The 288358-nt window shown below is 34.7% G+C and overlaps 18 protein-coding genes, 3 long non-coding RNA genes and 3 pseudogenes across 52 annotated transcripts; 8 read left to right on the forward strand and 16 right to left on the reverse strand.

Moving 5' to 3' along the window:
- Positions 1 to 5838: 5838 nt before the first annotated feature.
- Positions 5839 to 7184, reverse strand: LOC142532404 (uncharacterized). The gene is made up of 2 exons (XM_075638712.1): positions 6992 to 7184; positions 5839 to 6884 (listed from the first exon to the last, which is right to left on the reverse strand). Exons 1-2 carry the CDS (start codon positions 7182 to 7184, stop codon positions 5839 to 5841), a joined length of 1239 nt encoding a protein of 412 aa, XP_075494827.1.
- A 7086-nt stretch (positions 7185 to 14270) lies between these two features.
- On the reverse strand, positions 14271 to 16589 carry LOC142533767 (putative transmembrane ascorbate ferrireductase 4). The gene is made up of 4 exons (XM_075640656.1): positions 16345 to 16589; positions 16203 to 16254; positions 15919 to 16115; positions 14271 to 14685 (listed from the first exon to the last, which is right to left on the reverse strand). The coding sequence occupies exons 1-4, from the start codon at positions 16492 to 16494 to the stop codon at positions 14386 to 14388; spliced, it is 699 nt and encodes a 232-aa protein (XP_075496771.1). The 5' UTR covers positions 16495 to 16589; the 3' UTR covers positions 14271 to 14385.
- Positions 16590 to 18896: 2307 nt separating this feature from the next.
- On the forward strand, positions 18897 to 25964 carry LOC142532165 (nuclear matrix constituent protein 1-like). Its single transcript, XM_075638429.1, has 8 exons — positions 18897 to 19509; positions 19675 to 19884; positions 21442 to 21695; positions 21772 to 22042; positions 22124 to 22207; positions 22741 to 24731; positions 25150 to 25345; positions 25437 to 25964. Exons 1-8 carry the CDS (start codon positions 18943 to 18945, stop codon positions 25662 to 25664), a joined length of 3801 nt encoding a protein of 1266 aa, XP_075494544.1. The 5' UTR covers positions 18897 to 18942; the 3' UTR covers positions 25665 to 25964.
- A 5518-nt stretch (positions 25965 to 31482) lies between these two features.
- Positions 31483 to 34396, forward strand: LOC142533559 (uncharacterized). Its single transcript, XM_075640375.1, has 2 exons — positions 31483 to 32332; positions 33118 to 34396. Exons 1-2 carry the CDS (start codon positions 32069 to 32071, stop codon positions 34351 to 34353), a joined length of 1500 nt encoding a protein of 499 aa, XP_075496490.1. The 5' UTR covers positions 31483 to 32068; the 3' UTR covers positions 34354 to 34396.
- Positions 34397 to 54540: 20144 nt separating this feature from the next.
- On the reverse strand, positions 54541 to 56031 carry LOC142533598 (protein MIZU-KUSSEI 1-like). The gene has a single exon (XM_075640424.1). It carries the CDS (start codon positions 55652 to 55654, stop codon positions 54863 to 54865), a length of 792 nt encoding a protein of 263 aa, XP_075496539.1. The 5' UTR covers positions 55655 to 56031; the 3' UTR covers positions 54541 to 54862.
- Positions 56032 to 58556: 2525 nt separating this feature from the next.
- On the forward strand, positions 58557 to 60833 carry LOC142532995 (uncharacterized). Its single transcript, XM_075639567.1, has 2 exons — positions 58557 to 60580; positions 60698 to 60833. Exons 1-2 carry the CDS (start codon positions 59331 to 59333, stop codon positions 60699 to 60701), a joined length of 1254 nt encoding a protein of 417 aa, XP_075495682.1. The 5' UTR covers positions 58557 to 59330; the 3' UTR covers positions 60702 to 60833.
- A 508-nt stretch (positions 60834 to 61341) lies between these two features.
- On the reverse strand, positions 61342 to 62342 carry LOC142533464 (uncharacterized). Its single transcript, XR_012816761.1, has 3 exons — positions 62150 to 62342; positions 61601 to 62044; positions 61342 to 61448 (listed from the first exon to the last, which is right to left on the reverse strand). It is a non-coding gene; the product is annotated as an uncharacterized LOC142533464 (long non-coding RNA).
- A 12304-nt stretch (positions 62343 to 74646) lies between these two features.
- Positions 74647 to 77512, forward strand: LOC142533098 (flavanone 3-dioxygenase F3H1-like). Of its 3 annotated transcripts, XM_075639727.1 has the most exons (4): positions 74647 to 74778; positions 75240 to 75383; positions 76035 to 76463; positions 76892 to 77511. In XM_075639727.1, the coding sequence occupies exons 2-4, from the start codon at positions 75276 to 75278 to the stop codon at positions 77231 to 77233; spliced, it is 879 nt and encodes a 292-aa protein (XP_075495842.1). In that variant the 5' UTR covers positions 74647 to 74778; positions 75240 to 75275; the 3' UTR covers positions 77234 to 77511. The 3 variants fall into 3 exon arrangements, with proteins under 3 accessions (XP_075495842.1, XP_075495841.1, XP_075495843.1); XM_075639726.1 differs by having other exon boundaries at positions 74647 to 75383; positions 76892 to 77512; XM_075639728.1 differs by having other exon boundaries at positions 74647 to 75383; positions 76895 to 77496.
- A 5409-nt stretch (positions 77513 to 82921) lies between these two features.
- LOC142533141 (uncharacterized) lies at positions 82922 to 86468 on the reverse strand. Of its 4 annotated transcripts, none has more exons than XM_075639791.1 (5): positions 86323 to 86468; positions 84654 to 85406; positions 84445 to 84564; positions 83778 to 84372; positions 82922 to 83691 (listed from the first exon to the last, which is right to left on the reverse strand). In XM_075639791.1, exons 4-5 carry the CDS (start codon positions 84093 to 84095, stop codon positions 82984 to 82986), a joined length of 1026 nt encoding a protein of 341 aa, XP_075495906.1. In that variant the 5' UTR covers positions 84096 to 84372; positions 84445 to 84564; positions 84654 to 85406; positions 86323 to 86468; the 3' UTR covers positions 82922 to 82983. The 4 variants fall into 4 exon arrangements, with proteins under 4 accessions (XP_075495906.1, XP_075495905.1, XP_075495907.1 ...); XM_075639790.1 differs by lacking the exon at positions 86323 to 86468 and adding an exon at positions 86104 to 86242; XM_075639792.1 differs by lacking the exon at positions 86323 to 86468 and adding an exon at positions 86104 to 86139 and having other exon boundaries at positions 84654 to 85162.
- A 167-nt stretch (positions 86469 to 86635) lies between these two features.
- On the forward strand, positions 86636 to 94195 carry LOC142533241 (uncharacterized). Its single transcript, XR_012816702.1, has 2 exons — positions 86636 to 86804; positions 93230 to 94195. It is a non-coding gene; the product is annotated as an uncharacterized LOC142533241 (long non-coding RNA).
- Positions 93993 to 96882, reverse strand: LOC142533240 (tubulin beta-1 chain-like; annotated as a pseudogene).
- Positions 96883 to 98581: 1699 nt separating this feature from the next.
- LOC142533866 (arginine--tRNA ligase, chloroplastic/mitochondrial-like) lies at positions 98582 to 108490 on the reverse strand. Of its 7 annotated transcripts, none has more exons than XM_075640778.1 (19): positions 108257 to 108394; positions 105326 to 105511; positions 104554 to 104624; positions 104233 to 104372; positions 103986 to 104061; positions 103801 to 103902; positions 103502 to 103717; positions 102649 to 102729; positions 102200 to 102283; positions 101909 to 102013; positions 101250 to 101428; positions 100847 to 100931; positions 100551 to 100737; positions 100368 to 100437; positions 100096 to 100165; positions 99753 to 99842; positions 99454 to 99522; positions 99052 to 99150; positions 98582 to 98850 (listed from the first exon to the last, which is right to left on the reverse strand). In XM_075640778.1, exons 2-19 carry the CDS (start codon positions 105372 to 105374, stop codon positions 98740 to 98742), a joined length of 1884 nt encoding a protein of 627 aa, XP_075496893.1. In that variant the 5' UTR covers positions 105375 to 105511; positions 108257 to 108394; the 3' UTR covers positions 98582 to 98739. The 7 variants fall into 7 exon arrangements, with proteins under 7 accessions (XP_075496893.1, XP_075496894.1, XP_075496896.1 ...); XM_075640779.1 differs by lacking the exon at positions 108257 to 108394 and adding an exon at positions 105930 to 106233; XM_075640781.1 differs by lacking the exon at positions 108257 to 108394 and adding an exon at positions 105127 to 105214 and having other exon boundaries at positions 104554 to 104628; positions 105326 to 105893.
- Positions 108491 to 118030: 9540 nt separating this feature from the next.
- On the forward strand, positions 118031 to 121410 carry LOC142532669 (uncharacterized). 2 transcript variants are annotated; one of them, XR_012816591.1, is made up of 5 exons: positions 118031 to 118326; positions 118499 to 118567; positions 119684 to 120846; positions 121050 to 121244; positions 121278 to 121410. It is a non-coding gene; the product is annotated as an uncharacterized LOC142532669 (long non-coding RNA). The 2 variants fall into 2 exon arrangements; XR_012816590.1 differs by lacking the exons at positions 118031 to 118326; positions 118499 to 118567 and adding an exon at positions 119148 to 119598.
- On the reverse strand, positions 120468 to 121683 carry LOC142532668 (uncharacterized). The gene is made up of 2 exons (XM_075639016.1): positions 120907 to 121683; positions 120468 to 120795 (listed from the first exon to the last, which is right to left on the reverse strand). Exons 1-2 carry the CDS (start codon positions 121537 to 121539, stop codon positions 120694 to 120696), a joined length of 735 nt encoding a protein of 244 aa, XP_075495131.1. The 5' UTR covers positions 121540 to 121683; the 3' UTR covers positions 120468 to 120693.
- Positions 121684 to 122513: 830 nt separating this feature from the next.
- Positions 122514 to 133212, reverse strand: LOC142532665 (uncharacterized). The gene is given in 5 exon segments (XM_075639013.1): positions 122514 to 122878; positions 122880 to 123060; positions 123945 to 124072; positions 129317 to 129404; positions 129484 to 133212. Coding segments are annotated over 5 exon segments (3957 nt in total). The 5' UTR covers positions 132951 to 133212; the 3' UTR covers positions 122514 to 122785.
- Positions 124079 to 129308, forward strand: LOC142532666 (uncharacterized). Of its 10 annotated transcripts, none has more exons than XR_012816585.1 (4): positions 124079 to 124612; positions 124693 to 124715; positions 124950 to 125006; positions 125658 to 126092. XR_012816585.1 is itself a non-coding variant. In XM_075639014.1 (3 exons), the coding sequence occupies exon 3, from the start codon at positions 126109 to 126111 to the stop codon at positions 128314 to 128316; it is 2208 nt and encodes a 735-aa protein (XP_075495129.1). In that variant the 5' UTR covers positions 124079 to 124612; positions 124693 to 124715; position 126108; the 3' UTR covers positions 128317 to 129308. The 10 variants fall into 10 exon arrangements, 1 of the variants encoding a protein (XP_075495129.1); XR_012816582.1 differs by having other exon boundaries at positions 125661 to 126092; XR_012816584.1 differs by having other exon boundaries at positions 125670 to 126092.
- A 6081-nt stretch (positions 133213 to 139293) lies between the features above and the next one.
- Positions 139294 to 144109, reverse strand: LOC142532532 (proline-rich receptor-like protein kinase PERK8; annotated as a pseudogene).
- Positions 144110 to 151775: 7666 nt separating this feature from the next.
- Positions 151776 to 155582, reverse strand: LOC142533568 (5'-deoxynucleotidase hdd1). Its single transcript, XM_075640390.1, has 8 exons — positions 155216 to 155582; positions 154141 to 154265; positions 153440 to 153477; positions 152792 to 152902; positions 152625 to 152704; positions 152367 to 152403; positions 152203 to 152244; positions 151776 to 152105 (listed from the first exon to the last, which is right to left on the reverse strand). Exons 1-8 carry the CDS (start codon positions 155504 to 155506, stop codon positions 152020 to 152022), a joined length of 810 nt encoding a protein of 269 aa, XP_075496505.1. The 5' UTR covers positions 155507 to 155582; the 3' UTR covers positions 151776 to 152019.
- A 2610-nt stretch (positions 155583 to 158192) lies between these two features.
- LOC142532531 (uncharacterized) lies at positions 158193 to 171155 on the reverse strand. Of its 3 annotated transcripts, XM_075638808.1 has the most exons (33): positions 170893 to 171154; positions 170347 to 170408; positions 170126 to 170218; positions 169551 to 169722; positions 169358 to 169473; positions 168297 to 168383; positions 168097 to 168213; positions 167950 to 168013; positions 167699 to 167841; positions 166580 to 166627; positions 166419 to 166487; positions 165504 to 165579; positions 164499 to 164629; positions 163860 to 163919; positions 163678 to 163738; positions 163513 to 163577; positions 163355 to 163416; positions 163154 to 163277; positions 163023 to 163080; positions 162824 to 162936; positions 162401 to 162478; positions 162238 to 162300; positions 162027 to 162122; positions 161797 to 161906; positions 161083 to 161272; positions 160544 to 160658; positions 159668 to 159780; positions 159515 to 159592; positions 159142 to 159204; positions 158917 to 159057; positions 158776 to 158832; positions 158601 to 158681; positions 158193 to 158493 (listed from the first exon to the last, which is right to left on the reverse strand). In XM_075638808.1, exons 1-33 carry the CDS (start codon positions 171002 to 171004, stop codon positions 158443 to 158445), a joined length of 3069 nt encoding a protein of 1022 aa, XP_075494923.1. In that variant the 5' UTR covers positions 171005 to 171154; the 3' UTR covers positions 158193 to 158442. The 3 variants fall into 3 exon arrangements, 2 of the variants coding, with proteins under 2 accessions (XP_075494923.1, XP_075494924.1); XR_012816554.1 differs by lacking the exons at positions 158193 to 158493; positions 158601 to 158681 and having other exon boundaries at positions 158917 to 159052; positions 170893 to 171155; XM_075638809.1 differs by lacking the exons at positions 170126 to 170218; positions 170347 to 170408; positions 170893 to 171154 and having other exon boundaries at positions 168297 to 168363; positions 169551 to 169724.
- Positions 171156 to 179354: 8199 nt separating this feature from the next.
- On the forward strand, positions 179355 to 181105 carry LOC142532405 (F-box/kelch-repeat protein At3g23880-like; annotated as a pseudogene).
- Positions 181106 to 204448: 23343 nt separating this feature from the next.
- LOC142533145 (inorganic pyrophosphatase TTM2) lies at positions 204449 to 210751 on the reverse strand. Of its 9 annotated transcripts, none has more exons than XM_075639798.1 (13): positions 210388 to 210751; positions 209828 to 209910; positions 208922 to 209278; positions 208495 to 208609; positions 207958 to 208153; positions 207758 to 207871; positions 207456 to 207629; positions 206485 to 206679; positions 206038 to 206160; positions 205836 to 205957; positions 205394 to 205499; positions 205021 to 205293; positions 204449 to 204951 (listed from the first exon to the last, which is right to left on the reverse strand). In XM_075639798.1, the coding sequence occupies exons 2-13, from the start codon at positions 209856 to 209858 to the stop codon at positions 204727 to 204729; spliced, it is 2031 nt and encodes a 676-aa protein (XP_075495913.1). In that variant the 5' UTR covers positions 209859 to 209910; positions 210388 to 210751; the 3' UTR covers positions 204449 to 204726. The 9 variants fall into 9 exon arrangements, with proteins under 9 accessions (XP_075495913.1, XP_075495915.1, XP_075495911.1 ...); XM_075639800.1 differs by having other exon boundaries at positions 209815 to 209910; XM_075639796.1 differs by having other exon boundaries at positions 209828 to 209918.
- A 6618-nt stretch (positions 210752 to 217369) lies between these two features.
- LOC142533877 (2-carboxy-1,4-naphthoquinone phytyltransferase, chloroplastic-like) lies at positions 217370 to 219887 on the reverse strand. The gene is made up of 10 exons (XM_075640791.1): positions 219714 to 219887; positions 219350 to 219635; positions 219024 to 219127; positions 218827 to 218898; positions 218579 to 218717; positions 218345 to 218451; positions 218168 to 218261; positions 217915 to 218064; positions 217762 to 217827; positions 217370 to 217610 (listed from the first exon to the last, which is right to left on the reverse strand). Exons 1-10 carry the CDS (start codon positions 219794 to 219796, stop codon positions 217479 to 217481), a joined length of 1233 nt encoding a protein of 410 aa, XP_075496906.1. The 5' UTR covers positions 219797 to 219887; the 3' UTR covers positions 217370 to 217478.
- Positions 219888 to 275661: 55774 nt separating this feature from the next.
- On the reverse strand, positions 275662 to 276198 carry LOC142532406 (basic leucine zipper 43-like). The gene has a single exon (XM_075638713.1). The coding sequence runs from the start codon at positions 276196 to 276198 to the stop codon at positions 275662 to 275664; it is 537 nt and encodes a 178-aa protein (XP_075494828.1).
- A 7474-nt stretch (positions 276199 to 283672) lies between these two features.
- Positions 283673 to 286762, reverse strand: LOC142532407 (uncharacterized). Its single transcript, XM_075638715.1, has 2 exons — positions 286586 to 286762; positions 283673 to 285222 (listed from the first exon to the last, which is right to left on the reverse strand). Exon 2 carries the CDS (start codon positions 284741 to 284743, stop codon positions 283673 to 283675), a length of 1071 nt encoding a protein of 356 aa, XP_075494830.1. The 5' UTR covers positions 284744 to 285222; positions 286586 to 286762.
- Between the last annotated feature and the right edge of the window lie 1596 nt (positions 286763 to 288358).

A 288358-nucleotide genomic window follows, 5' to 3' on the forward strand; every position in this document is an offset into this window, starting at 1 on the left:
GCCGGACGGGTAACTTCCCTGGTGTTCACGGCCCGGCTCCATGGCCCGAGTCATCCCGGGAAGATCGACCCGAGAATACTCCATTCTCCTGACCCGGGCACTACCCATGACCCGGGTCATCCCGGGGTATCATCACTCCTTCCTTAAATAGTCGGGCTAAAGTCATACTAACTGTCCCGATTAGTCTTGTGTGCCCGGTTAGGAGAAATAATTTGCCGTTTCGCCTCCCGAGACGATAAAGATGATGTCACATTTACCAGTGCTGACGTAAGCCCTAGGATAAGGTTGTCAGAGCTTTTTCGTATTCCGAGAAGATAAATCATCATGACGCCTCGAATTTTGCGTCTGTCTTTTCAAATATCCCGCCTGATCATTCCGTCCAATTTCCCAGGTCAATCTGATCTATCCGATCCTTCTTAAATTAACGGCGTAGATTAAGTCTTACCCTTATATATAGTAGCCAACTGGTTTTTTAAAAATCATTTACAAATTCAAAAAGGCGGCCAAACTCTTGCAAATTTTTCTCTCGAACTTTTCGGTGTGCAAATCCTTTATCCGGCGATCTTTGCGACCAGTTTCCTACCACCATATTCACTTCGTAAGTGCCTCTCATTTACTCTTTTATCCTTTTTCACCATGTCCAACTCCACATCTTCTACATCTGGCCGGAACGCGAGGGGTTTGTCAGAAGAGAACTCTCCGACCCCCTCTGAAGCTTCGGTACAAATCCCCATATGCATTCCTATTGTTTCCTCCCGAACCCTTTTTAAAAAACAAACCAAAGCCTCTTCCTCCCGGCCTACTGGGGTCTCTGGCAAGGGGAAAGACAAGGTAGCAGGGCCCTTGAGGTTCTCTACTGTAACCTCTACCCTTCGCTCGGGTAGTATAGAAGAGATTAGGTCTTTAGGTTCCATCCCTTCCTCTTACAAAATACTGATTCCTAAGCCCAATGACCACCCGACACCCCGCCCTCGGGCTCTCAAACCTTTTTTATGGAACAACTCAAGATCGGGCTTCGTTTCCCGATTCACCACTTTTTTGAAGGGGTGGCCCGGTTCTTTGATCTCCCCATTAATCATCTCCACCTCTAACGCTTTTAGGATAATGACAGCCACTTTTGTTTTATTCCGCATGAAAAACATCCCCATCAATTCTTCTATTTTCCATTATTCCTACTCATGCCGATTTAATGACGGGGTCTTTTCTTTCATGGCCCGGATGCATTATCGGTTTTTGACTGACATCTCTTCTTCTTTGAAGGGGTGGAAAACAAAATTTTTCTTTTTGCAACTTCCCACTCTCCCGGCCTGTGCAACAAGTTTTATATCCTCGATGCCACCTCAACCTGAACTCCCCTCCGACTTCAAACTTCTTCCTTGTTTTACCCACGCCCGGGATGCCCTGGAAAAACAATCCTACCAGTCCTCAGTACTGATCGGGGGGGCAACTTAATTCATTACGGGATCGGGTCTCGTCCCAAAGACCCTGTGGACCAGATAATAGATGAGTTTGATCAGGCCGGGTCACAGACTGGTAAATAACTAATCTTAATTCTTTTATATTTATTTGTCAACTCTCTTACTTGTTGATCTCTGTTGTAGCCGAAGAAGAAATGATCAAGGCGAGCCTTCTTGAAGCAGCTGCCAAGAGAAAGGCAGAGCAAAAAAAAGCCCGGGAGGAGAAGAGGGCCTGGGAGGTTCAAGAGCAAGAAGAGCGCCGAGCTCGGGCGGAGGCTGAGGCCCGGTAGCTGGAGGAGAATAGGATCAGGGGGGAGGCCGGGATCCAAGAGGAAACGATCCCTGCCCGGGAGGAGACTACTTCCCTGGTCGCTGAAGAGGACCCGACGCCTCTTAATCACCGGAAGAGTAAAGCTGCTATGGAGCCGGTCGTCGAGACGGTGGTCATAGAGGATGTACCCGAGGAGATCGTCCGGTCTCCTCCTCTCGCTGGGTCATCTGCTGGCCCCTCTGGTGGAAGGCCCTGGATCCTCCCCAGAATCTTCGGGGATGAAATCAGCTCGAATCTTGTGAAAATGATCAGGGGCCTTCTGCGTCCTGACGAGGTGACGCATCTGCAGGGACTCCATCCCAACGAGATGCTCTGCGAAGGAGTGGCCCGGTCTTTCTCCATAAGTCCTCTTATTCTTGTTATTTAATCCATGTATCAAATATGACCTTTCCTATATATTGACAGGGCTTGCAAATGCTTATGGCCTCTTTTGAGCGAGTGGCTCAGGCTGCCAAGAGGGCCAACACACAAGCCACCTCTGCCCGGTAGATGCATGCCAAACTCCAAGAGGAGGTAGGCCGGCTGAATGAGCTCTATGAGTATATCCTGGCCCGGGAGAAAGCCTGCTGGCAACAAGCAAATGGACCTGGCTCAAGCAGAGCTTGCTGAGGCCCCAGGCAGAGGTGAAGGCAGCAAGGGCAGAGGCAGAGTCCTCCCGCGTCCGAGCTGAGGATTTCCAGGCTGCTGTAAGCCTCATAAAGACTGCCCAGGAGGAACAAATGGCCCAATTCCTGAAGTCCCCGGAGTTCAAGAAGATGGTGGCTGACAAAGCATTCTATTACTTTGAACAGGGCTTCAATAAGTGCCTGGAGCAGTTTGAAGATGCGGGCCTTGTTCCAGCTGATCGGGAGGACTTCTCGGACTTGGAGAAGGCTGCTGCATTCCTCCCGGATAATGAAGAGGAGAAGGCGGAAGACCCCTCAGTAGGCTAGGTTTTTTCTGTTATTATTTCTGTATTTTTTTTATTTTTATTCCCAGGCTTCTGGGCACCCTGTAAGTTATTTTCAGTATAAATGAAATACTCTTATTTGACAACTGCTTTAAAATATTTCCAAGTGTTGCGGATGACTTGAATTCTTTAATAACCTAATGAGTTTTAATCCACTGTCACTAAGTGTATTCATAACCGGGGCATAAGCCCTTGGGTTTAATAGACAATGTAAGTAGGGTGTGGGTCCCTGGGCTTAATGGATAACCGGGGTGCGGGTCCTCTAGCCAGGGTACGGGTCCCTGGACTTGGAGATAATCGGGGTACGGGTCCCCGGGCCAGGGTACAGGTCCCTGGGCTTTGCAGATAACCGGGGTGCGGGTCCCCGGGCCAGGGTACGGGACCCTGGATTTTGCAAATAACCGGGGTGCGGGTCCCCGGGCCAGGGTACGGGTCCCTGGACTTTGCAGATAATCGGGGTGCGGGTCCCCGGGCCAGGGTACGGGTCCCTGGAATTTGCAATTAACCGGGGTGCGGGTCCTCGGGCCAGGGTACGGCTCCTTGGACTTTGCAGATAACCGGGGTACGGGTCCCTGGACTTAGGAGATAACCGGGGTGCGGGTCTTTGGGTCAGGGTACGGGTCCCTGGACTTTGCAAATAACCGGGGTGCGGGTCCCTGGGACAGGGTACGGGTCCCTGGACATTGCAGATAGCCGGGGTGCGGGTCCTTCGGGCCAGGGTACGGGTCCCTGGACTTAGGAGATAACCGGGGTGCGGGTCCCCGGGTCAGGGTACGGGTCCCTGGACTTAGAAGACACTTTTTTGGAACAATTTCTTTATTTTTATGTACAAGAAATAGATATAAAAGCTTCTAAACGTAATATTTATTTAAATGAAAAGCATTCCAAGGCCTTTTAAGAGAGTGTCCCTGAGAATCTTTGAGATAATAAGCTGCCCCCGAGCTGATTCTCTGAATTATTTTGAAGGGTCCTTTCCACTGGGCTTTCAATTTCCCCACATCACCCACTGGCTTTACTTTTTTCATGACCAAGTCTCCAACCTGGAAATCTCGTGATCGGACATGCTTGTTATAAGATTTCATTACCCGGCTACGATAAGCTTCCATTCAAATGGCTGCCCGATCTCTCTTTTCTTCAACTAGATCAAGTTCAATGGCTCGAGATTGATCATTGTTGCTCGGATAAGATTCTATCCGAGTAGAGGATTGCCCAATCTCCACAGGTAGGACTACTTCTGAACCATAGACTAGGCTGTAGGGAGTTTCCCGATTAGATGATCGTGGTGTAGTTCGATATGCCCATAATACATTCGGTAGTTCCTCCACCCAATCTTTACCCTTTCCATGGAGCCGGGCTTTAAATGCTTGCACAATGATTCTATTAGTCACTTCAGTCTGGCCATTATCTTGGAGGTAAGCTACTGAGGTGAAGGATTGAACAATCTTCATTTCTTGACACCACGAGGTGATCTTCTTTCCCTGGAATTTGCCTCCCATTATCTGAAATCAATTTTCTTGGGATGCCATATCTGCAAACAATATTTCTCCAAAGAAATTTCATGACCTCCTCCTCAGTAATTTTGGCTAATGGCTCGGCTTCTACCCACTTGGAGAAATAATCCACAGCCACAAGAAGGAATTTTTTATGTGCTCGGGCTATGGGGAAAGGACCCACAGTATCCAACCCCCATTGATCAAAAGGGCATGATGCTGAGATCGGTTGCATGTTAGCAGCGGTGAGATGATGAAAATTAGAATGGTGTTGACAACCCTGGCATTTTTGAATAAGCCGGACAGCGTCTCGATTCATTTGGGGCCACCAAAATCCGGCCAAAATAGCTTTCCGAGACAGGGCAATCCCACCGAGGTGTTCACCACAGCACCCCTCGTGTATTTCTCGGAGGACATACTCTACCTCGTTCTCTGATAAGCATTTGAGCAATGGGCCTTGATATGATCGCCTGTATAAAACATCATTCAAAAAGACGAACCTGGGTGCTTGTTTTTTGATTTTTCGAGCTTGAGCTTTATCTTCAGGGAGCTTATCATGGACTATATATTTGATGAAAGGGGTCATCCATGAGCTTCTCTGAATCGGGGGTATTTCTTCGTCAACAGAAAGCACCAACCGGGTGAAACAGAGAACTTCCCGGGTGCTTATATCTGACATGGAAGCAGCCAATTTGGCTAAGGTATCAGCTTCTGCATTTTCCTCCCTGGGAATTTGCTCAACGCTCCATTTGGTTAGAGACGATGCCCGGGCCTTGATGAGCCCCAGATACTTGAGCATTTTTTCATTCTTGGCCTCATATGCTCCCTTGACTTGCTGGGTGACCAACTGAGAATCAGAATAAATAATGACCTGGGAGGCACCGACTTCCCGAGCAGCCTGCAACCGTGCCAGAATAGCCTCATACTCTACTTCATTATTGGTGATCCTGGAGTCTATCCTTAGAGCCAGCTTGATCTTTTCTCCTGATGGGGCAATCAGGACCACCCCCACTCCACATCCTGATAGATTCGATGCACCATCAACAAAGATTCTCCATACCTCTTCTTCTCTCGATTGAATCATCTCTATTAAGAAGTTTGTTAAGGCTTGGGTCTTTCAATTCTGCTCCTCGGAGGGCATGACTGACGTAATATACCGGCTTCTGGTCGGCCCCTTCTTCCTTGACGAGCACCGAAACTAACAACGTACTCAGAAGCAGATAAATAGATCCACAATTTTTCCCCGGGCTCTGGTTTTATCAAGACAGGCGGCTAGGCCAGATGCTTCTTCAAGTCTTGAAAAGCTTGTTCACATTTTTCATCTCATCCAAATTTTTGTGCTTTCCTCAAAACTTGAAAAAATTGATAACTTCGATGAGCAGACCGGGAAATGAAGCGTGACAAGGCTGCAATCCTCCCGGTTAATTTCTACACATCCCGGACAGATTGAGGGGAAGGCATGTCCATTATTGCTTTGATTTTTTTGGGATTGACCTCGATTCCCCGATCAGTTACCAAGAAACCCAAAAACTTCTCACCCCAAATACACATTTAGCCGGGTTGAGCTTTATTCCATACTGTTTCAGAGTGGTGAAGGTCTCAGCCAGATCATCAATAAATGGAGACCTCTCGGGTCTTGATTAGAATATCATCCACGTATACCTCAATAGTCCGGCCTATCTGCCTTTGGAAGACATGATTCATCAAGCGTTGGTATGTAGCCCCAGCATTCTTCAATCCGAAAGGCATAACAACGTAATAGAAGGTGCCTCCGGAGGTTATAAAACTGGCTTTATCCTGATCTTCAAGAGCCAAAGGGATTTGGTGGTACCCCTGATAGGCATCCAGAAAGCTTAATAATTCGCATCCAGAGGTTGAATCCACCAGCTGATCAATCCGGGGAAGTGGATAACAATCTTTGGGGTAGACTTTATTCAGGTCCCTGAAATCGACACACATTCTCCACTTCCCGGTGGATTTTGGAACGAGGACCACATTTGAGAGCCAAGTAGGGAATTGGACTTCTCTGATATGGCCGGCCCGCAACAGCTCTCCTACTTGCTCTTCAATGACTTTATCTTTTTCAGGGCCAAAGTGCCTCTTCTTCTGTTTCATAGGCCGGGATCTCGGGAGGATATTTAATTTATGCTCAGCCACTTGGGGTGAGATCCCGGCTAGTTTCTGTTGAGACCAAGCGAAAACACCAATGTTAGTTTTTAAACAATTTAGAAGATTTACCCGGGTGGACGCGTTGATGTCTCGGACCACCCAGACGTGCTTTCCCGGCTCAATTTCCACCATTTCTTGCTCATCATCCGCAACAAAATGTACTTTTCTCTCTCTGGTCACCTCCTCTTGACTCTCCTTCCCCTTTCCCTCCCTTTTCGCCTTCTTCTGGTCTACCCGGACAGTCTCCCCATAGCATCTCCGAGAAGAGGGTTGATCCCCCTTGACTTCCCCGACCCGTCCTCGTACTGGAAATTTAATTTTTTGGTGATAAGTGGAGGCCACAACTCTCATCTCATTCATAGATGGCCTTCCCAAGATGATGTTGTAGGAGGACGGGGCGTCCACCACTGTAAAGACTGTCATCATAGTTTTCCTCAAGTCCCCGGTTCCCAGGGTCAGTGGCAGGGTGATTTCCCCCTCATGGTACACTGCATGTCCAGCAAAACCAAACAAGGCAGTCTCAACCGCCTCTAATTGATATTTATGCAAATCCATTTGGCTAGTGTCTCTTTAAAGATGACATTGACAGAGCTGCCATTTTCAACAAATACTCTCAAGACATCATAATTAGCCACTCGGGCTTGGATAACAAGAGCATCATTGTGGGGTAGACTCTCCCCTGAGATCTTCTGAGCCAAAGCTGATAACTGGCTCGTTTCTCCCACTTCCATCAACCTCCAAGCACTCCCTTCTGCTTCTTGCTTTCCGAGCCCGGTTGGAATCGCCATCTGTTTACCCGCCCGAAATCATTTTTATTACTTCCCGGCTCGGGGAAGGGTCCTTCCTTTCAATTTGTCGGCTTCTTTCTCCCCGAGAACCTGCTTCCTCCCTTCTGCTTCCACTCTGGATGTCTGTTGACTTCTGGGGAATATTAGGTCCGGGACGTCTAGACAACCAAGGTGGTTGTCTAGACTTATCTCGAGGAGGATGAGATGCTGGCGTAGGATGCCTACTAGACTCCTTCCTCAGTGTTCGGCATTCATTGGTATTGTGAGAACACTCTTTGTGGAGGGTGCATAACCCTTTCTTCTCCAGTCTGGGTGGTTGGGCTGCTGAACTCGGATGAGGAGTCATGTCAGAGCTGCATTCTTGGATTTCCTGACCCCGGGCAATTCTCAAAGGGATATGAGAGAAATGCCCTGGGCCACTCTTCTTGTGAACTCTTTCCTCAGGCCTGACAGCCCGATCTCCCCTCGATCTCTTCCAAGCTTCTCTCTTCTGGTTCTGCACTTCTTCCATATTGATGTATTTCTCTTCCCGGGATAGAAGATCTTCAAAGTTCTCGGGCAATTTTTTGGTCAGGGATCGAAAGAAATCCCCTTCCCACAGTCCTTGCATGAACGCGGTAGTTTTACTCTCAGGTGCACAGGATGGGACATCCAGGGCTACCCGGTTGATTCTCTTGATATACGCCCTTAAGGTTTCATCTTGTCCCTGCTTAACCTCAAACAGGCTGAAAGTAGTCTTCTTGTATTTCTTGCTACTACTGAATTGATGCAAGAATACTTTCTGAAAGTCCTCAAAACAATGAATGCACTGCGATGCCAGCCCTTCGAACCATCTTTGTGTAGAGTCGACCAGGGTAGTTAAAAATACTTTACACTTGATCTGGTCCCCATAACAATGCAACATGGCCATATTTTCAAAGCGAGCAAGATGCTCCTCGGGGTCAGAACTACCATCATAATCTTTGATCTTGGCTGATTTGAAGTGCCCGGGCTGTGGTTCCCGGATAATGATATTGGAGAATGGACAGCCCTTTACAACTTGGGCATTGCTCTTAGAACCAACTTGCCCTTCTAACACCCTCACATTCCTCCTTAATTCTTCTAACTCGTCGGCCACAGTAGAAGATTTAGAACCAGCACTTGATTCCCTCTCCTCTTCCCTTCCTTCTTCCTCTTGCGGCGGCTCACGTTGCTGCTCGAGGTGATTGGAATGATGAGTGGTGGTCTTCTTTGCCATGGCTGTCTTAACAACATCAGTTATAATCTTATTCAACTCCTCGGGTGTTAAATGGATGGTGGGCGGGGGACCATTAGGTGGGGGGCCACCTGCAGAGAGACGAGTATTGTTCTCTTCCTGAATCCGGGAAGTGTCTTGGTTTGCCCTCCTAGTAGGAGCCATATCAACGCCTTAGAACTCAAACTTCCCACAGACGGCGCCATTGATGCGATCCTGGTGAAATGGGTGAGCCGGGTCGGGTGCTCCACCGAATCTGCTATCAAAATGATGAAGGAAATAAGAGCAATGTAGATATCTGAACCAGAAGCTTCTTTCCCGGCCGGAGAGGATTTCCTGCACTCAAGAAGGTAACCACGTGAATGGGCGCCGGAAGGGTGTCCGGCGTGGCCACTCCGATGCTTAAGTCAGGGAAGAACTCAAGCAAGAAAACCAATGTAGCCAAGTGATGGTTGTGAGATTGGTGTGGAGAGTGGGAGTAAACGAACAATAAATGAGAGCATTCAATGTGTGAATTAATATCTCAATAGAGAATAAATGCAAGTAAAAAACCTGATATTTATAGTAGATGATGCAATGATGACCTCGTTTTTTGTGTTGAGCATTAATTATAGTAGGGCGACTGATTGTACCATATTGTTCTGACATGTCAAATCTCATATTAATCACATCCAGCCCACCTGATTTTGTCAACCGTTTATATTAATGTAAGAGATAGGTCGACTGCACATACCCTACTACATCGGCGCAAATAAATGCAGCGCTGATATCGAAGTGGCCCGCGTAGAATACTTCTCGGGAAATTATAAGATAGCCCGGGTATCCAATAAGCCGGACGGGTAACTTCCCTGGTGTTCCACGGCCCGAGTCATCCCAGGAAGATCGACCCGAGAATACTCCATTCTCCTGACCCGGGCACTACCCATGACCCGGGTCATCCCGGGGTATCATTTAATTTGTTAAAATTAGATAGAACTATATATTACGTGTTAATACATGACCAAACTTAAAATGTATAATTGAAAATTGAAGTCATACAAAATCGACTTTTCTGTGATAAATGGGACGGACAGGTCGTAGATTTGTATTAAAATATTGAATAGCTTTGATAAACGTAAACTTTAGAATTGGTCTTTGGCCATACGAATACGATGACACAACCTTGACTCAACTACCTTAAGTTGAGCCTCAGTTGACATTTTAATTTGTAAACCAATTCATAACAAAATGGATAGGCAAAATGTTTAATTTGTAAACCAATTCATAACAAAATGGATAGGCAAAATGTTTTCCTCAAATAATTAATTATAGAAAAAAATTTAAAATATAAATATAGTGATTTGAAAAATATTTATAAGAATATAAATATGGTTTTCGGATTTGTTAAAAAAAAAAAAAACCAATGTATTGAAATATTAATGAGATGATACCTTAATGGATATTAAGTCACGAATATGAAGATTCTCACACTTCTATATTTATTAAATGAGTCGAAATGATCCATATTTTTTAATTAAAAATAATATTTTTAGCATAAAAATATTTTCTTGATTTGGGTTGGATTGAAAATTCATATCACAAATCGATCCGACAGTTTAATAAGAGTTTTTGTATCAACGTTGGTATATATGATCCTCATTCATACTTGAGATCCATAAAAAAAATTAAGTACTTTATATAATAAAACATGTTAAATTAAACACATTATATTTGGGGCCGGTCGTCTCTCCTCCCACCTTCCAACTGCTACCAAATTGATAGTTTATACACACATATATGATATATGTAATATGAAACACAATTTTTTTTTAAAACACAGAGATTTCATATTAAATCGATTCCATCTAGTCCAGCTTTCTCTTCAGTCCACTTTCTTCTTCCCCCGACCACAGAAAACCAAAAAAAAAAAAAAACAAAAAAAACAAAAAAAAAACAAAAATGATCCGGCATATGCCAAATTACACAGGTGAAAGCTTCTCTCCGATCCCATTAGCAATAGGACTGTTTGTTTGTCGGAAATTTATAGAGTCTTCGGAACTATTCCGGCTATAAAAATTATTTTGATCAAATCAGAAACACAACGGAATCGATTACATAATTTCATAAATTATAATCGAACATATGAATATAAATTAATGATGAATTTAAATAAAATTAGTTTCTAGAAAAACTAACTTTTCTATTGATACGGTAGTGTGTGGGCACTCAGAAATATACAAACTTAGAAATCAAATTTTTCAGAAAATATATTATGCTCAAATATATTTTCTCAAGATGGCTTATTCTCGATTTTTCTTTTTCCTTATTGAATTGCCTGTAATGTTCTCTTTAAATAATAGAGATTTTAACAATCAATTCAACAATAGCAAAGAAATGATTATAGAAAATCAATTTTTTTACGTAATTGATTTTTAAACAATAAAACAATTTACACATGTTTAATTCAATAATATATAAGTATATCAAATTTGACTTTTTTTTATTTATATATATATTTTTTTTAAAAAAAATCAATTGTCTCTCGTTTTTGGAAAAAAAATGTGTATGTCCATTTATAATATTATCACGATAATTAAATTTATAATTATCTCATAATTATAATTTAAATATAATTAATAACTCATATTAAATTATATTTATATCTAAGCCTTTGATGATATGGAAACAAATTTCCATTATCTCGAGTGATTTCTAAATTGCATTTCTTATCCGTCATTAATTTGAAAAACGTACTGGGGACCATGGACTCATAATTAGAAGCTCCAATAAATTAGATAAATAATTAAACTCTTTAAATAATTTACCCAATTTATTAATTCCATAATTACTCCACTAAAAATATGAAATTGCACTCTTCTTCATTATGAAATATTTACTCTACAAAACGAGTAGTCCATTGATATAATCATTACATATGAATTAATCATCCATAGACAATTCATAATTGAAGCTAGGAATTTTTCGTTTTACCTCTTCAATTACTTCTTATCCTCATTTACCATTAATTCACTAGTGAGTGGTTCAATTTATAATTCAATTATAAATTAATTGGGCCCACACTCAGTTCTAGAATTAACAAATGAGAGAATTATCTTTCTGCTTCTCGCAAGAAGGAATGAATTCCATGTCTGTAAATTAATATTCTCAGTCATTAATTTCAAATGTAAATCTAAAATGCAAGTATTGAGAATGCATAATTGCAAACTTTAAACAAGCAAATCAAGAATCACGTTGAAATGAACAGGAGTCTATAATCACATCAGGATTCAGATTTATTCATATATGATCATCTTTATGATTTAATTTAAATTTCATATTAACAATGGAATTTATTATGAAATGTCTAATTAAATCGGTCCAAGTCCTACATAATCTCATTATATATAAATGCCCACATCTAGATGTCTCTACATCGACAGTTCGGATAAGACGGTCACATTCTTAATGTTTATGGGCCGCATTAATGATGCTTTAATTAAAGATCTCATAATTTAATTAATTTCATCACGGACTTAATTTAAGTTTATTATCCATAATTTTAATCATCTTGTATATATAACTTTTATATATACTAAAATCATGGTTACATCCAATAAACTAAGGATTTTTCTATGATAATTTAAGACAATAAATTTCATGTAAATATGTTCAATAATAAATGTCACTTTTATTAATAATATAAAAACATAGTCTAATAATAATGCTTTTAGGGCACTATTACAACAATCTCCCACTTACCCTAAAGCATATGAGACATGTCTTTAAGTCTCATATTCATCATATGCTTCTCAAACACTTTTGCAGGCAGTGTCTTAGTGAATGGATCGTCGAGATTGTCACCAGATGCAATCTTGAGAATGGAAACGTCACCTCTTTGTACTATCTCTCGATCAAATGATACTTTCTTTCTATATGCTTCGATCTCTTGTGACTGCGAGGTTCCTTTGAATTAGCCACCGCACCACTGTTATCACACCACAAAGTGAGTGGATTATCCATATTTGGAACAACTTCCAAATCATATAGGAACTTCTTAAGCCATACAGCCTCTTTAGCAGCTTCAGAAGCAGCTATGTATTCGGCCTCCATGGTCGAGTCGGCTGTGCTGGATTGTTTTATACTTCTCCAGACTATGGCACTGTCACCAAGAGTAAACACTGATCCAGATATCGACTTTCGAGAATCTCTGTCTGATTGAAAATCAGAATCAGTGTAACCGTCTATTTTAAGGTCTCTACCCGAATAGACAATCATATAATTTCTCGTTCTCCGAAGATACTTGAGAATGTTCTTTACCGCTATCCAATGATCCATACCAAGATTTGACTGAAATCGACTGACTATCCCCACAGCATAACATATGTCTGGTCTAGTGCACATCATTGCGTACATAAGGCTGCCTACTGCAGAGGCATAGGGAACGCGTCTCATGTCCTCAACTTCTTGCGGTGTCTTAGGACACTGCTCCTTGGAGAGGATAATTCCATGTCGGGTTGGTAGATAACCTTTCTTGAAATCTTGCATTCTATAACGCAATAACATTTTATCAATATAAGAAGCTTGAGACAATGCCAACAATTTGTTCTTACGATCTCGAACAATTCGAATTCCAAGAACATAATTTGCTTCTCCCAAATCTTTCATTTGGAATTGCTTGGCTGGCCAATCCTTTACTTTAGACAATTTTTCTACATCATTCCCAATGAGCAGAATATCATCTACGTAAAGTACTATGAATACCACATTATCATCTTTGATGTGCTTGTATACACAAGGTTCATCAACACTTTGATCAAAACCATAAGATTTAATTGTTGCATCAAATCTATGGTTCCAAGATCTTGAGGCTTGCTTTAGTCTATAAATGGATCTAAGTAATTTGCAAACTTTTTGCTCTTGACCTTGTGCTATAAAACCTTCTGGTTGCCTCATGTAGATTTCCTCATCTAGATGACCATTTAGAAAGGCCGTCTTGACATCCATCTGTCATATCTCATAATCAAAATGAGCAGCAATTGAAAGTAAGATGCGGATAGATTTAAGCATGGCTACAGGAGAGAAAGTCTCTTCATAATCAACTCCTTCTCTTTGGGTATAACCCTTTGCAACCAATCTTGCTTTAAAAGTCTCCACTTTCCCATCTGCACCTCTTTTTCTCTTATAGATCCATTTACACCCAATAGGTCTAACCTCTTCAGGTGTATCTACAAGAACCCAGACAGAATTAGAGTACATCGACTCCATTTCTTGATTCATAGCTTCAAGCCACTTTTCTTTGTCAGGATCTTCCATTGCATTTTGAAATGACAATGGATCATCTTCCACCCCATCAGTGACTGCAACATTTGCCTCTTCGTCTTGACAACAGCGAAGGGGTAGTCTCACTACTCTCCCACTGCGTCGAGGTGAGATTATATCTTGACTTGATTTAGTGGTATCGTTAGTGGTTACCACTAACGATACCACTGCGTCGATGTGAGATTATATCACAACATATTTGATGTTTTTTTAATTTTATTTAGTTGTAATTTGTTTGATATATTCTTGTTTTTTCTTTGGGGGTTTCCTTTGTATTTTAAGTAGATATATGGAAGAATTAATGGCTAGCTAGCAAAAAATTATGAAAATCGTGCAAATAAGTTAAAGCGATAAAATATAAATTAGAACAGATTAAAAGAACCAAGGGAGGACTATTATGAAGTTTGAATTAAAAGTTGGTTGATTTTGAATTTTACCCAATATAAAGTAATATTTAAAAAATTTATTTCAGTAGTATAAGCAGAAAATGGAAATTTTGCATATATTCAAGGTAAGTTACTCGAAAACATTTTATTCTTCTTTTTTTTTCTTCAAGTACATGGGAGGATCCAACACTTCGGAGGAGAGGGGGAACCAGATGTATTGTAACAAAAAATTTTGTTTGCACCAAATAAACTATGTACACATATGAATTCAGTAGTTGCTATTTCAAAACATGGCCTTAGGTTTAGGCGTTTGGTGTTTTGGCAATACCGCAGCAAGAATCACGACGCTGCTCACAAGAACCAAACTGACTCCCAAACCATTCACAATCGACGACTCGGGACCACGCTTTGTTACATCTGGATTGGCTTGCAACAAAGTCAACTTCTCAAGAAGCCCCGTCTCTGCTGTCACCACTGCCAACCCGTAAGTGTATAGACCGAGGAAGACGTGCCAAGGGAGCGCCTTTAGCCTTGTTGTCCGAACCTCTCCTTTATGCCAAAAGTTCATGAAACCAAACAACCACTGCAACACATTATCAAGCCCCCTCCATGATGAAAATATGATCAAACAAACAGAAGATAATATCACTCATTTGGATAACTAAAAGTTCTCTCCATCAAATATATCTAAGACAGGCTAAAATTTGGAGTTGATGAACATATATTGTCATTAGCCATTCAATAAAGCTACAATTGGCTCAATACAGCTGTTTTGAAACATTCTTCTACATCTAATTGGATTTTCACTATGTTTTCCAAGATATTTCCCATGTTAAAAGAATCATTCAAGTTATGACAGGAGTGGCAAACGTTCAGTCTAAAAAAATTGTAGCATAGAGTAGTAAGAATTGATGCAAGATACAATAATGCAATGTTTAGAATGTATATGTGCATATCTTTTCTTTGTAAATCGTATGTAAGACAGGACGAACTATCATAAAAATGGTCACAAGATATCATATTGATTGAACCATCCTTTCAGATATAAGTCTCCTTAACTTAATCACTATCTAATCTTGTGGACTAACAAGAGTAGCAGAAAATGCATTACATCCAGCATTACACCATGTACTCTATGCGCATTTGATGACACAAGTACGAAACAAAATAAAATTAAGGTAATGGTGTTTCTAGTATATCTTCCTTAAACTGATTCGTTCCCTATTTACGAGGTACATCAAACCTCCTGCAACTCAATTTCAGTAGTCTTCAATCACTCAACCAGCTAGCTAAAATTTAGGTGGCTGAAGTTTTCAAAAGTCATTTAAATATCAACTTGCCCTACCTAGAAAACATTGACCGAATCAATGGTATGCAAATCAACATTTTCTTCAGAATGCCGAGTTAAACAAGTAGCATTGCTCAATAACGGTGGATTATTAGGTAGGCATCACAGAAACAGAATTAGCAAGCCAGAATTCTTGAAAATAAGTAGAGCTTACATTTCAGCTCAATCGAAATTATGTTAACTGAACTGTTTTTTAAAAGAAATTTTTGTTCTCGACTCCCAGAAAATCATCAATCTTTTTGTACATTACATTATAAGTCTTATAATCTATTCTTATGCCACCCATCCTCATCAAATATGTAATTCTTCCAACAAATACGCAGTTATTGATTTCAGAAATTAGCACTCGGTAACAAATTTAGTATAAATAAAAATAATTGGCTAAACTTAAAAGAGAAAGAACATATTTTTCCCCTTTTGCAAACCAACCTAAAGGCAAAACAAAAGCAAGGTATGAGAAAATGTCACCTGAGCACCAAACATAGAGATACAGATCAAACCCATCCATGAATGCAAACTATAAAAATTAGCCACAATCCCATCTTGTCCATGAAATTTAGTCCAGATACCAAAAATCCCACAACCTAGAGCTACACCTTGAAGACACAAATGCACTGATTTCTTCAAATTTCTTGAACCAGGGAGCCATCTGTACACCAAAATGGCTGCAAAATACATAAAATGAAGCAATGCCCACTAGTAATTAAAATTTAACTAAAGAATTTCCTTCTGTTTTTGACAGAACCTCCTACCTTCTCCACTAATGAGTATGAAACCAATCACCATCAACAAAGGATGCATCACCTGCTCAAACAAGAACATACAAATCAATTTTTACATCAATGCATGCACAACACTAAAATCAGAAATCAAGAAAAAAGAAGGGAATTTTACAGCATAAATGAGATCTTCTTGGGAAGGGGAAAGTGGAATGAAGCTGGCTTGGAAGTAAAGAGCCCATGTAATAACAAGAATTGCCACTAAAAAAGCTGAAATTCTTGCAAAAAGTAAGACAGAAAATGGTGAGAATAAGACTGCAGCCATGGATTCGAGCTCTTTCTATCAAGAATCACTCAAAATCTCTAAGCTTATTGACATTTAGCAACAGTGCAACCGACACAACCAAAAAAATATTTATATATTAAGATTCCAAATTTCTAAATTATTAAAGCATGCATTTTCCTTGGGACCTTTCTTTATTAGGAATAGTTTACTGACAACAGGGTTTGAATACTACAAGGGCCTGTTTGGTATGAGTGATTGGAGCAAGATTGTGGTTTAATCACATGGTTGTCTGGTTTTTTGGAAAATTGACCGGAGATTAGCTGCCAGAGATTGATAGTTAATACTAACTATTGCATAATTTGAATAACTTTAGAAAGCTCAAAATTATCAATATAAATTCAGATTTTGGACTTGTTGGGAGGATAACGTTAAATTATGTTGGCGTTTTGTGAACTTGTACAAGTGTCATTTGATTTTACAATAATTAATGTTATGTTTCCATTAGTAATTTTTTTTAAGTCTGAACTTATAACAAAAGTATAAATTTATAATTTGTTAACTTAAAAAAGATAGTATATTTTATACAAAAACAAATACATTCATGGTACTTGATTTGTTCTTAAAATTTGAATATAATTGTCTTTGAATTTTTTAATACAGCCCGAAGTTCTAAGATATATTTTTTTAGACGGATTTTAAAATTATAATTAATGAATAAATTATCAAGTCCTCATTAGATCTATCTATTAATTTATGTCACGTCATTTTCATCAAGATAATTCAAAAGATTAACTACAAAAAAATTTTGTGATTAGCGACGGAAAACCATATTAGCGACTGTTTTAGCGACAGAACTTATAACCGTCGTTAAAGTCACCGTCGCTATCATATTGCGACGGTTTTTCCAAAAATCATTGCTAATTAGCGACGTTTAGCGACGGTTTTTTAAAAACAAAAACCGTCGCTAAATTAGCGACGCTTTTTGTTAAAAGATTGCTAATTTAGTGACAATTTATTACAAAAATCGTCGTTAATTATCGATGGATTTTCACAAAAGTTTAATACTGCATTTAGAAGGATAAATTTGAAGTTAAGAATTTCAAATTTTTAATAACAAATACATTGATTTGTTTGACAAAAGACAATAAATTACAACTCAACTAGTTAATTTTTAAATAATTACAGTAATTTCAAATACGCAAAGAGTTTTCCATCCCTGAATTAGATCACGAACAATATCCGAAACATCTCGTACAGTTGGGAGAGAGAGAGAGGGAGAGAGAGAGGTGAGGCCTTCTCCCTTTTTTTAACGTATAAATTTTTAAAATTATAATTTGTTGCTTTCAAATCTTATGTTCCAGTAAATATATCAAAATTGACTAGCTAGAGAAGACAATCTACAACCCGTCATTAAGCGAAACATGAGAGATCGGCTCACCTTCTTGATGAGTTGGAAAATCATCGATCCAACCCACCAATTTAAATGACGGGACATGCGCCGACCAGACAAACTAATCTAATTCTACGTGTAATATGACAACACCGCTTCAACCCCACCATTAGGTGGCTAGGTTGGGACGGTCCTCCGATTTAACATCTCTATGTTACATTGAAGTGACGACAAAAGCAACCAGAAGAGAATTTTGGACTGACCTTCATTATATATTTCAATAAGCTTCATCCAGTTTTAAATTTTCTCCAATCAAATGGCAAAATTTCTTTAAATTCCATCAAACACGAAACTGAAAGCTAATCAAAAACCGATTTTAATTTCCGATTTTACTTTTCCAGAAATGGGAAAACCCTAATTTTTTTTATTTCCTGGAAGTTCACAACATGCACATCGCCAATGTTATCGTATAGTATGTTTGTGACAAATGGTATACATGATATGATATTATCGTTATATATGTTAAGGTATACCACATGTTCGCGTTCATTGTACCACAATCTAGCTTAAAATGTACCCCGTTTTGGTTCAAAGTGTACTACATTATCGAAGATCTAGTATCACAAATTCATGCAGACTATATACCAACTTAGATTTAATTAATAGAAAAGTGATGCAATAGAGGAAATAAAATTAAAAACGAAAATAAAATTGAATCAAAAGGTGAAAATGAGATAAAATATGAAATAGGGACTTGATTCGAAAAGTAATTACGAAAAAATAACTTTGTTGTTGCAAATCAGACTTCAACAAATCTTGCAAAAAATGTATTTTTCTTGGATAACATCATGAATTTTTTTAAATATTAGTGTGATTTTTATCGAACAAAAATTTAGTTTGATCGAAATAATTGTGTCGTATTCCTATGTTATATTTTTTTATTTAAGAAGAGTGACGAAGAGGTGAAAATGGGTATTTTTGTAAATTTGACATAGGTATAGTTGGGTTTTGATTATCAGTCCAAAATCAGCACCATATCGGGCTGAAAAGATGTCAAGCGGGCCGTAAAAAAGCGACCGACCGTTAGCTGAAATGGAATGAACCAGCAATCTCACTCTAATTATATTCGGACAGATTTCTTCCGCACACAACCCGGATTACTGCGATTCGAACATACCGTTCACTGGGAGTGGACTATCCGTCGACAAAACTCCGTCCGTCAATTTCTACGTCTTCCTTCCGTTCGAACTCTACGGTTACCGGTTGTTTTCGGCTTCAGTAGTGGAAAGTTTTTCGAATTAGGGTTTTCTGCGACCCTCTTTTTTGAATTGACGAGGTTCTCCGAATTGTTATATCCGATAAAATTACTGATGTTTACTCCGAAAAGGCAGTGGCCTGGTCTATCAATTATCCCGAAGAGCGAAGCACCACAGAACTCTATTGGTGGCAATGTCGGCAAGGGCAAGGCGGTGGCGTTTATTGACGGCCCACCGGATCCGCCCCCGCCCCCGACGGGCTTGCTGAGTGAAGATAGGGACAGGACTGGTGTTGAAAATATGGAGGATTGGAGACGGTTTCGGGAGGTGGGGTTGTTGGACGAGTCAGCGTTGGAGAAGCGTGACCGCGAGGCGCTGATAAATAGGATTCAGAGAGTTGAAAGAGAGGTACCAAAAAGTAACTTTCAAATTTTGAAATCACTATCCTGATTGCTAATGAACTTTTAATGCCCTTTAAAGAAATTATGTAGATTTTAAAGTACATTGAGTTGCATTATTCAACGTGGAATGTTTGTCTTCTCGACCATAGTCTTTGAATCGTTCTTTTGGCAGCTTTTTGATTATCAATATAGTATGGGCCTTCTTCTGATTGAGAAAAAAGAGTGGACTTCAAAACACGAAGAACTTCAGGAGTCCCTTTTAGAACTTCAGGAGGTCCTTAGACGTGAAAAGGCGGCTCAGTTAATAGAGGTTGCTCAAGCGGAGGAGAGGGAAGCAAATTTGAGGAAGGCTTTGGATGTTGAGAGGCAGTGTGTAACTGAGGTGATATAAATTTTCATATGGTTGTCATTTTTTGTTGCATAACTGGTGTTATTCTTTTTGTTATTCATCATTGTCAAGAGAATGATTTTAGTATTGTATCTTGTTCTATTTAAATAGAGATCCTTACGTGGAAATATTAATTCTTTATTTTCTTGTTTTAGTTTGGACGGCGGCCAGTATCTTCATACATTTGATAAAATATAATATAATGCCTATTCTACAGTTCTTTGTTAGTGCTGGATTGCTGATGAAACACATCTATAAAAATTTAGGCTGTGTGTGGCTCGCGAATAGCTTGCCACCTTTTTAGGTCAATTGTCAGAGCTTCGGCAAGAAGTGTGCCCTGTTGGCAACTCATCAACAGTTTTCTTTCTTAAAAAACAACTCTCTTCCTTGCCATTAGAGAACACAACTCGGGAATCCTCAAGCTTAGACGTTAGGCAATGCGGATAGCAGCCTTTTCTTAATTCCTTGTGACTTTTGTCTATGATCTTTACTCTTCACTTCAGTAGATAGGGGTATCTTGGCTGGCTGTCTTAACTTTTGCCAACTGGCAGTTTGGTTATGAAGTAACTTACTGCAGGTTTGTGTAACAAACTAGAAAAACTGCCTTCTGCGGTCTCCTTTGGGATGGGTCACATTTTTATTATATGGTTAAACAATAAAAGAGTTTCGTTCATCACATTAACAACTGGAACATGAGGGAACACAAGCTCCAAAATCCATGTAAGACACATGTTCTTTGTGGCCGGCGTTATTTCTGTTATTAAACCTTTTTTAGGAGTTCATAAGTTTAATATATTTTGAGTTTATTAAGATACATATTGCTATTGTTGCAGTTGCTATAGTTTAGGATGCCAACTAGACTAGAAGTGAATCAGTTTTACAGTATGAGTTTTTACTTTTCTATTTCTTTTTTGGGGTACTTCAGAAAGGGAGCATGTTCATTGCTGCGGGATTTTATCAATTTTCTATATCAATGACTAGGGGCCCTAGAGATGCTTATTTTTCACTTGGTGTTTGCGTTTTGGGTAGGGTGATGGGAAGAGATGAGGAGGGATAAAAAGCATATATTTCTCTCAGGGGGGAGGGTTTTCACAAGCTTGTAAGTTGGTGAGGTTGAGGGGAAGACATTTTCCCATGTTTACTACTGAAAAGAAATATCTATATGGTTGACCAAATGGTTCAATCTTGGAAAAATCAAATTAGAAGTTTAATTTTCCCAAAAAAATTAGAATTTTCTATTATTTAAATTCTTATGAATTGAATATAGTGCAATTTGTGGACAAGTGATTTGGAATGCTTAATTTTGTGACCCAAGACGTACTTTCCTTCACATTTTGAACTTTTATGATTCAGAAGTGTTATAACTTATAATCCCATTTTCGTTGTATGTAAAAATTGACTATGAACAAGTAGTTATTCCTTTTGTTATCAATCATTTAACTTAAAATGATTAAAAAAAAATCATTATTAAGATAATCTAAATGTGGGTACCATTCAAGGAAAAAAATATCTTATGTCTTGATGACAAGTTCAAATGTTCGCTTTTTGCAGCTTGAGTCATCCCTCCGTCAAATACATGGGGAGCATGACAGAATCAAGGTGGCATCTGAAACTAAGCTGGCCGATGCAAATGCTTTGGTTGCCGGAGTTCAGAATAGATCTTTAGAGGTGCAAGAAAAGCTGTTTGCTGCTGATGCAAAGCTTGCTGAGGCAAGTAGGAAGCGTTTGGAATTGGAGAGGAAATTGCAGGAAGTCGAGACACGTGAAAGTGTTCTCGAGAGGGAGCGGGTGTCCTTTAATGCTGAGTATGATTAATGCTCAATGAAAACGATTATACTTGTCTTGTAATGTGCTAATTGAATTTTATTTGTAATCCATTAGGCGAAATGCACACGATGCATCTGTGTTGAAGCACAAAGAAGATATGCGGGAGTGGGAAAGGAAGCTGCAAGAAGGGGAAGAGAGACTTTGGCAGACTCGGAGAAATATCAATGAGAAAGAGGAAAAGGTTAATGAGTTCAACAGAACATTCAAGGAGAGGGAGAGGGAACTTTTAGAAAAAGAGAAGTTGATTGAGTTGGCAAATGCGAACCTGAAGAAGAAAGAAGACGGGGTTAACCAAAAGCTAGCAGATCTATCCGTTGAATGGAAAGTATGTTTGTGAGTTATCTCTAGTGTACGAGCTATAGTTTGTTCTCTGTAAATGCGTTACAATTTGTCTAATCTGTTGCAGAAAGCTGATTCTCTGAGGAGAACTTTAGAGATGAAGGAAGAGGAGCTAGCTGCATTGACTGAGAAGCTGAGTACTAGAGAGAGAGTAAGTAGCTTTCTGGCAGTTTGTATGCATAGTTGTATTCTACTGAATTTAAGATTATAGCATCTATCTAACTCATGCTTGAGGTTATCAGGCGAAGTTCAGTAGAAATTTTCCTTTCTTATGTACCGGGTATGATTGTTGGCTATAAACTTTTGCCTGGAGTGCAGAGTGCACTTGCATCACACCTTGACTAAAAATATATAACTTAGAACTCTGATTGACCTTCTTCGATCATTTATAGCTGCGGCGATCAAGGCACATCGCCACTTTACGTATATTTGAGTGTTTGGCTCTGAAAGGAGTTAACCAACTGGTTATATATTGACAAGGAAAATATTATAGGAGAGTAGTTTAAATATGTTTGGTTTAATAAAATTTCTTCCTATTGTAAATTTTCCTTCATTTGTTTGATGTTTTGCTTTCATTTGTTGTTAGTTGTGAGTCTCCATCTATTTGTCCTCAAAACTGTTTTACATTTAGCCAATATCAGTGTCCAGAAGAGAAGCTGATAACTTAATGATGTTATTTTATAGGTGGAGATTCAAAAGCTTCTTGATGACCACAGGTCTGGTTTGGATATACAAAGGCAGGAGTTTGAATTTGAAATGGAAGAGAAAAGAAAGTCTCTTGAGAAGGAGATGATGGACAAGCTCGATAACTTGGATCGGCAGGAAAGTGAAATCAAGCATAGGGAGGACAAATTAAGAAAACAGGAGCAAACCTTGGAAAGGAAGTCTGAGAGGATGAAGGAGAAAGAGAAGGACATTGAAATAAAGTCGAAAGATTTGAAAGACAGAGAAAAATCCCTCAAAGTAGAGGAGAAAAGTCTAGGCTTGTCAAGGAGAGAAGAAGCTTCTGACAAGGAATGTTTGCAAATTCTCAAAGATGAGCTTGAGAAGATTAAAGATGAAATTAATCAGAAGGAAGTGCAAATTCAAGATGAAACTGAAAAGCTTCGAATTACTGAGGCAGAGAGGAAAGAGCATGCCCGTTTGCAAAAGGAGTTGAAAACGGAGATAGAGAGATACAAACATCAGAAGGATTTCCTTTTCCAAGAAACTGAGGATTTGAAACAGGACAGGAAGAAATTTGAGGAAGAATGGGAGGCTCTTGATGAGAAGAAAGCGGAGGTTAGTAGAAGTTTACGACAACTTAATCAAGAGACAGAGATTATTGAAAAACTGAAATACTCGGAAGAAAAACAATTGAATGAAGATAAGCTTGCCACCAAGGAGTACATTGAGAGAGAGTTGGAGGCTCTAAGACTAGAGAAAGAGTCATTTGCTGCCACAATGAAACATGAACAGCAATTATCTGTGGAAAAAGCTCGAGATGAACATAATCAGTTACTTCGTGATTTCGAGACTCGTAGAAGAGATCTTGAGGCTGATCTGCTGATTAAGCAAGAAACAATGGAAAAATATCTTCAAGAAAGAGAGAAAGCATTTGAGGAAGAGGTGGAAAAAGAGCGTAGCGATCTCCTTTATTTGAAAGAATGTATCCAAAAGGAAATGGAACATATTAAGTCAGAGATGCGCAGGTTGGAGAATGACAAAAAAGATATTGCCTTGAACAAGCAACAGCTGGAAGAGCAGCAGCTAGAAATGCACAAGGACATTAACGAGCTTGGTGTTTTAAGCCAAAAGCTTAAACTTCAGAGACAACAATTTATCTTGGAGAGAAGCCAATTTCTCACATTAGTTGAGACCCTGAAGACTTGCCAAAACTGTGGGGATTTGGCGAGGGATTATATGTCATCTCATCTTCACATCACAGACATCGATAAAGAGTCCTATCCTCTTCAGGACAAGGGAAAAGAATTACTGGAAAAAGTTGATGTGTACAGAGCAAATATTCAGAGAACCCCAGGTAAGATCAATGCAAAATCACCAGGATCTGGTGGTCGTATTTCTTGGCTGTTGCGGAAGTGCACTCCCAGAATCTTCAACACTCCTCCCAATGAGAATGCTCAGCACTCGGCGTCTCAAAACTTGGACCGAGCTTTGTCAGATGCACTGGTTGATGAAGGACCCAGCATTCCCGTCAATACTGCTTCTAGAGCGCAAGGTACCACTCAAGGAGATCGTGGAATAGAAGAAGTTCCAGAAGATTCCCAGAAATCAGAGTTGAGAAATGTTCGACACAGATCTAGTAGAAAAACAAGAGATGGAATCCGCAGAACCAGATCTGTGAAGGCTGTTGTTGAAGATGCTGGAATTTTCTTAAGAAGGAAGTCAGGAGATATGAAGCTGAGTGAGGAACAAAATAAAGATTCTACTGCTTCTATGAATGAGGAAAGTCGTGGTGATTCCAGCCTTGCTGAGAGGACAACTAATACCATTCCAAGAAAGCGAACTCGGGCACAATCTTCTCGAATGATAGAGAATGAGCTTGATGCTGAAGAAAGTGAAGGACAATCTCAAAGTGCAATGGCTGGGAGTCGCGGTAAAAAGCGTCAAACAAGTGTGCCAGCCGTACAGAATGCGGCTGGGGAGCAGCGTTATAATCTTCGTCGAAATAAGACGTAAGCATGTTTTTCTTGTATGATCCTTGATATTATAATATTCTGAGGACATCAACAAATTATGCTTGATCGCTGTTAACCATAAATATGATATAAGTGTTCTTTTGCCATGCAGTAAACACCTTGATCAATTTACTGAACAACTGACTTAGATGGGATTATTTTTCAACCGATCTAGATCCCTGTAGATTAATGTCAATTAAACAGTGACTGTTTTTTGGCATCAAGACCCTTATATAACAACCTTACCTTTTTGGATTGAATGATTCAAGTTTCTGTAGTTTCTCGACTTTATTCGAAATATATTCCCATAGCCGTGTTGAACCTACAATGTAATTGGGATGGCTGTCATAAATCTTAAATTGTTGATATCACCAGCCATTTACTGGGCCCAACTTTTAGCCCTTTTTTGTTTCAGTGGTGGCAAACCAACTGCAACAACTTCGGTGAATAGTGAGAAGCAAACGTCGAACGAAGCTGTTAATGTCCCTGTATCACTAGATAATGAAGTTACTTCTGCGCCATCTGTAGAAGTTGCCAGTGAAAATGGTAATTCCATACAATTAGCTCGAGCTACGTCCCATAAAAATCAAACGCAAATGAGCGTCGTTCAGGTAATTCCTTCAATTTTAGAGCTTTATCTGTACTTGATGATTCTTACTTTGAATTGTTCTTATCTTATAATTATTCCTCTCTGTAACACAGTTTGAGACATCAGCACCCGGCATCGATGAACATGCCAACACCGTGAAGTCGACGGGTGACATAAACTCGAGTGAGGAGGTGATTCGCACACCAGAGTACAATGGTACCTTACAGGAAATCGAAGAAGATGAACATGAAGATTATAACACTGAGGACGACGACGACGGAGACGAGCATCCTGGTGAAGCTTCGATACCTAAAAAGATCTGGACGTTTTTCACATCTTGATACTTGGTGTATGAATTTGTCTATTTTTCTTGTACCATGTAATAGGACTTTTAGAAGTGATAATTGACACGTTTAGTTTGAAAATGGGAGGACTTTTAGATGGACTACTTTTCATTTACAACATTCTCAGTATCTGCCTTTATTTATCATTGCTGATGATTGTTGATTATGAATTAGCAGTTGATCCATTTTTTACACATCATATCTGATCTGATTTCAACAGCTGACTTTTCTTTTATGTTGATCGTTTAGAGGATGATTTTTTTACAGTTCGTATTTGTTTCATACCTATTTTGTTGATGCAATATATATATATATATATATATATAGCGTGTATAAATAAATGAAGAATATACATAATATCTGTAAAAACAGTTCACATTTAATCAGATATCTGATATAAGAATGCGGATAACAAGAATCCAAAATGATTTTGTACTTTGACTCAACTGATGTTTGCCTGTATTTGTAAATTTTTATGAGTTTAAGAGAGAGTGCGTTTGGTATCATAAGCTAAACTAAGAAAAGTGTTTTTTATTTTTTAAACAAAAGTGCTTTTATAATTTTGAATGTGTTTAAATGGGATTTTTGGTACTTAAAAAAGTACTTATTTAAGTTAAAATTAGAGAGAGAGAGAGAGAGAGTGTGTGTGTGTGTGTGTATTATATAAGTCCGAACTGAGATTTCATTAACTCATCCACTAGCCGATCATCTTTCATCGTCTCTCAACTTTTTTCCTCCATTCTTCTGCAAGGTAAATTTTTTCAAAATATTCCCCATTATTCCACATTTTTTTACTGCACAATCCGTAGCATTTATGGCGATGTCCATTGAATTTGAAGATTATTATGCAGATCATAATCCGTAGCACAATCTAGTGGGTGTCGTCCGTTGAATATTTTTTTACAGCACAATCTGTCATCTTTTGTGCAATTGTTTAATTTTCTAGTGGAGTAATTTGTACATGCACAGATTATGTCTTTATTAAAAAGGATTATAAACTCCGATATTGTTTAAGGCATAGTTTGGTACACATGATAGTATAAACATGTGATATATAATATAAGGATAAGTTAATGATAAATAAGATATATGATATTATATTTAATATTTGGTATGATTTTAATAAGAGTGATTAAATTTATATATTAGATTGTAATGACAAAATTAACATTATCATAATAAATTTTATAATTTCAAAGTTGTTGCTTGAGTTCATATTTCTTATCTGTCCATGCGCCGACAGTGCTTGCATGATTTATTTTTTTTACCTAATTTATATATTATATAATATGATAATTGAGTCCTTAATTTTGTGTGTCAAGTCAAATATAAAATTTTAAGGTTAATCGAGTGATATTAATAATTTTATTGAAATTTATACAAATCATTTATATAATTATCATATTATATAATATATAAAAATAAATAAAAATATTTATTTGATTTTAATTTCTACCTACAAGTGAAATGAGAGAACAATATGATTTATGATTTTTATATATTGAGGGCAATTAAGTCATTTATGATGTTTTTATATAAAATTATTTATCACAGGTATCAAACATGGGATAAAGAGGATTATCTATCAATCTCTCTCTTATCACATGTATCAAACTATACCTAAATATATTAAATAATCTGCATAATAATCTGTTTAATATAAAACATATATAATATCTGCAATATTATGTGTTTAACTATAATAATCTTGACTTGGTTCAAAACGTTTTTATCTCTCACGTCATCTTTTTATTAAAACGAATTATTAAGGTTATTAAGAATTCAGTAGATTAATCAAAATTAATAACAATTATTTCACTAAAGATAATTTGAAGGGTTATTTAGAGCGTAAATTCAAGTAAAAAGTATGACGACCAGTTTGAGAAGATTTTTACAGTACTCAACAGAGGTCAAAGCTACCATTAGATCTCATATATATATGGTAATGTGTCAGAATCATTTATGCAAAAACAAAAATTTAAACATTTTAGAGCCAAAAAAATGTGTGTGTGTGTGTGTGTGTGTGTGTGTGTGTGTGTATATGTAAAATAATTTTTAGACACAAAAATTTAAGTTTTTATCTGCTAATATTACATGCCTAGCTCTTAATACTAAATCCAAAAACAACAATTTTTTTCCTTAACAATTTATATACTCAAAATTTTAAATATTTACCTGCTATTTTGTACAAGGCTTTCTCCTCACGAGTCACAGATTTCATATACTCTGATTAACAATAATTCCATTTTATAAATTAATTATTGTTTCATATTCCACATTCTTTGCAAAATCCAGAATTTCATTAATTTTAGGGTCATTTTTCCTTCAATGTACTTTGATCGTTGATTTTTTTTAAAATTTTGTTTTTTTATAAATCTATGCATATTTTTTACTGTAGAGTTTATATTTTATATCAAATTTTGTTTTGATTATGAGTTATGTACACGTTGTTCTTCATCATTTTTCCGGCGTTATCAAATTACAGTTTTAATCATGTATTGTCCGATTTTTTATATTTTTTATCGGAGTGATAATATGATAATACACACATCAGTGTCACGTAAATTTTTTTTTTTTTAAAAAAACAAATATAATAGACTGAATGGAACTGGAATGTGATAACATCGAAGACCCAAATCACAAAAAATAAACATACCAGATCAGGAAATAATTTTGTCAATTTTATTATTATATCCAAAATATACCAACTCATCCGTCAATGAATAAGAATATCTATCTTGTAAGATGTCGAGTATACGTATGTATACATATGCATTCACGATTCATCCATGTATGCTTATATAGAGAAATTAAGACAATAAAAAGTGGTATGGAATAAGGAAAAAAATGTAAAGTAGAGAATCAATTATTTATATATATATTTTTTATTATTTATAAGAAACTACCCTTTAAACTTTTTAAAACTATACATTATTTTTAATAATTGTGATAATATTATAAAATTATTTTATATATACAAGTATATCCAAAAACAATTGTTTATATTATTTTTATGATATCATGTTATTTAAGTAACTATGATAATAAAAGCATATTAATTACCATGATAGCAAATTAAAATACCATCGTCAAACTCCATTATAATCGTATCGTTCCAAAACATTTTAACAGCTTATTTTTTAAAAATAAAATCTTACAATATATAAATTATAATAAATAACTCAACACATTCATAAATCGATATTTCTTGCCATCATTTTGTATACGATATATTACTTATTTATACTAATTTACCCGACTGATTTATTCATTTCATCTTTGCCGATCGACTTCCATTGTTTTATTCGGAAAAATACAAGTTGAATCAACAATTTAATTCCCATTATTCGTATTTTTCAAATGATAGAATATATATAAGAGATTATTAAATTATTGGATGAATATTTTTGTGATTATAAATATCTCTTTTTAATCAATAAATAAGATAAGATTAAATGTGTGACCAGTTGAGAAAATGACTAATCAGAGGATTTAGACCTGGCAAAAGGACATAGGGTGGGCTAGATTTGGTGGTCCTAACATAAAAAGCTTCCAACCCACATTTATTTTTTGGTCCCCTTCCACAAAATTCACACACATGCATGTGTTTACCATATAAAAAAAACACCTACATAAGCATGTGTAATTCAATTATTGTAAATCCAAGTCTTGTTCTTGAGGATCATGAATAGGTTTTTAAATTCGGTTTGATAAAAGTTAACGTCAAGGCTATACGACCACATTGCACGTTACTTGCGGTTCGTTGTTTTGCAAAAATAACATGACTTATACCATCATCTCATTCTAATTGGCTGCTTGGATGAATTTATATTGGATTTGACGAGTTTCATTTCAAATTCACTCATGGTGAATCAGTTACTTCAAATCAAATCTTTTCATATAAGCTCAATCTCATCGTCCATTTTATACGTTGATATGCCATGTGGCACGTCTCTTAGAAGGGAGGCGTATGAATACTTGTATAGGAACATCTAATTTTGTAATTGAATATTCTATATATATATATACATATATATATATACATATATATAAAAAAGTGAAAAGAAGAGAGTGTGTGTAAAAGTAATAAATTAAAAGGCTATTCCGAGCTAGTGTATGGTCCGCTAAATATAGCAGAAACCAATTATAAAACCAACAGCTCAAAAAGCGAGAAGAATCCACCCAGAGACAAAAACTACCTTTGTCTTGCATGTAAACTGGTCCCCTTTTCTTCCATCACTAACCCCCAGATTTTAAAGTCAAATAATAAATTTCCCAACTTCTAACCTTCACTCATGGGTGAAAAAAGAAAAATTTACTGGGACAATAATTTTGATTCTTTGCAATTTTTTTATTATAAAATATTTGATTCTCAATTTATCGTTTTTTTTAATTTAAGTATGAATCATTGTTAATTAATCGACGGATCAATATTTCACAAGACTGATTTATCGACGAATTTATGTTTACCAATAATCTATAATTGGGACCAGAAATTTAATTTGCAAAAGACGAATTTACATGTTACACATAAAAATACAATTATTTTTTTTATTAAACTATTTTTTTTTTCAATTTACGGTATGGAATTTATACTCTACGAGAGAATCAATATAATGATATAAAATAAATTTTCTAGAACAATTTATGTGGGAAAATTATAATTTTAGTTTTATATATTTGGTTTTTTGCCATTTTGGTTTTTTATGGTGCCATATTTCATTTTTAGTATGATATTTATAATTTTTTTTTTAAATACTGGTTTTTTGCCAGATGCGGTGTTGATGTGATGATCACACGACATTCAAATTTGGAACACCGATAGGGATGACAATTTTTCCCACGGATTTAAGGCCCCGCGGGGAAAACCCGAAACGAGGACGGGGATCCTCGATTTTTTGGGATTTGGGTTCGGGTTCGGAGATTTTTTTAAATCCCTGATGTAGTTCGGGACGGGTATGAGATTACTATCCCCTTCCCCGAACCCGTCCTGAAAATAATATCAATAATAAATAATAATATTAATATTATTATTATTTTTTAAAATATTATTAATAATAATATTATTAATATTGATATTAATATTAATATTATCACTAATAATAATAGATAATAATAAATTTTAGTTTGAGAAAATTTTCGAATCCGTTATCGTCTTACCATATTAATATTTTTGAAAAATGATGGGGGCGGGGATGGAAAGTTAATCCCCGAAGTTTCGGGTTTGGGGATTCCCCGAACCCGAAAAAAACGGGGATCGGGGCGGGTATGGGGCTGGAGATAGAATTCGAGGACGGAGATGAGAATGGCAAACCCGCCCCCATCCCGTCCCATTGCCATCCTTAAACACCTAGATGAAAAATTGACAAAAATTGAAATAGACATGAATGATACTAAATTTTGTTCAAAATTTCCAAAAAAAGGACTAATTACAATATCTCCTTGTCCGTCCCAAATCTAAGCCTTTGATTACTATGCATGTACTATTACTATGATAAATTAGTGAAATTCACAGCTAATTATAAATGGAGGGATAATATCTTCTTATTGATTTATGCAACACATTTAGCTTTGTTCTTGACTTTGTGACCTCAAATCACCTTCTTTCCCATTGACAAAAAAGATAAAAACTTACGTGAGATGGTCTTATGAGTCGTATTTTATGAGACATGTCTCTTATTTGGGTTATTCATGAAAAAATATTACTATTTATGCTAAGAGTATTAATTTCTATTGTGAATATCGGTAGGATTGATCTGTCTCACAGATAAAGATTCGTGAGATCGTCTCACAAAAGACATACTCGACCAAAGGAAAAGAGAGAGTAGAGGGATCTCCTTTTGAATTTACTTATCCAGTGTCACATTTCCATTCATTGTTCATCAAAAAGCAATCCTCCTAGATATAAGGAAAATTGATGAACCCCATTTAACAACATTGTACTCTCTAGATTTTCAGCTCAGCGGACCTTAATTTCTTCATCACAGCTTCCACTGTTCTTCTTACCACCATAACTACTTTTTTTTGTCCTTTTCTTTTTCTCTCTAAACATTGAGAACTGTGCTACTTGAATCTTTTTATCTGCAAAACAACCTATACTCACGTCTTCTGCTTTTCTCTGCCTCCTCTATACTTCATTTACTACCTAAGTTTTTGCTATAAATACCACCAGGAAGCAGCGTTTCACCCAGTGTTTTTTTACGTGCAATTTCATTCTCCACCACCTCCTCCCATTCTGTCCTTTCTGTTGAAATCCCACCATTAAAATCTCTGTATCTGTACTCGGAAGTATCAGATTTTGTTTAGATATATATAGTTCAAATGGGATCATTTTGATCTTAAGAAAGACTGTCGTTTTACTGAGCCAAATTTTTTAAGTTTCTTGGATCTTCTGTTTTTTTATGCAATTTTTTACTCAGTTGAAGTTGTTTTTATCTGGGATTTTAGCGATCATGAAAAAGCTGAAATCTTGGAGTAATTTTTCGAGTTTTATTGTGTGCATACTTTGTCTGCGTGCAAGGTGTAACGGAGAAGATGAAAGTGTGTCAGCTCCAATAAAGAGTACAGAACAAGAAGCTCTGTATTCTGCAATTCAAGGTTTTGTGGGCAAATGGTGGAATGGTTCAGACCTTTATCCAGATCCTTGTGGATGGACTCCTATCCAGGTACATTACATTACGACCAGCTATTTCTTTTTCCATAATTTGAGAATTTATAAAATTCTGTTTTCATTTAATTTTCACGTTTCAAGACCATGTCAAGACTTGTTCAAAATAAATAAATAAACAATCCCTGCAAGAAACACGAAAAATGGGAAATATATTACCCATGGCAATGAATCGTCTTTCTTTCTTCATATCTTTCCATGCTTCTTGACGTTTACATGGTTTTCTCATAAGTTTTTTTGTTAGCCAAAATGTTTAAATCGAAAATATGAAGATCATGGAAAAAAATTGTGGATGACAACGATCTCGTTTATGTAAAGACTAAATATCAAACGAAATAAGTATATTATCGAAAATATAAAAGTCGTGTAAATAAGAACAACAAAAAACAGCACATCAAACGAGTTTTGTAACAAATACAGTTTTTTTAAAACAGATTCGTCCATATATTCTTCGAGAAATTATGTCTGATGATTATTTTTCAGGTTAAAACAGATCCGTCTCCTCCAATATATGCTTAGAAAATTAGGCACGTCTAACTCAATATAACCTCATATACTCTATTTTTATTTTTCAACCTGGGAAAAACATGACATTCCTTAATTTCCATTCACACAAATGAAAAGCTCATTAACACCCTCAATCCACCAATATTTTACGATCCAACATTTTTTTTCATATTTTGTCATACATGTTTTCTGTTCGTAAAGCATTGTGATGTGCAACTTAATTAAAATTTTAATTTATTATTAGTGATTTAATTCCATTTTGCTGTTGTTCCACAGGGTGTTTCTTGTGATCTATTCGATGGATTTTGGTATGTGACTGATTTAAGCATAGGACCTATTCATGACAACTCCCTCATTTGCGACCAAAATGTGCTACAATTCAGCCCACACTTGTTTGCGCTAAGGCACTTGAAATCTCTTTCGTTCTTCGGTTGCTTCGTGTCTCCGTCCCACCGGGAGATTGCAATCCCTGCTCAGAATTGGGAAGCTTTTTCAGAAAGCCTAGTATCACTGGAATTCAGATCGAATCCCGGCCTCACTGGGCAAATTCCGGTTGCTTTTACTGAGCTGAGAAATCTTGAGTCATTAGTCCTAACGGAAAATGGACTCTCTGGAGAAATTCCGGCTGGTATTGGAAACTTGATCTATTTAAAAAGGTTGAATCTTGCTGGTAACAGATTGAAAGGGAAGATCCCAGATAAATTTGAAGGGCTGAACCGTCTCTTGATTCTTGATTTTAGTAGAAATTCACTTAATGGCCCATTGCCGTTGACTTTTGGAGGGTTGACCTCACTGTTGAAGCTTGACTTGAGCAACAACCAAGTGGGAGGAGAAATACCACAAGAGATTGCAAATCTGAAGAATTTGAAGCTTTTAGACTTCAGCAACAACAAATTATCCGGAGAGTTGACCAAATCACTCCATGAGTTGACTTCTTTGGAGGAATTGGTTCTCTCAAACAATTCCATCAGTGGTAGCCTCGCCAATCTTGAGTGGCGCAATCTGGTGGGATTGGGTGCATTGGACCTATCCAATATGATCCTGACAGGTGGCATCCCGGAGTCTCTAGTCGAGCTAAAAGGGCTAAGATTTCTCGGACTCAACGATAACAAGCTCACAGGAGATATCTCCCCAAATCTTGCAAATTTGCCAAATGTCACTTCGATTTACGTACATGGAAATAACTTGACAGGGGAACTTAGGTTCGCTAAATGGTTTTACGAGAAAATGGGGAGGAGATTTGGTGCATGGGGGAATCCAAATTTGTGTTATCCCAGAGGATTGGTGCCTCCGAATTATGTCCCCTTTGGAGTGAAGTTGTGTCAGCAAGAAGTTACCAAACTCGAGGCACAAATGGATAATCCATCCAAGATTGGTGATGGGTTTTGGAATCAAGAATCAAATCTCATGATTTCTTTGGGATTCCGATCGATGGATATTATTGTTGGTAGAATAGGTCTTGTGATTGAGGTGTTGGTCATGGTTTTAATTGGTTATCTTGCGTCCCTTTAAGGGATCACACCTTACAAGTTAGTTACACAATACTTCCACTTTAGAGTAATATATCCCATCATGTATTCTTTTTTCTTTTACTCTTACAAAATTTGTAGTAGTGTAGTATGTAATTTCACATATAAAATTAACCATTGAAAGAGTTGCGCTCGTTATCCTTAACAAATACAAAAAAAGTGGTTGTAGTTGTACTTGTCATATTTATGTAAGTTTAGCTTCTCTTGTTTAAAATATTTGAATTGTATTTCATAGGTTGATGTCTCATTATATAAATACTACGTGAGATTTAACTTGTCATTTAGCATATAATATAAACATATACCAACTTGTGTACATCAAGATTGTCGATTATTTCGGAAGTATAATATATATAATATGTGTGTGTGTTGTGTGTTGAAGTTTGGTGGTTACGTTTGTATTGTGTGTTGAAGTTTGTTGGTTACGTTCGCCATTAAGTTCTTTATTTTTTTAACCTTGGGAACCCGCAACTTCTATGTTTTAATGTGCAGTACTGGGTAAATGCAAAGGACCAATACAGTAATCTGCAAACCATATTGACCAAGTAAAGCACATTGGACAAAGCTTGTGTGACATACTCAAACTAGAAAGGCAGAGATAGGCAGTCATGATATCGAATGCACTGAAAACTATAGAAAAATGACATGCAATACAATGCCTATGGGTTAATTGAGAAAACTCAATCTTCACGAGCCGTTTCGTGTATCCATGACGTTTCTTGAAAACAATATGTTTTTTTTGTAATATCGATCGAAAGAACAAGTACAGATAGGCACTCGCAACTAGATCCGACCATGGTTATGAAACACACAAGCATTCATATGTACAAATTAAGTTGGGGTAGATAATGGTGATAAGTGGTCCATGCAAGTATTAACATGTTGTGATGATGATGAAAGGGAAATTTGTGGACCATTTGAAGTAAAAAGGCTGTAATTTTTTTCAATATTGGTACATATTTGTTTTTCTGTGGGCTCTATATGGTGTGATTGGAAGTGTTGGTGAATGTTATTTGGCAGCATTCTTGCTCCTAACCCTCTCGACATTCTTCGTAAATTAACTTGCTACCACTTATTTAGTTTTGTACTCATTCTCGATATTTGTGATATATCTTCTCTCACATGCTAAAAATTAAAGATTTAAAATTAATTAGTTTATAGTGGGCTTACAATGGACTTCTACAATAATCTGAGTCAATCATTTTCTTAAAACGATAATGAATACGAAATAATTGCTATAAAAGTTCATTGTGCTCTTGGCGTGACAACATTAATTATATTATGTGCTGCCCAAGTTTGATCGGATCGAACAGACTAAGCTGGTCCAGCCCAACCCATGCGACTTGCCAAGTATAATTCGTTGCACAGCTCCTCTCTATAAATTCATTATAATCTATCAGAACCATCCAGTGGGAAATAACATAATTATATTCTAAATAAAGATTTGCTGTATTTAAAATTATGTTTTATGCTAGAAATTTAACTTACATCGCGTATTATAAATATCACATCTTGTTTTTGTGTAGCAGTAACACCAATATTTCTTAAAATTTAAATGGTTTTTTTAATATATAAAAAAACATATTTATATATTTGAGTGTGGCCTCAAAACCCTCGTATTAATAGGATTAATGTTTATCATTTGATCAAAAACTATACAAGTAGTGATAACGGTGTAACTCGGCCTAAACATCACACGTCGATTGCTCTATTGCTTCCAACGTAGACAACCAATCATCCCACGAATTGATTTTCAGCATGCTGTCATGTGTCGTGCTCATGTTGCACGAATGAAGGAAGAATGGCCGGACTGCCGGCAGTCAAGGCATTTGGACAGCCGTTAGTTGTCTCTCATAACAAGTGACAACTTTGTTGTATAATGTTATTATTATTATTATAACTATTATTATTAATGTGAAAGATAGCTGGTGCTTGGTAATTTTACGTTAGAAATTTGCTAGGTAATGAGATAGACATGATCATCAACCCTTTTTATTTAATCTATGCACAAATTATTACATTTAAGCTGGCAAAAAAATAGCTTATTCAGACCAAATCGGTCGTTTAAAAATACAAAGTGAAGTATATTTAAATAGAATAATTTTGATTTAATTCATATTAAATTTATATTGTGATAATCACTACATCGAACGAGTAAGGATATATATTGGAAGAAATGATAGATTTTTATCGCAATTGTATCGAGCAGTAACAAAGATATGGCTTCTGTTAATAATTTAAACAACTAGTATGTACGCATATATTAAATTTTAGTGTAACAAATTTTTATATAAGTATAAGGCAAAAACTTGTATAAGACGGTTTCACGGGTCGTATTTTGTGAGACAGATCTCTTATTTGGGTCATCCATGAAAAAATATTACTTTTTATACTAAGATTATTACTTTTTATTGTGAATATCGGTAGAGTTGACCCGTCTCACAGATAAAAATTCGTGAGACCGTCTCACAAGAGACCTACTCCAAGTATAATTATATTGAAAGTTTTTTGTTCTAACCGAATGTTGTTTTTGAGTTATCGAACATTTTTTATGAATTGTGATATTTTTTTTAAAAAAAATTACACAATAATCTCCAAACATACCAAAAAAAAAAAAAAGAAGAAGAAGAAGTAAAGATCAAACAAATCTTAAAATTAAGAAGGTTAGATTTCAAATTCATCGTCAAAATAAGTTATTTTCTTAAATATATATTATGCCGTTGTATTGAGAAACTTCGACTTTTAGTAAATGGTGGTGATTTAGTATATTTTAGGGGATAAAATTTACTTATTTAAAGAAAATTTTGCATATTTTTTAAAAGAAAAGAAAAGGTGTCACCTGTAAAAAACAAAAATTGCCAAATGAGCTAAAAAAAAAAAATCCAAGAAGCAATTGTCAAGAATATTTTGTTTTGACTTTTGAAGCTCAATATTTTTTTATTACCAAAAATAAAATGAGCCACCGACTCTTTATCTTATCGATGTAATTTTGAAAAGAAATGTGCAAAATATTATTTAATATTTTAACAATTTTGAACTGGGATATCATAAAATAATACAAGGAGTGTAAATATATTGAAATTTATATTAAGTTGCCAAAAATTCCAGATGTCAATCCTCTGTCGGGTTAATTTTAAGGGAACCCCCAATATTTTATTTGGACTTTATTTATTAATAATTAATTCTTATGTCTTTGCACTCAAAAGATCGAGCAAAGCATTAAACATGGACCAAAATTAAAGGGAATTTTGGAGTTCTTGTTATATATTTGCGGACAGTCTTTCCTAACAATTCATATATACAAACCATTTAAAATCAATTAAAGAAAAGTAATAATCAATATCTTAGAAAAAATTTATGTTCAAGTTTTTATTTTTTTAAATTTCGTTCTCCCATAAATTTTTTTCTGGGGAATAATATCTTAGAAATTTTTTTAGTATATTTCAAATAATAAAAATCATTATAATATTTTTTTATTATCATTATTAATTTTATTTATCATATATTGACTTTTCATGTTTTACAAGTTCACCACGTAAGCAGAAACTCCTGTGAGACGGCCTCACGGGTCGACCCCAAAAAAATGTTTTGCGACGGATTTAACGACGAAAAAAACCGTCGCAAATCTAAATAGCGCCGGTTTTTAACGACGTCGCTAAAGTCATCGTCGCTAAATATTGCGACAGTTTCTCAAAAACCGTCGCACATTTTTTATTTGCGAAGGTTTAAGCCAAAACAGTCGTCAAATTTTGCGATGGTTTTGCCCAAACCGTCGCTAACACATGTTTTTTTTGTAGTAGTCAATTTTGTGAGACGAATGTTTTATTTGAGTTACTCATGAAAAAAATTATTTTTTATTATAAATATTGTCAAACGATCGTATCACAATAGACCGACTCTTTTATTTAATTGTTCTCGTAAAGTCAAACAATATAAGAAATCGTGACATTCTTACATGCGAGCTGTGTAAGAAAAATAGAGGAAAGATTCAAAAATCTTACGTACAAGAAATGAAATTTCTATCTTGGACTTCGAATTATCAAATAAAATAGAAGCCGGCATCAAATTAAACATAATTTCGTTGACATTTTACATGCTACATAGTCCATATTTTGCTATTATATTGCGTGACACACACATTATAAATTTAAATTATATCTATTAATAGTTCTCAACTCTTCACATCGCAGCCTCCCACACCACCTAACTATCATACATGCTTCCTTAACCACCCACATTTTTATATAAATCCTTCTTCATCTTCAAGAAAATGTATTCGAGTTTCTCCGAAAACCCGAAGATAGATAAAGAGAAGAAAGCAAACCCTAATATGGCTTCTTCTTCATGCTCCTCAAAAACCCTAATCACCCCGGTTCGAACAATTCTTTTGTTGATCTTTCTCGAATCTTTATTGATCGGTTCTTGCTTTGCTATCAGGACAAAAGGGGTATCGATGCAGAAGGACGACGTTTCCGCGATGCGTTGGTCCACGTATTCTCGAGAAAACCAGACCATAGAGATTGATCGTTTGTTCTTCGCTAAACTTCCTAAAGAAGTCCCTATTCCACCTTCGGCTCCATCCAAGAATCACAACTCTGCGCCGGAAAATCGATAGAAGTTCCATGTTAGCCTTTAAAAAAAAAACATCAAATGGGACTTTGTTCGGGTTATTATATTCATCTTGTAGCATTTAGTTATATGATATATTTCCATACATGATATATAGAAATATTCGAGTATTTCTAGCTTAAAAGTTGGTGATTATTTTGACTTATAATATAGATATTAAAGTTATATAAATGTAGAGATCAGTTTGATTTGGAATGTATGTGTTACGAAGTTATATATTATTGAATTTGTAAAATAAGATATTACTATTTGATGATTTATTTTAATTTGTCGAAGTCATGGTGCCGATGATTCTATGTAATTAACATGTCCAAATCTGTAAGCACAACCGACCCCCAGGAGGAACCCAAATCTGGCTTGGTTCCGAACTGATTATCGACTAGGAATGTTATAAGATGAGTCGAGTTGATTCATGTTCTTATCTCTCATTCGAAAGTTTATGAACCAGTTCGCGAACTTTTGCTTCTTTTTTTTAGCATTATTTATTTATATGTATTGAGTATACGAATTTATAGTATTGATTCAATACTATAAATTAAGGAAAATATTATGTTTATAATATATTGATATATGTTGCTTTTGTTTTCTGCTCGAATTTGAATCAGATCAACTATACTACAACACTAATGAACCAAGATATGAGTTCGAAAAATTTTAAAAATCCGACTCTAAACCGTTTATACCAAGAGCATGGCTGCCTCTTTTGCATGCTTGACGTTTAGGTTGCATTTGGATCGAAGGATTTAAATTTGATAAAATATTTGAAGGAAGTATTTAAAACGATTTCATATTGAAATATATTTGAAATCTACAATTATAATTTTAAAAAATAACTAGCTAAAAGATTTAAAATCGAATGTAGAGTTGATTTACTCAAACAAACAAACGGATTTGTGATTTACGAAAATCAGGCAAAGTTTTGTTGGGAAAAATATAAATAAAAAATAGTTTTTCATTAAATAAAAAAATAAGTTGGATTTGAAAAATGAAAACAAGCATGAGACGTAAATTGTAGTGGGCCGAAGTCAGTCCCAGTAACCATCATTGACAAGCCCGGAACCAACGCAAAGCACAGTTCTGGGCCGATGCAATCATGGCCCAATACGTGTGGAATGTGTAGTCGCTATCGGACCTCAACACAACAGTGTTTTCATTCAACATAGCTTGATTTGTTATCAATAAATTATTTACGGATGGTTTTTATGATCGATCCCTTGTCGTTTTTGAACAATTTAACTGTCAAGCAGTTCAAATACCATGTTTTCGTCGTTCTTCTAATAGAAACAATTGTCGTTTTCGAATGATTGTTCTTAGATGTTATCTAGGGGTGTTCATCTGTCAGTTCGGTTCGGTTTTCAGTTTTTTTTCGGTTTTTCAAAATATGTGTGTGTGTATGTATATATATATATTGTTCATGCAGTGTAAGTACGTTAAATGCTAGTACTATTTATTAAAGTTAAAATATCTTTATTAATTAACTTTGGTTTTTATAATTTCCAAATTACCCAATAATCATCCCACTATATACACTAATATATCACATTTTTCTTTATTTTATTTTTATCTCGTACAATTTAAATTTAGAGAAAATTATAATTTTTTAAAAAAAATAGTTAATTTTGTAATTTTTCATGTGACATATGTATCGTGTGTATCATGATTCGGTTAATATGTATGCAGACATATGCATGTATATATTTGACATGATAACAATAAATTCAATTGCCAAACCAAATGACATACATGTAGATATACATATCATGTGAACAACTAGGTCAAAATTACATGATTAGCAAGAATTAAAGGAAAATATCATTTAATCATATCGAAAAGCATGGATTTCTTTAAACTATTTATTAAATTCCTATAATAATTATTTTTCAGAAAAGTGATTCCTCTTTGTGCTGTTAAAAAATTCGGCAGCCTAGTCGCCACCTAATGTAGTTTATATAATTTTTTTAATTTTTAATTTAAAAAAAATCATTCGACGTATTTTTCAATTAATTTGAATCGAATTAAAATAATGAATATGCCAATGATTTTGAGTTTAAACCCGATATAGAGGAATCTATATATATATATAAAAGCAGAGTTTTTGCCAAAAATAGTAATTTACCGCCAAAATGTCATTTCTAAAAAAGGAAAGATATATCATGAATATTGACATATATGTAATGCAATAAATGATCATCTCAATTATTTAATTAATTTTTATATTAATTCAAATGTAATTTATGTATTATATGTTTTTTATTTTTTTTACTCAACTATTTTAAGTAATTTCCTGCCCAAATCTATATCTATATATATAAAAAAGCAGAATTTTGCTTAAAATAGCAAGTTCCCGTCAAAATGACAATGCTAAAAAAAGAAATATATAGATATAATGAATCTCGAAATAGGTGTACTGCAATAAATGATAACTTCAATTATTATTTGCATTGATTATATCAATTTTTTTACTAATTCAAATTTGAATTTTATTATTTTTATATCAATTTAAATGTAACTTATTATTTTCATTACCAAGTGGCTACAAACTTTTTCCATATATTTTATTTTTTTGATATAGATGTATTATTTATATTTTCTTTATTTTATGGGGTTCACACATATATGAAATAATCAAGCGTCCGATCATGAAAAGAGTGAAAAATATTCTCAAATAATGTCATATATATATAAACATAGTTTTTGTTCTATTTAAAAAGTTTCCGCCAACACTTATATAATATAAAAGAAAAATACTTGATAATTATTAATATATTGATCTATCATATTAAATATTTGAAACAAATAAGAAATAAATATGTAATGAAATGTGATTTTTTTTCAATTTATTTTTTAAAATTTAAATTTAAATTTGATATTCTTTGAAAAGATAAACTATATTTAAGTATTTGCATTGATTATATCATTCTATTTAATTCCAATTATGTTTTTAAGTTGTGTGTTATTTTTATAGAGTTGATTTTTACTACTCTATATCATATTAAATAAAATATCAAATTTTAATATAATATTAAGTTTTTCAACTATTTTAAAAAATGTCATTAATTTTTGGTATATTAACTGCATGTGAAATGTTATTATTATTATATATCTTAATAGAACTTTAATATATGTATCTTAATAAAAATTTGATTTAAATATTTTTAACATTTTCGAAAATTAAATAAATTTATTCATCTAAATAAGTAACATAAAAATTTAATTTTTTAAAAAATATTTATTTATTATTTAAAATTTTGATAAACAAATAATATATGATTTTTTATATATTTTTTTATTTTTTATTTATTAATAACAGTTACACTTAAACAAAATAAATAAGTCAATTTAATGACAAAATATTGTTATCATCATTTGAGTGTTATCTCAAATGACATAAATATTTTGATATGATAATTTTTTATAATAATAATTAAAGTTTAAATATATTAATTATATTAATTATTTTAAATAATTATACAAACATTACTACTTACTAATTTTAATCATTAATTATATAAATCATCACTCCGTGCATCGCACGGATGAAATGCTAGTTATTAGATAATAATGAAGATAAATAAGAAAAATTAGATATTTAAATTTAAAAAAATCATCTAGGTATTGTCTAAACGCCTAGTCGGTAGGCGTTGGTTGACCTTCCACATACTACATACCCTTTTTTAGAAATTGTTTTGTTCAGCAAATAAAAATTATCCAACAAAATAAAATTTTGTCACTAGTTAAATATTACATTTTTTTTAAAAAAAAAAAGTGATCTAATTAGTGGTAGATATTAGATTTTAAATTACAAAAAAACTTCGTATATGAACTTTTAAGTTTAAATTTAATTCGTTGGAAGAAGTACTGAAGAATTCAAATATCTAAAAAGAATCTCAAATTTGGAGAATATTTCGTACCATGCGAAACAATAAAATCCCAAGGGCCTATGCAAATCTCTTTGCTGGCAAGCTTTGACTACAAATAGAAATATTGTCGAATAATGCCCTTCAAATAAACTTTTAAACTATAATGCTATTAAATTTCATTTCATTCTCCATATAAATTTTAAAACATGACCAAAAAAGGGGTTTTTTTAGATTAAAAAAATAATGAAATTATATTTTCTAGGAATTATAATAAATAAAAAAATAATACCTTTTTTTAATTGAAGGGCAAGTGGGTCCCATATAAAAAGCCATGAAACCGATAATAGGGGTGTGATCGATGTGTAAAAGGAGAATGAGTACTTTTGTTTTGCATAAAAAGAATAAAAAAACTTTAGAAAATGAAGTTTGAATTTGTATATTTTGTATTGGGTTTTGACTAGCATAGTGTCACAGCTTGTACCCAACACCACCTGTCTGAATTTTATTTCTTTTCATAACCACACTTTTGTATCTCTCTACTTGCATAAATGTCTCAACCAGAGCTGTGTATTTGATTGAAGCTGAAGTAAAAATTTTAAAATAGAATTTTGTTGTTGTGATAAATATTAGTAAATAACAAATACAATCTATTATTGTATTTAAAATAATTATATAAATACTATTTGAAAGTTCTGTTTCCACAGTGTATGTGTGAGTTGAGAGTGAGTGTTGTGTGTATCAGAATGTAGGTGTTGTGCGTAGGTGTTGTAACACCCACGACAACATGCAGCGAAAATTATGATTTTAACACACCTACACGTAGCTGGAATAATGACAATAATACGAGATACGAGATGTAAATTATGCACAAGTATAAAATACTTGTGCGGTGCCTCAGGGCAAAATAATTCACTAGAAAAACTTGTAAGTTTACAAAAACCAATACTAGTGAAAGAATAAAACAACTCCCTTATTAAGGCGAGTAACAAATTGCATCCTAAACCTTTCACAAACCGTATAACCAAAATACATAGGATGCATCGACTGAGAAGTGAAAAAAATCTTCAAAACTCCACACACTAATCAACACGGTGATTAGGTGTTGTCTTCGGATGTTGGCAGCACTTCACAGCAACAAGTTATCAATCACGAGATGGCTTCAATCAGAAAACATTTTCTTCGTACAAATGCATCTCTGTCTCTCCGAAAGTTTTTGCTCTGTATCGTCACTCTCTCACACTTTTTTTTCTTCTCCTTGTCCTATTTAACATAGAAAAACCAATTTCATTAGGAAACAAACTCTTTTTAAAACAAGGATAATATCTTAAAGATATTGTGATATCATATCTTAAAGATATTATGATATCATATCTTAAAGATATTACGAGTCATATCAAAATATAGTCTTATATCACATATTGAATTTATAAGAGATCATATCATCAATTTCGAGATTATTCTCATATCTAGAAAGGCAAAATATTAAAGATAAAAAAGAAAAATATATCAAGGAATAAAATTACTTTCAATCTCCCCCTTTTTGCCTTTCTGGACAAAACAACCCAAAAATGGTTGTACATCTCAGCTCCCCCTGAGTTAGCAAATCAGTGACTCAGCCAACTTTAGTTGACTCCCCCTGAATTCTGCCGTTAAGCCTTCCCCTGATGAAAAATACAGTTCACACAGGTGTTGTATGTTAGATGTTGCAACATTCAGATCATAACACCGAAATAGTTCATTAATCAGGAGGGACAAAGATCAGAGAGAATAAAAGGACAACTAAAATACTAAAACCATCAAGAGAGAAAAAAAAACTCAAAATCTCATTATCCTTCATTACTGCCATCATCATCAGCATCATCAGCCATTTTTGCTCCACTGGTTCCAGCTATATCTGTATCTACTCCCCCTTTTTGTCCAGAATGGAAACTTTCACCCAGCAGAAGCTCATCTTCAGGGAGTCTCTAACAAGGCAGAGATCTTCATCAATGTCCCTAATGAACCCTTGAGACTCCAAGATCCCATAGATCAGTGAGGGATATGGTAGCTTAGTCTTCTTGAAGTCCCCTTCAGCATATTGTAATGCTGTCCTGAACACCAACCTCCCAAAATTAAAGGCCCTTCCAGTGCCAATATTAAACAAAACCAGGGCTTGAGATCTGGTCACAGTGGTGGAATTTGTTGACGGGGTCCATTCCAAATGGAGGTCTTATGTAGGACAGAGTAGAAGGACGTGAGATTAGCAGCGCTCAGCTTCTTGGGATAGTCGGGGAATACTTGGATCACACCTCCAGTGAGCACAGAGGTGACAGCATGTATGTTAAGATCCTCGTCAGCTTCCTCAAGATCCGGAGTGTTGTAGAATTCATTGATCACCGACGGGGAGAACTTGTAGATATGATCCCGAACAAACACTCTCCCATACTTCACCGATTCCTCATGTCCAACACTGCGCAGAAGATTACAGTAGAATTCTAACACCACACGGCGACAGTAGGGCATAACAGTGGTGACTGTGGATAGCAACTTTCTGTTTTTGAGAAACTCAACCAGGTTGTATTTCCCATAGGCAGTGACATCAATATTTTTCTCCTCAACCAACTCTCTCTGAACAAACAGCGGCCATAATGCCAAGGCATCCTCAGAATAAAATTTGGGGGAAAAAGACTTACTCACACCATAGTCAGCAGAGTCAATGTTGTGCTCGGTGTTGTCAACATCCACCTCAATACCGGCAGCAACATCAGTAGCATCATCTTCAGAAGACTCGCTAGATTCAGAGTCAATGTCCTCAGATGCATCATCACCTTGTTCCTCAGATTCAAAGTCAGATACAGACGATGAGGAGGAGTCATCAGAGGCACCAGGCCGGTTTTGCTCGAATTCCTTCATCATTTCTGAGTCAGGTTCATTCTCCTTAGCCATTTGTTTTCGGGCGGCCTTATCTTCTTTGAGCTGAGCAAGAAACTCTGCCAAAGATTGTTCATCATCTTCAGGTTCACCAGGAGCGATCATTTCCAGCGGGATTGGTTCTTCTGGTACACCCACAATTTCCATGCCCACAACATCGGTTGCGGCTGTGGGTGTTGTGTCAGGTGATTTGTCGCCCATGCTCGCAGCCATTTCACTCCTAATGTCTTGAGGATCAAAGCCAGCCATCTGCGAAATAGAGAATAACGAAGTAGGGAAGTTCGAAGAAGACAGAAATTTACGAAGAACACAGATACTTTTGCGCGAAAAAGAAAACAAATAGTTAGGGTAGGAGAGATTTTAGAATATGAGGGAAAATAGTAAGCCGTAAAGTTGTTCCTTATTTATCCCTAAATATTTAAGCACACCTCTCCAACGGTAACATTCTGTTGAGCCGCAACTTCAGCACATTTTCAACTCAATTTTTACTCTCACCCAACGGTAACTTTCTGAAACAGTGCCATCATTATTTCAAGAAATCAGGCAGGATAAAACACCACGTCGAATTAACCCCACAAACAGTTAGAAATCAAGAAATTTCAAAATTAAGTCGGTTAGGGTTTTCTTCGTATTTCATGAATTAAAAACTGATAGCCCACTGGTCATGATGAATTCACATAACAGCAGTATGAATGACTTAAATTTATGCCTAAAGTATGATCAAAAATGAAATGCACACGCATGTGATCAAACTGTGATTAGTCTGTACTTAGGTGTTGGCAACATCTCTTGGCAACACTCACAAGTTGGACTCAAACTTTCTTGAACATTTTTAATTCAGACATGGTAGCTCCCACTCTAGAAGAACGGTCTTCATAGGACTCCTCTAGGTAGCTTATTCCATCTGTATTTTGACTTAGAAGTGGTAGCTCCCACACTAGAAGAACGGTCTTCATTGGACTCCTCTAGGTAGCTTTTTCCATTTTCTTCTAAACATTTTTTTTGTTCTATTTTATTCTCTTTTCTATTTTTCACCATATTGCTCAAGAATTTTCTAAGTCATTATCTACATTGGACAAGATCATGTGGTACACGATCATCCTCAACAGCTTTATGACTTAGATTGAGCACACACCATTCTTTGGAGAATATTGATGGAAAGTTTGATTCACAACTGAGAGCACGCCATTCAGTATCCTACACTTGTACAGGCTTCACACAAAGTAGGATGTATGCAATATGTCTAGCATCCTAAAAATAAAATGCACATGCATGCTGGGTGTTGTCCACAGGTGTTGTAACACCGAGGACAACATCCGTGAGTGATCATTGTGTACACAAGCTGAGAGACTTCCTAAGATTGAAAAATCTCTCAAAATCCAATGGTTTTGTAAAGATATCAGCCAGTTGGTTATCAGTTCCAACAAATTCCATTCGAATTGTACCCTTATCAACCAAATCTCGAATAAAATGATGTCTAATGTCTATGTGTTTCGTTCGAGAGTGTTGTACTGGATTTTTTGAAATATCAATTGTACTTGAATTGTCACAGTATACAATTAAGGTGTCACTGTTGAAACCATAGTCTTTAATCATTTGATTCATCCACAAAAGTTGTGAACAACAGCTAGCAGCTGCAACATATTCAGATTCAGCAGTGGACAGAGATACACAATTTTGCTTTTTACTATACCATGACACCAAATTGTTACCAAGCTAAAAACACCCACCCGTGGTACTTTTCCTATCATCTAAGTTTCCAGCCCAGTCAGCATCACTAAAGCCCACTAAATTGGTGTTTGTTTCTTTGGTGTACCATAAACCTAAGTCAACTGTACCAGATATATATATCGCAAAATTCTTTTGACAGCCTTTAGATGAGTGACTTTAGGATCAGCCTGGTACCTAGCACACAAACAAACACTAAACATGATGTCGGGATGACTTGCACTTAAGTAAAAAAAGACTGCCTATGATGCTGCGATACTGGGTGTTGTCAACACCTGCCGCAACATCGTCTTTGGACAATTTTTCAGTCGACCCCATTGGTGTTTTCATGTGCTTAGTGTTCTCAGTAGAGAATTTCTTCACCAAATTCTTGGCATACTTGGATTGACATAGAAAGATACCATCATGCATTTGTTTAATTTGCAATCCAAGAAAGAAACTTAATTCTCCTACCATGCTCATTTCAAATGTGGTAGACATGCATTTAACAAATTCATCAACATTCTTTTGAGAAGAAGCACCAAAAATGATGTCATCCACATAAATTTGACACACAAGAATATCATGCTTCGATTTTTGAATAAAAAGGGTTTTATCAACCTCACCTCTTTTGAAGCCTAAGTCAAGCAGATATTCAGTAAGCCTTCCATACCATGCTCTTGGAGCTTGTTTAAGTCCATAGAGTGCTTTCTTCAACTTGTAGACATGGTTCGGGTGGTGTGGATCTTCAAATCCTTTAGGTTGGCTTACATAAGCTTCTTCTTTCAAGATGCCATTCAAAAAGGCACTTTTCACATCCATTTGATATAATTTTATGTCCATGTGACATGCAATAGCAAGTAAAAGTCTAACCGATTCAATCCGGGCAACGGGGCAAACGTTTCATCAAAATCAATTCCTTCAATTTGAATATACCCTTGAGCCACTAGCCTAGCTTTATTTCTCACAACAATTCCAGATTCATCAGTTTTGTTTTTAAAGATCCATTTGGTTCCAATAACATTCACATTATCGGTTCTGGGAACCAAATCCCACACATCATTCCTAACAAATTGTTCAAGTTCCTCATGCATTGCATCAACCCAAAATTCATCTTTTAAGGCTTCATTTATATTTTTGGGTTCCATGAGTGAAACAAAACAAGAGTGACTTACTTGAGAGTATACGGAAGTCATGCATACTAGTCCCATCATTTTGCGATAGTCTACCTTCTCCTTTCTTCTCGTTTGCATTCCTCCAAATGTTTCTCCAATGATCTGAGATGATGGATGATTTTTCTGAACCTTGCTGGGAATATCAATCTCTTCATTGGTTACACTGTCATCATTCTCAGTATACTTTCCTAGTTCATCATTTGATTCTGCCAGTGCAGGTGTTGTCTCCGGTGTTACAACACCGGGTGCAACATCTGTGTTAGGCAGTGTCTCACTTTCGTTCAGCAGCCCATCAATATCATCCTCGATTGTTTTTCCCGTTAGATCTGCAAGATCATCAAAAACAACGTTAATAGACTCCATAGTCGTTCTTGTTCTCAGATTATACACGCGATAGGCACGACTATTAGATGAATAACCAACGAATAAACATTTGTCACTTTTAAAGTCAAACTTTGCAAGATGGTCTCGGTCATTCAAAACATAACATACACTCCCAAAGACATGAAAATACTTAAGGTTCGGCCTCTTTCCCATGATGATTTCATAGGATGTCATAGTAGAACCACTCCTTAAGTACACACGATTTGAAATATGACATGCTGTGTTCAAGGTCTCGGCCCAAAATCTCTTTGAAATATTCTTTGAACTTAACATGACCCTAGCCATTTCTTGCAGTGTCCTATTCTTCCTTTCGGCTATTCCATTTTGTTGAGGAGTCTTAGGGGCCGAAAATTCATGAGTTATCCCTCTCTTTTCACAAAATGATATAAAGTGTGAGTTTTCAAATTCTTTACCATGGTCAGTCCTTATCTTACCAACCCTCAGATTATGTAGATTAGTAATCTTAGCATGTAATTTCTTGAAAACATCAAATGTATCGGATTTTTCTCTAAGAAATCTTACCCAAGTAAAGCGAGAGAAATCATCCACACAAACGCATGAATACTTCTTACCTCCAAGACTTTCCACTTCCACTGGACCCATAAGATCCATGTGCAAGAGTTCAAGACACCGTGTTGTCCCAAAGTGTTGCAACACTTGATGGGGAACACGTGTTTGCTTACCCTTTTGACATGCACCACAAACATACGGAATTCCAGAGGATAAATTAGGCATACCTCTCACAGCATCGTACTTACCAAGGTTCTTTAATGTCTTGAAGTTTGCATGACCCAATTTTTGATGCCACAAGTTTAGTTCACTTACTTTTGAATGATTGCATACTAAGTCTTCTCCAAGTTGATAGCAATTATCAGCAGACCTTGTACCTGTCAAAATACGAGTATTAGAATTATCAAACACTTCACAATTGTCTTTATCAAACTTAACATGCAAACCGTCATCACAAAGTTGACTTATGCTTATTAAGTTTGAGTTAAGCCCTTCGACATAAAGCACATTGTGTAGATTAGGCAGTCCATCAACATTCAAGGTTCCTTTGCCAGCAATTCTTCCTTTAGCACCACCACCATATGTCACATGACCACTCATCAGTTCAACATAGTCAATCAAATGGTCTTTAGAACCTGTCATGTGGCGCGAACAGTCACTGTCAAAGTACCATATTCCTGCAATGTTAGTCTTTAATGAAGTATAAATAACGGAACATTGAATCTTAGCCTTTGGTACCCAAACCCTTTTTACCGTCGGTTTTCTGTTGGCAGTGTTGCGTTGGGTGTTATACAACACCTGTGGCAACACCTGTTCTGATTTCCATCTTTTGTAATCATCTCTCAGTTTAAAACAGTAGGGTTTGATATGACCAGGTCTAAAACAATAGTGGCAGATAAAGTGGCGTTTTCTGGATTTGGACTTCTTGGTAGATATTTGCCTTTTAATGGAGCAACCTTTTTCAGTTTGTGTAGCATTTGAGGTTTCAACACTTCCTTTGACAAAAACAGTTGGTTTTCTCTCAGTATTGGAAGATTCTCCAATTTCGAACAGACTGTTCGGATAACCAAGTCCAGCTTTGTCATTTTGTCCAATCATCAAAAGTGAATCAAGTTTGGATGAACTTGAATTCATCTTGGCAAGAATCTGAGTTGCTTCTCCAAGTTCCTCTTTGACTTTGCATAATTCCAAATCTTTCTTGCTTAAGATTACTTCAAGTCGTGAAATTTGTGACTTTAACTCAGCATTCTCTTTGGAGAGAATTGCATTTCCTTTAGTTCTTTTGATCCAGTCTTCATATAATTCTTCGTACATCGTCTGCACACTTTCTAGAGTGACTTCATCATCATCTACCTCTTGAGTTTCAAACTGACTTGCCTCCGCAAGGGTTGTAGATTTAAGACATACTGAATTCGAAGAGGTGTTGCGGCCAGGTATTGCAACACCTGTGGCAACACCCAAAGGATTGATTTGCATTGAGCGTTTTTCCTTGATCACAGAAGATAACGATGTGTGATTTTCAGATTCACCTGATCCTTGATCATCATCAGACTCTTCATCACTCAGGGTGACAGTCATGCCTTTGTTTTTCCTAAGTCGATTGGCACACTCATTGACATAGTGTCCATATCCCGAACACTCTCTAGATTGCACCGAGTCCAGGTTTCTGACATTAGATTGGATTTGCACTTCGGTTTTTGGTCGAAACTGTCCTTTCATAGGAGTAAACTTTTGAGCTTTTGCAAAAGTGGTGTTATTGGGCAGTTCAGATTTTTGTCCAATTTTCTTCGTTTCTCTCATAGTCTTCAAGTAATCACCAAATTTCTTAGTAAACAGAGAGATCGATTCTTCACCTAAATCAGACTTATCCACCTCTTTAGATATTTGAAGGATTTCATCATAAGATTCGGTTGAGGCTTCAAAGGCAATTTTCTTCCCTTTATCCTTCCTTTGTAGATCAAGATTCATCTCAAAAGTTCTGAGAGAACTCATTAGTTCATCCAAGTTGATCGTTGAAGTGTCTTTAGATTCTTCAATAGTGCAAACGTTGACATTGAATCTCTCAGGAAGAGATCTTAGAACCTTGTTCACCAATCTTTCATTTGGTATGGGATCTCCTAGGCCATGTGATTCATTTGAGAGTTGTCTCAACCGGCAGTCATACTCAAGAATAGACTCCTTGTCCTCCATTCTCAAACTTTCGAACTTTGATGTCACCATCCTTAGCCTAGTTTTACGCACACTTGCGGATCCTTCACAGTGCTTCTGGAGTATCTGCCAAGCATCTTTGGCGCATACACAAGTGGTGATTGTGTCAACAGATGAAAATATAGCATTGAGAGCCTTGGAATTAAAGTTTGAAGTTTGCACTTCATCGACAATCCATGTACTTTCAGGTTTGAGCCGTGTGTCTCCATCAGCATCCTCGAGTTTTGGTGGACTCCAACCATCAAGTACACGTTGCCAAGCTCTTTCTTCAATGGATTTAATAAAAACCCTCATCTTTACTTTCCACAATGCATAGTTTGATCCATCCAACACGGGAGGCCTAAAAACAGTATTTGTTGATCCTTCCATAATTCCTTTTCACTCTATAAACAAAACAAAACAGGATCTCACTTAGTAGCGTCAAGTGGAAGCTCTGATACCAATTGAAAGTTCTGTTTCCACAGTATATGTGTGAGTTGAGAGTGAGTGTTGTGTGTATCAGAATATAGGTGTTGTGCGTAGGTGTTGTAATACCCACGACAACATGCAGCGGAAATTATGATTTTAACACACCTACACGTAGCTGGAATAATGATAATAATACGAGATATGAGATGTAAATTATGCACAAGTATAAAATACTTGTGCGGTGCTTCAGGGCAAAATAATTCACTAGAAAAACTTGTAAGTTTACAAAAATCAATACTAGTGAAAGAATAAAACAACTCCCTTATTAAGGCGAGTAACAAATTGCATCCTAAACCTCTAACAAACCGTATAACCAAAATACATAGGATGCATCAACTGAGAAGTGAAAAAAATCTTCAAAACTCCACACACTAATCAACACGGTGATTAGGTGTTGTCTTCGGATGTTGGCAGCACTTCACAGCAACAAGTTATCAATCACGAGATGGCTTCAATCAGAAAATCTTTTCTTCGTACAAATGCATCTCTGTCTCTCCGAAAGTTTTTGCTCTGTATCGTCACTCTCTCACACTTTTTTTTCTTCTCCTTTGAGTCCTATTTAACATAGAAAAACCAATTTCATTAGGAAACAAACTCTTTTTAAAACAAGGATAATATCTTAAAGATATTGTGATATCATATCTTAAAGATATTATGATATCATATCTTAAAGATATTACGAGTCATATCAAAATATAGTCTTATATCACATATTGAATTTATAAGAGATCATATAATCAATTTCGAGATTATCCTCATGTCTAGAAAGGCAAAATATTAAAGATAAAAAAGAAAATATATCAAGGAATAAAATTCCTTTCACTATTCATCTAGTTGTTGTAGCGGTTCAAATATTATGAACTCTATATAATCCAGTTGTCGGATCATTTCTTTGTCAGTCAATAATATAACTAACTAATTTAGTTTATTTTTGTGATATTGTTAATCGAAGATGAGTTTTTATTAACTTTAATTTTGAATAGCTTTTTTTTGTTAATGCAATTGTTATGCTACGATTAATTTTTTTTCATAAACAATATAAATATGTGAGAATAAACCATTTAGTTTCACCAAACACTATTACATATTAAAAAACTGTTGAATCTTTATACATTACTTCATCAAGTTGGTTAAAACCTAACTCTTTAACTTCTCAAAACTCAACATATATTTAAAATTCTCTTGATTTTGTTTAAATTGTTCAAACCGTACTTGAAGAGAAGATCCACCCAATAAAATTTTCGGAGTGGAATTGTATTCGAGTTTGAATGTAAATAAAAAATATTCAAATTATTTTTATTTTTATTGAATATTGTGCCAAAAAATTTATTTCTATAGACCACAAACTTAAAAAATATATGTAATAAATAGTGTCGGACCTGAGGCGGTAACCTCCTTGGCCTTATAGAAGGTCCGATCCTTGTCTCAACTCAATTGTCGCACGCGCGCGCACACACACATACACACATATATATCACAAAAAATCGAACCAAGTTCATCAAATTCCAAAACCTTTGAGCATCACAAAAACAATATGTATGTTTTTAGTATCAGATAAGTGCGACTTGACAATAAACTACTTAATATACGTATGATAATTGTTGATCTTTGTTGTTAGACCTATCATGAATCATATCAAATAATTTTTTTGTCCATTTGATTATTATAATCAATTATAGTCTTATAAAAAGAAAAAAAAGACTTGACCAGCCAGTTTACTCTCACTACACCACATTGTGATTTTAGACAATTGGATGAGTTTTGACGACATCAAGAAAACAATATTGAGTGGCGTTGTCCTAAGTGGAAACCCCTACCCAAGAGACCATAGAAACGAGTTTGCACTAAATCATCCTTATGTCATGATTACAACACCACCAATACAATGAGTTGACGCATACAATAATTTTTTTATAGTTAATTAACACACCACGAAATGTTTTTATTCAAGAACGAAAATCATACTTGAAGTTCAAGAAACCATGAGAACTCAAACTCATGAATGATTATTGTGTCGGACATGTGCATCATACCAATGATTTGCTCGTGGAAATCATTACACTCCATTTGTCGTCTCTGCTCCATCCTTCTTCATACATTATTGATTTAAATAAACAAATGACAACTATTATACTCGGAATAATATATCATCACCAATTCACCAAAATATGGCCATAGAAACTTGATCTAACTTGACGAATTTGATATAGAATTATACATGAAAGGGGAGATAGTACTAATGATGTATGTGATATGAAACTAATTAAGTTAAGATTAGGAAAAGTAATCATACAAAGTTTGGAATGAAACAAAAATAGACAAAACTTCAATGACTGCATTTGTCTCAGGTTTAACATAGATATGGAAATTTAACAGTAAAAACCCCATCTTATACACAGATGTACCCACCCCACCAAACTGCATTTGCCATCTACGATACCATTTTCACCCACCCCTCACCACTAAACCAGTAGAAATTTCCCATCTCAGAATGTCCAAGAACCCAAATTACATGGAGAATCTAGCCTCCATTTTCTTCATAAAAACTAGTTTTAACCAGTAAAATTAAGCTCGAAATGATATAATTAAACTAGATAAAAATAAATACTCGGCACAGCTCAAGATCGGACACTGAAGAATCTCAAACTCTAAGTAAATAAATGCTGAGCTCTGGACCTCCATTGCCATCAGGATTCATCATGTAAAAAGCTTCAGAATCTCTAGACCCGACGACTCTTTCAAACTTAGCTCTCATATACATCAGTTCTCCATCTGATTCTGCTCCGTTTCCACGCCCGGGGAGCACCCCTGCGCCCATGGAGATCGGGCCGATGGCATTCAAAACCTTCCATTCTTCAGGCCCGCATTCCCTCTTCATCGCGTACCCGCATTTCTTCCCGTTGCAGTAAGTCCTCCACATGGGCTCCTCGATGAGCTTAAAGCCCTTTTTTTGCACCCTTTTCTCACACTCCAGCGCAATTCTGACCAGGCCTGAAGCCATCTCCTTCACGAGAATGCTCGTAGGCGTAGCTAATTCGACCAGAAACGCCGGGTTCAGCTTGAAATCTTCTTGAAAGGCGATGTGGACATGCCCACGCCTGTGGCCGAAAAGGGTACCCACAACTTTCGTCCCCAGGCCCGGTGTGAACTGGGTTTTGCCTAGAGCAAGAGCTGAGCGGAGCTTGAATACCGCCATAACCGAGAGTTTTTTCCTTGGGACTTTTGCAGAGCCTAGAGAAAGTGAACGCATTTGGGAATTTATCTCCTCCGTTTTACCCTTTTCTTTCTCCTCAAACTTGGAAGAGGAGTTCAAGTTCAAGATTTCCACCATGTCTTCATCCCGTTCATCTTCAACACCTTTCTTCTTCCAGTGAAAATACCTCCTGGAAAATGAGAATGAATCATGCGGATTTCTAGTCATAATCGTCCTCATTTTCGAAACAATCAAACTTCACAACCAAGAAAACAAAAGAACAGATCAAAAAGGAAAGATGGGTTCTTTTTGTCTCGAAAGATGGTCTGAGAAATGTGAAAGACAAGAACGAATAAAGAGGGATGAATTTTAATTTAATTCAAGAATCCTCTACAAGTCAATCTATAATATATATATATATATATATATTTATAATCGGGAAGTGATTATATTCTCCAGCTTCTATTCCCTTTTGTCAGCTATGGCAGAGAGAAATCTGACAAAAGATGTTGAGCAGCCTCACCAACCTGAATAAAAATAAAATTAAAATTAAAATGAAGAAAATATATAACAAGAAAGTGGAAAATATCAAAAAACACAAACTACACAGAGGCGTAGGAAAGGGTTTTTTTTTTAAATATTATAAATTAATTAATTCATTATAATAATGTGGCAAAGTGGGGAGTTTTACAAAAATATTGCAATCCGAGACTCACTGTACCGGATTCTGACATTTTTTTTAAAAAAAATTAAAAAATAAAAAAGAAATTGTGTCACGGATTCAATTGAATCCGTGACAGACTGTCCCGGATTCAGAATCCGGGTCAGTCTGTCACGGATTCTGACTCGGTCAATTCCGTGTATAATCCGTGGCCTCTTTTCCTATAAATTGCACCTAGTGTTCGACATTTTTCCATCGGCGCAAACATTCATTTATCAATCAGTATTAGGCATTCTGCGCAAATATTTTTTCATCGATCCTTCGGCACAAACATTCGGCATTCTTCCTACTCAACTATTTTTTTTCTCGTTCCATGGTATTTTTTGTTAGTTATAATTTTTGGAATCGTGAGGAGTATTAGAATTTTGGAGAATTCCGTCGAATCTCTGTCTAATTTTTTTTCTTTCTATATTGAATATTTTTTTGTATAATATTTATGATAATGTTTGTTATTTATTGCAGATATTTAAAATCATTCGCTGATTCAATTACAAATTTTGTATAACTACATTTTGAAAAGGTAATTTCCATAATTTTATATATTTTAATTATGTTATTTATATTTTATTAATACAATTAAAATTTTTTTCGTTTGCATTTTAATATTGTGTATAATTTTGTTAAAGGAGACATTTATTAATCGCGTGACTTATGAAAACGACAAGTTTTTTTTTTCTTTTAACAAAGCAAAAAAAAAAAAGGAATTCCATTAGTATTGAACTGTTATGTAGGGCATGCTGCGATATTCGTTGTTTAAAATTTTGTTATGATATCTTACGTGAAATTTTTAACTCATCGCGTGCACTGCAATATATAACTAGCTAATCATGTAACTTTTAATGAAAGAGCCACTTAAATAAATTATATATAAGTTTTGTATTAATAAATTCATTAGGTATAAATTCTTTATTTCAAGATTATTTAATTAAATATAACTAAATTTATTTATAATATAGATAAAAAATATAATAAATAACTATTTCTCACCAAAACTTAGATATATTGTTTTCGTACAATTCAAATTAAAATTGTTAGTATAAGAAATTGGTATAATAAATAACAATCGTGTCTCACTAATTCAGGCTTTAAATAGAAAGGCTTCTCTCTTCAGCGTGTATTGACCTTCCATTTCTCTAATATACCGAAAATATTTGTTCCTCGGGTTGAGAGAAATATACCGAAAATATTTGTTCCTCATATTCATTCTCGCAATTTATTTTTTTATCCGATTCATATGCGCAAAATCTATCTTTTTCACTTCGATCTTGTATTAATATTATTTGTTGATTTTATCATCCTTTTCATTTGAAGATATATCAAGAGGAAATGTTTAATTTCGTTGTTAATAGTATATTATATATTAAGAATAATATTTTTTTTTGTGTAGTTTTTTTGATAATACTTGTCATTTATTTCAGATATTAGCACCGTTCGTTGATGTTATTACAAGTTCCGTGTAATTACGTACGAGAAGGTCATTTAAGTAATTTTTTTTATATTTTGTTTGTATTATTTATATAATAGATTGATAAATTTATCTTGTAAATTGTTCATTTGTTTCTGTTTATTATATTTTTTTATTAATTTTAAATTTTTTTATACACTTAATTAATTGTTAAAATTAGTTAATATAAGAAACTAATATATTTGAAAATTCTAATTACACACGTTTAAAAATCTTAATTTTAAATCTAAGTCATAACAATTTTTTGTATTAAATTTTGTTATGATTGTATACATTATGTCATTTTTTTTTGTGCAGACATGGATACTGTGAGAGGCTTACTGTATGTAGGTGACTATGTCATTATTGAAGATGGTAGGGTTGGATATAGTATCCCCGCGACAAGGCCCATTAAAATCTCTCGGTCTATTACATTTTCTCAATTGGTGAATTTTGTGCATCGGAAGCTGGATATCGACCCATCAAAATTCTGCATCAAGTTGTCAACGAAATATTGTTATAGCTCGTTGGCTCGTTACAATGAAGAGCATGTCTATATCACAGATGATGATAGTCTACAATTTATGTTTGAGTTGCCGACACTGGATTGCATGTACTTGTATGTTGATTCATCGCCAGTGTTACAGAACGTAAGTGATTACGATTTTGATGCAGTCATGCCAGTAATAACGCAAGGTTTGGGAACAGTAGGTTTGAATGAAGCGGGACCTTCTATGTATCACATCGATGAACAGTCAGGGCATACATACTCTGGGATCGACACTGGTCCTTGGGATCACCATATCATGGCTGACACTGAAGAAGACTATGCATGGGGGATGAATACAACACGAGAATGGGATTTTACTTCAAGAGGTTGGGATCATCATATCACGGGTCCATCAGGAGTTGATGTCACATGGGGTTCTAGTAGAACAGGTCAATTGGATGCAAATATTTCCGTCCCAATTACAGAACACATGCCAGAGCAAGATGATTTATTCGGGGACAGTTCGCATCATGTCATGAATAGCGATGATGATTTGTATGCTACATCAAGTGACGGAGAAGATGATCATCATGTTGACAATGCAAATGAAGGGACATCGGCGCGTGTGTTAATGTTTGGAGCAACAATGACAGAGAACATTCCTATTGCACCGGAGCAACATTTACGTGAAATTCCTCAATTTTTCAATGAAGTCTATCATGAACAAATTCCAGATTCATTTGGTATTCCTTCTGCATCACGAACAAATTTTTACAATCCTGAAAGGCCAGAGCTCGGTGTAAAAATGGTTTTTAATAGCAAAGGTGAGTTAATAGCTTCTGTGAAGGATTTTTCTGTTCGGGTTTTGAGACGTGAATATATCGTTGTCGAAAGTTCTCCGACAATTTGGAAGGTCAAATGCAAGAACTGGTCCGAAGGTGGCAATTGTGGGTGGGGACTTCGAGCATCGTTCAAAAAAAGTTTAGGCTACTTCATGATCACAAAATATGGTTGTGATCACACATGCATGTCTACCCAAGTCGGTATAGATCACCACAACCTTGACGTAAACATGATAGCCAATACACTTTTGGGAATCGTACGTTGTGATCCTGCATACGAAATCAAATATGTGCGAGAAAGTATTAAAGAAAAATATGGTTATGATATATCGTATGCTAAGGCATGACAGAGTTTGAAACGCGCGGTGGAGTTAGTCTATGGCACATGGGAAAGCTCTGTAACTTTGCTTCCTAAATATATGGGAGCTTTGTCGAAGTACAATCCAGGAACTGTTGTAGAATGGAAGCATCTTCGACCGTATGACCATCCACATAAAGTTTTGAACTTTGTGTTTTGGGCATTCAGACCATGTATAGATGGTTTTCGACATTGTCGCAACGTAATCAGTGTAGACGGTACCCATATGTACACCAAATATAAGCACAAACTACTCATAGCAGTAACATTGGATGCCAATAACCAAGTTTTGCCGCTAGCATTTGCGCTTGTTGATGAAGAAAATTATGAGTCTTGGCATTGGTTCCTCGGTAATGTTGCACGACATGTTACCAGAGGGTGTAGTGGTGTGTGCCTTATATCTGATAGACATGCGGGTATAACAAGTGCAGTTCAAGATCTCTCTGACTTCAAGCCTCCTCTTGGTGTTCATCGTTTCTGTTTGAGGCATGTTTGCTCTAATTTCAACAGCAGATTCAAAAACATTCATTTAAAAGACTTATGTTGGGAAGCAGGGATACAACACCAAGTATCAAAATTTAATGCGACAATGGAGCCAATTAAAACAAATAATGCAGCAGCTTTCACCTATTTGTCAAACATTCCAAAAGAAAAATGGTCATTGGCTCATGATGGTGGATGGCGTCGAGGGATAATGACGACGAACATGTCTGAGTGTATTAATGGTGTGTTGAAAGGGGCGCGACGTCTTCCAATAACTGCGATAGTCGAGATGAGCTTTCAGCGTTGCGTGAATTATTTCATTCAACGGCGAGCTCGAAGTGATAAGATGCTGGAAAAAAATCAACCATGGACCGACTATGCATACTCTAAATTTGATATGTGGTCAAAAAAGTCAATTGAACATCGAGTTGTAAGATTTGACCAAAGGGATAAAACAGCATCCGTCGCGACAGGAGGAAGACCAGGTCGTCAACATCACGTACAAGCTGTGAATATTTCTACGCGTGATTGCACCTGTGGTAAATTCACAATATTTGGAATATCTTGTTCACATGTTATATGTGCAGCGAAATGGTTTGGTTTGAATCCCGCACAGCTTGTACAACCATGGTTTACATTGAACGAATACGTGAACACATACGATGGAAGATTCTACCCTATTCATGATGAACAATATTGGGATGAACCTACATTCGAATTACGACACACTGGTGTTCGTCGACAACGGAGGCAGGCTGGTAGAGATCGAACGACACGCATAAGAAACGAGATGGACCAGCCATCAACGAGGGAGAGACAACGTGGGAGGTAAAAAATCTACAATAACGTATTTTATTTTTAAACCATAACATGTGAAGTTATTAATGTAATTACAAAATTGTGTATAAAAATTTTGTATTTATTAATAATTCTTGTTCATTGCAGGTAGGTGCAGGTGAGAAGATCGAGTTATGGTGCAAAATAATTATGTTTGTGACGTAGATTTTACAATTTAGTATTGTATTATTATGACAATTCAGTGTTGTATTGTTATGAAGATTTTTTACTATGTAGTTTGTTGACGTACCCTGACTTGATTTAGCAATTATACTTATGTTTTTTTATTACTATAAATTTATCCGTAAATTTATTCGTAAAAGAATAATAAATCACAATCAATACAGTCCAAAATTTTAAAAAGTCAATAATACAAAAATAGTATACGAATGTTGAAAAAATATGTTGCAGCAACAACTTGTAATTAAAATAAAAAAATTGCTAAACATACAACAATACGATGTAAGTAATTGTGTATATCTAAATAAATAGTTAATGTCGATGGTAACGATGCCCCCCAGTGCCACACGGTGGTCTCCTGATTACTCTACGTCCACGACCTAACATCTGTTCATCATCTCCATGAGTATTTGTTTGTCCTGCAGATGTACTGGTATCGGCAATGTTCCCACTAACCTCAAACCCTTCTGGATCAGAATATTGTGGAAATGGTATGGGTGACGGGTTAAAAGTAGGGCGACTCTCATTCATACCCGGTAGAAAGTCACTTTGTAGAAATTATGTAAACTACCAACAATTGGAGTGTAGTAACAAGCGTCATACGATGGCAAGCTTGAAACCACTGGCGGAGTAGTGTATGCCATATTTGAAGATGATGGCCCGGGTTCAAACTCATTTCCTGTCCACATCGATGGATATTGCACATGAGTTGGGCGTGCCGTTGACATAGATGCATATGTTATGTAACACATATTTAATACAACAAATTATATTCACGTACATATGTAGATAAATTTACGTTCATATGTAGATAAATAAAACATTTCTTACGATTAATTGTCGGTAGTTTGCATCAACAGGATGATAGCCCATGATGTTCGAAGGTACCACTGGCGGCGAGAGCACTATCTGTGAAATGCGATAATACCAACCAATATAGTCCACTGTGATGGCGGGCGTACCAGGTATGACATAGTCTCCACCAATCACAAAATTATATCTATCATTCCACATTTCTACAAAATCCACGTGATATGTCGCCCAATCAAAGTTGTTCCGGCCTTGTCGAGTCAGCCTATGGAAATTGTCGAAGTTAGTAGCAGGTGGCGGAATACCCTGACGCATTCCGAACTGTCGGAGACACCGCTCTGGTTTATGCATCTCAACGATATGAAAATTAATCAATGCGCATGCCGACCGACATAGATGAATGTTATTTTCATCCAGAATTCTGCCAACCTCCGGAGACTCCATATCATAAACTGTCCATAGAAACTGAAGCAAATAAAATGAAAAAAAGATTAGCAATTTCATAATATATAAATAAGATTAAAATTGTAAAAAAATTTCAAACTCTAAACAACTAATTTATATATCTACCTGTCCTTCTACCATCCTGTCAAGCATATCTCTCATTATACGGACCGAATGCTGGGCCGTGTGTGTCCAAGAAAATCCGCGTCTCCACCTGTAATTTATAAAAGTACACAATATTTTCATTTTAAAAAATAAAAAATAATAATATTAAATTTTAACTATTTTTTATTAGTATCGTGCGCCGTATGGTGGGAATGGTACACCCTGCTCTTCTGAAATAGATACATGTTGAGCTCTATCAGGGCAAAGAAGAATAATCCTAGACCACACCCAAATCTGCAATAACATACAACAGAAATAGTCAAATCATAAGAAAAAAAGTACAAAAAATATAATGACCGTATAAATGTACAAATACCTGCAATATCTGAACTGGGCCACACAAATTGACCTTCAAACTCATTGATGTGTCGCACAACTCTCTATAAAGATATGCCAACACAGCAGAACCCCAGCTGTACGTATTCACAAATTCTATGTCCTCAAGGAACTGCAAATACATAAGTTTCACAGCAGCACATTCCGAGTCCGGAAACATACATCCACCAATGATCATTAATGCAACACAACGAGAATATTGTGTCACCTCCTCTTCAGTGCTCTCGTCATTAACCATATTATTTAGGCAATGGTCTAGCAAAGCGGTCAGATAAAGATGTGCACCTTTAATCTGAGAAGATGTGGGCGTAAAACCCAACCAAGTAGCGCACCGCTGTTGTAAAGTATGTTTATTGTACGCGATATCTACACCAGTGATGGGAATGCCATCAATATTCAACCCCCAAATAAGGGCAACGTCCTGCAGGGTGATTGTTGCCTCGCCCACGGTTAGGTGAAATGTGTGTGTCTCACGACGCCATCTCTCAACAATGGCATTAAGCAAATGATTATCGTAATATTTAATAGGACCACACTGAATGACACCATAGAAGCCCATGCGTGCAAGACATAGGCGGACACGGAGGTGAATCCCAGCATTAAGCAATCTCCAAAGACATTTGTCTGACCGGTGTGGCGAAATTATTGCATCCATATTTTCAGCGTTGATATTAGTTGATATGTGTCTATCCCGCAAATACAACACATTCTCCGTATTTTCAGCCATCTTGCAAACAATAAATCATTATTTAATAGTTATTTATTAATAATAGTTATTTGTTATAAAATATATACATTAGCAATAGTTATTTATTATAAAAAATATAACATGTAATTACAATAAATAAATTAGTAATACTTATTTATTATAATAAATACATTAGTAATAGTTATAAAACGTATACATTTATTGTAATTAAATTAAGTATACTTATTATTATATAATTAATATTATAAGTATTTGAATAAAAAAATTACTTAATGGAATTAATATATAGGTATTAATGTTATACAATTAATATTTTAATTATTCAGTATTAATATTTTAATACGTTATGCAATTAATATATAAGTAATAATAAAATTACGTGAGTCGATTAATATTAATATATAAGTATTAAAATTATACAATATAAAAGTATTAATATGTACGTATTAATATTATTTTATAATTATAAATATATAAGTATCAAAATAGTTATTATTATACAATTAATATTATAATAATTTAAATAATATAATTTATATTACAACTAATTCTAATAATACAATTAATACAGAGTTATTATTTATAATTTTTGTAAATAAATTAAGTATAGTTATTATTATTACTTAAAACTAAAATTTCAACTTAGTTAAATAAAGCTATAATTTGTCCAACAACAACACCGGAGCACTAGGGATTTTTCCTCAACAAAACCATAGCAGTATTTATATATTTTTCCGAAAATTTTGTTAGTACTAAATGGTATTATTCATGTGTTGTCAAAGCTTTATTTTCAAACGATTGATTTTTTTTCTTCTAGCTAATAATTAAAATAGAAAGATTGACAGTATTTTTTTTCCCCCAAATATTGTGCTTCTAAGTTCTATATTGTGAAATTTAGCAATGTATCCCTTCTCTACTTAAATTTTTGTGTATAAATATATAACATAATCTAATTAACTTAGCTCTAATTATTTATGATCTATGTGGAATAATACTTATTTATAACATGTAATTCCAATAATATAATTTATAATTATTGTAATAAAATTAAGTATAGTTATTATTACTACTTAAAACTATTACGATGCGGTTATAAAGTTCTCGGTATCCAATAAGTACAATAATACAATTAATAATATAATTATTGTGATTACTTAAAATTATTATAATTAATTGACAATAATAAATATAATAAACAAAAAATAATTCAAAGACTTACGTACGCTAAATGCACTGAAGTCGCCGAATGAAATTCTCGCAAAATCGGAATAACTAGCTGAATGAAAGTGAGACCGAAGGAAAAAAAAATTGATGCAAATGAAAGAAATTCTCCTGGAAGGTGCTCAATTTAAAGGGGTGAGAGCCACGGCCACGGATTCTAATAATCCGTGACAGTCTGCCACGGATTCAGAATCCGTGACTATGGTCACGGATTCTAATAATCCGTGACCACTGCTTTTCCTTTTTTTTTTTTAGTTTTTAAATTTTTTTTTTAAAAAATGTCAGAATCCGGGACAGTGAGTCCCGGATTGCAGTATTTTTGTAAAACTCCCCACTTTGCCACATTATTATAATGAATTAATTAATTTATAATATTTTTAAAAAAAAGCCCGTAGGAAAGAGATGGATGCAAATATTTGAAGCGAAATGGGACAAATATTTGGTAGAGTGGAATGTGAGGGAACAAGGATTTATCGTGAAATCTTTCATTCAATGGTAGAGGCTGATGCAGAGAACAAAGAAGCGGAGTGGGGTAAGCTGCTGGAACAGGGAGAAAGATTGGCGTCGACCGATCCAAAAGATATTTCATTGGAAACTGATAAAGAAATATCCATAATTGCATTTACCACCTTCACTAATTGAAATCTTCAGTTATCGTCCAAAAATTGATATATATATATATATATTGAAAATTAACATAATTATAGTGTATTTGGCTTAAACATATTTTAAATATCTTAAAATTTGTTTTGAGAAGTTGTTAAAATGTCGCTAAATTAAGATAATAGAGTTTAAAGAAGCTGATATTGAGACATTTTTATGTTGCAAATTATTACAATTGACGTGACACAATAAATGTTTTTGGACATAACTTTGGCCGTGTGTACATATATATCCATGAAATAAAAATTTTATTTGATTGAATGATGCAATTTTTTAAGAACGGGCTTATAAATTACCGAACAAATTATTATATTATTTGTTACCAAATATTTTTTCTCAGAAATTACAAGATTTCAGACAATATATATATATATATATATATATATATATACATATATATATATATAGAGTTTATTTATCTAAGCGTGACACAAATGTGCAAAAATGTAGAATCAAAGGCAAAGATATGATTCAAAATATACCGAGCCAATAAAACTATATTTATTAGTCTACAAAAACAATGATCGCCTAGTTTTAATTGTTGAATTTTAGACAACAAAAGTAGATCCTTAATTTAATACAGAAAGTTTTTGCTCCACAGGCCCCTCCATTTGCACTACATGTATTATATGTAACTAAAATAATGATTATTCGTGATTATTAATAGATCGAATTCACTCTAATAAAATTTTATTAGAGTTTTTAAATTATTATTTAAATAAAAATAATATAAATACATTAAATATATGATTTGTAAATATCATATGTGAATTTTTAAAATAGATTAGATATTATAGTTACAAATAAATTATATGAAAAATATTATTTATCGAAACGATTATGATATTTTCGTAAAAACTCATTAGTGTCACAATGTCACCGGCAGCCTTTATATATAATACAAATATAGATTATCAGATAAATAAATAGATATTCATTGATTTTTCGGACACCAAAGTCTATTGGACCAACTAATCATCATCTGCATCCAACAACTAGAGATGAAATTAAGGTTAGTTTAGATACCTAAAAACAATAGTTAAGTGCATGTTGGAACTAACTTCCAATCTAAATATTTATCTAATTTCAGATTAATAAGCTTTAGAATAAACAACCCACATGATCGTTAAGTAGTCATTAAGACCTATGCATTAGGTGGAGAAAATAAGTAGTTTACTCGGCGGGATCATGGATTTCGAATACGACCATGTAGGATGTATCAAAAAGTTAATCTCCAAGTAAAACTCGAAGTTTAAATGAATTTTCATGTCGAATCGGGGACATTTTTATTCGAAAATCGACTGTTAAGCATGGTACGCAAGCTAATTGCGTTATGTATGTATGTAAACACTTTGGGCCAGCGAAAGAGTTAGAGATTTATTCCTGCTAGGAGATTTCGAGAAGTTTGAAACTTCCCAGTATACTGGCCTCTCCTCACTTTTAGACCTCGTTAAATTTGTTGGACTCGTTAAAAATATATAATTTTTTAACGATTTTAGTCTTTATAGAATAAACAACATTCAAAAATAAATAAATCATTGAAATTATTTTCCAGTTTTCAACTTCACATTAATAATATTTATAAAAATAATTTTAAAATCTATTAATTTCAACTTTTAGAAAAGAAAAATCGTAAGTATATATATTCGTACTAAATATATCATTATAAATAAAAAAAAACATTATGAACTAAGATTGGAGATTAAGATATTCGTAATTTAATATAATATTATCAACTTATATACAGATATAGTTATATATAATAGTGGGGAGAGTTTATAAATCCAAAGGTGTGTCTCAAACCCGCTTAATCGAGTCTAACTCTCGAATGATGTATGTCTAATACAGGGTCAGGTTTAAACATTGCTTGTTGAGTGTTTTCGAAAACTCTTTAGAGTGCATGAAAATAAATTTGATAACAAAATAACCTTAAATGACACCTACATGCTCTTTAATGGTTACTCTTAGAGATGTAAAAATTGAACCCGACCCGTCGATTAGACCTAAGTAGACAAGAAAAATATTATGTTAGGGTTGGAGTCAAATCAAATTGGATCCGAAATCAGACCCGAAAAAATTGGGTTACGTTGGGTTCGTGTTGACCTAAATTAAAAATCAGGTTATCCATCAACTCGAACTCACACGAACCATTTATACTTTTTTCATGACGCAAACATCCCATAACTTTTATTTTAGGGTTAAATTACTTTAAGATGCTTGAAGATTTTTCATATATATATTGATATCATAACTTTTTATCGTGTAATATTTATTTTATGAAATATTTGAATTTTTTAAACAATTGTTTCTTTTGTGAAAAATTAATAGTAGACAACAAAACCTTAAAATTATTAAATCCATGAAACATATTTATCATATTTAGGTGAACTTTTGTTGTTACGTGTTTAAATTAAAATATTATTAATATATTGTTTGAATTTTTATTTAATTATTTTGTTAAAGAATAAAAAATAATGTTTCATAATGAAAATCATCGGGTTGGTTCGAGTTCGAGTTTATAGTTTAGGGTATGTTCATGTTCAGGTTTGGGTTCGAGTTAATTTTTTTTTTTTTTTTTTTATAATAATCTTGTTTTCATCTATCCAAATCCATCCGAATTGACACCCCTAGTTACTCTTGATAGTAAATAAATTTCTAAAATTTACTTTATTCTTAAATTTTTTACGGTTTACGTGATCTTTTAATTTTTTGATTGAATTGATATAATTAAAAAACTTTGTTTCACGTTAAATATCATTGAACTCAATATTTTAATAGTCGGATCAGTGATCGAATCGGTTTATCTTAAAAAACGGTTCAACCAGTCTGATCTTCGATTCAAAAAACTTTTATATTATATAAAATGATTATATAATATAATATAGTAAATAATATATTTCAAATTCTAAATATTTAAAATTGTACGTATAAATAATAATGAAAAATATATTTATCCGAATTTAAAATTTAAACAATATATATTATCAAATATATATATATATATATATATTATATATATTTTAAAAAAATAAATAAATCAAAATAATATCTAATATTAATAGAATAATATTTTCAATAAAAATCATACACATATATATATATATAACCAAAAAGTAAAAGTTTAAATTTTAATCATAAAAAAAATAAAAAATAAAAAACAATTTTTTAAAAATTAAGATGTTCGAACCGGATCGATATTTGATCAATTTGATTGATCAAACGCTTTTTTGGTACTTTTTAAATCGGATTTGTGACTTTTTTTGGTCGAATCGATCGAACCGGCCGATCTGATCCGATTTTGAAACAATGATTAAACTTATAAAATTTGAAACTTGAAATGATCTCCTCGTCATCCCAAATAACCTTGGTTTGAATTATCATAGTCGAGTAGCTAAAAGAAGATAAATAACGTGCATACATACCAAATAGATTAAATAAATGGGACAAACAACGTACATTTTAGGTGGGTTCCGCAAGAATTCCTCTAATTTGTTGGCAACGGATTTATGCCTCTCAGCACCGCGGTCTCCAATGGCGGAAACAATCCCAGCCATCGCATTTCTCAGGTTCAAGATTGATCGGCGTTTGATCACTATCAGAAAGAACTGCACGCAACAGGACGGCAATCAACTGCACCGATTTCGGTTCTGAAAGAACGTTGTTTGTCACCGTCACGAGCTCCATCCCCGTGATATCAAGTCCCGTCTCCTCCTTCACCTCCCTCACTGCGCATCCCTCAAAACTTTCGCCTGCAAATTACATAGCAGGATCTGAAAATTGAAGAGAAAACCAGTCACTAACTAACACTAATTTGTCCCTATCACACACAGAAGATGAATTAAAGGATGACCGAATTCCAGGTGGCCGCCCGGAAGAGCGAAGGTGCCGAAACCAACGGCTGTGCGGCGGCGGCCGAGAAGCACTTTGGTGCCTTTAAACAGAAACACCGACTAGTTGCTCCGGTGGCGATGGCATCATCTCCGGTCTCGTTAATCTTGTGCATATAAGGAGCAATTTGTCTCTTATGGCTTTTTATGTATCTGTGAGCAGTCTCATACGGGACTGCGGAGTATTTATTCTCGCGAAAATATTTTATTGTCATCTACAGTTAAATTTTTTAGTTTTAAATTAGATTATACATGTAAAATCCAGGATGTTAGATTTTATCATGATAATATTTTGTACCAAGATTTGCGAGATTTTCGGAATTTGTGATGTAGCATTTTTTTGGAACTCAAGAATTTAAATAATATCGTGTATATTTTTTTTTCGGAATTTGAGATATGCAGAATTTTATCGGATATAGATCTAAGATTTGATATACCTGGATAAAGATTTAAGCAAGAAGATAACCCAATCTTGGAACTAAAAAAAATCTTGAGGATTTTATCATGGGATTTTCGAAAATAATATTGAAAGAATATTAGGGAATTTTCGAAAATCATAGATAAAGGGAAAAGTCTACACGATAAATGCAGCTTGGGAAAGTTTTAACTACCAGGATTTTAGGAAAATAATCAAAATCTTATTTGTGGAAAAATACTACTAAATTTCGGGTTTAAGTCAGCAAATTTGTGGGATTTAAGAAATATAATTTTTATTATATTAGGAAATAAAAGTCTACCGAATATTGAGAATTAGACACAAAAGTCGAAATTTTGCAGGCTGGGAAAATCATAAATTTCGAAATTTATCCTTGGGATACATACATGAATTTCGAAATTTAGGTCTAGGATAAAGAATAAAATTTAGATTTGATCACGATTTTAGATGGAGATTTGATTCAAGTTTAAACGCGCGGATGACATCTATCGAGATAGCAGCCAACCCCTATAAATAGGAGGGCCTATAACTCAAAAAAAAAAAAATCACACCATTTCTACTCCAAATTTTCGAGCTCCTCTCCTAGTTTTCTTAGGATTTTCGAGAGCTTGCTCTCTCAATGTGCGAAGAAGCGAAGCGCTGCTGCAGTCCAACCCCGAAGCTAGGGTTCGAAATTCCAGTGCAGGATTCCCCTCTATTCACGTTTTTCTACGATATCTAAGGTAAGTGGGCTTGTTTTAAATGTGTAATTTCGGTGTATGCATTTTCGTATTTTCGAAATTTCGGTCGAGTACAATTCTTCTTCTACCCCTTCTGGCTACGATTTGTGCATGAGTTTTATGTTGACACTGTGAGGATTCAACTTGATATGGGAGGGAATCTCAACTATGATATGACCCTCATACGGTGGGGATATAACCGATCCAGTCTCGCCCTTTAGAGGAATAAAAATTAGGGACTGACGTCAATAAACCATTGAAAGTAGAGGAATCTCAGTGTCAGGTCAAGGATACGAATGTGGTATGAGTCAATTTATGCATGGTGTCTGTGTGTACATATTTCGAATTTTATATGCATGTTGTTGTGTACTCGAACGGCCCCCACTTGCTGAGTATTTCCCAAAATACTCACCCCTTACAACCTTCCCAGATAAATCAGAAGATAAATCAGAGGAACAGGTTGAGGAAGAAGAGTCGAATCAATTTTGGGGCTGGTGAAATTATTTAAATTTCGAGAATTTTGCTGCAATGATTTAAGAATTTTAGTAGGTTTATTTTAATTGTAAACGCTTCCGCAATTTATTCAATTTATTCAGTTGTAAAGACAATGTTCAAACTTTGCGAATTTATGAAATAAACTGGTTTTGGTTTATACTGTGCTACGAGGCTGGTTGTTTTTCGATTGTGTGATTGATGAACAACGTCGGTGTCGACCAACCCCGGTCTCGGGGCGTGACAATACATATTTATCAAATTTTTAATAAAAAAATAAGAAAAAATCCTCATACATAGATAGTTACTATGTAGGATTAGGGGTGACCAATATTTCGGTTAAATCGAATTAACCGATCGAACCGAGCCAATTCAGAAATTCGGTTCGGTTATTTCGGAAATTCGGTTTTCAAATTAAAAAAAATCGATTATATCGGTTAATTCGGTTCGGTTACGGTTTTCAAAATTTTGAAATCGGTTAACCGAATTAACCGATATAATAAATATTATTATTTAATAATTTTTTTTATTTATCAATTTTTATAAATATTTTAATTTTTAATTTTAAAATCGATATAATATGTATTAATTGTGTTAAAACAAAACTTATACATTTGTGATGTGTGTGATTTTATGTTTTTATATATTTTTGTAAATTGTAGTGTTCAAAAAAATTACATATATAATTAAAGTTAAATCACAATTTTTTTTTAAACTAATCGGTTAATTCGGTCACCGACCGAATTAACCGATTTTAATTCGGTTCGGTTTTCATCGGTTATGAAAATTAATTCGGTCGGTTCGGTTATGACTAAGTATATTGGGCAACAATCCCATGTTCTTGGAGAAACTTCGCAAACGGACCAGGTGCCTGTCCATTCTCAGTGTATCTACCGTAATATTCTCCACCTCTATCAGTTCTCACGATCTTAATATGTTTTCCACATTGCTTCTCCACTTCAGCCTTAAAAACCTTAAAGGCTTCAAGTGTTTCGTTTTTATTATGAAGCATGTAGATATACATGTATCGTGAATAATCATCAATGAAAGAGATAAAGTATTTCGGACTTTGCATGTCCATATCTGGACAACATATATCTGAATGTATGATTTCTAATATTTCTGTACTCCTCTTGGCACCCTTTTTAGACTTATTGGTCTGCTTTCCCTTAATACAGTCCACACAAGTCTCAAAATCAGTAAAATCTAAAGTACTGAGTACTCCATCATTTACTAATCTTTTAATTCTCTCTATGGAGATGTGTCTCAATCTCCTGTGCCATAATATAGAGGAATCTTCATTTATAACACATCTTTTAATACCTCCTTAAACATGCATAGTGATGTTATTATTTTGTAAATAAATAGAGAAAAGACCATCAATCATTGTATCATTTCCAATAAGATTTGATTTATAAAACAAATTTATTGATTTATTCAAAAACTGAAATGAATAACCAAGGGGTACAAGTTTTGAAACTGAAATTAAATTCCTAGAAAAACTAGGAACATAAAAGGTCTTTTCCAATTTTAAAATATAACCACTATTCAACACTAGGTAGCAAGTCCCAATAGCCTCCACATGCGAAGACATCTTGTTTCCTGAATAGATGCTTCGCTCATTTTCTATTGGCTTCCTTAGGTTTTGCATACCCTGCAAGGTATTTGTAACATGGATTGTAGAACCAGAATCAATCCACCATGTGTTATAAATAATATTAACCATATTAGATTCATAACAGACAAATGAAGTAGGAATACCTTTCTTTTCAAGCCAGTCTTTAAATTTATTACAATCCTTCTTTATGTGTCCCGTCTTTTTACAGAAGAAACACTTGGATTCTTTCTTGATGTCAGGTTGGGGTGGTATTATTCATTTCCCTTTTCCCTTGACTTTGACTTGCTTCTTGTACTTTCCTTGTGTAGTCATAAAAATATTATCACTCGTTTCCATTAACAACCTTCCTTCCTCTTGAACACACATGGTCATTAATTCATTAATTGACCATTTATCCTTATGTGTGTTGTAGAAAATTTTGAAAGGTCCATATTGTTGTGGAAGAGTGCATAGAATGTAGTGCACAAGAAAAGTCTCAGACATTATCACTTCAAGTGTTTTGAGCCGAGCCGCTATGTCCCGCATTTTCATGATGTGCTCTCACACACCTCTCACACTGGTGAGCCTTAATGAAGAGAATTCCATAATTAGGGTGCTTGCTAGTGCCTTATCTGAAGACTCAAATTGTTCATCAATAGCCTTCAGTAAGTCTCTGACATTATTATGCTGATCGACATAACCACGCATACCAGCAGAGATTTTGGTCTTTATGAACATTACGCAGAGTCGATTAGATCGCTCCCATTTTTCATAAAGATCAACATCATCCGGAATGCTGTTTTCAGTAATAGCAGATGGTTCGTCTTTCCGTATAGCATAATCAATATTCATCCACCCTAATTGAAGAAGAATTCTTTCTTTCCATATTTTATAGTTATCGCCCTTTAGTTCGGGAATGTCACATTTCATATTAGAAAGACTCGCAGGTTGCATAACTGCACAAAATATCATATGCTTAAAATTTTGAGACAATATCATGTTTTACCAATGTAATTCATGTTTTAAAAATCTAATGACATAAAATTTGCCTGTGGGCTAAAATTTTAATTCAATAAGATTTTTCTGTAACTTTATGATAAAACTATCAAAATGAATTTTCCTTAACTCCTGTGGGTAAATTAAGAAAAATATATTTTGATATTTTAACCTAATTAGTTATATAAATATAATAAAAATCATTGTGGGGTAAAATTTATTATGTCTATATAATTAATTACAATTGATGTCCATTATGTGATCCAAATCCACTTAATGCATAATTTTTCATAATTTAAAATTATACGGTTCACCGGACAAAATTTTAGCTTTACTTAATGCTTTATATAATAATTATTTCGCAATCAACACTTTCCAAGAGTGCTCCCAGGAAAGATAGGTAGGGCTAAGGCCCTTTAAATACCTAACTCCTAGACAGAGCAACATTCCTCAGGGAGACTAGTGGCTAGTCAAGGCAATTTAAACCGATCTATGAAGAACTCCCTCGGATCATGTTTTCTTACGTCACCTTATAATTATTATTCAACTTAATTATCCACATTTATGTGAATCTTTATAAGCCAAAATTTTTCATTAAATAACCTTTATATTCACATTTTTACTTAATATGAACAAATATGTTTCCCATCAGTTTTTCTCTTCAATCAGAGTAGTGATAAAGTGATGATCGCATTTACGTGAAAATGTGGGCTCCTCATCAGTTTTTCTCTTTTATCAGAGTAGTGATAAAGTGAGAATTATTTGTTCATTTGTGAACATCTGAAATATTTTAAAATTTTATATTCACATCTTACTTGATATGTTCATTTCAAATTATAAACAACTCAATATAATTTAATATGTACATAATGTGAATTTTGATTTACCAAAAAAAATTTTCAATACAATTTGCATTTAAAAAAAAACTTCAAAATAAATGCAAATATAATATTAAATTTGCAGGTCCATATCAAATAAATATCCATAATATTTGACACAATATCTAACATGCAAAAATAATTTCTTAAAATGTATTGAAAATTGCATCGAACTTCAAATTATTTTAATGTGTACAAATTATTTAACCAAAGGTTATATGTATACCGAATTAAACATATAACCTAATAACACATTAATCATTATTTATTAATTAATTATTATTATTAAAATAATAATAATAATAATTAAAAAACATTACCGAGAATTGACAATTTTGTCAATTTTCGTGGGTCCCACATTTAATTTAATTTTTTTTTAAAAAAAATTAAATAATATAAAATTTGCATGCATTTAATTTTTCTGACGACTTCACGTGTCTTGTTGGATTCAATCACAAATGCATTTAATAATGGTTCAATCACGCATGCATTTTATAATGATTCAATCACAAAGACATCTTCATTATATCGATCATCTTCATTCTCTCTGGAATAAAATTTTCCCTTCGTCTGAAAATTTCTTTTCTCAAAAAATTTTCAGAAATCAGAAAACGTAATATTTTCATCTTCAAGATGCAGCCGAGAACAAATTCCAGGTAAGTTTCATATACAAAAACTTCAAAAGAAATTTTATGATATCGCGTATTTTTCAGAAAACAAATTTTCAAGGTAGAGGTATCACTGGCTCTGATACCAAATGTTAGAAATTTTTCTCAAAAATCATGTTTTGCACGTATATAAACATGATATATAATATGCTGAAGCGGATCGAGAATTACCTCCAGCCATTGAAAATTTTTGATTTCTCTGAGTTCCTTATGGTTGAAGCCTTCTAAGCACTTCACGTTCTCCGTAGATGGTGTATATTTCTTATGAGATGTGTGTGCTTATGGACCTCAATCGTCTCTATTTATAGGCGTTTTTTCATACCATCGATGAATGTATCGGGAGCCGAGATTCAGAAGGAGAATCGTGTACGCATCTAAATTTTCTTGGCCGTCGCCAATATCAATTTGTACACGCTTCTTCTTTAACATGTGTCACGTTTTTCTTACAGATCGATCATGGAATCGATGTCAAACACATAACAGAAATGACTCGTTTGGCTCGTGAGTTTTTCGACTTGTCGCCGGAGGAGAAGCTTCATTATGATATGAGTGGTGGCAAGAAAGGTGGTTTTATTGTCTCCAGCCATTTGCAGGTCTATACAGTCGTTGTTTTCATTTTCATTCATGCATTATCGAATTTTTTTCATATATATTATAGTTTTGAAGCAAAAAATCACATTTTAAGAAAATATGGTTAAAATTAATTATCTTTTTTCCCCTTATTTCCTTCTTATATATTGCTAGTGGTTTTGATTAATTTGCAAGACCATGCTAATTATTTTCAAGCTTTTTGACCACAATTTTCATTTATTAGAAATGTTTTAACGTGATATGTCACGGGGGAAAAGATTGCAATTAAAAAAAAAACGTAATCAAATTCATTATGATTTTTGCATGCATAACATATTTGTAATTTTTAATAATTCATAAATATAAACATATTACGTTTTTCCCCCTAAATAAAAAGACAACGTGCAAACTCAAAAGTACCCATGGCGGTTGCCACAAATTAATAAAACGACTAACTAGATGGTCTAATGTATTATATATAGCATTTTCAAATTAAATTTAAATTTTTATCTGAAAAGTTCATAATGATTTGAAAAAAAAAAGTAAAAAAAAATTCATAATGAAATTCGAGTCTATATTAGTTTTAATAAAATTAATAGTTATTTTCTTATGATAAAATTAAAAAAAAAATCTCAAACCTCAATGATAAATAAGTTTTTTTTCTCTGTTTGAAGGATGAAACTGTGCAAGACTGGAGAGAAATTGTGACATATTTCTCGCACCCGATCAAGGCCCGAGACTACTCGAGATGGCCCGACAAGCCCGAGGGATGGCTGTCCGTGACGGAGGCCTACAGCGAGCAGCTGATGAATCTTGCTTGCAAGTTGTTGGAGGTTTTATCTGAGGCCATGGGACTTGACAAGGAGGCATTAACTAAAGCCTGTGTTGAGATGGATCAAAAGGTGGTGGTGAACTTCTACCCGAAATGCCCTCAACCGGACCTCACACTCGGGCTGAAACGACACACGGATCCGGGTACGATCACTTTGCTGCTCCAGGACCAGGTCGGAGGTCTGCAGGCGACCCGGGATGGTGGCGATACTTGGATCACGGTTCAGCCCGTTGCAGGGGCTTTTGTTGTAAACCTTGGGGACCATGGTCATGTGAGTAATAATTCCATTTTTCCCTTGACTAGATATCGATCCAGAATTCGAATAACGTGACGTCAAAGTTGCATGGAAATTTTGTTTGAAGTGCTTATGTTAGAAGAGTGGAGTTAAATAACTTAGCAAATTAAATCAAATAAAGAAAATTTTTTTGGGGTTAATTTGTATACACCACTCTCATGAAATCATGAGATTGTTGAAAATCTGTCGTGACTATCAAATGTACCTTGTATTTTCAAATCTAGAGAACACACACCAACAAGGACGTTTGTGCTCAAAATTTAAAAACACGGGGATGTATGTGTTTATTTTTAACGATCTCGGAATTTCATGACATGGTGTATGTAATTACCCGTTTTTCTTGAAATGTTTTTAAAGAAATTGATTTAAGAGGGGAATTAGTGTTGATCTTCGTCCTGATCAAGCAGTATCTAAGTAATGGGAGGTTCAAGAATGCGGATCACCAAGCAGTAGTGAACTTAAACTTCAGCAGATTATCGATAGCAACATTTCAGAATCCAGCACCAGACGCCACTGTTTACCCTTTAAAGATTAGAGATGGGGACAAACCGATACTCTATGAAGCGATAACATTTTCCGAGATGTACAAGAGGAAGATGGGCAGTGATCTCGAGCGTGCAAAGCTCAAGAAATTGGCTAAAGATATCCAAAAGACGCAAGAATTAGCAGAGGATGAGGTGAAGAACAATACCAGGCTTCATGTTAATGTCAAAACACCCAAAGGCATAGAAGAGATTCCTGCTTGACCACTTGATATAACTTTTATTGATAAATACAGACTTCTTGTTTTCACTCGATCAATAATGGGGTTCTCATCTTTGGTTCAGAAGCTTATATCATGCGTAAGAAATTTGTAATATGTACAATTTGACTTGTTTGATATGGGATTGTTTGCACCAGAAATTAAATTTAGCACAATATATTGAACTCAAACTCAATAGGATAAAATTAGCCGATGAAGATAACAAGCCCAATAAATTATAAACCCCTTAATTATCTGAAAGTTGGTGATTGAAATCAGAATATGGAATTATTCAAACAGAAGGAGAAGCTAGCTACACGGTTCGAAGACGAAGATAGTGAAGAATTAAGGCACGAGTTAACAACACAATCAGATATAAGAAGAGGAAGAAAAATAACAAACATTGCTAGCACAAGGACAAACAACAACCATCATTAAAAAATGCTCGAACAGTAAATATCTAGTCATTCAATCTCATTGGTCTAATTTCTTTATTTTCCAGTAATTTTCTTAATATTTCCAGTAAATTAAATTATTTAGGATTCAAGCAATTACTTTTTGTTTTCCAGGAATTTTTTTTATGAATTTCATGTTTATCTGAATTTCCCTTGATTCTGTATGTATATAAATCATGTTTAGGAATTTTCATGCAATTTCCACTTTTATTTTCATTTTTCTATGTTTTTTCCAGTACATATTAGCTTAGAGCATCATAACTACCAATCAAATTATGGAATTACAATCTCTTTTGCTTTTAGAACTTAGATTTTTACATTGGTCGATCAATTTGGTGCAATCGCACATAGCACGCCTCCATTTACACAAAATTTGTGCAAACAAAAGTTGGCACGTCCAACGAAACCGAGTGTGTTGAAAAATAGACACTACAGTAAGTATCACAGCTCATTTAATTATGCAATTAAATTTTTCGGGCTGTTCAAAATTTTTCAGGAAAAAATGAATTAGAAAATTCTCGAATTCCTTCAAAAGAAATGAATCATCATTGTTGGTAAAAACATAAGAAAAATAAAATTTAAAACATTAATAGATTAATACATTCTCATTTTTTAAAAACCTAATATATTTTACTTTTATGTTATAAAAACTCAGACACGTTCGATTAATTTTAAAATATGGTGTTTTTTGTTTTTTAGGCGATGGTGATGGATAAGTAGCCCAAAAAAAGACCATTGTTCTTGAGTAGGCCCAATCTGTTTGCTTAGCAGCCCAAGAGCACAGAGATTTCAGTAAAATGACATTTGAAACCCTTCGTTCTCCCTTTCTCTCCGGGTTTCTCAAAATCCGAAAAATTAACGAATTTTTTCCTTTGAACTGATGATCTTCATGAATATTTGATTTCTCCTTCTTGAAAATGCCTCGAGAAGATTCGAAACTCGTGAAGAAAGAGGAATTAGAAGATGAGGAATTCAAAAAGAGCATTGTGTCCACTGTTGCCAATCTCAAGAAGAAATCGCCTAGCAGCAATGCCAAGCTAAAATCCGAACCCAAAATCAAGAAATAAGTTAAAAATGTGAAAAAAAATAAGAAATTGATTAAGATTTTGAAAATCCCAGCTCAAAAAAATCCTCAAACAAGCCGGATAAGAAGGTAAAAAATATAATCTTTTTGGACTATCTTTGATCCTTTTTTTTTGGTTCGGTTTACTGCTTTTGGTTTATGATTATTAGTGGGTTTTGGATGAATGGAGAGATAAAGAAGAAAACGAAGAAAGAAGAGGTGGAGATGGAGGAGAGGAAAGGAGGCAACGCAGGTGATACTGATAGGGATGCTAAGGACATCTCCAACCGTCCTCCTCCGTTATGGAGGATGAAATCTTCTCCAACCGTACTCTATTTGTTTTCTCCATTTTAGAGTATGCAACAGTGATCCTCTATTCATGGAGTATCATTGTTCATATAGAGGGTTGAAAAGGGGTGAAAAATAATTACAAAATAGATATTTTAAAAATTGTCATATAGTCTTTTTGAAAATTAATAAGCGAATTACATGTAGTTGTGCCATGTTTAGCGAATTAATTAAGTTTAGTTAAATAATATATTATGAAATTAATTAATTATATGTGTGTATGTGTTCGAAAATGAAATAAATTAAAAAAAATTATTTGGTAATATTTAGAGGATATGAGTTGAAAATGAAATAAATTAAAGAAATAGAGTATTTAGTAATATTTAGAGGATATGGGTTGGAGAAGGTGTTTGAAAATTTAATGTGCTCAGCTATCAAAATCAAGACACATAACCACACAACACTCACCAAAACTCGCAGATGACAAAAACTTGGAGTTGCATAATTAGTGGATTGGATGATCTGCTAGTAGCCTGAATGCGAACTCGTTCATTTGTCGGCTCAAATTTGAATTTTACTTTTTGTGTATCCAAGTTTTCTTGTTTTAAGAAACAAGTAATCATGAATTCGGTAATATGTCTCACAAACACGTCCTTTTAGTCGTTCATTTTTTAGCTTCGGTTTCTCATGAAAATACCTTTGATTGAATACTACAAACTGTTGCTATATGATGATAGTATGGAAGTTTGTACCTGAAAATGCAAGAGAGAAACGAATTAAGTCGCTTCTTTTTCTTTGTATTATTTTTCCTTGGGGACTTTTATGTGATTCTTAGGGAGCCTTTCGGACCATCATACTCTACCTAATCAGACTATCAGAGTAGAATATTAGTTTTTTTTAGTCTGCACGGTGATTGGTATTGTGTCATCAAATAGAGATTCTTCAGTATCTCCTATAGTTAACTTCCCGTTGTGTAGGTTGATATTTTTTTTAACATAATTTAGATATATTTCTTTCTAAGCCATAATTCTGAACTTGATCCCAAATTTTGTGGCAAGATAATAAACAAATGAACTTCTTAAGCAGTCTCATTAGTTGGAATTATTTTCCAACAACTGTTGAAATTTTTAATTTCAAACCTGGAACGATATCCTTCGCTCCAAGCATAGTCTAATATTAACCCTGTTTTTTTCCCTCTGAAGCACTTTCATAACATGGCATTGAGTAAGTATATTCATGTTCTGAAGGAAATAAATGTGTTTTGCTGGAGGGAATTAAACTCTTGGTGTAATTTAGGGTATATGGCGTTCATACGAAATTTTTTACTCCATCGATTGCGGTTTCTTATCAACCTTTTGGTCTTCCATACCTCCCTTGCACATGTGCATATCATACAATGTGTTGGTTGTACATATGTGGTAGTCTTGTTTAAATCACTAGAGCTTAAATTTTATTTGTATACAGACTACCTTCGATATTACTATTTACAAAAATTCGCTGCGAACTAGAATGGATGAAGTATCCCGTCAAAAAACATTTGCTGATATAATTCCGGGATGATGGAGTCTGGTTTACTTCCAAAGGAGGCGGCAAAGAAGGTTTCCGAGAAAAAACAGAAACGGGCACAGCAACAAAAACTGTCGTGGTCAAGAAGAAATTAAGCAGAATCCGTTACAGTTGTGAAGAACGTCTAGTTCCAAAGTTGCAATGAAGCAGTCAAAGAAACGCGAGAGCAAGGACAGCTCTTCGGAAGATTATACAGGTGACGATTATGAGGTAGGTTTTAAGAAGGAAAAGAAACGGACAGCATCTTAGAACAAACTTCGATTATTTCTCTTGATCTTCCTTGTTTCTTGACTAAAATGCTCTAATTTTACTATCGCCTTGTCAAACTAATCAACTAGCGGGGAATCTGCAGTAATAGCATCTTGTTTGTTCCTCACATCCAAATTTTGGTGTGTTAATTTTTGCCTTTATTTTTCTTGAATGATGATTGTCATTGTGATGATGCAATTGCAGTACGTTCGAAGGATTTTGGTGCAAAATTCTCATCTCAACATTCTAATGGCTAACCGTTGATATCTGTGAAGCTTAGCTATCTTCTATACTAGTATTTAATCCAAGTAGTAAGGAGTCAAAATTTATCGCATTTATGTGGTGATAAAATTCCAAGTTTAAGATGGGATCTCGAGTTTATAATCCAATTATTATATATACATCCCAACTCAAAAAATAAAAATAAAAATCGTGCATTTTAAATTATTTAAGCTTATATTTACATGTTATATATATTGATGTGGAATTAATCTCCTGACCATTTTAAGATTATTATGGAATTAATCTCCTGACCAAAAAATAACAAATTTAGATTATATCCGTGTGTAAAGATTTTTAAAATCTGTATAGATCGTAATCCCGCGAGGTGAAAGATTCTTAAGGCAAAGTTTGGCTCCTCCTACAAATGACAAAAACTTGTGTGAGACGGTCTCACGGGTCGTATTTGTGAGACGGATCTCTTATTTAGGTCATCCATGAAAAACTATTACTTTTTATGCTAAGAGTATTACTTTTTATTGTTAATATGAGTAGGGTTGACCCGTCTCACAGTTTAAGATCCATGAGACGGTCTCACATGAGACTCACTCCCTACAAATTAGGTTAGATAGCCTGAATTTTCCACCTATTGTTTTTTTAGTCTTTTAATTGATTGAGTTGAATTTTTTTTTCTCAATATTTTTTTATGAATCGTGAATTTTAAAATCTGGTGTGTTGAAGGATGCAAGACGTCTTCCTATTTCAACAATTATGCAGTTAACAATTGGATGTTGTGTGAAATATTTCTTTTACCGTAAAGAAAGAATTGCATGTATGGTGGCAAACAACCAACCGTGGCCTGATTTTGCATTCCACAGATACGAGCAATGGTCAATCAAATCAAGCAATCACAGTGTTAGCAGATACGAAATCAGTGACAAATCTGCATCCGTAGTAACACGGGGACGACTAGGACACAATGAACATGTACAAGTTGTGAACTTGAGTAATCGTGATTGCTCGTGCGGGAAATGGACAATTTTTGGAATACCTTGCTCTCATGCCATATGTACAGCAAAGTGGTACGGATTGGACCCGATGGAATTAATGCAGCCGTGGTTTAATATGCACCAATATGTTAAAACATATGAAGGAAGATTTATCCCAATACCAGATGAAGCATATTGGGATGACGCAGAATTTGAATTAAACCATGATCAAGGTCGACGTGAAAAACGAAGAACTGGTAGACATAGAACATCAAGGTTGCATAATGAGATGGATCGACCAACAACAAGAGAGAGAGACAAACCTATGCACGTGGTGGCACGTCATAATCATGGAGTTTCATGTGTGATTTATCATAATAATATTAAGAGTTGTGTTGCAAGTTAAGTGTGATTGTGTATTAAGTGTGTAATATCAACTGTCTTTAAATAATTGTAGTTGTTGTCTTGGTTGTAATTGATATTTGATTATTTTCTTTGGTCTTTGTTATTTATTTTGTCAATAAATTTATATCGCGTTATATGATTTATGTAAATATAAATCTGTATTAGAAAACACATTAAATTTTCAACTTGGTTAATTACATATAAGTCAACATTTTGTAAATAAATTTTTTTATAATGTTTTTTAACAATATTTTCAAATATATGAATTGTAATTGTATAATATATATTATACAAATGCCATTATATATCATATTATTTTCAAACATAGAAGTTTGTTTCCACGTTCAATAATACATTTAAAATAATAATACATTGCAAAACAATAAAAAATAGAAATAGTTACTTAAAAAATCCTTCAAACACAAATATTATAACAATCCAAAATAAAGGTGCGAAAACAAAATGACAAACTACGATTGACGAGAATATGAAATCAACATGCATAGATGATATATTAATACTAGTAGTAATAGAAATGGCCAGTGCCGCAACCATGTGGTATACGCACTCGTACACTTCTTCGCAAGTTAAAATGTTCTGTTTCCATCTCTGTATTACGATCCGTCTCTGTATTACGATCTCTGTTTAAATTGTCTGGAGCAAAAACAGATGAAGTGGCGGAAAATCCATGGAAAGGAATCGGTGAACTCAAATAGTTCGGACGCATTTCGTGATAAAATGAACGTACTTCATTATCAAACTGTCGATGGTCAGAATTTAGAAGCTCAGTGAGAGATACACTACTAGCAACATCTGGAGTGTGAAAACCATATTGCATCAATGGTCGATAGTCAACATTATACACTGCTGAAGGCTGATGTAACGGTCCAGACATTTCATGAACACATGACGGCCCATGCATGTAATGACCATGTGATGTGCCAGGGACGTCAAATCCATGTGGTGTACGATGTTGATGTGAATCAGATGAGCTACTAGAACCCGATTCACGTCGTCGTCGACGTCTACATTCCTCAAGATTTTGAAACGAGTTTCTACGTGGTATATCATGTTGCACTTCTTCTTCATTAGATACCCTATTCAGTGCATCACGAAGATGTCGTCCAATTCTCCAATCATCTTGAATGGATTCTTCAAGTGCCTCCCTCGATTGTTCATGCACGTTAAGCCCTCCAAATCGATTTATGAGTGTGGTTGCTTCCTCGTCCTGTGTAACACAAATCAAATCAATTTAGAAAATGCTAGCAAATAAAGACAATTAGTTTACATGGCTAAATTTTCATCAACACTAACCACAATGGCTCTGAAACATGCTTGTCCACTGGAGTAACCAACTCCTTCGCTGTTCGGAGAAATGAACCATATAGTGATGTTGTTGTACCATTTCTTATATTGATAGTCCACCATCATATGTCCAGAGACGAGCATATCCTCTGCGATATGTTTTTCCTTATTTTTCCAAATCTCAATTGGACCACTATGAAATTCTTTCCAATCAAAATTACGGTGTCCTGTTCGAGATAGATTGTGTAGATCAACCCCATCAGTTGCAGGTTCGGGAATTCGTTGTCGCATTCCAAATTGACGCAACACCCGATTTGGACGATACATTTCTACAATATCAAAACAAATGAGAGGACATATTTCCCCTTGATGTCCTTTAATGAATGCTTGCACATCAAGTGCTTCGAAATCGTAAACAGTCCAATTAAACTGAAATTAATAAAGAAAAATAAAAAATCAATACGAGTGTTATATTTTTGTCAGTATTAATATGGATGAATATTGATTTTCAGACACCTGGTCATCCTCCATAAGATCAAGTATCTCGCGTATAATCCGTACTGAGTGGGTAGATGTATGAGTATGACTGAAATGACGAGCCCACCTAAATAAACAAATACAATTAATTTTAAATATTTTCATAACTCAAATGTTAAATTGATTTGCAAAATTTTACCTTGCGCCATAAGGAGCGATTGGAAGAATTGTTATCATTTACATCGGGGGGCGCAGGAACAATATGACAAAAACCATGTACATCAGGACTAAGAGATGTCATCCTGCTCCAAGCCCAAACCTGCATTAAACAAAATATCATCATTAACAAAAATATATTTTTAGTTTCAAAAAATTGTCACATTATTGTAGACAAAATAATAAAGCTACCTGTAATATCAACAAAGGCCCGCATATTATTTTCCTCCCTATAATTGATGATTTACATAACTCTCGATAAAGGAAAGATAATACAGCGCTTCCCCAACTATACCTACTCACCCGAGGAATATTATGAAGTAGCTGTAAATACATAAGACTCACACCACCACCACGGGAGTAAGGAAACATGCATCCTCCAATTACCATCAAGGCTATACATCGAGTGTATTGCACCACCTCCAAGTCTGAATTGTCGATATGGTTTTCTCTACAATGTGCGTCTAGAACAGCCATCGACAAGCGTTCTCCACTCACTAAAGATGCAGTGGGTGCGAAACCTAATAACTCGACACATTTTTGTTGCCATTCTTCAGCTGTGCGACTCATGTCGGTTCTCGTTACAGGTTGACCCTTAATATTCAAACCCCATATTATTTCAACATCTTGGAGTGTGACAATGGCCTCACCAACACGCAAGTGGAATGTATGAGTCTCATGTCTCCACCTCTCGACTAAAGCTGTAATAAGATGATTGTCAATAGGTCGAAAACCACATCGGAGAATACCATATAATCACATCTCATTCAAAACGGTCAAAACATGATTATGAATTAAGCCAGAACTATAAAGTTTCGAAATTCGGTTATCCGATCGTCTGACTTCTAAAATGGTATTGATATTATCCCTTGATATTGTTCTTGAGATATGAGTCTCCTGCAAGTGAAGGACACTAGGGTCGATCAGTTTGATATATGCCCCCATCTTGTAAGACAAAACAAGAATAATTTGTTATTAATTAGAAATAAAAATACAAAATCAAAATTACATTTTTAAAATTACAATATTTTTTTGAGTCCACAAAACTAATAAAAATTTGTTTTGTTTTATTTTAAAAATAAGTAGAATAATTATATACTAATAAAAAAATAAGAAAAGAAAAAATTTATATTATAATCTCATATCAGTTCAAACTTGCTACAACATTTTTTAGTTTATAATATTTTTTAACATTTTTTATCCCTAAAATTTAATTAACATCACAAAATTATTTTTCATTTGATCAAAATTTTCATTCTATTTAAAAGTGAAGGATTAAAAAAAAATTTAAAAATTCTCGGATTGAATCTAAATTATATTTAATGTCCTAATTTCTCTAAATTACGTAATACTCAACCATTAACATTTGATTTGATAAAACAATAGAAATTATTTATTTTTTCAAAACACTCATTTTTCGTCTTAATAATTATATTAAAATTACGACTGATATAACTCTTCACGATAATAATATAAAGCCATCCGTATCCGTTTTAACATTAAAATTTGTCACTTCTTTAAAAACATTACCATCTTAAATTATATGAAGTAAAAAATATGAATGAAATATATAACACAAAATATAAAAGTTTTAAATTTAATTAATAATATTGAAAATTTTAATTTAATAAAAATCATTGACTTTATGATAGATGAAGAACTCCAAACTACTGATTTTTCAACACATGCAAAATAAAAAAATTTAAATAAAAATTAAACTTCGTGTTAGATCATCATAAATATAATGTCATATATGAGACAACAAATTATTTTTGATAAAGAAAACAATATCTTGAAAGAAGAAAAAAAAAGAGAAGGAAGCAGAGAAGGAAGCAAAGAAATACAGAAAGAAAATGGTTACCTGAAAATGCAGAAGAATGAATGACAAAACAATGCATATCGTGTTCTATTATTGATTGTGTTCTATTATTGATTGAAGAAGTACACGACAGTAATAAAAAAAAAAAAGATAAACAAAGAAAAATAAGAAAGGGGTGGGGTTTCAAATCCCACCTCCTCGAGAATGCAGAAAGAAGTCAGGATTCATTCATAAAGTGGGGTTTGAAACCCCACTTTATTATATTTTTACAAAATTTTTAAATATGTTATATTTTTTTAAAAAATTTTAAAATTTGTAATATTTATTTAAAAAACTCTTATCTTATCCTTTTTCTACGTGTTTTTCACTATTCTATTTGTAGTTTTCTCTCTTGTTTAATGTACTCTGTTTTTTTTTTCCTTATGTTTTTAAAATCAAATAGAAGGTGGAAAATGTGAGAAAACAATACAAAAAGTTGAAGGCCGAGAATTCAGACTTAAAATCTATGAAACTGTTGTGAAAAAGTAAAAATTTATGGTAAAAAGTAAAAATCTCAAAAACTCAAAATTTACCAAACAACATACTTTATAATATTTTTCTCTCTACTCAATTGTGATTTTCTTCACAAATGAGAGATCTATTTATAGAAATTTTTACAAATAATCCAAAAATAAAATACATCATTACCTAGATCATCACACACTAATTTTCAATATTCAACACCTAATTTTACCTAATTTTCAACATTCAACATTCACATTTTCAACACAAATATTTTTCACATTTTTAAATAATTTTTCAACACTCCCCCTTGTGATGATGATCATAATGATTGTCTTCATTACGTGTTTTTATACTGCCTCGTTAAAAACCTTACTAGGAAAAACCCATTGGGATAAAAACCATAGTAAGGGAAAAAGAGTGCAGTCACGTAAACTCCCCCTCATGTTGACACGAACAATTCTTTACAAATTTCGTAGATTGCGCATCCCAATATTATATATGTGCTTTCTGAATATTGTCGTAGGAAGTGCCTTTATGAAGAGATCTGATGAGTTTTCACTTGATTGAATGTGACGAACATCAATACATTTATTCTTCTCAAGCTCCTTGGTGAATGCGAAGAACTTAGGAGGAATATGTTTAGTTCTGTCGCTTTTTATGTATCCTTCTTTCATTTGAGCAACACATGCAGCATTATCTTCATATAGTATCACAGGCTTCTCGTCAAATGATAATCCGCATGAGATTTGGATATGTTGAGTCATTGATTTTAACCACACACATTCACGGCTTGCTTCATGTAGTGCAATAATCTCGGCATGATTTGATGAAGTTGTTACAAGTGTTTGTTTCTGTGAACGCCAAGAAATTGCAGTGCCTCCACGAGTAAATACATATCCAGTTTGGGAACGTGCCTTGTGTGGATCAGATAAGTATCCAGCATCGGCATAACCAATTATACTTGGATTAGCATCTTTTGAATACAAAAGTCCCAAGTCTGTCGTTCCTCGTAGATAACGGAATATATGTTTAATTCCATTCCAATGTCTCTTTGTTGGAAATGTGCTAAATCTTGCCAATAAATTTACGGCAAAAGATATATCAGGCCTTGTACAAATTGTAAGATAAATAAGGACACCGATAGCACTTAAATATGGTACTTCTGGACCAAGAATATCTTCATTATCTTCACATGGACGGAATGGATCCTTTTCTATGTTTAATTATCTAACAACCATTGGAGTACTTAAAGGATTTGCTTTATCCATATTAAAACGTTTAAGGATCTTTTCTGTATAATTTGTCTGGTGAACAAATATTCCACATTCTTTTTGTTCAATTTGTAAATCCAAACAATACTTGGTTTTCCAAGATCTTTCATTTCAAATTCTTCCTTCAAGTATGACACAACTTCTTGAATTTCTTTATTCGTTCCAATGATGTTTAAATCATCAACATATACAGCAATAATTACGCATCCGGATGTTGTTTTCTTAATGAAAACACAAGGGCATATTGAATTATTTGCATATCCCTTTTTCATCAAGTGATCACTTAGCCGATTATACCACATTCGGCCGGATTACTTTAACCCATATAATGATATTTGTAATTTCACAGAATAACATTCTCTAGGTTTTGAACTTTGTGCTTCAGGCATCTTAAATCTTTCAGGCATTTTCATATATATATTACTATCAAGTGATCCATATAAGTAAGCTGTAACAACATCCATAAGACGCATTTCTAAATTTTCAGATACCGCCAAGCTAATCAAATACCGGAACGTAATTGCATCCATTACAGGAGAATACGTTTCTTCATAATCAATTTCAGGCCTTTGAGAAAAACCTTATGCAACAAGTCGAGCTTTATATCTTACTATTTCATTTTTCTCATTTTGCTTTCGAATAAAAACCCATTTGTATCCAACAGATTTTACACCTTCAGGTGTAAGGACTATAGGTCCAAAAACATTACTTTTATTCAGCGAATCCAATTCAACCTGGATGGCTTCTTTCCATTTTATCCAATCATGCCGATTTTTACATTCACCAAAAGATTTTGGTTCATGATCTTCATTATCATTTATGATGTCGATTGCCACATTATAATAAAATATATCATCAATTTCTTCTATATCTTTTCGGTTCCATATTTTTCCAGTATTAATGTAATTGATAGAGATTTCACGATTCTCGTCAGTTTGTGGTTCTGACAGAACATTTTCATCATCGTGTGTTTCTTCAGGAACATCATTCTCTATTTCGTGATTATCATGTGTTTCTTCATGAACATCATTTTCTCTTTTGTGATAATTATGTTTCTCTATGAATTTTTTTTTTCGAGGATTTTTATCCTTGGAACCGACTGGCCTTCCACGCTTCAGGCGTTTAATGACATCATGAGTATCTTCAATTTGTTTCTTCGGAATTTCAATTCGAGCAGGGGCGTTTGCAGCATGTATATATGATTTAGTTACCCCTTTTGTGTCTGCAAATGCATCTGGTATTTGATTTGCTATTCTTTGCAAGTGCACAATTTGCTGTACATCTTTTTCACATTGTTTTGTTCTTGGATCCAGATGTAACAATGATGATACATACCATGTAATTTCTTTTTCAGTATGTTTCTGTTCTCCCCCTAACATTGGGAATATTTCCTCATTAAAATGACAATCAGCAAAACGTGCTGTGAACACGTCGCCTGTCTGAGGTTCAAGATATCGAATGATTGATGGACTATCATAACCGATATAAATTTCAATCTTTCTTTGAGGTCCCATTTTCTTTCGTTGCGGTGGTGCAATAGGCACATACACCATACATCCAAAAATTCTCAGATGAGAAATGTCTGGTTCTTTACCAAATGCAAGCTGCAATGGAGAGTATTTATGATATGCACTTGGTCTAATGCGAATTAGCGAATTAATGCAGCAACATGTAAAATTGCATGTCCCCATATAGAAATAGGGAGCTTTGTTTTCATAATCATTGGTCTAGAAATCATTTGCAGACGTTTAATCAATGATTCAGCCAATCCATTCTGTGTATGTACATGAGCAACAGGATGCTCAACAATGATCTCATAGACATACAATAATCATTGAAAGTCTGGGAAGTAAATTCTCCAACATTATCAAGTCTAGTTTTCTTGATTGTATAATCGGGAAATTGATTCTTCAATTTTATTATTTGAGCAAGTAATCTTGCAAATGCAACATTTCAAGTTGACAATAAACATACATGTGACCATCTGCTGGAGGCATCAATCAATATCATAAAGTATCTAAATGGTCCACATGGTGGATGAATTGGTCCACAAATATCACCCTGAATACGTTCAAGAAACATTGGTGATTCAGTTTGGATTTTGGCTTGTGATGGTCTTATAATAAGTTTTCCAAGAGAACATGATTTACATTGAAACTTATTATTCTGAAAGATCTTCTGGTCTTTCAGCGGATGGCCATGTGTATTTTTTATAATTCTTCACATCATTGTTGAACCAGGAAGTCCTAATCGATCATGCCAATTGATCAGTATTGAAGAATTATCAACTACCATGTTTGATTCAATTGGACTTATGTATGTATAATGCAATCCAGTAGGGAGCATTGGTAGTTTTTCAACTACATATTTCTTTCCTGATTTGTATGTGGTAAGACACATATATTTCTCATTCCCTTCATTCATTGTTTGAGTATCATACCCATGGGATATATATCATTAAAACTCAACAAATTTCTTTTTGATTGTGGTGAATACAAAGCATCATTGATCAAAAATTTTGTACCATTAGGTAACAAAAATTGTGCTTTACCACAACCTTTAATCAAGTTTACAGGACCTGATATTGTATTCACCCTTATTTTTGTTGGTTTTAGTTCCAAGAAATATCTTTTATCTCGGAGGATACTGTGTGTTGTACCACTATCAGGTATGCAAACTTCAGCTTTGTTCGTAGCATTTTCCATATTTGAACTTCAAAAAAATATACAATGAAAAAAAATTATTGACAATACATATGAAATTAATTGAAAAATACAACACATATCATAATTGTACAATAAAATATTATCATATGAATACATGAAAAATAAATTATTTTACACTTATATTTTACCAATATATTGTTCATTTTCGGAGAAATCATTGAGAAAATCTGCAGCATCAATATTTTTCATTTTTATCTCACCAACATATTGATCATTTCCAGAGAAATCATTCATAAAATCATCAGCATCAAAATGAGTTGAATCACTCAAATGGTCACTGCGTTCAGTGAAGTTGGTCTCTTTTTCTTTCCCCTTTATCGATTCTTTATAGAGCTTGCAAAGGTGCTCTGGGACTCGACAAATACGAGACCAATGTCCTGGAGTGCCGCATCTGAAACAAGAACTTTCAAATCATTTTGAGTGATTATCATTAACACTCATATTCTCATGATGCCTTTTCGGTGGGTGGTTCGTGACGCCCTTTTGAGATGAGTTATAAAAATAACTATCTCGATTGTTCTCAAAACCACGGCCTCGACCACGGCCACGACCATTTCCTCGTCCACATCCACGTCCTCGTCCACGACCTCGACCAAAACCTTGTCTTTGAATTTGATTTTGATTTCCAGGTTTAAATTCATTTTTACTTACAGCATTTACTTCTGGAAATGCTGTTGATCCAGTGGGTCGGGACTGATGATTTCTCATCAACAGCTCGTTGTTCTTTTCCGCCACAAGAAGACATGCGATGAGTTCAGAATATCTCGCAAATCCACGCACTCTATATTGTTGCTGTAGTGTTATATTTGATGCGTGAAACGTGGAAAATGTTTTTTCAAGCATTTCCGATTCTGTAACCTCATGTCCACAAAATTTTAACTGCGAGATTATTCTATACATCGCTGAATTGTAATCACTGACTTTTTTAAAGTCTTGGAATCTTAACATATTCCATTCATCACGGGCGGTCGGAAGTATAACTTCCCTTATATGTTCAAATCTCTCTTTTAATCCTTTCCACATAGCCATGTGATCTTTTTCGATGAGATATTCACATTTTAAACCTTCATCAAGGTGTCGTCGTAAAAATATTATAGCTTTTGCTTTTTCTTGTGACGAAGATATACCATTTTCTTTAATGGTCTCGCTTAGACCCAATGACTCAAGATGCATTTCTACATCAAGAGTCCATGGCATATAGTTTTTCCCAGTAATATCAAGAGCGATGAATTCGAGCTTTGCCAAGTTTGCCATGGTGGTACTAAAAATTACGATACATTTTATTAGTTAATGAATATTGCAATATAAAATAATGGATAAACAACAAGTACAAGTATTCGTAAAAATAAAAAAAACACACGATGAGGATATTCTCCGATAAATACAAGACTGATGAGTATGATAACCAAAATAATTAAAAATAACCTCGTGAAATCCATCTTCTTTTTTCTTCGAAAATTTGATGAAGAATAATTTTTAGAGAAGAAGAGAAAGTTGGAGTGATTGAATATATTTGTGAGATTGTATTTATAGAGAAAAAACTAGCCGTTTTGTTACCGTTTATTACCGTTGGTGTATAAAAAAATAAATGTATGTATTTGTATAATTTTATGGTAATAATATGGTGTATATAATATTAGTCATGTTTAAATAATTATGTATATCATATCACATTATTATAATGAGGTGTCATAAGTTATTTTGTTTAAAAACATTATATGCTTTTATACTTGTCGTATCCCTTACCGGGAGTGTGAGATGTCGTCTTAACATCCTCCCAGGATTTATAACAAGTTTTTGAAAATTTATTTGTATTATTTCTAATAATAACATTATATTATATATTAAATATATACACAATAAATAAATAACAGTATAATAAATATTATTAATTTTGTTACCTTTTTCTTCTGATTGGAGTTTGGAAAATGATGGAGGACTTTTAGAGCTTCGTGCTGATAACGTGTGGTGAAAAAGTAAAAATTTATGGTAAAAAATAAAAATCTCAAAAACTCAAAATTTACCTAACAACACACTTTATAATATTTTTCTTTCTACTCAATTGTGATTTTCTTCACAAATGAGAGATCTATTTATAGAAATTTTTTACAAATAATCCAAAAATAAAATACATCATTACCTACATCATCACACACTAATTTTCAACATTCAACACCTAATTTTACCTAATTTTCAACATTCAACATTCACATTTTCAAACACAAATATTTTTCACATTTTTAAATAATTTTTCAACAGAAACAAGAGGTATAAACCCATCACTTTCATGAATTTTTTTTACCGAATAAGAAATTCACATTATTCGATTGCGAATTATGATGTGACAAATCATATAATAATAATTAGTATTATTATATATGAGATGGATGTTTTTGCTATTATTTTGGTTTATTTGGTGACCGTATTTATCTTCTTTACAGGCACTAGAAACTCGCCAAAGAAAAGAAGAGCCTGAAAGGTACATGGGAAGATTTCTGAACCTTGGAATGGATTTTATCCAGCATGATGAAACTATCATGTTGCCTCATCGCCAGCCGTTCGTTGCTGATCAGACGGCTCATAAACTTTATCTTCCGTTTGGGCCCATTAGAACCCAAGTGTACCCACCTAATAATGGGCTTGAGTCGGTCAACCGTATCGGCCCAACCTAACTGCTGAAGAGGCTTTTGGGGTGGACTCAACTCAGCCGTTGGATGAGAATCAAGAGATAGCTGATAAGCGGGTCAGATTTGCTGAAGCTAGGAGGATGAGGAAGGGAATAATCCAGATTAAGTCCATGAGGAACGCTTGTGGTATAAAAATACCAAGAACATGATATTAATTACTCTTTTTTCAAAATTTAGGATTGACTTAGTAGTAGAGAACTTTTTAAATGATCATTAATTCGATATTTGCATTCTTCTATTGGTATTGGTTTTCAAAATAGCATTTACCCCAAAAATCTTTTTTTGCCACATTTCATGTTTTGGCAACTGTGACATGAGTCTGAGCCTATATGTTATATAGAGTTTCATTTAACTTTTAACAGAGGGAGGGGTCTCCTGGTTTGGCCCATAATTAATCTCCAAGCAGAATACACTGATCATACTGGGGGAAATATTACATTTACCAAACAAATGCATTTAAAACACATTGACAAATAATATTCATACTAAACACAGTACATAACATCAAACTTGTGGAAAACACATCAGCAAACTGGAAGAATGAGAACACAACAAAGAAAATGTTACACGATACATGGAAGAAACAAAACGGGAATGCGATCTCAAATCTCCTATTTCTAATAATATTTCATCTGCTATCTCATGTGTATAGATGAACGATAATGTGTCTTAAAATAATTTATTCCACATATCATCATCTAAATATATGAAATGAAACACAATTGTGTGGTAGAAGATTTGAGAGCGCAGAAAGTAATGAGAATACTACCATATTAACCTTCGTAAACCTCTTCACCACCCTCGTGTTCATACTCTTCATCGTCGTCTGCAGTGGCATCTTGATATTGCTGGTACTCTACCACCAGATCATTCATATTACTCTCAGCTTCAGTGAACTCCATTTCATCCATGCCTTCCCCGGTATACCAGTGCAAGAAAGCCTTCCGACGGAACATGGCAGTGAATTGTTCACTCACTCTCCTAAACATTTCTTGAATTGATATCGAATTTCCAATGAAAGTGGATGCCATTTTCAGACCTCGAGGTGGGATGTCACACACACTAGATTTCACATTATTTGGGATCCACTCAACAAAGTATGATGAGTTCTTGTTCTGCACATTAAGCATCTGTTCATCCACCTCTTTGGTGCTCATTTTCCCACGGAACATGGCAGAGGCGGTCAGATAGCGACCATGACGAGGATCAGCAGCACACATCATGTTCTTGGCATCCCACATTTGTTGAGTTAGCTAGGGAACGGTGAGAGAGATGTATTGCTGGGATCCACGAGAGGTGAGTGGGGTGAATCCCACCATGAAGAAATGGAGTCGTGGGAAAGGTATCAAGTTCACTGCGAGTTTTCTGAGATCGGAATTGAGCTGACCAGGGAACCTTAAAGAACAGGTTACTCCACTCATAGTTGCAGAGATCAAGTGGTTCAAGTCTCCAACTGGCAAAAAAAAAAATTGTTTTTTCCTGGGAAAAAAAAATGATTCAATAACTTGCAGTCTCAACAGAAAGAGCTTGTTTGATACAGAAGATTCTTAGAAGAAAAGGTGACACTTGGTTGGGATTTTACTTTTTAAAGATAAATTAAAAACAACGAATTAAAAACCAAGAGATGTGGCTTTTTATATGATTTCTTGAAGTAACTAAATAGTTGCTTACAGCTAGGAGTGCTGAGCTTCAACGTCCTGAAACAGATGTCATAGAGCGCTTCATTGTCAAGTACCATGCATTCATCTGCGTTCTCCACCAATTGGTGCACAGAAAGTGTAGCATTATATGGTTCAACAACAGTGTCGGAGACCTTTGGTGAAGGGAAAACAGAAAACGTAAGCATCATCCTGTCTGGATATTCCTCTCTGATCTTTGAAATCAAGAGGGTACCCATGCCATATCCCGTGCCGCCTCCCAGTGAACGGCAAACCTGGAACCCTGACCATGTGAAACCAATGAAAATTTAATGACTGTCTGGGGAATTCTTCTTCCCCTTGTTTTTATTGGAAGAATTGCATAGTGATTAAAAACTTGATCAACTATATTATAGAAGGGGAAAACACGTGAGATCCTCAAGCAACGAGCAATGTCATACTAACGTGAACAAAATGCTATGTGTTAAAACTTCAGCAGTACAGTAAGTGTCCCAATATAATTGGAAGCAATGAAACATACTAAAATCAAATACAATAGCAAAAAAATTATAAAAACTAATATTTGTAATTTGCATCTGGTATGGAGTTCCCAAGTCCCATTAACAATAAATATGGTTATACGCATATATCTCAATTCAAGAAGGCAGACACTCTGTGAGGCGCAAGCATAATTTTGCAACAGAAGGATGTTCCCCACAGACTCTACCATCAAAATGCAAAACAACGTAATAAAGTTGAACGATCAATAATTAGCTCATGAAAATCGACATTTTCACCCAATTCAACGATCACAAATGTCTTGATTTTATATATAAAAAAAACTCCAAAAGAGCATCCGAAAATTACAATAAACTAGTGACACGACTCAAGCACAAGTACAATTCCAAATCTAGATCAAATTCTCAGTAAACCAACATCACATGAACGCATTTATCAATACGCTCAAGATCTACCATCAATGAGCAAACCAAAGCTAACAAGGAACCCGAAAGTAAATTATGTATCACATTTTTTTTCAAATATTCCCATTTCCCACAAAAAACCATAACGCCTCAAACCATGCAGATATACAAAATGTAACCATGCATCAACTGATTAATTCGCACGATGACAATTAGGAAACAAGAAAAGAGAAGATGAAGGATCAGGTAACAAACCTTGCAAGCAATCACAATTTTCAGCCTCTTTCCTGACAACATCAAGCACCGAATCAATCAACTCCGCTCCCTCGGTATAATGTCCCTTAGCCCAATTATTCCCGGCACCAGACTGTCCAAACACAAAGTTATCAGGGCGGAAGACCTGTCCATACGTGCCGGATCTAATAGCGTCCATTGTCCCAGGCTCGAGATCCATGAGCACCGCACGAGGCACGTACCTCCCACCCGACGCTTCGTTGAAATAGACATTGATCCGTTCCAACTGAGTGTCAGACGATCCGTCTCCGCTGAATTTCCCGGTCGGATCCACACCGTGCTCATCGCAAATCACTTCCCAGAATTTGGACCCGATCTGGTTTCCGCATTGCCCTCCCTGAATGTGTAAGATTTCCCTCATTTCTCGGTCTTCTTAAACCGTATTCTTGCCGTGCTTTTGCAAAATGTGAAATGTAGAGTGCGAGGATTTAACGGAGGGAGGTGGAGGTTAATATTTGAAGAAGAGACTCGTGGTTCTCTCTCCAAATACTAACTCAAAATCGTGTTTCAGATTTACAGAGTTGTCAAGAAAATGATTGATGGGTAGGGGAATTGGAGGGAAGTGAACTGAGAGAGCATAAGCTGTAAGGCCATCTCCAATCCATATCCTCTAATTTTCATTTTCTATCCTTCAAAATAGAGATCCATGATCTCTATTTTCAAACACCTTCTCCAACCCATATCCTCTAAATATTACCAAATACTCTATTTCTTTAATTTATTTTATTTTCAACTCATATCCTCTAAATATTACCAAATAATTTTTTTTAATTTATTTCATTTTCGAACACATACACACATATAATTAATTAATTTCATAATATATTATTTAACTAAATTTAATTAATTCGCTAAACATGGCACAACTACATGTAATTCGTTTATTAATTTTCAAAAGGACTATATGGCAATTTTTAAAATATCTATTTTGTAATTATTTTTCACCCCTTTTCAATCCTCTATATGAACAGTGATACTCCATAAATAGAGGATCACTGTTGCATACTCTAAAATGGAGGAAACAAATAGAGTACGGTTGGAGAAGATTTCATCCTCCATAATAGAGGATTCCTCCATTATGGAGGACGGTTGGAGATGCCCTAATAAGTAATATGTATATATATATATATATATGGATCCATTTGTAATTTAAATAATGAAGTTTAAATATTTTGCAATCACTATAAATAAATGATTCTCAGTTTTTGATTTAGAGTAGGTCTCTTGTGAGACGGTTTCACAGATCTTTATCTGTGAGACGGGTCAATCCTACCGATATTCACAATAAAAAGTAATATTCTTAGCATAAAAAATAATATTTTTTCATGAATGATCCAAATAAGAGATCCGTATTACGAAATTGATCTGTGATATCGTCTCACAAAAGTTTTTGTGTTTGACTTAAAAATGTCTGTGTTTCATAAACTCAAATTTTGCAATAACTTCGACCTATATGCTATTCTATTTCAATTTTTAATTAAAAAAATAGTGTTAAAATCACTTGTCTATATAAAAAAAATCCTCACTTCTCATATTGTCAGATTTGTTTTCAAAAACTGCTTATTCCCGATTTTTCTCAATTTTGTATAATTAATAAATTTAATCACTTTTACAAAAATATGATCTTATGCAAACAATCTTAGTAAGACTGTTGGATTTTATTTGATATTTTTTGAAGTACATTATTGAATAGAAATATAAACTAAATTAATGGGATAAAATGTACTAATTAATCACAAACCGTTGAATTTGTGTTTATTAGATTCAGCAAATATTAAATAAATTTTACGTACAACACGTGCATCCAACAATTACTAGCAAAAAATAATATATGTTCATATGAGATATAGATCTTAAAGTTATTTTTCCCATTAATATTTATCATTTATGTATAAATCATTATCCAAACCTATTGAACATATGATTTTTCATTAAAAAATATCCACAAGTCTTAATTTATCATAATTAAAACACACTGCAGGTCAATTTTGTGACACGAATATCATACTCAACTTGATCCATAAAAAAATATTAATTTTAAATATCAAATCGATCTATCTCACCGAATACCTACTCATTAAAGTAATAATTCCACAAATAAATAGGATCAATAGTTGTACCACATATTAAGTAGACCACATGACTTAGTTTCAACCGTGTATCGTGCAAACATACAATAGCTGCATCAGATAATTTCTATGTAAAGATCATTCAATATTGCTTTTGCTGAAACTATCAAACACAAGGTAACAATGTATCTGAAAAAACTCACAAATGGCTTATAATTTGTGATTAAGGTAACGGAAATTGTAAAGCCTACAATTGAATATGAAACGTCTTGTATCAAATAAACTGACTTAATATGCCTGTTCAATGACAGATAAATATCTCAAGAATTTTTTTTAAAAAAATATGGCTCAAATTTTGTACACTGGGGTGATTCCAAGCACATGAAAACATTTTCTCATGACAATTGCCGTCGCCTCACATAGCAACAGTCTACTTGTCTCCTCCGCCGAGCCAACAACCTACAAGTTTAGTAAAATCATGTTTAAACACAAATTGTCTCACAATCCCTATATGTCAACAGATAGGCATTTGAACACCAAATGGTTGGGATCATGCCATGTCATAGCCATTGCTATGGCATGGCCATTTGGATATGAGAACGCCCTGCTCTGGATCAATTACCAGCATTTTTCTTGATGCAAAATGAATGAACGTCATACCTGGCAGTTGGTGTAGAATTTTGTGAAGTGTTCGGATAAATTGTACAAGTATTCACACAGCACATTCGGTAAAAGATTAGTGCATGACTCTTCAACATGCTGTAAAGAAGTGCAAAAGTATAGTAAGATCAAACGGAATATGATGATGTCAGAGTAGTTATCTCTATAATCAGGGCCTAGTTTACATAACAATTCACATCAAGTTAAATACTTCTTGTATGGCCTAAACTGATGGATGTATCAGTATCATGTGTATTTCATGTGGGACTGACACTTAGGACTGACACTTATTTCAAGTCCACAGGTGTATATTACATTCTCTCAATTCAACATAAACTCGATCTAATTCCATCAATAATGAGTGCATCCAAGAAGGAATATCATGGCAAAATAGTTAGTTACCTCTGCAAACTGTAGCAAATGAAGCCCCAACCTGCGTTCGTCGGGATGAGCCAAGTCTATCAACCCTTTCTGTTGCAAAAGTAAACAAGAACGTTTGCTGTGAATCATGAGTTAACTTTGAATTTGGTCAAGCGCAAAATATGTTCCTCAATAGTGTATGTTAATTTCGACTTTGATATTTGAGTTTCCTTTTATATAAGATAAGCAGAGAATAAAAGCAATTAGAACACATCACAGAAACACTAGAATGTGTATCACCATATTAAGATCAGAAGAATCTTATAAGTAAGTCGTCCCACCTTTTTCAACTCTTCCATGTCTTTACCCGATTTCCTGATAATTGAACAGATTCGAGCATGTGCATACAGCAAATACACAGCAGTATTCCCCTGCCCAAAAAGGAACAAAGTAATAAGCAATAAAAAAAGGATATCTGATAAGAATTCTAATTAATGTACCAGAACAAAGGAAAAAGCCCAATCAGGTGGAGGCAATAAGAGGAAGGACAGTTTTATTGATTTGATGCAGCAAAGAACAGCATTTCATTAGAGGCGAAAAGTAAATTTTGCTATAGTTATATTGCCCAGAATAAACTAATACATCACAATTTAGTATGTAACTCATAGAATCCAATGGGCATACCTTGTCATTGAGCATTTGATGAAAACTAAATGTATAATTAGTCGTCCTGTTATTCTTCAGGTCAGCATATCTGTTTAATATACAGCAAAAACCATTACTTAATGATTCCAGAAGTAAAATCTAGGGAAAATTACAAAGCGCTTCCTCTAAACCAAACATACAAGTGATCCGTATATGGATCAATTCTTTGTGATGAACTAAAGATGTTTATCATAGAGATAAATTGCTAATTTCTCGGGACTCTTCATTAACTCAAAATGAAGGACACTCACTTAACAGCCCCATATCCAACCGCTTCAGCAATTTCATCAAGTTCAACTTCAGTCCACTCTTTCGCCTTACCTGACCAGGTTCAGATTTCAAAAGATTAATTTAATGGTACAAGTAACAAAAGATAAACAATTCAGCAAAGCAAATTGAGAGAAACAATGCAAGAATTGCACATGGCAACAAACCTCTTTCAGTTAAGGTAGCTTTGCATTTACTTTTGGCTTCATCAAGTAAATCAACTAGTTTGACAGTTTCAGTACTTCGAGTACGGAATCGTTTTCCATCCTCTCCTAAAACAAGCCCAAACCCTACGTGACTAGCTCTAGGATAACTATTGACATCAGCTGGAAGCCAATCAGCCCGTCTAGCTGCCTGAAAGAACAGTCCATAAAGCTCTGTAGCCTTCTCCAATACAGGAAGACGAACAGTGCGCCAATAATATAGACAAGATGCGTACAAGAAGAAAAATGTTCAAACTTACTGTGAAGAACATTTCGAAGTGCTCACGTTGGCCAACATCAGTTACATAGATAATCCAATCAACCTTTTCTTCATTCAGTCGATACCTATAAAGAAAAATAAATCGTTTCACACTTTGCATTGGCAGAAGGCGGTACAAACATCGAGTGCAAGTTTCGAACTCCCAAGTAAAGATTAAATACTAAAATTTAGTTAACCAAAATTAGTTTTTAGTAGACATCATTGATACAAATACGCAAAATAGTGGTAAAAATATTCAGAAAATTATCTAAGAAATGTTTCAGAACAGGAAAAAAATGGTTGAAACAAGATAATCAAAATTCAAACAATTAAAAAAAAGGAAAGAACACAGAGAACTGCCTCGAATACAAGATGAATCCATGTACACAAAATTCAAAGCTCACCACAGAGCAGCAAGATCAGTTGAGGCATAGTTGAAGCCACCATCCCTTTTCACAACAATAAGCGGTATAGCTTTTCCTTCAATAAAAATAACACGAGCACCTTCACTTTCCTGAATCAATCCCTTCTCACTCAACAACTCTAAAACCCGTGGAATATATGGATTGTAAAAACTTTCACCCTGGTGAAACGGACATGTTCAACCAAAAAATAAATTAATTAATTAACTTTAATAGCATCACATAAATATAATCAATCACCTACCAGGCCAATTACTACGTCATAAATATTAATAACTAAATTACAAAAAGTAATATATTTTGTATTAGCCACCACACCATAAGATTGTCTATCAACTGCATAGACTGCATAGTGCATTTTGGTAATACTCTGATGCATATACAGAATCAGGCTATCATAAATCTAGCATTCAATGGAATTGTTACAGTACAAGGTCTACACAATGAGCAATTCCAACTCTCAGTAGACGAGTTAGAGGCAGCAAACAAAAAATGAAATGGCGTCGTGCCGTTGAGGTCTCGAGGAACAAATGCACCCATATTACATATTTCTAGAACAAAATAATATTAAAAAAACACACATTCCATTAAAATTAAAATAAACCAGTATGAATAACTTTACTCAGATAGTTGTGCAGTACCTTTTCCTCCAAATGTACTCCAAGCCGCTGATAAACTTTCTCATATCCTCTTCGGCTAATTTCACAAATGTGAGCCCACGCATCTCTATACTTCTGCACTCCGGTCTTTACCGTGTACAGTCATAGCATCAGGTACCAAAAACAAAAACACTGATCAGTAACCACATGGCTTCATGCTTTGATTTGACAAAAAATATTAACAGGTCATAATTGCTTGTCAAGGCTTGAAGCATGAAGAACCAAACAATTACAAGAACTCAAACTCAAATCCTTGAGCTATAATTAACACACCTGGAGACTGACCACCGCCCTTTGTGCCCTCTCCTTGAAATCGGGATCATTATCAAATCTCTGCTTTGAGGCCTTGTAGAATGCCTGATTAAGAAGAAAGACAGTGGTTCATGGGACCCTTCACCATAACTCCATTATTCTTTTATAGAAATAAAGCATTTAGATTTGTTCTCATGCACATAAGTGTAGCCAATATTCACTCTTCAAAAACTGAAATTTTAAAAGAATAAAAAGTTAATGTTAAAAAGAAATTCCAGAGTATATACAAGGCTAATAAAATGCAATAAAATGCAATGAGAATGAATATTCCACAAGCTTCTGGTTGCTCAGATCTTATGCAATCAGCCTGGTTATGTACAAAGACCATTTTCAGTCTCCACGTCGTTAGTGTAATTAGTGAGGAATACAACAATCTACAAGATGTTAGGTATTCATATTCATTCTCTCACCTCCAGATCTCCAATGGCTTGATCGCTTGAAACTTCTCCACTTGGAAACTTTTCAAAAAGGTACTCAATCAACATACCAAACTGCAAAGCATTTCCCACAACCTTTAGTGTTCATGATAGAAATAACAAAAGAATCTTTATAATAATCATTCACTTGCATCAGCAAATTATTGAACCATAAAATCAATTCCATAGTTGTCCAGAAAAGAGAAAATGGAAAAAAGGAACGAAGAACTATAGCAATCCAAATATTTTCCTTCTAAAAGACACATTCTACCCATAATTTTTTAACATATAATCTCATTGGTCATGTTCGGGTGACTACAATAGATTTGAGACCCAAACCCTTTCAAACTAATATTAAGAAAAACCGCTAAATGAAACCATTATTTAAAGCAATAAAAAATTACAAGGGAGGTAAATTAGTCTAAGACCTCACTAGTAGCCAAAAAGATCCCCAAAAAAAACCCCGAGAATTACAACTTCACGAGAACTAACTTAAACCCTAAACTGAGCTACAAGGCTAATGACACATTACTAAAACAGTTACGTGGACTTACGAGAAGTACGTAAATAAGGCAATCCAATCCAATCAATCTTACAAAGAAGTTGGAGGTGAGCATTGAATTCATGTTCAAGTTAGGAGTTGAAACCTCTGTTCTCAAATGCTTCATAAATAATTGAAGGGAAAAAACTTAAACATCAATAGCTAATCCACGAGTATATAGGATTGATTAATACCAAAAGCTACTCCACAAATAAATTAGCTAATAAGAAAGGTGTTCATGACAAGAAAATCAATCATTTTTCTAAATAAGACCATAGCATCTTTAAGACTGATAAATATATCCACCTGTGTGCCCCAGTCGCCGACATGGTTCCTCCTTAGAACCTCCACATTTGAGAATTCCAGCATACGAGCAATTGTATCTCCAATGATTGTTGATCGTAAGTGACCGACATGCATTTCTTTTGCTATGTTAGGTGAGGAGAAATCAACCACGGCTCTTTTCACCTGAAGCTTAGGAGCCCATGTTTCTATACCATTGACTAGCATCTTTTGAATGCTCTGCACCAAAATTAGGTAATACTTTACTAAAAAAACACACACGCGAAAGTTTAGCTTAAAGAGAAGTCCTCTATGTTAATTACTTTTGCTATGTATTGCCGAGACACTACAACATTTATGAATCCAGCTCCAGCTATTGTGCATGAATCTATAATCTCAGACACGGGAAGATTTTCCCTGATGGCCTATAAAGCAAAAATACATTTTACAAACATTAAATTCTATAATAACACTTTCTTTAAGAAAAAGCGCAAGAAAACATCAGTACCTGTCCAATTGGTTGTGGGCCTCTAAATTGAGTACCCTTGCCTTTAACTTTTGACCATAATCCCATGGCATTGTTGCTGTAACAACAAAAAAGGATTCCATAATTAACAAACACAGAGATCATAGGTCATATAAAGTTATCTGATGCAAGATACAAAGAAAGAAAACGAATCATAAAATAAGAAAGTTGCGACCAACTTGCTTTTCCAATAGTTCTACACTATAACCTTAAAAGAAATGCACCATACCATTGATAATCACCAAACTCGGGTTTTTGGCATATAGCAATAGAGGGATCTATGTCCACCTCCTCAGGGACAGTCAATCTCAATGACTCTTCAAATATCTTCTCTAGTTTTTGTTTAAGACTTCCCACAATCTCCTGGTCCTGCTCAAATGGGCATGCACCCAAAACATCAAAAAAGCTCACCACAAAAGTTGCAACCAATTTTCTAACTATCAAGTTCAGTAAGTGATGTGTCACTGATTGACATCGGAATTACAATATCAGTAAGTGTTTTGTTTGCCTTAGATGTGAAGCATCGTAGAAATGGGTTACAACAACTCACATTTGACATAGTTGATAGAGACTGTGCCTTCACCGAGCAGCAGCAAAGTTTTCGAGAAGTTCTAATAATACCTGTCTAGTTTCATGAGAACCACGAGAACTTACAAAAAAGCACCAGCGTGTTGTTGCATTTTGGATGAAAACATAGAAACTGCGGAAACTTAATGAAAGTAGCATCAACACACGACATAAATTAATAGATAGGTCACCGAAGGTTTGATTCTTTTGGGAGACACGTGTGCCATTCAGAATTTTGGAAAGGTGTTTAAAAAACATGAAATTTAAGCAACTATTACAAAACAGATGTGTTTTCATGCCTTGTACATTTGCATTCCCTGCAAAACTTACTCTGTAACAGTAACAATGATCCCATTGCATCACAACCATTCAGAACCCATTTTAATCAATTGCAGGTGAATTTGGACACACTCGCTCAGTCCAGACTTACTCAAAAAACCAATGTATATTATTTTAGAAATATCAACATATGAAACTTCAAAAATGTTCAGCAAAAATCACACACTTTGTGGTTATCTAATAAATTCACAAGCTCAGGTTTTGCGTATCACAAAACCTTGTATCAAGAATATGGGGCAAGCTTCAAACCATTGTGAATGCTTCAAGTTAAAGTTAACTAGTTCCTGTAAACTTATGTTGAACCACTGCAACGAAGGGATTCCAAATATCAGAATAATAGCAGTCCAACTCATCCACACACTCAATATACATAAAACGTGGAGAACTTTGGATGAAATGAGCGGAGAACTACATACCAACTGATAAACTTGTAATTGGGCTGGCAAAAGTAGCACTTAGTGACATCTCAACGCCGAGTGATGATGAGGAAATAAATTATGATGTTCAACAAGATGAAAAGACGTGTATTTATAAAGCTTCGTGTTGGTGTATTGTTGATTCCAACAACAACAAAAAATCGTCAGTTCGCATTCTGAGAGAGCCTGCACACATATTCAAAAGTTTCGAACCAGTATAGAACACAAAATAGAAAATAAACCAACAGATAACAATTATAGATATAGCAAACAAGACCTAGCACTATTAATAACATGAAGTATATACTACCATACATTAATATCATTCACACCTTTCGACAAAGCCGTCTAGATAACTACAATATTAAAAAAAAGAACATGTTGAATAATACAAAATTAGGTTTCTTATTCACATCTTTAATTGACACGATATTTTTCTAGATCAAGATTTCGCAAATACTGAAAAGTTGAAGGAAAAATCATCGTGTTTTTACTCGAAAACTAACACATTAACAATCTCCGAAAACTTGAGGAATCTTTAAAAAAAATGGATAGAAAAACAAAATTCTTTTAAAAAAAGAAGCATTAAAGCTACTGACTGCACCTCAAATTATACATAAGAGCAGAAGAACGCGCCGGTCGTGAGGTGTGGGAGCAGTTAGTGAGGGAGGAAACGAGAGAGGAGAGAGGAGGCGCCGATGAGAAGAAGCTTACATAAGAAGATTGTGTGGCGCTTGGCACTTGACTTTTGGGTTATTCTATTATTATAGATAACTGTATATATATCTAGTTAGGGTGTGTTTGGTACAAGTGATGAGATAAATAAATGATTGATTATGCTATAGATAACCAAATTGATATATTATTAATCAAACATTATGTGATACTATTAAGATTGTTTGGTTCAACATTTTGAAGATATGATTAGCTTTTAAATATTAATAAATTTACTATTATACCCTTGCTAAGTTTACTTATTTGTTGTACACATCTGAAAGCAATACATAATATTAGATAATAATAATAATAATAATGTTAATAATAAAGATATTAATAATCTTTGAATTAATAAGTGTAAATATCATTAAATTAAATATAATATAATCTTTTATTCAATAAATAACGTAACCCACCACTTGGATTCAATAATCCACCTAAAATCTGAAATTACAGAAAACAAATATAATTAAACCCTTTTCATTTTTAAGAACTTGAATCAAGCCGTTGGTCATCATTTCTAGTTCATTTTTTATTTTGGAACTGAAACCAAGTTCTAATTCAAAGATTTCGTTAAGGCTTTAGATATCTCCCTTATATGTGTTATAACCGAGTCGGACTTCCATGATTTTACAATCGTTCAACTACTCGTAGTTCAATCAAGAATCATATACCATACTTGAATTTGATTTGTTTGTGTATTAGAGCACCAAAGTCTGGGCTTGAAAAGTAGGAACTTCTTCAAAAAATTGTTAAATGATCAGCTTATGATTATGAAATAGACAACTCTTTTTAGCATACTTGAGATAAACACCACTGAAATAGCCTCAATAAATAATTTTCAAACTTGATCCATTTTCAGTAGCTCACATGGAGATGATCAAATCTCTTTCTATAAGCCGAAAATGCAAGTGATTCATCGACTCATATATTCATACATACTGTAACTATACAACAACAGATAGTACCAAAACCAAACCAAGCAACCTCATGCACAGACAACACAAGGAGCACAATTTTTTAACCTCTTCTTCCAAAACACAGGAAATCTCATAAAATCCCCTAAATACAGACTTTATACATCGTATATTCCATTCAGCAATGTGACCACAAGATATTTTTCCTCAAACATGGCAACTCGTTAGAAATACAGAGGTTGAGTAACTCGTTGGTTTGCATCTTCAATTTGATTGCTAACAATTCACAATAAATTTTCTTGTTTTTATCAGCCAAATAAACAATAACTTCTATCCAATCATTGATCTTTTAATTTCACAATATTTTAGATGCAAATACATATCAGAAATCAGTGTATGGAACAAAAATCTATAATCATCTAATGTTTCATTATCTGCACTAAACGATGTCTAACCAATAAAAACATTAAGATGCTACATGAGATTACTTTCTCAGAAGGAAAACGAACCACATCTTCAAGCATTTCTTCTCGAAACACAATGCCAACAACCAATCCACCACACTACTTTTTAAAATAAAATGTCGGGCCGCTTAGAAAAGTGGAGCACTCTTGGCACAAAAGATTTTAGCCACACAGAATATTGGAATACGATCATTAAAGTGTACACTAATTGGCAACTCAAATGCGTAAGTCAAAAACCAATAAAGAAACGTAATCCAAAGACAGCTTAAACCTTAAGAACAAAAGAGTGGATTTATAATTAAGCAGAGATGGGAGCAACTCACAAGTAATTCACATATTCAAAAGCAAGTCCAGTGAAACATGGATCAGATACAATGAATGAACTATTGCACATTGACAGTCCACTGGTCCAGTGAAACACATTTTCGGCAAATCCATTTATTTACTCTCCAACTGATGAAAAATAAAAACTTGAAGGCATATTGGAATCAAGACAAACAAGCTTTAGTCTCTTGAGTAGATCAAGTCACAGAAAAGTCTATTAACATCAATGCACCTTCATCATACCAGGAAAGCCTCAAAAAAACAAGTTTCTCTACTATTAATAACACGACCCAAAATCTATCAAGCCCAAAGAGAAAACAAAACCCCCAACAAATAATAATATTTCACAATCCTAAAGCAATTCATCACGTTTAAAATGATTCCCACATACCAGAAATCATTCTACCTTGGACAAATCTCAATAACACCGATTCAGATATACAAATTAGGAGAGATCTTTGCGTTATACAATTTCGGTGTATATACGATTTAATCAAATGTATACTCACTTTTTGAGAAGAGGCGGCGACTGGCTGAGGGCTGAGGGCTGAGCAGCTGAGGCGCAAAGGGAGGGAAGAGGGAAGAGCGAAGAGCCGAAGAGTGGAGAGTAGAATACTAGAAATTAGAATTAGGAATTTAGTTTTTTTATTTCTTAATTTAAAATATAAAACATTATATATATATATACTTAGGTAAGGGCACCTCAATTTTTGAGGTGTCTTACCCATATTTATATTTTAACACATGATTATTTATATAGACTAACTAACCATGTGTTTATATTTGTTTAGGTTTTATTTAACAATGTAATTATTAAAGCTATATGTATTATGAGTATAACAATTTTTTATTTATCTGTAACGTATCGTAATTTCATTTCTGTTGAGGCCGTGAAGCCGAGCGGCACCTTACCCCACCGCCGTAGCACCGCCACGCCGGAGCAACAATCCAAAATGGCTGAATCTGTGGGGTTCAATAGTCTCGATTCACTAATTGATGCAACTATGCCTAAATCTATTCGAATCTAAAAGATGGCGTTGCCTATTTTTGACAAAGGCACATATGCTTGAGCACATGACATATATATTTGGCTTCTAAAAACAAGATTTTTAAATCATATATTGGAATGGGATATTATAATACTTATGTCCGCCGTAATCTTGAGAAATATAATAGAGAGTTTAACATTTTAATGTACGATATCATTAAAATAAATCATTCATAGTCTGAGATATAAAAAAATACATCAAGAATTAAAACACTAATGGTAAAAAAAAATTATTAGTGTGCATACAATCATCACATTAAACTGATGGGTATTTTAGAAATAAGCTAAAAAATAGACAGAAGCTAGAAAATCGAGCTATTAACATACTAATATCGTGTAGGAAATTATATTTTTGAAAAACAAAAGAGCCATAGCGCTGCCGTACTAAAGATATCATAATGATTCTCTAAACGGCCACTTCCTTAATATATATGACAAATACAATATCATAACCTCAAAAACAGACGAAAGTAGTAGGGAATAGCACAAACCATGTATTTGATTGATAGGATCCAACTGTTCATCACAAAAACAGTAGTATAGCCTCGATTTTTCTCATTCCTTAAAAGCTTCATCTTTTCTTCCATGGGCAAATCAAAAAAGTAAAAAAAACAAAAAAACAAAAAATCTTTTGCTTTGGAAGAAAACCTCCTCCATGAATTTATTGCCAATTCCATGATTGATAACATAGAAGAACCCAGTATCTAAGCAAGTCTAAACTTCATGTATAAGCTAATGTGTGAGGATACAAAATCGGCTTTTGATATACAAGAGAGGGAGAAACAAGACTGGCATTGCAGTTCAAAATTCAACCTTTAGGAAAAAAACTAAACAAACATTGTTGTCCATAAAGTTAAACGGAAAGAGTATCAATTTTAATCAACCACAGTTCACATCTAGATCACTACTAACGCCAATCACCTCTGGTAGCCGTTCTCCTACACTGACATGAAATGAGAAATAAAATAATACCATGAAAATTCTTCTACGGAAATCAAGCCGAGTGGCTCATTTTTTATTCACATATAAAACTACAAAAATAAAAAAGCTCGAATTCGATGTTATTGTGATTATCACAAATCAATATAAGATTATGAAGGTTGTCATAGATATTATGAGTGCTTATTTTATAATATTTCCCATCAATAACGAGGCTGATGATTATAACAAAATCAAGAGAATCGATAATAACAATTTTTTAAAATTTATATTGGAATCCAATCAATTCCAAAAGCCCAATTACCATCCCCCAAATATCTTTCACTCACCCAAAAGAATCCATACTCCAAAGAACAACAGAAGAAGAAGAAACCCAAGATTTGAGAGGGGGGAACGAAAAAAAGAGTGGGACAAATTAAACGCAGTAAAAGCTTACCAACGGCAAGAGGAGGGAAAGGCATACATCAGAGATAAGAGCGAAAAGCTGTAAGAAGAAGAGGACCACGGACGACGCGCCGAACAAACCTTTCTTGCTGGAAGTGGCTCGCTGTAATGGGGGGAAAGACAAAGCCGAGGCAAAGTAAACACAGGCGGAGGGATGTCAAAGAGAGCAGAACAAGGAAGTGATACAATCGAAGACGAAGCAACTATAAAAATCAGACAAACAAAACAAGAAAAGAACAAAGATAAACCCAAGAATTGAAGGTACGTTCACGGGGAAATGAAAGGGAAGAAAACAGACACAGTAGAGGCTTACCAGGCTATAGAAGGGTGAAAGCAACCCAGCACATGTGACACCGAGAAGCTGGAAGAAGAAGGATGGAAGAGACACCCGAGGCAAACCTTTTTTTGCTGGACTCTGCTCGCTGCAACTGGGGGAGCACGAGAACCAAGGCGAGGGAAACAAAGGAAGAGGAGGAAAACTGAAAAACGAAGGAACCTCGGTGCAACCGGAAGCAACATGGTGTGGTGGAGAAAGAGCAGAGCCCACGTGATATAGTCCCTTGGTTGTGGTGAAGTGGAAGTGATGCGTGTTTTTTCTTTTAACCGGGAACCGTACAGAGACTGGCCATTTACAAATTATATACGCTTTCATATACCACGTGATATATTACATTAAAGCATGCTATTGCGGAAAATGGCCAGTTTAATTCCGGAAGCAGTTAACCCCTGAGCCACGTGTCCCTTCAACTACACCACAGCCGGTCAATATCACGTGAGATGTGCTCATCTCTCCGCCACACCCGTAGCTTCCGGTTACACAACTGCTTCTTCGACTCCTCGTTTCCCTCGTCCTTCTATGTTTTGCTTGCCTTGGCTCTTGTTTTCCTCCGGTTGCAGTGAAAAGATCCCAGCAAAAAAAGCTTGCTTGGTGTTTTGTCTGCGACCTTCTTCTTCCACCTTTTCGGAGGCACCTATGCTGCGTTGCTTTCTCCTTGTACAGACTGGCAAGATTTTGCTGTGTTTGCTTTCTTCCCCTTCTCCCCGCGAGCTTATCTTGAACTCTTGGGTTTGTTCTTCCTCTTCTCTTGTTTTGTTTGTCTATTTTTTTTAGTTGCTTCGTCTTTGGTTGGTTCACTACCTTCTTCTGTTTTTTATCCGTTTGGGACTGAAAATCAACTGGCTGATATATTCATGAAACCTTTGGATTTTGAGAGATTCTCCAATCTTCGGAAGTCTCTCAGCATGTGCGTACAATAATCACACACACATGTTGTCACTGGTGTTGCCAACACCGGGGACAACGCCATTTATGCATGACCATTATTAGGATACTAGACATTCTGCATAATCATAAATTATCCTTTTTTGTGTTATGTACATCCTGTTGACAATTTTCTCAAAGTGTATACCCTGACTGTGCACAATCCTTCTATGATAAATGAGTGTTGTATACTCAGTTTCTAACTGCTGAGAAAAAAAATTTCGAGAATTTCTTGGATATATCCAATACTACTGTCGTAAGTTGAGTCCCTCAAGGACACTTATCAGGTGAAAAACATAAAAGAGGAACAAAATTTTATAAGCTTAGAAGAAATTGGAAAAAGCTACCTAGAGAAGTCCATTGAAGACCGTTCCTCTATTGTGGGAGCTACCACTTCTAAAGAGACAATAGAAGAATGGAAAAAGCTACCTAGAGGAGTCCTTTGAAGACCGTTCTTCTAGAGTGGGAGCTACCATGCCTAAATTTTTTTAAAAGAACGTTGTGCATGTCAGTGGTGTTGCACTATGGTGTTGTCAACACTTAGTACCAACACAGATTCACCTCCACATTGCCTGACACTTTGACTCATCATCTAAATTTAAGGCATCATTAGGACGTGCATATTTGTTTCGTGAATTCATTAAGTCCAGTAGGCTATCTGCTTCTAACACAAACCAGCTGATGAGATCTTTCTTACCCATTTTGAAGAGAGGTGACTTCTTATGTTCATGGGATGTAATCGATGTGGGCTTGATTTGGATCATCTGTGAAAATGTTTAAATGCACACCCAAACCTTTGTTATCTGTTAATTAAGGATTAAAATTGTGATTAAGCCGTGAGGAGAATTCAAAAATAAAATAAAATTACCGTTGCACTGGATTGAATCGGTTTCATTTTTACCGTTACTGTGCGCTGTTTCCGAATCAAATAGTTACCATTGCAAATAGGGTTTATATACTCCATCGCTTGAATTTGCTCTATTTACTTTACCCTCATCTTTCATATTTGTCTCTATTTGTGCTTTATTTTCACTCACCATCACTCTGGACTCGTCTTATATTCTGTTCCTCGTGTAAAATCGTCACATTTTCTTCTTTGATCATGGCAGATAATCAATTCGATCCACAGGATATTCGTAGTGAATTAGGAGCGAGTCGTAGTGATTCCCACCAAAGAGCAACACCATCACCAACACTACGGCCTGATACTCCTCTCGAAAACCCTCTGCATATTATAGTAGTTCCTCCAGAGCCTGTCCCGCTTGAGGAAATTGCTCCAGGTGAACCTGGAAACCCATGGGATCCGAACATGCCAATTGATTACGAAGCTTATAGGCGGGCTTTTCCTCTACGGCCTTCCACTTTTCTCCGGCGATCGAAGAGGCAGGCAAGATATAGCCCCAATTTTGACGCCCCGAAGAAACCGCGGATGGCCACATATTTCACTCTCGACCCAGATTTTTCGTCTGGAGACGATTCTAATGATAATAATTTTGAGATGGTTCATCGAAAGCGGTCAGCCCGCACGAAGAAGACAACTGCTCCATCATCCTCCGCTGCTCCTCAAACTGATAAATCTCCTTAACCCTCTCCAGATATAGGTTTCTCTTCTGAAGATGAACAATCACTGGCTGATTTCCTTAACAGCTTGCGTGACTCAAAGAAAAGACAAGAATCTGTGGATAGAGGAGGTGATGTTCAATCTGAGTCCCTCGAAACGAGCCAATCAGACTCTGAGTTTATGACTGAAGTCGAACAACCTGAGGACGACTCTGATCAAGCAGCGAGGACTGAGGAATTCACGGATGGTGTTGAGCCAAGTGCTGACAACACTGATATGGAGGACTATAATCTTGCCTCCTCTTTCTCCACTAAGTTTTACTCGGAGCTGGCTGTGGCTCAATGGTACTTGTATGCTCACAGAGAGTTTATCGAGGAACGTAACATTGACTTCGAAGCGTACGGTAAATACAATCTGACTGCCTTTATTCAATCTCGCAGACTAAGTTCCACTGTCAACTCAGTGATGCCCTATGCTCGTAGACCAATCCTCGAATTTTACTGCAATTTGGTCTCCAGTGTTGGTGATCGGAGATCTGTTAAGTATGGAAGGGTGTTTGTACGGGACACCATATATGATTTCTCACCCTATACCATAAATGAGTACTATAACACTCCCACTCCTGAATATGAGGATGAACTCCTGCACATTGACGAGATTACATCGGCACTCACGGGGGGCCTCATCACTGAATTTCCTAGCCTCCCCAAGCGCCTTGCTGCTGCCAATCTGGCCTCTTTTTACTCTGTCCTCCACAAAACTGCTATTCGAAATTGGACTCCCTCATCCAATACTACGGTTGTCACCAGACCACAAGCAGTTACCCTCTTCACCATTGGAACAGGGCGCAACTTCAATTTTGGACAGCTGGTATTCACCACGGTTCTTCAGTTTGCGGAAGGAGGAATGAAATCAACGAAGCTCCCGTTTCCGTCCTTGATTTTTGGAATCCTGGAATCCCAAGGTTTTGTATATGATGCTGAGGACCAATTGATCGACATAGGAGAACCATTGAAAATTGCATCCGCTTATCTTAAGGGAACTAGAATTGTTGATCTTCCTTGATCTGCGACTGGTGCTAGACCGCGTACTGCCCACACTACTCCTGCTTCTGCTTCACCAACTGCTACTGGTGTTGCCCCTGGTGTTGGCAACACTGCTACTTCATCACTCTCTGCCTCTGAAGACTATATCGTATTGATGGTTCCTGAGGTCCATGCTCACATCTCCTTCGGACTTCAACAGATCCAACAGGCTCGTGACACCATTGCCTCTGCAAACACGCATATATCCCAATCCAATGCGACAATCCCTTACTATGAAAATCTGATTGCGCATTATCGACTACTCCTCGAGGTAGGCGTGCATTCTGGCCAAAAAGGGGGAGATGATGCACTACCCAAAATGGGACAAGATGTTGCTGGTGGTCCTTCCTCTGGTGATAATGAGAACGACGGTGATAATGAGGAAGACACTGATGAACGAGTTGATTAGGCTTATGCTTTGCTCTTGGTTTTTGCTTATGCTTTGGACTTAGTTTTTGCTTTGCTTCTTCTTAGTCCTTTGTTCGTGTTTCATATATGTTGTTGAAGATATGAACTGGGGTTACTTGTGTTAAACATTGTTTTTTTTTTTTTTTTTGTGTTTTGGTACGTGTTGAGCGTCTGAACTAACTTTTCAATCTCAGAGGGAGATTCACCATACAATCTCAGGGGGAGCTACTAGATTCATATCTCAGGGGGAGTTACGAATGTCCATTGTTTTCTGTGGAAGTTTTGTCCAGAAATGCAAAAAGGGGGAGATTGAAAGGAATATTTTATTCCGAAAATCTATTAAGATTTTATTTCGATTTTGCACTTCTCGACATATTTGATAGATCTGTTTTTCCTAGATATGGAGAATCCTATTATTAGGAATTATTTAATTAAGTAGGAAACTTATCTATAAGATATAAAGTATTTGTTTTAAATTAGAGTTTGATTCATATTAAACTCCAGTTTCCTTGTTTATAGGTGGGAAGGATCCTTAAAGATTTAGAGAGAGAGAGAGGTACTTAATAAAAAGGTGAATAATCATTGAAGGTGGGTGCGCGACAAGTAGAGAAGATCGACTGACGTCTACAGGAGCGTTGCTGGAATTAATTCAGCATTTTGCATTCGGAGCTTGAGTATTTCTGAACCACGGACCGTGTTGTTGATTGGTGTTGCCAACGCTCGAAGAACAATACTGACGCAGAGTATTGGTCTAAGGGTGTTTTTTGGTTTTGTTTATTTATGCATCGTGTATTTACTTTGAGTTTTTTATGCTTTTTAGTTCCTTGAATTGTCAAGGAATTTAGTTTTGTTTAATCTTACTAGCATTGGTTTTGGTGTAAACGATTTACTTATTGTCTAGTGAATTTTCGCCATGAGGCACCACACAAGTATTAGTACTTGTACATAATTTAATCCAAGTGTCCGTCTATTAAATTTATATTAGAGTGTTAAATAATTAATTTTCGCTGCCGTGTTGTGTGCCGTGTTGACAACACCGAGCACAACACTGACATCTGATAAACTAATTTCAACATATTTATTTCCTGTAAATTTGTGCGCAACAATCCTTTCAATGCCAATATATATATATACGTGGATTGAGTATAGACAGTTGCCGTAATCTATATATAGACTAGAGTATGTCATGATCCATTTTTCTCACATTTCAACATGTGGGGCTCCTCTTTTTCTTCTCAATATTCTGGGGATTCTTCCCACTTTTTAATGCTATATTCGTCTTCCCACAAGAAAGACCGATGCTAACAAGAGAACGTTCCTCAAAAATGTATCGTCTGTCGTCCTACTTCTTTGCATGAACGATCGGCGACTTGCCAATGGAACTTGTTCTTCCAACAATATTTGTTACCATCTCATATTGGATCGGTGGCCTAAAGCCATACCTAATAACCTTCCTACTAACCCTGTCCATCATCCTACTCAATGTCCTAGTAGCACAAGGACTCGGGCTAGCTCTCGGTGCTGTCCTAATGGACTTAAACCAAGGAAGAACGCTATGATCTTCAGTGCTAATGCTCGTGTTTTTGCTAGCAAGTGGGTATTACATCCAGCACATTCCGACATTCATCGACTGGTCGAAGTACATTTCGTTTAGTCATTACTGTTACAAGCTTCTTGTTGGGGTGCAGTATCAGGAGGATGAATTTTATGAGTGTGGATAGAATTTAGGGTATTGCAGGGTGATTGATAATCCAGCTATAAAGAATCTTGGGATTGATAATCTGGGTTCGGATGTGGGTGTTTTGGTGGTGATGTTGGTGGGATATAGGGTTTTGGCTTTTGTAGCTTTGAAGTTGAGGCAACTTCAGTGACTCAAAAATTCATTTTAATTAACATTTTATTTTATATGTATTGAAGCCATTGAGACATGTAATTGTCAATATATACATCATGAGTAATATGTTGATAGTGCTAATACAACAAAACACGAGACGTTAGATAAACTCTTAAGTAGTACTCTTACGGTAGCTTGAACTCAACCGTATAAATCAACAACATGGATGTCAACTACTCAGTCCTATATTTTGTCACGGTGTCAAATATCCATATGGAAAACAAAATGTAACATTTTGTTCATATAAGAATATAAAGACAAATATAGAAAAATTTGTGCTTGTTTATATGAAATAAGTATATATAATGCATTAGATGACATTAAATAGATGAGTATAACTTACATTCAATTCGATTTAGTTCCTGGTGACATATGTAAAGACAAGTCTCATATCAGCTCTCTAAGCAGAAGGAACTAATTATAGAATGAACACATTAAGAATAATGATGACAATTTCCTCTAAACCTGACAGAGAATCTGATACCTTTCGAATACAGAAGGGTATCTCTGAGATTTTCACCCGATTAAATAAATGGATAATCGGGTACGAGGATAGAGGCGGATTAACTCATACCTATACTCGATCCGAATACCCGATTAAATATATGTATATACATACATACATTTATGTAGTTATTTATATTAAAAATATTAATTCTAATTTACTTGATGTTTAGTTTGCTATTTTTTTATCTTTAATTTTGTTATTGTTCTCTTATAAATTTGGTAAAGAAGCATAGTTTTATCGAAATAATTCCATTTTGCTCGAACCCGATCAATGTCATTCCTAATTAAGAATTCGTAAAAAAAAATGTTAAAGAACTAAAGGGAAGGCTAACAAATATAAAGCAATAAAGCAGCAAATTAAATAATATAATAACATTAAAGATGACTTCCAAAACAACACAAGTCTATCCTGAAATTGGAAATAATATGATTTATTTAAAAAATTTGACATATCTTTTTGTGATTTATACATCTATTAATTTATAGATAATTCTATAATTACACTGTATTTGTTGTTGACCTTGTTTAGTTTATAAATATATCATTATAGTTTTAAATGCATACATTACGGATGAATTGTGTTTTTGTTTCTTGATTCTTATTCATATTTTTTGCTTATTATGTATATATTTTTTCAAGAAACAAATAAATATATGCCTGTTTAAAATTAATACTTTTAATTAGAAACATAAAAAAGAGTGGACTCGGAAAAAAATAACGTTAAAATTTGTCATTGTTGAAATTATTAAAATAATAAAGAAATATAATACTAAGAAATAATATAAAACTAGCCATTAGTGCGAGCGATTATTTACATGCATGAATTTTTCAATTAAATTAATAAATTTTAAAACTTTTTAGTTATAAGAATGAAGTAATCTATTCTATATTTTTATAATTCAAAGAGAAGGTAAGAATAAAAAATATTTAGTGATTCTTTTAAAAAAAATGGAAAGTGGGCGAGATATATATGTCATATCATATGTTTTTTCATAAATTCAAAATTATAGATCAAAATAAATATTTTAAAATTTTTAATTTAGAAAATAAATGAGATATAATAGTTACCAGTGGTTGCACGTTTCTATGCAATTAAGTGTTCATTTTGTGATCCATTTAGTTTATAGATCTTCAAGCACAGCATTTGTTCAAACATATATTTGATTTTTATGCTAAACACGTTTGAATCATTTAAATTTATTCATGGTAGGCTATAGGATTACAGGAATTCTTGCCCTTGGGGGTGTTATGCTTTCCTTCTTCTCCCTTGTTTTTTACAAGGTTTGCAAATATATTGAACATCCATTGTCGTTAAAACGGCATTTTTCGATATTTTTATCAAAAGATGAATATGAGAGTTACATTACCTGAAGAAATGTAATTTCAGATGCAGTTGGATATAATTACTTCTACTCTGGCGACATTCATAGAGGTATAGTTTATGGAGACCAGCCAGAAATAGATAGAATTTAGTAGGATGTATTTTAGATGTTATATTTTAATTCAACTACAACTAGTTAAACTGACATCTTATTGAATGTTTGATGCTTATCTCTATTAATTGTAACTGTTTCATGGGATATTTATCAAGATTTCTTGTGCAGGCTTGAACTCTATTTACCGAAAAATAGAGATGGACCGAAGCCAGTAACTGGTGGAGCCTGGATTATTGGGTATGTAGTCATTCTTGTTTGCTTTGATATTTTTTAATATGGAAATGTATGTTTCTTCTAACAAAATAGTACTAGAAAAAAAGCTCTGCTCAGATTATTTAAATTTGAAACATGGACTGTTATATTTCACTGTTATTTGTGTAGAAAAAACACATATGTGCGAATTGGACAGCTACGAATCTTGACGAAGTAATGCTTAAGAGAAAATGGCCATGGTTGTATGATCTGAAACACAGAACCTTTGGTGGTGTTTCAAAATTAGTGTCAGACAAATTAGAGCACCAAAGAACTGAACCTAGCAATATTTAGAAGGGGAAATAAAAGATTGACTTGGCAAGTTAGATTTCCGCAGCCACAGCTGAAGAGAAGTTTTATATATACAAATCCATGCATTAATATTTCTTTTTTTTTTTTATCCAAGATTTTATGTTCCAAACAATCAGTTAAAATTTTCGTTTGCTAAGCTTCATTGTTGGATCTTTCTTCTTGATGAATTCTGACAATCAGAACAACATCTATCAGAAAGAGATATCATTGTACTTTGCATAGACTACAAGTATATTAACCTATTGAATGATCATTTTTACTCGATGGTTGCTTACTTGCTTACAAGATTTGTCCTGGCACTAAGTATGGGGGCAATGCTGAGATCAATTATTCTAACTCAGATCATTCGGGAGAAATCAGTGTGAAATATTTTAACTTTCAGTCTGATCCACAGTGACAGAACAATGTAGTCCCAGCGGTCGGCAGGTCTTAATTTTTAATACACAGACAGATCTCTTTGATCTAATATCTTATATAACCCCCATTTTTCATGCATTAAATGAGTCATCTGAAATTCAATCTCAATGATACAACTACTTTATACAAGATTATGTTAATGGCCATTTGTGTGGCTTAGAGATATAGCTACTTTTGTATTATAGGAATTTCCCACAGGGTACAATTAGTGACATGATGAATGATGTTTCTCGAGGTATTTCATTTGTTTGCAGTAATATTGCTGATTATAGAGTTGATCCTAACAGGTAGCCTGTTTGTTTTTACACTTGCTCAAGATTAATGCTATTAACTATAAAGCAATTATGACTCATTCTCTTTTTCTTCGTTTAGAATTTTCCTCATGGGACAGTCAGCTGGTGCGCATATTGCTGCTTGTGCTCTACTGGAGTAGGCAATCAAACTTGTTTCGTTGCTCTGTGTTTGTCTCCAATGTACATCACAAATACTCATGTATCTTTGTAGTTTTCAAGAATATATAATTGTTCTGATGTTTGGTAGATATATTCAATTCATTTAGACTGTGATTTCTGTGTATATATATTTCATGTTGTTAAATGCCATGGCATGATAATCAAATCTTTAATGACAAGTTAATTTTATTATTATGGGGAGTTCTGTAATATGTATAAATTGTGAAATTGTTTGCCGATCTTAGAATTCTCACATCGCCTGTTGCCTTATTCTCTTGAATCTATTAGCTTTGGAATGATATGGACTTGTGTGGCATCATAATTAGGGAAGTCTCTTGCTTTATGTTCCTGATCATTAGCTGTGATTTTCTATTTTGTTCCTTCATCATTGTCGCATAATCTCTTGTCTAGCATGCCGTGCTACTTCCGACAGATTCTTCGAACCTTTTGTGGATGTGGTTGCTGCTTTCTTCTGTTAATAAACTTAAGCTACATAGTCTAGATTAACTATGATTTCTGTTTTTTCCATTCATAAATTTAAGCTACTTTCTTCCTTTGAATGTTCGAGTTTTGTGTTTTTATTGCTTGCTATCTTAAACAGTGTTTTCAGGATGTTCCCAGTATTTCAAGCTAACTTGATAATAGTGGGCTTGTGGCAGTGTACTACTTATAGACAGGAATATTTTTAGATACAACTACAAAGATGCTAAAGTAAACTTCCCTTCATTTCACATTCGTCTGTAATGGAAAAGCTTGTATTGAATTTAATAAATGAATTAATTTCATATCATTATGTAGTAAGAAAACAATACAAATGAGGAAATAATGAAAATTAAATATTTGAAAATTGAGTGTATGCCCACAAACATACGTCTCACCAAAATCTTTCTAATGATTTCATCCACAGGAGAGTGCTCGTCCTGTAAAATGTTAGGAACAGAATGCCATGGCAGCCAAAAGGGTAGCCACAATCAGTCCTGCAGTCGCCGGCATTCTAGTTCTTCTCAGCTGATGAATGGATACCCCTCCACTCTGTAAATGAATTTTGAGGAATCATCAAGTTTATGATGTTTTGATATACCGGTAAGTGTCTTTATCACCTTTCATCTGAAATATAGTTAAAATTTGAGGCAGGTGTCTTACCAAATCTAAGGTTGGCGCTGGTGCTGGTGTTGTTTCATCGGCTTTTAGAACTTTAGGAGGTGCCGGAGGACTTAAAATAGTTGGTGCCGGTGCTGGTGCGTGATGATGCTTGTGCTTTTGCTTCTTTTTTTTGTGTTTTCCAGGTGCTGGTGCAGGTGATGTGACTAATTCAGGTGCCGGTGCCGGTGCAGGTGAGGTTATTGTTGGTGCAGGTGCTTGTACTGGTGGTGTGGTAGGTGGTGACACTGGTTCTAGTATCACGGGTGGAGATGCTGGTGGCAGCACTTGCACTGGTGCTGGGGACGTCGCTGGTGGCAGAACAGTTGGCGGTGGTGGTGGTGGTGGAACTGATACTGTTGGCGGTGGTACAGGTGGTGGAACTGTTGGCGGTGGTACTGGTGGTGGAATAGTAGGTGGTGGAGGCAGCAATTCAGGTGACTGTGATGGACTTGAGACTGGTGGATATTGTGGCGGTGCGGTTGTTGGACTTGAAGTAGGCGCAGTTACTGGAGGCGGGACTATATTCGGGGCAGCTGGCGTATTAAAAGGCGAAGATGCCGGTCCTTGGCCATTTGCTATCACCAAGAAAATGCAGAAGAAAGCTGGGAAATGAGTCCATTGTAAAGTTCCCATTTTGTGGAGGTAGAGTTGATGTGCATGAATTTGTAAATTTATAACTCAAAATTGCGACACATTTTTTAAATTTGGAAGAGTTTGGTGATATGTCATTAGAGGAAATGCAGTTCTCACTTGAATGCTACATGTGGCTTGAAATATTGTTTATGTGTTGCAATCAGATAATCTAACAGATTAAAGGGCAATGATGAAATTATATTAGGACAATGATGAAATTATATTATTGATGCATCAAGTAATCAATCAATCTAGAATATCACTTTACACTGTCCTTTCTCTATTGAAGTTTTGAAGGCTTTTCTTCAAAGTGAAATGCACTCTGGTTAATACACCAATAAAGTTATTGTAGGGCAAGGTGTGCATGCTAAGAAAAAAATGTCTTCATCATACAACGATCTCTGATTTTCAAGTTGGTGTCGAATTTGTAAATCTTCGATCTCTATTACAAGATCTAAATTCATACCATCTTTTTCTTTGATATATGGTATTTTTATGAGCAGAATAAAAATAAAATATAAATATTCCGTTCGTTCCGATAAAACAAATCATGTGGAACATTAAATTATTAATAATGCAGAGTACAGCTATATTTAGGTGGGAAAAAACCTTAAACCAAACAGTTGGTTTCAACATAATTCTGATTTTTGTAAAGCACCTTATTTTGGTATTGAGTCACATCTGATTCAATTGAAATAAACATTGGTGGGAGCAATGCATTTTTTGCTCTGCTGTAATGGATGATGTCTAGACGGATAGTAGACTGATAAAATATCAGCGTTTTGACTCGAATTGAAACAAAAAGCTCGAATTAGCAGTCCTATCATCTCTGTCTTTGCACAAGCAATCTGCAATCCTGGTTTCAAAAGTGGAACTAGTACTTCCCACTTGAAAAAAAAGATGTTATTCATACAATTTAAATATTTTAAACTATAGAAAACCTCGAAAAATAATAATATATTTCATCAGAAAAGAATATCGAATATACACCACATTTTTCCATATAACTTGAGCAATTTATTTCCAGAAATTTTTTTCAAAAGACACCGAGTTAATCCAAACATAAGCTAAGGTTTGGCAAAAAAATTACACCCGCGAGGAAAAAAAGTGCGTTAAAAAACTAGCAACGCAAATACAACAGAATACAAACTTCTACAAAAGAAACCTGCTCATCTAACTGATGGATTTCTGCAGCTACCGAAATGATCCTGGAACATGATGAACGTCTAATCTATTGCCCGGTTAACTACAAACAAAACATCACATGGAAGGCATCATGAATCTTTGTCATGAACTTAGAAGGATGGTGTGTAATGGGAAGGTATGAAGGAGGCTGTGGGAGGGTCGAGTTTGTTGTTTTTCTTCTTCCTCCTTAGCTGAAAGAACTGTTGCATTGCATCCGCACATTCTGATGCCAACACTCCTCGTCGAATTGTTATATTCGGGTGGAAAGGGTGAATTGGAGCAGGTGGCTTATCAGTTTGGTCCAGGCGGTTTTCTTCATCTCCATTTGGAAAAAGTCTGCAAACGTCGATCAAGATTGTTGGCTCTTTATGAAAGTATTCATAATCCTTGTAATACCAATATGATGAAAATTGTTGATGGGATCGATCAAAAAGAGTAGCAGATAACCAGTTAATGGGAACATAAAAGTTCGGGGGAAATGAAGAAAGATACCATCGAGTGGAAAAATGTAACATTTTTCACATTCATTTTCCACCAATCAAGAACGTGCAAGCTCTAATAGAAATTATCCATAAATGATGTTGAGTTTTAATTTTTTAAAGAGCAGAAACTTAATAGAGAATACTACAAAATACATTATTTACATGCTTTGGACATGAAACTTTACATCTACTATACAATATTCAGGGGACAAATTGAGATTACAATCAACTATATACAGCGGTGAAACAAAAATAAAAATAAATTTGTTTAAAAAATATATCATAATCTTAATTATATCGAATCTAATTCTAGAATATATTTTTTTATTCTAATGACTGAAAATAAACTAAAGGGAAGGAAATCTACCATTAACTGGCAGAAGTAAAGGGAAGGAAATTGTAACGGAATGAGATCAGTAACCTGGTTGGAAAAATTTTGGAACGGATATTCTGACTGAGGAAGTAAGAATTTTTATCAACTTAACAAGTATAGTGGAGAGGAGATCCATCTTGGAGAGGACAAGAAGCATAGAAAGTTGGAAACGTAAACTTAAAATGTTGAATAAAGTTGCTATCAGGTGATGATTATGATGAAATACAATGACATACAAAATTAGCAAGCAACTTACCCAGATCAAAATGAAGAAGAGATTACAATAAATCATATCCAACATAAGCACAAAAGACATCATAGATTCAGGATTTCTTGAAAATAACCACAGACTATTAACTGCTTACCTGATCCAGCTGCCGTCAGCTCCTAGAAGCTTGTTAGGAGCTCCCCATACAACAGTGTCTATTCTAGCTTGAAGTATTGCTCCAGCACACATTGGGCATGGTTCAAGAGTCACGTAAAGGGTAGTTGCCTGTTGAAAAAACAAAGTGGAACATTTATTTATTTTTTAGTTTTATGGTACTAAACACAGCCAGAAACTTAGCACACATTTTTTCATTTGTGTGTCTTCGAAGAGCAACATTTAGAACAAATGAAAGGTTTCAAGTCAAGAGATTTGATGGTTTATTTTTCCCTCAAACAGAAAACATGTGAGAGCCCAGCCCAAATGAAAACAAAATGAAAAGCTCCCGTTGGAAAACTTTAAAAAAAAAAAAAGAATCAGACACTGTACACGTCTCTCTCTCCTTCAATTCTCTGCATTTCCCGATCATTCTCGTCCCTTCACCATTTTCGTGTCTTTGACCTTCGATTCTAGCCGCTCCGGTCGCCGAAAAATTTAATGAAATACATTTTCGGATAGCTCTCGTCGCAAGCTACACATTGATACCCATTTTGCACAGAAATCTCACGATACTTTTTCGGCCCGTCGGAAACCGCCGCTCGTTTTCGCCGGAATTTGTGAGGAAACTCTCGGTTTAAGCTTCCTAGAGCTTTACTTCGAAGCCTTGAGGTATTTAGGGTTTCGAAATTTTGGGTATTTTGAATAAATCGAATTCCAACAATTAATATATGTTGTATTATTGATTGTAGGTGAATTATTGAGTCGATTCGAGGTATTTATCGACTTTTTCAGAATTTAGTTTGCTGAATTTCGAATTTTCAGATTTATAAATTGGGATATTTTGACTTTTGAACTGTACATGCGCTAGTCGGACACCGTTAAAATGTTGTGATTTGAAATTATAAGTTCTGAAAATTTAGTGTGAATTTTGGAATTACTTTCGATAAATTCCTTGATTATTTAACTAAGATAGGAATTGATGTGCAATAAAATAATTTTGCCACAGGATTGGAGTTTTCGAGAAATATTTAAGATATTTTGTGGTAAATTAAAGTCAGTTGAGGTACGTACGAATTGTTTTCATTACGACGTCTATTAGGACGTGAGATGACGTTGAGTATTTTGTAATGTATTGTGGCGTGCCTTATGTGTTTTCGTGAATTCTATGATTTCATTCACGCATTGATACTGAGTTAATATGCTGAGCTGATAATTTATCTCTATTTTCATTATTTTAAATCAAATGAAAAAATATATATATATATTAAATATTGGGATATTTATCGCCGATGCATATTAATTATTGTGTCATAGCATTTCGAGCCTTGACTCCTTTGATTGCTATTGATATTGATCTATCGAGTTGTCGCGTCATCGATGGAGCGGATGGGTAGGATTAGCACTCCTGATGACTTGTATGAGGGCTAAGCGGGTAGCTCCCGTACCCTCGATGTTACGTGCATGGATGAGTGGTGACTTGATGTTGCGTTGCTACGTTCCTGGCACGGGTGGCCACTGTTACTGTTGTTGATGCGATTCATTTGGACTCCGTTTGGTATCCGTTATCGGTTGTTACCTTTCACGCATTGCATTGCATCGCATTTTACTTGATTTTATTTCATGTCAGTTATATTTGTCGTAATATTATTGGTTCGTCGTACTGGGGCCCGACCCCTCGTTTCTTTTTATGTTGTGGTTGTTTTTTATGCCATAGCAGGTTATCCAGGAGGATTTGACGCGTCTGGTGGAGCGTCAGGTAATGGAGCCCAGTCGTCGAGCCTTGCCGGCTCTGCATGTGTTTAGTACTGGCCAGTGCGGCTATAGGTTGTGAATTGATGTTATGACTTTATTTCGAGTATATAAATATTATTTGTGATGTTTTGATTTTTTTTTGGGATGTCCTATTTACGAATAGGTCATGCCGAAATTACTGTAGGCCCAAAATGGAAAATGTTAATTGCTTTTGCTGTTTACATTAATAAATCCTGGTTATTTGGTAATTAAATATTAATCAGGAGCACGGGCCACCACAGTTGGTATCAGAGCGTAACTAGGATATGCTCGAATTAGAGTCTAGGGCACTTGAGTCTAGACACAAATAAAATGATTGGGCATGTGTTTGACTATTTGCTCTGCCTGTGGATTTAATCCTCGTGTCTTGTAGAATGGCACCTGGAGGAAGAGGTAGAAAAGGAAAAGAAATAGCGCAAGAATCTGAGGCGCAAAATGTTCGAGGACTTGCAGATATCATTAGAGGTAGACGTGGTCGACCTCGAGGAAAAGTCGCTCAAAATGTTGAAGAAGAAGTGAACCAAGGACCTACTCGACCTGAAAGACCTGGAGCTAGACAGGTAGCGATTGAGCAAGAAGTGGAACTGCTGACACAGAAAGTTGGAGGAATGCAGTTAATAATTTCTCAGTTCCAAGAATTACGTCGTCCAAAATTCTTTGGCAACGAGAGCGGAGAAAAAGCAGCAGGCTGGCTGAAAAGTATAAATCATCTATTTAATTTGTTGGAATATTCCCATGATATTAGATTGAAGCTTGCCATCTACCAACTTAAAGACCGAGCACAACTCTGGTGGGAAGCCACAGAGGAAGCAATGAAGGACTCTGGTGAAATGATTACTGGGGATGCTTTTCGTGCTCACTTTACCCAAGAATATGCATCACCATCATATTATGCTGCTAAAGAAGAAGAGCTCAATCAGTTGGTGCAGGACAATAAATCAGTGGTGGAATATTCTTCACAGTTTTCTGCTCTTTTGCCCTATGTTCCACATGTTGCTAGGAATGATCAGGCTAAACTATCACGTTTTCTGCACAGGTTGCAGCGGACTGTTCATACTTTGGTAATGACTGGATCGCCTAATACGTATATTCAAGCAGTGGAAAAGGCGAAGAAAATTGAAGCAAGTTTGCTCAGAGGAGACCCACAGCCAGGTCCATCATCTGTGTCTCAGGGATCTGGGAGTAGTATGTCAATGCCAGTGGTTTTACTTCCATATCAGCCTGTACAGTCATACCAACAACCCAAACAGCAGAGGTACAAGGCAAAAGGAAAGCAATTCAAGAAGAAGTCTCAATCCAGCTCCTCCAGTTCAGGCAGTGCACGAGGGGGAGGTTCTGTGGGGTCGTCTAGCACTGTGCATTGTGACCGATGTGGTGGTCGACATTTCAATTCCCAATGTGTAGGAGTTCAGGGGACTTGTCATATTTGTGGTCAGATTGGACATTACGCCAGAGTATGTCCTAATGCAGGGAGACAGCAGTTCCAGCCACAACAGTTTGGTCAAGTTCCCCGTGGACCAGTCTTTAGACCATATGCTCCTACCCAATCATTTCAGCAGTCTAGTTACCCACCTCCCAGAGGTCCTATTCAGCAGCCATTTCCAGGGCCACAGCAAGCCCAAGTCCATGCTTTGACTCAGGACCGGGCTCAGGATGCACCAGGAGGAGTGATTGCAGGTATTTGTTATGTTTTTGACTATCCTGCACGCATATTGATAGGCACAGGAGCATCTCATTCATTTTTATCAGCTGCATTTGTTGATGAGCATGAGATTGCTACTATTCCTTTGTTGGATACTGTGTCAATTGCTACTCCTGCCGGTGTATATTTGATGTCCCGTGAGATAGTTTTGAACTGTGTGATTAGATTTGAGGGTAATATTATGATAACAAATCTAATCAAATTAGCCATGACTGATTTTGACTGTATTCTGGGTATGGATGTGTTGACGAATTATCGAGCCACTGTGGATTGTTTCCATGGAGTTGTCAGATTTAGACCGTATTATGGCAGCAAATGGAATTTTTATGGTTACGATTCACAGTCTCGAATTCCATTAGTATCTGCAATGGAAATGTTCAGGTTGTTGTCAATCGGCAATGAAGGATTTTTGATCTATGCTCTTGATGCAACACGGGAAGAACGATTGAAAGTTTCAGACATTCCCATTGTCAAGGATTTTTCAGATGTATTTCCTGATGAGATTCCAGGTTTTTCACCTCAAAGGGCAATAGATCTTAGCATTGAATTGATGTCAGGGACAAATCCTATTTCTAGAGCACCATATCGTTTAGCTCCAACAGAGTTGAAAGAACTCAAGGAGCAGCTACAGGATTTACTGGAGAAAGGCTATATCAGACCAAGTATGTCACCCTGGGGAGCTCCAGTATTGTTCGTAAAGAAGAAAGACGGAACGATGAGAATGTGCATCGATTATCGGCAGTTGAATCGGGCTACTGTGAAGAATAAATATCCTCTGCCGCGTAATGATGACTTGTTTGATCAGTTGCAGGGTACTTCTGTGTATTCTAAGATTGATCTTCGTCCCGGATATCATTTACCGGGGAGATGCCCCGTGTAGCTGTACTGTTATTTTTACGATGTTTTCACTTAATAGTTGTGTGATCGAGCCTTGCCGGCTCTGCATGTGTTTAGTCCTGGCCAGTGCGGCTATAGGTTGTGAATTGATGTTATGACTTTATTTCGAGTATATAAATATTTTTTGTGATGTTTTGATTTTTTTTTGGGATGTCCTATTTACGAATAGGTCATGCCGAAATTTCTGTACGCCCAAAATGGAAAATGTTAATCGCTTTCGCTGTTTACATTAATAAATCCTGGTTGTTTGATCATTAAATATTAATCAGGAGCACGGGCCCCTACAAAACATCTTCCTTCTTGTAAAGATGGGAAAGGAAAGATACAACTATAAAAGAAAACTTCTTAGGAAAGTGCTTTCTAACTTCAGTTCCACATCAAAGTTACAAAGCAACATACATGGTATTTCTAGCAATTTCAAAGAGAAAATCATGTTTAGAACTTCTTCATCAAAAATCAAAATTATGTTACATATTCATCCTTGCACTGGGAAAAACTAAAAGAGAAAAAGAATCAGTAAGAAGAAAAATAACATGTTTGACCAGGAGTAGTTCACTGAGTTTAATGCAACGTTGAAACAAAATCTAGGTACAGACAAGTGTAGACTGCTTAAGTTTATGCTGCAACAAGGTTATCTCTTTTTTTTGGCACCATAATACTGGTTAATAAGTCATTTCTTTTGTTAGATTCCTAAACTTACCAGAAACTAAAGCAAAGAAAAACCTTGTTCTTGTTGCTAATTACTTCACTAATCAATACCAACTACAGTAACCTCTCGCCTGATAATATTATGATATTAGAAAATTCAGATACATCATGCCCCAGTAAAATAGATTAAAGAAAACTAATCAAAGTAGTACCACCACCCCACAAAAAATATGTTGGTTTCATGTTAGTCAAGTTTGCAGAATGTTGAAATGTTCTATCCGGATAAATTAAAATATAAATATGTTTTGTTGAAAATACAGAGACAGAGATATTACTGAAAGCCTCCATGTCCTTAATATGTTCGAGGCCTCACGTATGCAGATCATTTCTGCATGAGCAGTGGAGTCACGGGACTCTTCTACCCTGAAACATTGCCAATCATGAGTAACTTGATTTCAGCATAACATTCAGATAAAAGGAAAAGCACGTCTTAGGAACTTACATGTTGCATCCACGAGCAATTATCTTGCCATTTTGCACTAGCACAGCCCCCACAGGAACCTCCCAGTTATCAGCAGCTTTTTGGGCTTCCAAGAGTGCTTCTCTCATAAACCTTTCATCATTTTTTCGTTGTTCTGATTCAATCCTATACGCTTCTTCCCATACATCAAATCTATCCTTTATGACTTGGTCATTTCTCTTATATTTCCTCCCTTTCGCTCCCCCCACAATAACTGCTGCTTCTGATTGCTCCACTGATCCAGTATTTAATTGCTCACTCATGTTATTGTCAGATGCATTTGATTCTCCACCCTCTGAAATCAGTCTCACAACAGGAGATCTTCGCAGTCGTAATGCAGGAGAAGTATTTAAGGGCTCTAATATTGCAGCTGCAGATGATGATGATCCATGATTTGTTTTGGAAGTTTCTTCAATGGAAGGCAAAGAAATGTCCATCGATGAAGAACCACTTCCTAAAACAACTGAAGAAGATGATGCATTTATTTCTGCATGCTCAAGGTGACCCCCAAAAGTTGATGAGCTAGAACCTTCTTCAAATTTTGAGTGGCTTTCTTGTTCATGTCGTTGAATGCCAGATATAGGTTCTTGTGGCATGCTTCTCATTTCTTTCTGTCCAATTGCCCCTTCATTTTCCTCAGTTTCATGACCAGAGAACCATGTCTCACTACTTGTTGACTGATTGGGTGAACTCCTGCCACCAGTCATTCCAACTGTGCTTTGACTTTTGGATCCTGAAGACCACCGCAGCTGTACAATATCTACTATGACGTTCCATAAGGATCTGCCAGTTCTCTTGACAATAGCATTGCCACTGTTTGCATCCTCCTGTAATCCTGCCTTTGCTGGCTCTTCAACAGATGGCTTATCTTCTCTCCACATCTCATTCAAAGGCCCCTGTGTGCTAGAGTCCTGGTTTGAATGTCTTGTGTCATGCTTAGACTGGGAAACTCCAGAAGTATATTGAACCAAACTCGTTTGGTCATGCTTCTCCTCACGAACAATCTCAGTTTCATAGGTTTTCTTCTCCATTTGGATTTTAGAACTCAAAAGCTCATGCCTTGCCTTGTCAACAAACTCACCAACATAGTGGGCTGAGGATTCCTGTAATCGGGCAGCTGATCCAATATCATCGTCCTGCAATATTAACTTTGAAGGCTGCCCTGCATTGCTCTTGACATCACCATATGATTCATGATGCAATGCTGGAGATCTCTCCAGGTGACGCCTAGGTAATGCAGTAGAATCACTATGTAAGTTTTCATCACTGACCTTACCACTAACTACTACACCAGTTGACTCAACAGTTAGCACACCTGTAGCTCCTAATTGAGAAGATGGAGGTCTCACCAACAGCTCTGGATCAATCTTATGTTGTTCCTCTACAACAATTCCAAAAGAATCTGTGGCATGAGTGATCAATAAGTTAGTTAAGTTATCAGATCCACTTATGTAATCCCCTTTGTTAATAAGTTTAGCATGTTCTGAGGAATGCTGATTTTTGTATCCTGAAGATGAACCAAAAGCTAAGCTCACGTTATCTTCTTGCTTTGTAAATTGACTGTCAGGATGCTTCTTCAAGTTTGAAGTGCTTCCTTTTGTTGCCGATTGTTGGAACTTTCCCCTTGATTCCACCAGCCTGCTAGCCTGATCAGAGTGTTCCTGCCTTTCTGCGTCATTAGTTAAACTGAGAACTTTACTTGAGTAGTCTTCCCTGGTTTTAATATTGGTCTCAAACGTTTGGTGAGAAATTAAGTTCTTTCTAATGTCAATCTCTTGTGATTGCTCCATAACCTTTAGAGACTTCCTTTGATATTCCTCCTCTCTGGTACTAAGTCCAACGGTTGTTTGATTTTCACCGACCACTTCCTGGGTGGAGCTTATTACTTTAGCAGACATCTCATCCTTGCCACTGAATATCTTTTGAGAGTCATGGGAAGTCCTAGCATTATCTCTTTCAGTGCCTGGGATGTCCACCAAATGTTTATACTTCAGCTTTGTTTCAGATTGCCTTGAAAATTTATTATCCGCATCCCTATTCTTTTGAGCCCTCTCCTCAACAAATCCAGAGCTTCCAGTTAATTGGGATGTCCTGCCTTCGTATTTCATGTTGGAATCAGAAGTATTTATCTGTTCACTTTCATGCACCAGCGAAAGTTCTGATTCCTTTTTTGATGTTTCTTTTCTATTTTCTATCTCCTCAATTGAGATATCAGTAAGTTTCTTCTCTGTTTTCTTTCTGAGTTCCGAATCAACAAACCTTGATCCAGCATGGGATCGTTGTGCAGAGCTCTTTCTTGTCATACTAGCCCCATGTTCTTCTTCATAATCCTCAAACCTCTTGTTCTCTTGCGTAGCTTCCTGATAAACCATCTCATTGTTCTTAGAATCCCTCACATACCCACTTGACAACTCTCCCACAAATCTCTTGTCCCTGATATCAATTTCATTGTCACTTTCATAATCACCAGCTGAAGAAAATGAGTAATAAGAAGAGTAACTAGATCCATCTTTCCTCACTCGTTGTCTGTGATTTGCTCTTCTCAAAAAATCTTCATTTCCTTCCGCCTGTGCATGTGCCACCCAATTCTCCTTCCTTAACAAAGATTCTCTCTCTTGGTTTTCGTCGGCCTTTTGGCTCTCTTTTCTCAACAAGGTTTCCCTCTCTAATTTTCCTCTAATTTTATCCTCTTTTCTTATTGAGGCCTCCCTCTTTTCTTCTTGTAGCCGAGCCTTTAGTTTTTCTTTCCTCGATAAAGCTTCCCTTTCTTCTTCCTTCCGAATAATTTCTTCTCTTCTATCATCGCCCCTCATTGAGCTAGATGTCGATACTTCATACTTAATCCGTGTCCCACTTCCGTGAACACCCAAATCATTTCTTCTTTTCTTACTCCCACACTCGTTACAAACTTCACCATCTTCTCTCTTTTCCACCGAGGATTTCTTAACTAATCTTTTCGTTTTCTTTCCCACATGAAAACTCTCCTCACCAACATCCCCAGCCAACAAACTAAGCACAACCTCTGCCTCATCAACACCTCCAAGATCACACCTTTCACCCCTTCCCTCAAAAACCATACATTTTCTAAACCCAAATCTTCTCCCACCAAAAGCCATCTCCCTAAAGTTACCACAATAACAGCTTCTATCAAAATCACAACCTGGAAACCGGTAATAAAAACACTCATCATAACCACCAGAAATCAATTTCCTACACGACCGTTGGATCAAATAGGACTGCCTTAACCCGTATGAATCGTAGCAATAACTTGGTGTTATGGGCACTCTATAAACTGAATTGACACAGCAAGAACAACAAGATCTCGACGAAGAATGTGATGTACAGGCGAACGGGTGTCTTTCATTTCGGTAGTATGAGTAGTCATTTAAAGAATATAAAGATGACCTTGTTCTAACTGAAATTCTTGGAGCTATACAAATGTCATACATAGTAGCTCAAATCCAAAGACGGGAAATTTGAGGAAGAGAGTGTTACCTTTCTCAGTTGAGATGTGGGTTTTTATGCACAGATTGCAGTGAAATCATGTGCTGAAATGGAATTAATTAATCGATTGGGATAGGAGATAAGATGGATTTCTCACACGATTCATCATAAAATAGGGTAGGAAAAATTAGACACGCTTGACTATTCCCTGGTTCTGGTTTTGGTCCGGTTCCAGGTCGAGGGCTTCTGGAAGTGGTCGACCAATTCCCGTTCCGGTTCCGACCCTAATTGGGGATCGGTTCTATAATTTATAGATCGATTCCGGTTCGACTCGAACCGACTCCGAATCTAAATTATATTATTTTTTAATATAAAATTATTTTTATTAATGGACATATTTTTTATTTAATAGTTTGAATGAAAACAATACTAATTAATTATAAAAAAAATATTTAAACATTGATTTTTATACTTGAACATCTAAAATTCATCACGGTTTATGAAAATATATTTTGAATACTTTTAATCGTCGTCGGAGCTTGAACTTTGAAATTCGTCGATAACTCCCGCGGTCATATTCTTTTTCGGCTGCAAATCAATCTCGTACACATGTTAGTATGCTAAGTGTTTTTTGCTTTAAATTAGTTTTTTGTTCACCGATGATTCTTTCACATACTGAAAATGCTGATTAGGAAGGAACACTTAGAAATTTGAACGGCTATGACATGTTTTGCATTTTTCGCTAATACCGGATAAAATTGATAACTTACTTTCTACCAATCAAGAACATTGAAATTCTATATAGTCTTAATATTTTGGCTTAGATAAATTTGGATCTCATTTGTAATTTGTTGTTGTCAACGATTTTTCTTTGAACATTGTTGTTTCAAATTTTGAAAGAAGTTGATTGCTTCACTTTTGCTTTTCTATGTCAGCATCTCCTCCGGCTGCGCATTTAGTTTACAATGTTCGCTAGCATACAAATCAAATAATTCTTGGAGAGAATGCATGATTGATTTCTTTTGATGGTCAACGTTATTCCGAAAAATTTAGCATAACATTCAAAAAACATGTCTAACACACCTTGACTTTGACTAGGTTTAAGTAATGTTGCTAAGCCATGCACAATTGCGATATTTTCCCAATATTTTTTTAAAAAAAATTTCATATTTGAAACAAAATCATGTATATCAACATCATCACGATATTCAATAAATTTATAAAATATATTGAAAAACAAAGGTAGAAACATGATTAAAGTAGGGTAGTCAATGATAGAAAATTTTTCGATTGCTTCTTTGAAAATTTCTAATAAAGAAACAGAGTTAGTCAAAAAATTCCAATCATCGTCAGTCCACATTAAAGACTCTACCTCAATATAATTATAATATATAGTAACTAAATCTTTGAAATGTAAGAAAGTATGAAGAAAGTGATATAAAGAATTACATCTAGTTTCAATAGGAAGATGAAATTTTTAATTTTAATCTTGCTTGATTCGACTAGTATTTTTCAATCATGTTCATGTCTTCTTTCACATAATAATTTTCCACATACGTTAAATTTTTTTATTATAATAGACATTTGTTCATCAATACACATTTAACACTTAAGTTGATACTATGACATGCACATCTAATAAGAAAATTACCATATAAAATCGGTTTTAATGAATCTTTAAGGTATTTAATGGCAAGAGTATTAACATTCGTATTATCTAATGTGATCGACATTATTTTATTTTGTATGTCATAAATTTTAACAATGTTTAAAACATATCTAGATATATTGTATGTGTTTTGTGACGATTCTAAATGATCTAGCGCTAAAATTATTTTCTGCACAGTCTAAGTTTCATCAATCCAATGACATGTAATAAAAAGATAAGACTCATATTTTAAATTAATCCAAATATTAGTTGTCAAATTATCTTTACAAGAAATATTTGAAAGATAAGTGTTATGCAATACAAAGTGCTATGTGGGTCGCTAGGAAAAGGGCTACATCACAGGAGTTATCTCTTGAACTTGTATGAGTCATCTTTAGCTTCTCGGTAGTGGCGAATTGAGGGACCAGCCGTGACGAGGACGTCACATTCTGATGGAAGTGTGATAATGATACTCGTGTCTCATATTTGTTGACAATGAAAGTTTAAAATGCTTTATAAGGGCTTACAATATACTCATATAACAACTTGGGTTAACCATTTTTTAAAAAAACGAGAACATATACGAAGTAGTTTCTATAAGAGCCTATTGTGCAGTCACGCGGGCCTGAGCACCTGAGACCGGGGCATGACAAGTATTTTCGCAAACATCAAGTTGCAATTCGTAAGCTCACATTTATAATTACTTATTTATTCCAGATAATATGAAGATTTTCTGCCAAATTTAGCCAATGATAAGTATCAAATTTAAAAATGCATAAATAAGAATTCATAAAACTTCTGGATCTTTGATTTAAAAAATCTTCATATTTATCGATCCAGGAGTTTCTAGTTTCTTCATTAACATCTTTGTACACTATCAATCATTTTTTAACTATTTGTATAATTTGGATGCTCAAGTCAATCGATTATACCAAACTATGAATCATTTGTATCAATGATATTTTTATTAGTATAAAAACTCTTAGTTTACAATATCAGTAAACCCTTTAGTTTTGTAACGATCATGTGTCATTAGGCTGAACCAACATGGGCATCGGCCCATACCCATGCAGCACTACTAGTCATGGGTCGTTAGGATGGTCCAGCATGAGCCTAGCCCATGCTCATGCACCGTCACTCATAGAATATCTCATCTCTGGAAAGTGGTTTCTTTCACCTTCTCCAATACTTGAACCCAGGATCTCCAGGCTTAAGTACCTAGATTCTCTAATTGTTGGTATCAGTTGGGCTACTGGTCCAAGTTTTAACCAGAATCAACCCGAAAATTAACCAAATTTCTCCCAAATTTTTACCACAGCTTATACACATCCTACCAGCCCCTAAACCACCTATACCAGTCCACTTAAGCCCCTCGAACATCCCTGCAAGTTGCTGGATTTTTCGACCCTTTGATAATCCACAAACCCTAATGCACCAGGCATTCAAACCTTCGACCCTAGACCTAACCAACTCGAACCAACCTTGAACCAATGTTATCTAGGACCAAGGTCAAGCCAAGGACACCCTACTGGACCGACCTTACCTCACCTACAGCCCCACGCACGCGCTTTGTCCGATCTTGCTAAGAAGTGACACAACTAGCCCTTAACCCTACACGTTCCTTCTACCTTCACGTCTAGCTGCACACAACCATTTCCCAGCCTAGTCACGGACCCAATAGGGTCTGATACACGGCTGGAATCAAGCCATGCACGGCTTCACCAACCTTTTCCCTCGATCTAGCCACGAAAACCCTAGGTCCTTCACCCAAAACCAATCGGCCTTCCCTCAAGCCGACCATGTCTCGACTCCAGCACTTTGTCACCTTCACTCTCGACCTAAGCAGCTACCTAGCATCTCAAAATCGGCACCCCCTTACACAAACACAAGAAAGCGTGAGTTATGAGTCAAGAAATTGCATATTTCATGTCAAACCTTTGCAAAAAAAGCACCACATGTTAAATCAAAGGAGTTCTCATGCAAATATATATATATATATATATATATATATATATATATATATATATGTATATATATAAATGATGAGAAAAAGAGATACATGGCGTGCCGTTGCGTATAAACGCTCGAAAACTTGAAGACCTTTGCGTAGAACACGCACCGGAGAGACGGAGATGGATTTTTCTTGAAAGCTTTGGAGAAACTTTGAGGTGGCTGCTTGTTTTTTTGAACAAAGGGTCTGCTGAATGAGGGAGGGGGCGGCCACGTTAGGGTAGGAGATTAGGGTTTAATAAATGAGTTTTAGGAGATTTGGGCCCATTAAGAAATAAAATAAATCTGTTAAGTCCAATAACACTCTCGAAAAATATTTCGTTCAGGTACGTTTTTGAAAATATTGTGCGAGCCCTCAAAAAGTCCCCCAACTCGCTAAAATTTGCATACTAGTTAAAAATATGACCCGGCGAGTAAAAATACCAAACTAAGGCCTATTTTCGAAAAGCACACTTAAATACACCATATATTAATAATTAAGAATAATTATTTAACAAAAACATTTTTTCTTAATTATTCTCGGTCTCCGTTCCTCGTTCGAACACGAAAGCTACTAAAAGCTCTTATGCATGAAACTCTAATAAATCATGAATTAAAACACATAATCATACAATAAACATGCATTTAATACATTAAAACAATTTACTAAAATACATAAATAATTTGATAACTTGCATGCATGTAGTTTACGTGGACCTTCAAATTTTCGGAATGTTACAAGTTTACTATTGAGGTTATGCAAAACACGATAAAAATATTTATTATGAATAATAAATTTATTCACATCCATTTTTAAGGAAAAATGTATATCACCTCTTTGGGGCGCTATAGCTCTTCTAGAGTCATTGATTTGTAATATAATAATTTTATCAAATCACTGTTGGCTTTGGATTCAAAATTCCATATACATCAATATTTATTACTATTTTATTATATCTTAAGTGTGCGCATAGAAATATTGTGAAATCATGTTAAATAGTACTAGTAAAAGTCAATAAAACCTTTTTGTTCAGCTATTATAAAATGCTGACAACATTTTCTAACAAATTTAACGATATATTTTCGAGAAATTTCTTTTGTAATTGTAAAAGTTTTACCACTTGAATGATTAATTTGTTATTTGGTTGGTTCCCTATCGAATGGTTGTAGAGTATCAGGGTCAAGTTTATGTACCTTGATTGAATGTTTTTTTTAAAATACCGGTATTACTGGAACCACTACCCGTTTTGTAAGAATATTTGGTTTTGCAAATTTTACATATGACAAAAGAATTGTTCTTACCTTATTTTTCAATATCGAAGTGATCTTTGCTTCGTTTTGCTTGAATTGTCGTTGTGCTCATTGCCATCATTTCTCGACGAACAATGGTGTCCCTACATTTTTGTCGGGGAGTTCAATGATTTCTTTCTTCTCGTGACCAAGTTCGACTTCATCAAAGTCAAGAATGTAGCCAAAATTTTCACCAAAATCGGAAATATATTCACCTCCACCACCACCACAGCTTGAAGATGGTGCCCTTGAAATTCAAATTATTTATGTGAGTAAACTGCAAAATATAAGTATATAATAATAAAAAAAATATTGAGTGTAAATAAAATTATAGCAAAATTTATTGAATATATGTTGACAAATGATAGGAAAGACAGAAAATTGATTGTTGAGAAATGAAGAGTCGAGAGAAAAGCGGTGAGAAAATGTTAAAACACGATCTTGTATTTTTGTGGGGTTAAAAAAATATACGTTTGCAATTTGGCCCCCAACAATTAAATACCTATTATTTTAAATTAAAAAATAATCGTTTTCGGTCCGATAATGGGCTGGATTCAGTCTCAGAACTGGAATCGGAATAGTTTCAAGAAATATTGAACTGATTCAATCCATTGAAAAGTGGAAATTAGTCGGGAGGCGCTTTGAGGTCCAATTCATCCGTACCGGTCCCAATTTCAGTCCGAACCGATCTGTTAAGCATGTCTAAGTAAAAATAATACTTCTTGTTACTCTTTATTGTACCAAAAATTTGCCTCTTAACTTTATTTATTTTATGTGCCTTTTTCTCTTCTTATTTCTAATATAAATATTTATCTTTCTGTTAATTATCTTAGCTATCTACATTAATCAAGGTTTTTTTTTAATATGGCTAATAAATTAATGTGTCTCATGCATTTATTAATTATTAATGAAATTATAAGTATATAGCCTATTTTTAAATAATCTAAATTTAATTATTTAACCTTATCCACATAATATGATTTACCTAATTAACTGACCGACAAATAAAAATTATTTAATACTCAATATAATTGTAAATATTTTTATATTCATATTTTTAACTCTCCATCCAAATTAAATTAAAATATAACAAATATATATTATTTCATAAATAAAATATAATGTTCCCGCAACACGAGTGATGAACGCTAAGTTAAAAATAGTTAGTGATAGCTGTACAAAACAAATCTTATATTGAGAAAAAATAAAATAAAATTGAATGCTAATAAGTGAAAATGCATTAAACAAATTGTATTTAGATTTTGACCAGTGTAGAGAAAAATCTACATTATTATATTTAATAGTAAAAAATAAGCACTTGAGCAATAAATCAGAATTAATTAATATTATTAGGATTTATTATTTTGATTTACAACACATGCATAACTTGTCTTTCAGTGCCACACCAATCCATTGCACAACAATGAAAGAAACTTTATTCCAATGGATACTGCTGAATTCAGAACTGTGCTTCTATTTACAGAAAAGAATTGCCCCCAACAAATAGAAAGCACATGATATATACGATACAAAACCGAGCCAAAAATTAGATCACTCGTCAAAAACTAACTCACGTCTGAAAACCCGAATCTAAAATAGATGCAGCTGAGTCAGAGCAAGAGATAGTGCTACCTCCCAGTCTAGCCGCCATCGCATTTACCTTTTACACCAATCTACCATCTAAGCCAGAGCAAGAGATAGTGCTACCTCAGTCTACCCGCCATCGCATTTACGTTTTACACCAATCTATTCATGTTGATAGGAAGACTTTGGAAATCCTGAGCATCAATTTCTTGGGCTATGTACTTGGTTGCCATCACTACTGGAGCTATTTTGATACAAAAAATCTGTGCTATAATCTTGACTACCGAATGCCATCCTACGAAACAATCTAATTTCTTCGGAATGTTGAGCCGAGTTGTATATTTCACTTTCACCGACTCTCATTCCATTTGACAAATCCGAGGTAGCCATACTGTCTAAAGCCCTCACGACCTGGAATGCCACGGAAAGGTGTAAATGATTACACAACTTCTACAAGGGAAAGCATGCATTTTACAAGAGACATTGAATGTTTTTCTAAAATCCATAAAAGGTAGGAGGTGCGACGAAATATATGGGTGTTCCACTTTTTTGTAATTAGAGTTAACATGATTTGTCCTAGAAAGTGTCACCTGTCCCATCTTGGGTCTCTTTGCAGATGAATGACGTACACAAGCTGCAGCAACTTCAATTGTTCGGAACATCTCGCTATCGACATATTGCCCTTCAAGCCTTGGATCTGCCAACTCCCCAAATTCTTGTGTCTCAAGCGCATGACTAAGCAAAGGTCGGGCCTGGGAGATATAAATGTTAGATGTGAAACTTCTGAATGTCTATATTTCTGTTTTATGCAAACAATTATGCAGTTGTGTAATGGCACAGAGCAACTTGAGCCCAGGTTGCAATTAGCACACCAAGTCACACCAATCTGATTTGAATGATTGACATTTGGAATCTCACAGCCCGACGAATGAATAATAAGTTGACTCAAAACATCAAAAGATCATAGGCAAAGCAACTTAATGAGAAACTTATCTACAGTTCAAAAAAATCGTGACATAAACTAAGAATAGCAATTAAAAAGAAAAGGTCAAAACTTAGAAATATCCAAGCAACTTGTATGATGAGAATTATGTCGGACGAGGGATCTGTCCCAATGCTTCAAGATAGATGGCCCTCAATGCCCCAACCAGATAGATCTTACATATTACTCAGTCATACATGCCAGAGTGAAAAGAAAGTCATTTGACTAGACAGGTCAAGGTTCCTTGGGTTCATGAATAGTGTCTTTAATTAACTTACCCACTCGACTATGCTCTCCTCCCCTAAGGGCTGAGATGCATCGACAGGCTTGCGTCCAGTAATTAACTCCAAGAGCACAACGCCAAAGGAATACACATCGGATTTGTCAGTCAACTTGCCACTGGATGCATACTCAGGAGCCATGTATCTGGACCAATCCAACCAGAGGAAAAATATTAAAGATATGGTAATACAATCTTTTGATGCTCCTATTTAGCTTCCTTTGAACAATTAAATGGATGCCAACTTACCCAAAGGTTCCCATTACACGTGTTGTAACATGTGTATTAGCGTCCATAGCTAATTTTGCGAGTCCAAAATCAGAAACCTGAAATGTAGATATCATAAAGATGGTCTGAAAGATATAAAAAAAATTATAGTTCTTCGTAAATAAGGCTTACCCGTGCTACAAAATTGTTATCTAAAAGGATGTTTGATGACTTGATATCTCTCTATGAATAATACGGGGGTGACCTGAAGATTGATAAGCCACTTAACGAATTAATGTCTTTTTAATTGCATAAAGATATAGATATTCAAATGTTAATAAAAGATTAAAATACCAAACCAATGATGATTCAGGGTGAACCACCCAATTATGATTACTGCCCATAATTTTTTCAATAGCTTGATAACTAAATGACTTCTAATTTCTGAAACCATTCGTTTGTAAAACTGCCACCAATTTCTTTACAGACCTTTCAAAAAACAGAATCACGTAACTACACATAAAAAAAGTATAACTTTGACAATTTCAACCAAAAAAGGGGGGGAATGACTTCTGCTCCCAGCAATTTCTCATTTCCCAAAGTACATCTAGGAGTTAGTATTTCATAAATATTCTATCCTGTTAGTAACCAAGATAAATATATAGTTGCACAATAAATATGAAAGACGAGAAGAGAAAAATGTTACAAATAACCAAGTAGGAAGTCCTCAAATAATATCAAATCTGGAGGTCAATTCTGATAGATTTAACGATGTATTTGAAAACAACGTGGATAAATAGCTTACAGTCTTCATGAAGGTAGGCAATGCCGCGAGCTGAGCCAATGGCAATCTTCACACGTGTAATCCAATCCATAACTGGCCTACCTTGACCTAACAGGAGAAATGAAAACATAAGTACACTTTTGGCCAACATTACCTTAAACACTAAGCAATAAAATTTACCATGAAGGTGGAAGTAGAGAGTATTATTTGGGACATATTCATACACAAGCAGCCTTCTATTCTCTGCAATGCAATAACCTACAAGTGAAACCAAATGGCGATGATGTATACGACTTATTATCTCGACTTCTGATCTGAATTCTCGCTCTCCCTGCCCTCCACCAACCTTTAACTGCTTAACTGCTACTTCTCGACCATCCACATGTCTTCCTTTGTACACCGGACCAAATCCACCTTCACCTAAGAGATTCTGAGGGGGAAACCCAGAAGTGGCCTCAACTAATTCATTGTAGGTGAACCATGACCTTGAATTCCCCAACCCACGGGACTCGCGAGGTGAATGAGAGATGCCATTGCCAGAGCCGCTTCCATAACCGGATCCTGATATTTGCACCTTCACCATGTCAGAACCTGGTCACAAATGAGAGCACTTCTTTAATCATTTGCAACATTTAAAAGAGTACATGTTAATGTTGAAAACCTCATTAGCACTCGCTAAAGACAGCACCTGATTCTGTAGAAGGTTCAACTGAAGTTGGCAAAATGTGACCACCATTTTGTCCAAAGTTCTTTTTCTTTCGCTTCCACACACAGCATGCAGTAGCTCCAAGGACTCCGAGCAATAGAAAACCAACTACTAAAACAATTGCCACTGTTCCTCCAGTGCCTATCCCACCACCTCCAGGGGATGGTGAACCATTCGATGAATTGCCATCGAAATTACTGGTATTTGTATTACCTGGTGGAACTAGGGGAGTCGAAGGAGGTGACAAGGATGGTGGTGACACAACCTGGGGAGATGGTGGTGTTGGTGGTCCTACTACAGGTGGTGGAGATCTTCCTGGAGGAGATTTTGAAGATGGTGGAGATGCAGGGGGAGAACGGGGTGGACCTGGTGGCACAGTGTTCGGTGGCGGTGGAGGTGAATTCGCAGGTCTACGAGATGGGGGTGGAGGTGAACTTTGGGGTGGTACAAGCACATCTGCCGGTGGTGGAGGTGAATCTCCCGGTGGTATAGGAGACGGTGGTGGCGGCGAATTATCAGGTGTCTGGGGCGGTGGAGGTGAGGTTTCGGGCGGGGTAGCAGAAGGAGGAGGGGGGGAACTGCTTGGAGGTTCAGGTGGCGTAGTGTTACTGGTGGAGGTGGACTTTCAGGGGCTGGTGGTGGATTAGTTGAAGGGGGAGGTGGTGAAATTGGAGGATCAGACGGTGGAGTAGGAGGAGGTGGTGAGGAAGCCGGGGGATTAGGCGGTGGAGACGCTGTTGGAGGTGGAGTAGATGGCTGAGATGGTGGGGTAGGAGATGGTGTAGGCTGAGAAGGTGGTGGAGGAGATGACGTCGGTGGTGAAGAAGACATGGGAGGAGGCGGTGGCAAGGATGGCTCTGGTGGGCTTACGACGGTGGCCGGTGGTGGAGTGGCTGCAGGCGGTGGAGGCGAAACTATGTTAGGCGGTGGTGCACTACCAGAATTCTGAGAAATGGGCAGCTGAAATGGTGGCGGATTCGAGGGAGCATCAACAATTGGTGAATTTGGTGATGGAGATGTAAATGACATCTCATCAACAAACTTTGACCAATTCAATCATTTTACAGCCAAATTCTAAATCATATTCCTACACAAACAATATAACTTGGAATCAGAGATTGAATCAACCAATTCTTTCATATTCAAGAACAGAATACATCGGAAGTCATACAAAAGATTCAATCTTTACCCCAAGAATCAGCTCTCAACTGAACCCACAAATCAGTATTCAAATATTCAAATCCCAGCTTCCCAAATCACACTTGGAGGATAAACAAGAAATCCCAATCATCAAACACAAAAACGGGCAAAACACAGACCATTTAACACACATTCGAGTGAAGGATAACCGCCACAAATTCAACGTTTAGCCAGAGAACACCAGTAACCCAATAAAGATTAAAGAATGAGCAATAATTTCACGCGCAGAATATTTCTTCTGGTGGAATATTGTAAAATCCAAATGCTACAGACAAGAAGACCATTGCTTTCAAATGACAATAGGATAGACTACAAATGCTAAAAATCCCACCAAGAATTGTCATCCCCTCTGTCTGAATGTGAAAATATAAAGAAAGCTTGCATCAGCAAATTTAGAGATTACATATTCAGCTAGGTTTGATTATCAAACGAAAATGGAAACTTCTCTTATTTTGTTGGAAGTTTTGAATACAAGAGTCGAGACACAGAAAATAGGGTCTCATTTGTCAAACGTAAATGAAATACCAAACTAGCATTCAATACAAATTAGGGATGACCATGTTCAATGAGTCGAATTCTGATATGATTTCACATAGTGATTCTACTTATACATCTATATTTGTATATTATAACATAAAAAATCTAATACAAAAATTTAATTTGTCAAAATATCACCATACATTGATTACAAAATCTCGTGATATAATAACAGTTGTAAATATCATTGTAGTGATATATTGGTTATCCGTTTAACATTATATTGGATTTCATATCATTCATTTCATACTCATTTATTATATTTACTTTCATATCTATGGGATATTCAATTTTCATCGTCATCCAGATACTCGTATGAAATAAAATATACTTGCTCTACACATATTTTATCATCAATTACATTTTCAAATTTGACTTATTTCATATTTGCCTAATTCTTAAGATAACAATAAAAAAAGATTAAAAATAAAAATTAACAAACTAAAAATCATAGAAAAAATAACAATATATTATAAATAGTTTATCCAAACACTGTTATCCTACAAAAATTACTTAAAGGAACATATTTGAATTAACTTTTTTTAATATTAATAAAATATAATATGCAAATACCATGTGATATACGATATGGATAAAATAGATCTACATGCACAATTAATGTTGTTGCCGGTCAAGTTTTTACCACGTTGGTCATAAGTAATTGTCTTTTTAGCTTTAAATAAGAAATCATTTTTTTAAAAAAATATTAAATTTATCCCAAATTTTGTTATAAATTTTAGGAACTTTAAAGCAGGGTGAAAAAATATATAATATTGTTGCATTTGGTTATTGATGTTAATCGCTATTATTTATTCATACATTAAATTAATATATTTCTCTTGTACAAATTTTATTATTATTAAACTATCACATGGAAGAAAATCTTCTTAGAGATAATTTATTAAATCCATATGATATAAGACCAAAATAATATATGGCAATTAAACGTTGTATTGTCTAGATTTCAGCCGCAAAACTAAAAAGTTCAAAATACGGGTCAAATTTACAATTTCATGGTTTTTTTTTAAAATTTAAAAATAGGTTTAAATTTGTTTGTAACGTAATTTTAAAAATTTTAGTTTCAAAATGTTACAAAATATTCTAACTTTGAATTTTTTTTTTAAAACAAGGAAAAGATTTGTGCGCTTGTGATGACTTTTCTTGCGTACATGGGCTGAAACATTTCATTATTTCATTATTTTTGTACTTTTCTCACATGCATCATTTGTTTAATTTTATTATAAAAATAGCACCGCAATGCACATTTTGAAGACGTATATTTTCAAATGTACGTCTGACAGTATAGATATTTATTTTTGAAATACGTCAAATCTTATTATATTTATAATAAAAAGTAATATTTTTAGCATAAAAAATAATATATTTTTATGAGTTTGTCTCACAAAATTGATCCATAAAACCGTTTCACGGAGATTTTGTGTATTTTTAAATAGAATTATTTACATTTTACGTTTATTAATAAAATAAATTTTTGTTTGTACTTTCCTAAAATTCTTGTGAGTCTTCGTTTTAAAAAGTTTATATATGTAAAATAATTCGTGTATTATCCAAAATTTTAATGCAATATATAATCAAGAAGAATATTGCGAAGACTGTTTCTTAAATATCATCCTGGACGAATAATTCCAGTTTGCATCATTATAATTTTCTATTCCTTTAATTGAGGCGATGACCCCTTTATTAATTGTAATTTTATTAAGTAGGCGCAAGGAATATTTTTCTTCATAAAAAAAAAGTAAAAATCACAAAAATTCATGTAATACATTTTCGATGATCAATTTTGTGAGACTTATATTTTATACGACTCAACCCATAAAAAATATTAATTTTAATCCAAAAAATATTATTTTTTATTTTAGATATGGACCGAGTCGATCCGTCTCACGGATATAAATTCGTGAAATTATCTCACAAGATACTTACTCAATAAAAATCACAAAAACTCATATGAGACAATCTCGAGGGTCAATTTTGTGAGACTAATATAATACCCAATCCGATCCGTGAAAAAATATTATTTTTAATCTAAAAAATATTTCAAAGAAAATTCTTGAACATAACTAAAACTAAATTTCACTTTTGGGTTAAAAAAAAAAAGGAATTAAAAGATTACTTGAGCCATATTGGAAAAGTTGACATGCCATCTGCATAATTATTATATTATCAAGAACCAATATCTAAATTCGATCTTTTTAAGTAATGAACCAATAAAAATTATCTTAAAACATGCTTTAATAAAGTTATAATCTACCTACAACTATAAAAAGGGTTATTTAGGAAATAAATATTCTCGACCTTATTCCATTCTTCATGTTCTTACTGGAATGCCTACTCGTATATTTCTTCCGCAATCAACCTTAATTACATTAATCTTTCACGAAACAATCCTCGGCAAAAACCTTAAACTTCATTTGAATCAATTTGGATAAACCATTTGATCCATTTTTTTTATGGAGTAGGTCTCTTGTGAGACGATCTCACGAATCTTTATATGTGAGACGAGTCAACCATACCGATATTCACAATAAAAAATAATACTCACAACATAAAAAGTAATAATTTTTCATGGATGACCCAAATAAGATATCAGTCTCACAAATACGACCCGTGAGACCGTCTCACACAAGTTTTTGCCTTTTTTTATGATACCAAACATACGAACGGAATAATATCATTCTTTTTCACGTGCTAGCTTGTTTCATTCTATAAACTAATTCCATTTTATTATGTTGTGTTCAATCAAGATCCTATGTCTCATTTTGTTACTTTTCAAAATTTTGAAAACCACAAAATATTTTTTTATGTTTATCTATACTTTGGAATTTATAAATCATTTTTAATTTTAATCACGATTAATAAAAATATATAAAATAATTAATATGATTCAAAATTTGTGCGCTCTGAATTGCTTAGTTTTAAGCAAGACACATGTAATGTAACTACTAAAGGATACTACACCACTAAGTTCATTCGGATAAAACAATGATGAAAAATGTTGCTTCACTCTTTCACTATGCACGCTTATTCCCATTGAATCATTTGGTTTTCGGGATATAAAATATAAATTATTGAAATTAAATACTTAATATTTTTTTTATTTTGAATGTGTTAAAAGTTTTTTTTTTTTTTTTTTTGCTTTCGATTTTTTATATGTATAAATAAACTTATTACTAGTAGTACAAAAAAAGAAATTAAAAGCATATTGATAGGCTCATAATAGTTTGTATTTTTTGTTGTCATATCTCTCATTGTTATCACTTCCAATGTACTTAATTGACATATTTTTGTATAATTTTATTGTAGGATGAAGTTTTCCGTTCATGCGATAAATTGGGCTAAAAAGGGTGATTTTATATAACAATTAAAGTTGCCGATATGATCTTAGTGGGAGACTTGAACAGAAAAATTCAGAAGTGGTTTTTGGATAAGTTATGATCACGCCTTGTGACTATTCTTCAACTGCCTAGAGAGAATCCATAAAAACTCAATATTCTAGTAGATGTTTCATAATATCTTTTAGATTTTAAAATGGCAAGATAAGATTTTTGTAACCAACAAAAAATCCAAAAAAGAGATTCACGTGAAGGAGGCAAGAGAAAGATTAAAAAGAAAGAGATCTCACAATCCTAAAAAAAAATATATTTTCTCTCTTCTCCGATCTCACGTGAAGAGCATAGAAGAAAGGGCAAGGATTTTCTCTCCAATTCTCTCCACAACTTTAGGCCAAGTTTTATTTCTGATTTAAGGGTTGATTTTACTGTTTAATTTATCACTGTGAGGTTTTGTTCTTGGATTTAATATTCTTGTTATTCCAAGTATTTGTCGATTTATGATTTGATTCTATGAATATTGTATATCGATTAATCTGACAATTTAATTCGATATAGGATTTTCTACTGCTAACCATGAATTCAGTGATCCGTAATTGTCATGAATGATTGGTACACGAGTAACATAAATTAGGTGTGTTGTGCTATCATAGCATATTTAATCTAAATAAATCAACGAAACTCGATCTATCAATTGCAGCTATCTCGGTTGTTAGATTTTAGGATTAACTGTTTTCACAAAACGAAAATGCTATTTTTAATTAATATGGAACGCTATCGTGCCCAGTTAATTATTAATAAGTTTTGACTGGATGCTGGGTTCGGTCAATTATTTTAGGAAAACACAAGAATTTTAGCGGCTATCCCTATAATTCCAAGGTTAATTGCTTGGAACAACTTGAATAAATTATTTGTTAGCCGATGAACAATGATATATTAAATAGTAGAACTCCCTTGAATCAGATCTTTCTCATATTAAATTCGTTGCTTCATTCTATTTGATTGATTGTCATTTAAATTTATTGTTTTCTTTTCTTAGATAAATTTAGTTTAGCATTTTATTAAATTCACATCCCAAAATCCCTTTTTATTTGCATTTTTACTCGAAATAAATCATCACCCGTTCCCTGTGGATTCGACTCTGCTCTCCATTACATTCGTTTTTATTTAAAAGAATAAGAATTAATTTGGTGACCCAACGACAGCACACCACATATGTCAGTCATGATTTATTTACACACAAACTCCTATTAGATTGTTTCAAATATCAATTTTGTGATACATATCTCTAATCCGACTTGACGATGAAAAAATTATCAATTTTTATGTCAAATTTATTATTTTTTATTGCAGGTATGAACTAAATCAACACGTCTCACGAATATAGATCTATAAAACCATATCACACTACACATATTCCGTTATTAATACAAGAATGCCTCCATGACAATGTTATGTTCCCTACCACGTGATATATTTATTACATTTCATGAAATTAATTGTCCAAAAGCTAATGTAATAAATTTGAAGGATCCTACCAATCATGATAGGATTGAACAAAAGGCGAAAACATGTAGACTTCTAGGCCTAATGAATATTAATTATATATTATTACTAAAGAGTTATTGATGGATAAATTATGTGGTTCCATACCTAATTTGATTCTAATATTGGATGGGATTTTACGTAAGTTAGGAATAATTAGATATTAATGTTTTTTTAATTTGCTTTTTAAGGTGTTAAAAAAGTTTATACGAAAGGTACATCCAATAACTTACGATAAACTACATATGATTTTTCATGTTGTTTAGTGAATAATCTCATGTGAAAAATGAGATGTATTCCATGTATATCATTGACAGTGACGGTGTAAGGCCCGAGATGTAATTACTGTAATCAGACGTTGATTAATTGACATGATTGAGGTTATACGAACTCAAATGAAGAAGCAGGGCATCGTTACAGTATAAGCCAAGATGTTGGACCGAACATCTGGCGCCAAAATGTTGAACCGAACATCTCAAGATGTTGACCAAGATGCTGGACCGAACATCTCGCGCCCGAGCGGTGGAAAAGAACCGCCCGAGCGCCAATGAACCATGAGTTGGACAGAATGTTTGGCGCCCGAGCGGTAGAATATTACCGCCCGAGCGCCAGGAGATGTTCAACCGAGTATCTTGACAGAAACTTCCGCGCCCGAGCGGTAAAGATTAACCGTCCGAGCGCCGAGCAAGCGCCCGAGCGGAAATTCATGACCGCCCGAGCGCGAGACGTGCAGTAGGCACACCGAGCCACTTGGCTTATTGCATGTACGTGGTTGTATATATATATATATATGCACGATTTCTTCAAGGAAACGAAGAAAGAATCGTATAGAAAGCTTCAGAGAAAGAGTGAAAAATCCTTACGCCTTTTGTGAGAAATTCGTCTATCTGATTTTGAATCCGACTTCGGTATTGAGTTCCTATCAACGCAGGCTACAATTGGACGTAAGTTTTGTTACGTTTAGACATGATTTGAAATTATGATATTGTCAGAATTGAATATGAATCAGATATGATGTTTCTGCTACAGTAGGCATTGTAAAATAGAAGTTAGATTAAAGAATAGACTGTTATACAATTGTTATGATTTTCAGAGTTGAATTGATTGAGATTTGATATCAGAGTTGAGTTATTACTGATCTTAAGTGTACCGATATAGAGATTAGGAATTGTATTGGTACTGATTATGAATTCTGATAGTATCTCTGTGATGTTGAGATTGACGGGGTTATCGAGACTGTATCATTATGCCGTCGAAACATCCGTTGATTTAGATTGGTGAGATTCAGTAATGATTTCGATTGCATCGTGATATCGTTGATATGAATTAGATTGTGCCTTGTTCAGATATGGATCAGAGTATGTATTGATTTGAGTATTGATCAGAACAAGTCTTGAATTGATTTATGTACTGATCTTGTATTTATGCGATTATCATTGCCAGACTGGGTATGGACAGATTGGAATACGAGACTTCGTCTTCATCAGATCGTGAAGATAAAGGTATAAATAAATGTGGATTCGGGATTGCACAACTCGAGTTAGGTTTGACTTGAGTTTCCCAAAATCACATACTTTATTTTATTGCATTGATATTTGCAGATTATCAGATTGATATGTTTAGTCTATTGAATTATAGCAGAGCCAGAGTTGAGTCTAGGGCAGATCAGCCTAGCTAGGGCAGAACCGCCGAGTCTTTGTCAGAACCGCGTAGACTCTAGACTTACGGTGTATCGATGAGCTTAGATGTAGATCGACGTCTATTGTAGACATTCGATACAGCATACCAAAGTCTAAATTAGATCGGGATCCCTAGATTAGAATGAGAGATGAGTCGAGTCTTAGATATCGAGACTAGAACTTGATTTACAGATCCGTATTGATTTATGTTTCGTAGATTACGATTCATGTTTTATTTACAGACTGGTATTGATACATGTGTTTGATTATGCTACATGTGATAAGATATAATTCATGCTTTTATGTTAATTCAGTTAACTGCATGTATACATTATTTATACTGGGATTTATTCTCACCGGAGTTATCCGGCTGTTGTCTTGTTTTGTATGTGTGCATGACAACAGGTGGGACAAGATCAGGGTCAAGAGGATGATGAGAGATCGAGATTAGAGTGGTGATTCCGAACTTGGATTAGAGATAGGGTTGGATACTTGATATTAGCTGTTAAACCTTAGTTGAATAAATGTATGTAGTACAGGACTTGTACTTTTATACTGAGATACATATATGTTTGATTTCACTACGTTCCGCACTTATGTTTTAAAAAAAAAAATTTTTAGACCCTGTTTATCTTAGTTGATAATTAAATCCCAAAGATGATTAAGAAGATGATTAGCGTCCGGGTCCCCACAGACGGAGCCAGAAATACGATTTTATCCGGATTAGAATTTTAAACTCTAAAATCCTTTAATATTTTAAATTGATCTATCCGGACTAATATCAAATGTATTCAAAATTATACAAAAATTTTTATATAAATTTTTTTAAAAAAATTAAAACATCCGGGCTAAATCGAGGACTGTGGCTCGGCCACTAATCATTAGATTAACCTTAAACGCGTGTTTAAAATACCTTTAAAATCAGAACCATGAAAATTTCAATAATTTAGTATTCAATAAATATCATGTCGTGGATGTTTTTAACGAGAAAATCTTGTCTGATAATATTTAAGACCACCGTACTCTTTTCTTTATAAATATATCAAATATATTGGGTCAAATTTTACTTAAAATGGAATGATCGAATATATGTCAAATTATATGTATCTAACTATCAACACAACACGAGTTAATTTACTAGGAAAAGAGTACACAGATTTTGGTACTACATTAGTAAAACAAAGTTTTTTTCAAGATTACATGAATCATAACTCGAACACGATCCCGAACCCGCGACAAGAAAAAACGATCTGATGTCATTGTGTAAAAAGAACGAACCGGGATAATACATTATTAGTTAGGCCTATTTGCCAATCTTGAATTCCTTCTGGAAGTGATCACTGCTGCCCAATTTTTCCCAATTTCAGTTTGAAATTTACCTGCATGACATATTCAATCAAGTATGACTCTTTACGAGATTGAGTGTAATGAAGTGAGGGTCGATTCACATCGACCTTCGGTCTTGAAGTGAATTACCTGCTGTCGACAGAAAAAATTCGTCCAAAACCTTCCCATGCTCTGCGAGAAAATTACAAACAGAAAAATTCACTGTCAAATATGGAAATCTGATCTAAAACTCATAGACTGAACATATTCTTCCAATAACTATACCAAACAAATTTTTGTGACCCATCACTTACCAGTTTCATACTCTAATGCTTGAAGAATCATTTCTACCTGACAATGCATAAAGGGAAATGAAATTACATCAGATAGATATTTCTCCAAGGTGTATAAAATTAAAAACTACGTTCTATTCATGTAAAATTTAAATTAGACAAAAACAGGAAATTGCTTAGTACATGTATATCAGAGCCTTAAAATTAGAAACCATGCAAGTATTATATTGCTTTAGGATTTGAATTCAGTTATGGTATAAAAATGCAAGAATAAGATACTTTATCGAAATCTTTAACAAGATTGGCCTCCAAGGATGAGTTGTTTTCATACTCCAGCCATAGTTCTTTAATCTCTTCAGCTGCAAAATTAAACATAAAAGCTGATGCAATAAAAAAGAATGGAAGATATAATTAAATCTTTTATAATTCATAAGCCTCGGTCAAACCTCTCATCCCTCCGCCAAGAACCATGCACATCTCGTCCAAAGCTGCTTGTTCAAGTCTACTTTTTTCTTCCTTCGGCACACCATCAGATGGAGTTATATCCCCAACAATAGCTAGAAAATAGAATAAAAATTTCAACAATTTGAATGGTCATAAGACCGGACTTGTGAACTGACAATCAGTTTAAATGCATGGAACTTTCCGATTAATTAACACATCACATTTTTCTCCTATCACATTTTATTATAGCCAATCATTGATAAATACTATAGAAAAATAGTTCAATCCAAGCAGATACAAACTCTTTTCAGAAATGATGATTTTAACTTAGCCTATCTCAATGATGCTCAAGAAAGTCGTCAAACCGACAAATAGCAACAGTTTTGAGATATTGATACACAGAAAACTGGAAAGACTATGTAAATGAGCAGAAAAAACAACACAGAACATAATTATATTACAAAAATGATGCAAATTAAATGAAACGTATTGATGTGCTGTGATACAAAAAAAAAAGGGACGGTGGCATGAAGGACGGATACAAAGTGAGTAGGTTATACTTTTGAGAAATGAAGAAGGTACTGATACTATTTGCTACTGTAAAACATTAATAATCAATGCGCAAAAATAAAGCTGAATCACGAAATCACCTTCTGCAATGTCGTGAATGATTGCTATCTTGATACACCTGGATGCATTCATAAACAGCACTTTCAATAAAATTATATTCATAGGTGCAATAAGCAAAAAATAAACAGTATTAGGTCCAGTGTAGTTCAAAGGAAAAACAAGACTCTATGACTTCACCTTCTTCGTGCCAAAATAATAAGAATAAATTTAACAAGCTCGTGACCAACGAACCCCAAGATATGTTGTGTGGATGTTTCCCACAATTCTTCCTCGTGTGATGGTGTGACACTTGAGCCATTAGATTGGACTCATATGGTGAATGGCCCAGCTAGCGCGAATCCAAGACCCAAGGGTTTGTCACACAAAATGTGGAGGCCAAGGTGTTTTGGAGTTGAAGAAAATCACACATGAAGCATGCACAGGAAGAAATCTCTGAATAAACAGCTTCAAGAGGATTTGGAAATCAAGAGTGAGAGAATTGGTTGACGTGTATGTTTTCTGTTCTTCATTGCTGGATTAGTTTTTTCTCTGATACAGAATTTTCCTTCAAGTTCTACGAAGCTGGTTGATTGAGTTATCTTTTTACAATAAGATTATCCCCTCAACCCAATATGGGACTCCCAACACAAAAATGCACTACTTACCACCCATTATAGTAACTAGCATAGCTACTAAAGACCGGAAAGGAGAAAAAATATTACAAGAAACAATTAAAGACAACCTTTCCCTGTTAACGCCAGGAAGGTCATCAACGATCAAAGCCATCAATGCCATGCGATACATATGATCGGCGATAGATTCGGGGCCCCTTATACCATGATTAATCCATCCTTTTCGTTTCGTAGACTGTAGAGAGAGAGCATCAAAATGTGTTAGTTTCCAAAATATAAATGAGTAAACCAACAAAGAAGCAGCAAGTATCTTGTCTTCCATTTTATTCTTTTCCATCTTTTCCTCTTTACTTTTCCCTGTCAAGTAACTTCAATATTGAGTCCTACCTTATATGTACACCTGATATATATTTATAATTTATTGACAAGATTGCCCAAAAAAATAATGCAAACGGAACTCTTTATTGATACTTCTGTGCACACTTGAGGAAAAATGGAAACTTAATAGAGTCGAAAGAGCCATTCATTGTAGCAAAGAATTGAAAACTCCATCACATTTTCTTGCAGTTCTGTGTATGATCCTACAGTTACCTCAGCTCAAATCATCTCGAATTGAAGGGAAACTTGTACACAAACGAAAGAACCATGCCGATCCCCCACATTTTACTAATGGATACTGTCCATGTACATCACACAAATGGAACCGATTTAACTATTTATTTTGAGAATCCATCCCCTAAGGTAACTACAGCTAGCATGGTTTACGTAGTGTTTATGCAGATATCTGATAACATGTTTACTTATTTCTCACGAACAGGACGGATCTTCTAAGCTTTGCCCTTTCATTCAGTCTTTCTTCTAGGAAAGAATATCAGATAAATGCCTCATGATTCAAAACAATAAGCTTAAAAATCAATCAATCAATCAATCAATCAAACCACCTAATTGAATCTCATCACCGAACTAGAAAGGAAAAATATATGAATTCAACAAAAAAAAAACAATGCAAGCAATCCACAAAACACTTTTCAAATTCAAAATGTTCTAACCCATCATATTCAAAAAATAAATAAAATTGAAGCAAACACTGAACAAATCAACCGCATCTTGGCATCACACAGACTACCACAAGATTCATTAATGCAAAGGTCTCGAGAACATGCAACATTAGACATGCACACATGCCTTCAAACGATGGCACAATGTCAAGAAATCAATGGCAGAAGAAGGCGAGGCAACTTCATGCAAATGGGTGTCTCTTTCGGAGCCCGATCCGGACCCAGATGCAGGATGATCCATTTTGATGGAATCGAGTTGGGGATTGTGAGAATGAACAGACACGAGCCTTAAACTCGACGGGTCTGAGAAAAATTGGATTTTGATCGGGAAGTTGCAGGAAAAATTAAAATTTTGGAGCGGAAAGAACTGCGGGTGAGTAGGGGAATATGGATTTGCTTTGGGTGTTGCTGATGCCATTGTTCTTGTGCTATGCTTCGAGCACAACTGCAGAAATATTTTTATTTTTAGTTTCTGTTCTCTGGTTTTTCGGCTCTATGAAATTTCCAATAAATACTAAATAGCGTTTAAAAAAAGATTTACTCCAGTAAATAGAAAGCGTCGTTTAAAAAAAAAAAAAATTAAAGGCAGAAAGCCAATTGATTAATTATAATTATACTTTATTATACTCTTTATTTTATTTTTTTTGAGCAATTTATTATACCTTTATTTATTTTTTTTAAAATTTTAAAATCGCAACCACTATTTTTCGTATGCTCCTTGTGAGAGACTCAAAATTGAAACGAGGAGATATTGAACATGCATTTGGTAGCGGCTCACTGTACTCTACCGTCCAAGCTGCCCCATTGTTGACATCTATTCTATTTTATTAAAGTTGAATATATGATAGTAACTATCTAAGAAGGACACCAATTCATTTCAAAAAAAAAAAAAAAGAAGGACACTCATTTTTTCTTCCAATTTTATCTTTATGTGATACTAATATTACACTTTTGTTTATTGTTTTTTTTTTCAACCCACACTTTTATTTTTATTTTTATTTTTTTTATTTCAACAATTCAAATATTAATTTAGTCCCTCCATAATTTGTCAAATTTTATTTTAGTCTATCGATAATGATAAAAAAGATTGTACACACACGCGCAGAATAGCTAGTTTTTATTATTTATTATACCCTTTATTGGATGAATGTATGTTTGTTTGTGTGCATATTGTGTTTCTGTAAACTAGTTTTTTCATATATATATATATATATATATATTTCCAAATGTTTTAATAATAAAATTTAAAATAATATATATATTTATATTTATGTATATATATATATATATATGAGTAATGAATATTTACACTCTAAATATTTTTAACTACAATAATGTAAACTGACAAAATTATCATTTGACGACTCTTTTGATATATGAAGATAATATATGACCTTCAAAGTATTACGCAATTTTGATATATTTTTTAACATATGATTTTTAATATTTCTTTATAATTTACTGTATATTTCTTGTTTAGATGAAATATGTTAATTAAATATTTTTTTTTAAAAAAAATCAATCAATATATTATAAATAGGTGAAAAAAATTTGAATTAACTGATTTTTTTCCTGAGAAAAATTATTAAACCAATTATATATACATATATATATGTATGTATGTATGTGTGTGTGTGTATATATATAATGTGATTGTAAACCAAGGATATTTTTACAATAATTTATAATGATATATTTTTTGTACAATTTTGGATTTTTTTGGTTGTGAACACATATATAATTAAACTCTTTTATTTATGGGAAAAAATATATGTTACATATACAAAAAAACACCTTTATTCTTAAATTTTAATAAAAATTTATTTTTATTCCCTTGCCATCTTCTAACATATGTCAATCTAAGATTGAAAAGACATTTATTGCGAAAGATTACGTAATTATTAGAATTTATTGCAAGGTATATGATGACATAACTAGTAAATATTATTATGTATAATATCTATTTTTACGTATTATTTAGGTTTTCTTTTTAAAAAATTGTCTACAAGATATAGGGTTACATAATTAGTAAATATCAGTATTCATTGCAAGGTATATGATTACATAATTAGTAAATATTATTATGTATAATATTGAATTTTTACGAATTATTTAACCTTTTTTTTTCAAGAATCCATTTCAAGATTTTGAAATTTTGTATTTTATGTGCTCCAAATGAATAATACATAATTGTTCCATTTAGTATGACGTTTTATATATACAAAAAAAAAATGGAATTGATTAATGTATAAAAAATGGTTGATGAAAAATAATATTCTTAAAGTATATATTTTATCATAAAATTAACAAGAAACATCAAGATAGTTTTGTCCCTATGTATACTATTGACTTGATGAAAATACCATATTCTATTCCTTATTCCTTGTTGTGAATATATATATATATATATATATATACATATAAAATTATAGATTTGGTGGACTACTACTACCATATATATATATAAAAAATTATAGATTTGGTGGCCAGAAGTAATAGTCCATTAGTTGCCATTTAGTAAACGACCAATCTGTATTCTATTTACTGACGATTAAAAGTCACCAGAGCCACAAGGCTCGATATTGAATACTGATATTGCATTATTTAATTATTCAATTTATTTGATAAAAAACGACTAGATAATCAATTAATTGTTTGCGAAAATTATGGAGAAACAACATTTTTTTAAAATAGAAGTATTTAGTTGAAAGTGGTGGTTGAGAGTTAAATAAAATTTTCATGTATTGTTTCTTAATCTTCCTTTTTTTTCCCCTAAATGATGTTTCTCTATATTCAATTAACATACTTTTTCTATGTACCTTAAAAAAAAAAACATAAATAACATATTTAAAATGAAATAGACATTATCATAAATAAAATCATGAAATATATAAAATAAAAACGTGAAAAAATAAAGATTTTGTGTTCACAATATTTTAAAAAAGACCTTTATGTTATTTTAAATTCGCTAAAATACTCTATAAAAAATCAATATACCATTTGAATAAAAATAATCAATAAACCTAACACCTCGTGAAAAATTAGCGAGTTGAATATAAACTTAGACGAGACAACCATCCACCAAACACAGCGACAGTGGGAAATGTAAGAACAAATATTCAAATTGATATTAAAGCAGGATCGTAATTTCATAATTTTGAGTTAACCATAAGCGTATTTGTGTAGTAGGCGAAATTACACACACTTAAATACGAAGTGAAAACTGTCCTAAACATGGATCACCAAACAACTACAGCAACAAATTATGGACAACCCACGAACACAAACACAGCCACTGACGAATTTTTTTTTTAAAATGAAGTGTAATGAATGAGTAAATAATAAGCACAATTGTCACTGTCTTAAAACCATTCGAACAGCATTTTGTTGGTCTTTGGTTAAACTCTGCATCAGAAATCATTCAAATAGTTATAGTCAAACCAGTAGATAAAGAATCAAACTCCCAAGAGCGAGCGCACATGTTGAATTTCACCAAAGAAATATTATCAAACCTGGAAAAGTAGTTCGAAATATGATCTGTCGCGGTCGGAGAACTTCATGAAGAACTCGACGAGATTATTAACCAAATTTATCTGCGAGATGGGGGTGTAAAAAGATAGATTGGCACAGAGAATTGAGCTACAATTTTACGACGGTTAAAATAAATTTGTGTGTAAAAAGAAATGCCTCGTTCAGTGGATCTGCACTGCTGAGATATTCATCTTCATAGTCATCATCTTGCTCCTGAAACAATTATGACAACCGAAACTCCTTCAGTGAGGGGAAAAAGCACAATTTGAAAATCATAACGTTTAGCAATAGTCGGACCACGTCGAAGGCCTTGGCCATGGCATCAAGATATTCATATGTAGGTCTGCCTTGTGACGCAGCGCCAACTGAATATTGGAAATTGTCAATGTTGTCTTCGTGTTCATTGTCTCCATTCTGAACTTCTTCCCAATCACTGTCCTGCCATGATGGATTGGCAAAAACTTCTGATTATAAACAAAGTCTTGGACAAGGTAATAGAAATGCTAAAAGACATAAAAATACCTCATTATCACCATCCACTTGCTCGTGAATTTCAAGTAAAGAGTCTGCCAACAAAGCCAGAATCTATTCGCACAGGGAGAAATAAGTACGTCAAATAACATATATCTGCAATCAGAATGTGTTGAATATCTGTAATAACCTTTGTTTCTTATTATTGATTGATATTCGACTATTTCGCCAAACTAAATTATCATCTATGTGACATTCCATCTTCCCTCAATTTCCTTGGTTTGCCCATAGCTCAAATAAAACAGTTAATTTCAAATATCCACTTTCACTCGTTATCAGCAGACGAAAAGTCGAGGGAAGCTGTCAAAACTTTCAAGATTTCACCAGAAGCCCAGCCTTGGAAGCCAAAAATAAAGTTAAGTACCTTCTCGGGAAGTGGTGATGGTGTCCATTGATCTGGTACTAGCTTTGCTTTGGAACGGGTGGTTATCCCTGCGGCAGACTGTCGGTAATACATTATGCAGTGAATTCACTTTAAGGAACAACAAATGCCAGCAACACAAGATAAAAAAAAAACCTTGGTAAGATGGCCTTGGACTTTGATATTTCCCAGCTCAACATGCCCAGTCAATAACAATAACGCTAAAGCAGTGGTTGTCACTTTAATTTGGTAGGCTCCCTGAACTTCCCCTGAAGTTAATCAATAGAATCATTTGTAAACTACTGCAAGAATGTGTTCGGATTAGAGAATTTGAAAAAAAGGGAAAAACTTCAAATTCGAGAGTCAAATTTATCATACTTGCTTGGATACTATTGAATTCCACAAATTCAAAATTTACCCACCTTCAATCTTAACTCGTTTACGACTTAAAGCAATGTATCTCAAATTCCAATAAAAGTGAAGTCATTTGAAAGTTATCAATCAAATCATGCTCTCAAATCCAAAAGCATGCTCCAGTGGTACAAGAAGGTTAACAAGGAAACTTCTCAAGCTCATGAAAGCCAGATTCTTGTCTTTCACGATTTAACACTATATGGTCTACAAGAAATAGCAAGCTTTTTGAAAATTTGGAGGCACGTTTACATTTTTTTTATTTAAATTAAATTACATATTTTTAGATGTATAATCCACATCCCCGCGACTCCTTTGCGGATGATATAGTTGAGTAAACTTCACATACTCTCCTGTGTATTTGCCCAATTTATTTGTATATATTTTTAATTAATGAAATTTAATTCAACGATTAAAAAAGCATTTATAGCAAAGATATTTTCTGTAATGTAGGTAAAAAAAAAAACAGTCAACCACCGAAGTAAACCTTTATTACATAATCTACATGGGACAAAGGTAACTCTTCAATTCATACTTGGCTGCATAGTTGTATCATGAAACAAACAACAAAATCTTGTACACAGAAATAAAATTGGAAATAGAGATGACATATTTACTTGCCTTGCTGTCTAGTCCATTCAAACATTACATATCCAAAGGAGTTTTGATGACCTTCAGTTGGGATTGAGACAAGCAGATCAATAAATTGTTCGACATGAGGTACACTCATGTGAACCTGCATTGCAGAAGAACATGTACCATTTAGGTCATGTCATGCCAAGCATATTAATATTTGAAAGCAGGCAATGCCACAATCATAAGATAATTATCTATCTGATGAGGTAAAATATTTAAAGCTTTTATGAGGGAAAAAGGTAATTCTGTTGACACTAATATGGCAAATCACTTATCACTTAACATATCAGATAAGTGGCTGTCAAACCGGGTACCAAATATATAATGGATGCGAAGAGCTTATACACTTTACTTCTCAAGCTCCAAGATAAGTATTCCTCAAGGTACTTAAAAAGATCATAGCATTCTGGATTAAAAAGACACATGATGTTCTAAAACACATTAAAATAAATGTTGCAAGCATAAGCTCATGGTGTGATCATGCATTACAGACCAAATCTATCAATATCATACTGTAAGTTTACCAGTCTAGCAAAAATTAGAAGCAATGAGCTTTTCAGTCCCGCAATTTGAGAAGATTGCATGCGTCTGATAAGAGCAATGACGAGGTCTCTGATATGATGTGCCATTTGTGAAGGCAGGTGTAAAATTAGTTGTAGAATGTAACTACCAACAAAAAGTGATCCAGAGCTTTCCAAATCAGGATCTAGAAGCCTGCACAAACATGCAATGGAGAAGTTTACAGAAGCACAACTCAATGTTAAGTTGCTGCTTATTTTCTAAGTCTCAGTACGTACTGATAAACAATTATCACAATCTAACACTGTAATAGAAGTATCTATTCTGTAGAACAATGAATCAGTGACAATCTCTTTGATTATCAGCTACTGAAGCTCCGTAAACACATGTTGAGAGAGAGAGAGAGAGAGAGAGAAGAGAGGCAAATATTTTATACATTGATCAATGCTATGCTGCTGAATGATATTCCAAGTATTGATAGAGTCCGCCATTCTCTGCTTTATAGCAGCCATGTCGATTTTTTCCACCAAGCTCTTTTCTTATACTTCAAATATTGAGTTTCAGCCACAAAACATTATCTCAAAACCATGTTGAATTAACAAATGATATATTTAACCCCTAGAAACCCTAAAATAAAGATTCTACAGAGAGTTTTCACAATACAATGACCTAAAAACAGTTCCAAAAGTATTGCGAACAGAAGGAAACAAGAGCATCACCTTGAAGCTACATCAAGTAAACTCCTCATTGTAAATCCAGGATCACCATTCCAAGCAAGCAAATCTTGTTTTCCACCAGACACAAAGGCAGCTAAGCACTGAGTTGCATTCTAATTGGAGTAAAAGTAAAACCATTAAGTTCATATCTCTTACCAGAAGAAACCCATTCTAGAAAACATGCAGACAAGAAGCACAAATTGCAAGAGATTCCAAAGAAAATTATAGATAACCTGCATCTCACTGTGGTCATTACTCTGGAGGACTATTCTAACAACAGGGTCAAATGAAACTTGGTTCACTGCTTTTACCACATCAATAGGAGCATTCTGAAAACATAATGTCACATAGACATACATAAAAAAACCCTCCAAAGTCTTGGCTATTAAATAGCTCATAAACCAAAAATATATATAAAGCAAAGTTCTCCGAGAGGTTAATAACCTTCACTAACATTGTTACAAGATCCAGCGATGCAGCAACTAATCCATCAGGTTGTTGATGTGGCTGAGAAATGCTAACAATACCGTGAGGAATAAAACTAACATGAACTGTTAAAAGTTCTCCAATTCTAGCGAAATACGAGAAATTTTTTTGCAGGGCATACATTGCTGAGAATTGGTCTGATATAAGGTAAAACTCGAGAAACCAGAGGATGAATGCAACCGGTTGCATTTTTTATCGCCTGAGAACATAAAAAGCACAGGTACAAACAATTCAATTTATTGAAATACGACTCGGATAAAGGATCTTACTCATAAAATAATTTTTAATCGTTCATTGTGAGAGTCCGAGAACTCAGACAGTTGAAGTCAAAATCTACCAACACACAATTGCATCCAAATGAACTGTATACCGATAATCTATCCAAGAAAAAGATGAAACATCCAGGACCTGCCTTTTTTTACACTAGGTCTCAGAAAAGCTTATTGACAATTATCATGACCCATCCTCCGAATTTTATTTAGTAGAGTTCACTAAAGTGAAACTCAAAACATTATCTAAATGATGAAAAAAATAAAATACTTACCTCCAGAACCTCCAGAGCATCAATACTTATGAAAGGGTTTGAGACATGTGAAGCCCACATATTAAGGATAATAGGAGAGATAACTGGTTCAATCGAAGCTAATATCCCATGACCTAAAAAGAAAACAACCTCAAACCTTGAAACCAATTCACATATTACATGAGGAACTGTACTGCTTATAAACACTATTTAGACTAACCAGCCTTCACAGCTGCCTGCAGGGTTTCAAGCACCAAGTGCATGGTCTCATCAGATGCCTATGAAGCAGTCAGGAACATAATGTCAGCAAGAGTTTATTATATCAATTTAAAATATCAAATGCCAACTCACATTATTGAGAAGATCTATAAGTGACGAGAATAAATCCAGAGCATGAGGCTGAAGAATTGCTCCAGAAGAATCTGGTAGGAGCTCAGAAAGCGCTCGACATGCACCAACTTTCACAGGTGGGGGCCTGTAAAAAGCAGTGATGATTTCCATTCTCATATAACATTACCAAGTGAAAAGGGTTCGAGAGTTCAGGTTTCTCACACATCCATGCCCACTGTCTTAATAGCAGCACACAAAAAATGCTCTGTCACTTGTTGGTTCATCTGCACAGTAAAAGGTACACAAATAAGATTATATATGAAGATATCAAAGAACATGGTAAGGACAACAAGAGTGACCAGGGGTTTCCAGATAAATACCACAGAAGAAAACTTTGCAACGGATGTAAACAAGCGTGCATAAAGAAAAGGATATACATGTACACCTGCAGATGAACAAGATATTAATTGCATATCAAGGTAAATGTGCAGCAAACATAGTTAATAGCTGGGACAATATAATATCCAGTGAAGTATTCATCTCACATGTTGCCATATCATCAATTACAATTTGCTCCAGCATATTTTGCATTGCTGGTCCAGTAGCCTGAAAGAGAAGATACACATAAAACAGCAGATATTATATTTTAAACCAAGTATTCGTTTTGAATCGAATCCTGACAGTGCTCTCATTCATATTATAAAAAATCTAAGGAGTGATGGCATACCTCTGTTTGAAGCAACTGCTCTGATACAGAACCCAAGGCAAAAAGAGTAGCCTCCTGCAACTGTCAGAATACATAGGGAATTAAATAAAGAGATAAAACAGGTGAAAAGGAGTCTTAAATCATGGTAAGGTTGTATACTGTGTGGCAATAAAGTTTGCATGATCCCATTTTTTCTCTCTCACATATTTTCCTTATAAAGGAACCTGATAGACAGCAGAAATCAAAATTAGCTCCCTAAAAATATTTGGAGACGAAGTAAATCCTCCATTCGACATCGAAACCAGCTTAAGCATCTTCCAAAACACATAACCTGAATGCTTCTCAGCATACCTTCAGGTGATAAGTCCTTATATGGTCTAAACAAAATGAAAACAAGCCTTACACTCTTTTAAAACAATTCTCCTTCTGCCAGAAAGTACGAGGCTGACCAACCAATTCAAATAAATTTCCAAGGAAGAATAACTCTTTGACATTACATATGAGCAAGTTAAGATTAACCAGATGGACGTTCCACTGCTATAGCAATCAGGATTGAGGAGGGATCCCAAACACACATTAATGTGAAACATAAATTTTTAGTATGTGCGTCACTCTTTTAGGTAACAGTAATTCAAATCATCAAGTGATACTATAACTTACTTTCCACCATCCTGGAGTACCGCTATCTTTCTGCTGTTTAGAATCACTTATTCGTCTTTTCAAAGAGTCAATTACAGCATTTAATCCCTCCATTCCACAAGAAGTAATAATCTCTTCCAGTAGAAGTGCACCTAGAAGATGTGACTTTCCCGATTTTAAACTCCACGACACGCATCATGAAAGGAACAGGACAAAATGAAGGGCCAATTTAACTACCAGAGCAACATTAAAATAAGCCATGGGCAATATCAACAATAATGCAAAGCAAGGAGTCCTGAGAGGATAGTATCAAACGTCATTACAAATGAGAGACACAAAATATCTTTGGAACAATGAAAGAAATTTCTGAGTTGCAGTGACCAGAGGTTTGTTGTGCTAATATGTGAGAACATCCACTCATATAACTATCAAGCTTTAACCATGACAAATTTTCTTCGGGCAATGTAGGTCTAATATATGCCACTTCTGATTACAGTATTACATTGAAAATTATTTTCTATTGTTGGTAGAGTTAGACAATATAACATGAAAACTACCATAAGCTTAACCATATACAAGCTTTCAAACTTATCTCATCTCATTAAGAAAATATATGCCAACTTTTAACAAATACTTTGCACAATTAAATTATTTTTATATGTAAAGAACTCATATTATCCAATAATATAGAACCTACATATTCAAGATTTTTTCATTCACATATAGAATGTCAGACCAATTTAAATCTTTAACTGTCCAAGAGCCACGGTTTTAGCCAATGCCAGGTCATGCAACTAACATGCTGAGAAAGAATTACATATCCACATGCTGAGAAAATAGAATCATGTCCAGTATAATTTCCCAGCACACCACCGATATTCTTTATACCTCACTTACTTATATGCAAACAAACAGAAAGAGACATGCACATTAACAAAAGATCAATATAGAGATGTATCCACAACAAACATTTTCAATAACCAATCAACAAAGTTTAGCATTTCCAGAACCACCTCACTGGCTTACCAGACACACGACAACTATATGTATTGTCATCCTCATCAGCAACATATTGATTAGCATCCAGAGACCAGGTATGAACCTAAATCCAAGTTACATGATGGTAATAATTAACTCAAAAGGAAAACAATATACTCATTAATCAACTACGCAGTAGGACCATCCCAAGGTAAACAAAAGTAGAGTCTCATCATCTATTCGAATTTCTTTACCCACATTAGTAGAAAAGAAAAATTAAGAAAAGAAAAAGGAAACACACTGGATTTCATGTACTAATTCTCCTTGATTTATGATAGTTAATTAGTTACAGATGCAATTTTATCTGTAGGTAAATGTAATTTATGCAAAATGTGATGTCACTAAAGGTGGAACATGCATACAATTAGGATAAACTGAAAGAGATTCTCTACAACTAACAGCATGCTACATTTCTTTATCTCCTCGCTAACTTGTCAAGCCCCAATCCCAACCAAAGAAAAAACCAATAAAGTTAACAAAATTAATAATTTTAAAAGACGCTCATCTACAAGTGTGGCACGATTAAAATCAAAAGCTTCTATGCAATCAAGAGTCATGATGACATTGGGCCCTCAGTATGTATGACAATCTGGAAGAAAAAAACTAAACCAAATGTCAGTAACTGAACCAAAAAGACATAGAATCGAGGATTGAAGATCTAACATGAGCACCGAAACACATCAAATTCTTTCTTTATTTCTTCCTTGGATTTCCATCTTAAGGATACATAACATTAGCAGCAACATTAAAGTAATTGTCATCCTAAACAAAACACCAAGCACCAGAGTTTCCATTCAAAAAACTTCAACTGATTGTTATAAGTCAAGATTTCAATTTTCAGAATTGATAAAAGAGAACATAAAGGATTACAGTTTCATTAACCAACTAGCATAAACAGAATACCTGTTGTTCTGTCATTTGTAGGAAACCAATGGTATAGTAAACCAACTCTTTCACATTGTTCATAACAACCTGAATTGGAAAAATATTAACATTTCTGGAAACTGACAGCCTCGTGTAACAAAAAGGAGAAAAAATTGATTAAAAAAAGTCTCAAAGCATACCCTTACAAACTTTGGGCTTCCAACAATGGTCAATAAAAATTCAAATAACTGCATCCAAAGATAAGCAGGCATGTCACGAGGCTAGCAAGTGAATGCCAATAGTTTACTCTCAACAACAAAAACAAGGAAAATATTACAAGAAAGCATGCTCATATGTCAAAATGTAAATCACAGGCTTAAGCCTGAACAGGTGCTCCAATTTTTACAATATGGAAGAGTTTCTCAAATCACTCAAGGTTTTACAGAGTGTACAAACTGAAACTGTTATTTTCAATGTTGCAATTTGAATTTTACAATAACAATCTTTTGACTGAAAATCCTTACATAAATCGACGAGGCACAAATTGAATGGTTAACTGTAATTATAAATGACCAGATATATGAAAGCCGGCTCATATAAACTTGCTTGAAGAAAGGTTTGGTGCTATATAAAATGTCAGAAAACATGCTGATTCTACACACTGATTGATAATATTCAGCATCTTTTTTTGTTCATTTCCTTATGCCAATTCTCTTTTGATAGCCAAAAGGTCTAGTGAAGAAATTTGCGTAATAAACCCAAATAAGTACTCCTAGAAAAGATAAATAGATCTGGATTAAACAATTTTTACCGTAGAAGACGGAAGCATGAATGATAACAATGTTGTACACCGAATGTTCAACTCAAAACTTTTTTGGCGAAATAATAAAGTAGACATTACACGTAAAGTTAAAAGATAAAAGCCAACGCATAAAGTCCTAAAGCCAGTAGAAAAAACAAACAAATTCCATTATCCTTAGTCCATATGTTCAAGATAGTTTTCAAATAACGAGTCAAATATGATAAAATTGTGTATAAAAGGACAGAAAAGTTTCAGTCTGCAAGTAAAGAAGTAAAATCAAGCACTAAAGAGGAAATTAAAGCAAGACCACAAGTTTGCTAATAAAGATAATGTGGTACTGTCACAGTGTCAAACACAAAGCAAAATTAACCACATGAAACCAATAAGAATGTTATACAGTTTTGATATTTCAAATGAAATTCAAATCTTCAGCATTGAACACCAGTGCTGTAGTCAATCATATTTTACAGTAGCACTTATAAGTTGTAAAACATCATTACACAGTGATATAATTAACCTGAATGACAAAGGACTCCAGACTTTTTTCTGCACCATCAGAATCATATCTTCCATCATAGGAATCTTCAACACCTTCAATTGAAGATCGCTCATAGACTCCCAAGGATGTTATAAATGTATGCCACAATGGCCCTACAATAACTGAAACACCACCACAATGTCAAAAAAAAGAAAGAAAAAAGAACAAGAACAAGTAAAAGGAAAGTAAATGTATCAGCACATTCAATAGATTACTGCAGTGCAACATACCTGTAAAATGAGTATCGGCTATGGCTGGAAAGTATTGAACAAACTGATTCAGGCACTTTAAAACCTGATACCAATAATGGAAAAAATGTTCTAGAAGTCAGGAATTTTCACAGAGCATCATGAGAGACAAACCAAAAGAATAACAACCTCCATCCGAATGCTCCAATCATCAGGATCTTCAGATGGCACTGGGTGCTTTAGGATTGAAGAAAATTGCTCCATCCAAGGCTGGAGCATTGGTAACAGCAAGGCGCTTGTTTCCATCTAATTACCAGTAATCAATCCACTAATCATTAGCAATAATAAAATACATTCATTCAATCAGCCAACTTTTAGAAGCAATATACCTTATATACACCACTCAAAACCCCGAGCACTGAAGTACAATTGTACACTATTGAAAGAGCTTTAGACCTGAGACATTTATCATAGATCTGTAGTGATAAATATCCAAAAAGAAAAAAATCAAAGATAAGTGGATTCATATGATGCCTTGTACATCAAATAAAACATTTCAGAATAATTTTGCAAACCAACAAATAAAGCATCAATTTTTCTCATATACTTCTTGAATAGAAATGAAAATGGATATGTAATCAGAAGAAAGGTAAAAAGGTAACTTGAGTTCCTCTATTGTTGCATCAAGTTTCTGATTTGTTGAGTTAAAAAAACATCAGGTGAAGGTGTGAAGCTAAGACAAATGAAGAGTTTCATCCAAGCCACATAATATACTACAATTCACACCCTCTTTAGGCATACACAAACACCTTTTTAAAAAATATGATCAGAGGACAAACACCACAAATAGCATTCTTCAGTAAGTACTCAAGCACCATTTTAGAAAACAACCTCCTTTCTGACACGGAAAAATACTTAAGGATGAAGTTATTGTGCCTAAATTATATATTAAATACATCTTCTAATCTACAGAATAAATCTTTCTAATAGAAGTACATAACATAAAAAAATATAACTAATTCTAGAACAATTCAGCAAAGGCATAGGTTCCCAGAGCCAAATATTAGAGAAACAAAAGAATTCTTCAGGCTCTTATTTAGGATTATGCGTCCCATACACAAGTGCAAACCTGTAGCATATACATTATTATGTAAAGTAACAAATAAAGGGGTATAAAGTGATTAATCAAGTTGTGCTGGTGATCTCTTTATTAACCGAAACCTGTACTGTACCTTTAATATGACTGGTTCTTCTCATGAGACGGATCATAAACCTAGTGCAACCGCAAGCCATAATTTCCAATACTTGCTGATAAAGTTATGGACTGATACAATTTATATTGCTCGTCTAAACATGATAGTTATTGCCTAAAAGTTTTAAACCAGTGTTTCATATCACTTATTTGTAATTTATTAGATAACTACGATATGGAGGTAATAACGACATTTACCTGAGGAGATGACACAATAGTGAGCAAGCACGGGAATAAAACTGGTATAAGTTTAGGAACGATCTTATCATCCATATCCGAAGAAATAAGTGCCAAGCATCTTACAGCCCCATGAACTGGGACAATCAGCAACAAAGATTAGATTCACTCACAAAAATGAATCCACAATTTCAAAGGAAAACAAAGGACTCACCAGCGTTCAGTTTACTCTGGTCATTAATCAAACTAAGAAGGAAAGGAGCTAGATCTGGCCAATAATCCGGCCAGTCATACTGTGCAATTGTTGATACAGCCACACTAACTGCAGTACAGATCTTCTTTTGTGGATCATCTAACAATGAAAGAAGTATTCCACGTATGGATGCCTGAAAAATTAACGGAATGAGGGTCATTTTATATGTAACAGAGTTAAAAGGTATCTAACTTCTTGTGCTTTCCAGTTCCACTTTATAAAACCAACCCGGGGAAGCATAGTATGAAATGGAATCAGTTCGGAAAGAAGAATCAAAGGCCCAAGTTTCAGACATTTGTGGCCATTTCAGTTAGGCATGTGATAAATTTGAAACAATAACAAATCGCAGTTAAAGGACACAAAAAACTGCAACCTAAAAGAGGGTTTAGATAATTAAATTAAAGTAAAACTCAAGTTTTAGATAACTAAATGAAGTAAAATTCAAAGTCGAGATCTTTAGACCAAGGCATTCCCATTTCTGCTGAAATGCGTAGATTTGATCCATGGTGAGACATGCATCAAGAAAAAGGAATAACCTTTTCATCGCTGGAAGCAACAGGATGCTCAAAGCCTTCCTCATCTTCATCCCAGTGTTTCTTTACATATTGCTTTAGCAGGACTGCCGCTAAGTAATGATTGTTAAGCACACAACCAAAAAACAAAAGGAAAGAAGAACAAAATGCACTCACTGAATAGACATTTATTTTACTAAAACATGGAAAAGATCGGCTATTAAAACAACTGGAGCACAGGATATCTGTCGCAATCCAAATGAGAGTTTCCGATTTGCAGCAACGCAAGCTAAGGCCACACCAAAGCCTATTGGAAGAAAAACAAAATCAGTTCCCATACTTCAATGAGGAAGCATAAAAACAAATCATAAAAGGACTTTTCAGAAACAGTAATACTCATGTCATTTCTCAAATCATTACAAAATTGCATCAAAATAATCGAAATACCTGCTTCGATCCTCCAAGGTAACGCACTAATCAGGAAAAATTAAATTCAACTACACAATTTGCATGTATTTGAGTTTAAAGTTTCATCTCCGCGTTCCTGACATTGGGTTTTCCTTTGAAAGTTTCGGAAGTTTCATCTCCACTGACAATGGAAAACCCGACGTCAAAAACTGACAAAACACACTAAACCGAACCAACCAATTTCACATCACCACGTGAAATGAATTCCAAATCCTCAATTAAAAACCTTTTAAACATCCAAGTAACGAAGATCATCAGAATCAAATACAGAAACATCACATTTAACAATCGACTCAATCAACAGAAAAACAGTGCGGATGGACCTGACTGCGAAGACGCTTGCTGAAGTGAGGTCTCCGCGAATGTTCGAACTTGATGGTCGGGATCGAGCGACGCGTTCAAGCAGTTGATCAGCCATTGCTGATCTTGATCCATGAACAAAATTCTTTTCAGATATATACAACGTATAATGTGTGTTTAGTGTATCTATATGTGCGCGTGAATTCACCACAAATGTGTGTTTTCGATGCGAGAAAATGGGGCAAAAGGGAGGGAATTTTCTGTGTCGGGTTTTTGTAGTTGGGCCTCTTTTATAGGCGCTAGGGTTTTTGTATCGACCATGTCCGCCGTGGGAAAATAAGGGGAAAGTGAGTCACTTGTATTTTTTTAAAAAAAGATCTATAAAGAAAATTACTTTTGTGTCCCTGTGTTTTAAGTTTTAAATATGTGAAACACACAGATTAAACACTCTTTTGCCAAAAACTAGCTGAGACCCTATTCCGATTCCGATTCCGATTCCGAACCCTAACCCTCCGTTCTCGGAAAAAACGTCTTCGTCGAGTCTTCAAAATCTCAACCGAAAGAATGGCGGACGATAATGTGGTAATTTTTGCGTTCATTTCGATTTGTTTCTTCCGATTTTTAGTCGTATTTTTTAGTTATGTTTGCTGCGTGTGTGTGTGTGCGTAACCGACTGTGTTTTTCAACCATGGTCGACCATATAAAGTATAGGTTGTTTGTGGTCGACCATACAAAGTATAGATTTTATGGCCGACCACGTTGTATGGGAAGTATTGATTTTATGGTCGACCATAAGTCGGAGTCGACCATAAAACATGGTCGACCTTATTTGTTTGTATGGTCGGCCACATGTGGTTTATGGTCGACGAAGACGTAGTCGACCACTTGTGGTTTTATGGTCGAGCACAATATTTTTCCGAACTTTACTAATAAATATTTTTTTGTCACAGGTCTATTTGCCGAGAAAACTAGGCAGGGATGCCATTTTTCGATGTAAGTTGACAATTCAATCGAGATATAAAGAGATTTCTGAGAAGATTCATTTTTATTTGAACAACGAGGAGAGAACCTATTTTTTCGAGCATTCGCCTTTTGGTAATTTAGTTAGGTATTATAGAGATTTTAAAATTTCCAGCCAAATTCTATGGTATTTAATGAGTAACCAGATACTTGATAGTAGTAGTGATGATTTGTGGATGGTGGTGCGCAAAAGACCTGTTAGATTTTCTTTGTTAGAGTATTGTTTAATAACGGGTCTCAATTGCGCTATAGAGCCCGAAGATTTACCAGATAGAGGTGTATTTGGCACCACACACTTTCCCGGTAAGGCTGATATTGTTTTGGGTGATTTGGAGGGAAAGATTATTGTCCAAGAGCATAACGAGACTGGTCTAGACATGGAGAAGATAAAGATGGCTAGTCTATACTTTTGTTGTGCCGTACTCGGTGAGGCGACTAGGAAAAAGACGACGAAGATCGACCATAAATACTTGAGGCTTGTAGATGATTTGGATAGGTTCAACCATTATCCCTGGGGTAGAGTAGCCTATCGGGATGCGGTCCGATGTTTGAAGAAGGATCTTTTAGGACGATATAATAACCTCGCCGAGGCACAGGGCCGGAAAGAAGTTGAGGGCAGCTTCCTTGTCGGTGGTTTTCTTCTCACTCTGCAGGTATATTATTTTTTGAATGTTAAAGTGGATTTGTTATCTTTATTTGTACCATTAACCTTTTTTTAAATATATGTTACAGATCTTCGCTTATGAATGTTATCCGAGCATGGCACAGAAGTTAGCAAGGAGAAGAGATGTGGACGGTTTGATGTTGCCCAGGATGTTTCAGTGGGTGACTAACACGTGGTCGACAAACCGTGCCCCAACTGGTGTTGAAATCGCTGCAGCCTTTGGTGATTGTAATATGAATTGATTTAATAAAATAACTGTGGACATTAACTTTTATTAATTTGATCCTTTATAAATTATATGCAGAATTGTCTCGGATTTTTTTGACTCCTACTCCTGAGGAGCTAGATTCACCGTATTATACTACCGGGCTTTTTGTTGATTCTGCGCCTGATGCGGTGATCACTCGGGTACTCGAGCTCTGGAGGCAGGCTCAGACAGTCATATGTAGCGAGCACCCTCTGGAGTCTCCCTCTGTCCAGCACACGCCTCCTGAGCACACGCCTCCTGCACATGTATCTGTCCAGCACACGCCTCCTGCACATTCACCTCCCTCTGTCCAGCACACGCCTCCTGCACATGCATCTCCTGACGTTTCCGGCACCCGTCCTGTTGACCTCAATAGATCCAGCTCTAGCACCAGTTCCTCTATGCGTACGGGTCCTAGAGTCCACTTTGGACTCAATCCTTCCCGCCGCCCATCATCCTTGGAGCATCGGTTCGAGCGGCGATTGACTGAGTTGGAGGATTCCATGACGTCCATTCATGTTAAGATGTCAACATAATTTATTGAGACCAGAGCGTGTATCAGAAGTATAAAGCAAGATCTAGTTGAATTGAAATCGAGTTTCAATCTTTTGTCATCAGAAAATATTGAGAACAGAGCGTCTATCAGGAGTTTAAATCAAGCTCTAGTTGACTTGAAATCGAGTTTCAATCTTGGTCTCGATGAGTTGAGATTGAGTTTGACTGAACAGATTAGAGCTGGTTTTGATGAGATGAGGTCTAACACGCCAGTGCAGCAGGACAGAGATTATAGCATAGCCTATACCAGAGGGCGGAAGAGGAAAGCATCCGAGGCAGATTTTGGTGAGTTAATTTTATTAATTATATTTATGTTTATGTAATATAATGATTTAGTACAATTTTTATATTTATTTTAATTTGTTTGATGTACGCTTTTTAGGTGTGGATGATAATCTGGCCAGGGAAATTGGCAGTACTAGCCAAACACCACATATATTTGAGCCTAACCTTGAGGTCATTACAGAGGAGTCCTCAGAAGGTGAGTTAATGCACTTTTTTGATTTGATATTTATGTATAGTATATTAAACAACAAAACTTTTTTTTTTAGATATTCAAGTTACTCCGGATTCGCGTAAGTCAGGTGGAGAGGCGACCACGTCAAGAGGTTATTACACTAAACCTTGTCTATTCATATTTGTATTAAAGTTGTTATTATTTTAATTTGTTGAATATACGCTGTTAGGTGTGGCTGATAATTGGGCAGGGAAATTGGCAGTAGTAGCCAAACCCAACAGATATTTGAGCCTAACCTTGAGGTCATTACAGAGGAGTTTGCAGAAGGTGAGGTAATGCACATTTTTAATATTTATATTTATGTATAGTATAATAAACAATATACTTTGTGTGTTTAGATATTCAAGTGACTCCAGATGCGCGTATGCCAGGAGGCAAGGCGACCACGTCGAGAGGTTATTAAACTGTACCTTGTTTGTTGTTCGTATTTGCATTAAAGTTGTTAAAATTGGTCATTTTATAGATGACGGTGTGAGGCCATTTGCGGAGACTTTGACACTAAAGGTAAACTACTCGCTTGCGCGAGTTAGGGCATCGATGCTCGACCATTCGCCTAGTAGGATTCGAGGTTTTTACGCCGAATATGAGAAGTCGTTCTACGGGCCAATGGCGATCGCAAACTCGCGTGTCACTTTCTTAGTAAGCTTTTAAATAAATTTTTTCAAAGTTTGAATTTGTAGAGAACTTCTTTTAAAACATAGAAAACCTTTTATTATGTTGAATTCAGCACATCGACGAAGCTGTCCGTGGATTGCTTGAGTTGCAGATCCGACATCCTGAAGTGATGTCGGCAGATGATTCGTTGATGGGCACTCATTTCTACGGTGAGCTCTCAGTCTTGGCCGAAGCAAAAGATATCGATTTCAAAATAGATCTATCACGAATCGTGAGCATAGTCAAAGGTAGTGATCCAAAATGGTCGTGTCTCTCGTGGGAAAAGGCACGAAGAATTATCATCCCTGTCCACACAGATGGGCGCTGGTTTTTGCTAAAACTCGTGACAGGGGTGAATAAGTGCATCATATATGACTTGCAGCGAAGGCATGATCCCAAATTCAAAGCTCTGAATGAAGAAATAGAGCCTATACTTATAAACGCTGCTCGTCTGCTATCCATGGTTGGGAACAACCCACACCCCGAGAGGCCATGGAATAAAAACTACATGATGAATTCCATGCCAAGATTATACAGTAAGTTGTCAACTTTCTATTTAAAATATAATAACTTCATTATTCTTTTTTTTTTCTAAAGTTACCGTAAATATTAACTTCTCAATTTTTTTCTTTTTTCACAGTGAAGATTCGGGAGCCTTTGTGTTAGCCGTTGCTGGATACTCTTTGTCTAGGAAGAGTGCGCAAGTAGTACTAACTTTATATGATAGATTAGTATCAGAGTTCAGATATTTTTTAGCTTTTAATATGTTTCTTAATGATTGGGGATTACTGTGATGTATTTGACAATTTTATGTCATTATTGGAACATTGTTTCTTTTGTAATTACTTGGAGTTTTTTTTTGGTCGACTAATATTCTTCATGGTCGACCACGCTGTTTTTCGGTCGACTAATAGCTTGATGGTCGACCAAAAAGCTTGAATGGGCGACCATGGTCGACATTTTCATTTTGTTGGTCGACAATCACTGTGCCATGGTCGACCACTCTTAAGGTTTTAGGGTAAAGGGTTTTTTAGGGTTTAGGGTTTCAGCAGTAAATCGTACTTTCAAGATTGTGTTATATTTTTTAATTTACATATGAATCACTATATCACAATCGCAGTATTTTGTAATATTATAAAAAAACGGTATTATGTTACATTAAATGTGATTAATCACTTAATCGTAATCTCACAATAATATTACTATAAAACAAATATATATAAATCTTACATTTCAAGATTACGTTTTATATTTTAATTTACATATGAATATGTGGATCACAATCTCAATGTTTTGTTACATTATTAAAAACAGGATTATGTTATATGTTTCAAGTTAAATGTGAATCACAATCTCACAATTATGTTACATTTAAAAAAATAGTAAATCGTACTTTCAAGATTGTGTTATATTTTTTAATTTACATATGAATCACTAGATCACAATCGCAGTATTTTGTTATATTATAAAAAAACAGGATTATGTTACATTAAATGTGATTAATCACTTAATCGTAATCTCACAATAATATTACTATAAAACAAATATATATAAATCTTACATTTCAAGATTACGTTTTATATTTTAATTTACATATGAATAAGTGGATCACAATCTCAGTGTTTTGTTACATTATTAAAAACAGGATTATGTTATATGTTTCAAGTTAAATGTGAATCACAATCTCACAATTATGTTACATTTAAAAAAATAGTAAATCGTACTTTCAAGATTGTGTTATATTTTTTAATTTACATATGAATCACTAGATCACAATCGCAGTATTTTGTTACATTATAAAAAAACGGGATTATGTTACATTAAATGTGATTAATCACTTAATCGTAATCTCACAATAATACTACTATAAAACAAATTGCGTTACATATTTTTACATATGAATAAGTGGATCACACTTTCATTGATTTACATATGAATAATGTATGCATTATGTTCGAATCGTAATTGCGTTACATATTTTCACAGAGCTCATGGTCGACCATCAAGCTACTGGTCGACCATGAGCTTGATGGTTGACCAAAGAAAACTTAAAGTCGATCATCAAGCTCATGGTCGACCATCACCCTCAAATGGTCTACTACAGAAAAATAATGGACGACCATGGGCTTGAACGTAGACCAAAAAGAACTTCTGCCCTCACGCTATCTCTTGCTGAATTCACCGATGGAAGGAATTCTATTTTGTTTTCTTCTGTCAACTCTTTTCTCTAACAAAGGAGGCAACACCAATGGAAAATTAATGTTGCGTGGCCATTCATTTTCTTCCGGAACTGGATACACAGTCTCTGAGTAAGCCATGCACCATGACATTGTAGAATAGTACTCTGAACACATATCATATAAATCAATATTTGCTAACCAACTAGCTGCGATGGCATGAGCATATGGGATTCTATCAATATCAAAAACTCGACATGTGCATCTTTTTTATTCGATGTCCACTATGGCCAAATGTCCACGACTCCTAACGTCAAACTCCAGACGTCCTAATTCAAAAACTTGCATTCCTTGGGCATCTGTGAATCTGCTACAGAGAATCCCCTCGATCGTAGGGGTCAAGTTCGTGTTACTTGCAATTGATGCGTGGCGATATCGGGCAAACCAAGATGAATCCAGTTTCTGCAAGGAATCTAAGAGTGCAATGATTGGCAGCTTCCTTTCTTCAAGTAGTCTAGCATTGATTGACTCAACCCCGTTTGTCGTCATGATATTGTAACGGGTCTTCGGACAATACGCTCGAGTCCATCTATCAAGTGAGTCTCTCTCGTCCAAATATTGCGCTGCCTCAGGATATCTATTCCTAAACTCATTGTATGCAATATCAAACTCGAAAGTTTTATAAATTTTTGCAATGTGCAAAAACATTTCGGTTGCACCCTTCTTTTTGCATCTTGTCTTCATGTTTTGGGATAAATGCCACATACAATGACCATGATGCGCATTTCTATAGACAGTAGAAACCGCATTAATGATCCCCTGATGCCTGTCAGAAATTATCACCAATTCATCCTCGTCTGGTACTACTTCTAACAACTTCGTTAAAAACCAACTCCACGAAGAAGTACACTCGACATCTACGATTCCCCACGCCAAAGGATATTGGTGATAATTTCCATCTTGTGCCGATGCCACCAGTAAAACACCATTATACTTGCCCTTCAACCACGTACCATCAATTGATACAACTTTTTCGCATACTTCGATATCCTCTAACGCATGCACCAAAAGCAAGAAACATATACTTGAATCGATTTTCCTCGTCGACAAATATGTCTGTTATGCTTCCTCGATTTATCTGCTCAACCATGTGCAAATAACAACTCAATTTAGTAAAACTCTGCGTAGGATCACCTTTCAACATATTGTCTGCTAGTTCTTTCCCTTTCCAAGCCTTGTAGTATGATATATCAGCATTCATACTATTGCGCATCATCGCCATCACCGCTTTTGGTACAATTGACACTGGATGACCTTGGAAATTATCCACCAACATATCACGAACAACAGCAGAACTCGCTCCACGGATTCTCTTTCGTCTCCCAGTCAAACCACATGTGTGTGTATTACAATATGTTCGAACGGAGAATGCACGTGAATCATTCTTAATCAAAGAGGTCCAGATTCTTCACTTACAATCAGACACTACACATTTTACGGCGTACACCTTTTGGCTACTTTTTACCGTCTCAAATTCAAAGCAAGCTTCCAAACTTATTCTAATTAGCTCTTTTTTCACCGCTTCTCGGTTAGGAAACTCTTGACCAACAAACAAGTTTGAACCATCCGTGAATAAAAATGTGTCATTATCAATAGCCACATCCGCAACCAAATTTGCATCATTGCTTTGAACCAAATTTGCCTCGCCCTCAATTGTGTCATTACGTGCTTCATCATATAACTCGTCTGTGTTACTACGATCTACATGCATGTCATCCATATTATGCGCTTCGTCGAATGTGTTACTACGATCCACAGGCATGGCATCCACATTATGCGCTTCGTCGAAAAAATCACTGCTATTATTACGATCCACATAAACAATATTCAAGTGAAAATAATCATCAAAATGACTCTGTTCGTTCATTTTGCAATTGTTTTCATCAGTACCATATCCGTGCACATTAGCACAAGAATCAAAAGAAACAACACATTCAATTTCAACTTGAAGTACTGGCCTACTTCTCGGACAACCAAGATACAAATATGCTTTCAAATCATGGTCGTTCTCTATAAAAATTGGTTGAATGTTGCACGGCAAATCTAGTAGATAACTCAACCTCAAGTTGGAAGTGACTTTTACTTTCCCAGCTCTATATAGTTCACTTTTTAAATTTTCAAAATAACAAATATCATCATCCACTGGAATAGCGACAAACTTTGCATTGGCCTCTGGATTCCATTTATAAACCAGCCCCTCTGTCACTTCTCATTTCCCATCAAAATGAACAACAATAACTGTTGGCATATCTACAAAGTGCACAAACAAATATGATAATTAGAATGGGCAAAATGTTTTAATAACAAACAAAAAAACACACATGGTCGACCAAAAAATAAGTTGGTCGACCATGAAATTATTTCGGTCGACCATGATGATCACGGTCGACCGACTTAATTTCGGCAAAAATCAAGAACTTGGTCGACCATTAAGAGTGTGGTCGACCATGAAGAATTTTTTTTGGTCGACCACGAAGAAATCTGCTTTTGTTTGGAAAAAAAATCTCATTTGATGAACGACACAGATTATTGATCTTATTTTTGGTCGATCGCTGCATGAAATGAAGAAAACAATGAACTGGTCAAAGAAAATGGAGCAAACTTACTGTATTTTTCTTCAAATACAGAGGTCTTCAGATACAGAAGAATGGGGGCAATATGTAGGAGTAGATTTAGATCTGGATCTGAGGAATGAGCGCAACAACACCTGAGCAACCGTGGTCAATTTCGATTTATTGATACGCCGGAAGAGCGATGGGGTAGTTGAGTTCTTTAAATTTGGGAAACTTATAATTGGGGAATTTTGTGGGGATTTTTGAGCGTGGAATGAGAAGAAAGAGAAGAGAACAATTAATTTAAGAAGTTAACTTTAATTAAGGTTTAACTAACTAATCAACAGTCAGACTCCTTGTTTTTTAAATTACCTTTCTGCCCAATAATTTTATTATATTTTTATAAATAAAACCAAACAAACAACAGAAAAAAATTTCTTTTTGATATCAATGACCTTAGGGCAATTTTTCGATCGTCCAGATAAAAGAATCGATCGAGAACTCTAAGGTGGAATCTCGGAGAGATTCGCGAGATTCTTCAGCCCATCAGCATTCCAAGAAAAACAAAGCGCCTCTTGAAGCTCAAACACCCATCAATGGAGGAATTCCCTTTCTTCCTGAAGAAATTATAGTGGAAATACTTGCAAGACTACAAGTTAAATCACTCGTGAATTTCAGGTGTGTTTCTAAATCGTGGCTCACATTAATTTATAGCCGTCAATTCATCAAAAGCCACCTCAATAGTTCTAGAGTGGGTGGGAATTTATCGAATTACAGAATCATGTTGACCATCTGCTGCCCCACTTTTGACCTCAAACATTGTCCATTGAGCTCCTTGATGCAAGAACCTTCGACTGATGCATGTAGCATTGATTATCCTAAAAAATATACGCAAAGAGCTGTTTGGTTTGTGGGTTCCTGTAATGGTTTGATTTGCGTGGCTTCAAATGAAAAAGAATTGTTCTTTTGGAACCCATCCACCAGAAAATCGAAAAAATTGCCGCCTGTGAATGTTAATATTAAACGAGGTTTCTACAATATATATGGCTTTGGTTATAATGCGTGTGATGACGATTACAAGGTTGTGGGAATTCACTGTGTGTTCGGAAATGCGGGTGCATATGAGTCGAAGGTTAAGATTTATAGTTTGAAGACCAATTCTTGGAAGAGGATGGATGATTTCAAGGGCGGTGTTCCTCTAGATGATTCGGGCAAGTTTGCTAGCGGGAAGCTTCACTGGTCCGCCTCTGGTGGTTTGGATTTCAGGTGGGATATTGTCTCTCTTGATATGGAATATGAGGAGTATGGGATAGTGGAGCAACCAAATTATGGCGAGAGAGAATTTGACTCAACTCTAGGGGTGCTGGGAGAATGCATTTGTGTTCTTTGCAACTATCAATGTATCAATGCAGATTTGTGGGTTTTGAAAGAGTATGGTGTTAAGCAGTCTTGGACCAAAGTGGCTACCATCCCTTGCATGGATATTCCTATGAAATTCTTGTACTCGAAACCATTGTTCATGCTACAAAATGGAGAACTGTTGTTGGTCTTTGGGATGCATTTTGTAGTTTACAATCCGAGAGATAATTCTGTCAGGATTCCTGAATAAGTAATATCGAAAAGTTTCTGGAAGCGGATATCTATTTTGAGAGCATTGTTTCACCTTTTCCTAATGGAAGATAAAGGATAATCTCAATTGATAGCAGAAAAGGTGCCAATACTTTTCTTGGTATTGTATGTCATTTAATATCGTAAACCGGTGTTTCAAATTATGATGGCATTATAAATTTAATCAGATTCCATTAGAAAAAAATAGAATGATGCTAATTCTCTAAGAACGGATGACAACCTATTCCTTCTTGTCGTTTATAATGTTATTTAGGATCAAGCAGGCGTTGAACATATAATGACGGCTTCTGTTTCATAGTTTCAAAGAATGCACTGAATTGACTGGCATAAGCCAGTTATTTCATGTGCACAAAATATATTGTGTGATTTGCTTGGAAGGAAGCTGATGAAAATCTTGAATTGTAAATGGAGATTGTGTTTTGCTTCTCTCATCCTTGTCTAGTAACATTCATGCAAGTATTAGTTACCATTCATTTCTTGCTTAAATGTATTCCTGTGTTGTTCATTCCATAAATTGCAGTCACATTAATCCCTTTTTTCATCAAGTATTTTAATTTTTGGTGTAAAAAATTATTCACCTTTTGGATCTATATAGGGCTGTGGAATATAATGTTATCTCTCAAACCAATTCTTCCCTTAAAAGGTCTTGTTGATAACCATAGTTGGCTAAATTGCTATCACTAACTTTGCACCGACGGATATATTTCAATTTTGATTAGTTGATGAAATTTCATAGTTTGTGAATGTTTTCATCTTTACTTTCGTAATTAACAAGAATTAACTCCTTAATACGACATTTGATCAATATAGTGTCCTTTTATGTTGGGGCACATAGAATTAAATAATGTGGTCGATCATTTTCACGATGATAAAAAACCGAGGAACATGCCAATTGACCTTCAAGCATGTTTAATGTCCGGTCCAGCTTCTGGACCGATTGCCAACAATATGAAGTTCCAGTTGGTGAAAGTGGAATTCCTAGAACGCCGTATTTTGTTGGAAAATCGGTGATTTCTTGGTCGTTGGCTCGTGCAAACTAGAACTGCTGTTATGGAACATTTCTGTTTTTTGGGTATCCTGTAATGATGCTTTTTAACGGATCACAGCGATTTCTTGTCGCGCCCAGAATTGGTATTGGCAATCACAAAATGTTTTTTTGTTGGTATTTAATTTGGTGGATGACTTTCTTTTCTCAAAATCAAGATTTTTTAAGCCATTTATGTTTATAAATGCTTTTTCAAAAATATTCCAAATTTTTGTCATTATTCTACGAAAATCCGCTGCCCTTTGGTTTCTCGTAAAATCAGAGACAGAATTTTGATGATGCTTGTGATTTCGGCCGTGATGAAGATTCTATGCAAATGGAATGTAACATCTGATATTGTATATTTCTCAACTCTCATCAGTCGTAAATGCTTCTTGGTTCTGAATAAGTGATCACTTTCTTCATGTCCTTGCCCCAACCACTTCCATTATCCACCATATGGTTTCAACAAATCAAGATCCATGCAGAAAATGTTATACCGAACAGTTTTATCCCTAATCAACCGACGATTTCTTTCGCAGTAAATATCGGAATGTCATATCGAAGCTTTTTCCAGGAATCTATTTGAAAAGGTGTTTTAAAAACTTGAATCTTTGGAAACTCAGTTTCACTTTGGCCTTGGTGCCTTGTGGCATGTGTCATTTAGGAGTTCACACCAGTAATGTTTTTTTGTGCTGCTTCTTACATCCGTGCAAGTAAATTAAAACATAGAAAACCAATTCCCACATCATAATTTTTTTTTTTAAAAAAAGAATTGCTTAGTACATATGAAAATGAAGTTTTTTTATGAGGAAAAAAAATAATTATTGAATTTTTTAGTTCTAAATATTTGTATATGATTTTCTCAATTTTTATATATAATATAATCATGTGAATTGATAATATAGATTTTGGATAAATGATGTTTTGTAAAATATTTGAAGAAGATTTAAAATTTATGAGTAAGTTATATGAATTTAAGACTAAAAATAATTTTATTGTTTTTCAAATTCAAATCTATTAAATACCAATCATATTTTAAAATCCCATTTTGTCAAACGTCTGAAACCAAATCTCATTCAAATGCATGAATGCTACCAAACACCACTGTTAATAAAGTCCCATCAAATTCTTCCTCTGTTTGAGCTTGTTCTTATGCAGAACTCTGTTTCATGATCTTCAGCCATAAACATCAGTGATCTTCGCGCACCAAGCTCTCGAGAATTCTAAGATGGATTCGGTCTCCAATATTCCTGAAGACATTATAGTGGAAATACTCGCAAGCTACCAGTCAAAATCACTCTTACGATTCAGGTGTGTCTCCAAACCGTGGCTCACATTAATTTCAAGTATCAGAATGCACCTTGATACTTGTAGACATGATATGAATTTAAATATCTCATTAGAGAATCATGTTAACCGTTTACGACCCCATTTTTGACCTCATACATTGGCTCCTTGATGCATGAAACTTCTGTTAGAAAAAATGAGTTTTGTACTCATTTATAACCGATAAAATAATTCGAACGAGCTACGTAGCGAAAAGAATTATTTCTCGATTACTAATTATGGTGAATGAGAAATTAATTTAGTTCGAATTTTATCGAGTGAAAAGATTGAATTAAAAAAAATACGTGTGGCGCCTCTTAAATTTTTTTTTTAAAGGCCAGTTTTTTTGAATTAAAGGGTGCCACTTTTTTTGATGAAAAGATGCATCACTTCATTCAAGTCTTTTCACCTTCTATAAATAGAACCTCTCACATTGCATTCATTGAACACAAAAAAACTTCTCATTTCTCTATAATTTAGTTCAATATACAATTTTTAAGCATTAGTGCTTAAAGTTCAAATTTTCAACATATCAAAACTTGATTTTGAATTTTCTAAGCTTATACGCGTAAATTCGAACTTTGGAATTAAATTCGAGAGTTGTCTTCTAGTTTTGAGTTTTTTAAGCATTTGCGCTTAAATCCAAGTTTTGCAAGATTTAAACTCTTGGAATTGGATTTTTAAGTTTAACGCTTAGAATTCGAAATTAGTAGTCGTTGTATCTTGGGAAACGAATTACCAACAACCGTGAGCACCGGGGTGGGGCAATATCGTTTTAAGAAAAAAGAGTCAAACTCTTGCCTCGACTATTTTCTCGTAGCCTTTTGGTTCATCCATTTCTATTCCGAGATATCCCAAGACAAAACAAAATAATACCATACCAACGATCTTAAAACGCTATTTGAACCAAAATGGCCTCTACAAGTACAACGACTCCAACTGTCCATCATGGAGAAAAACCTGAAAAGTTCCATGGTCCTAATTTCAAGCGGTGGCAACAAAAAATGCTTTTCTACTTGACCACCTTAGCTTTGGCGAAATTCCTCAAAGAAGATCTGCCTACTGTTGATGAAGGAGAACAAGATATTCAAAAGAGGGCAGCCGTTGATGCATGAAATCATAGCGACTTCTTATGCAAAAACTATATATTGATTGGACTCGACAATGCATTATACAACGTGTATTGTCAAGTGAAAACAACAAAAGAATTATGGGAGTCACTTGACAAAAAGTATAGATCTGAGGATGCCGACTTGAAGAAATTCATTGTCGAAAGATTCTTGGATTTCAAGATGATTGATTCTAAATCGATTATGGCTTAAGTGCAAGAGTTACAAGTAATTATACAAGAAATTCATACCGAAGGAATGACCCTTAGTGATTCATTCCAAGTAGCGACCATGATTGAAAAATTGCCTCCTATGTGGAAAGATTTAAGAATTATCTCAAGCATAAACACAAAGAGATGAATCTTGACGACTTGATTGTATGCCTAAGAATTGAGGAGGACAATAGGGCATCCGAAAGGAAGGCCGGAAAGAGCAATTTTGAGGCGAGAGCAAATTTGGTGGAACAAAACACTAGCAAGAAGAGAAAGCACCAAGGAAATGGTCCAAAGAAAGGAAAAGCCAAAAAGTTTAAAGGAAATTGCTATAATTGTGGCAAGCCTAACCATTTGGCACGAGATTGCAGAGAAAAGAAAGGTAATCAAAAGAAGTCAAGGGACCAAGTGAACATCACCGAAGATGAGAAATTGTCAAATGACATGACGGATCTCATGGTTTCTACTGTTGTGTTAGAATCCAATCTAGTGGAAAATCCAAAAGAATGGTTCATCGATACAGGAGCAACCAGGCGTGTTTGCACCGAAAAAAAAATGTTCTCTACCTATACCCCGATTAGTGGACGACAACTCTTCATGGATAACTCTACTACGTCAAGAATTGTAGGACTTGGAAAGGTGATGCTCAAGATGAAATCCAGCAAGGAATTAACTCTTATTGATGTGCTACATGTTCCGGACATTCGAAAGAATCTTGTGTCGGGATCAGCACTTGTCAAGACTGGATTTAGACTAGTGTTTCATTCTAGTAAATTTGTATTATCTAAGAATGATATGTTTGTAGGAAAAAGCTATATAGAAAAAAGCATTTTCAAACTGAATGCGATGAATGTATTTCGTAACATTGAAAGCAATAAAAGTACCAATTTTATTTACTTGGTTGAGTCGTGTGATTTATGGCATGATCGTTTGGGTCATGTAAGTTATAATTCATTACGTAAGCTAGTAAATTTAAATTTATTGCCTTCAATTGACGTAAACAAAAAACACAAATGTGATATTTGTGTAGAGGCAAAATTTACAAAGGCCTCGTTTCCATCCGTGAAAAGAAATACAACTCCTCTAGAGTTAATTCACATCGATTTATGTGATTTGAAGTTTGTGCAAACTAGAGGAGGAAAAATGTATTTCATTACTTTTATTGATGATTACACAAGGTATTGTTATTTCTATTTGCTACGTAGCAAAGATGAGGCTCTCGAAGTGTTTAAACACTACAAGAATGAGGTTGAAAACCAATTGACTAAACGAATAAAAATTATTTGCAGTGATAGAGGTGGAGAATATGGAGCACCATTTGACGAATTTTGTTGCGAAAGTGGCATTATTCATCAAACTACTGCGCCATATTCACCACAATCAAATGGTATGGCTGAAAGGAAAAATCGCACTCTCAAAGAAATGATGAACGCAATGTTATTGAGTTCAGGATTACCCCAAAACTTGTGAGGGGAAGCAATCCTTTCAGCCAACTACATTCTTAATAAAATACCACACAAAGTTAAGGACGAAACTCCTTACGAATTATGGAAAGGTCACAAGACTTCTTACAAATATTTAAAAGTGTGGGGGTGTTTGGCAAAAGTTGAAGTACCAAAACAAAAACAAGTAAAAATTGGGCCTAAGACAATAGATTGTATATTTATTGGATATGCAAATAATAGTAGTGCATATCGCTTTTTGGTACATAAATCTGAAATAAGTTATGTGCACGAAGGAACAATTATTGAATCAAGGAATGCCGTCTTCTTTGAAACAACATTTCCTTATATAGAAAGTAAAGAAATAAGTTCTCGAAAATGGACTTATGAAACTACGAACGGTAGAATTCAAGAAGAACAACAAGAACCACGACGTAGTAAGGGGGCTAAAACAACACAGATCTTTGGCCCTGATTTTCTAACTTATATGTTGGAAAATGAACCAAGGACAGTTAGTGAAGCACTATCAAGTCCTGAAGCCCCTTTTGGAAGGAGGCAATGAACAATGAGATAGAATCTATCTTGCATAATCATATATGGGAATTGGTTGACCTCTCTCCGGGAAATAAACCATTAGGATGCAAGTGGATTCTTAAAAGGAAATACAAGACAGATGGATCTATTGAAAAATATAGGGCTAGATTAGTATCCAAAGGATATAGACAAATAGAAGGTCTTGATTATTTTGATGCCTACTCGTCAGTGACGAGAATAACATCTATTCGCGTATTAATAGCATTTGCGGCATTACATAATCTAGAAATTCATCAAATGGATGTGAAAACGGCATTCCTCGATGGGGAACTTAAGAAAGAAATATATATGGAACAACCCGAAGGGTATATGGTTCCTGGACAAGAGAAAAAAGTGTGTAGACTCGTTAAGTCATTATATGGGCTTAAACAAGCGCAAAAACAATGACATGAAAAATTCGACAAAACTATGTTGTCGAATGACTTCAAAATTAACGAGTGTGATAAATATATTTACATCAAAGGCACACCTGAAGCATGTGTGATAGTATGTTTGTACGTTGATGATATATTAATTGTGAGAAGCGATATTAATATCATCAAGACTACTAAGAAGATGTTAACAAAACACTCCGATATGAAAGATATGGGAGAAGTAGATGTCATTTTGGGAATAAAAGTCAGCAAAACATCGGAAGGACGTGTTTTGTCGCAATGTCACCATGTTGAGAAAATATTGGAAAAATATAATGCGAATGATATGTCCTTGATCAAAACACCTATAGATCCAAGTTTGCATCTTTCCAAAAATAAAGGTGAACCCATATCTCAATTAGAGTATTCGAAGATCATAGGCAGTCTGATGTATCTCATGAATTGCACCCGTCCAGATATTGCTTATGCTGTCAACAAACTCGGCAGATTTACAAGTAATCCTGGTAATGATTATTGGAAGGCATTAATAAGGGTACTTAAATATTTAAGATACATCTTAAATTATGGATTACAATATACGAGATATCCCGCGGTCCTAGAAGGTTATAGTGACGCAAATTGGATATCTGACACAAATGATTCAAAATCCACAAGTGGTTACGTATTTACCATTGGTGGTGGGGCTATATCATGGAAGTCTTCTAAGCAAACTCGTATTGCTCGATCCACAATGGAATCGGAATTTATAGCTTTAGACAAAGTTGGAGAAGAAGTCGAGTGGCTTCGAAATTTCTTAGAAGAAATCCCTTGTTGGAATAAGCCAGTGTCCTCAATAATAATTCATTGATATAGTCAATCAGCAATTGGAGGGCACAAAACACTATATATAATGGTAAGTCTCGACACATCCGTCGTAAACATAATACCATTCGACAAGTGATCTTTAATAGCATTATATCTCCATTGATTATGTAAAATCAAAGGAGAATCTTGCGGATTCACTTACAAAAGGTATACAAAGAGATCAAATGAATTGTCTATCAAGATAAATGGTATTAAAACCCCAAAATTAAATCTTGTAATGGATACCCAACCTAGTTGACTGGAGATCCCAAGATCTAGGTTCAAAAGGACAACTAAATTACGAGATTGGATGAAACACCTTGGAGAAATCTTCTACCTATTCCTGTGATACGAGGTGTTGCCCACAAAAGGGTATGAGGCTATGTTTTACCTTTAATGATTCCTAAGATATACTAATACATATGTTGGAGTATAGTGGGATACTCTCCTAGGAGATCACCAATGTAAGTACGAAGTGTGGCCGCTTCAAATATGAAAAGCAACCGCGAAACCAAGTGGTGTCCATGGCCGAAATGGACCCAATAGATAACTGTTAGAAATGTTATGGTGTGAATATAATTGTCTTGGTTTACACTAAAAGGGCGAATCGTTCAAGGCATCACGTCCACTAATTGCCAAGTAAATCCGATTATATCTTACTAAAGAAGGTTCAAAGCCACAAGCTACCTATCCCAATGAAATAATATTTCGCTAGAACGTTATTTGTCGAGTCAGCATAGTCACATGCATTAATTTTCATTCGTGTGGGAGATTGTTAGAAAAAATGAGTTTTGTACTCATTTAAAACCGATAAAATAATTCGAACGAGTTACGTAGTGAAAAGAATTATTTCTCGATTACTAATTATGGTGAATGAGAAATTAGTTTAGTTCGAATTTTATTGAGTGAAAAAATTGAATTATAAAAAATACGTGTATATAATATATATATATATATATATATACATATATATATATATATAAAATTAGCCATGTGATTTCTCATTTTGTGGAGGCGCACAAGTAAATTTTTTTTTAAAGGCCAATTTTTTTGAATTGAAGTGTGCCTCTTTTTTCATGAAAGGATGCATCACTTCATTCAAGTCTTTTCACCTTTATAAATAGGACCTCCCACATTGCATTCATTGCACACACAAAAAATTATCTTCTTCTCATTTCTCTCTAATTTAGTTCTATATGCGAATTTTTAAGCATTAACGCTTAAAGTTCAAATTTTCAAGATATAAAATCTTGAATTTAAATTTTCTACGCTTATACGCTTAAATTCGAACTTTGGAATTAAATTCGAGAGTTGTCTTTTAGTTTTGAGTTTTTTAAGCATTTGCGCTTAAATCCAAGTTTTGCAAGATTTAAACTCTTGAAATTGGATTTTTAATGAAACGTCTAATGTTTTAAAAGTGCGGAAATAATTTTTTTTATATATGAAGCTCGCATTTAAAAATAGCATTTAAAATAATCATTTTTAATTGGAAATAAAAGTAATGCAGTTTAAAATAACTATCATCATCCAAAATCAACGTAAACGTAAACGTGTAAAAATCGAAATATCCTCAATGTATATAAAATGTTAACCCCTCTCAAATCTCATAAATAAATATGCGGAAAATCGTGCGGTCCTCGGGCCATGTCACCGCACCAGTGCTGCCTGCTCAGAGTCCAGCACCTCCAGTCTCCTCAGAATTCTAGCTCACCTGCATCACACACGCCTAGTGAGTCTAAAGACTCAACACACCTGTACCAGGAATAACGAGTACATATATGTAGCACACAACAGTGAAAAATAGCATACTCAACATATCTTTCATGAACTTAAAAGCATAACATAAAAGTATCTTATAAAATCATGTCCTGTCAAATCATGTCATCTCATATCATCATATACGTATCAAAACAGCTCATCGTGTCATCATAAACTTAAAAATTTTCTTTTAATTGAATTCAGTTAATTAGTTGTGACTTTCGTATCAGCTCTATCGTATCAGTTCTATCGATGGATCCATCTATAAAACCGTGGTACCCGGCGGCGGGGGACATCAGCGACAACATTACCCGCCCACTGAGCCCGGGCCTCAGCTCATCATATCTCATATCATCGTATACATATACATCGTCAGTCACAACCAAATCCCATCCTTCAAAACAACATCATAATCATCACTTGATAAAATTGTGCATAAACGTAACTTTTTCCTTAAAACCAGGCATGCAACGTTTTTATCATAATTAACGTAAAAATCATAAACGTGATGCATAAACATTTAAAATAACATGAATTTGTGCTCAGGGTGCTGTCAGGACCATAATCTCACCCCGGGTGCAAAATGACTATTTTGTCCCTGGAAAACCCGAAAATTATCGTTTCACCCTGGACATCTAAAATTGACCCGAAGCTTACCAAACTCTTTAAAATATCCCAAAACATTTTTATAAGCGTTCCTAAACGTAAACTCAAGCCCATTTTACAACTTAACCGATTCGTTTTAAAATTTGGACCGAGGTCCCGGTTTTAACCCGAATCGACTCGAAACTTAATCAAACTCTTCCTAATTTTTTTTCCATATTTTACAAATACTAAAAGGGTCCCTAATATTATATTGCCGTCCCAAAACCTTCGGTTGAAACACAAAAAAAATAAGACAAAACTCTCGGCCCCCTTTTTCTCCTTATCCACCTTCCAACACGTCCTTCCAACAGACCACCTTTCGGTCCTCTCCATTCCCACCACCTGTCTAGCCCTTAATTCTCCTTCCCAAACCGTAAGGACCTCCTAAACTAAACCAAAGCAACGTGAAATTCTGCTGCACAAATCACGCGAGAAACCCGAGCAACGATAGCACTTTCTCCCTATCAAGCTACATCACCGAGATTCGAACTTCTCCCTCGTCCAAGAGCCTATGGTCCACTCCTAACCTCATACCAGACATTACAAGGGTTGAGACACGGCAAGATTCGAACCCATGCACGGCCGCACCCCTGCCCGACAGTGTTAAAGCCAACCCAAGCCCCAAACTCTCGATCTCTCCTCCTACAGCAACACCTAAACCATTTCCTTCCAAGATTCATCACGACACCACCATCCTACTAAGGAGAATCCTAAGCCGCAGCCCCTTACACTTTATACAGGAAAAAAAACGTGAGTGACATTTAAAAGAGTGCATGAAGTGGACAACATCCGTAAACCCTTCATGATAACGACCGGATCGAGAGTTCTATGCAACCAAACACACAAATCAGCAATTATTTAACACGTATGATGCAAAAATAAAAGATACATGCGTGCCTGATGAGTGAAGAACAAGAACGGTGCAATGGAGAATCGAGAGAAAATTTTCTTTTATCAACCGAGATAGAACCGACGCCTACAATTGTTGAACTCTGAAACCGAAGGTGGAGAATCTGAATGGAGGAGAGGAGTGTATATCGGTTGAGGGGAGGGGGTTACGGGATGTTAAAAGTTATTTTATAATAATTAATTGGTTAATTACATGATTAATAGGCCTTAATATATTAATTAAGGGTTTAAAAAGTAGCCCAACAAGCTTAAAAGTAGGCCCATTAAATCTAAACACACTCCCGAAAAATATTTCGTGTTGGGAAGATTTTGAAAATATAAGCCGCAACCTCAAAACGTCTCTCCGTTTCGATAAAATTTGCATACCGTTAAAAAAATAAAACCCTGCGGAAAAAAATACCCAAAAATTCCATTTTTGAAAAATCGACTTAAAAACACCTTGCATTAATTTATAAAAAATAAATCGTGTGATAAAATCATTTCCTGAAAATTCTCTGGTCTCCGTTTCTCGTTCGAGTGTGAAATGCTGCATTAATTTATAAAAATAAATCGTGTGATAAAATCATGTCCTGAAAATTCTACGGTCTCCGTTTCTCGTTCGAGTGTGAAATGCATCTAGAAACCCTAATGCGTGAACTTTTTAAAATTTCATGAACTAAATCCTATCATGCAATAATAATCCATAAAATGTATAAAATATAATTAAACATAAATTAATGAAAGAAACATGCATTTAAGGCTTTAAAACAATACCAAATAAATTTAATAATTTGCATGCACGTGGTTCACGTGTACTTTTAAATTTTCGGGACGTTACATTTAAGTTTAACGCTTAGAATTCAAAATTAGAAAATTTGCATACCATATTGATAGCGTTCTAAACATTTCAAGTTCATGTGGCTTTGAAATTTGTAGTGCTACTATTTTAAAGTCGTAGTCAGTTGTATCTTGGGAAACGAATTGCCAACAACTGTGAGCATTGGGACGGGGCAATATCGTTTTAAGGAAAAAGAGTCAAACTCTTGCCTCGCCTATTTTCTCGTAGCCTTTTGGTTCACCAATTTCTATCCCGAGATTTTCCAAGACAAAACAAAATAATACCATACCAACGACTTCAACTCATTGTGTATCCTATGCATGGACAACTCATTGTGTATCCTATGCATGGAACATCCAGAGAGAGCTGTTCGGCTTGTGGGTTCCATTTATGGTTTAATTTTCTTGATTGTGAAGGAAACATAATTGTTCTCATCTATCAGAAAATTGAAAATTTTGCCTTCCGTGAAAGTCGATGTTAAAATAGGTTTCGATTATATCCATGGCTGACAAAGATTATAAGGTTGTGGGAATTTTCTCTACGTATCCGGATCTGGATGCACACGAGTGAATGGTTATGATTTATAGTTTGAAGGCTAATTCTTGGAGGATTTCAAGGGTGGCGTTCCTAGGACGATCCGGGCAGGTTTGCTAGTGGCATGATGTCTATAATGAATATTAATTACTGTTAATATTTTAATTTCCAAATTTAATATATTTTTTAATTACCTTAAAAGTGGGCATATTATTATTTTCTCAAATAGTACATATCTTCGAAAACCTTGTTGAGTTAAAAATTTTGACATCTAACAATCAAATTTGATAATAAGATTTAATACAAAACTAATGTATTAATTAACGAATCAACGGATTCCTAGAATTTTAGGTGGGATGGGATTGTAATTCTTTCTACTTCTCGAGATATAATTCATAGTAAACACGCATACTCGGGAAGAAGTGCGACAAAAAGTTAAAAGCAACTATACATATGATGATAAACATATTTAAATACAAATTTCAAATAAATCAAATTTTGACAAACAAAATTTTATATTTATCGAATCAACTAAAATGTTAGTTAATGAATTTTCATTTTCTGAATTCGTCGATAGTATTAATATTTTAAATTTTTATTAGCAAATTTCTAGTTGTTCAGAATCTTCTCACAAACCCCTATCAAAACTCAATTAAGAAAAGAAACATATCTCCTCAGCGAGCTCATTTTCTGAATTATCACAACTTCCATTTCAATGACTTCTGAATTTGCAGATCTTTTCTTTCGCCTCCATCGATTCTCTTATGGTTGTCATCTTTAATAAATTGAATTATGTTAAAAGACTATCATTTATATTTTGTTTCGGACAAATTGGTCTCCCTTGTTATTCAAACTCGCTCCATCTTTGTTGAACTACCATACAACATGACTTTATCTTGTTGATACGATGCTGAATGGTCAAAGGACCTAATGAACTTTTAGGGAGAAATTTCATGCATTGAATCTACCAGCCTTTGATTTTCTTCATGATAATATCAACCATTGCATTGCCAAAGAAACTTTCTATTAGTGCTCTAGGAGAAACACTGGCCAAGAACTGATTCTCCACGGAGAGCAAAATACATAAGAGCACTAATGTAAAGTTTCACATCAATAAAGAAAATATCCACTTTTGATTATGCAAATCAAGGTGTACAAATTCTCAAGAACAAGAATTCAAAGTCGATGGAAATGTCCATGTTAAAATATGGAGGGTACCATTAGAATAAACTTTTATAACTTTAAGAAAGAAAGAAGAAAATTATTATTATTATTATTATTAGCGGAACATGCACACGGGTATCTGTATAACATAATTTATGAATATTATGTTTACTATTTGTAACATATATATTTGTTTTAAATTATGTATTAACAAGTGCAAAAATTAATAAATGCCTAAATAAATAATGTAGGTGTGTCATATAATTTTCTATATCATAATATAAAAAAACTATTACTTTTTTGGTCTCAAGGGTTTCAAAGTTCTGTTATAAAGGTTCAAGTCTCGAGGATGTCAAGAAGACCAAACAATTACTATAATGGTCCGAGTCTTTATATAATAATAATAATAACAACAATAATAATAATAATATATTATTAATTTTGTTGTTATTATTATTATTATTATTATTAATGTCATTTTGATGAAGCGGGAACATGTAGCTGCTATCTTTCGGTGTGGAATGGGTAAACCTCTGGACTAACACAGTAACCCACAAACAATGCTAGTCAGGTAAATCGCACTGGACAAGTTATGTGCGACAGACTCATCCAAGAATATGTTGGTAGGGAAAATCGAACTTTTGATCACTTGTCAAGCTTTCACCTACTCCACAAACTTGAACACTCTCTTGGGGGCAAGTTATGAAAAAAATTATTATTTGAATGGAAGAGAGATTGAATTTGTATGGGAAAAAGACAAGAAATCTTGATATTTTATAACTTAAAATTTTCTTTTTAACATACAAAAATGGGAGGCAACATCCATATTTATACTACAACCACCTCCTTAACCTATGGTCATGATTAAACCAACACATTTTTAATCTGATGGAAATTAAAGATATCTAGGAGTTTCTTAATTTTTCTATAGTTATCCATCTCACGTATTTCTTAATGTTTATCTAGAACAAGCCAACTCATTTTGTTACAAGATGATTCTAAAAAGACACACTAATTATTGCTCTAATGAATTCTCTAGAAATTTGGGTCACAATTTTTTTTATCATATTCTGTGTGTAGCCCAATCATAATAATTCAAAATCAAATTTTCCAACACTACCTCTTAAACTTGATTTTCTAACTCCAAGCAATTTTCACATCTTGATAAATTCTATACGGGTCTAATAATGGTTGTAGACTACTAAAAATTAGATCTCTCGTGATACCGTTTCATGGATCTATCTGCAAGACGAGTCAATCCGATATATATTCTTAGTGAAAATAAATAATTTTGACATAAAAAATAGAATTTTTATATGTAGGATTGGATCAGAGATTCATCTCACAAAATTGATCCGTGAGACGGTATATCAAAAAAATTGTTATGATCACACATAAGTTTTTATAACTACTAAAATTCCCATTTTTTTTGAAAGAAAATTCCAAATCTTAAAAGAAGTTAAACCCTAATTTTTTTAAAAAAAATCCTGAAGCTTACATGTTTAGTTTTCTACCAAACAAAGCAAAAAATCCAAATGGCATTACAAGAAATTCATTGGTATGATTTTCACCATTAAAATTTTACATATAACTAAAGAAATAAACTTTTTAAAAAATGACATTTTTTGTATTTGTTGAATTAGTTAGTTTGATTTCAAAATAACTAAATAAATATATTAAAATATCATACACAAAAACTCTAATAATTTGACAAGTGCTAATCATGGAGCATTATAATTATATTTATTATGAAGATTATGTCATATTTTTTTTTACAGTATAAAATAAATCACGTGTCTTTTTATTGCTAATTAATATCTCTTTTCATACATTACATATTTAGGATTTTGATTGGTGATTTATTTTGACCAGCAGATGCATGTAATTTGTTGGAATATTTCATGTTCGCAATCTTTGCTTGATTTTGACGTTAACAAAACTTGTTATTTTGTTACTAATCAATCTACCTAAGTGCGCAGAAAGCTGGAATTGAAATAGATACGCCAAATAGAATGGTGTAGCAACTTGAACATCCTAGAATAGTGCTAGATTACTCTATAATGGTGTAGCAAATTGGAACACCTTATAATAATGTGGTTGTATAGGGAAGACAATAGAGTAGAGCACTCTATATTCTTTCCGTTGTTCACAATTTTAGAATACTTTAGAAAGTATTATGAGTAAAATAAATAGGTTGATATCTTTCATTTATAAATGGCCCCCAGTTTCTCGCCAAGTTTCTTAAGTTATAGCCACAATACATTTCCTCTCCAAACCTCTATTAAATTCTCTTGTGCTCTTGTTTGGTTAATGCTTACTTAAGCATTTTTGGAGAAGTTTTAATAAGTGCCGCACGGTGCTACACCTAAAGAATCAACACATGATAAAATTCTGAATGGCCGAAGGGTCTTATGGACTACTCATCTAGGATGTTCGTGAAGGGCCTTGAACATCCTAGAATCGTGTATGAAGATCCGAAATAGTGCTACATTATTCTAGAATGGCGTAGCAACTTGAAGGGCCTTGAAAATCCTTGAACATCCTAGAATAGTGCTAGGTTATTCTATAATGGTGTAACAACTTGGAACACCTTAGAATAATGTGGTTGAATAGGAAAGACAATTGAGTAGAGCACTCTATATTCTTTCCGTTGTACATAATTTTAGAATACTATAGAAAGTATTATGAGTAAAATAAATAGGTTTATATCTTTCATTGATAAATTACCCCAAGTTTCTCGCCAAGTTTCTCAAGTTATAGCCACAATACATTTTCTCTCCAAACCTCTATTAAATTCTCTTGTGCTCTTGTTTGGTTAATGCTTACTTAAGCATTTTTGGAGAAGTTTTCATAAGTGTCCCATGGTGCTACACCTAAAGAATCAACACATGATAAAATTCTGAATGGCCGAAGGGTCTTATGGACTACTCATCTAGGATGTTCGTGAAGGGCCTTGAACATCCTAGAATCTTGTATGATCCGGAATAGTGCTAAATTATTCTAGAATGGTGTAGCAACTTGAAGGCCTTGAACATCCTTGAACATCCTAGAATAGTGCTAGATTACTCTATAATTGTGTAGCAAATTGGAACACCTTATAATAATGTGGTTGTCTAGGGAAGACACTAGAGTAGAGCACTCTATATTCTTTCCGTTGTTCACAATTTTAGAATACTCTAGAAAGTATTATGAGTAAAATAAATAGGTTGATATCTTTCATTTATAAATGGCCCCAAGTTTCTTGCCAAATTCTCAAGTTATAGCCACAATACATTTTCTCTCCAAACCTCTATTAAATTCTCTTGTGCTCTTGTTTGGTTAATGCTTACTTAAGCATTTTTGGAGAAATTTTAATAAGTGCCGCACGGTGCTACACCTAAAGAATCAACACATTATAAAATTCTGAATGGCCGAAGGGTCTTATGGACTACTCATCTAGAATGTTCGTGAAGGGCTTTGAACATCCTAGAATCGTGTATGAGGATCCGGAATAGTGCTACATTATTCTAGAATGGTGTAGCAACTTGAAGGGCCTTGAACATCCTAGAATAGTGCTACATTACTCTATAATGGTGTAACAAATTGGAACACCTTATAATAATGTGGTTGTCTAGGGAAGACAATAGAGTAGAGCACATGATAAAATTCTTAATGGCCGAAGAGTCTTATGGACTACTCATCTAGGATGTTCGTAAAGGGCCTTGAACATCCTAGAATCGTGTATGAAGATCCGAAATAGTGCTACATTATTCTAGAATGGTGTAGCAACTTGAAGGGCCTTGAAAATCCTTGAACATCCTAGAATAGTGCTACATTATTCTCTAATGGTGGAGCAACTTGGAACACCTTAGAATAATGTGGTTGTACAGGGAAGACAATAGAGTAGAGAACTATATATTCTTTCCGTTGTTCACAATTTTAGAATACTCTAGAAAGTATTATGAGTAAAATAAATAGGTTGATATCTTTCATTTATAAATGGTCCCCAGTTTCTCGCCAAGTTTCTTAAGTTATAGCCACAATACATTTTCTCTCCAAACCTCTATTAAATTCTCTTGTGCTCTTGTTTGGTTAATGCTTACTTAAGCATTTTTGGAGAAGTTTTAATAAGTGTCGCACGGTGCTACACCTAAAGAATCAGCACATGATAAAATTCTGAATGGCCGATGGGTCTTATGGACTACTCATCTAGGATGTTCGTGAAGGGCCTTGAACATCCTAGAATCTTGTATGATCCGGAATATTGCTACATTATTCTAGAATGGTGTAGCAACTTGAAGGGCATTAAAAATCCTTGAATAGTGCTAGATTATTCTATAATGGTGTAGCATTTTGGAACACCTTATAATAATGTGGTTGCCTAGGGAAGACACTAGAGTAGAGCACTCTATATTCTTTCCGTTGTACATAATTTTAGAGTACTCTAGAAAGTATTATGAGTAAAATAAATATATTGATATCTTTAATTTATCAATGGCCCCAAGTTTCTCGCCAAGTTTCTCAAGTTATAGGCACAAAACATTTTCTCTCCAAACCTCTATTAAATTCTCTTGTGCTCTTGTTTGGTTAATGCTTCCTTAAGCATTTTTGGAGAAGTTTTCATAAGTGTCGCACGGTGCTACACCTAAAGAATCAGCACATGATAAAAGTCTGAATGGCCGAGAGGTCTTATGGACTATTTATCTAGGATGTTCGTGAAGGGCTTTGAACATCCTAGAATCGTGTAGGAGGATCCGGAATAGTGCTACATTATTCTAGAATGGTGTATGCAACAGACTCATCCAAGAATATGTTTGTGGGGAAAATCGAACTTTTGAACACTTGTCAAGCTTTCACCTACTCCACAAACTTGAACACTCTCTTGGGGCAAGTTATGAAAAAAATTATTATTTGAATGGAAGAGCGATTGAATTTGTATGGGAAAAAGACAAGAAATCTTGATATTTTATAACTTAAATTTTTCTTTTTAACATACAAAAATGGGAGGCAACATCCATATTTATACTACAACCACCTCCTTAACCTATGGTCATGATTAAACCAACACATTTTTAATCTGATGGAAATTAAAGATATCTAGGAGTTTCTTAATTTTTCTATAATTATCCATCTCACGTATTTCTTAATGTTTATCTAGAACAAGCCAACTCATTTTGTTATAAGATGATTCTAAAAAGACACACTAATTATTTCTCTAATGAATTCTCTAGAAATTTGGGTCACAATTTTTTTATCATATTCTGTGTGTAGCCCAATCATAATAATTCAAAATCAATTTTTCCAACACTACCTCTTAAACTTGATTTTCTAACTCCAAGCAATTTTCACATCTTGATAAAGTCTATACGGGTCTAATAATGGTTGTAGACTACTAAAAATTAGGTCTCTCGTGATACAGTTTCATGAATCTATCTGCGAGACGAGTCAATCTGATCTATATTCTTAGTGAAAATAAATAATTTTGACATAAAAAATAGAATTTTTATATGTAGGATCGGATCAGAGATTCGTCTCACAAAATTTCCGTAAGACGGTATATTAAAAAAAATTGTTATGATCACACATAAGTTTTTATAACTACTAAAATTCTCATTTTTTAAAAATAAAAATCAAAAAATTTAAAAGAAGTTAAACCCTAATTTTTTTTAAAAAAATCCAGAAGCTTACATGTTTAGTTTTCTTCCAAACAAAGCAAAAAATCCAAATGACATTACAAGAAATTCTTTGGTATGATTTTCCCCATTAAAATTTTATATATAACTAAAGAAATAAAATTTTAAAAAAATGACATTTTTTGTATTTGTTGAATTAGTTAGTTTGATTTCAAAATAACTTAATAAATATATTAAAATATCATACACAAAAACTCTAATACTTTGACAAATGCTAATCAGAGAACATTATAATTATATTTATTATAAAGATTATGTCATATATTTTTTGTACAGTACAAAATAACTCATGTGTCTTTTTATTGCTAATTAATATCTCTTTTCATGCATTACATATTTAGGATTTTGATTGGTGATTTATTTTGACCAGCAGATGCATGTAATTTGTTGGAATATTTCATGTTCGCAATCTTTGCTTGATTTTGACGTTAACAAAACTTGTTATTTTGTTACTAATCAATCTACCTAAGTGCGCAGAAAGCTGGAATTGAAATAGATACGCCAACTAGAATGGTGTAGCAACTTGAACATCCTAGAATAGTGCTAGATTACTCTATAATGGTGTAGCAAATTGGAACACCTTATAATAATGTGGTTGTATAGGGAAGACAATAGAGTAGAGCACTCTATATTCTTTCCGTTGTTCACAATTTTAGAATACTTTAGAAAGTATTATGACTAAAATAAATAGGTTGATATCTTTCATTTATAAATGGCCCCCAGTTTCTCGCCAAGTTTCTTAAGTTATAGCCACAATACATTTCCTCTCCAAACCTCTATTAAATTCTCTTGTGCTCTTGTTTGGTTAATGCTTACTTAAGCATTTTTGGAGAAGTTTTAATAAGTGTCGCATGGTGCTACACCTAAAGAATCAACACATGATAAAATTCTGAATGGCCGAAGGGTCTTATGGACTACTCATCTAGGATGTTCGTGAAGGGCCTTGAACATCCTAGAATCTTGTATGATCCGGAATAGTGCTACATTATTCTAGAATGGTGTAGCAACTTGAAGGGCATTGAAAATCCTTGAACATCCTAGAATAGTGCTAGATTATTCTATAATGGTGTAGCATTTTGGAACACCTTATAATAATGTGGTTGTCTAGGGAAGAAAATAGAGTAGAGCACTCTATATTCTTTCCATTGTGCATAATTTTAGAGTACTCTAGAAAGTATTATGAGTAAAATAAATATATGGATATCTTTAATTTATAAATGGCCCCAAGTTTCTCGCCAAGTTTCTCAAGTTATAGGCACAAAACATTCTCTCCAAACCTCTATTAAATTCTCTTGTGCTCTTGTTTGGTTAATGCTTCCTTAAGCATTTTTGGAGAAGTTTTCATAAGTGTCGCACGATGCTCCACCTAAAGAATCAGAACATGATAAAAGTCTGAATGGCCGAAAGGTCTTATGGACTATTCATCTAGGATGTTCGTGAAGGGCTTTGAACATCCTAGAATCATGTATGAGGATCCGGAATAATGCTACATTATTCTAGAATGGTGTAGCATTTTGAAGGGCCTTGAAAGTCCTTGTACATCCTTTAATAGTGCTAGATTATTCTATAATGGTGTAGCAAATTGGAAGACCTTATAATAATGTGGTTGTGTAGAGAAGACAATAGAGTAGAGCACTCTATAATTTTTTCGTTGTACATAATTTTAGAATATTTTAGAAAGTATTATTAGTAAAATAAATAGTTTGATATCTTTCATCTATAAATGGCTCCAAGTTTCTCGCCAAGTTTCTCAAGTTATAGCCACAATATATTTTCTCTCCAAACATCTATTAAATTCTCTTTTGCTCTTGTTTGGTTAATGTTTACTTAAGCATTTGTGGAGAAGTTTTCATAAGTGTCGCACGGTGCTCCACCTAAAGAATCAACACATGATAAAAGTCTGAATGACCGAACGATCTTATGGACTATTCATCTAGCATGTTCGTGAAGGGCCTTGAACATCCTAGAATCTCTTAAGAGGATCCGGAATAGTGCTAGATTATTCTAGAATGTTGTAGCAACTTGAAGGGCTTTGAACATCCTAGAATAATGCTAGATTATTATAGAATGGTGTATCAACTCAGAAAATTTAAATTGCATACGTTTAAAAAATATCAAGAAATAGATTGTAGGTGGCAAGCATTAGTTAGAAAAAAGCATTATTCAATATTAGAGAACTTCGTGTCTCATATAAGTATTAGAGAACTTAGTGTCCATGAGAAAGAAGACTCTAAAGGGGAAAACAGTGACAACACCATACATGGCAACTGACGTTAGTATTGTCCTTAGAAGTTTCATAGCATTGCACAAGACCATACACTGTCCAACACCAAAAAGCAACTAAAAGACTTACAATTTCGATCATTCATAAATAAATCCACCAAAATAAATGAAAAAAATTGATTATCAAAAGCATATCTTTCGCAATACTTTTGATATTTCATCCAAATTATATTATACTAAATAAAATGACATTAGTATTGCATTAAGAATCGAAAGATGATCAACATCAGAACAATGTGCAAAAAAAATTACAAGAATGCACTAATAAAACTCATACGCAAATTAACAAATCACCAGAAATCAATTCTAAACAAAAATAAGAAAAGAAAGTTACAATTTGAAGTATAAAAGGGGTTCTTGATACGCTTTCGGATCTAGATACCAAAACAAACCGAACCAATGCAGCATACTCGCAAATAAGAGATCAAAATCAGTGTCACATTTAAAAAAGAGAGAATCAACCCTTGAAACATAGGAGAGCATCAGACATCAGACATATCTGATTAACGATATCAATATTTAAGAACACTGATCGCCTATGGCGATACTCTGATTCAATCATATAAGTGGGGTCCAACAAGAAAGGAAAAGGTTGTTAGCATATGAGCATGAACTCCTTTATACAAGGTGATTTTTAGCACAAGTGTCGGATTCTGCTTTTTTCCCGGATTTTCTCTACTTTCCTTCGTTTTGTGTGCTGGACTTTTATTTACAAATCACAGAAGATTGCTTGGTGAGATGGGAATTGTGATTTCGTCGGGAGTTTTTGAGGAATTGGGAAATATTGAGAATTTGCTATGAAAATTTCTGCACAACTGCACAAGACTAATAGAAGATCGTAGAAACTAACAAGGGATGGGTCTGTATTTTTTGATTTATAAAATCCACTTTTCAAAAATGGTAATCACCAAGAGCCGTGGTATGAACTTTTTGAATGGATTCATGGAAGAAAATGCACTAGTTCCAAATTGTGGTTATTTCCTTCCAATATGCATATAAAAGTGTATAGGTCGTCATGGCATGCATGGACTTTGTGAATAGATTCTTAGCTTCCTATCGATTAGTTCCTGTTGTAAACAAAATGTCATTCTCAAATTAATTAATATACGGAATCATAAGAGACTGAAATATAATCAGAAGAAACAAAAGTTGAATCTACCAAGAACAATGACACCAATCAAATAAAAGTTGTTGGTTATGGGCAACACTTGAAACAAAATAAGATTAACTTGTTGGGAAATAATAAAAAAAAGTTGCATAGAATGAAATCTAGTTAGCCATCAGATAGGTGGAATAGTACGAAATCGAGAACACATATTGTCTCCCACCCGTCTGGAGGCGGAACTCGGCGCGACACGAAGGAAGTTTCCTTACAGGGATATTCCTTCATCATGGTAGCGGCAAGTTCACGATATTCGTCCTCTTCAAAGCAATTCATCTCATGGCCAGGTCCAATTTCTTGGATGGAAATAAGAATTGCATCCTTGATCGCACATCCAGAACGTGGCAATTTGACCAAGGGTGCTGTCCATAGCTTTACACAGAAATCCTTCGCCTTTGTTCTTCTGGCAATGTCTTCTTCCCAGAAAATAGTCCCCAGCTCCGTGGATTCAACAGCCCAAATATTCTTCAAATTTGGAAATAAAGCAAGAAGCTCTTTGTTAAAAGCAAACCTATGCCTGAAATGGAACATGTGCCTGATAATTGAATCAAGTAAGGCATGACGATACTCAATTTCGAACTCAGACGTGGCTTCAAGCATGGGATCAATGCTTGTAGTATCATCAATAAGGCTCTTGGCAGAAACTAAGATGAAGCTCGATGAATCCGATTTATACACAAGTAAAGGCAAAGATCTTGGTAGTTCCAAATCGCAGGAGAATTGGATGCTTACATGTTCAACGCGAGATAACTTTTTCAGAAACTCGTGAATTCCCGGTGACCAAGACCAACTACCCCAGTGATCAAGAAGAATTTGCACGGAAATAAAGCGGGTGTGAAGAATAAGTGCGGCAAAAAGCTTGGACACTGAAGAACAAATGCATAGACATTTGGCATCACTGATTTTTTCGAAAATATAGACGATTACATCTGTTGGAAGGCGATCGAAATCCGCAGAGGCCATCGTTTTCTTCTGCAGAAGCGACTAATAATATTTTATCTTTTGCCCAAGAGATAAATTATAATATGATAACATCTCTTGATCGTCCAACCCAAATCAAATATTTAATGGAAGTTACCTAAATTAATTAGATATTCTTAGTATGAGAAGATTTTTTATTTTTTGAAAAATATTTATTCATTCTTTAAAATTTTGATAAATAAATCTTTTTATGATAGGATTCATTCTATTTCAACTAACATATTAATTAAATTAAACACAATAATAGTAAAGAAGTCAATTTTATGACAAAAATTTGCATGTTATTGTATTTAATTCAAATAAAATAAATAATTTTTATGTCATAATTTGTTATTATAATAATTAAATTTTAAATATATTCATTATATTATATCAATAATTATTCAAACACTTTACTTATTAATTCAAATAATTAATTACATTTTGTTCTTTCAGATTTTAAACCTAGAGATCAATTAAACTAATTCGATTATTCAAGATTTGATGCTAGCTAGGTTCACATTGGTCAACTCTTTAAACTACGTTTTCAAGTTATAATCTAGCTATCTCCCTCTATTTTGCAATTCTTTATTTGGTTATTATCAATATTTGAAGTCTCAATTGTTCATCAAATCGGAACATGACATCCTACATATTGTCCGAGTGCATCTAATGATCAAAAATTCTACTTTCATAGTAAAAAAATCACTGTGCAAGTCAATAAAGAGAATACAAAAGATCCGCAAAAAAACCCCCCACAAAATTTGCTGAGACACACCCTCCTCTTCCTCTAACAAAACTCAAATCACTTCCAAAACCTCCAAGTATAGGATATTAGGCAAAATCTACGTTCCCGATAAGAAGTGTGGCATTGCAAAACATTCGGAGGTATTCAGTGCAATTATAAATAAAATCTACATGTCGAATAATGGTATCTCGGATCGGATGAGATCACTTTCCAGTTAAAAATCCCTTGAGCAGAAAAATTCCTAGCCCGCCAACAGCCAATGATGCTAAGACCATGGAGATCTTGATGGGTTCGATATCCAGCATCTCACCTCTGCCATGCTTTGTATCGCGATGTGATCTTGTGGAGCTCACGTTTTCTCGTAGAAGATTGCTAAGATTGTCTAGCTGATGCATGACTTGACGTTGTCCACGTGTTATGTTCGATATCTGCCACAAAAGTCCGACCAAAATCTAGATAACTAATGTAAACAAAAGAACAAGAAAATGAAGTAATACCTCTTCCATTAAAGAAGACTCTTTTGCTAGTTGGGAGGAAGATAAGGAATTCGTCATTACTGATCCGGTTAAAGAACCATTGCCTAAACCAGATATGAAATAGGAAGTTGGGGCCGACCCATTGCAGGATTCGGCCTGCAACGCTATGTTTTGCGAACTAGGAGAACCTCTTTTGCTATTTAACTTAGAACTTAGCTCTTCAATGCGAGATGTGAAATCGTCTATACGATCATTTAGAGTAGAAATTTGTTCTGAAAGCTGCGTTATTGCTCCCTGCGGTATATAGGTTGGATACGATAAATAACTTCAGCGAGATGGATATTCTCATGTATCAGAAGCTTTACATAGTACATCTGAATTTGAATTATTTTACCCGACTTGCCAACGCTGCTGGTGAGTCTATGATTCTATCATCGAATCTTATGTTCATCTTCGACATGTTCTTATCTGTGCGTCCCGTGTATGAGTGTGACATACCACTGTTAAATCAAGTAACAAAAAAGTTCAAGGATACGATGCCCTATCACTTGATTAAAATGGTAACTACTAATCATGAAAACTCTTAAACAATATTAATGGTCAGATACCCATTGAATCAAGACAGTTAAAACTTTTACGTTTGAACTTGCAAGAAATGAAGTTCGTTTATATGCAAGGAACTCTATTATGGCAAAAAACCAATTGATATCAATATAATTATGCATTATTAAATACAGCTTACTAGCACAACACTTGATTAAAATTCACACACCATTATACATTATCAAGAAGTAAAAACATCTGGAGACATAAAAAGAATAGGATAACAAATGCACCTTTTGAGATTCTTGATTCTTGTCGCGGCCCTTTCGGCTGAGACTCTGGAAAGTGCTTCCTTAGGACTTGAGACAAGATCCTCATCTATGCTAAGTTTGGTTCTCAAATCATCGGGCAATGCCTGTCAATCCCAGATTAGAAACGCCTTAGGAAAAAAAAGAATAAGAAGCATAAAGAGAGAGGCCCGGCTATTTCTCATACCATGACATCATCGATCATTTTCTCAAGCTGTATTTGTTCAATATAAGTATGTGGAACATATGAATCTTCCAATCCCAGCTGTTCAGCTACACATTTTACGACGAGACGGTCTCTACCTTGTACCTGTCTCAAATAAAGCAGGTTCAACATCTTAAACAACCAAATGAAATGAAAATATGCGAGAGTCCAGCACTTCAATGGTTTTCATAGAGAACAGAACTATCTCATGAAAAAGTAGGAAATTCGAGCTATATACACGTTAATTATCAGGAGGAAGATCGTGATAGGATGAGTAATGACATAAAGAAAATTTTAACTCGCATACATTTTAAAAAAATATCATGAAGTTGATAGTAGATGGGAAGCTTTAATAAGAAAAAAGTATAATTCAATATTAGAGACTTAGAGTGGAACGGGAGATGGAAAATGGTGGCAAAAGTGTACTACCTGAATGTAATGACGCTTTAACTGTTCCAGCCAATCAATTTTCACGCAGACCCTTTCATCCAAAAAGACATGGCAGCTTCTTTTGAGTATGGAGGCTATTGTGTAGCCCAAGGCCATCAATCCACCAAGAAGACGAACACTAACTTCAAATGTTATTCTTGGAGATATGACAAAGGGAGGATCAGTGACCCATTCCTACAGTTTATAAGCATGCCCAAGTAAGAAAGTTTTAAAAACATTCACTATGTTTTTTTTCATTATACTAAACCAATCCATTTCTAGCATGATTCGATAAACCCCGCAAACAGAACCAAACATTGCGATTGTTTTTGATTTTGTGGTGGTTTAAAAATTCTAACAGTCCAATGGAAATAATCCCAGGGAAAACATTTTAATTAACAAAGCATACACATTTTGCAAGTAAATACAACTTTCCGGAGATCAGTTGATTCAAAGAACAAATAGAGAAAAAATATTGCAGAAAGGCGGAAATGCAAATGAAGAGGTTAAAAAAACCTCCACTCCTAAAGAATCATTTATTTTCTTTCTGTTTCCTAAAACCTAATATAACAGGAAAAAATGTTTTTTTCGATAACCTCATAGAACTAATTTATATACATCCATCAAGGAACGTAATAACACAATAAGAACAAGAAGTATTTCGACTTCGGGCACAAAATTAAATAAGTATTTGCATGGTTAAGTACCTTTTCACATGTCAGCCATATACTTCAAGAAGGTAATGAATATCAGACTTTTGCATGTTGGAAGGAAGAATTTCCAAAAAAAGATATATTAAATATAGTCACTCAAGCAGGCTTATACTCAAGTAGGCTTATGAGTTGATCCATGTTAGTTGTATGAGGTTACGACTAGATAACAGCATTCTTTGTCCATATACGCAGCTAGAAAAAAAATAGATAGACACTCAAGTCTCTGAACACGTCATTAATTGAATAATAAGAGCAGACCTCAAACATAAGATTGTATTTTCCATCTTTATTACGCATCCTCAGGTAAGATTGGCAAGTCTCTGGATCTTCACCAGGCGGCAGAAGATAAATATCATATGTTTGTTCTGTACTTTCTGAATGCTCTTCAGACATGGCAGACTTAATTTGTTCTGGAGACAAATTCTTCTGGGACTGAATAGCATGCATTCAACACAATTATAACAAGAGTCTGTACAAGCTATCACAGAACATTCTTCATGATTAAAATAAAACATCATTAGTACAATAGATTTAGGTGAAATGAATCGAACAAAATTTACCTTCAATATATAGGTAGGACTTTGAAATCCAGTAAACGGGTTAAATTTGTTGGTAATTTTTATATGAGCTGTGCGGAGATCAGGTTCAATAAACGCCTTATACATTGGATATACCTGCAAGGAGAAGTGTGGCTGAGAAGTTGTGGAAGGAGTAGGAGGTATTTCATGCTTTACTTAAATTAGGTACGAGGAATACCCACGGTTTCAGATATTTGGTGGATTATTTCTTCTGGTTCCTGCCCAGCACGCTGTATGTCCCGTATAACCCGTTTTACGAGATCAAAGTGAACACCACCTGTCACAGATACCCGGAGATCCAGCAGAGGACGCAATTTTTCACTTAAAGCATAGATGCCTTCTATAATCACAATACGAGAGCTTGGGACTTCAAGAGTCCTGCAGTAGCATGTGACTTCATGAGATCACAAATATTAGACTCCACTGGTAGTAAAGAAGTGTGATGAGATAATAAAATAAGTTTGCAACATCAAACAAACCAATCAACTTTTATGACTTGAATATTAAGATTTGTATGGTAAAAAAACCTCAACTTAAATTGCTAAAATAAAGGTGAGAAAAAAGGAGAAAACTTCACCACCATCACCCCCAAAATAAAAGAAAAGAAAACAAGAAAACAACTCTGTATCAAGAAATAATACTGCTCACTTATTAACTAAAATAGCCTCTGAGAAAAAATTACAAGGGCTTTGATGAGTCAAAAGCGACTAGACACAGACCTGTATCCTGTGCGTGAACTGGATTTGAAATCATATATCGGGATTTCAGCCTGCTTCCCTGTCTTCAGATCGTGAAGGTTCTTCAGCAAAGTTTCATAGTCAGTCAATCGTGGGTCTGTGACATAACATCAAAATCATATAAATACCATCCAAGATGTGAAGGAAGGAGAATTTTCCAAAACCATGGAAACATAAATTAGTAAAGTAAGCTGCAATTATAAAGAGCCAGAGAAGTCTCAAATATTCAGTTGAAAAAGAAGCAAAAATAATAATTCAAAGGAAAAGCATAACGGAAAACTCATTTTCATAAAGAAAGAAGTTGCTATCACAAAATATCAGCCTACAACAATAATCTCAGCCTGAAAATAATTATTAGTGATGCAGCGAGAAGTCTTTGAAGAAAAGAAATATTAGTGGCACATTTTACCATCAAAGTTTCCATCGATAATTCGACTAGCATCATTGTAGTTGTCCATTGAAATGACAGCGATGCTTGGCATAAAATTAACAATCTTCTCAGTAAATACGGTCTTCCCAGCACCAGAGGGACCAGCTAATCCTATTAATACAAGTCCATCATTCTTCTGTGCAAACAACTGGCATGCCCGAACGACTACAAAAAACCCCTTCTCAAATGACAAGTTATCAGGAATTGGAGCAATCTCATAGCGATCTGAGTCCTTCCTTTTGAACAATCTAACTTGATCTTTTAAGAGACCGGGTCTACGCTGAGTTGATTCAGCATTAGAAGTATCTTGGGCCATCGATATTGTACTAGACTGTTCTGAAATTGAATTGAGTATAAGAATGCCAACCAAATGAAAATTCTATGAAGCTACTTAAGAAATAGTAGACACGGTCATATATTTTACAACTTCAGGAAAAAACACTGATTCATTACAAGTGAAAGATAAAGCTGAGAAGCAAAATCACCAGAAAATAAACATTAAAGCTTTTCAGAAATATAAAGAATGATATTTTCACCCCAAAAATCAGCGGCCTGCGGCCATAAGCTTATTTCACATAAAAAAAATTTAAGGCTAAGCAAGATTCTATCAGGGGAAGTAGTAACTTGAATAAATTGGCAATTTACAAATTTAAAAACCCGAATGCAAACTAAACTGAAAGCAGATAATTTAGGGAACAAAGAGCTACAGTAGCATTTACACCATGCAATATGAGCTACCTTATGCTATATTACTTCAGCAGAACAGAGCTTGACCTACACGTGCGGCGAGCACCACAGTTTATGCCCAAACTATAGCTCTCCAAACTTCTTTTTTTTAAAAAAAAAATGAGTTTTGATGTAGCAGAACACACCAAGACACAGTACCTAAATCCTGAGTGTCAGAAGCAGATTTCATCTAGCCACTGGCATCCCCTTGTATGGTTCATACCATCGCACATAACCACGCACTGGCCAACTCCAAAAAGCAACTAAAAGACTTAAATTTTGATATAAAAAATCAATCCATCAAAATAAATTAAAAGAATTGAGCATCAAGAACATATCTTTCACAATATTATTGACATTTAATCAAAATTGAAATCAATAAAATGACATTAGTAATGCAGTGAAAATCAAAAGATGATCAACATTACAGCAATGCGCAAAAATTACAAGAATGCACTAAACGAAAATCAAACTCATGCCCAGATTAACAAATAACAAAAAAAAAAAAAACAGTTCTAAACAAAAAAAAAAGAAAAGAAAAGAAAAGAAAAGTAACAATTTAAAGCGCAAAAAAAAGAGTTCTTGATACGCTTTCGGATCTAGATACCAAAACAAACCGAACCAATGCAGCGTACCCGTAATAAGATATCAAAATCAGTGTCCCATTTAAAAAAGAGAGAATCAAGGGCCCGAAAAAGACAGGAGAGAAACAGATATACCTGAATTTACGACATCAATCTTCAAGTACACTAATCCCCTGTGCTGATACTCTGATTCAATTATATAAGTGGGGTTGAACAAGAAAGGAAAAGGTTGGTTGCTTTTTCAGCATTAGCTCTTTTATAGGAGGTGATTGTTAGCATACGTGTTGGATTCCGATTTTTCCCGGATTTTCTCTATTTTACCTCGTTTGTGTGCTTAATTTTTATTTGCAAATTACAGAAGATTGCTTGCTGAAATGGGAATTGTGATTTCGTCGGGAGTTTTTGGGGAACTGGGAAATTTTCAGGTCTGCTGCGAAAATTTCAGCACAAGACTCACAGAAGATCGTAGAAACTAACGAGGGCCGAGTCTTCATTGTTTTATTTCTCTTTTAAAAAATCCACTTTTTTATAGATGGAAATTTACTGATTTTTAAGGGGAAAAAACTATAAAATCATATCTTTTCCTAAAAATATTTTCATCAATAAAAACTAATTTTATATATAAGCTTGCACTTAGCTTTTTTTAAAAAATAATTATCTATGTCTTTTACTGATATTATCTATAATAATAATAATAATAATAATATATATATTATTATTATTATTACATTGTTGTTGGATTAAAGTTGAGACATTTATACTAATTAGTAAGTATGTCTTGTGAGAGATAGATCGACTTGATTCATATCTACAGTGAAAAGTAATATTTTTTATGGGGTCATATATTTTTCTCACAAAATCGACATGTAACGGTCTAATAGGAGTTTTTGTGTATATTAATTGATTTGACGAATCCTTATTTAAAATTATAATTTTATCTTCACTATATAACTTTACTATGATTTATTTTTAATTTTCCTAAAATAGTTTTTACTTTTAAATCTTTCGATCTTATTTTTATCTATAATTTTAAATTCAGTCCACTTATCTATATTTTTAAATCTTTTGATAGTTATATCACTTTTAATAATAATTTTTTTAACAAATTATTAATTTGAAAATAACAAAAAATTATGGTATTTAGATAATTATTTTAATTGAACAAGTACACAACACGTGTAAAAGAACACTAGTAACCACAATAATAATAATAAGAAGCCTAGATTAAAATGCTAAGTGGTTATTCATGTGTAAATTTGAAGTATATTGTGTAGAGAAATTATTTTATTTTAAAAATAAATATTTTTTAGATTATATATGTAATTCGTGTAAAATTATAAATCTCATAATAGAAAAGATACATGCATCATCCAGCTCCATTAATTTATTATATTGCCGTGTGGTCCATTTGTTCATACAATTATATTATTTAATGTGATTGACATGGTATAATTTGAACGTTGAAAATAGTACGTACAATATATATGCGACCTTATTAAATGTCCCCAATAAGATTTGATTTTAATTCCAAATTATAGATTCATTGTATATTGTTGTCTACATGTAATGTTTTGACTGTTTTATAATTTAAAATATTATAGTTACGTCATTAACGTCCACTATAATATGAGTAGGTCTCTTGTGAGACGGTCTCACGAATCTTTATCTTTGAAACGGGTCAACCATATTGATATTCACAATAAAAAGTAATACTCTTAGCATAAAAAGTAATATTTTTTCATGCATGATCCAAATAAAAAATACGTATCACAAAATACGACTCGTGAGACCGTATCACACAAGTTCTTGACCCAATATAATTTAGATCAATTTTGAAGTTATATCAAATTTGAAATCCATCCCACAAGCTTGTATTTCCGAACATCTCGTCCATTTCTCCATTCTTTATCTTTCCACACATTTTTAATCATATTGTTGGTGTTTGAGATAAATCCAAAATTATACAATAAAAACAGTTGGTACGAGGACACCATCTTTTCCTTCCAACATGTACATAAAAGCGTATGGATTTGGATCCTCTACTGTGTTGAAAAGACATCATTTGGTGCTGTGTATTTTTTACACGAGATGATTATGTGATCATCTCATGGACATCACACCATATGAGATAAATTTAAAAAGTTATCAGGTTAAATGAGATGATCATGTGATCATCTCGTGTAAAAAGTGAACAACACTAAAGTATTTTCAACACAGTAGATGATACAAATCTAAATTGTATAGGTACGAGGAAACTGCTATGTTTATATATGCATTGACGCTATAGTTGATTTATTGGTCAAGAATAATAATAACATATAATTATACAGACAAAAAGGTCATTCTCATGCCAAAATCAGTTTTGAAAAGAAAGTAAAATATAATAATAAAATAAAAATAGTTTGGAGTGAGGGTGACGTTTGTCGATAAAGCTAGGAAATATCGGCCAAGTTTCCTTCACCAAGGAAAACTGATTCGGTGCTTCTAGATAACGCGAGCAAAAGAGATTTATAACATTTTTTCGTAGGAAATAAATCGTATAGAAAAAGACTTCTTTTTTTTTAAAAAAAAATTTAATACAACATGGTCAATTATTTGATTCTACGTTGTATCAAAAATCATAACTGATGATATAACTAGAATTTATCAAGACAATAATTGGTTCATAAGAAATATATGATCGTTTTCTTGTTGACGCAATGCTCTAGAGGTAGGATTTTATGGGGAAATCTAATTCTAAAAGATACATGAAGCGCAAAAGTTAGTATATCCCATTGAATTGGTTTGGGACATATTTGCTACTTTTTTTTTTCTTAGACAATTACCCAGATCCCATGTCAATGCCTTGCGCTGATCCCGGCATCGTCCTCACCAAATGATTAATGTAAATACAAATCTATCGACCAATTGAAAGTTACACCTGACCATGGTTAGGGTTGGACTCGGACCTTGGTCAGCAGGCCAGTTATCTGGGTCAACGAAATTGGCCCGAAACCGTGACCGTGACCGTGACCGGTCTTAGGCGGGCCGATTACGATTTTAACAATAAAAAATTTTCGACTCGTTGGGTTCGAGACGAGGGTTTGACCCGGAACCCGAAGAATTGGGCATGTCGACATTATTGTTATTATTTTTAAAAAATGTGAGTAATTGAGCCTTGTGGTAATTAAAAAAACATGAGAGTCTTGAAATAAGGTGTGGGCATGTTTAACGAAAAGTATGACGATAGAGCTCGAGATTTATAATGAAAATATCATATTTTAAGAGCTCTAATTGTGATATTTGATTAAATGAAGACTTCTGGAGCTTAAAAGATTTTTTTTTCGAGATAAATGAATATTTTAAAGAGTTTTATAAGTGCAAACCATTTTTTTTTACATTTTTTTTATTTTTAAATGTTTTATTAATTAACAAATAATTAATTTTAAATTTTTTAAAAAATAGGGTCGACCTACACCCATACCAAACTAGGCGGTTAACCGAGCTCGGACCCTGACCGCAGGTCCATAACCGGACCGTACACGGGTTACGGTTACAGGTTGAGATTTTCTAGATCCTTACACCCCGGACCAACCCATTGCCAAGCCTACTAAAAGTTGTATTAGCTACTAATTGAGTGACCAATTCTAAGCAATTAAGGATTAAATACATAAGAGTGTTATATCGAACGATGCATATATGCTTGTACAAAACATGCTGTTACAAAATATTTTATTACACTTTCTGATGTTCAAATCTGAGAATCATTGGAATACAAATGAAAGAACAATGCATTAATTATTCCAATAATAGTACTCCACCATACAACTTGTTATTATTCAAGAATGCTGACTGCATACTTAACAATAATTGTTAAATCTCAAACATGCATTGTACCAATTATTCCAGTCACATACACGTACTACTACAAGAATCATTATAATTATTTATACGAAAATTCGATGCCGAACTTCGGATAGTAGCAACTATCCATGGCCCATGCATGTTTCTAGCTACCACATAGATCTGACTTAGATCTTAGATGAAACATTTGGGGTAATATCTACCTGCTAACATCGAATTTTCGATCTTACTAGGATGCTTTGTCTCTTTAGTAAAGTAATTAAAGATGATTCAAAAAGCCCATGCGAACTCATGATCGCGTAAGAAAAATAGTAGTAATACGGATTTGGATCCTCTGCTGTTTTGAAAATACAACACTTGATGTTGTGCACTTTTTACACGAGATGATCACATTATCATCTTGTGGACATCATACCATATGAGATAAATTTAAAAATTTATCAGATTATACGAGATGATCATGTGATCATCTCGTGTAAAAAATGCACTGCACCAAAGTGCTGCGTTTTCAACACAGAAGATGATCCAAATTCTAGTCATACCATATTGTAATCTTGAGATACCTTCTAAAAAGACTCTGAACACGATGCGGTCAATTTTTAAGGCGTTTACGTTGAACTGAGAAATGGTGTTGCTTGTCCCAATCAAGTCAATATTAGGCCTACAGAACATCAATCAAGATTCAAGTACATGGTCCCCTTGTTTACCTTAGTAAGAGACATACCCATGCGATAATACAATTTTAGACAAACAAACAAAAAAAATCATACTATTGTGAAAATATAGATCCAAATAGATCACTAGAAATCCACACTATCAAAACTCAACCACCATAAGTCCATAACCAGTGATTCAATATGTTCAAAACCGAACCGGAAAAACATTTCAGTCGACTAAAATTTGTTACAGCTGACAGAAATCACTGATGCAAAGTAAGTTTTTGAGTAGAATATAATCTTTAATCAGGATTTGGAAATAAAACTAATTATATCTTTACCCTTCTGTGGTTCTATCCGCTTATGGCCTTTTCGCCAACCCTCTTATCAGTATAAAGCATTGCTTGGGCATGTTTCTTGAACCAAAAATAAATATTAACAGTTAAAAATGACCTGCAAAGAATAAGGGTTCATGTTACTGCTGGGTGTTCCAAGAATCTGCAAATGGATAGAAAATCATATAGTTTCAGTGATCAAGAAAACATATCAAATGCTTTTATATTTACAAAAAATAGGATAGTCAAAAGTTGATTTATTCAGGCAAATTTTTTGAAGCGAACAAGAGATTTGATGCAGAGACTCTTGTGGTTTTCAGAAAGGGTAGCAAACGAGACGAAGTAGGATCCACGACAAGACAAAAAGAACAAATGAAACGCTAGCAAGTACTTCCGCACCACTGTATTTAGACATCTTCCCCACTTCAAGAAACACATCTCTAGCATCATGAATTGCTAAAACAATTGAACCAACAAGAGCAAACCTGAAACAAGCTAGCCGAAAAAGGACACAAGAAATTAGTTTCTAGGAAACTCATTTTTGCCCATAAAGCGTAATAAAATGCTTCTTGGTTCTGCTAGATGCTATTATTTCCGGTAGGCTGTCAATACACTTTCAAAATGCACAATCCAGACAGATAATATCCAGGCAATAGACGATAGGCTCCGATTATACTACGCAGCCATTATCTCTTTACCAAACGTTAACCCAAGTCGTTGGAGGATTCATATACGTAGTCTTACAATGCCATTACTACATGTCTCATAGTCCGATTCGCGGCATGATATTACAGTTTATCAAAAAACATAAATGTCTTCCTCTGTTCGAAGCCACTAGATTAAGCTTTTTTTTCGTCTCTCAAATACGCTATCAATTTGAGATTAATTTGAGATCCCATTTCTCATATGATAGAACAATATCTATCCAAATTTATTTTCAGGAAATAAATCAGCTGTAAGCTAAGAGTATTATATTTTATTGTGAATATCGGTATTTTGTGAGACGCATCTTTTTTTTGGGTCATCCATGAAAAAATATTACTTTTTTATGCTAAGAGTATTACTTTTATTGTGAATATCGGTAGGGTTGACCCGTCTCACAGATAAAACTTCGTGATACCGTCTCATAAGAGACCTACTCTATGATAATTTAGTTAATTAAGATAATTTTACTTGATCATCCCGTACTCCATTTAAATACATTTTGATTTTAGTTTTGTTAAAACTCATTATTCTGTTAATTTTATTTTTATTATTTTTTAACTGTAAATTGATGAAAAATATATTTATTAATTCGAATATATTTATTAATTGGAAGGAGGTGTCGTTACGTTCAGGGACGGATCCAGAAATTAAAGTTGAGTTGGGCTTGAACTTAATATAATAAGTTGATTTGTATATATATCAAATATGAGATATTAATATGAAAATAGTTAGTAAAATGACCTTGGTATTTTTTTTAAAAAAAAAATCATATTGTTCCTAGTGTATTCGAAATAGGAGAGTTAATTTTCAAAAAGAAAGTTTAATCAATATCATTTTTCAAAATTTATATATTATTTAAATTAATATGTACTCGTGTAATTTAAGATAAGTTTCACTTAGATTCAAAATTTACATTTTAAAACTATTTTTAATATATTTTAAATGTACTTTCAAAATTAAATTCTATTAAATAAAAGAATTGATAAAATAAATTTATCATTTTTATGAGTTATTTTGCACAAAACACCCTTTGAAATATCGAAAATCTATATTTATTCACTGTGAAAGTTAAATAGGTATCTAGATATTAACTTTTATGAGTTATTTGCAATGTGATATCTTTTAAAAAAATTAGACTATTCTTAAATCTCTATATATATTTACCCAAAAAAAAAATTAAAATTGGCTCGAACTTCTACAACTCCTTGTAGAAAAAAATTTGGCTGGACTACAGCCTAGGACGGGCCAAGCATAGGTCCGTCCCTGGTTCGAAAACAATTCTTTCGAGGAAAAATCGAACAGAAGTAAAAAAGAGCGTGAAGAACGGTAATGCAACAAAATCAGAGTACAGCGAGTAGGATTCTTGCTCCCAGTCCAAGGATTTCACCAATGAAACCAAAAATCATTCCATAATCAAACCGAACCAAACTTAGATTATTATTTTTTCAGGAAACCAAACTTAGATTTTTTTATTTTTATTACTCTTAAAAAAATGGTAATATATAAAAACTATTTAGGATACACTGTTCAAACTATTTGCAGGCAGGATTTATATTAGTAGATAATAAACACAAATAATAAATCTAAACTTGGATGATTATGATTATCACTTGTATATGTTGGGGGCCCTGCCTGAAGGAAGCCTCACACAGATCTCGAAAAGAAACTACGATGCAAGGAAATTAAGTTAAAGTGCGACAGGAATGGCCGGTTGTCTGGCCAATATTCTTGCAAGCACCAGTCCAGCTGACACAGCGAGACCAAACAAAGTGTGCAGCCCCACGCAGAAGTACTTGGTCTTGAACAGCTTCACCTTATTCTGTCAATATCAAAACAAACAATTATGTTCAGAAAATGGTATTTTTGTATATGTAAATTTATGAAAATTTTTGCTTTGGATCTTGCCATGATATTTGTTTTATGATATATTTTTGTTTTTTGTTTGTTTGATGTATGATGAGTTTTTTTACCTGGTAGTTCTTTTGGACGAAGGTGAGTAGAAGATTTGCTAGTGGCAATGTCATACAACCAAAAATCTGAAAAATAAAAAAAAAACAATTAAAACAATGAATCGGGTTAAGAGATAATTATATATATTCAAGTATCCCAAGAAATGGGCTTACCACACTAGCCAAAGGAACGGTGTTGGTATACCCCAAACCAAATAAGAGGGCATAAAGCCCCACCACACCATATTGCAGTACTTTGGATGCCTTTTTAGTGCCCAGCCTCACCAAAGGAGACATTTTTCCGACAGCCCTGTCATCCTCAATCTGCACGATTTGAATCCGAGCTCGAGTTTAGAGATATGCTGAATTTTGGATATCTTTGTAATATAAAATATAACATGATGTTTATAATATATGGATGGATTACCTGATGGAAATGACTGCAGAAGAGGATTAAGGTTGTCGTGTAACCGACCAGAATTGATGACCAAACAACGGTGTTGGTAATTGGTAGCTCGCCCCTATGATCAAAATCAGTGCCAACGATTAACTAAATTTTACATACTGACTCTTAAATCATCATATATGGATGAGAAAAACACACCTAGCGGAGCTATGAAGCAGATAAAAACCGATGGTTGCGAGGGGGCCGAAGCCGGTGAACAGAGTTGGCTCTCCCAATCCGTCGTAAGCTACACGATAGGGTGGACACTGCAAAACGTCGATTCAAACATTGGTTTAATACATGTAGTCGATATATAGACCTCAAGGCTAACACGAAATACTCGTTCCAATCTCGGATCAAACTAATACTAGTTCGAACTGATATATGTTTTACCTGGTAAATGTAGAAGCAAAACACTGAAGCAGCTATCAAAATCAAAGCCCGAACACTTTTTGCAGCTACCGCTAGCCCAGTAAAGCCCGAAAAACCGATGGCGAGTATTGTCCAAGCAGCATAGTTTATGGCATTTCGGCTTCACAGTGATGAAAAAAACTATTAGTCCTTCATTTTCCCATAATAATTTCTCACAAAGTCCAATTTGCTTTTTTTTTAGGATTTCTCGGGTAGAATTTGATCCTCACCTGCCAAAGATATTGACGACCGATTCTTTCTTGTTCTTATCTGCTCCGGTGTCGAAATCGTAAACGTCGTTGCTGCATAAACAAATTAAAACCAGTAAAGAAAATCAATCGATGATGCAAAAGTTTTTAGAGAAATTTAGAACAAAACAAGGTGGAGACAATCTTGAATTAATGAGAAACAAGCCCACGTGTCTTACCTCAATTTGATCCAAATATTGACGATCACGAAAGAGGCCAAGATCATGAAATAACGGCCCACCGCAGCCTGTCCCGTTTGCCAAAAAGCTAATGCCGAGGCCACCTGTTATTCCACACATCATTTTTCAATAAATCTTGGGTGTCCCATACTTAAATACATCAAAGATATGAATTTTTTCCAATATATTTTACATAAAAAAACCCTAAATTTCAATCGATCGCTAGAACTTATTTAGTCAGCTTCTTCAGCTAAATTAATTTCGGGTTCTATCACTCATATCCGATCGAAGGGTCCTATATGTGATGAACACTAAGGGTTACTTACAGTCGCCGGAACGAGAGCAACAGAATACAAAGGTATTTTGGCGGCTCTCCATAATAAAGTCGCTCTCGATAATTCTTCCTCCTCTACTTTAATCTCTTCAACCGGAGCATTATTCAAATCTGCAACTTCTGTCACTTCTGTTCTGCACTTGAACACCAATCTTGTGTTTAGCTTTGCGCTAGATTTCAACACATCCCCCGTGAATGTAATCCTGTTTGAATCTATTCTCTGGGGAAATCTTTTCATATGCAAAGCTTGTGGAGCAGCCGATGACACTGAGAAATTCCTGAAAGATCAAGGGAATGATTCAGCATAATGAACAAAAATAATAAAAAAGAATGGACTTGTATGAAAAATTATTTGCCTTTTGGGAAGGTGCAAGTAATCTTGGTTGATTTTCTTGATGCCACAGCTATTGTTTACGTTCAAGAAAGTGGTTGCTGCCATTTTCAAACGGTAAGTCGACTGATCGATTGGCTTGAGATATGGTTCTGATTTCAAGCACTTGTGTGGGATGGATCTACATTTTTTTCAGAAGAATTCTGTGCTTAAATAAGCATAGTCCGGCTCTCCTGGCGTGCGGCCTCCACTAGGTAGTCAACCAAAAGTAAAAAAATAATTTCAGGCTAAATATTACGCCCGCCAACCCACCCACCTCTAATCAAGCCACCGCATTCTTTCGCCGACATTGTCTCGAATTTAAGTTTGAATAAAATTCCTCGGATATCATTTAAAAATTTTTCCGTCCTACATGTTAAATTAGCTCTGACGGCTTATTAAATATTAATATTAATGTAGATATTATATGCTTGTGTTTCTACTCATATTCTGTTTGTCGTCATCGTTTGTGGAATAATGTAAATGATAGATATGATTTTAATTCTACTTTTGTAATAGTATAGAAATCCCTCACAAATGACAAATTTTACACCATTGCTTATATATAAGTAATCATTCAAGCGTGAAATTTTTTTATCAGCTCACCATATTATGCTTGATTGTTTAATTTGATTTGAATTGATTTTGTAATAAGAATATTATTGAATTAGCTAGTTTATTTTTGTTATAAATATTTTAGTTAAAAATCTAAGATGTCAAAAAATATAATAAATATTAGCGCATCGATTAACGTATTGCATCTTTGTATAATATTTTTTATAATTTACTTGGTTTATATTTAAATGAAAATCAAAATGTAATTATAAGAAATAGTGAGGGACTGCACTGCATTTTTTATATATAAATTAAAAAAATAAATAGAAAAAAAGAAAAAAAGGCTAGGAATTGAACTATGACTTGATGAAAAATACTCAATCCGTTGAGCTACGAATAACTTACATTAAAATTTTAACACTTTGTTAATCTATATAATTATTAAAACGGATCATGAAACTGAAATACAGCTACTCTAAATGTCTCAAACTTAATAATATAGTATAGATAATATAGATATATAGTTGATGGGCATGCTGTTAGATTGTTCAAACTGATAAATTTCGGGTATAAATCAGGTTGGGAATATGTTTAGTTTTCGACAATTTGGTCCGGGTTAACGGGTTGTCCTAGTGAACCGATTGGAATAAACAGATTGCGTGTGCTTGACTCCTTTCCTCCTCATGTGGCAGCAGAAGTGTTAGACGTTCCGATATCTCCTTCGAACCACGAGGACTTCATATATTGGGCTTTTGATCCAAAAGGTAGATATTCGGTCAAGGAAGGATACAAGAGTGAAATTGGATTTTATGAACCACCGGAACATAGCTCGGATATGCAATCAAAGAGGTGGTGGAAATTCCTTTGGGCTATGTCGATGGCTCCAAAAGTCCAAGTATTTTGGTGGCGCATTTTGCACCATATTATCCTGACATCAGTCAACCTAATGGCTCACCACGTCCCTATAACTGGCAACTGCCCATTATGCCATTTTGGATATGATACAACAAGCCATGCATTATTCTCGTGTCCAACAGTTAAAGTTTGCTGGAAAAAGTCTCAGTTTGGGCCCTTGTTGAAACAGGAACAATCTTTGGAGTTGTTCGATATCTTCAGATGGATGAAGTGTTGGAACTTTTCAAGTTCACAATCTTGATTTTGATGATAACAAAACTTGTTAATTATGTTACTAATGATCTACCTTAGTGTGCAGCATCTAGGATCACCCACGAGATGTTTACATCGCAAACTGAAGACCCAACTGATCGCACAAAATGAATCAGTCTAACTGATTACGTCAATTGAGCAGTCCAGCTGATTGTCCAGTTGATAGTTGGTTCAGCAGGAGAACCTCAGAAGCCTGGCCAGCCGAAGGAGTGTTCAACTGATGAAGAAACCCAGCTGATCAGTCCAACTGAACAAGTGTGAAATCAGTTCAACTGACGAGTCAACTGATTTCACCAGCCCAACTGAAGATCAGTTCAACTGACCAGTTCCAATCATCAGTCAGAATCTTTCAGTTATGGATGAAGACAAACTCTTTCAGTAGAATCCAGCTGTACGTAAAGGTACAAAGCCTTTGTCCAGTCAAAGGACAATAATGGATGTTGCATCAGAGCATTAAAGACAAAACGTTTAAAAAGAGCAGTCGAAAAATCGATACACAAAGTCCAAGAAACGAATTCAAAATGCAACGGATACAATAATTGAGTCTCACTGTACGATCAAACTTTGTGCCTATAAATAGAGGGTGAAGATCAGTGAAGAAATACAACTCAAGAGAGAAAAGAAAAGGGCACGCTTCAAAGTCATATCAGCTTAAGAGAGAAGCATTCAGCCTAGTCGAGGGAACACTTAAACGAGATATCAGCTTTAGATTAGAAGCATATTTCCCTCAGTGTGTGAGAACACTTTCGGGTAGTTTTCTGAGATCAGTTCTCACACACACACACACCACTCAAATACAGTCTTGCACAAAGACGTTAAACTTGTGTATGTAGTCTTTTTCACATAGACATTAAAGAAGTGTTGACTGGAAGGTGCTTCCTTCAATCTAGTCTAGGAGTTCAGTTTAGGCAGTGGTGTAAGTCCTAGCTGAGTGGGTTTGTATAAGGTTTTGTATAAATCAAAGTTTTCTAGTGGATTTTACCCGAGACGGTTGAAGGGGTGACGTAGGAGCAGTTGAAGTCTCCGAACATCCATAAACATATATTGTGTATTTAACTGTTTAACTATTATTTTCAAACTGTTTAGATCAGTTATAGTGTCCGTCAGTTCAGTTGTCACCATAACTGAACTGATGAATGCAAAAACTAATCTGTCCCTATTCGGTTATTCAGTTTACATAAAATAAAATGTTTTCTAATATAACAGTCTTCTTCACGAAGGATTACTTCGAGTTTCTTCCGCTTGATTTTTAACCAAACTCGATTTAATTCATCGGTGTTAATATTTTTAGAACACGAGCTATTGCAGCTCATTGGAGAATATTTTGTTTGAAGCATCCCAAAAATGTTCAACAAATGATCCTTCAAATGGTATCAGAGCGGGTTGTTCTAAGAAGAACATTTGAAGAAAACTGTGTTTTAAAATCTTACTTTAAAAATAGTGTTAAAGCTATTTAAAAGTATCTCATACTCTTTTCAAAACTATTTGAAAATATTTATATGTCGCTCTTTGGTAAAGAGTTGAGAGGATTGGCTCTGCAACTAATATTGTAGCCACTTCTTTAGACTCTTTACTTAGGGGTTTTAATCAGCCTACAGGGGACTGAGAATCATCTGCAAAGATGCACAGATAAATTGCTCCTTGAACAAATCTTCAGTTGCTAGCCTATCAGGTCAGTTGTTCTTCAGACGAAACTCATCCATTCTGGGACGTTGGTTGATTAAATCACCAATTGCATTCCAGTTGAGCCTAGTCAGAGTCTGCTCGACCAGTTAGTCTGCGAAGAAGTCAAGTTCAAGCAATTTAACTCGTTTCTCTAGCAAAATGAACTCACAATCGATACAGCAGTTCAAGCAGGCAAGCAACTAGTTGATGGTATATCCAGTTCTGTCGCACAAACCAACTGATATCTGATGTTGTTTAACATATGCTACCATTGTAGTAATCTTTCTTGTTCAACTGATGTATGTACTCAGATGTAAATACAAGGAAATTTATTTAAATAAACATCATACTTGTTCAGCTGTGTTTCATTGTGACTGAATGGATATTTCCAAATTTCTTGTCTACATTGCTTGAATGATTATAATCTCTGAATGAATGACCATATAAATATCTTTCAGATACGAGTTTTATTCAGTTTCTGAGGGGGAGCTTTTCGTTTTTCTCTCAATCTAAAAGTATCGTCAATCAGTTTTAAAATTCAGTTGTTGAGAAAAATTCTTTTCTTTTCATCAACTTAAAAGGATTTTCTTAATTCTGTTCATCTCTCTTAATAGGTTTTTAATTCAGTTTTGGAGAGGAAGCTTTTGTTTATTTTTAAAATTTCTTTAAATTCAGTTATAAAGGGGGAGCCTTTAATGATGTTTGAATTTACTAACCCTTGAACTTAATATATTGTGTTTAACTGCTCAGGTTTTGTGATCATAAAAAAAGGGGAGATTGTTGGAACTTTTCAAGTTCGTAATCTTGATTTTGATGATAACAAAACTTGTTAATTATGTTACTAATGATCTACCTTAGTGTGCAGCATCTAGGATCACCCACGAGATGTTTACATCGCAAACTGAAGACCCAACTGATCGCACAAAATGAATCAGTCTAACTGATTACGTCAATTGAGCAGTCCAGCTGATTGTCCAGTTGATAGTTGGTTCAGCAGGAGAACCTCAGAAGCCTGGCCAGCCGAAGGAGTGTTCAACTGATGAAGAAACCCAGCTGATCAGTCCAACTGAACAAGTGTGAAATCAGTTCAACTGACGAGTCAACTGATTTCACCAGCCCAACTGAAGATCAGTTCAACTGACCAGTTCCAATCATCAGTCAGAATCTTTCAGTTATGGATGAAGACAAACTCTTTCAGTAGAATCCAGCTGTACGTAAAGGTACAAAGCCTTTGTCCAGTCAAAGGACAATAATGGATGTTGCATCAGAGCATTAAAGACAAAACGTTTAAAAAGAGCAGTCGAAAAATCGATACACAAAGTCCAAGAAACGAATTCAAAATGCAACGGATACAATAATTGAGTCTCACTGTACGATCAAACTTTGTGCCTATAAATAGAGGGTGAAGATCAGTGAAGAAATACAACTCAAGAGAGAAAAGAAAAGGGCACGCTTCAAAGTCATATCAGCTTAAGAGAGAAGCATTCAGCCTAGTCGAGGGAACACTTAAACGAGATATCAGCTTTAGATTAGAAGCATATTTCCCTCAGTGTGTGAGAACACTTTCGGGTAGTTTTCTGAGATCAGTTCTCACACACACACACACCACTCAAATACAGTCTTGCACAAAGACGTTAAACTTGTGTATGTAGTCTTTTTCACATAGACATTAAAGAAGTGTTGACTGGAAGGTGCTTCCTTCAATCTAGTATAGGAGTTCAGTTTAGGCAGTGGTGTAAGTCCTAGCTGAGTGGGTTTGTATAAGGTTTTGTATAAATCAAAGTTTTCTAGTGGATTTTACCCGAGACGGTTGAAGGGGTGACGTAGGAGCAGTTGAAGTCTCCGAACATCCATAAACATATATTGTGTATTTAACTGTTTAACTATTATTTTCAAACTGTTTAGATCAGTTATAGTGTCCGTCAGTTCAGTTGTCACCATAACTGAACTGATGAATGCAAAAACTAATCTGTCCCTATTCGGTTATTCAGTTTACATAAAATAAAATGTTTTCTAATATAACAGTCTTCTTCACGAAGGATTACTTCGAGTTTCTTCCGCTTGATTTTTAACCAAACTCGATTTAATTCATCGGTGTTAATATTTTTAGAACACGAGCTATTGCAGCTCATTGGAGAATATTTTGTTTGAAGCATCCCAAAAATGTTCAACAAATGATCCTTCAAATGGTATCAGAGCGGGTTGTTCTAAGAAGAACATTTGAAGAAAACTGTGTTTTAAAATCTTACTTTAAAAATAGTGTTAAAGCTATTTAAAAGTATCTCATACTCTTTTCAAAACTATTTGAAAATATTTATATGTCGCTCTTTGGTAAAGAGTTGAGAGGATTGGCTCTGCAACTAATATTGTAGCCACTTCTTTAGACTCTTTACTTAGGGGTTTTAATCAGCCTACAGGGGACTGAGAATCATCTGCAAAGATGCACAGATAAATTGCTCCTTGAACAAATCTTCAGTTGCTAGCCTATCAGGTCAGTTGTTCTTCAGACGAAACTCATCCATTCTGGGACGTTGGTTGATTAAATCACCAATTGCATTCCAGTTGAGCCTAGTCAGAGTCTGCTCGACCAGTTAGTCTGCGAAGAAGTCAAGTTCAAGCAATTTAACTCGTTTCTCTAGCAAAATGAACTCACAATCGATACAGCAGTTCAAGCAGGCAAGCAACTAGTTGATGGTATATCCAGTTCTGTCGCACAAACCAACTGATATCTGATGTTGTTTAACATATGCTACCATTGTAGTAATCTTTCTTGTTCAACTGATGTATGTACTCAGATGTAAATACAAGGAAATTTATTTAAATAAACATCATACTTGTTCAGCTGTGTTTCATTGTGACTGAATGGATATTTCCAAATTTCTTGTCTACATTGCTTGAATGATTATAATCTCTGAATGAATGACCATATAAATATCTTTCAGATACGAGTTTTATTCAGTTTCTGAGGGGGAGCTTTTCGTTTTTCTCTCAATCTAAAAGTATCGTCAATCAGTTTTAAAATTCAGTTGTTGAGAAAAATTCTTTTCTTTTCATCAACTTAAAAGGATTTTCTTAATTCTGTTCATCTCTCTTAATAGGTTTTTAATTCAGTTTTGGAGAGGAAGCTTTTGTTTATTTTTAAAATTTCTTTAAATTCAGTTATAAAGGGGGAGCCTTTAATGATGTTTGAATTTACTAACCCTTGAACTTAATATATTGTGTTTAACTGCTCAGGTTTTGTGATCATAAAAAAAGGGGAGATTGTTGGAACTTTTCAAGTTCGTAATCTTGATTTTGATGATAACAAAACTTGTTAATTATGTTACTCATGATCTACCTTAGTGTGCAGCATCTAGGATCACACACGAGATGTTTACATCGCAAACTGAAGACCCAACTGATCGCACAAAATGAATCAGTCTAACTGATTACGTAAATTGAGCAGTCCAGCTGATTATCCAGTTGATAGTTGGTTCAGCAGGAGAATCTCAGAAGCCTGGCCAGCCGAAGGAGTGTTCAACTGATGAAGAAACCTAGCTGATCAGTCCAACTGAATAAGTGTGAAATCAGTTCACCTGACGAGTCAACTGATTTCACCAGCCCAACTGAAGATCAGTTCAACTGACCAGTTCCAATCATCAGTCAGAATCTTTCAGTTATGGATGAAGACAAACTCTTTCAGTGGAATCCAGCTGTATGTAAAGGTACAAAGCCTTTGTCCAGTCAAAAGACAATAATGGATGTTGCATCAGAGCATTAAAGACAAAACGTTTAAGAAGCGCAATCGAAAAGTCGATACACAAAGTCCAAGAAACGAATTCAAAATGCAACGGATACAATAATTGAGTCTCACTGTACGATCAAACTTTGCGCCTATAAATAGAGGGTGAAGATCAGTGAAGAAATACAACTCAAGAGAGAAAAGAAAAGGGCATGCTTCAAAGTCATATCAGCTTAAGAGAGAAGCATTCAGCCTAGTCGAGGGAACACTTAAACGAGATATCAGCTTTAGATTAGAAGCATATTTCCCTCAGTGTGTGAGAACACTTTCAGGTAGTTTTCTGAGATCAGTTCTCACACACACACACCACTCAAATACAGTCTTGCACAAAGACGTTAAACTTGTGTATGTAGTCTTTTTCACATAGACATTAAAGAAGTGTTGACTGGAAGGTGCTTCCTTCAATCTAGTCTAGGAATTCAGTTTAGGCAGTGGTGTAAGTCCTAGCTGAGTGGGTTTGTACAAGTTTTTGTATAAATCAAAGTCTTCTAATGGATTTTACCCGAGACGGTTGAAGGGGTGACGTAGGAGCAGTTGAAGTCTCCGAACATCCATAAACATATCTTGTGTATTTAACTGTAACTATTGTTTTCAAACTGTTTGGATCAGTTAGAGTGTCCGTCAGTTCAGTTGTCACCATAACTGAACTGATGAATGCAAAAACTAATCTGTCCCTTTTTGGTTATTCAGTTTACATAAAATAAAATATTTTCTAATATAACAGTCTTCTTCCCGAAGGATTACTTCGAGTTTCTTACGCTTGGTTTTTAACCAAAGTCGATTTAATTCATCGGTGTTAATATTCTTATAACACGAGCTATTGCAGCTCATTGGAGAATATTTTGTTTGAAGCATCCCAAAGATGTTCAGCAAACGATCCTTCATGAAGGATAAGCTGAACAGAATGGACTTTGAATATTATTTATGAACACTTATGCGATATGGATTGAACGACTCAATCTAGTACATAACTGAGGAAGCCTCGGAAAGGGACTTAATGTGAATTTGAGTGATGCACTACTACGAGACTTCCAAGAGGCCCAACGATTGAGCATGCTGAACGAGAAAAATGATACTTTATGGAACTCATCGAAGACATGGACGGCACCACAGGTTAATGAGTTAAGGCTGGATGTTGATGCAACTTATAATGAGAACTTGAACAGCCTTTTTGTAGGAGGAGTGGTACGTAACCATGAGGGCCAACCAATTATAGCTTTCAAGAATAAGATCGGAAGCCTCCCTCGATCGTCTATGGAGAACTGGCCGCCATTGATATAGGAATGAAGATTGAAAAGGAACATAACATCTTTATCAACTAAATCACATTGGACTCTCTACCGACAGTGCAATCAGTCACTCAACTAGATGAGGACCCTAGCTATGTTGGCACATATGCTCTATACATCCGATTATTCTTGAGTCAACATAACGGAACTACCTTAAACCACATTCGATGTACGGCGAACGTTGTTGCAGATTCACTAATGTCTTTTGTTATTTCTCACCTAATTTTCTTTGTTTTAAAGCCCGGAGATTTTTCTTATTGGTTTGTAAAAATTATAACCAATGATATTTCTTAATCTCAATAATACTACAAGTTTTGCGATTAAAAAAACTATAAATCATATTGATAATTAATCATAAGATAATGACATATTAAATATTTTCTCTATAAATGATCTACCATCACATGCATGATATAATGACAAATTTTGAAATCACATCTCATTCATATTTCAATTTGTATCAATTATCCATATCGATTGCGCTCTTCTTGAATTGATTTCATTCAAAGATGACCTAATTTCCTTTTTTTAAAATATTATTTCGATTAAATACGGTATAAAACATACGTGTGACCTAAATGTTTAATGGATTTCAAGAGTATAAAGAACATTTTAGATACAAGAGGTATAACTTCAAAAATAAAAATAAAAAGATAATTATATACACTAGACTTGTAAAATTCTGAGATTACTGAAAACTCTAATGATAATTAACTCCGTGTTTTCAAATCTTGAGTACACTTATCCCGAACATGTAGAGGTAAGGGTGTACTTGCTCAAGATTTGAAAACATGAGAATATGTATGCTTAAAAATTTAAAAACACGGAGAATTAATAGATCATTTTTTTCATGAGTTTTTTTAGTAATCTCGTGATTTTACAGGAATAATGTATGTATTTTTTTTAATCAAACTTGAGTCTTTAGGGTTTTTCAAATTAAATTAAATTTTAAAAAAACTTTATCATTAAAAAAAAGTAAACATGACTTTAATTATTTAATTTTAGTTTGAATCCTAAGTGCTCGACAATTGACAAACATGACATCATGATGTATTTACTATTTAGTCAAATAAGTTTAATTATTTAAAATATATTAGGTGGAGAATATTTATAGAATATTAAATGTTTTAATTCATTAGTAAATTGCGATAGGACCGTAGTTTAATTATTTTTCTGTATTTTTTAAAACATCACATTTTTGTGTTACAATGTGAGTTTAATATATATATCAGTTTCTCGGCACGATCCTAATATTGGAATTCTTGGGTGCCTTTGTTGACCAATTTCGATTTTGTATCATATTAAACAGTTACGTAGATGATTTAGACTGCAAGGAACCACGAATTTGACCAAATCGACGCCATAAACGGTCTTCCGCTCCTTATCTGAGGGAAAAGTTGCAAATTTGGTTTTTTATATAATTTATTTGTTAAATATCAGTTTTAATTTGCTATTTTTTTCATAATTTTAATCTTTTTTTCCATGTGTTGCCAATGTGTGTATCAAATGCCACATAAGTACTTTCATACAAAAAATAAATAAAATTGCAAAATAAATTATTAAGTTTTCTAAAAATGAAAGATTTAGGACTAAAACCAAGTTCGATAATATAACAAACCAAAAATATGAGAAGACAAATACAAATGATGGGAAAAGAAAAAACAATTGTTCCCAATTATAATACTACGCTTCTAGTTCAAGAGATATATAAACTATTGTCATAAATTCGTTGGTGTTTAAATTTAAAAAATGAATTCTACTTGTGAAACAACTTAATATAGTTTCAAATATTTAAATCTTATGTTTCTAAAACAACCAAATGTGGAATGAAGTTGAAGTGAGGTGGAACTAAAACCTCAAGAATCAAGATTGATGAATCCAGGCTGCCTCAAAGCCCGAAAATATCACAAAAATTACATATTCGGACGTGATATCGACCGGATAAATCAGGTTGAGTTTAGTCGGGATTATAATGGGTCAGTTAAATTTCTTCTCGGGCACACTGAAGATTCAGATGGAGAGTACGTACCTGGGTTGAAAAGTCTGCACACTTTAAAGAACAAAGAATGTTAGTGGGACACCGAAAGGTTTTCCAGCGTGGTCACTCCGACGCTTAAATCAGTCAAGTGTTTGTTTTTTTAAAGGAAAATAATGTAGAGAATGTATATTGAGCATTTATAGCGAGTGACTTGAATGTTTTATTATTAATAAAACTTAGGTATTTATAGAGATAGTAGTACAATGATGACCTCGTTTTCAGTGCTATTTATGATGAGATGATTGTTCATGCTCTATCTTCTGACACTGTCATATTTGACAATCCACACTGCCTCTAGATTAGTCACATCATCCCAACGTGTGTTGAATGACATGCCAATCATTCTGAAGTATGGTACCCCATTTATGTGGACCTGAAAGCGACACATGTACTGAGGTGTCCAACGACACATGTCCTGAGATGTCCGGGCAAATAATCATGGTGCAATAAGGAGGACATGACCCTCAATCTCCTAAATCATGTTACACTGCTCGGGCTAGGCTGAGAGTCTGGGCACACTCAAGCGTATACTGGTCTTATTATCTGAAGGATCGTTTGCTGAGCATCTTTCGGATGCTTCAAACAAAATATTTTCTAATGATCGAGTTTAGTTAAAGAAAACTGTTAATATTTGAAAACTTTTTAACTTGTGTAAACTGAATAACCGAAAAATGGTATATTAGTTTTTGCATTCATCAGTTCAGTTATGGTGACAACTGAACTGACGAATACTACAACTGATCCAAACAGTTTGAAAACAACAGTTAATCAGTTAAATACACAAGATATGTTTATGGATGTTCGGAGACTTCAATTGCTCCTACGTCACCCCTTCTACCGCCTCGGGTAGGATCCACTAGAAGAATTTGATTTATACAAACACTTGTACAAACCCACTCAGCTAGGACTTACACTACTGCCTAAACTGAACTCCTAGCTACGACTGAAGGCAACACCTTCCAGCCAACACTTATTTAACTTCTATGTGTCAAATACTACATAAACAAGTTTAACGTCTTTGTGCAAGACTGTATTTGAGTGATTGAGAGAATTTGTGTGTAAGAACTGAACAAGGATGTACTCACATACTGATGGAAAATGGCTTCTAAACTAAGCAGATAACACGTTAAAGTGTCCCTTTAGGCTGAATGCTTCTGAAAGCAGATGTGCAATGTGCGTGCTCTTTCTTTTCTCTCTTGAAGAAGCTTTGTGTATTGAATCTCGTTCTTTTTCTTCAGCTTCTTCTTGTGATGTATATCTTTGAGTCTTCACTGAGCTTCTCTTTATATAGGCGTGAAAACTGAACATAGAGTAAGACTCATTTGTTGTATCTGTTGCATCTTGAATTCGTTTCTTGGACTTTGTGTCTCTAATTTTTGACTGCCCCTCTGAAACATTTTGTCTTTAATGCTCTGATGCAACGTCCATTATTGTTCTTTGACTGGACAATGGATTTGTACCTTCACGTACGGCTGGACTCCACTGAAAGAGTTTGTCTTCATCCATAACTGAAAGATTCTGACTGATGCTTCGAACTGATCAGCTGAATTGATCTTCAGTTGGGCTGGTGAAATCAGTTGACTCGTCAGTGGAACTGATTTCACTCTTGTTCAGTTGGACTGATCAGCTGGGTTTCTTCATAAGTTGTTCAGCTGGCCAGGCTTCTGAGATTCTCCTACTGAACCACCTATCAACTGGACAATGAGCTGGACTGCTCAATTGACGTAACAGTTAGACTGATTCAGTTTGTACGATCAGTTAGGTCTTCATCTTGCGATGTAAACAGCTCGTGAGTGATCCTAGCTTCTGCACACTAATGTAGATTATTAGTAACACAAATAGCCAAGTTTTGTTATCATCAAAATCAAGATTGCGAACTTGAAAAATTTCAACAATCTCCTCCTTTTTGATGATTACAAAAACTTGAGCAGTTAAGCGTAATATATTCAGTTGAAGGGTTAATACATTCAAACATCGTTAAAATCTCCCCCTTTATAACTGAATTTAAAGAAGTTTTGAAAACAAATAAAAACTCCCTCTCCAAAACTGAATTAAAAACATTTTAAGAGAGATAATCAGAATTAAAAAAAATACTTTTCAGTTGATGAAAATAAAAGAATTTTTATTAACAACTAAGTTTTAAAGCTGATTGATAGTAATTTCAGTTTGAGAGAAAAACGAGAAACTCCCCCTCAGAAAATGAATAAAAAAATCGTATCTGAAAAATATTTATATAATAATTCATTCAGAGATTATAATCATTCAAGCAATGTAGACAATAGATCTTGAAATATCCATTCAGTCACAAGAAAACACAACTGAGCAAATATGATGTTTATTTAAATAAATATCAATGTATTTACATCTGAGTACATACATCAGTTGAAAAAGAAAAATTACTACAACAGTAGCATATTTTAAACAACATCAGATATCAGTTGGTTTATGCGAGAGAACTTGATATACCATCAGCTGGTTGCTTGACTGCTTGAACTGCTGCATCGGTTGTGAGTTCAATTTGCTAGAGAAACGAGTTAAACTGCTTGAACTTGACTTCTTCGCAAACTAACTGGTCGAGCAGACTCTGACTAGGCTCAACTAGAATTCAGCTGGTGATTTAATCAACCAACGTCCCAGCATGGATGAGTTTCGTCTGAGGAACAGCTGACCTGGTAGGCATGCAACTGAAAACTTGTTCAACGAGCAATTTATCTGTGCATCTTTGCAGATGATTCTCAGTCCCCTGCAGGCTGATTAAAACCCCTAAGCAAAGAGTCTAGAGAAGTTGTTACAACGTTAGTTGCAGAGCCAATCCTCTCAACTCTTTACTAAAGACCGACATATATATATTTTCAAATAGTTTTGAAAATAGTATGAAATACTTTTAAATAGCTTTTAACACTATTTTAAAGTAAAAAATTTTAAAAACACAGTTTTCTTCCAATGTTTTTCTTAGAACAACCTGCTCTGATACCAATTGAAGGATCGTTTGCTGAGCATCTTTTAAAAACACAGTTTTCTTCCAATATTTCTTCCATTTCAAAATCAGACGTATTTTGGGTTTGAACGACGAATTTTTCTAAAATTAATTTTTATACTATCAACTCTCAGATAAAAAAATCACGTGTTTCGAACATTTGACACGACTTGTTTTATCTTCAAACTTTTGTTGAATACTTGAATCTTTTTTGTTTGTATATATATATACATTACATAAAAATTGATATTTTTGTTGAAAAATATGAGTTGTAATATTTGAATGTTGAAAATAATAAAGTTGAATGTTGAAAATAATAAAATTGTAAATATTTAAAATTAGTTTGTATGATGTATGTAATGATGTATTTTTTTGGGATTATTTCCAAAGAAAATCTATAAATAGGTTTATCAATGTGTGAAAAAAAGCATAATTGAGTAGATAGAAAATTTTATAAAGTGTGTAGTTTGATAAATTTTGAGATTTTTACCGTAAATTTTTACTTTTAACACGTTATCAGCACGATACTCGAAGTTTCGGTTTCTCCGTATTTTTCCAAGCTCAAAAACACAAGAAAAAGGTAACAATATTCAAAAGTAAGAGTATTTACTTTACTGTTTATTTATTTTTATTGTGTATATATTTAATATATAATATCATGTTATTATATAAAAGGAGTTTATGACACCTCATTATAATAACGTGATGTGATTATATTATTATATTATTTATATAATTTTATTGTGTTACTATTTATTTATTGTATATATATATTTGAATAATATAGGAGTCTATTAACACCTCATTATAATAACTTGATGTGATTATTTCACTGTTTATATATTTTTATTGTGTTATATAATAATTATATATATATATATATATATATATATATATATATATATATTTGTATAATGTCACAATATCATATAAAAGAAGTCTCTGACACCTCATTATAATATTGTGATATGATATACATAATTATTTGAACATGATTAACATTATATATATCATATTATCACCATAAAATTTACATATACATACATTTATTTTTTAAGAACGGTCATAAACGGCTAGTTTTTACCCTATAAATATGACTTCACAAACACATTCAATCAGCCAAACTTATTCTTCCTCCCTAAAAATTTTCTTCATCAAAATTTCGAAGAAAAAGAAGATGGCTCTTTCAAGGTTATTTTGTATAATTATTTTAGTTATTATACTCACTAGTCTAGTATTTATCGGAGAATATCCGCCTCGCATTTTTTCTTTATTTTTAAGAATGCTTGTAATTGTAATTTATCCGTTACTTTTTATTGTCATATTAATATAACTTAACTAATAAAATGCATTGTTATTTTTTTATAGTACCACCATGTCAAACTTGACAAGCTCGAATTTGTTGCGCTCGACATTACAGGAAAAAATTATATGTCATGGACTCTCGATGTAGAAATGCAGATTGAGTCACTGGATCTAAGCGAGACCATTAAAGAAAATTGTATATCTTCATCACAAGAAAAAGCAAAAGCTATAATATTTTTGCGTCGACATTTTGATGAAGGTTTAAAATGTAAATATTTTATCGAAAAAGATCACATGGATATATGGAAAAGATTAAAAGAAAGATTTGAACATATAAGGGAAGTTATACTTCCGACCGCCCGTGATGAATGAAATATGTTGAAATTCCAATATTTTAAGAAAGTAAGTTATTACAATTCGGTGATGTATCGAATAATCTTGCAATTAAAATTTTATGGACATGAAGTTACGGAATCAGAAATGCTTGAAAAAACATTTACCACGTTTCACGCATCAAATATAACTCTGCAGCAACAATATAGAGTGCGTGGATTTGCGAGATATTATGAACTTATCGTTTGTCTTCTTGTGACGGAAAAGAATAACAAGCTGCTAATGAGAAATCATCAGTCTCGACCCATTGGATCAACAAAATTTTCAGAAGTAAATGCAGTAAGTAAAAATGAATTTAAACTTGGAAACCAAAATCAAATTCAGAGACAAGGTTTTGGTCGAGGTCGTGGTCGTGGACGTGGACGTGGAAGTAATCGTGGTCATGGTCGCGACCGTGGTTTTGAAAACAATCGAGATAGTTATTTTTATGACCCATCTCAAAAGGGCGTCACGAACCACCCACTGAAAAGGTGTCATGAGAACATGAGTGGTAATGAAAATCACTCAAAACGATTTGAAAATTCTTGTTTTAGATGCGACACTCCAGAACATTGGTCTCGTATTTATCGAGCCCCCGAGCAAATTTGCAAGCTCTATAAATAATCGATAAAGGGGAAAGAAAAAGAGACCAATTTCACTGAAAACAGTGGTCGTTTGAGTGATTCGACTCATTTTGATGTTGCAGATTTTCTGAATGATTTTTCTGGAAATGATCAATATGCTGGTGGAATAGAAATGAAAAATATTGATGCTACATATTTTCTCAACGTTTTCTTCGAAAATGAACAATATATTGGTGGAATATAAATGTAAAATAATTTATTTTTCATGTACTCATATGATAATGTTTTGTTGTACAATTATGATATGTGTTATATTTTTCAATAAATTACATATGTATTGTCAATAATTTTTCATTGCATATTTTTTTTGAAGTTCAAATATGAAAAATGCTATGAACAAAGCTAAACAAGGAACTAATCTCATGGAAGTTTGTATACCTGATAGTGGTACAACGCACACTATTCTCCGAGATAAAAAATATTTCTTGGAACTAAAACCAACAAAAACAATGGTGATACAATATCAGGTCATGTAGAGTGTTAGAATAGGTGCCCGTCGAGCCAGGTGTTGGCCGAGTGTTCACAATGAAACTCTATGTATAAGCAATCTTTATTTTAATAATATTTGAAATTATTGTTTTGGCAAATCTTTATCTGTATATCCATGCTAGTTGCATAGATAAAGCCCTTGAATATAAAAATAGTAGAAAGAATATGAGATGCTCATATGATGAGTATCATGAAACTCATATTTGGAATATTGTATATTCTAAACAGTTCCTAGTCGATTCAGCCGCCGCTAAGAAGGATATAGGCCGCTAGAGTTCGAGACTAGTATCTGCGATGTGAGTACCATGTTTCATTGGTAGGGGACATTGTGATGTCCGAGCATGCAGATAGGTGCTCCTGGTAGAGTGCACTGAGCAACCCTCCATAAAGAACTTTCCAAGTGGTTCTCACTTATCGAGTGGAAAAGTCCTAGTTTATGGTTGTACACCATTAGTCCTTATGACCCGGGACAACATTGAGACTCTATGTGCTAGAATTACACTTTGACTTGTTTACCGACTCTTTAGGGGTCTTCAGGTGGCAAGGTTGAGTGTTCTGTCGAAACATATAGGAGTCGATGCATTGTAGTCGGGGATTCACTGCTTACCTTCGGGTATGGATATCCTATGTGTTATCATGTGTATGTAGGTTGAAATCTCTGATCAGAGTATGGTGGTAATTATGAAAGGGGTTTCATAGATTACACCATCGATGCAACTACGACATGACACATAGTATCGATTCATTGACAACTCTCGATATACCAATGGTTGTCGAATCGGTCGGGATATATGAGTTGAAGGGACCGTACTGTACGCTAACCATAATTGAATGGTTCTTGCTAGGCACTATCATTTAATACCTAGGGAATCATGTAAGCGATGCTGCTAGGCGTTTAACATGATTGGTTGGGTACCATCAGACTTAAGTTCTGACGTTCTTGTTATCAAGGAGTTGATAAGTAAGAATGGAGCAATTGGGGTATGCTCATATATGGACATGTTTAGTCCGAATCACATGAAGATGTGAACCCACGGCTAGTTGTATCAATGAACCATTGAGGGCCACAAGAGTACTAGCTTTCTAGATCCCGTTGAGAAGTAAAAATAGTTCAATGTGTTGAACGGCTTATAAATGAGTTTATAAGCGTATAGAAAAATAGAAGTATGACTTCTATGAGAGAAATGTAATTTTTAATTTATGAATGTGTTCCTAAATTAAAAATAGGCCAAGTAAATAATGTATTTGAAAATTGTGATTTTCATAAACATTGTTATGGTACTAAATTAAATTAATTCAAGTGTTGAATTAATAAAACACTAGTGGGCCTAGTAGAGTCCAAATAATTAAATTAATTCAAGTGTTGAATTAATTAAATAACATTGGGCCTTGTAGAGCCCAATTGGAAATAATTATTTAACTAGTGGGCTTGAGTAAAATCAAGTAAACTATAAATGGGCTCAAATATGTTTGGGACATTTAAATAAAAGTCCATGGGCCTTGTAATTGTTACAAGCCCACTTGATATGCATGCTTGGGAGGTGAAAGGTTGGGGAATACTTTTGATTAAAAAATTGGTATGGCATGCAACTTTTTGCAACACCTTTTTCCACACCCAAGACAAGTCTTTCCCCTCTCATTTCACATGGTTTTGGCCGAAAATTAAGAGGAGCTTTTCCTTAATTTTTCTCTCCTCTTGTGTTCTTCAATAGTTGGAGAAACAAGTCACTTCTCTTTGAAAAAGCCTTACATTTTCTAGTGCAAGTGTGAGGTGGATCTACAAAGTTGGTGGTGAGCCTAATTCTTGAAGGAAAGGAGGAGAGCTTGTAGATTGTCATCCCATTCAAGAGCTTTGTTGTTTGACAACAAAGTTGGAGCCATCATCAACCTCAAGAGGTTGATAGGTAACGATTTTCTCAAAATACCCTATTTATGATTTTTGGTGTTTTATTGTATTTGCTACACAATATCATGAGGTGGCCGAAAATTTTCTTGAAAAATTCGATTTTTAAACTTCCGTTGCGGTTTCGGTCACCGTAACCGATCCCCTTTCATAGAGTTGATAAAAAGTTGTGGTAAATCACATTTTTTGTTACCTAATGGTACAAAATTTTTGATAAATGATGCTTTGTATTCACCACAATCAAAAAGAAATTTGTTGAGTTTTAATGACATATATTCTCATGGGTATGATACTCAGACAAAAAATGAAGGAAATGAGAAATATATATGTCTTACCACATATAAATCAGGAAAAAAATATGTAGTTGAAAAACTACCAATGCTCCATACTGGATTGTATTATACATATATAAGTCCAATTGAATCAAACATGGTAGTTGATAATTCTTCAATTTTGATCAATTGGCATGATCGATTAAGACATCCTGGTTCAACAATGATACGAAGAGTTATAGAAAATACACATGGTCATCCGCTGAAAGACCAGAAGATCTTTCAAAATAATAAGTTTCAATGCAAAACATGTTCTCTTGGAAAACTTATTATAAGACAATTACCAGCTAAAATCCAAAATGAATCACCTATGTTTCTCGAACATATTCAGGATGATATTTGTGGGCCAATTCATCCACCATGTGGACCATTTAGATATTTTATGGTATTGATCGATGCCTCCAACAGATGGTCACATGTATGTTTATTATCAATCCGCAATGTGGCATTTGCAAGATTACTTGCTCAAATAATAAAATTGCGGAATCAATTTCCCGATCATACAATCAAGAAATTAGACTTGATAATGCTAGTGAATTTACTTCCCAGTCTTTCAATGATTATTGTATGTCAATGTGAATCACTGTTGAGCATCCAGTGGCTCATGTACATACACAAAATGAATTAGCTGAATCATTGAATAAACGTCTACAACTGATTGATAGAGCAATGATTATGAAAACAAAACTCCCTGTTTCTATATGGGGTCATGCAATTTTACATGCTGCTGCATTAATTCGAATCAGACCAAGTGCATATCATAAATACTCCATATTGCAGCTTGCATTTGGTAAAGAACCAGATATTTCTCATATGAGAATTTTTGCATGTATGGTATATGTGTCTATTGCACCACCTCAACGAAAAAAAATGAGACCTCAAAGAAAGATCGGAATTTATGTTGGTTATGATAGCCCATCAATAATTCGATATCTTGAATCTCAGACATGCGACGTGTTTACATCACGTTTTGCTGATTGTCATTTTAATGAGGAAATCTTCCCAAAGTTAGGGGAATAATAGAAAAATATCGAAAAAAAATTACATGGTATACATCATCATTGTTACATCTGGATCCAAGAACTAAACAATGTGAAAAAATGTACATCAAATTGTGCACTTGCAAAGAATAGCAAATCAGATACCAGATGCATTTGCAGACACAAAAGGGATAACTAAATCATATATACATGATGTAAATGCCCCTGCTCGAATTGAAATTCCAAAGAAATAAATTGAAGACACTCATAATGTCATTAAATGCTTGAAGCGTGGAAGGCCAATCGGTTCCAAGGATAAAAATCCTCGAAAAAGAAAAAGCATAGAGAAACACGATGATCACAAAATAGAGAATGATATTCTAACAGAAATACATGATGATAAAAATGTTCCGTCAGAACCACAAACTGACGAGAATCATGAAATCTCTATTAATTATATTAATACTGGAAAAATATGGAACCGAAAAGATATAAAAGAAATTGATGATATACTTTCTTACTATGTGGCATTTGAGATCATAAATGACAATGAAGATCATGAACAAAATCATTTGGTGAATGTAAAAATCGACAGGACTGGATAAAATGGAAAGACGCCATCCAGGTTGAATTAGATTCGCTAAATAAACGTAACACTTTTTGGCCTATTGTCCTTACACCTGAAGGTGTAAAACCTGCTGGATACAAATGGATTTTTATTCGAAAACGAAATGAGAAAAATGAAATAGTAAGATATAAAGCTCGACTTGTTGCACAAGGTTTTTGTCAAATGCCTGACATTGATTATGAAGAAACGTATTCTCCTGTTATGAATGCAATTACGTTTCGATATTTGATTAGTTTAGCAGTATCTGAAAATTTAAAAATGCGTCTTATGGATGTTATCACAGCTTACTTACATGGATCACTTAATAGTAATATATATGAAAATCCCTGAAGGATTTAAGATGCCTGAAGCACAAAGTTCAAAACCTAGAGAATGTTATTCTGTGAAATTGCAAAGATCATTATATGAGTTAAAGCAATCCGGCCGAATGTGATATAATCGGCTAAGTGAACACTTAATGAAAAAGAGATATGTAAACAATTCAATATGCCATTGTGTTTTCATTAAGAAAACAACATCCGGATGCGTAATTATTGCCGTATATATTGATGATTTAAACATCATTGGAACGAATAAGGAAATTCAAGAAGTTGTGTCGTACTTGAAGGAAGAATTTGATATGAAGGACCTTGGAAAAACAAAGTATTGTTTGGGTTTGTAAATTGAATATAGAGAATGTGGAATATTTGTTCACCAGTCAAATTATATAGAAAAGATCCTTAAACGTTTTAATATGGATAAATCAAATCCTTTAAGTACTCCAATGGTTGTTAGATCATTAAACATAGAAAATGATCCATTTTGTTCATGTGAAGATGATGAAGTTATTCTTGGTTCAGAAGTAGCATATCTAAGTGCTATTGGTGCCCTTATGTATCTTGCAAATTGCACAAGACCTGATATATCTTTTGTTGTAAATTTATTGGCAAGATTTAGCTCATATCCAAAAAAAAGACACTGGAACAGAATTAAACATATATTCCGTTATCTACGAGGATCGACAGACTTGGGACTTTTGTATTCAAAAGATACCAATCAAAGCATTATTGGTTATGCTGATGCTGGGTATTTATCTGATCCACACAAGGCATGTTCCCAAACAGGATATCTATTTACTCGTGGAGGCACTGCAATTTTTTGGCGTTCACAGAAACAAACACTTGTAACAACTTCATCAAATCACGCCGAGATTATTGCACTACTTGAAGCAAGCCGTGAATGTGTGTGGCTAAAATCAATGACCGAACATATTCGAACCTCATGTGGATTATCATTCGATAAGAAGCCCGTGACACTACATGAAGATAATTTTGCATGTGTTGCTCAAATGAAAGAAGGATACGTAAAAAGCGACAGAAGTAAACATAGTCCCCTTAAGTTCTTCGCATTCACCCAAGAGCTTGAGAAGAATAAAGATATTGACATCAGATCTCTTCACAAAGACACTTCCTACGACAATATTCAGAAATCATATATATAACATTGGGATGCTCAATCTACGAAATTTGTGAAGAATCGTTCGTGCTAACATGAGGGGGAGTTTACGTGACTGTACTTTTTTTCCCTTATAACTATGGTTTTTATCTCAATGAGTTTTTCCTAGTAAGGTTTTTAACGAAAAAATATAAAACACGTAATGAAGACATGATCATCATCACAAGGGGGAGTGTTGAAAAATATGAGTTGTAATATTTGAATGTTGAAAATAAGAAAGTTGAATGTTGAAAATAAGAGTTGTAAATATTTAAAATTAGTATGTAATGATGTATGTAATAATGTATTTATTTTTGGATTATTTCCAAAGAAATTCTATAAATAGGTCTCACAATAGTGTGAAGAAATCACAATTGAGTAGAGAGAAAATTTTATAAAGTGTGTAGTTTGGTAAATTTTGAGAGTTTGAGAGTTTTACTTTTGATCGTAAATTTTTACTTTTAACAATTTTGACCATTTTCTCAAGTTTTAACTCTTTTATTGTTTATTAATTCATTCATATTTCCTACTTAACACAAAAACTCTTATTTTTATAAAACGGATTTCCGGCCCGACCCAACTCATGAAATATTATATTTTTTATGTCAAAAATATTATTTTTCTTTGTATATATAGATGAGATCGAGTAGTCTCATTATTATATAGATCCATGAGACCGTCTCACAAAAGAGCTACTATAATTAAACGTTTTATACTAATCCTACTACCGAATTTAGAATGACAAATGTGTTTTTTGGATCAAACATGCATGTTAATAGAAATTCTACACTTTCTATTCATGTTTTACGATGTCTGGTTCTTAGTGGCAGAATTAACCCTAAATGTTTGGTATGATTTTAATAAGAGTGATTAAATTTATATATTAGATTTTAATGACAAAATTAACCTTATCATAATAAATTTTATAATTTCAAAGTTGTTGCTTGAGTTCATATTTTTTATTTGTTCATGCGCCGACAGTACTTGCATGATTTATTTTTTTTACCTAATTTTATATATTATATAATATGATAATTGAGCCGTTAAATTTGTGAGTCAAGTCAAATATAAATTTTTAAGGTTAATTGAGTGATACTAATAATTTTATTGAGATTTATACAAATCATTTATATAATTATCTCGAGTTCATTTATATAATTATCATATTATATAATATATAAAAATAAATAAAAATATTTATTTGATTTTAATTTCTACCTATAATTGAAATGAGAGAACAATAATGTTTAGGATTTTTATATATTGAAGGCAATTAAGTCTTTTGTGGTGTTTTTATCATTATATTAAAATTATCACATCTCATAAAAGTGATATTTTATCCATATATAAAATTATTTATCACGGACCCATGATATTATCATAGGCTTTCTAAAAAGGTACCAAACGTGGGATAATGAGGATTATTTATTAATTCCTCTCTTATCTCATGTACCAAACTATACCTAAATGTTTGAGATTTGAAATGTTCTTCATCATCACATGAGAATTTTTAATAATGGCAACAAGGTTAATATACATCATATATATTAAGTAACAAATTTAGTAAATACAAACAACTCGTAAAATTTGTAATTTATAAAAATAATTTGGTCGTCTGGCTCTACTTAATGTGTTGATTGGATATTTTTGTTAAGGCTTTCTTTTGGTGATTTAATTAATTATTTTTATTTAATTAGGATATTATTTTGATTTACTTGAATTTCGATAGTAATTGGTTTTGTCTGCATCTTGATATGATATGCTTTTGTTGGTTAAATATTTGATTACAATCCATTGGTTTTAATTTTTAAAAATGTCGTATTTAGTGAGATAAATTTGCAGACCACATCTGATATTGAAAATACAAGCGAGAATAGTGCACGTATTATGTTGTGATGTTGTCAATTTGGTGTTGTTCAAACTTAAGCAGCAAAAACGAAACTGTTCATTCTAGTCGCAACAAGTTACTAAAACGAATTTATGTTTGTGTCACCATTTTCATTTTGCTAATTAAAGAGATATACAAGTACTGGTGTTACACATCCATTTGAAGCAGTGCAAGTCATTTCTCGGGGTCTACAGTGTCGAAGTGAGTTCGATTGAAGCAAAGTAAAAATCGAGTGATGCTTGTAAAACAAAATATGCTAATTGTGTTTGTTATATAGATGTGAAGTGATAAAATAGAGTATTTTTATATTGAATAAATATTTCGTATGATTTGGATATTAATGAATTTGTTTGATCTCTAAACATGACTTCATTTATGTAAGTTATATCGACCAAACTACGTTAAAGTATTGATGTTTTTCATTTTATTTATTTATTTATTTATTATAAACGTACTTGTTTGTCAAGGGTACGATGCAATCTAATTAAAACCCAAGATTTCAATTTTTAAATAGTCCTTGTCACGGGGCATAAAAGTATGATTCTATGATCAATAACTATCTATAATCAAAGTCAGGGCAAACTTTTCAATGTATTTTAATTAAATTTTCAAAGTCACAATTTTTTAACAAAATGTGTAGCTTTTATCCGATCAAAAGATATAATATGTTAGATCATATACTTGTTGTTTTATTTTTTTTAAAAAAATTGATGATAATAGTACAACTTTAATTTTTGTTTTTTAATTTTACAATGACCCAAATAATATGGTTCGGTTTCTCTCTTTACAATGAAAATTATGATAATCCAACATAATTATTATGTATCTTCGGAGGCGCATGATATGTAAGATCATGTGCTCGCTGTCCACAGCGCATGATCTCTCAAAAGTTAGAAGCAGACTGGCGCGCACTTGCATGTGACAAGGCGTGCACGACCAAGTCTCTGGGGACTTTGCGACTATAAAAGGGATGTAGCCCTAGATTAGCAAAGAGGATGAGATTCGTACACACGAAAAATATGAGAGAACACGAGAAAAGGAGCGGGACGACAAAGAACAAAGATCGAAGATTGAAGAACGTATATTATGGAGACTGAGACGCCACTCGAATTCTGTCCTTTCTCCTCCTTCTCTGTTTTTATGAGTTTATTGGTGAAAAACATGTTTTGTTTTAAACTGTATTCCGTCATGAGAAATTTGTTGTTTAAAGATTGACGTACTTTGGTGGAAACTGTTGTGAAAAAGTAAAAATTTATGGTAAAAAGTAAAAATCTCAAACTCTCAAAATTTACCAAACTACACACTTTATAATATTTTTCTCTCTACTCAATTGTGATTTTCTTCACAAATGAGAGATCTATTTATAGGAAATCTTTACAAATAATCCAAAAATAAAATACATCATTACCTACATCATCACATACTAATTTTAATATTTACAACTCTTATTTTCAACATTCAAATATTCAACATTCAAATATTCAATACTCACATTTTAAATATATTTTTCAACACTCCCCCTTGTGATGATGATCATAATGATTGTCTTCATTACGTGTTTTTATACTGCCTCGTTAAAAACCTTACTAGGAAAAACCCATTGGGATAAAAACCATAGTAAGGGAAAAAGAGTGCAGTCACGTAAACTCCCCCTCATGTTGACACGAACAATTCTTCACAAATTTCGTAGATTGCGCATCCCAATATTATATATGTGCTTTCTGAATATTGACGTAGGAAGTGCCTTTGTGAAGAGATCTGATGAGTTTTCACTTGATTGAATGTGACGAACATCAATATATTTATTCTTCTCTAGCTCCTTAGTGAATGCGAAGAACTTAGGAGGAATATGTTTAGTTCTGTCGCTTTTTATGTATCCTTCTTTCATTTGAGCAACACATGCAGCATTATCTTCATATAGTATCACAGGCTTCTCATCAGATGATAATCCGCATGAAATTTGGATATGTTGGGTCATTGATTTTAACCACACACATTCACGACTTGCTTCATGTAGTGCAATAATCTCGGCATGATTTGATGAAGTTGTTACGAGCGTTTGTTTCTGAGAACGCCAAGATATTGCAGTGCCTCCACGAGTAAATACATATCCAGTTTGGGAACGTGCCTTGTGTGGATCAGATAAGTATCCAGCATCAGCATAACCAATTATACTTGGATTAGCATCTTTTGAATACAAAAGTCCCAAGTCTGTCGTTCCTCGTAGATAACAGAATATATGTTTAATTCCGTTCCAGTGTCTCTTTGTTGGATATGTGCTAAATCTTGCCAACAGATTCACGGCAAAAGATATATCAGGCCTTGTACAATTTGTAAGGTACATAAGGGCACCGATGGCACTTAGATATGGTACTTCTGGACCAAGAATATCTTCATCATCTTCACATGGACGGAATGGATCCTTTTCTATGTTTAATGATCTAACAACCATTGGAGTACTTAAAGGATTTGCTTTATCCATATTAAAACGTTTAAGGATCTTTTCTGTATAATTTGTCTGGTGAACAAACATTCCACATTCTTTTTGTTCAATTTGTAAACCCAGACAATACTTGGTTTTTCCAAGATCCTTCATTTCAAATTCTTCCTTCAAGTATGACACAACTTCTTGAATTTCTTTATTCGTTCCAATGATGTTTAAATCATCAACATATACAGCAATAATTACGCATCCGGATGTTGTTTTCTTAATGAAAACACAAGGGCATATTGAATTATTTACATATCCCTTTTTCATCAAGTGATCACTTAGTCGATTATACCACATTCGACCTGATTGCTTTAACCCATATAATGATCTTTGTAATTTTACAGAATAACATTCCCTGGGTTTTGAACTTTGTGCTTCAGGCATCTTAAATCCTTCAGGGATTTTCATATATATATTACTATCAAGTGATCCATATAAGTAAGCTGTAACAACATCCATAAGACGCATTTCTAAATTTTCAGATACCGCCAAGCTAATCAAATACCGAAACGTAATTGCATCCATCACAGGAGAATACGTTTCTTCATAATCAATTCCAGGCCTTTGAGAAAAACCTTGTGCAACAAGTCGAGCTTTATATCTTACTATTTCATTTTTCTCATTTCGCTTTCGAATAAAAACCCATTTGTATCCAACAGGTTTTACACCTTCAGGTGTAAGGACTATAGGTCCAAAAACATTACGTTTATTTAGCGAATTTAATTCAACCTGGATGGCATCTTTCCATTTTATCCAATCCTGCCGATTTTTACATTCACCAAAAGATTTTGGTTCATGATCTTCGTTATCATTTATGATGTCGATTGCCACATTATAAGAAAATATATCATCAATTTCATCTATATCTTTTCGGTTCCATATTTTTCCAGTATTAATATAATTGATAGAGATTTCATGATTCTCGTCAGTTTGTGGTTCTGACAGAACATTTTCATCATCATGTGTTTCTTCAGGAACACCATTCTCTATTTTGTGATCATCATGTGTTTCTTCAGAAACGTCATTCTTTATTTTGTGATCATCGTGTTTCTCTATGAATTTTCTTTTTCGAGGATTTTTATCCTTGGAACCGACTGGCCTTCCACGCTTCAGGCGTTTAATGACATCATGAGTATCTTCCATTTGTTTCTTTGGAATTTCAATTCGAAGCAGGGGCATTTGCAGCATGTATATATGATTTAGTTACCCCTTTTGTGTCTGCAAATGCATCTGGTATTTGATTTGCTATTCTTTGCAAGTGTACAATTTGTTGTACATCTTTTTCACATTGTTTTGTTCTTGGATCCAGATGTAACAATGATGATACATACCATGTAATTTCTTTTTCGGTATGTTTCTGTTCTCCCCCTAACATTGGGAAGATTTCCTCATTAAAATGACAATCAGCAAAACGTGCTGTGAACACGTCGCCTGTCTGAGGTTCAATATATCGAATGATTGATGGACTATCATAACCGATATAAATTCCAACCTTTCTTTGAGGTCCCATTTTCTTTCGTTGCGGTGGTGCAATAGGCACATACACCATACATCCAAAAATTCTCAGATGAGAAATGTCTGGTTCTTTACCAAATGCAAGCTGCAATGGGGAGTATTTATGATATGCACTTGGTCTGATGCGAATTAATGAAGCAGCGTGTAAAATTGCATGTCCCCATATAGAAATAGGGAGCTTTGTTTTCATTATCATTGGTCTAGCAATCATTTGCAGACGTTTAATCAATGATTCAGCCAATCCATTCTGTGTATGTACATGAGCAACAGGATGCTCAACAATGATTCCCATAGACATACAATAATCATTGAAAGTTTGTGAAGTAAATTCACCAGCATTATCAAGTCTAATTTTCTTGATTGTATAATCGGGAAATTGATTCCTCAATTTTATTATTTGAGCAAGTAATCTTGCAAATGCAACATTTCGAGTTGATAATAAACATACATGTGACCATCTGCTGGAGGCATCAATCAATACCATAAAGTATCTGAATGGTCCACATGGTGGATGGATTGGTCCACAAATATCACCCTGAATACGTTCAAGAAACATTGGTGATTCAGTTTGGATTTTGACTGGTGATGGTCTTATAATAAGTTTTCCAAGAGAACATGCTTTACATTGAAACTTATTATTCTGAAAGATCTTCTGGTCTTTCAGTGGATGACCATGTGTATTTTCTATAATTCTTCGCATCATTGTTGAACCAGGATGTCCCAATCGATCATGCCAATTGGTTAATATCGAAGAATTATCAACTACCATGTTTGATTCAATGGGACTTATATGTGTATAATGCAATCCAGTAGGGAGCATTGATAGTTTTTCAATCACATATTTCTTTCCTGATTTATATGTGATAAGACACATATATTTCTCATTCCCTTCATTCATTGTTTGAGTATCATACCCATGGGAATATATATCATTAAAACTCAACAAATTTCTTTTCGATTGTGGTGAATATAAAGCATCATTGATCAAAAATTTTGTACCATTAGGTAACAAAAATTGTGCTTTACCACATCCTTTAATCAAGTCTACAGGACCTGATATTGTATTCACCGTTGTTTTTGTTGGTTTTAGTTCCAAGAAATATCTTTTATCTCGGAGGATAGTGTGCGTTGTACCACTATCGGGTATGCAAACTTCAGCTTTGCTCATAGCATTTTCCATATTTGAACTTCAAAAAAATATGCAATGAAATAAATTACTTGCAATATATATTTAAATATAACACAAATCATAATTATACAATAAAATATTATTCTATGAATACATGAAAAATAGATTATTGTACATTTATATTCTACCATTATATTGTTCATTTTCAGAGAAATCGTTGAGAAAATCTGCAGCATCAATATTGTTCATTTCTATCCCACCAACATATTGATCATTTCCAGAGAAATCATTCATAAAATCACCAGCATCAAAATGAGTTGAATCACTCAAACGGTCACTGCGTTCAGTGAAGTTGGTCTCCTTTTCTTTCCCCTTTAATGATTCTTTATAAAGTTTACAAAGGTGCTCAGGGGCTCGACAAACTTTGGACCAATGTCCTGGAGTACCACATCTGTAACAAGAACTTTCATATCTTTTTGAGTGCTTCTCATTAACACTTGTATTCTCATGATGCCTTTTCTGTGGATGGTTTGGGACGTTCTTTTGAGATGAGTTATAAAAATAACTATCTCGATTATTTTCAAAACCACGGCCTTGACCACGACCACGGCCAATTCCACGTCCACGTCCACGTCCACGACCTCGACCTCGACCTCGACCAAAACCTTGTCTTTGAATTTGATTTTGGTTTCCAGGTTTAAATTCATTTTTACTTACAGCATTTACTTCTGGAAATGCTGTTGATCCAGTGGGTCGGGACTGATGATTTCTCATTAATAGCTCGTTGTTTTTTTCCGCCACAAGAAGACAGGCGATGAGTTCAGAATATCTCGCGAATCCACGTACTCTATATTGTTGCTGTAGAGTAATATTTGATGCATGAAACGTGGAAAAATGTTTTTTCAAGCATCTCAGATTCTGTGACCTCATGTCCACAAAATTTTAATTGCGAGATTATTCTATACATCGCCGAATTGTAATCACTGACTTTTTTAAAGTCTTGGAATCTCAATGTATTCCATTCATCCCGGGCGGTCGGAAGTATAACTTCTCTTATATGTTCGAATCTTTCTTTTAATCCCTTCCACAAAGCCATGGGATTTTTTTCAGTCAGATATTCACATTTCAATCCATCGTCGAGATGTCGACGCAAAAATATCATGGCTTTTGCCTTTTCTTGTGACGTGCATATGCCATTTTCTTTAATGGTCTCGCTTAGACCCAATGACTCAAGATGCATTTCTACATCTAGAGTCCATGGCATATAATTCTTTCCCGTGATGTCGAGCGCAACAAATTCGAGCTTTGTTAAATTTGACATGGTGGTACTTTTTCTTCTGTTTGGAGCTTGGAAAAGTATGTAGGACTTTTAGAGCTTCGTGCTGATAACGTGTTGTGAAAAAGTAAAAATTTATGGTAAAAAGTAAAAATCTCAAACTCTCAAAATTTACCAAACTACACACTTTATAATATTTTTCTCTCTACTCAATTGTGATTTTCTTCACAAATGAGAGATCTATTTATAGGAAATCTTTACAAATAATCCAAAAATAAAATACATCATTACCTACATCATCACATACTAATTTTCAATATTTACAACTCTTATTTTCAACATTCAATATTCAACATTCAAATATTCAATACTCACATTTTAAATATATTTTTCTAACAGAAACATTATTTTTGAATTATTAAGTTTTATGCAGTAATTTCTCTTAGTTTATTTGCGTTTTCCTGTTCTTTAACTCTTTAAAACTATTCAGTCAAATGTATGATAGGATCAGTTGCATCAGAAAACTAAGTCCCTGGTTTACCAAAACTGAATCATTTTTCCACTATTAATTATTTGTTTTCTAGCATGACAAGATTAAGTGCAGCCACCTACATTGACTTATATTAAAAGTGTAGCATAATTTACTAATAAATTTGTGAGCCAAAAAATTGTTTTCGACTAAAATATTAAAATTTGCGTAGCATAATGATATCAATAATAAGTAATTTATAGTCATATATATTTTCATAAAAAATCATACTTTTAAAATATATATATATATATATATATATATATATATTTTAAAAGTATGATTTTTTATGAATATAATTTTATTTTAATAAAAAGAATATATATATTTTAAAAGTATGATTTTTTATGAATATATATATATATATATAAGTATAATTTTATTTTAATAAAAAGAATACATTTCAAAATGGTAACCCACTTACCAAATTGCCTCGAAAGCATTTGGAAGTTGGAACGCGTCAACACTTCAAAAAAGGCTTTTCGCAGCCCAAAGAGTTCAATGCGAGGTCTGTTTGAAGTTTTTTTTGTATCCTTGTGTTACTTTGCGTATTTAATGGCAAAAACTTTTGGTTCACGTCTAGTTCAATAGTTAAGAGTTGAGCATTATACCAAAATCTATATTTGTTAGTTGAGATACAATATTATTTTATTATATAGTGATACTCTGGAAAGGGCTCGGGATCATTCTTGGACTCGTGCGGTAAGAAAAAACTTACACTAGTCAAATTACAATTTGCTGCAAAGAGTAGAGTGTGGGTAAAACTCAGACATGGTTCTTTCGCTCGACAAGGGTACTTTTGCCCGACCAGGGTCCTACAGCCCGGACATGGTTCTTTCGCTTGACCAGGGTATTTTCGCCTCACCAGAGTACTTTTGTCCGACCAAGGTCCTATAGCCCGGACATAGTACTTTCGCCTGACCAGGTCACTTTTGCCCGCCAGGGTCCTATAGCCCGGACATGGTTCTTGCGCCCGACCATGGTCTACAGCCCGTACATGATTCTTTCGCCCGACCGGGGTACTTTCGTCCAACCAGGGTCATACAGCTCGGACAGGGTACTTCTGCTCGATCAGAGTACTTTGGCCTAGACAAGGTTCAGGTCACCCGACCAATATAGATCACCATGCATCATTAGCATGATAAACTGTGCTCATGACAAGACCCAAATATTATGAGTCGCCATGTCACGCCCCGGGACGGGGGTTGGTTGACACCGGCGTTGCTCTCAAATTTACATTCGAAAACAACAAGCCTCAGAAGTACAAAATTCAGAAACCAGTCTTTTATTCATAATACTGAATATTCAATGTCTGATACAACTCAATTAATAATGTTTTACAGCGGAAATGTAAAACCAGAATTACAATATCTAAACAAATGCAGCGGAATTTAAAATGTAAATCAGAACTGAGAACAACAATCTTCATCACCAGCCCCAAAATTGAATCTGTTCTTCTTCTTCTAACTTTTCTTCCTCGTTCTTATCTGAGATGTGTTTGGTGGGTGAGTGATATGATTGTCACTCAGTAAGCAGGGGCGGGAATAACTCCCAGTTTTCGAAATCATTTTCAACAGAAACAGTAATACAATAATATACAGAAACTCATCTTTTCAGAACAGAAACTAGAATTCAGAAATCACAGGTTTCAGAACAGAAATCAGAATTAGTAAGCACTGAGCACGTTAGTGAATTTAATGGCTAAACTGATATCAGTCCCCTATATGTTCTCTCCTCTAAAGGGTGAGGCCAGAATCAGAATCAGAATCAGAATTCAGAAATGTTCAGAATATATATTCCTACCATTAGTTCACTAGGGAGTTTCAGTGCTTCAAATCATATATCAGAAATCAAACGTACAGAAACTGAACTTTAAAACAGAATTATCAAACGGATTTCAAGATATTTATATATAAGCCCACTTATAGTGATTTGCTATAAAGTTTCGGTTGAAGTCTACTGGAATTTGGCTGCTCTCGCTACTGGATTTTACTGCTTGACAAAGGCACTCTCTCTTAACTCGAAATTTAAGTGATAATCTCAAAGCTTGTGTAACCCATTTCAGAGACTTGAGGGTGTTATTTATAGGCCAAAATCTGACTATTAATTACCATAATCTGCCATTAACAGCCTTTATTCCATGTTAATGCTTCAGTTACAAGTCTAAGCTGAATCAGTAACTGTCTGCTGGAATTCGCTCTTCTGCTGCTGGATTCTAATCTGCTGGAAAGATACCAGCTTCTGAAATAATAACTTCTGCTGGAAATCCGTCTGCTGGAAAATATCATCTTCTGAATTATTGACTGTTGCTGGAATTGTTAGCTGCTGGGAATTCGGTTCTCACACCCCATACCTATTAACAGAAGACAGGACATTGGCAGTTGTCATAATACATGCCATGGACAGTTGTTAGATGACAAAGCATGTGCAGCTTTCAAAGGACAGGGCATGGGCAGCTGCTTAATCAGGAACAGTGTCCAGGCACTATAATCGAGGTCATCTACTCCCCTATAAATACACAGGTTTGCTCATTTAACAAACATTGCAATCTATTGCATTCAATAAATTCTCTCTCTACTTGGTGAACCTTGTCCTGACTTGAGCATCGGAGTGGCTACGCCGGAAATCCTTCCAGCGTCCCACTGACATTATCTTGTTGAGTGTGTGCAAATTGTCTGACCCAGGATCATCCCACCAGGACAGATCACTCGGGAAGACCAGGACAGAGCACCCGGGCAGACCAGGATAGAGCACCCGGACAGACCTTGTCAGATCATCCGGGCAGACCAGGATAGAGCACCCGGACAGACTTTTTCAGATCACTCGGGCAGTCTAGGATAGAGCACCCGGGAAGTCCAGGACAGACCATCTGGGCAGACCAGGACAGAGCACCGGGCAAACCTTGCTAGATCACCCGGGCAGTCCAGACATAGCACCCGGGCAGTCCAGGACAGAGCACCCGGGAAGACCAGGACATATCACCGGGCAGACCAGGACAGAGCACCCGGACAGACCAGGAAATATCACCCAAGCACACCAGGATAGAGCACCTGGGCAGACCTTGTCAGATCACCCGAGAAGACCAGGACAGAGCACCCAGGAGATCAGGCCAGACCACCCGGGATCATCTATCAGGCCAGGTCATACTCATCTTATCATGTCAAAATCTTTATAGGGAAAACAATCTTCTCTGCTCGGGTAGATTGCCCACCCAAGCTCACCCAATCTACCCGGGTATCATCATTGGCGCCGTCTGTGGGAAATCAGATCTATAGACGTAGATATGGTTTTCATTCAAAAATAAGTCTGACCAGCTCGGCACTCAGATTTTATATGTGGATCTTCATATGGGCTCGAAGTTCGAGAGCTATTCCGGATTGGCGTGGAAGAGCATGTGATATGCACTCAGTAGCTTACAGCTATGCTAGTCACCTAATTTAGCTCAACTAGAGAAGTTTCACTCTACTGAAAATGAATTCGTATTTAGCATTTCCAGGTTAGTGATTTGGTTTTAATAAAACTAATATAGCAGGAGAAGCAGAAAAGTTTAAATTCCGGGAGATATGAGGCCCCGGCACCATATTTAAAGTCCGGGAGATGTGAGGCCCAGACCATTCTGTAAGCCTAGGGCTTCATACCCTGGCTCAGGGCACCAAACCTCGACCATTCCCAAGTCATGGGATCCGTTCCCCTATCTAAGGCTCCGTACCTTGGTTATAAATAAGCTCAAGGATCCATGCCTGGCTCGGGGCACAACACCTCGACCATTCTCAAGTCCCGGGACATGATCCTCGGCCCAAGGCTCCGTACCTTAGTTATTAATAAGCTCAGGGAAAGCACTCTTCTCTGCTCGGGTAGATTGTCCACCCAAACTCACCCAATCTACCTGAGCATCATTATATAGTTTGGAGGTAACGTAAAGTCTCATACTAATTGATAGGTGAAATGAGAGACTGCACCTATATTTTGGGTTTCAACGTGTCCGATCGTTAGACTTGTAAGTCTGGTGATGAGCGTAACTTGCTGTTGTAGTTGTCTTATTATCCTTCCTTCCTGTTAGTGTTGACTCTAGCATATGCTACTCTTACCTAGGGGTGGTACGGTATATCGTACCGAACTACGGTACCGTATATCGTACCAAAAATATCGGTATGGAATTTTTTCATACCGATACCGAAATTCGGTATACCGAATGTGCGATATACCGAATTTTCGGTATGGAAAAAGTTCATACCGGTACCGTACCGACACCGAAAATTTTGTCGGTGTCGGTATACCGACATTTTTTCGGTATACCGAACTTAAATTTTAAAAAAAATAATAATAAAAAATTATTTTCGGTATTTCGATATATACCGAAATACCGAAAAAAAAAATATTTCATACCGATACCGATACCGATACCGAACATTACCGTACCGAAATGTTCGGTATACCGATTTTTTCGGTAAGTTCGGTATTTTTTTCAATACGATATTTCGGTATTTCAGTATTTTTTCTCACCCCTACTCTTACCAATTTTAAATCTAATGCCTTCATAAACCCTCTTTTTGCAGCTCACAAAACCAACTAGATGATACAACAATTTTAGCATCTTAAATGTCCGATGCAACTTATTATGATAATTTTTCAGAAAGTTATTCATCTCAATAATTTCTATTGTCCAAACATGTTTAATCCAACAGTTTGGTCATACAATTGAAATATCACAAAATTCTATCATTAAAACTTTATTTAGTCACGGACATGGAAATAACAATAATTTTATTTTTAATAAAATAAAATTAAAATTTTATATTACCTTTTTAATTAAATTTTTTTTTAAAAAAATAAATCAAAAGGATTACCGAATTTGGTTGTCGATCGAATTTTATTCGGTTCAATTTATTATTTTTGATAACAGAGTCCGTCGGTTCAATTTGTCCGAAAAATTCCAGCAAATTAAATTTTGCTTGATTCGGGTTGGTCAATAAACCGGCTGAACGGTCACCTTAGGCGCTTTGCACAAAAAGGTTATATTCGGGCCTCTGGGGACGAGGGAGAAAGCCCAATGGCTTTAAATATGAGTGGATACATTTTCGTTTTAAATATTTGTCCTCAATTATCTATATTAAACTAATACGCGTATTGTGTTTGTATAATTTTTTTCGTACTTAAAAAATAAAAGGAAAAAAAGAGAATGAAATGTAATTTTTTTTATCAAACAAAGTTCATACCAATGTGTTTTTCTTGAATATAATTATTAAATTTGATAAAGGATCTAAGGTAATTTAGGAAATTAGCAAGGGATTGGATGAGAATTCAAAAAAGTGTTCCCATTCCCCTCACGCTTATATAATACTTAGTATCGCATGCATTGTAATATCTAAAATATCACGTTTTGATTGCGCTAATAAGTCGTATCAAGTGTAATTATTGCACCCCACATTATGTCTAATTAAATAAATTATTGTTTTTTTTAAATAATATGTAACTCCGATATTTAAAATATTAAAATAAAAATTGATCATATTATCAATGAAAACTGTTAGAAGGATGCTAAAGGATATCATGACGTATCTCATTCGATACTCAAGTCAGAAACAATATATATGTGATAAAAATGCTAAGGGCACGGCCAAAAATTAATATAATGAATGAACAATAAGTTTTTTTCAAATATGATATTTACAAAGAAAAATATAAAGATCATCATGAGAGGTGGAGAACATATGTGCAGGGTAAGAGACTATGCATTTAGCGTCGACTAGATCAAGCCTCAAAAAGCTCTTATCCAAGGGCGGAACCAGGATTCATAGGTATCTGGGGCTGGCTTTCTTCTTTTATTAGAAAATAATAGGTTCAGTTAAAATCGAACCGAATTTTCTAAAATCGAATTAACCAAATTTTTTTTCGACAAACAAAACCGATCGAACTTTACTACGAAAACCTAACAAACCAAATCGAAAAAATCGATTATTTCGATCAGTAACAAAATTAACCGAAATTTTAATTTTTTTAAAAAATAATCAAGTTTTAAATAAAAAAATACAATATAAAAATTGAATTAATTAAATTTAAATTTTATTTATTAAAAAATTATTTTTAAGTATAGTAATATTGTTTAATAAATTTTATTAGAAATTATAATATTTATATCCTTATAAAATTTATTAAAAAATTTAATAATATTAATTTTATTTATTGAAGTTTAGTTTGTTAGATTAAACAAAATTTTATATTAAAAACTGAAATCGAATCGAACTAAAAACTGAAATCGAACCGAACTAACCTATATTTTAAAACATTTAAACCGAACTTCCGAATAAACCGAATGTAGGATCAAACGTTTACTGCTTTACCAAAAGCTATAGTTAATGTTAATGATGCAACTCAAATATTTTAAATCGCATAGCAGCCCAAACGTCATAATTCGATCGCTCTACCTAGTAAGGACAATTATTGTACCTCAACACCGAACCGAATTTTCAAATTAATTCGTTTTGATCTATCATTTTGGTTGAAATCGATATTTTTTTTACTCATATACTGTAATTGATGTTTGCTCGTTATTTGTTGATATATGCCCTTTTGGTTTAAAAATAACTTGACATTAGACATTTTTCATTTTCTTCATTCTCTGAGTTACTTAACTAGAAAAATTCAATATTCCCAAAATTTTACAACAAAGAATTATTTTTCAAATTTCATACGTATACAGTTTTCGATTATTATAAATAGAAAAATCACAAAACAAGCCAAATAATAATTGCATATAAATAAACATCAAACATTTCAACCAATTGATTATTATTCCAAAAATCTGCAACAATAGATTTTTAGGGTAAAAATTCAAACTCCAAAAATCATATACATAATAAGATAATATTATTGCAACTCGAATAATCACAACTAAATATTCAATATAATTTTTGGGCCGTTGAATTTTCATCTCAAAATTACATAATTTCATAACATACGACAATAAACCAATCAATCACAATAGCAAATTATGATTTGTGGTATTTTTATTTTTAATTTTTAAACATGAGACTTTAAAAAAATTGATAAAAAATTTGTTCTATTTTTAATATGAGTTGAAAAAATTTAAATTAAAAAATACTAATTTTTTTTTAAAAAATAGGTGGGGCTGGAGCCCACCCTAGCCCAAGGGTAGCTCCGTCCCTGCTCTTATCCATTCTTTCAACCTAAGCTCGCCCTCATAAGGCCATCTCCAATCCAAATCCTCTATTTTTCATCATCTATCCTCCAAAATAGAGATCATCTCTATTTTCAAAAACCTTGTCCAACCCATATCCTCTAAATATTACCAAATACTCTATTTATTTCATTTTCAACTCATATCCTCTAAATATTACCAAATATTATATTTCTTTAATTTATTTCATTTTCAATCCATATCCTCTGATTATTACCAAATACTTTCTTTAATTTATTTCATTTTCGAATACACATACACACACATATAATTAATTAATTTCATAATATAATTAATAACCGGCCCAATCTTTATAATTAATTCATTAAAAAATTAAAACAACTTTTGATCAACAAGGTCAACTCAAGCTTGCTTTGGAGCATCTGCTATCTTGCTTTGGTCGACCATGATTTAGAGCATCATGGTCGACCAAAACAAGCATGGTCGACCATGCTTTGGAGCACGGTGGATCAAAGCATCTAGAAGCTTTGGTCGACCAAAGCGTACCATGGTATGCTTTGGTTGACCAACCAAAGCACAACCAAAGCATGGTGCTTTTGTTGGTCGACCAAAGCACGACCAAATATGCTTTGGTCGACTTAAGTGTGGGTGTGTGACTTCAAGCCCAGTCGATTCATGAAAAGTGATATTTTTCTAAAAAAAATTTCAAAAGTACTATATTGCAATTTTTAAAATATCTATTTTTTAATTATTTCCCACTCTTTTTCAATCCTCTATATGAACAGTGATCCTCCATAAATAGAGGATCACTGTTGCATACTCTAAAATGAAAAAAGCAAATAGAACACGGTTGGAGAAGATTTCATCCTCCATAATGGAGGAATCCTCCATTATGGAGAACGGTTAGAGATGCCCTAAGGCGAGATAATAGCGAAAGGCGAGCTCTCCACCCATCATGGCCCTTGGTGAGCATTGTTCTTCCTGGCCTCACCCATGACCTCTTAATTAATGTTTTTATAGTTAAAAAGTAATATGTTTTGATTTTCATTGTTGTCTTTATTTCTAAAAACACTTCTTAATTATTATTTGAAAATTATATTTGGATAACATTTTTAAAAAAATATTTTTTAAAGGCATTTTATAAAATTCTTATCTAATTATATACTTTAAGTTTTTCATTTATAAAACACTAAAAACCTTTTAAAATACTTATCAAACAGAGCCTTCATTCAATTCAACTCTAATTATTAAATCAAAAATTGATATTTTAGATTTTAAATAATTCAGTTTTTATTTTAAATAAGATATTTTCAATCTTCCATGTACAGGAATTGAGAAGTCGGTCTCTGTCAGTCTCAAATTTTGCTACCGACTTGAGAATCCGGTCACAAATTTTCACTTATAATTAGTGTCAGGGATGACAATTTTTTTCAAAGATTTGAAGCTCCGTGGGAAAAACTCGAAATGACGATGGAGATCCCCGATTTGTCGGATTTGGGTTCGATGATTTTTTAAAATCTCCAAAGTTGTTCGGGGCGGGAGTGAGATTACTATATACATCCCCGAATCCGTCCTGAAAGCAATATCGATAATAAAATAATAATATTATTAGTATTAATAATATTAATTTTTAAAAATATTATTATTAATATTGATATTAATAATAATATTATCAATAATAAAATAGATAATAATAAGTTTTGGTCTGAGAAAATCCCCGAACCCGTCCTCGTCTTGCTCCATTAATATTTTTGAAACACGGATAGGGGCGGGGATGTGAAGTTTATCCCCACGGCCTCGAACCCGAAAAAACGGAGATTGCGGCGGGCATGGAGATGATGATGGCAAACACGCGATGCCCCACCCCATCCCATTGCCATATCTAATTAGTACCATAAAAACTATACCTAACTTAATTTTTAGAATGAATGACAGATCCTGTGTGATAAGATTTCTAGAAAAAGTATTGGTGGAAACATCGATTCCATGACTATTGATTAAAAATATATCTATTCTACCATTTCGAATATATCTCAACTCTCAAGATGTGAAGGATTTTTTTTTTTCTTTTACATGTATTGGATTTGGTGCCATCCTTAGCCACAAAACACTTAACATGGTTCTAAATAATGTGTATATATACATTCGCGTCAAACAACTAACCGTCATAAATTCTCACGAACTTTTATATAATCAACTCATCATCTTGTGGACCTGTATGAAAAATTTGAAAAGTTATCGGATGAAACAAGTTGATCAGCTCATATCAAAAGTACATAACATTCGGTGTTGTGATTTTAATCAGAATAGAAGATCCAAATCTCACAATTCTCTCTCCTTTTGTGGGCTGGGCGAGGCAAAGGTTTAAACCGTGGTGAGGAGAAAAAAAAAACCTCCCCCAAGTGTAATAATAAAAAGATGAGTATGTCTCTGTGAGACGGTCTCACGAATCTTTATCTGTGAGACTGGCTAAACCTACCGATATTCACAATTAAAAGTAATACTCTTAGCATAAAAAGTAATATTTTTCATGGATGACCCAAATAAGATATATGTCTCACAAAATACGACTCGTGAGACCTTCTCACACATCTTTTTACAATGAATTTCATCATCTGAAACGAGAACAAGATATTCCCGTCTAGAATACTCGGTTCCCTGCATATCCCATGTTTCAAATTATTTAAATCTGCACATTAAAAAAGTATACAAATAAATTTATGCATATAGAATGATAGACTGAAAAAAATATTCACAACACGATATTTATGGTTTTAGCTTTTGGATAGTTTGCTACAAAATATTGCACAGTTGCACGTGAAGCTGTAGATAAAATAAGGTGCAGATAAAAAAGCATCAAGTGTCAACATCTTCCAAACATGGCCAATCTGCCATAGCCAAGTGAGTTACAAAGCACACATGCAACCCCAGCAAGATGCTGGATCGTATCTCTAACTAAAGGAAGTTGTCCCCCATTGATTGGAAAAAGAAGAAAAAAAGGAACCATCCAAAAACAAGAAGAGGACAAGAAAAGCTCCTTTAAGGGCAAGGCTTCAACAACACTATGACATGGCTTCAATTTAATATCGAATATTCAGTTAGCTTGACAAACAATCCAGTTGCTATATGTGTGTTAAACCAAAATTGACAAGACACAGATAGAGTAATTGGATCTACTTATGCTGCTTGTCTTGTTATGAAATAATTGGCTAGTATCCAGTAATATACGCTAAAAATTAGAGTTCCTGGATATTTTACAAGTTTTTAATGAGACGATGAGTAGGAATGAATAGTTCAAGGGCCTCTGTTGTCCGAGTCCAGACAAAGGATAAGCCAATGGATGGAGAATTTAGTAGGGAACTATGGTAGAATACAACCAAGGCAAATATGCAATCAAACTATCTGTTATCTATGTGGGAGGCAGCACATTCGATCAGAAAGAAAAGGCAAAGGTCCCTTTTCGGGAATGGCTGATATTTAAAAATGTGACCATAAATATATGGAAAAAGGCAACACGATGTTGATAAACCAAAAGTTAAAGTTACAGTAGTTCCAACATTTTATTGTCCCCGGATCACAAGCTGATCATATCGATCACCGTTACTAGTGTGTTATCTCCAAAATATCAAATGCATAGTTACTTTTAAGCAAGAACTTTGTGGGTGGGTAAAATCTTGTTTTATGAGCACTATAAATGTCAAATGGATTGGATAAGGGATCATGTTACAACTATGACAAAATGAATTACTCACTTATCCAGTTTAACCGCATGAAAGAATTCAAAAACACAGTTGGATTCACTGCATTTTTCACATGAAAGTCTGTTCTTTGTTGATGACAAGACAGAGAATTGAAGGTCTTCATAAAAGAGTGTACTGAAGAGGTCATTTCTAGCTATTTGAAATCATTGGTTTTATACATTCTTAACCATTTGGAGAAGTAGAGCTTATCTGTAAGAAAGGATCTCAACATAATTCTTATATTGGGTGCAGTGGTCTTAAATAATTAGGTTCTATGCAATACTCCAATAATGATAATTGATAGATCCAGTTAGGAGTCGAGCCATGAAATGGGACAAGCCGGGTCTAGCTGTCGCCTGCCAAGGCGGAAGGAGAGCGATTTCTTGCTTTCTTCAGGAGTGATGCAACACATTCATTTTGGGGAGGATATATTTAAAATTCAGGGCACAAAAGTAGAGCATAAAATGAATCCCAAAATAACAGAAGATTTAAAGGTGTAATGAGTGAGTAACCAATGTAGATTCAAAATTTTAAAAGGGACTTAAATTGTATTCACATGTGAGTTTAGTTCACCTATAAAATGCAGTGCCTTCTGTAATAAAGACCATAGAATTAATTGTGCAAATACAGCTAAGCAGTACTTTCTCTTCAATGATAAATATTTTTATGCATGAAAGAGTAAACTAGATAGAGGGCATTTACCTCCAGTCAAGAAGTTTGCAGACCCGCCCAATAGTCACTTAGTAGTTAGTACTCTCCCTCCATTACTTTCTTTGATAAATAGGAGCATCCTTCATTCACTTCTTTCGCACCACTAGCAACAAATGGATTCTTCTAAACTTCTTGAAGACATTGAAGAGTGTAGCAGCAACGAGTCAGGTTGGACGACGTATATTGCTTCACCGGCTCATGAACTTGATTGTGATTACTATGAAGATGAAGAGTATTGTAGCACTGGTGAGCAAATCTACGTGCAAGATGCCAGAAGAGAAGCTGAAGAAGTCGATAGCGATGACTCGATGGCTTCTGATGCCTCATCTGGCCCTAGTTATCAAGGCCAGTCAAATGGGATTGTCTGCGAGTTTCACGGTTTCAGCCATGCATGGAACAAAAGAGAAAACAAACAAGTTGGTGAGAAGAATTATAAACAAGAGGAGAAGAAACAATTTGAGCAGATAAAGGCACCAGAAGATAAATTCGAACACAAGAAAATCAGTGTCAAGAAATTGAAGAACAAGTAATGCTGTCATCTTTGTGCCACATATTGGTAACTTTTCAAGTGAGATTTCCCCGCATGTGGATTTTCTAGTATGTTGTTCAATGTTTAATGCAATATATCAAGTGTCTAAAGTCGGCAGCTTAAGCAGCTTGTGTAAGTATGCTGGGGAAACAAATGTGCTACTGTAACTTTGAGTTTTGCAAAAATCTCGTTCAGAACTTTCGAAAAATTATTCAGAACTTTGTCTTATTGAATGAAACATATATAAATTTAAGCAGAGAACACATTTTATCATATTACCAGCAGATACTTATAAAAATTATGCATGCTTCCAAAAGAGAATGGAGGCAAAAATTTAATCATCTAAAGCTCAATGTGGCTGTTTATTGCAATTGAGATACTCAGAATTAAAGGTTGTGCTGAATTCAAATACCACTGACATGGTAAATCCACATTAACATACTTATATTCAAGTTTAATCATTTAAAAGTTTCAAAATCACTTCAGAAAGGCTTGCAAGGACCACATTGGCATAATGCATCAAAATTCAGAACAACGATCCCATACTTCAAAATTACGATATCCGGAGTCCTAATTAACGTGCAATGAGAGCTATATCAACGCTTTCTCTTCCAAACAAAAATCGAGGTGAATGAGCGAAAAAGGTCGGAAAATCCCAATACGTGGTGGACACGAGTTCTCAAATATAGATACCATAGACATGGTGCCTGGTTGAAATTCAAGAAACTACTTACATGCGGCCAGTATCAACCAAAGCACTAAAACTAAATGCAATGATTCATGGCCCATACCAACTCTTCAAAACCGTATATTGGAGAGAATGTTTGCCGACAATAGCGAAGGCTTTACTGCAGGACAAATGCATAAAACAAGCATGACCATGCATTGTAATTTCACCATCAACTTCTCAATAAGCTATTAAGAGGATGTAAATGTTATGCGAAAAAGCTAATACAATTCAACGGCTAAAACTTGAGTTCGTTAATCCTAAAAACCTCTACATTTAAATAAGAAAATATTCTAACCGCGTTGGAAACATTTTCATAGGACAATTAACTATATCATGTTTAAATATCTTTGAATGGTTTTAGAGTTTATCAGTGAGGAGTAAATTGGAACTTTCATTGTTTCCAATTATGCAACCTCCAGGCACTAATGGACTTTGCAACTTGCAGGAATTAATCAGCAATATGCTCCATAAAAACACCTAGACAAAGGACAGTGACATGAGTTCATGTGATAATATATTGACACTGTATCAGAATGCTGCATAGGTGAAAATGACGCTATGTTTAACTTGGTCATACAACTTCAAACAACATCATAATGTGAACCGACATTTGAACGAATCGGGATATGTAAGAGAACTAAATTACACATAATATACCACTGTGAACATATTTTAATACAATCACTTACATTTTCACATACACATTCAGAAAGGTTTATCTATGTGTCTGATATTAATCTTGCCTTCCAATGGCATGGCTAAGCATAGCAAAATAAAGATAGTAAATATCATTATTAAAAAAATATAAAGAATTTAACCTCACATGGAAAATAGTTCTTCCATGGAAATACATGGTACAATATTAAACCAGCCACAGAAATTTGAAGTGATTCCTGCACTTAGTACCAGGGAGTTGTGGACAAAAACCTTTAATTAAACTGTCCCATTGGGTCAAAATAAAACCAAGTCTATTAGCTTATAATGTTATAAATGAAGAAATTTCAAAATTTCATAAAGATTTGTCTAAATATCGTAAGTATTCTCCCTTATTTATGATTTCATGTGCGAGGAGGGTTCATAAATTCTTGAACATGTGGAACGTTGTGTATACTAGAAGATTATCCGTGGAGATAGTTTCTACGAGTATACCTGATGCCAAGTATCTAGTAGGGAAAGAATATAGTAAGTTTATAATACAAACACAGAAAACAAATGTATGGTTGAAGACATAAACAATGTGCCATATTCTTTTCCATAAAAAATATGCTCAGCTGTTTCGAGTAAAAACTCCAATACATTTAAAATTTTAAAAGACATCCCTGGTTTAAGGGAATTGGATAGGCAGTAAACAAAATGAAGCATCTGGTTAGCATATTTCATGTACGAAAAATCTATATCTATATCTTTGTAAAAAGGCAGAGATATCACAAGTTACTTACATGGATATAATATATTTATAAATAAACACTCCATAAATATGTGTAGTTAATTTCAATTACAACATAGAAGCTAGGTTAATTTTACAGTTGGCAGGGAAATTGCTTAAAGCTGTAAATGGTTCCATGGTCAAACATATTAAGTTGTTTGTGACAGTGGCCAATATGTTTGATCAGCTTCCCACCCGAAAATAAGTAACAAATAAAAATCTCAACTTTGATTTTTGGCAATTCTGGACCATCCGAATGGAATGACCCTGTTTGATCAATTTGGTCAATAGTTCGTGCACTGAAGTTATACCGAAGAGCATGCAGACTTTTCCTCCTGCATATATCAAATAAGAAATACTTAAATTGGGTCTATATCATAAGAATTTTATGCAGTATAACTTCCAAATCCTTGTCTCTACATAACGAATCCCATCCCTTGTCATGGCTCTTTGCTTGAACTAAATTCAATTCTTGAACATCACTGCCCATTTTAGATGCATAGTGTGATTTTCTCACCTCATCAGTAAGCTTTGGATTTTCCACAGCTGATTCTGTGAGGATGTCACCAGTGTCCAAGTCTTACATGTTTGAAATAAATTTTTTTAGCAGCTTTGACCCTTTACGTCCTTTGGCTTACTTAAGAATCTTGTATCAAGGACAAAACTACAGCTAGAGTTGCCATGGACAATCCATCAGCTTGCAGAACTGTCAATTCGCCAGCATCCTTCGTTTCGGTTTTATCAAGCACTTCGCATACTAAATTTGGCCCTCATGCTTCTTCATTCCAAATGCCTTTAGTGATGTCAACTAAGAAGCTATGTCCACTCTCTGAAATTTTAATGCAGTTCATCATTAGGCAGCTTTCCAACATCAAAGAACAAAACAGGATTCCAAAATCAACAGCATGTCAATTGTCACAGTATCTAATCTCGACACGAACCATTTTTGAAAAGTTTTCAGTTCCTGCCCTTGCTGATACATGTAACAAAGTGTCATCACCATCAGAAGCTTGAGTCATTGCCTTAAGTAAAGAATCTTCATGCTCTCTCTCCTCAGATAGTCGCACCAACTTTGAAGTGTTTCATCCACAAACACAGATGGGAATCCTTCGTCAGCAAGATCCACCAATTATTCAAGTTGATTCATCCAATTTACCAGCATCTACCAATTTAAAAACTTAAAAACACCTATCCTTTTTATCATCATCATAGTTCATAAAGCGAAGAATGTCAGATTCATAACAAGATCATTCAAATCAAATACAACCTCAAAGAAAACCATTGACTAACTAAAATTCAATCTGCAGACCAGAAAACCATGCAAAAGACAAAGTTCATATCCAAGTACGAGAACCAGCCAACAAAAACTACTATTTGTAAACCAGATACCATAATCGATATTAAGATAAACGAGAACCTATCCACGTTTCAATGGAGAAAAGAGAGAAAAAAGTGAATCCATGTTACAAGTAAGTTCTTGAATCCAACCTCATGCTTTGTACTCTGCAGCGCTAGCTTTACTTAAGGGAAGGTGGCGCCCTGGATCCTTTGCCAGCTAATACAAATTTTCTGTTAGACCAACGCAGGCATTGAATTCAATTAATTTAGAAATTTGGCTTGGTAGATTTGAAATTTTGGTTTTTATTCTGAAAAATCCATTTTATTTCGATTTGTTTTATTTGATTTAAGTTATTTTTATTTAAAAAAAACAGCATGAAATAGTTTTTTTTTTTTTAAAAAAAAAATCAACTTTTATACGGTTCACAAGTTCAATTTTTTTTTTTTTATGATGATCATAATTTCTATTGATCATGAGTTCTAGTGCATTTGATGCCAACTAGCTACATTATTTCGAACTCATGTGATTTTATTTTATTTATATTTATATTTATATTTTCAAGAAAAATATGTTGAATCCATCCCGTAAGTTATAATGTTTTCTATTTTCGTCTTCACCTTATCAAAATTAGTTTTTAATACTTGTTTGTATTTGTTGGCTTTTTGTCCTATTTCGTCGAAATATTAATGTGAAATGTCTTAGTTTTGATAATTGTTTTCACTATACCAAGATGAGTCTTTCTAACATGCTTATGTCATCACTCACATGTAACCTAAAAAATTTCCTAAAGGTTTACCCATAACAAAATTGCCCCAAGTCAAGCACACTTAACTTTGGAGTTCTTATGTGATGAGTTTCCGAAAAGAAGATGCACCTTCTTGATAGAGTAGTACATATCAAATCTTTTAAGCCCTCTCCAACTGCACAATCTCAAACCTAAACAGTTTTGAAATCCCTCTCTTTCTGGTGTGAGATCGGTTCATTCATGTTTCCTTTGCCGAGAAGCCTGTCAGGAGCCGCTCATTGTTCGTGCAACCTCATGGAACCGGCGATCACCCCCCGTCCACTTCGGCCCCAGACCTTACATGTCCACCAGCTTTCGTTTGGTTCATCCCCAAACCACACCGTTCTAGGAGAGGTCGGATTTAATACCAACTGTAACACCCCAGATTTGACATTGTCCTCGCTATACCAAGACGAATCTTTTCAGCGTACTTATATTCTCATTCAAATGAATCATAAGAAACTTTCCAGATGATCATCCATCACAGAATTGGCCTAAGTCAATCATGCTTAACTTTGAAATTTTGTATTTGATGAGCTCCCAAAAAGGAGATGCGTCTTTTTTACATGAGTAATATATCAAATCTTTTAAGCTATCATTAACTGCATAGTCTCATGCCTGAACAGTTTTGGAATTTTTCTCCTTCTGGTGTGAGATCGGTTCATTCATATTCCCTTCGCCTAGAAGTCTGCCAGGAGCCGCTCATTGTCCGTGCAACCTCATGGCACCGATGATCAGCCCCCACCCTCTTTAATCCCGGACCTCACAACACTGAAAAATGATAATGTGTCCAACGTCACGTCAATGTTTTGAAAAAATAAAGTAAAAAATAAAAAAAGGTTACAGAACTAAAGGCAACTTTGACATGTCCAGAACGAAAAATGAAAAAAAAATATGTTTATTCAGTTTTCGATTACAGTTTCTTTATTTCTATGAAATGACTCGACCCTCAATTTGAATTTGGATTTGGATTTGGATTTTGATACAAGCTATGTGGTTCAATTAACCATGACATAGTCAAATCGTCTTAGCCATATTCTTTTTATAGATCGAGTAGTAATTTAATTAGGAAAGAATTTTCAGTATGATACATGAAAAGACTTGTGCACGAAAATGTAGGAGTATGCAACATTTGATTCCCTCAACATAAGTCAATGAAATAATCCATCATTTCTTCTTTTTAAAGGAGAACACAATGTTCTCTGTAACGTCCTAGATTCGATGACTGTCCTCATTGTATCAAGACGAGTCTTTCGAGCGTGCTTATGTTCTCACTCACACGCATTCTAGAAAATTTCCCAGGGGGTCACCCATCCCAAAATTGCCCCAAGTCAAGCACGTTTAACCTTGGAGTTCTTATATGATGAGCTATCGAAAAAAAGATGAACATTATTGATATAAGTAGTGCATATCAAATCTTTTAAACTATCTTCAACTGCACAGTCTCATACCTGAACAGTTTTGGAATCCCTCTCATTCCAGTGTGATATCTGTTCATACATGTTTTCTTTGCCTAGATGCCTGCCAGGAGCCGCTCATTGTCCGTGCAATCTCATGGCACAGGCGATCACCTCTGCCCAGTTCGGCCCCAGGCCTCACATGCCTACCAGCATCCGCTTGGTTCGTCCCCGAACCACACCGTACTATGAGAGGTCTGCTCTGATATCAACTATAATGTCACGTCCCGAGACCGAGATCAGTAGACACAGGCGTTGTTCAACGACCACATAATCGACAAATAATAAGCCTCGTAGTTCAGTATAAACCAAAACCAGCCTATTTCATAATTAACTCAAAATAATCTTGTCTTACAATGATAAATTCTCAAAAAAAAAATAAAATGTGCGGAAACGTTATATAACTTGAATCAAAACGTAGGAGTAACATAATCGAGTAATCTTCATGTCTCGAAACTTCATCACCAACCCCAAAACATGTCATTCATCCTCGTCTACTTGATCTTCATTCTTATCTGAAAAGAGTAGAGTAAGGGGTGATTGTTTGGAGAAACACTCATCAAATGAGGGTCGATCGGTCATAGTTGATAACAAATACATATATATATATATATGTCCAAATCATATCATATCATATTGAATCAAACAAATGATACTTAAAATCATCTTATTTTACATGGCTAACTGATCAGTTCCCTAAGTTATATCTTTTAATGGGGCGAGGCCACAATATCGGTTATTATATCCCGCCGCATCATGACCAAATCAAATCAAATCAAATATCGGAATTTCCTGACCATATATATATTCGATAAAGTTTTACACACTTATTTTTTTCGGTAAATGGGTTTTTGTTATATATAATATCTTGGTAAGTGGGTTTTTGTACATATAAAGTTTGACATACGTGTTCTTTGTAAGTGTGCTTATATATATGTATATTCGATAAAGTTTTACACACTTATTTTTGTTCGGTAAGTGGGCTTTTGCTATATATACCGTTTTGATATCCTGCACACCTACCGTGCATACCTTTGTGAGCACCGATGATGTGTCATTCATCCATTGGATGCGCAATTTTTCTATATTTCATCACATCCAATGGCTGAATGACACATCATCGGTGATCACAAAGGTGTGCACGGTAGGTGTGCAAGATATCAAAACTGTATATATATATATACATACTTATGAAGATATATATATATATATATCGACATACTTATTCTTCATAAGTATGTCCATGTTAGTACAAAAATAAATTATGTATGTTTCTTGAAATACGATTGGCATATGTTATTCCTTTGATTTGCTAAATAATATTTGAAAGCATGTTTGAGAAAAATATTTTTGAAGACACTGTTATGATTCACATTTGAAATGATCAGGAAATTCCGATATATGATTTGATTTGATTTGGTCTTGATGTGGTGGGATATATATATACATATATATATATATATATGTTATCAACTATGACCGATCAACCCCACTTACTGAGTGTTTCCCCAAACATTCACTCCTTGCTCTACCCTCTCCAGATAAGAACAAAGATCAAGGTTGGTGGATAGATAAGGAACACACTTTTAGCTTTGTACAAATGCACTGTGCATTTACATATATGAGTTGTATGAGTCAAGTTATTCTCAGTTGAACAGAAATAAAAGTTCTTCCATTTTTTCGCACAAATTCTTCTCACTTTAACATGGTATCAGAGCAAGATCTTGCAATTATTTTTTGATTTGTTCTTCGATTCCCTTTTTTTTTTTTTTTGTAAGTGTTCATTGCTCCACTGTAGTCCAGATTTGAGAATATTTACACGAGCATTTTCAACTCCATTTTTGAAGAATTTCGATCAAGATTTGTTCTTCTGCAAGCTCTTCAATGGCGGTTAACATCGGGTTCAACGATCCACTCTACATACATCCTTCTGATACACCTGGTATGAGCCTTATTACTGATCAATTATTAGGCACCGATAACTATGGAGTGTGGCAGTCGTGCGATGCTCATCGCTTTGCGCGCTAAAAATAAAACTGGATTTATTGATGGCACGTGTAGAAGACCTACTTCCGAGAAACCTACATTACATCAATGGGAGAGGTGTAATGCATTGGTGTTGTCTTGGATTATGAATTCTATCTGGAAAGAAATCTTTGGAGGAATTATTTATACAATTGATGCTTCTATAGTCTGGAGTGATCTCAAGGAACAATATGATAAAATTAATGGCTCGAGAATTTTTTCTTTGCACTGGGAAATTGGAAGATTGTCACAAGCTGGTAACAATGTATCGAGTTACTATTGCAAGTTGAAACAATTATGGAATGAGTATTCATCGTTGGTCGTGCTTCCTTCATATGAACGTGCTACAGCGAAACAATACATTTCACATGATCAGCAACAAAAGCTATTACAATTTTTGATGAGATTGAATGAAAGTTATACTTCAATTCGAAGCCAAATATTAATGATGAGCCCTTTGCCCTCTGTGAGCCAAGCCTTTTCGATCATCTCTCAAGATGAATCACATAGAGCCTTATCTACGGCTGAAATACCATCAACAACATTCTTCTCTGTACAAGGAAAGTCAAATAATCTGAAAAAGGATGTTTTAACATATGACTACTGTAACTGGAATGGTCACACTAAGGAATTCTGTTATAAGCATGTTGGTTATCCCCCAAACCGCAAGCTGTATAAAGCACCCAATGGAAACAAGGGCCAGAATGAAAAGAATTTCAGAGATATTCCTTGAAACCAGAGGCCATCTGCAAACTTAACCGATTGGTGCACGAATAGAGGATTCACATTTGACCAACACAGAGGACAAAAACACTATTTTCGCCTCAATCTTTACACCAGTTCAGTATGCAGAAATTTTGAAGTTGTTGGGAACTTACAATGTTCATTCTCCGGCTGAACCATTAGTCAACATGGCATGTATTTCTGTTAAACCAAGTTTTTTTATCTCATTGGATAATTGACAGTGGTGCAAATGAGCATATGGTTGGTGATTCTAGTCTATTGCAAAATTCTAGTTCAGTGGCAGCTTCCACTAGGTCTGTAAGATTGCCAAATGGTAGCACGGCTCCTGTAGATAAGATAGGCTCTGTTTTGTTTACGGATTTCATCACTCTTGATCATGTGTTGCATATGCCTAGATTTCAAATTCAACCTACTATCTATATCCAAATTTACCAAAGATCATAATTGTTTTGTTACAGTTTATCCCCACTTTTGCCTATTTCAGGACCTCAAGACTGGGAGATTAATGGGGATTGGTAAAGAGTTCAATCGACTATATCACCTTGACACAAGATTCTTCTCAAAATCAAATTCTAGACTAGTATCTTCTGTTTCATTCCTTGATTCCTTTTGTAATAGTTCTGTTCATAATAACAGCTCTTTGACTAAAGCTTCTAATGATTCTTTTGCTTGGCATAAACGGTTAGGACATATGCCAATGTCTCGAATGAAATTACTGCCTTTCATACCAAAATCTGTAAGTCTTCCATCACTGCCATGTTTGCCCATTGTCTAAACAAACTAGACTTCAATTTTCTTTGATGAGTTTGTCTAAATTTTCTTGTTGCTTTGCACTGGTTCATGTCGATATATGAGGTCTCTTTAGAACCCCCACACATAATGGTGAGAAATATTTTCTCACTATAGTGGATGATTTTTCAAGAGCGGCGTGGGTTTATCTCATGCACTTTAAAATTGATGTGCTGCAACTTCTCAAGAATTTTTTCCAGCTTGTCAATTCTCAATTTTCTGCCCTTGTGAAAATCATTCGAACTGACAACGCGAGTGATTTCTTCAAGAGTGAGTGCACTTTGTTGTTTAACTCCTTAGGTATCGTGCATCAAAGTTCTTGCCCATACACTCCACAACAAAATGGAGTTGTTGAACGCAAACATCGACATATACTTAATGTTGCTCGAGCTTTGCTTTTTCAATCTTCTTTACCTCTGAAGTTTTGGGGGGAATGTGTCTTGACTGCTTGTCATCTCATTAATCGCACCCCTAGTCCATTGTTAAGAAATAAGACACCACATGAACTCTTGTTTCGCAAAAGTCCATCATTTGGTCATCTCCGTGTTTTTGGTTGCTTGTGTTATGTAACATCCTTGACTCCTAAGGATAAATTTTCTGCTAGAGCAAGTGCTTGTGTTTTTTGGGATATTCCAACACTCAAAAAGGGTACAAAGTGATGAATCTTGACACTCGAAAGTTTTTTGTCTCACGAGATGTGGTTTTCCATGAGGATTTATTTCTTTTTGCCTCCCTCGGTCATTCTCCACCAATTTTTCCTTCAAGTGCTATTTCTGATTTTTCTCCAGCTCCATCAGATATCCTTGGGGATAGTTCCCCTGCACCTTTTCTTCCTGTTGACAGTCCAGCCCAACATGTTGACCAGCCACCAAGAAAATCCTTGCGTACCCCTCAGCCTCCTGTCTGGACTAAGGATTACTCTTGCCCCACTTTATCTCACAGTAATCTGGTCTCCTCTTCTTATCCTCTCACTCAATATCTCACTTATTCCCAATTTTCCCACCCATATCAAAGTTTTTTGGCAACCATTTCTTTGGACAGAGAGCCTAGTTCTTATCATGAGGCTACTTTAGACACTAGATGGAAGGCAGCCATGGACTTAGAACTAGCGGCCTTAGAATCAAATCACACTTGAGAGTTGGTTCAGTTACCGGTTGGGAAGAAGCCTATTGGTTGTAGGTGGGTGTATAAGATTAAACGACATCCGGATGGGATTGTTGATCGTTTTAAAGCACGTCTTGTGGCCAAAAGTTACACACAACAATAAGGGATAGATTACCATGACACTTTTTCACACGACTAAAATTGTCACTATAAGATGTTTGTTGAGTGTTGCAGCTATACAACAGTGGCCCATTTATCAAATGGATGTGACCAATTCCCTCCTCCAAGGTGATTTGGATGAAGAAGTATATATGACAGTATCACAAGGATATTCTCTTAAGGGGGAGCAGCATGTTTGTCGGTTGCTTAAATCCTTGTACGGCCTTAAGCAAGCCTCTAGGTAATGGAATACTAAATTTGCTAGTGTCACGAAGCTTGCTGGATTTGTTCAATCTGCAAATGATCACTCTCTTTTTATATTAAGCATGAGTCCGATCATATCACATTGTTGTTAGTTTACGTGGATGATTTTGTTGTTATCGGAAGCAATGCGAAAGCTATATCTGATTTAAAAACTTTCTTGCATTCCAAAATTCACATCAAAGATCTTGTATCTTTGCGCTATTTCCTTGGTATCGAAATAGCTAGGTCCAAGGTGGGGATTTATCTCAATCAACGTAAGTATGTGCTGGAGTTGCTAGCCGATTCTGGTTTGACAGGTGCTAAACCTTGTGATACTCCTGTTGTACAGCATCTAAAACTGACTAGTCGTGAGCTTGATGAATCTAATCGGTCGAGCTCTGCTTCTGTTTTCATTGATCCTTTGTTGTCCAACCCTGATGCTTATAAGAGGTTGGTTGGAAGACTGATTTATCTTATGATTACAAGATCCGATATTTGTTATGCTGTGCAAGTTCTTAGTCAGTTTATGCATCCTCCAAATAAATCTCATATGGATGTTGCGTTACGTGTGTTGCGTTATTTGAAGTTTGCCCCAGGTTTAGCCATATTATTGTCTGCCATTAGTGTTCTTTCTCTCCAGGCCTACTGTGATTCCGATTGGGCAGCATGCCCAATGACTCGTTATTCAGTCACATGCTATTTTATAAAGTTGGGAAGTTCTTTGATCTCCTGGAAGTCTAAGAAGCAAGGTGTTGTGTCTCGCTCCTCGGCAGAAGCGGAATATCACCACATGTGAAGTTACCTGGATACTCGGGTTACTTCGTGATATGGGGATCTAATTGCTTGCACCTCCAACGTTATTCTGCGATAATCAGGCAGCATTACACATTGCTGCCAACTCCTTGTATCACGAGCGTACCAAACACATCGAAATTGATTGCCATTTGATAAGGGATAAAATCAAAAATGGCATGATCCAAACTGCATATATTTCTACCAAAGAGCAACTTGCGGATGTCTTTACTAAGGGATTGAGCAGAGAACAACATTCATATTTGCTGTCCAAGATTGGTGTATTGAACCTACACCAATCTTGAGGGAGAGTGTTGGTGGATAGATAAGGAACACGCTTTTAGCTTTGTACAGTTACTATACACGAGTTTACTTTCAATATGCACTATGCATTTACATATATGAGTTGTATGAGTCAAGTTAGTCTCAGTTGAACAGAAATAAAAGTTCTTTCATTTTTCCGCACAAATTCTTCTCACTTTAACAGTAGACAATGATGAATGACATTTTTTGGGGTTGGTGATCAAGTTTCGAGACATGAAGATTACTCGCTTATGTTCTTCCTAAGTTTTGATTCAAGTTATATAACGTGTCTGCACGTTTTATTTCGTTTTGGGAATTTATTGTTATAAGACAAGATTATTTTAAGTTAATTATAAAATAAACTAGTTTTGGTTCATGTGGACTCTTGATCAGTAAAGAAAATATAGGTCAAGTTGTTTGAATTTGTTTGTCAAAAGTATTGTAATGCAGAAGATAACAAATGCGAAGTAGTTTATGAAATCGTGTCTGTGCGACCCAAAATATTGCTTGGCTCACCAAAAAAAAGTGAAAACAGTAGGTAGAGTAATGATAGTGCGCTGCCTTTTCAAGTGTTTCTCTTGTTACGATAGCTTGTTGAATTATGTAAGATCCACTATCGCCACCATATATATCCACCACCATTTGTCCCTCTGTTTCTTGCTTGGATATTCCAAGAGCTGCTCGATTTGTAGTGTGCACGTAAACGGGCCCTATGGGGCGTGAGAATTCGGTCTGATTTTCCCATCTTTCTAGCTGTGGAGGCTCCAATATTGTTAATTTGTTATATCAATTTGTCCAGTTGAAAACGTTGTCTCTTCAGCTCTAGTTTATGGGAAACCGCATAATTAATTTGTTGGTCGGGCATCGAAATCAAGAACAAAAAGAATCCACATACCGGAGAGCGATCAAAAGAGTTGTACTGTTTCCATCAGCTATAATTTTTTGTAAAACGACAATCGTTCAGTCCTATATAATTTATTCGGATATCATGTTGAAATCATATGTTTTGTAAGAAAGTCCACTTTGAACTCGTGAGATGGGATAATTATTAATTAAAATATAAGGACGATATAATTATTTTTAAACTCATATTATTGAAAAACTTGAGTGAAATAAATAACGAATGAGTCATTTGTACCAAACGGTGCCTTATACCTAAGCCCCTTGGACATTAAAGATCAGTAGAAACCCGTCGGTGCCGCTTGATATTCAGCTATTTCGCACGCTGTCAATGTGTCGTTGATCATTTGGCCTTATTCCTACCAAGTGGGGCTTAGTTTCACGATTGATTATTTGATTTTATTTTCTTCTTCCAAATGGTGAATGATTCTTGCGGGATTAAGTGAACTAAACTCAAAGAAAACAATGGTTGACATTAAATTAAAAACGAACAGATGTAAAAAAAGATACATAGGTGGACAACTTTGTTTCTTGGGGCTGTTGGCCTCACGGCCTTAACTCTTTGCAGCGATATTCATTTTAAGTCGTGGGCTATGTTGCATGGGATGTCTTCAAGATCTCTGAAAATGGAGTAAGAATTGCAAATTTGTAGTTCGGTCACAATATCTCGAAGATCCGTAGCTTCTTCCTTGAGCCTCGCATTTTCTTGAAGAACTTTACCATGGCTGTCGGACACAATGTTCAATCTATCCATAAGACTGTGATTTTCGGTTCTGAGACGAAGAACTTGAGACCAAAGTTCGTCAAGGTGCAGCTGCTTACGCATCCTCGATCGTCTAGCGGATTCCCTATTCGATATCATTCTTCTCCTCTTTCTTTCATCTATGACGCTGCTACTACTGAACTGGTTTTCATCAGCATCATCGGAGATTGAGTTGTTGCTGACGGACGAAGAGTTCGGGACGATTTCTTGCATCCGGGGAGTCGTTTGATGGTTCGGGAAGTGGGTTAAGAATTTGTTGAGGTGATGATCATCAAATGGTAGTTTTAAATTGGTTTGCATTGTCAAGTGGAAGTTTGAGGAGTTCTCATGAACAGCCAAACAATCCATTGCTTGGATCTTGAAAAGTTGTCTTTTTCTAAGCCTTATTATTTTGTGGGTGAGAATGTGTGAAGAGTGGAGGGGATTTATAGGGGAGGCTTTATTGTATAGGACAAGAAAAATTCAGTGAGGAATAGTTCCAGGAGTCTTACATAAGCAGAGATATTGAAACAAACCATTAAAGGGAAAGAGTATAGAATATAATGGATGGATCGATATATGCATATTATTGGATATTTAATAAAATAAATCTATAAATCATGTGTTTAAATCCATATATCACAACACGTCATAAATTCATGTCGAATTATCAGAAAATATAAACAACAGTAAACACATACCAGAATCCATTGATTGATATAGCGTCAGAGTTATGGATCTTCCAAGGCAACAGAGAATCGACCACCTTATTCTTGCCTTTGATGGGAGAATGAGAGATATCTAGAATATGAATACCGTATATATTCTGTGTTATGCTCTATATGCCTTGGGGACCATAACCTTATATAACCTTAGCAGTTTCAACTCATCATAGAAGACTTAAATGGACTGGTACACATAAGGTGGACCATATCAATTTATTTAATACTTTGGAAATCCATAATTAAATAGATCACTTTATTTGATCATTTATTAGATAGCTTGTTTATGTACCATTAATTAAATTATGTAAGCCCACAAAATAATTCCAATATATCGTATGGTAATATAATGATCGGGGGGCATTGAGGATATTTATTAAAGAAAATAAAATATTTGAGGGAGAGTACGAGATCAATATATAAATTAATTTCTTTTTGAAATATTTCGATTTTGGTTTTAGATGTTTTTATTTAGCGATTTTAGTCCTCTATTCATTTAATTTACCATTTTAATTAGAAGTGTTAATGTGACATTTACACATCAGCTTCATATCGGTATCGCGTAACCGCCACTTAGGTTTCATATTGGCGTTACGTCAGAAAATTGACTAAAATTACAAAAACAACAAAGATAATATATCAAGACTAAAATTTGATAACATTAGGACCAAAATCGTAGAAAAACGAATATATAAGATTATTATTACCGTGTTCCCTTTTTTTTAGTGATTTTTTTTAAAAAAATTCAAATTTATACTTTCAGCTCTCAAATTTATACTTTATAGCTATTAGCCAAGACGAAACTTTATTTTCTTATATTTGTGGCAGCACAAAATACACTTACTTGGGTGCTAATGGGTCCAGGCTGTTAGGCCCGTGAGTACGAGGAGGTACGTGTTTATCTGTTAGTGTTGTCTCGTATCCCTTAGAGATCGATCTTCTCTTTCCCTACCGTCGGCATGTCCCCAGCAAAGACATTATTACCCGTTAAGATTTGTTGTCATTTTTTTACGCCCACTTAGCCAACCAGATCAACCGGCGTAATGTCAGCAGCTTGACGCATGAGAACTTCCCAAGAGATCATCCATCCTAGTAGTACTTTCCCTCATGCATGCTTAACCCAACATTTCTCCCCCAAGAAGTATAGAAATATGCTTATTATGAAACTTGAACATATGACATCGCTCTAATATCAATTGTTATGATTAAGCGCTTACCATTATGTCAAAAACTATAGTTGTTAGTAAATGCACAACTTTATTTATTTTTAATTGTGGCAGCGCAGAGTGTACCTACTTGGGTGCTAATGGGTCGAGCTATTAAGCTCATGAGTCCGAGGAGGTATGTGTCTATCTGCTGGTGCTGTCTCAAATCCCTTAGAGATCAGTCTTACCATTTACCTACCGTCAGTCATATCCCCAACAGAGACAGTATTACCCATTAAGATCTTCACTCTTTTACGATCCACTTAGCCAATCAGATCAAGCGGCGCAATGTCAGCAACTTGAATCATGAGAACTTCTCAGGAGATCACTCATTCTAGTACCACTATCACTCATGTACGTATAACTGAACAAAAATGTATTTGTGATTGGTGACGAAATCTAAGCTGAAGCGTAAGGTTATCTATTTTTTAGGACATGAAAAATCAAATCTGAATTTTTTTATAATTATTTGATGACTCAAAAGGGCACTTTGATTTGGGATCGAAGGGTTCCCATTTTTTTAATTTATGATCTACAACATAACCATCTTGTACCTAAATTCAGATTGATAAATAATAACATTATTCTACTGATGAATTGAATCGATGTGTTGAATGTGTAGAAGTCTTTTTAACCCCAATTAGTACACAACATGTGTGGAGATATTTTATAATTTAAACTCAACTTTGAGTTTCTATCAATTGGATAACTAAAATAATAAATTTAATAAGAAAATATTTTTAAAAAAGTTTTAATAAGTAAGATATAGTAATTTATTATTTTTAAAATTTAATTAATGTTTGTCGTTTTATCAAAAACCATAGCCAATGACAATAGTACAACTCCAATATTTTGTACCGCACAACACTACTCTAAGCCCCACGTGTCACAATCACTCTCATAGCAAAAGCAATTATTGTATTTCAACAATCATCATTCTAATGATTACACTCATTGCAATCCACCTAAACTGTCACGTGCAGGGACGGAGCCACCCTAAAAGCTGGGGTAAGCTCCAGCCCTGGATAAAAAAAAAAAACTATTAATAATTATAGTATATATCTAATTTTAGCTTATATTAAAGTTTTGTCCAGTCCATAAAATAATTATATTTACTAACTTAGCCCACAAAAATTATTTTCAACCCATTTAATCATAAAAGAAATTACTCTATCAACTGTACTTTTGTAAGCAAGATCCTCGAGTTGAAAAAAGTTGTGAGGGTGAGGATTTGAAAGGAATTTCTAGTAAGAGATTTGAAAAAACTTATGCGGCAGAGGGCCTCGATTGAGTTTGCACGAAGTGAAATGATTTTTTTTGCTACTTAATTAGTTTATTCTATTTATTATGTAGAAATATTCAAACTATTGCTTGGTTGAGTTTGTAGTTATTTTTCAGCTTATGTAGTGATGAAGTCATAGAAGATTAGATTTTTGGTATGTATAGAACTTGAAATTAACTTCCATATGATGTATATTTTTAGTGGATTTTCTGTTTTTCCACCCCAACGCGAGTTTCAAGCAGAAAACTTCACCCGGAGCACTATGACGGGGAAAATCTTCCGCCCTAGCATGCCTGCCTCGCGGCTCCGGTACATTTTTCTTAAAGATTTGATTTGTCTTGTTTTAACGCTTCATGTTTTTACGGCAACAACTGAACGATCATTCTCAGCTATGAAATTTCTTAAGATCTCACTCTGGAATAAGATGAAAGAAGAGTTATTGGCAGATTATATGATTATCTACATTGAAAGAAAGTTTACTGCAAGAATAGATACTGAGTTAATAATCGATGAGTTTTATTCGATGAAAAATCGCAGGGCAATAGCTTATATCTACTTCATGTCACTATTGTTTATCGAGTCATTCAGCCCTAAGTCAAAAAATTTTCTGGCTACATCCCTGGTCACATGTGTGTTTCGATTACATTTGACGGACATGAACTTTCTACTAATTCCTCTCCTCTTTGTCATGTAGTTTAAAATGTTGGCTTTCTACGAAAAAAGAGTTGTCGTTTTCTTGATAGTTTCTATTGAAAGAAGGTTACCTAATTAAAAATGCACCTAAACAAAAATGTTTGCTAAGGTGTCTTTACTCTTTAGGCTCAGCCAACTTTTTAAAACTTAATTTTTTTATAAGGGGTAGTTTGGTCTTTTGGGAAGTTATCCCCCTCCCCTCCAAACAATTTTTTAAATAAATAAATAAATAAAAGGGCCACAATAGAATGTATACCTTTACTTTAGTTCATGCTCCCACTTTCTTATGTCTTTTGGCAACATTACATTGGTGAGATTTGATTTGTGAAATAGGTAGTGGAAAATAAAAGAATGTGAGATAGCTTAAATATAAGCATCAATTCTAACTCCAACCTAGTTAGTTGTCTTCTATATAATTTTACTTTGACTTTTTATGGCCATTAAATAAGTGAAAGAATTTAATTTCTTGTATCTATATATTCTTTTACATAAGAATAGAATATTACTATTTACTACTTAAAATAGTAAATACGTATAAATTTATAAAAATAAAGAAATATGACCCTCTCTATCCACAGCCCTCGTCTATTGAGCCGAACTCGGATATGTTTGATATTTTTCGAGTCAGTATGTTTTTGTTAGATATAATTAGTAAGTTTAAATATTTTATTAATATAATATATTTATATATTAAATAAAAAATTGTTTCTGAGTAATAATTAGAATATTTTACAAATATATTCGAATATTTCGAGTCGATCTAAAATTTTTAAATGATTTATCAACTCAAATTCAAGACTTAATTTTTTTAATATTCGACTTGATTTGATTTGTTGCACCCAGTATCATTAGCAAACTAGTATGTGCCAATGGCAGAGTTATTCTTGTGTTTCCCCACGTTTTGAGTTCGCACTTAAATATGCTTGTAAAACATCGAATTGATTCATATGCATCTTGATTCTTGTTTGTGAAAGGAAGGTTATGCTTTCCTTACATCATGACGTATATTTTATATATGTCATGGTTTTGATAAACCTCACAATACAAAAGAAAAATATCTTTAATTAAGCTTAAAAAAATTAATGAAAAACCGAGGGTAAATGGTTAAGATCGTTCTGTAAATTGTCATGTTTTTTGTTTCGTTATCTAATTTGTTAAAGTTTGTTTTTAGGGTGATATCTTATTTTTTTTGTTAGTTCTATTTTACCAGATTATCTACATGGTGCTGGAAATTGATAACATGACCTGAAAATTGCTGATGTGGAAACAAAAAAGTATTAATATGTCCTACATCACGTCAACATTTTGAAGAAATAAGACTTAAAAAAAGAGTTATTGCACTCATACTCAATTACTTTGACAAGTTAGAGGAGGTAAACAAAAACAAGATAACTTATATGACTAAATGAACTATTTTTTCCTAAAATTAAACGTATAAGGACCGAACGTTTGTCGCTTTACCAAAAATTGTAGATGATGATAATGATGCGACTTAAATCTTTTAAACTGCACAGCAGCACAATCATCATGTTTGATTGCTTTTCTCAGTAAGAACAATTATTGCACTCAACATTAAATTTTGATAAACCCAAAAACTTGGAAATTAGAGCATGCATGAAAAAGTAAAACATATTCGAAATTTTTTAATTTGGGGTTATCTTCTTTCAACTCTTGATTTGGCCCCAACTTCTCCCCTTTTGTAGAAAAATCCCAAAAAACCAAGAAGAATATTTGGAGCTAAACTGTATATATTATACAATATGCTTTTTGGATAAAAATATGTTGCACACTTTCCCCCTTGTTTTCTATAGTGCTACATTTTTTGTTTTTTAAAGTAGTGAATAGATGCATTAAATTGGTAATATTTGGAAGTGGATAAAACATCCTTAAACAGTGAAAGTTCCCTATTTATGGCTTTTCTTTATGAAATGGATGTGAATCAAGTTAGGGAAAAATGTTCCTATTGTGCCAAATTTCTTATTGTGAATAAAGTTCTGATGCTTCGAGCTTCAAGATAAGGTTAACAAAAATTATTTCAAAATCGAGCTCGAACTATGAATTATAAAATTGAATTGAAATAAAATAAATGATGTTTTAATCCAATTAATGTTTGCACGAACATGATGTCTATGTCATGATTAATTCAAAACTATTTAAACTACTTCAAATCCTTTTATTTTTCTTAAATAACCATACAAGATGTGTTTTTATTGAAAACGATATAAATATTAGAGATCAAAAAAAAATTCAGAACCGAATCAAGAGACCAGATGAGATAATTCATGTAAAATATTTTACATACATACATATATATATATATATATATACATATATGTATTAATTATTTTCACCGTTGAGATGACACTCACTTATTAGATACACAATTTTGATATACTTCTTCATATCCAATACGTGAATGTCACTCACCTCAATCATACTCACATAAATGAACATGGTGGGTGGACAACATATATGAACAGTCCATACAAATAGTGAAATTTTACGAGACATAATCAAATTGTAAAAAAATGTTAAGTAAATATTATCAAAATTATAATTTTTTTTCGTTATATTATATTTTAATATATATATATATATATTGCATGGCTGGGAAAAAACCTTGTGCAAGTGTAACAAAAGGTAACAAATTGTCAAATTGTATAATTATAATGACACCTATTGAGAAATACATGTGGTTTATAATTATTTGATAGTTTATTTCAAATAAATCTTCTGCTTCTCCTTTTCTGGTTGGCCACCAAAAGTTATAAAAAAAAACACATATCAGTGGCCAAATTATCCCTGCAGTCGCAACTTGCGAACACAAATCTTTGAAATTTCTTAAATATATACGAAAACAAAGTCACGTAACATTTTAATATTCAGTAACACATTTTTAACGGGTTCTCAGGTTAGGTGACTCCCCACTTTGAACCAATATGTTTGGATGAAAGAGATTTGCAAATAAAAAAATTCAAATTTATTATTTTTAATTTTCTATATGTTTAAATATAAATCGAGTTAGCAACAGTACTCATAGCGCAAGGACGTATGTTCAATCTCATGTTAAATAAATAATTCAAAAATATATATATAGTTTTTCGTGACAAATATCAATCTAAAATTTTTTCATCAATCCAAATGTAAGCTAACATGAAAATCTTCTATGAAGAGGAACTTATAAAGAGCTTTTGGATGAATCACAAAAGTTTGCATGAAATATTTTTATATAGGAAGAATTTTTAAATATTTTATACAATTAATTAAATGAAAATTTAAAACTTTTAGTTCTCGAATTTTTAATTTTTAGTTGTATAGGAACGAGAGTTTACTGTTTTACTAAAAGTTATAGTTGATGGTAATGATGCAACTCAAATCATTTTAAATTGTACAGTAGCTCAAACACCTTGTTTCGATTACTCCACTCACTACCTCAATAAAATGCATGCCATATTAAAAAAATTATATAGTTGCGTGTCTGACAGGATTGATTAGGGGGATCATCGTCGAGTTACAATAGCTCAGTTCTTGAAATATTGAACACCGATGAATTAAATCGAGTTTGGTCTTCAAATCAAGCGGAAGACATTCAAAATAATCCTTTGTAGAAATCGATTAAATATTTTTTGTAAAGTATTTAAAATATATGCAAGTTGAATGAGTAAAAATATTTTGGTCAAACCATTTTATCAAATACTGGGTATGCAATATTTTGGTATTTGAAAAACACATAATATGCTTCAACAATGTACATTAAAAACAGTGGAGAGAGAAAGGGTTTCGATACTGAACTCAACTTCTCGTTCTGGTGGAAAGCCAGGAATCTCTTCTGGAAACACATCGGGAAACTCATAGACTACAGGAATATCAGAAATCCGTCGCTCATCTTGCGATAGATCAATAGCATAAACCAGAAAACCTTCATGACCAGAATCTAACAATCAATTCATCTCAATGGCAGAAACTAGAGGAATCTTGGCTTGAGAATCACAGCCATAGAAATTCCATTTAGGAGCAAAGCTAGGTCTGAAACGAACTATTCCTCGATAACAGTCAACAGTGGCACGATTTGCAGTCAAAACATCCATACCAACGATGCAATCAAAGTCATGCATAGGTAGAACTATGAGATTCAGATATAAAACATTTTCATCGTGAAACAAAACCGCATTGAACACCAAATTATCAGTGATAATCATTTTGCCCATCGGAGTAACAACAGATAGATTGGAATTCATACTAGTGATGCGAAGATCATGCGAAACAACGAATGCATGAGAAACAAAAGAATGAAATGCTCCAGTATCAAATAACACTCGTGCTATAAAACCACATAGAGTACAATAACCAGTAATTACAGTACCTGGAGCTGCCTGAGCCTCATCCTCAGTCAAGGCAAATACATGAGCAGATGACTGATTCTGTTGACCACCTTGCCCTCTGCTCTGATGCGAAGGGCGACTAGGCTGATGGGAAGTCTGGGACGCAGCTGGAATTCTATTACCTTGAGCTCCACTACCTGCCTGGGCTGATTTCCCCGTCTTACTAGGACAAACTCTAGAAAAATGACCCGGTCGACCACAATTATTACAAACCCCTTGAACTCCAACACACTGATTACTGGAATGCTTGCCCCCACAGTGATCACAATAAGGTCCACTGTAACGATATCCACCACGGTTCCCTGAACTCGAAGAACTAAAACCAGGCTTCTTAAATTGTTTTCCACGTGGACGAAGAGATGCAGAACCAGATGTACTGAATTGTTGCCTTCCCGACTGATGATGTTGGGTAGGAACTCGATTGCCACTCCTCTTAAGACTAGCTTCAGCCCTTTTTGCTATTTCCACTGCTTCAAGATAATTCAGTGGCTTACCGGTAGAAACAAAAGGGTGCAGATGATCGTTCAATCCTTCAATGAAACTTTCAACAACCGCAACCTGACTTGCAGCCACATGAGGAGCATATCTCAGCATAGCATAAAAAGTATCTGCATAATCCGCCACTGACATATCGCCTTATTTCAGGTGATGAAACTCTGAAGCCTTAGAACTGTAGAATGATGGAGGACAGTAACACTCCTTAAACTTCAACTTGAATATATCCCACGATGGAATGATCCTCTGAGCATCTAAGGTCATCAATGTAGTAGACCACCACATTTTAGCACGATCTTTCAACTGATACACAAGCTAATCTCAATCGACACTTTGGAGGATACTCAATTAAATCAAACAATTCATCAATCTCAGAAATCCATAACTCAGCTTTCTCAGCTCCCTCTGAACCACTGAATCGAGGAGGATGCATAGAATGGAAACGCGCAACTAACTCATCCATCCTAAGCTGCTCTAGATGATCAGCAGCTTGCTCAACAAAAGTATCATCAACAACACGGACACGAGGTCTACCACGTCCACGACCTCGACCACGACCTCGACCTCGAGCTAAAGGAATCTCATCAACAGGAATTTCTCCACCTCCTTCCATTCTATACGATAAAACACCAAAACAATTAGAATGAAAGTAAACAAATCATATAATCACATAAGCATGTTGTCAAGTAGCATACACAGGCGCAACAACCATTTTAGTGCCAAGACTCAAGTGTCCTAGACTCTAGTTCGAGCGTATCCCAGTTTACGCTCTGATACTAAGATGTGAGGCTCATTTACTCTAATGACAATTAATGATCAAACAATAATGGTTTGAATTAAAACTGCAGCGGAAAAAGGTTTAAAATACTTTAAAACGGACCTCAGGGCCTAGAAAAATTTCGGCATGACCTCCCCGTAAATAGGACATCCCGAAAAACTCAAGCAGCAATTTATATCAAAATATACAACAACCTATAGCCGCACTGGCCAGGACTAAACAGAAATTAAAACTTACCAAATACTCACCAGATCATAAATATCACAGAGTCGACTCAGAACATCACAAAGCAATCAATACTACTACAGATACATGGGGCATCTCCCCGGCAAATAAAGTACAATACAAGTCTGAAACAAACTCAAGACATACATATAGACTATCTGGGAGACTCCACTGAACAGAACCAAGCAATCCAACCTCAATCCGAGCTCCACTGGCGGAACCTCGGCCTGATACTGCAAAACGACTCGGGAGATCTACCATGGTGCCCAATAGCAACCACAGCAGCCCCCCAGTAAACAACTGAGGTTAGGATTCTGGTATGAAACAGTTCAACAATAACAACAATAACATAAATCATGCATAATCATATAATGAAATGTAATATGCAATGCATGAAAGGCTCAACGAATAATCGGGATAACAGGAGCCAACAAACGGTACGATAACAACTGGAATAATGCTCGAGCAACAACACAGGGGAGCTACATCGTCATGCAGCTAAACCGCCCTGCAAAGTATGCGAGGTATGCCAAGATGTGCTGAATAACACCTCTGACTCGGCCTCCATACAGCTGATACGATATAACAGGATGGCACAACAAAACGAACTAGATGACACAATCCCAGCACTCACCTCAAAAGGCTGCACTAACCACGGAATTGTTCAATCACATCTACGGTCTCATGTGTATAGGCCTATCAGCCACACAATGATCCTGAGATAAACAACAGTGCCAGATAACAACGGATATCAACAATGGGCTAACAAGAACGATAGGGCTTAACATGAATGTCATAACAGTATGCCCGATGCTAAATGCCAATAATATGCCACAATAATAAACATAAATCTCAACGAAGGCATTTAACAATTTCCAACAGCCAACAAGTCATACACCCGATCAATGTAACACAGAATGACAATTAAACATAATTTATGTTTTACCGTCGTATGTTACCGAGCTGTAACATACCTATACCAACTTGACAATCCAATAACAACTTCACTTCAAGACCCTTGGCCTAAACAAAGCAACAAAAAACCGATCATGAACTACATTCCATACCAATGTCCAATTTGGCACAAAAGAGTATAAAATTCGTATCTCGCTCAATATTAACTCAAATCAATATCCGCCAATTGGAAATGAAAGAAAACTTGAATATCTAACTTTTTTTAGAAGAAACCATCTTTCAAATCTCAGTAGATTAATCCCAAAATTTTCAAGAACACACTACCACTCAACAGATTTTCGGACAGAATTCTCCTACTGAGCAATTTTTGGAAAAATGAGCATAACTTGCTCAATTCTTAATGGAATTTAACGAATCTTATATCATTACAAAGATAACACATACCTCTACAACTTTCTTTTGAATCACAAGTCCAGAATCTGAGCGCTTAATTGACAAAAACTCGAATTACAGTAGTTGTCCTGCACAGCACCATTTCAGAATTCGATTTGACACATTTTGGTTGAAAAATCATATCAATTCCGTTTCTTATCCAAATTTGATGATTCTAGCGGCTATAGAAAGCTAACAAACAGAGCTAAAAGTTTTTTTTAAGTCATTTCTACAAATTCAAATTGTAAAAATCGCAGCAACACCAAAACTCTCACCCCAAAACCGGAAGAATTCGCGCAGAAACTAGAGCACCGGAAGAGCAGCTTTGATCTACCCAAATCTTTGCTCAAACTTCGCGATTTCTAACTTGAATCGAAGCCTAGGATGTTAGAAAGACACCCCTTTAGACCGATTGAGATTTGGACACCGGACGGAGGAGATATCGCAACTTTCCCGCAGCTGCTACATGTGTTGCGGAAATTGGGTTGAGGGAAATGGGTTTTCTTCTTCTCTCTTTCCTTTTTCCTTCTTTTAAAGGTAAGTTGTGTGTATGTATATGTATATATATATATATTGTATATTTGGTTACTCAAATAGTAACTCAAGCTCATTTATCCCGGTCTGAATTTATTTTGCTCTCGTGTGTTATTTAAACTCTATATGTATTTTTTTTATATCGTTTTAACTCCGATATTCTAAAATACATTTTTTAACACACTTCTAGAATTTATTTGGCATAAATAATTATTTTAATTTGCAACTCAATAATTATTCTAATTATGCCAAATTACCGGATAATTAATTACAGGGCCTTACAAAAACAATCTTTATTTTTATAATATTTTACGATTTTATTTGATTATGGCATTATACATTATATGTATACCCATACAAGCTGCATATATAAAGTCCTTGAATATACAAAAAGTACCATAAGGTATGCGTCGCAACGTAAGATCATGAAACTCATTAGGAAGTGTATCGTATATTTTAAACAGGTTCTTAGTCGAATCAGCCGCTCTAAACAAGGATAAAGGTCGCTCGAGCTCAAAACTAGCGTCTGTGACGTAAACGCCATGTTTCATTGGCAAGGACATGGAGATGTCCATTCACACAGATGCGTGATCATATGATGATGCACTGAGCAATCTTCCCTCGGACTATTCAAGTGGTTCTTAATTATCGAGTGGAATAGTCCACAGTTATGGTGTACACCATTAGTCCTTTAACCCGGGACAATGTAAGGGCTATACGTACTAGCATGTACTTTGATCCATTTACCGACTCTATCGAGGGTCATCAGGTGGCGAGATTAGGTGTAGTTTCGAAATACGTAGGAGCAAATGCATTGTAGTCGTGGATTCAGCGTACGCCTACGGGCAAAGATATCCCATATGATC

The sequence above is a fragment of the Primulina tabacum genome, chromosome 18, assembly GCF_025594145.1.
Source record: "Primulina tabacum isolate GXHZ01 chromosome 18, ASM2559414v2, whole genome shotgun sequence".
Lineage (NCBI taxonomy): Eukaryota > Viridiplantae > Streptophyta > Magnoliopsida > Lamiales > Gesneriaceae > Primulina > Primulina tabacum.

Bases quoted from the DNA above. Each gene is read 5' to 3' on its own strand.
- LOC142533877 (XM_075640791.1), bottom strand. From the start codon at position 219,796: ATGGCAGCAACCACTTTCTTGAACGTAAACAATAGCTGTGGCATCAAG. The intron at 219,636-219,713 runs GCAAATAATTTT...TTGATCTTTCAG, and splicing joins TACTTGCACCTTCCCAAAAG to GAATTTCTCAGTGTCATCGG. The intron at 217,828-217,914 runs GTAAGCCCATTT...TTTATTTTTCAG, and splicing joins CCGTTCCTTTGGCTAGTGTG to ATTTTTGGTTGTATGACATT.
- LOC142533098 (XM_075639726.1), top strand. From the start codon at position 75,276: ATGACTCGTTTGGCTCGTGAGTTTTTCGACTTGTCGCCGGAGGAGAAG. The intron at 75,384-76,034 runs GTCTATACAGTC...CTCTGTTTGAAG, and splicing joins TTGTCTCCAGCCATTTGCAG to GATGAAACTGTGCAAGACTG. The intron at 76,464-76,891 runs GTGAGTAATAAT...GTCCTGATCAAG, and splicing joins ACCTTGGGGACCATGGTCAT to CAGTATCTAAGTAATGGGAG.
- LOC142532406 (XM_075638713.1), bottom strand. From the start codon at position 276,198: ATGGATTGTTTGGCTGTTCATGAGAACTCCTCAAACTTCCACTTGACA.
- LOC142532531 (XM_075638808.1), bottom strand. From the start codon at position 171,004: ATGGATCAAGATCAGCAATGGCTGATCAACTGCTTGAACGCGTCGCTC. The intron at 163,578-163,677 runs GTGAGATGAATA...GTTCATCTGCAG, and splicing joins AATTGATGATATGGCAACAT to GTGTACATGTATATCCTTTT. The intron at 159,593-159,667 runs GTTTTTTTTTTA...TATTACCGACAG, and splicing joins TCCAAGGCCATCTTACCAAG to TCTGCCGCAGGGATAACCAC.
- LOC142532404 (XM_075638712.1), bottom strand. From the start codon at position 7,184: ATGGCGATTCCAACCGGGCTCGGAAAGCAAGAAGCAGAAGGGAGTGCT. The intron at 6,885-6,991 runs GCAGCTCTGTCA...CTGGACATGCAG, and splicing joins GAGAGTATTTGTTGAAAATG to TGTACCATGAGGGGGAAATC.
- LOC142533559 (XM_075640375.1), top strand. From the start codon at position 32,069: ATGCAATTTTTTACTCAGTTGAAGTTGTTTTTATCTGGGATTTTAGCG. The intron at 32,333-33,117 runs GTACATTACATT...GTTGTTCCACAG, and splicing joins GTGGATGGACTCCTATCCAG to GGTGTTTCTTGTGATCTATT.
- LOC142532668 (XM_075639016.1), bottom strand. From the start codon at position 121,539: ATGGGAACTTTACAATGGACTCATTTCCCAGCTTTCTTCTGCATTTTC. The intron at 120,796-120,906 runs GTAAGACACCTG...ATTCATTTACAG, and splicing joins CAGCGCCAACCTTAGATTTG to AGTGGAGGGGTATCCATTCA.
- LOC142532407 (XM_075638715.1), bottom strand. From the start codon at position 284,743: ATGTCAGTGGCGGATTATGCAGATACTTTTTATGCTATGCTGAGATAT.
- LOC142532995 (XM_075639567.1), top strand. From the start codon at position 59,331: ATGGGAGCTTTGTCGAAGTACAATCCAGGAACTGTTGTAGAATGGAAG.
- LOC142533141 (XM_075639791.1), bottom strand. From the start codon at position 84,095: ATGTATCGTCCAAATCGGGTGTTGCGTCAATTTGGAATGCGACAACGA. The intron at 83,692-83,777 runs GTTAGTGTTGAT...TGTGTTACACAG, and splicing joins CATGTTTCAGAGCCATTGTG to GACGAGGAAGCAACCACACT.
- LOC142533598 (XM_075640424.1), bottom strand. From the start codon at position 55,654: ATGAGGACGATTATGACTAGAAATCCGCATGATTCATTCTCATTTTCC.
- LOC142533568 (XM_075640390.1), bottom strand. From the start codon at position 155,506: ATGGCATCAGCAACACCCAAAGCAAATCCATATTCCCCTACTCACCCG. The intron at 154,266-155,215 runs GCATGTGTGCAT...CTCTCTCTACAG, and splicing joins CATTGTGCCATCGTTTGAAG to TCTACGAAACGAAAAGGATG. The intron at 152,404-152,624 runs GTATCTTATTCT...ATGCATTGTCAG, and splicing joins TTGTTAAAGATTTCGATAAA to GTAGAAATGATTCTTCAAGC.
- LOC142533767 (XM_075640656.1), bottom strand. From the start codon at position 16,494: ATGGCTGCAGTCTTATTCTCACCATTTTCTGTCTTACTTTTTGCAAGA. The intron at 16,255-16,344 runs GTAAAATTCCCT...TTGTTTGAGCAG, and splicing joins AAGAAGATCTCATTTATGCT to GTGATGCATCCTTTGTTGAT. The intron at 16,116-16,202 runs GTAGGAGGTTCT...TGTATTTTGCAG, and splicing joins CATACTCATTAGTGGAGAAG to CCATTTTGGTGTACAGATGG.
- LOC142533866 (XM_075640776.1), bottom strand. From the start codon at position 108,475: ATGGGTAAGACACCTCAAAAATTGAGGTGCCCTTACCTAAGTATATAT. The intron at 102,014-102,199 runs GTGTGTTAATTA...TACACGGTAAAG, and splicing joins GGGCGGTGGTCAGTCTCCAG to ACCGGAGTGCAGAAGTATAG. The intron at 100,438-100,550 runs GTTTGTTGCCAT...GAACCTGGTCAG, and splicing joins AGCTACCTTAACTGAAAGAG to GTAAGGCGAAAGAGTGGACT.
- LOC142532165 (XM_075638429.1), top strand. From the start codon at position 18,943: ATGAACCAGCAATCTCACTCTAATTATATTCGGACAGATTTCTTCCGC. The intron at 19,510-19,674 runs GTACCAAAAAGT...TTCTTTTGGCAG, and splicing joins TTCAGAGAGTTGAAAGAGAG to CTTTTTGATTATCAATATAG. The intron at 21,696-21,771 runs GTATGATTAATG...GTAATCCATTAG, and splicing joins CGGGTGTCCTTTAATGCTGA to GCGAAATGCACACGATGCAT.
- LOC142532666 (XM_075639014.1), top strand. From the start codon at position 126,109: ATGGCACCTGGAGGAAGAGGTAGAAAAGGAAAAGAAATAGCGCAAGAA.
- LOC142533145 (XM_075639798.1), bottom strand. From the start codon at position 209,858: ATGAAATCTGCTTCTGACACTCAGGATTTAG. The intron at 207,630-207,757 runs GTAAATTTTGTT...CATGCTATTCAG, and splicing joins GTCCTACCTATATATTGAAG to TCCCAGAAGAATTTGTCTCC. The intron at 206,161-206,484 runs GTAGTACACTTT...TATTTGAGACAG, and splicing joins TAAAGCGTCATTACATTCAG to GTACAAGGTAGAGACCGTCT.